Below are 263,235 nucleotides of genomic sequence, written 5' to 3'. Positions count from 1 at the left end.
TGCCATCCCAGCTCTTATTCCCCAGCCTTTGAGCAGGAGGCAAGTTAACTCTGTGTTGCCTGGGGAGAAATACCTCTGCATCCCATGGATGACACAAATGTGCAATACAGTAAAGACTGCTGCCACAGACAGCAGACATTTCACTGGTGCCTGTCCAGGGAACTGCCAAAATCTCTTAAAATGAAAGCAGCTGCTGCTGAGAAAGCAGTTCTTTGAGCAGGAAGGACAGCTTGCAGCTCAGACCCTCATTCTCGTGCAAAATCCAGTGGTTACGAAATTCTGGAAGTGGCTAAAATTCTGGAAGATGCCATTTTTTGTTCATTTGTTTACTTAATCACCACAAAGGTTAGAAAAGGGCTGCTCTGGGGCGCCAGCATGAGATTCCTGCTCAAGACATGAAAACCAGAGAAGTACAGGAATGACCTGGTAAAAATTGAGAGCCTGATTTTTATTTCAGTCACATAGGTCTTAAGCCACTGCAATTTTTTGAACTTCAGTTGGGCTATTCCACTTCATTTCACATGCAAAAAGTGAATTAGGCCCCAGTAGAATCTGCAGCTGCCTGTTACTTCATTTTATTGTAGTGTTGCTTCATGTTTTAACATCTCTTGTTTGTGGCATTTATATGGTCCAGTCGCTCCCTCCTGAAGAGAAAATCTGATGGGAGAGGATAGAAGGGAATAAACTTCTGCAAGAACCTACTTGTAGCTTCACTGCCAAATCCTTTGAAAAGCAGCATTATTGCTGTTGAAAAAAAAAACAACCCTGTTCACATAAAGCTTACTGGCATGCTTCTTGATAGACCTTTTATCAGATGCACTGTTCCTAAAGTGCTTGGGGAAGATTTTGGCAGAGTAGAAGTACGTTTGTTGAGAGGGTCAAATTTACTCTACTAGTATGCTGTTAATCCCCAGGGCAATCTCCTGTTGCAGGAGAATGGTAGTGAGAAGTCATGCAAGTTCTCTCATTCTTTGCAAGTGATGTGCCAATGTTCCAAGCTGGTGACAGCACTGCATTTCTCCACTAAGACTGTTAGGTGGGGAAAGAATCAAAAAAGCTTTCTCTTCTTGCACCTGAAAAACAGAAACTGAGATACAACTTCAGACAACTATAAATACTGTAGGCAATTAGGCACCAAGAAAGGGCAGGAACTAGCTAAAGCAAAATATCAGCTCCAAAAATAGATAAAAAATTAGCTTTAGATGTGTTTAGTCTGGAAGTTAGGAGAAGGGCTTTCCAAGGCTTTGGAAAATTTTTCTAATAGTAGCTGTCAGAGCAGCAAACAAAAAGCAAACTAGTTTAAAAGTAGAGCTTTTTATACATAAAAAGAAATTTCTGAGATGACCTGAAATAACACAAGTCAGAACTCAGTGATCCAATAGATTATATGTCCATATTGCCAAGTAAATTTGCCAGTCAACACCAACAGCTGAGGCTGGACATCAGGCTTGATATGTCACAAGTGAATCAAGTTAGAGCTCTTTCTACTGAGACTGAAATCACCAATGTATTTCTTTTTAGTCCAGCAAAAGCCATGCAGCTGCTCTGGCTTGCATACTACCTTCAGCCTGTATATGATTTATACAGGATGAATTCATAAAATCAGTTCCTGATGAAAGCTCCATATCTTATTATCAATCTCCTTTTTCATATGAACCTGATGAAATATACTGATGTGAAACCATGATGCTGTATGAGTGCTTCCTCATGTTACATTCTATACAAAAATATGCATGAGCATGCAGGTGTTTGCAATGTAAACACCAATTCAAACAAAAGGTTCTTGTGAATTCATGTACTGAGGTGCAGTTCAAAACAGGAGGCTCACTGACTGTGGGCATTTGAGGTTCCAATTCAGTAGTGTCTGTACCTATTGTAACATGTTTTGCTTTGAAGATCCTTTCTTTGTGTTTCCAATTTGGAGTACAGTTTGAAAACACAGCTTGATGGTTATTATGAGTGAGTCCATGAAGGTGACGTGAACTGTCTCAGTTTACTTTTGGTGGTGCTGACGTTGGTTTGCTCCATTCTTTTCATGCTTCTTATATAGCTGATACCTGTCAGTTGCTGCTTGAAAAGGGAATGTAAAGATAAGCTTCACCCAACCAGACGCTGTCTGCTTGAAGTGATAATTGAAGAGAGATCTCTATTTTAAAATGCAGGGAGATATTGCGGCAGGACAGGATAACTTCTTGCCTTTCAGCTCACTGCGGCAGCAGCCCAGTGAGGGTCTCATAAATTACTACTGTATTTACTGAATAGTACGGCTGTTTCCTTTTAGCAGTATATTCCATAGTGCACTATTCTCATAAAGAATAGCATAGTATCTAGTGGTTAACTTTGCCCACTTTACCACCATTAGATTTGTATGGGGTGAAGGAGCCTGTGTTTACTACCAAATGAAAGGAGGGCATCCACAATTCTCCTTTTAATTAAGCCTAGCCTTGCAAACTATGAAAAGGGTATTATATTAAGGCCAATGTTTTATTGTCAAGCAAGTAGGCTCCTATTATGCATATTGCCAAGGAGATATAACAGGGCTCTTATACTGTCAGAAATTTGTCTTGCCAAGTGGTAGTAGCAGTGTCCTAAAACATGCCCAGTGTGTGTGTGCTGCCAGCTAGAGAAGGTTTGAACCTCACATTGATTTCTCTCATTAAATCATCAAGCAGTGAATGCACATTGACAGGTACTTCCTCTGATTACAGAAGACCCAAACAGGGATCTTCCAAAGAAGCTTCAAATTAATGTTTTCAAATGGAAATGCATCTATCCATTCTGGCCTTACAGTGGTTTAGGTGGTGAGTAGGCTGTCTGTAGCCAGCTTGTGGTGTCACTCATCTTTCTGTCTGCATTGGTTGGAACTGGGGTGTTCATGAGGCAATTGAAAAGAAGAAATTAAAATTCAGTTGTAGGCCAGGTGGTGACTGAAGAGACATACCTTGTGGGCTAAACTTGACTCATTTGTTTAGATTTAACTGCGAGAGGGCTCTTTGCAATCCAAACAGTAAATAGGAAAACAACCTGAGAAAGAAATCTCAGAGGAAGAAAAATCTGATTAAGAAATTCTTACCAATCAAAACAACTTTCTACAGCATGAAAGTTAAGAGTTCCTAACTTTATTTCTTTTCCCCTGTTCCTGCTCTGAATAAAATGTCTGTGTGTTTGAATGAGTTTCAGTCTGAGTTTGGGAATGCGACCTCTCCTTTTCCCACTGCCAGTCTAAACAGTCCTGAAATGAGAAGGATGTTTGAAGTAAACTCCAAATCCCATTTTGGGTCTATGTTCTTTATGAGGACAAATTAACTCTTAAAGAAACCTGTAGCTTTGTGAAGTTTTGGACACACAAATTATAATTACTGCTGTTATGATGCCTGTATTTTTCAGGACAAATCCTTGCTTAATATTTATTCCAATTTCCATGTACATCAGTGGTAATACTGGCTGTTCACGGACTTCACAATGTGCCTCCAACACAGATAATCTGAATTTGTTCAAAACTAAAAATAAATGAGAAGTCTGTATGTTTTGTAGGTTTTTTAATATTTACTAATTAAATGCACTACTTGATCAACAGCTTCATTTTTATAATGAGGAGTAATAATATATCTGTCTTCAAATAAGCCATAATTTGTCAGGGCCTTAAGTGCACCAAAAGAGGCTGATTGCCCTGACATAACTAGTAGCTGAGAGACTCTCTTGAAGAGCAGAAACTGGAAATATACACAGTGCAGCATATTTTTTCAGTCCAGATCTTTTACCCTCCTCTTCAATCATTTTTGTGGTTCCTTTAAGGATGACTGAACAGTTTAATGCCAAGCAAAGTTCTATACTCATCCTGCATCTTAAGCATATGCAGACATACCTTCACCAAGTATCAGGTAGGTCGCATCTCTCACCTTCACAGTTAGAAAAGTTTTAAGAGATGATGGATAAAAATAAAAGAGCAGTAACTGTAAAGGTCCATTGTGAAGGTGTAGTTTAAAGAGAACTGGCAGTAGTTATCTACAGTAATGGAGTCAGCGAAGTGAAGATCTATCTGCAAAAGAACCTTAAGGAGAAACTGCTGCAGTCGTGATCTTTCTAATGATATCAGAAGGGTGATAAAATGGATTAGAAAATCGTTAAATTTGACACTTTGGCAGAGAGCAAATATCATTCAGTCAAAAAGCAGAAAGAGTCAAAAGTCTCATTTTGGTGTTAGGCTATATTAAAAAACAAAAAAATTCTCTTGGTTAAGCTCTTCAGCTTTTGGTTGAAATCTTGGCTCAGGATAGTCCTGCTGAAGCCAAATGAATCCTTTCAGTAAGACAGGAGACTGGAAAGGAGATGTGGTGTCCAGCCCCTTGGTCCAGGTGTTCATGCAGTCATTAGAAAGGGAGGAGCTTAGCCCATGGACAGTTTCGGCTTTATTCAAACTGCTATAATTCACTGAACTTCTGGGCATGTGTATTGTCTTTAATGCCTCTTCCAAAAATGCTTAGATGAACTACACATCGGTGGGTCTATCTCTTTTGACTCCTACACAGTGAATTGGGAGCCCTTGGGCATCTGTGTGACCTGGATCGTAGTGCTTGCTTGTGGCTGCAGAACAAACAGCAACCTGGGAAGTGAGGAAGTCAGATCTCTGGAAATAAGAGAGGATTTGGGGACCTGGGTCCCACATGATTTGCACAGAGGATGCAGAAAAATTTGGACTCCTGTCCTGCATTATCCTGCAGGAAGGGGAGGTAAACAACACTGTGTGAGTTCAAAGACTTCTATGAAAACACAGAGCTGACTGGGTGTGTTATCCCATAGCAAGTCCATAATGTCTTATTAATTCCAACACAGGGGTAAGGGCATAAGCATTCCTTTGAGGGAATCCTGTTGTACACCTATTCTTGGGCTGGTCACTTCAAAAATAAGCTCAAACTGAGGGCTGGTTGGTTTGTTTATCCAGCCCAAGGGAAGAAGTAAAATAGGCAAGTAGTCAGGCTCAAGGTACATATGCTGTGTTAGTGGCATCTAAGGAGCTAAATGTGGAAGAAAAAAGGATGCAGAGATTTTTAGGGCTAAGAACACACAAAGCTTATCTTAAAGCAAGACATGCTGCTCCCAGCTCTATCTTTATGAAATCTCTGTCTCTGGATCAAAGAAACAGAATTGCTCTAGCAGCTTGTCTTTTCAAGATAAGCCAAACTTTCACTGCCTCTCCTCTAACTTGCGCTGGCATGCTGTAGATGGCATGCTTTTCTGCTTGTTTACCAAAAGTACCATGAGATAATTAAGGCATCTAAACTGGAGCTTTCCAAGAGAAAGAACTTTTCCTTTATTCTCAAGTTCCTAATACCCTAACGTAGTTCTGTTTCCTGACAATTCTGAGGACTGTACAGATTAACTTTTAATGAAGGACACCACAGCAAGCACAGCTTTGTGTTTCATCTGTTTCTTGCTGAGGCAAATTACAAACTAAAATCTTCCCTGTGTACTTCATCTAATTAAAATCTTAAAGCACGTTTGAGTGAAAGGATGTAATGTATTATTTTAAAGCTGATCCATAAACTTACGGGTTAATGGCATTCATACTCTTTAAAAAACACAGTTGTTAGGTTTAGAGAACTAAATAGCATCTGCAGAGTACTAATTCTCTATACACAGGTCTTTAAAAACAGCAGACTGCCTTCCAAAGTCAAAGGCAGAAAGCACTCTGAAAATATTATATCTGCACTGTTTCCTATACCAAATCTTTTCCAGAATAGGGTCAAAGCTGGAGTCTTTCTTTTAGCTCCTGTTAGCAGGAGAGTTCACCTTATCCTATTCTTATCCCAGCCCATGGCCGGGGATTGGAACTGGGTGATCTTAAGGTCCTTTCCAACCCAAACCATTCTGTGATTCTGCCCGTTTGTGGGAATATGAGTCTTGAAAGCTCCCTCTCCTCCATAAAACTCCTCCTTGTGAAACAGGGTAGCCTCAGCCTTCCTTTTGCTAGTTTTCCTTTATTCCAGTAAGTTGTCCTACCTCACAAATACATGGATTTTGCCACGTAAGCAGTTAGGACCACTGTAATGTGTCATTTAGCCACTGAACAATACCAAGGCATTGAAAAATGGCACTGGAACATGAAAGCCTGTCTTCTCTGCCTCCATGATGTACAGTGCATGTACACTGTGTGGTATGGCATGTGTCATGCTACCCTCTGGGTATTGACAAGAGTGGAGGGGTTCTGCCGATCAGACCGTGGCATCCCTCAGCCCTGCAGGGCTGTAAGAAAGCATGGCCAGGCTTCCAAGGTGGTTATGCCCTCCAAGAGCATCAAAATGTCAAAAACAGGGATAACAGCAGGCTACTGTTTAGCAAGCAGTGTAAAAAATCCAGAGACATAATTCCTGATCAGGACCCAAAAAGAATTTAAACATAATATATTAAAACAGATGTTTTATAAATGTAATTGCTTTTCAATAATTGAACTCAGGACAACACTATCACTCATACCAGTATAAACCCCTCCAAGTAAGACTCAGTTGCCCAATGTTAGAGCTCCTTGTTCTCAGTACAAGTGGCTCCTTAGTCTCAGAAACAAAATCAACTCTGTGGATTTCAAAATGCTGCCTGGAAAGAGATGTGAACAGGAAGACTGCAGAAAGAGTGAGGTATGTGCATGCAAATGTGCAATCACAGCAAACCCAGTTCATCAGGCTTATGGATGCTCAATTAATAGCAAAATTGTATTTACATAAAAATGTTGCAACCAACCTGATAGAGAACAGATAGAATTTTCTTCTGTGTTGGAACTGCAGGCAGTGTCCTTTTAAGTCAATGTTATTTTTTTTATTTGATTAACTTTCCTGCCCTTTACTCCCAACAAGTCTGACTGTAGTTTCATTGTCAGTGGAATATCTGAAGGTGAATGATGCAGCTTTCTCTTTTTACTTTGGTATTTTCACTGGGGTTCACTGGAATAAATGACACTTGGAAATATACTGAGGTTCTCATGGGCTAAATCCATATTTATTCAGAAAGAAGATTTCCTGTATGCTGAGCTTGACAAACATATTCCACTAAATAATTACTTTGATCCCACCCACATTCCAATACCACTGTGCATACTTTGTCTGACTTTCTTTATGAATCACCCAATAAAACTCACTCAGTTCAAGATATTATTGGCAATGCTACAGTCTACGCACATTAAATCTCATATTAAACAAAAACCTTTGAACCTGAAACGTTGCCAGTGCTTGAATCCAAGAAGTCAAAATCCAGAATGTAAAGCTTTGTAATACACCTCACCCCCTTCAACTTGTTCCCACAGTTAAAATATACTGCAGCTTACCTTTGTAATACAACCAAGCACCCATGGTTCAAGCCCTATATGGTGGCAGAAAAAAAGAAAGGAAATGGTCATTTATATATCAAGTTAGCAAAGTTGCTTTGGAAATTATTGAGACAATGAGTGTAGCCAGGAGTTGCTTTAGGACTGTAATTGCCCTTTCACATCTTAGGGAATTTAATTAAACAAAGGCACTATTTTTTAACCAGACAGCTCTTTAAACTTTTGATATTTGCTATTACAAACCATATGGCCCTGTATATTGTCATATTTCATAACTCATACTATGTCACCATCGTCCTCAGAGGTTATACATGGGGTTTTATGTTTATCTGTATCCCCTCTAGTTTTCAGTACATTTATTTCAGATAAAACACTTTGTGCTTTGGATTCCCTCCCAGTTCAATAGCTGAGAAGTTCTGTATAGAAACCAGCTCATGTCAAGAACCATCATTCAGTTGTCCTCCTTATTTTGAGTAGCTTTTTAGTGGTTGTTTCCTGTTAATACAATCCTTGCTCATAGTCTGTAGATCATTTTCTAACACTGTAAATAAAACAGACATTGAGTCTTTTAGAATATTCTCAGCCTGCATTTTTAAAGGAACAAAAATTTGGATTTCAATTATTTCTTCAGCAAATGGACCTCTGTTATATTTTGCGAATATTTATCTGCTTTCCAAATGTGGTGCCACTGTCTGTCCATATATCTGCTTCAGCTCAGTGTTACCTCAAATGTAATTACACTGTTGCTGATTGAGTTGGAGCAGAAGCAGGATGAGTTCACATCTGCCCTCAAAAGACTGTACACACATCTAAAGATGGACTCCTCCAAAGGTCTAAAACACACGTGTATAGCTGACCCTGAAATTCTGTGTGCTTCCTAGGAGAGGCAGGGTTATCTAAACAAAGAGTTCTTAGAATGTAACCCCTTGACTTCTCCACCCCTCATATTTTTTAGGATTGACAGGTCCTAGCAATCACACAGACCGGGATAACAAGCCATATCCCAAAGCAATCATTCTCCTCACATGCATCCCACTGGCACCTACTACCCTTCAGATCAGCAAAAAACAGCTTAGCTGCCTGCATAGGCAAGAACCAACTTCTCCCTGACTAAATGGATTACAGTGTTGTTGGCTTAATAAGGTGGCCAAGAAGACTTCAGCCAGCTAGGTTTCACACGTGGTGGGAAACAGTGTTACTGTTTACCAACTCAAGTCTGAAAAAGGCCTGCAGATAGGCTGCCAGACCCCCTTGCTTTGGATTTGGAGTTTTGTTTCAATTCTACTTTGGAAAAATGCAATGTGAGCATAAGAAAACACTAAGAAGGTTCAAAAACTGGTGAAAAAAAAAAAACAGAATTAAAAGTGCTGTACATGCAGCTTGCTGAGAATTCGGGATGGAGCAGCAAGAGGGTGGGGAGAGCTGGTGCTATATTAATAAGAGAAAGATTCATAGGAAGGGGCCAGCTGGCAGGATGTTAAACTGATGTTGGAGGACAACCACCAAAAGGAAGAGCAGGTTCGGTGGTAGTGATAATTCAGTCCCATTTGTCCCTCTGAGGTGTGTTCTGGGATCTGAATAGCTCATCTCTGATTCAGAGGAAGAAGAGTGTGAGCTGATTGTATGTGCCAATATCTAAGCAGACCTAGAGAGATGCAAATTTAAACTCAGTAAACCAGGAAATGAAGGAGCGAATAAATGCAAATATATTAATCTGAAAATCAGGTTGGGTATTACCAGATAGGGACTGGTTGGGTGGGGAAGGGAGACTGTGTGGGCTGAGGAAGGCTGGAAAACCTGGCTGACTCAAGGGCAGGTCTCTCAGGGAGGTGGGGTCTGGCCAGGCATATGACTTAGAGCTGGCACATAAGGAACCATGCGAGATTATGTTGCTACCTGTCATATATGTAATGGCATCTGACAGTGAAAAACAGCACAATTTTTTTTTGCTTATGTTTTATTTTATTTGCTGTTTTCCATCTCAGGCCTCACGCAGTATCAGGCACATTATAGAATCATAGAAGAGTTAGGGTTTTAAAGGACCTTAAGATCATCTAGTTCCAACCCCCCTGCCATGGATAGGGACACATCACATTGACCCATGTCACCCAAGACTCCATCCAACCTGGCCTTGAACACTGCTTCTTTTGTTCTCTGTTCTTTACCCCGTAAGATGAGATTAATGGCATTTATTTCCTTTTAAAATGATCTAGAGGTCTAGGATGAAGGGTTGGGTATATCAGTATCCAACACGATAGCATCCCAGCCGCGCATATATGTGGTTTCTGTAATTTCTTGAAATAGCCCAGAATCAGAGTCTTTTCTCTCTGGATGCAGCCTTGGGTGATATGGTTTAGTGTGAGGTGTCCCTGCCCATGGCAGGGGGGTTGGAACTAGATGGTCTTCAGGTCCTTTCCAGCCCTAACTACTCTATGATTCTATGATTAATAAATAATACATTCAACAGGCAATTCAGTGAGGAAAAAATTAATTTTCTGGTTGCCCAGTCTTTTTTCCTCCCAGTATGTTGGTGAGACACAAAGAACCAGGAAATCCAGAGGTGAGGTTCATTGGTACAACTTGAACTCTGCCTTGTTTTATCAGTGATTCAGCCTTCCTATAGAATGCACATAACAAGATTCCTGAAGTACAGCAGCTCAGAGCTCTTCTACAGCTCTGATAAAGTAAAACCTACAGCCAGGTGTGTGCCAGTAAATGAGGAATCTTGTACGTACACTGCACTCAAACACTGAGACCCAACTACCTGAAACAGCCTCTGATACATGAATCTTTCGTCCTCTTTCACTGTGAGCTTCAGCACCTGTGGCATGAAATACATAGACTTTCACTTGCCTGTTATAAAGGTCACCCACCCCACCCCCCGCATCTATAGCTGAAAAGGAGTTGGGGATATCACCACTGGTAGTGATCTTGATCATAAAATGAGGCACCAAGACTTGTCTCCTGGTTTACGAGTCTCTTCCTTTTGCCCACACAGCTACTACTGTCATACAACAGATTTGCTTGCAAACTAATGCCAAAAGCCATTGCAAGCTCCAGGTGCAGCCTTAATGTTACACCAGGATGCACCTCAGGTGGGCATTTCCTACTTTCCAGAGGTCTGAGCATCACTTGAACTTGTCACTGAATTTGTTGCTGTCATGGAATGACCTGAGGAACCCACAAGGAAAACTTATCTTTGTATTAACCAAGCTCTTCGTCAGCAAATTTAGGTGTTAATTTATTAATAGTTGGCATATTAATGTGTTTCTAATCCTTCTGTGAGGCCTTCACTGGGAGCAGTGGCAGCTAGACTCTGATGTTAAGGTTCACAGGTAGCCACCAGCTCAAACTCTTACCCAGGAAAGAGGGAAAATGAAATAAAACTGAGTGCTGCACAAGGTACTTCCACAACCACAAGGGATGTATCAAAAACCCCTGATATTTTTATTGGAAGGGAAAAAAAGAACAGGGAGAAAAGGAAAGAAAGGAGAGAAGGAAAGAAAAGGGAATGCAGAAGAAAGATTTTAATATGAATACCTCTTTTTGGCAGAAACACTTTACTATATTTTCAAATGCAAATCAACTGTGTCCCAGACTTCAGTCCCCAGGTTTTCATATGTATCCATAGCTATTATAGGTCCCCCAGTGCTTGCATGTGTGTATATGTATCTAAATCTGTATATTTAGTCATCAGCCAATTCTGGTATTGTGTAAAGAATAAAGAGGTGCTCTAAAAAGTAAAGAGTGTATAATTTAACCTTAAAGCACAACATATACATGCAGACAGGATCCTGGGGGTGGACAAGAAAACTATGAGTCAGTATTGCTCAAGAGGATAAGCAGTTGTCTTGGTGCAGCAGCAGTCTAACCCTGATACATTTTTTTGTAAGCTTTACAGGAAAAAAGAGCTTTGCGGAGGAATCCGAAGGAGGATAGCAAGATGGTTGTGCAGATATTTATGGGATTCTCTTCCCACACACAAAGGGTAGCCTGGGAGAAATGCAAAGCTAGTTAATATGCAGACATTAAAAGCTGGCACTGCTGTCTGACCAGACTTGCTGCTTCACAGCAAAGGAGAGAAAATAGATAATAATATGCTACATAATAATATAACAAGATAATATGGGTGAGTTCCTGGGGCTGCAGGGTTTTTGAGCCTGAGGTTCTTTTACTTGGAATGGTTTTGACTGAGGATATGTCACTAATCCAACTACAGAACAACATGTTGCAAGTATATCTAGATGGATGTTGGGTATCTTGTGTCTAACTTGGTCACTTGTGTAGGTTTGAAAGGATTTATGTAGTACATTATGTAAATACTGTATGTCTTGCTGATTGCTATGGACTTTTTTGAGATACATCATGTAGACAGCAGTGCAGGTGTCTTTTATCCCATGCACAGGATCTTGCCAAATAATCTTCCATTTGTAGCAATCCATCCATAGCCTTGGCTTCCACCTTTCATAGTGCGTTTTTCCATGATACAGTGTGCGCAGATACAAGTTTATCTCTTTCTCAGGTTTTTCACTGCCTAGTGCCTGTAAGGGTACTCAAACTGACAATGAGAATTCCAGCACACAATCCGCTAGAACCTTTTGGCAGGTGTTACATTACTTGCTCATTGAGAGACTTGTCTAATAAAGTAAGTTTGTTATGAAAATTTTCTTTCATAATTAGTTTAGAAAGGCAGTTCCTCACACTGCCTGAAAGTCAGCTTTACAGGGTCTCTCATCTGCTTTGCTTGTGACCAGTGGCAGGGAATCCGACCATCAACTTGACCTTTGGATCAGGCCCTTAAGGAGCACCTGGGGATTTAGTGAGGCCCAGAAGTTTAGAAATACCTAGTTACTTATTCATTAAGGGGATTTTGCATTCTGTGTTGGCATGAAGCCAAATAATATTTTTTCTTTTATGATTTTTTTCCCATCTGTGTGTGTCACCATATGAGTCAAAGGTTTTGCCACAGAGTTTCTACTCACCTTTCCTGATGGCTGCTAGTGATGGTGCTGGGACCAACTGCCCCCGAGGAACAGTCTCACGTTCTATAGGTAAAGTAGCAAAAAAAAAACAAAAGGCCATTCCTGAACAGTTGTAGTTGTCTTGTGAGGCTAAATCACCCTGATCCTTGTTATCTGTGCTATTTAAATACTACACAGTCCTGCCTACAGGGAAAGAGCTAACCGCCACTTCAGAAGATAACATGCACATAGGAAGATCCAAAATTCATTTATATGAATTTATGTAAGCATGTTTTCTTGCAATCATCATTTTCCCTTGCTTTATTTAATAAATGCATAGAAATAACAAAATACTAAATACCTAAGACCATTACATACCATTGCCTCATAAGGCAATAATTAATTGATGATAACTAACACTTCTGAGAGCAGTAATTCTGGTGCATTTCAAATTATAAACCCGGTTGTCGTAGATGTATCTCATTAAGGTTCCATTTCTCATTCTGATGATAATAATAATGGTTACGGTAGCTTTGACCACAGTAATCTATGGTTAGTGTATGTTGTGAACTCTTTGTAAGCAGCTGAAAAAAGGAACCGACCCCCTCGATTCAGTAAAACTAAATCCATCACATTTTAGTCTATTGATACTGAATGAAGAGGAAACAAACCTAGGCCTTGATTGTGGTGGAAGATGTAGAGGGGAAAGAAGTGTTCCTGGAAATAACTTGTGCTAATAGAGAGAATAAAAATTGAATCTTCAAGTACACTTTTCTGGTCTAGCTCTATTGCTATTATAGCCAGCAATTTGTGATGTCAAGAATTTCCCCTCAATCTCCTCCTGAACTACCCTGGCAGAGAATAGCATAGTTCATATAACTTAGTTATAGCGAATTTACTTGGTTTACTCAGATTTTGAGGTTATGTATCTGAATAATAGCAAGCGTAGGATAATCAGTATCTAGTAGGCCCTAGTGAGTCATTTAAGGATTGAACATGTATGAAACAGGACAGAGCTTGTTTGCAGGATTGTAGGGAAAAGGATGTGTGCATTTTAAAAGAAGATTAGACATTTTCAGCCAATACGGCAAGGAGAAGAAAATAACAATAAAGATTTCATCCTTGCCCAACTTACAAAATAAAAAGAACTGTATGCTAAAAAAGGAGCTTACAAGACATGCTATTAAACATTCAGCTAAAACCAGAGCTACTGAAATTGTTTGATTTTAAACTATGCAAAATTACTTATTTGGCTTTTATGTGTCTTAACATCTTAATCAGTTATTACAGCAATAAAAATAAGACAGTGTTCAAGGCCAGGGTGGATGCAGCCTTGGGTGATATGGTTTAGTGTGAGGTGTCCCTGCCCATGGCAGGGGGGTTGGAACTAGATGATCTTAAGGTCATTTCCAACCCTGACTATTCTATGATTCTAAGGCAGTGGAAGACTCAAAACCAGTATCAATAATACTGTTAATATATAATAAGTATAATAACAATATAATAAATAATCAGTAATACTGCTGCTACCCAATAGCACCAGGATCAGTAATGGTCCTTTATCAAGTGCTCTGGGCATCAACTAGAGTATTTGTTTTATCCAACACTTTAAATCTTCCAACTTACAGCAGAAAATCTATCGGAACAGTGAAAAGGGCAGCAACCTTCAGCACTGAACATAAGGTACAGCAAACAAAAGCAGAAAATGATGGCCATTTTTGTGTGTATGTACCCCTGAACTGAGTTGTTTTTAAAACAGAACTCGGGGGGGGGGAGGGGGGGAGTGGGGTGGAACTAGATGACCTTGAGGTCCTTTCCAACCCTAACTATTCTATGATTCTAAGCGGGGAACACGCTGTGTTGTTAAGATACGGTTTCCCAGCTGCGGATACGCGGAGTTCACACGAGGAGGGTGCTCTGAGCAAGGTGAGGGTGGCGGCCTCTAAGGGGACCTTTCTCTCCAAGTGACCTCAAAAGGCCTGAAGCAGGTACTTCCGCGGCAACACCGAGACCCTTCGAGTCTGGAAGCCACCCCACGCAGCCCAAGGTGAGGCGGACCTCTGAGGGGCGGCTCCGCTGTGGGGTCCCTTCCCTCCGGCTGACCCCACAATGCCCGAATAGGGCCGTTCGGGGCAGGGTCGTCATCGCAGTGCTTCCTTCCCTCAGCCCCGCTGCCCTCCCGCCCCTCGGCGGGCGGCAGAAAGGGCTCACTGAAGAGATGGCGGATGGGGGCACGCCAGGTGAACGGGCCATGTCCCGGCGGTGCCCGGCCCTGCTCCCCGCGGACAGAGCCAGGCCGGGCGGCTCCGGGCGTGAGTCAGAGCGATGGGCGGGGAGGCGCGGCCGCCACTGCCAGCGAACGAGCGCTGCACCGCCGGGCGGAGGCGGGGGCAGCGTGTCCGGCCCAGACCCCTCCTCCCGCTTTCCCCCGCCCGCCCGCTCCCTCCCTCCTCCCTGCGCGACTCTCCCGGGGACTCGGGAGACGCCGCCGGGCCCGGGGCCTGGACTGCGCGGGGCCTGTCCCTCCGCCCACACCGCTGCCCCCTTCGCAGCTCGGCCGCGGGTTAGATGTAGCCCGGCGCCCCGCGGGGGCTGCAGCAAGATGGCGGGTAGGTAGCGCCCCCCTCCCCCTTTCCACACACGCCGCCTCCCCGGTGAGGCGCCAGCCCTCCTCTCCCCCCCCTCCTCTCCCCCGACCCGGCTTCGGAAGCAGTCCTCGCCGCTGTCCGGCTCGGAGTGCGGGGGGCTGCGGGTCGGGGGCGGGTCGGGGGGCGCAGCCTGGCGAGCCCGGTGGCAACAGTGGCGGGGGGCGGCCCCACGGGCGGGCCGGGTTCCGCGTGGTGGGGGCTGGCGGGGCCGGCGTTCCGGGCGCGTTGGCACATGGTGTGTCTCCCGCAGATCTGTCGCTGCTCCAGGAGGACCTGCAGGAGGAGATCGACGGATGTGAGTGGGGCAGGGGGGGCGGCCGCGGCGTGGGGCGGCTTTCGGGCGAGGAAGTGGCTTCAGCAGGGAGCACCCACGGTGCATTGTGGGAGGCGGAGGAGGCCATGCTCCGCGCCGCTCGGTGCACATGACACGCACCCGGGCACGCGTGGGGCCGGCCGGGCTCCGCCGGGCTTCCCCGCAGGGCAGCGGCGGCGCGCAGCGGGGTGCGTTGGCCGGCGGGCGGGGTGGGGCGGGGCGGGCGCGGGGGCTCCGTTAACGGCCGCCCCGCAGGGAGGTGTGGCAGCCTGCGGGCGGGCGGGCAGCTGGGCGGTGGCGGCCCCTCATGGCCTCCGCTCGGGGGGACGCCTCTGGGGAAGAGAAATCTGGTGGGCCGGAGGATACAGCGCGGGGGTTGCTCGATCCTTTTATATCTATATATTTCTTTGTATATATATATATATATATTTAGTGTGTGTGTTTGTCTGTCTGTGCCCGTGTGCCCGTGTGTCCCCTCCCCTCAGGCCCCCTGTTCCTGGCCCTGATGGAGAGCTGTGTGTAAAAGAGTTAATGTCAGGGTGTGAATTGAAGAGAGTGGCTCTGGTGCAGAATTACTAACTCAGGGGTATGGAGCCTGGCAGGGCAGACTGTGAGATGTTACTCAGGTGAGAAGGCGTCTGTGGTAACGTCAGTACTGAGGGAGCTCCTTGGAAGCAGAGGAGGATGAATTTTGGGCGGAAAATGGAAAGAAATGGAGGCGGAGGCAGCTGGTGAGGCTGGTGGCAGCCTCCTCGCAGTCTGCCGGGAACGTACAGACCCCTTGTTCCCGTCTGAAGGTATTTGGTTTGCTGTGGTGTCTGCACTCTGGTCCACTCCCCAGAGGGGATCTCAGGAGGATAACCTTTCGTTTAATACCTTAGGTTTTTAGAGGAATGTAATTTTAACTTTTCAGAATGTAACTGTTACGTCTTCTGTTCCAGTTTTGTCATCTGACATTTAAAAGGCTTTTATCATGTGTTGCCTCGCACAAACAAGGAGCCTTTCTGTGGGGCTTTGTTTGTTAATTCAGATTGATAGCGTAGCTCTTTGAAAACTGTGTGTGATTACAGGACTTCTTCAGAAGTGACACTTCAAAAAGTGCATTCTTAAATTTCCACTTAAATCATGATTTTTGTTGACTAAGACAGGAGTTGAAGTAAGAAGTGATGTGTAGTCACTGGGGAGATGATTGAGTCCCTCAGTTTCTGGTGTTGGTTTGGATGTTATGGTCTTGCCTTTAAAAATGAAGAAATAATATATGTGTGGAGAGATATGACTCAGTCCAGATGAGAGCATCCTGAAGGCAGGTGCTATAGAAATCTAAAGAGTTGAAATCTCATTAGAAGTTACTGAGATTTTGATGGAAGTAGGTAAAAGTTAATAGCCCAATGCCTGTATATGTGTTTTTAAGAGAAAAACCAGGAATCTGTATGAATCAACGTGTGCTGTCTGGGCATAGTTCAGTCACACGATGTCTTCTGTGGTTCTGGATTTCATGTGATTTTCGTTCTTGTGGGGTGGGTGTGAGCTGGAGGAGAATCATAAAGACCAGAGAGGCTGTACATATCTTGTCAAAAGCGCTGCTTCTGTGCAGTGGTATTTCTTTGAAATAACAATGTTTTGTATCCATGTACAGCAGGTCTTACACAATTTATGGAAGTGTTCCTAATTGATGCATTATTTGGGATTACAAATTCATGGTTGCATATAGGAAATGGACAATTTAAAAAAAAAGATAGTTTTTTTTTCCAGGCAATTTATGCCTGAATCCCACCCTACAGAACCTCTCTGTTGTAAATATTTCAAATATTTATAGCTCTTTAGAGCAGTAGCATCGGACACTGGTTTAGAGGTGTATTCCTGAAGTAGCAGAATGCCATTGTGAGAAAAGAATTGTGAAGTGCTGGCAGCCTTTATGCATGTGTGATTTCTGCCAGCTGTGGTCCTGCTATTCAGTGTGCTAAGCTATAGTTAGGGACAAACAAGGAAAAAGACATGCAGGCGTATCTGTAGTCATGGTGGTGTAATTTAGGAGGGGAAATTAGGAAAATGTAAAATTATATGAATTATAAGAAGACTGAGATAGTTCACTTTTCAAAATAGCCGATCAATTGATCCTAAGTAGTAAATAATAAATCTTTGGCCTTTTAAATTGATCTGGTATCAGGAAATAGGAAAACATCCATGAGGTACATTGGAGAAACCAGGAGTGATTAATATGGGATGCATGTGTAAAGATCTGGATTAGACATCTGAAGCTGGGTCTCTGATTTGGCGTATGGCTTAGGATGTTTTACTAGATCGGGCATTCCTTTGCAGCTTATCAGTGAGTCCAGGTTTGATTCTGAATCACAAAATATTAGTGGTTTGGTTGGTTTGTTGTTTTTTTGTTTGTTTTTTTTTTATAATTACAGTCTACAGTGTGGTTCACTTTTCTAATACAATAAGCATACAAAAGAAAATGAAAGAATTATTAAGGTGAATAAGATACTTTTTACTGGTTGTGTTCTAAAGCAGCAGGAGAAAGTATTGGGGTTGAGCAAACAGCAATGCATGGTTGCTGCTAAAAGTAATGAACCAAGCGTCTATTTATCTTTTTAGAAATGCAGAGTTAAGAGCAGCTGTTGAATGATCTTTATCTTTAAGGTCTCTGGAATGAAGTATTTTACTGGAAAGTTAATCAACAACCTGCATAACTGTACAATTTGTGCCTCTCATTTAGTGTGCCAGCTCACCGGATTCCAATTAACCTGAAATATAAACCAGTAAATTACGGTTTTGGATTATCATTTTAATAGTTGCTTGTAAAAGAAAGTTTACCATTTCCCAAAGAGAACGTGATAAATATTTAGGTAAAGTGAAACATTTCTAGATTTCAGCAGGGAGTAGTAAATCTGCTTTTGGAGGAGTGGGAGATTTTCAGAATATATGCTATGGAAAGCATCTATTTGAAAGTTGCCTTTTGTTTATTTGTTTAAGAGGTCAGAGATTAAACAGGAGCATTTATAAGAAAGGCTTTTAGAGATTGGTTGATAAACCAGCTGGATTGACTTTTAAATAATTAATTTCAGCTTTGGTTTGCATTTCTATTTTAAAAGCTTCATATTTTCTGCTCGTGGTTGCTTGGTAACCAATGAAATCTCAGATTTTTTTTTTTTTTTAATTATTTTGGAGGTGAATGCATACTTTACACCTAGTGGTACATTACACTGATGACTGCTATAAGTAGTTACATAGGTAACTACATAGGGTATTTCAGTACTTATATTTTACCTAATATTTTGCTCCTGTAGAGGTAGCTCCTAATGATTAAGGCTATGATAGTAGTTAAAGAAATTCTAGTTCTCCTGATTTCAGCCACTTCTTAGTTGGTAGTTTGAAGTAAAAAAACAAGACAAAAAATTCAGTGGCTATATCCTGGCTGAACATACAGAAGGTTATAAAGAAATTTGATTCCTAAATATAAGTTATTGTGAAAGGCAACTTTGTTATTGACTCTAACCTCCCCTAAATAAGTAACATATCGTTGTGTTTTGTTTGTGTGACCCTAACAAGAATCTTTGTGTGATACCTGCTAAGGCAGAAACTCACACCCTAAAGGCAATAGGGTGAAAATTCAAAGTGAAAGCCTGCAGAAGACTCCCCATCCCATCTGGCTTCTATAAGGTCACAAAATTGAGATAGCAATTCAATGTCGGCTGCATAGTTACCCATAAGACTGCTTGGACTACTGACTTCCTTGATCCTTTGTCTGAGATCTTGCACAGTATATGGAAAGAAGTTGCGGAAGACTTGGCTTTTGTTCAAATCTTTTTGTGCATACAGAATCCAAATGAAATAATGTAACTGCATAAGCTACATACAGAAGAGAAGATAAGCAACAAAAGTGGTTAAAAAGCAAACACATGGGGCTGTAGAATTACATATTGCTGATGATAAATAAAATGTTCTTTATGACTCTTCCTAGATAGTTTGTGTTCCTCTCTGCTCTCCCCCTGGATCTTTCTGAAGATTGATCAGTACAGATAGGTGAAATCAATGTACCATGATGCTGACTTCTTTCAGTCTGTCCATTGATGTGTGCAGGATGTGTATTCTGGAAAATAGAGCCACCTGTATTTAGAATTCAGATTGGGGGAAAAAGGGTAACTTTATTTAACTTGGGATTTTAATTGTGATATAAGTCAGGTGAGAAAAGAAATTTTAATAACTGGTTTTACTGTTTTACATGTATGCTTTTTGAAAATATTATTATTGATAACCAACAGCTGCATTTGCATACAACTTTTGGACTTTTCATAGTTGCTAGTACTATATGTGTGCTTAAGATTCATATTCTGAAGCTTCACCTTATGTCATGTTGAGAAATGGTGATAGCTACCTTTTTCTGTACAATTAGACTAAAAATTCAGAAAATTGTATTTTAATATCTAAGCATAGTTTAGACAGTGTTAAAGTTTTTATAGAGATGGACACATCTGTAAACTTGTTTTCCTTGGCCTAAGAGTTTAACAGTATTGTAGATTGTAGATTTAATATTAAAATAGTATTTACAATTGGCAAATCTAGTGTGAGTGGCTGGATTTTACTAGTGGATTAGACAGTTCTAAAAATAATAATAATAATAGTGAAACTAGTAGTTATGACCTAACATACCTCTGGTTTTAGTACAGAGTTCTTTTTGATTCATTGGAAAGGGAAGACAGACCTTTCTAGCCTCTCCTCTCAGTAGGCTTCTTTGTGGGTGAACCAGTTATCTAACTGAGCTGAAGAAAATACTGTGTGCATCTGTGGATGTCAGAAGCTGTTTTTTTCATTGAGGTGTTCATTTTCCAGGTGATCAGCAAATCATCTGGCATTAGCAGTGAGCTTGTGTTACTTGAATGCTTTTAGTTAAATTATTCTTAAGACTTTGGGTAGCACACAGGTTTCTTCCCAAATAAAAGCTAATTTCAGTTAATTTTTTTTTTACATAATACTTAAAAATAATTTTTTTTTGTTCTTTTTAAAATCAGTCATATTTTCCTGTGGTGTCAAATCACAATCACAGCTTGATGCTTTGTTGTAGTTCTTACTCTTTTGCAGTGAATTACATTGGCATAATATGCATTCATTATGTTAAAATTCATCTTAACCTTTCCCATAGCTGTACATAGTAATATCAGAAGCTTTTGCATTGTGGTTCCTTTGTTCCTTTGCCACAGAACAAGAACTAGCAAATTTTGTTATGCTGTTAGTTGTTATGTGCGGACTGATAAGTCATGTCGCTTCTTAGACTTAATTCCAACTATGATTATAGCTAAATTTCCAACATCATATTCCAGTGCCGTGTTGCAGTACTGACCTTTTGGTTCCATCAGAGCCTTCGCTCTGGTGAAAGTGTTTGAATAGTTTGAATTGCTGGGTTGGTATTTCAGTCATCTGCAATCTTGAATGTCTGCATTGCAAAAAGTAATAACAAATGAATGGCAGACTTTCTCTAGTGCTTAGAATTAGTTCTCTGGTGGGACTGAGATTCTGTTCCATCGGGAATCTAGTAACAGTTTTTTGATGCTAATGTAGCTTACTTGTTAAATCTCTGTCCCCTGGAGATGAGGTTTTAATTCTCCTGACTCTTCAGTTCATTTCTTTGTCTTTTAATGTGGTGATTGACCTTCACAGAAACTGTGAGACTCAGGTGGACGGCTGTGTCCCCATGGAATTTTGGTTTCAGCAGTCTCAGGTGGGTAATGAATGGTTAGTCATGTTCTTGAGCAGTCTCTTAGGATCCTAGAGAGGAGATAATGTGAGGAAAGGTTTGTGCTTGATTTGATACAGGCTAATGAACCTTCTTCATGCAGCTGCACATGTTTTCTCCATTACATCTAGCAGAGGATTGAAGAACGGGTAATTTTCTAGGCTTTGAGCTTCACAAGGCCAGTAGCATCTTTTCTGATGTGGAAATGGTGCTTTTTGCCAGCTACCTTTTAAGTTCCTGTCTCTGGCAGGGCTCCTCAATTAAGGCTGCAACCTCTTATTTATTTATTTTGTTTGTCTTTTGTCTTCTGATTTCTGTCCTGGGGCTTCAGGTATTCTCTTCCCTTTTATTTCCTCTTGGAGTGAAAAAAAAAAGAAAAGAAAGGAGTGAAAGAGGCAGGAAGGAGCTGGAAGTTTCCAAAATCTTAAGTGCTTAAGATAAGAGTGAAACCTTGGTATCTGTTCAGTTGTTTCTGACTGCTGACCTGTTGTGGAGGTGGCAGATTGCAGCATGTTGAAGATAAAATGCCTTTCTTTACTGTGTGTATCTTTTGCTGCTAAGACTTTCTCCCCGCATGGGCAGGAAGCTTTCATTGTAAGAGCAGTAGCTGCGAGAGATGACTTGTGACAGAACTGGATGAAAGGATAGGTTCTGCTTTGAGAGCTAATGTAACAATTCCCTCTTTGGAAGAGAGAGGCAGGAACAGCTGCCCCTAAAGGAACCCAGAACATCAGGGCTTCTTTACTTTAGAAGGTATAGCATAAGAAAAAATAATGTGGTTTCATGTGGTGTGGGAGGGATGCTGTAGTTCTTTATGGCAGTATGGTGTTCAAACCCTATTCAGGATGTAGGTTGAACAAAATGTCAAAATATGTTTGTGAAGGGTGTTCATTTGCAACAGTAGGACAACTGCACTGAGAGTTTAGAGTACTGGTTTGCTAGAGTGTTTTTGAAAGGTATCCTGGTTTCAGCTGGGTTAGAGTCAATTTTCTTCCTAGCAGCTGGTGCAACAGTGATGAGTTTTTTGGCTTTAGTCTGAGAAGAAGCACACTGATGTTTTAGGTGTTCCTAAGAAATGTTTACCTCGATTAAAGACTTCACTCTCTCATGCTCTGCCAGTGAGGAAGGGCACAAGAAACTGGGAGGAAGCAGAGAAAGGACAGCAGGACTGAATCAGCCAAAAGGATATCCCATACCATAGAGCATCATGCCTAGTCTACAAGCTGGGGGGGGTGGGGGGGTGGGGTTGGCTGGAAGGGGCTGATAGCTGCCTGAGGATGGGCTGGGTCTCATTCAGCAGGTGGTGAGCAGTTGTATATTGCTTGCTTATTTCTTCCTCTCTTTCTTTCCTATTTTTATTATTCTAATGATACTATATTTTACTTTGATTTCCTTTATTAAACTGTTCTGATTTCAATGTATGGGAATTTTTTATTTTGTTTTTTTTTAATGTTTTTTTTCCGGTGTTCCTCCTCATCGCACTGGGGAGTGGGGGAGCTAGCAGGCACCTGTATGGTAACAGTACAACAAATATGTATTATTCTACAGTATGAGTTCCACAAAAGCTAAATATACTAATGTATAAGTGAATTGTGTATGAGCCATAATGCAGACTGCTGGCACGTTGTTCTCTGGTAAACAAGCTTGCTTAGGTGTTTTCTTATATTGTTGCCATAGTGCCTGAACAGTTCCCAGATATTTGAATGGAAGAGACCACCTTTTCCTTCCTCTAGCCTGCAGGAGGAATAGCTTGATTAGTCCATAGGGGTACTTGCTTTTTTAAATTTGCTTGTATGTATGTTTTATTAGAGAAACCTACCTTAAATAACATTGAAACCGACACTCCTTTTCCTGAATTAATCTGCTGCATTCAGTACTACTCCCATAGACCACTTTCACATTTTATACTGAGCATGGTCAGGAAAAAGCATGGAGAGTTGCAGAAGGAGGAAAAGTGTAAAGAGTTACAGAAAGAATTTCCACCCCTGAATGCTCAGGAAACACAAAGGCTTATCCCATCACGAGTTTTGAATGCTGTCAGACAGCATCTCAAGGGCATTGTCTGGGTTTTAACTGGAGAGAGGAAAAGTACAGTTAGAAAGTTCAAAGTGATTTATATTGGAAGACCATGTTTTGTAGATTATGGACGTACTAGTCATAGAACTTTTCTTCTCCTGCAGCATTTAGCCCAAGTAAGTGTATTTGAGTTACTATGATTGAACTAGTCAAAGTAACTGTACAGTAGGGCAACCCTTGATTCAAGTGAAGCAGTTCGGTTAGTAGTTGATCTGTCATAACTCATGGTGTCAGATCAGCCTTGTGTCCTGTGAACATGTTCTCCCTGGTCCTACCATGACAGGACATCTTGGTTGAAGACGAAGTGGGATTCTCTTTGTAGTGCTCCAGAATTCTCAGACACTGAGTCAGTAAGGAACTGCTAGGCAGCAGTGATTTGCAGGGAGAGGATGGATACCTTTCTTTGACTGTAAGGAATTCATAGAGGAGAAAAAAGTACCTTAGATGGAACTTCCTGCTTGCAATAGCTGACTTGCTTCACTCTGGCCTCACTCCACAATTCTTAATTGTATGCAGTTGTTAGGAAGAGGTAAAAGACACTTAAATAGCAAGGGACTTCAGTACCATGGTGATGGGTGTGACATGTTACCAACAGGAAATAGGCAGACAAAATGTAAACTGTTGATTGTTCTCACTGGTAGCTTGGATGTTGTTCTCTTTGTTTGAATTTCCTCTGGCCAGCCTTTGCTGCAGATCAGACTGTTGAAGGTACATTCCACTGTTGTACAAATAAATGGCTAGTGAGCAATAGGAGACAGAACTATTCCTTTGTTTTAGAGCAAGTCAAGATTTTTAGTACTGTTTGTGTATGCCTGGAAAGACAAGCTTGTCTGTAGCCACACCTGTCCTTGTTACTTAGAGAATTTTGTGTCACCCCTTGTTTCCTCTGATGTTTGATGAGAAATGCAACACCTTCGTCATGCTTGATAACTGTCTTTTATCGAAGGTCTTTGGGAAATGAAAATATTCTCTTAGTCTGTTAGTCTACTGGATCTTTGAAATTTGCTGTGCCATACTTGCATAAGTCCTGTGTGTAAACAGTTGCTGATTTTGATGCCTGTGTCTTTCTGTCGTCTGCTGAATGCTCTCTCTGCAAGCCTGTACCAAAGATCTATTTTGAAGCGTTTGCTCTGTGCTTCAAGCTGTTGGCAAGCTCTGCTGTGAAAGTGCTACATAGAGGCTAATGTCAGCCTTGCTACTAGCATAGCAGCTTTGCATCAGAGCTGCTTTGCATTTCCCCCTTCTTGTCTTACTTGCTTCTCCCTCTCTCCTCCTTCAGCCTCACTCCCAAACCTTATCCCACCAAATCTGGAGTGCAGGCAAAGTCTGTGCATACAGGTGTGGTAACTTCACATTCATAAGAGGCTCAAGGTACATAGTGCTCTATACTCAAAGGGGAAATTTAGGGGAGAGAAAGAGAAAGGGAAGTGTAGTTCTTATTTCTGCTAGTATGGTGGGCAGACTAAAATCTAATTGTTATCAGTTGCAGCTTCCTTTTATGCTTTTGTGCATCTATTTTGTAATTTTGCTGAGTAAAACCACACCTTGTTCAAATTTGTATTTTTCTCTGAAAACATTTGCAATATTGGGGTGAACTTGTGTTATCTCGTTTGCATTTTTGGTCTCAGGCTACAGGAGGAAAACAGATAATAGATTTCAAGTGTTTCTTGGAAAAATCAACTCCCACTTTCTGACAGTGGGGTCTGAGATCACCAGTGATACCTGGATCAGGCAGGCAAGGTGGTGGAATTCAGCATGACAAAGGCTTTTTGTAATACTTGTGTAACTGTCATTGCAGTAGCCCTTGGTTAATGTTACTGAAGCAGTGCAGTAAATTTGTGTTAGCAGATGAAGGTGAAGTAGTGTGACTGACACTTTGGTCTGTAATGTCACTGTGGAACCAGGCTGGAATATAGTGTAGTGTGAGAGGGTAAGAGTAATGAATTACTAACTGTGGACAAATACAGATATTTAGCTTCCATGCTAAATGTGGTGGATTTCTTTATAGAACATTAACACAAAACTATTTTTTTTAAATAGAAAATAAGATGGAAAAGAATCTATTTAAAATACTGAAGTACTGAGAGAAACTTGCTCCTATTGTTTTGTGATTATGATTACATATTATGTAGGTAGGACTTCATTCTAAATGCTGGCAGGACTTCTATTTTTGTTTTACAATTAAACAGAAAAAAATACTTGCTTGAACAGCAGAACAGAACTAAGTCCTTTCTGCAAGTAAGTGATGTATTAACGTGAACGTTCTTGTGGTTACAATTGATACCGAGCATAGTAAATAGCCTGTACTGCAGTTGAAGAAAAATTAGTCCATTTTACTGGAGATGTTTGTAGCAACTGCCATACAGACTTATTAATAGATCTTCAGAATGCTTTAGGAATTCAGAACATAAAATGAGAATGGTAATATTGGATGGAAATCCTGAATATGTAAAATTGTTTGTTGCTCAGCTTCTAGAAATGAAAATTGCTCATTTTTAGCATATCTGTTGTCTTGTTACTGAGTGCCCATGTCGTAATGATGAAGGATATGTTTTTGCCATGGAGCCCATAGCAAGTACAGAAGAATAAAAATAATATATGTAGGCCTTGCTACTGAACAGTCTGCGGCAAAAAATTGTTCATGCAGTATTAAATAAAAGAAAAATAATAATTATTTTTTCAAATATGATGGTGTCCACCTGTCTGTAAAAGACACAACATGATCAAAATCTTTGTTAAAGATATTATAAAGATATGTAGTAGAAAAATGCGCTTACTTGGAAATTGGTGTATTGGCTATGGTTTTATAGGGGACTGAGTTAAATGATTTTCTGTTTTGTTGTTACATGCTTGTCAGCCAAGCTTGTCAGTGGTTGACTAAGCTTCTCTAAACATAGTCTGACTCAGCAAGATTGTATGGTCCAAGTTGGTTAATAATTGTGGCAGGTAATTGTTGTACCTTGCCAAAAAACAGAACTCAAGGGAAACAGGAGAACTTAAAGTGAGGGGGTGTTAATATAGTCTAGGTATAGTACAGACTAGATGCAAGATAGACGAACCTGAATAGTTTCTATCATGAACAGTCAAACAAGGGATCGGACAGGAAAATGAAAATAGAGAAAGGAAGAGGCTTACTTGTGTTGTGTCATACAACAGGTCAGTGATACTGAAACAAAGTCTAGTGCTTGTTATCTGATGCTGCCTTGTGTTCAGTGATAGTAGTGTAGAGTTTTGAATAGGAGTTGGCAAACTACTTGTTTTAGACAAACATATTTATGCATTTTGCTCTGCTTTGATGCTTATGTGGACTGAAAACAGGGGCACTGTGATCGCTTTTCACACTTGTCCAATTATTGTTCCTCACCACTAGTGACTTTAAGCTGCTGGGATAAGGTGTTAATGTCTAATTTCTTAGATCTGTTTCTTTTGCATGCTGGTATGAACATGTAAGATCAGATTGAAAAGTACTTAGGTTCTTCACTGGCATTAGTTTTCAGTGCTGTCTTGTAGCTCAGATGCCTTCTGAGCATTTGGCCTGGACTTTCTGTACTGTTTTGAAAAAGTGGAGAAATTAAGAAAAGTGACCTATAGTATTTTCTGCAGCAGGAAAGTAACATGTGGCCCTGTTGCCTGGTCTACATTCTGAAGTGAGAATGAATCTGCATGTTCTGCATTTGAGCTAGCCAAGGCTTGTATTGGCTGGGACAGAGTTAAATTTCTTCATAGTAGCATGTATGGTGCTGTGTTTTGGATTTGTGCTGAAGCTAGTGTTGATAACACAAGGATGTTTTAGTTACTGCTGAGCAGTGCTTACACAGTGTCAAGGCCTTTTCTATTTCTGCTTCTCACACTGCCCTGCCAGCAAATAGGTTGGAGGTGCACAACTTTCTCCCAGCCAAAACCAGTACATTTGTGTTCAGGGTGTTTTTGCATTGGTAGAATTTACAAAAGGTCCTGTGGTACCTAGGCAAGTGCTCAAAGTTGGGTGTAAAGCAGTGGAAGGGTGCAGAGGCAATATTTAGTGAACAGCCTTTTTGATAACTTTTTTGGAATAACCTTCCCAGTGTAGGGAATGTCAAAGCAGGCAAGTCAAAGACAAACATCAACTTGAGGAGCTTTGTTATTCTACTGGACTGATGTCTCTTTTCACTTGGATTCGTGTCTTCATGTTCCAGGTGAAAAGGAATATGTAAGATAACTGTAACACTAATAGAACTATAAACTGTGAACTGATTGATTTATTTTTATCAGCCCTTTCTTCCCTGTTGGTATTAGTGTTGCATTTATCGTGATGCTGCCGTTTGAATGATCTCTTTCATGACTATGAGCCGAGATGCTGGAATATTTAATAAATGTTACTCAGCATCAGTAGCAAAGGCGTGTCAAGACCAGTGTAGTGCTAAACTTAATTCTACAATGCACAAACACAGCAGAGTCCAATGCACACACCTCGCTTTCTGTCTGACCTAGTAGGAGACATCCATCAGATAAATTGTAAGCAGCTGCTCATATTTTTATCATTGATATTTTCATCTGATATAGAGTGGGTTTAGCAGTTTGGTTAACTAGTTTCACAAGGCAGAAGTTATCAGAACATTCTGTTCACTATATCAAAGTCATCAGATATTTAGTCAACTTTGATATTTAGTCAACTTTGATGTGTGTTTATGTGTTAAGATATACCGAGTGAGTAGTCGCCATGTTCTGCACTAAATAAGCTGGCATCTACATCAGGCCACTTGCAGTAGCAATATTGGAGAATAAATGTAGAGGGGAAAGAGAGAAACATGGCCATAAAGTTGAGGTTGAGAGGAGAGAAACAAAGGCAGTAAACCTAGTGGTAGTTGATGTAGTTGTCAGGCTTTTATTCATGCATTTGATAGTGAAATAAAATAATGGTGACAATAATGTTGATATTTTAAAATAGCTTCTTCAATTTATGCATTTAAATTTATAGTATGATCAACAGACTGTAAAATAGGAAAACAGAAAATAGGATGTTGTCATAGGATTAATTTCACTGAGTATTAAGTGATGGGGATTTTTTTTGTTATGCCACAATATAACAGTATTAATTTAAGTTTTGTTGTTTAGAAATTGATCCAAGTGCAGTGGTTTATCTCCCTAGTGAAGGGTGAAATTATAATGATAAAAAAATATTAATGCGATTAATTTCCTGGAATGAGGAGTATCTGCATAACATTTCATGTGTGGATGTTGCAGAATGTGTTGCTTCAGAGTATGTCTTGAGTTTGTGAGCTGCTACTGTTGGAGGGTTGACAAAATGTGCCTATGAGGAACAGCTGAGGACTTTGGGCTTGTCTAGTTTGGAGAAGAGGAGGCTGAGGGGCTACCTTATTGCTCCTTATAGCTTCCCAAAAAGTGGAGAGGGGGATGCTGATCTCTTTTGCCTGGGGTGCAGTGACAGGACACCTGGGAATAGTTCAAAGCTATGTCCATCAGGGGAGGTTCAGACTGGCCAGAAGGAAGCATTTCTTTACCGAGATGGTGGTCAGACAGTGGAACAGGCTTCCTTGAGAGGTATTCTGTGCTCCAAGCTGTCAGCATTTGAGGCATGTGGATGTTTCCTTTAATAATGTTATAACCTCTGTCAGCCCTAAAATGGTCAGGCAGTTTGATGATCATTGTAGGTACCTTCAGCTGAAATATTATTTTCTAAAAAGATTAGTCCTTGTGAGAAAGGTGCATGGCATAACTGAAAACACAGGAAGACTCCTGGTTTCCGTTGAATTGATAGGTTGAATTAAAGTGTTGAATTAAAGCCTATGACCCCGTGAAAAGATGTAGCCAGTTCCTTGTTAATTTAACCTGGCATAAAATCCTAGCTTGCATTATGAGTGAAACTTTACACCCCCATTTCTTGTAAAAATAAAACATTCTTGGGGAAAAAAAAAAAAGCAGCCCAACCTAAACCAAATGAACAACAACAAAAACCCCCAAACAACCAAACCCACAAAGCCAAACCAAACATGGGTTCGAACAGTTGTGTAAACTTGGCGTTGCTAAGGGCTTCCCCTTTGTGATGCAATAGCTTTCTGCAGCTGGCCTGTCTTTTAAACCTTCCCTTCCTCTCCCCTGAAGTTTGCTATCCTCCACCTTAGGCATATCCAAGACCACTAATTCTTCTCCCCAGATAGCTCTTCCATCTACTTTATCTCACAGCTACTAGCATGCTCTTATACCTATTGCCCAGGGTATTCTTACACACTTGCTCTCCATCCATCATTTCTTCATTTGATTTCTGGCAAAGATTTCATGTCCTACCGGCAACTGCAGAATTTGGATCCTCCTCCAGGGATGGGATTTACAATCAAACAATGGCCATTGATTCTGTACCTGGGGAAAGGGAGAATTAGTTTGTTAGTAAAAGGGATGCTGTTAACTTGATTTAGGTCTAAAAACATTACTCTTTTAGAGAAATTTGGTGTTAAATCTTTTGACATTTGAAATATGTTAAGAAAGACATTTAGAAGATGGTACCTGCTTATGTATCCCAGATGTTGCAGACAGTGATACAGTATCTGATAACCAATTTATGTAACATAGTATAATCGTAAGAAAGGCAAGAGGACAGTAATCTCTTTCTTTCCTCCAGAGAGTTAACTTTAAAAAAAATAAAAATTGTTGGACTTCTAGATCTGTCTTTGTCTTCTGTGTGTCTCTATTCGCCAGTTTTCAAAAGGCTTTTCAGAGAAGCTTGGCTAGACTGAATAATAGCTGTAGTGTACTCTAGTGTATTTTCAGGAGTAAAGCAAGTGACCTGAGATAGTTCTTGTGCTGGTTAATAATTATGCTAGTTTATTTGGTAGTTGGATATAACACACACATTTGAACTTTCCTACATGCTTAATTTAGATTTAAAAAAGTCTTCTTGCATTCTGTATATTGTATTAACTCTTTATTTCTGGGGTACTTACAGCTATGATTTTAGTCTATGTGTCTTCAAAAAGCTGACTTTACAACTAGCTAAAAGTCACTTGATAAAAATACTGTTTTTCAGCTAAAACCAGGGAGAACTGTGGATGTTTAGTGAAACATATTTTGGAATTTAGAGAAAATTACTCAAAATCCATTTAGTGCGATAAACGTCATTAATCACTGTTGTACAGAAAAGTCCTTATGGGTATTTGGGAAAGCTGGGGGGAATGCAGTTAGTAAATATGTTGTCAATTGGGCTTTGCCTAGACTATTTCAGACCAACAACAGACATCATTTTAGTGTTAAACTACTGTGATTATAAGGAATATTTCTGATGTCTCTGATAGTTGGTGTGGATGACTACAGCTCAGAGTCTGATGTGATTATTATACCTTCAGCCCTGGACTTTGTCTCACAAGATGAAATGTTGACGCCTTTGGGAAGACTGGACAAGTACGCTGCAAGTGAGAACATATTTAACAGGTATGCTTCTTAAATGTCCTGTCTGGCTAATGGTACGCAAACTATGCATCTGATTCAACTCTGACAAGCCAATTTGCATGAGATACAAGTAATTAAAGAAAACCCAACAACTTTACAATATACTTCGGTTTCCACTCCTTCTGTTTGCTGATACTCCTACTTAGAGAGAGCAAAATAGTAGTGATAACAGAAGAATGTTTGCTTACCTTCTCAGTAACTGTAGCTCAGGATTCCTTGAACTTTTTTATTAATTGGAGCACATCCTTTTATTTTTTCTTTTGTGGATGCTTACATTCCTCTTGACATAGAACTAGAAGATAAGTGAACTGTACCTGTAACTCTGTGTGGAAAGTCACTTTAAGAAAACACTTCATGAAAGGTCAGGAGAGGATAATGAAGAGCACTCTAGATCGCCTGAGGAGCCCAAGAAGTATTCTGCAATATCATCCTTATCTATAGTTTACAGTTTGAGTATTGCTGCTCCTGGGTGCTGAAGGTGAACTTGCCCAGTTAATACTGTGGTGTGCATTTCCACCTTTTTGTTTCTGTAATGCCACTGAGCTAGTGGCTTAGTTTAAAAGCACAGATATTGTAGCATACTTCAGATAGGAACACATACCCCATCCCTTGTACACAGACATTCTGCAATGGGATGGAGAAACTAAACACCAGCATTTTAATTGTAACTGTAAACAGCTACAAGTTCATAGAAATGTATAAAATATGTTAAGGTTGAGGTTTTCTGGTATTATATTTTAACATAGTTTTGTTTGGGCTCCAGGTAAATCTTTAATAAAGCATGTTTGCTTTTATGTTGAATTCTTAATTCAGTGGTATGCAGAAGATAAGTCTGTGATCAGCCACCCTGTAGGTTAGCCTCTTTTGGTTTTTATAGCCTGAGTTTTATAAGGGTTTAGCCCTGTGCTTAACTTGAGTCATATGAAGTGTACTTAAAATTCCATGCTACATGTATGAACGTACCCCTGTTTGGGAGGTTTTCATTCTGACTGAAGCTAATAATTATAGAATGGCTTCTTTTATTATAATCTGCAAAAACCTGTGTGCATAAATCAGTTCTGAAATGTTTGATTTTAAAGTTTTCTGTTTTCCTGAAATCCAGAGTTTGTTGTCTTTTACAGTCTGAGATGACACCAGCAATTTGCTAACCAGGAGAGAATTCTTCCATGTTTGACTTCATGGAGAGGGAGGGAAGAGCAGCCTTTAGGGCCATAGGTGACAATTCTGTAATAAAAGCCAGCAGGGAGGAGAACAAAATCCGAAACTCAAGTTCTGTGACTTGAATTTTAAGCAAGAGTGGTCTTAATGGTTTACTTGCCCATTTAAGAAAAAACTGTCTCTGAGTCTCTCAGTATAGATTGCATAGAGTGTTGGGGCATGCATAAACTTGTAATCTTGATGACACTGCCCAGCTTTACATATCCTGTACTTGCCTGTGCTTTTCTACAGGGGAAGATGGGGAGAGAAACTATAGTTTTCTCAGGTTTCGCTTTTTTCTGTTTTTTTGTGTTGACTTGTTTATAGGTTTGATTTTTGCTGGCTGGTATAAACACATTGTTTGTTTAATCCTAGTTTTCTTTGGAGGCCTACTGTGTTATGTAGCATAGGAAAATAAAGGAAATGGTATATGATAACCATTAGTGATATAGCTGTGAATAGCAATTGTATCACTCTAATTGATAGTAACTGTTGTGGGCACTTTATGATGATTCAGCATTAGTCAGTCCCAGGATGAATTGGGGAGATTTTTGCTAGACACATGAACTGGAGCATTTTATAGGATACATACGTATCGTATTTGCAGTGCGTGACTTTTAACAATTACTACAAAAGCTTAGTCTCCTTTGAGAAGATTCCGTGAGCAGTCATGATTTCTCAGCTGTGATGTGACTTAAGGCCAAAGCCAGTTGCTCTGAGATGGAAATGGATCTATATCCCCATCCTAAAAAAATTTAACAGCTCAGACTTGGAACTTGCAAATAGGAATTGCTTCTTCATTTAAATATGTATGAATTTTGACATGGTGAACTGAAGAGAGTGAGGTATGGAATTCTTTAACAGCTTCCCAAATGGTAGAAGGATTTGCCATGTGACAGTTTTTGGCATGTTATGATCTACATCCTCACTGTTTTAGGTGTGGCTGATCAGCACCACAGATGTCTTAGGCTATGAGAATGAAGAGGAGCTTGACAAATATTGCAATAACCCTCTCTTTGTAGAATTGTGGAATGATTTGAGTTGAAAGAAACCTTTAAAGGTCACCTAGTCCAGCTCCCCTGCCATATGGAGGGACACCTTCCACTCAGCCAGGTTGCTCAAAGCCCCGTCTGACCTGGTCTTGAACACTGGCAAGGATGGGGCATCCACAGCTTCTCTAGGCAAGCTTCTCTGTCAAGTGTCTCACCACCCTCCCAGTAAAGAACTTTTTCCTATAACTTATCTAAAACTACCCTCTTTCAGTTTAAAGTGATTCCCCCTTGTCCTGTCACTACTTGTAAACAAGTCCATCTCCAGCTTTCTTGTAGGCCCCTTTTATATACTGGAAAGCTGCTATGCGGTCTCCCCCGCGCCTTCTCCAGGCTGAACAAGCCCAGCTCTCAGCCTGTCTTGTATCTGAAATCTAAGGCAAATAGAATCCTTTTTATAGTTTTATCAATAAAGAAACAACCTTCAAACCAGATTTGATAAGCATTTCTAGCATATGCTTTAATAATCCAATATCAGATTGCATCAAGAGTAGGTGCTGAGAAGAAAGTCAAAACCTGAAACAAGGTCTCCTTGTGTCTGGTAACGCTGGTATGTGTGTGCATTCATGCTTGGATGAGGATTCCCTTTTGCTGTTTGCTTTAAACTGCTGGTGCAGATTGCAGCATAGCTTTTGTGTCTTCTCATTTTAAAAATTCTTTGTTGGTTTTACTAAGCTTTCTTAATGTTAACTTGCTTCCATTTCTCATTAAGAAGGCTCAGAAGTATAAAATGCTCACCATTTGATCTGTTCAAATAGTGAGAGAGCTCTTGAAAGACAGGCCCTTCCTTTTGATCAGCTTACTTTGTAGGAATTGTTGTTGCCCTTTCTTTTCAAACCAAAGCAAATCTTGATAGCAGACTCTCAGTCATCACTATGATCAGTTTTGGCTATCAAGACTATGTCTACAGATCAAGGTAGATATTTTTAAGCTATGCATTTGTATGCTTCTTTGTGTTCTAAAGTACTTACTTGCTTTTCCCTGGGGAGAATACCTGATGTCTTTTGAAATAGTTTAACTCCAATATACTTGTAGAGCAGCACTCAGCAGTAACTGAGGATATATCGGGAGTCGAAGAGGGATTAAGTGTAGGTGTGTGAAGTCATGTACAGCTTATCAGTAGCACCTTTCACTGTTGACAGTGTAAGTGAAGATTTGGCCTAAAGCATTCTGAGTAATTTGTCTTTTTTGGCTAAAATACATGCTTCTGACTTCATGGCACAGACATGGTTTCTGGTTTGGTTGGTAGAAGGTAACCTTCTGGCTTCTAGACTCCAGATGGAAAAGATTAACATCAGAAAGGAAGCGATGTGAAGGAGGCCATGTGTGACAATTATTTTAATGTGGTTATCTGATTCCTGACTGCAACAGTCACAATATAAGCCTTGGTTTTACATGTCTGTGATTCTGGAAAACAGTTCAGAAGTTTTCAGAATGTATATATTCTGTTTCATTAGCTGAGAAATAAATCTTTTTCCAAGGATTTAAGGGCAATAATAAATTTGTAGATATATCAGGGCTAAGCCATAAATCTTTTCACGTCTCCACTTCCACTTTGTCAAGAATGTAATTTTACTACATATTTGAAAATTAGGGTTTGCATGCAGAATATACCCCCACTAAACCAGAAGAATGCTGTTTTGAATGCGTATCATAGAATCATAGAATACTTAGGGTTGGAAACGACTTTAAGATCATCTAGTTCCAACCCCCCTGCCATGGGCAGGGACAACTCACACTAAAGCATGTCACGCAAGGCTCTGTCCAACCTGGCCTTGAACACTGCCAGGGATGGAGCGTTCACAACTTCCCTGGGCAACCCATTCCAGTGCCTCACCAACCTCACAGTAAAGAATTTCTTCCTTATATCCAATCTAAACTTCCCCTGTTTAAGTTTTAACCCGTTACTCCTTGTCCTGTTGCTACAGTCCCTGGTGAAGAGTCCCTCTCCAGCATCCTTGTAGGCCCCCTTCAGATACTGGAAGGCTGCTATGGGGTCTTCACGCAGCCTTCTCCAGGCTGAACAGACCCAACTTTCTCAGCCTGTCTTCATACAGCAGGTGCTCCAGTCCCCTGATCATCCTTGTAGCCTCCTCTGGACTTGTTCCAACAGTTCTATGTCCTTTTTATGTTGAGGACACCAGAACTGTACACAATACTCCAGGTGAGATCTCACGAGAGCAGAGTAGAGGGGCAGGATCACCTCCTTTGACCTGCTGGTCACGCTTCTTTTGATGTAGCCCAGGACACGGTTGGCTTTCTGGGCTGCAAGTGCACACTGAGGCTGGCTCATATTCTTTTTCTCATCGACGAACACCCCCAAGTCCTTCTCCTCAGGGCTGCTCTGAATCTCTTCTCTGCCCAACCTGTAGCTGTGCCTGGGATTGCTCCTACCCAGGTGTAGGACCTTGCACTTGGCGTGGTTAAACTTCATAAGGTTGGCATCAGCCCACCTCACAAGTGTGTCAAGGTCCCTCTGAATGGCATTCCTTCCCTCTAGCGTATCAACCAAACCACACAGCTTGGTGTCATTGGCAGACTTGCTGAGAGCACACTCAATCCCACTGTCCATGTCACCGACAAAAATGTTGAATGAGACCGGTCCCAACACCAATCTCTGAGGGACACCACTCGTTACTGGTCTCCAGCCGGACATTGACCCATTGACCACAAATCTTTGTGTGTGGCCATCCAGCCAGTTCTTTATCCGTCGAGTGGTCCACTTATCAAATTGATGTCTCTCCAATTTAGAGACAAGGATGTCGTGTGGAACAGTGTCGAATGCTTTGCACAAGTCCACATAGATAACACCTACTGCTCTACACCTGTCCATCACTTTTGTAGCCCTGTCATAGAAGGCCACCAAATTGGTCAGGCAGGATTTCCCCTTAGTGAAGCCATGCTGGCTGTCACCAAGCACCTTGTTGTTTTTCATGTGCCCTAGCATGCCTTCCAGGAGAATCTGCTCCCAGATTTTGCCAGGCACAGAGGTGAGACTGACTGGTCTGTAATTCCCTGGGTCATCCATTTTCCCCTTCTTGAAAATGGGGGTTATATTTCCCTTTTTCCAGTTGTTGGGATCTTCACCTGACTGTCATGATTTTTCAGTATCAATAACCTCTCTGTATTAGTAGTTGGTAGGTTGCTGAGAATCTTATCAAGACCTTATTGAAGAGTTAGGAATTACATTGCCTTATTTTCATTTAGATGTGATCAGGTTATAACCAGCAAGATAATGGAGAGCTTGGTTTCACACAGCTGCAGGGCTTTTTTTTTTCTCTCTTTTCACCTGCCTTCTGTTTGTTGCATCCTAGCTCAGTGTAAACATCCCTCGGGGGCATTTGTTGAGTACTTACAATAAGGAATGCTATACATACCAAGGCCATGCAGGTGAAACTACAGGGGCATTCATTCTAATTAGGACATTTCTCATCATAGTAAGATGAATTAGGTTACGTCTCCTAATCTCTAACCTCTGATTTCATGTGTCAGTCTCTGAGCCCACTGTATGTCATAGAATAAAATTTAGTGAAAATAAAACAAAACTCAAAACACCTTTTATTATTTTTTTTTTTTTGCGCACAGAATTGTGGATATGTGCATACCAAATACATTACTTCTGTTTAACTTTGACAGTGTGAATTCAGAAAGTTTACCTTGTAAGTGTACATTAAAGTGATTCGCACTGACCTATCAATGGACAGAATTTTCCCAAACCACTTATGGAACTCTTAATTTCTTCAACAATATTGAATGTACCTCTGCATATTTAGCCTTTGTCAAGAAAGGTACAGAGATGCTGATTTCAAAATTGGAAGTTTATTCAGAGTATCTCTGAGATTGTTTTGGGAAAACAGTGTCAAATTAAGTTACTAATACCAGTGTTCACTTCAGCATGAAATGTCATCAGATATTGATTTGGAAGTTCTGCAAAAATGGGCAAAGAATTATTTTCTGTCATAGAATCATAGATTTGTTAGGGTTGGAAAGGAACTTAAGATCATCTAGTTCCAGTCCCCTCAGCAGGCACACCTTGCATTAAATCATGTCACCCAAGATTCTGTCCAGCCTGGTCTTGAACACTGTCAGGGCTGGAGCATCTATCACTTCCTTGGGGAACCCATTCCAGTGCCTCACCACCCTTACAGTAAAGAACTTCCTCCTTATATCCAATCTGAGCTTCCCCTGTTTAAGCTTTAATTGGTTACCTCCTTTCACTACAGTCGCTAATGAAAAGTCCTCCCCAGTATCCTTATAGGCCTCCTTCAGATGCTGGAAGGCTGCTGTGAGGGCCCACGCAGCCTTCCCCAGTCTGAACAGCTCCAACTTTTTCAACCCATCCTTTTATTTCTTTTTTCCTTTTTTTTTTTTTTAAACATATGCATCGTAGCATAGATGATGCAGATGATCTTGTTTAAATTCTAGTACAAATGTCTTCAAGAACTAACGATGGTGATTGGTACACAGTAATTATACCACTTAGAACTCCCAGTGTTGATTCCAAATAAGGGCAAAGGATTGTCTAAAAGGAGTTTGAATGAGCCAAGCGAAGACATTTATAGCTCCTCTCAGAGTGTATATGGTCACAAATCCTAATTCATGTGCATACAAAGTCTTCAGACTATCTGTCCCTTGTGTGTGGGCATAAGGGCAGGGTGTTAGTAATCTGTCGCTTTTATCCTGCTGCTGAGTGCAGGGAAGAGTGCCTACAAGATATCCTGTCAGTTTTCCTACCACTGCACAAGCTCTCCCTATGTGTGCTCATGAAAACATGAATTTTGCTAATGATCCTCCATTTTGGCACATAATAGCCAAAGCACTATTGCATGCTACAAAGCATGTTGCATGCTACATTCCACCCTTTGACCTCTGTCCTTTTGGTCTGTAAGCTATTTAATGGATAAATAGATGCATTGCTGCTTGTGCGGAAGTTGTGTACCAGAGACATGTATGGTGAATAAATAATTTCCTTAGAGAGTTCACAGCTGTAGTCTCACTGATTTGAAGTGTTACTTGCCAGAGCACCTAAAAAAAAGTCTCTTTGGACTTGAAGGATTTGGGAATCAGATCTGACTGAATGACAAAAAGATACAATCCTGTTCAGTGCTGCAATGAAGACAACTCTGCTGGCAGTGAGAATGTGTAAAGGTAGAAGTTCTTAGTAGAGCTTGGTATCTCATTAGAAGCAAGCCCAAGCCAGTGGCAAGAAGGAAATAGCAAGAAATCATTAATCCTAGCCCAAAACTGTGCCCTGATAATCAAGAGCAATGTGTAGTACAAGAGTGTATGCAATTTAAATAATTTTTATTATCATCATTAATGTTTGTGGAGTCATTTCTGTCACATATGTACTTGAAAGTCTGATTTCCTGTTAGAATGCAGTTTATGGGGACATGTTGTTATCCATAGAAGAAAACTGCTCATTTTTCTTTTGACTGTCACAAGAGGTATCTCCTTGCCTCTTGAACATGAAGCATGTCCGCCTGTTTTGTCGGTCTGTGTTTATAGCAGACAGATCATCCTTCAGAGCTCAGTTACAATTTTACGAATGCTCACCTGGTACTCATCTGGTCAGTTGCTGGGCAGCCTTGCCTTATGCTGTGCTACTGTGGATTGCAGTTCTCTGTTGCAGGCTTTTTGTAGCTCAACCACCAATGCTTGCATGAGAAGAAAGATCAGACTGCTGGACAGCTCACTGTGCACCCTTGCTTACTCTCTGCTCTCCTTAAGCAGAGCATGTCAAAGTGTGAGTTTGTAGGGCTCGAGTCATTGTGCATTAGTTGCTAGACACTAGCTCTCAGGCTGTGGCATATGTGAGGTAGGTTTAGCTCTGTGTCCTAGTTTTGTGTCTTGGAGGCAGAAGAGGAATTTTGGCAGCTTGCTGGCTATAGTGGCAGAACTAGGTCAGAGCCTGTAATGTTTGGAGGGCATGAGTGGACATCATCTCCCAGGACACTGGATGGATGGAGTTAAGAGATTACCCTGTTATTACTGACTGCCTACCCGGTTAAGTTTTGCCGGTTTGCCATGTTGCCTTTTGTTGTAAAGCTTTTTAACGGAAGCTGCTAAATACAAAAGTAGGTCCATTGATTCCAAAAGAGGGTAATAGCACCAGGGTGCAGGTGAGAGCCATCTTCTACATTTAGCCTAAGGGAAGAGTTGAATGGCCCTTCTTAGCTTTGAGCAGATTTAATAAATAAGTCCTATCTACTTCAGGTTAGGATTTGTGTTTTCATCTCATCTTGAACAGAAGGTTTGTAACCTTCAGCTAACAGGGTGGCTACTTCTGCATAACTATCTGGCCATAGGAGCTAGCAAAAACTTACTGTGGGATCCAGCTACCACAGTTCAGGTTACTGCTAACAAAGCTCTATGAGGAGATGAAAGTCTGCTCAAAGCTCACAGCATAGTAGAGAGCCATTCCATAGTCCACAGGAGCCAGATGGTATGTGGTGCTGTTTAGTGTGCTTCCTTACTTGCTGAGACCAGCTCAGTGGGTCAGTTGACTTGTCTTTCACTTCCCAAGGTTATGTTTGACACATGCATCCAGACAGGCTGTTTTGTGAAATATGCTTCATCTGTCCATCTTCTCTTTTCAGAGGTGTCCAGCCCTTTAAAAGACCAGGTCAACTCTGCTTCTAGGTTAGTGTGTCATATAGTCTGTTTCCCTCCATTAGGATTTTTGTAGCTGAACTTCCAATTGCCTATCAAGGTCTCTGCTGAGAGATGTTGCATGTTTTTGAAGCTGAAAAGAGTGAGGGAGACGAAATTTGTTAAAGGCGAAGAAGTTTTGCAGCTTGTTTTCTCACAGGATTTTGTTCAACTGTAATGTCAAAACAGTTTAGCTCAAGATACTTTTGCAAGGGGCCAATGTGAAACATTTAAATTATTGATACTTCCATTTTCTCAAGCTGAATATCTGCTTAGCTTTGGGAATTATTGAAGACCTACTGCATTTCTCCAATTGCATGGAATTGTAAAGCTCTTGGGCTTCCCCTGTACACTAGGAGTGTAACCATCTGTTTCTTTTCAGTTTGTGACCATTGCTGATGTTCAGTGTTTGTAGTGAACATGATCAAGTTCAGCTATGCTTCTGCTCTTGTTCAGGGCACTGCTGTCTGTCAACAAACATTGCTTATGTCTAGGCTACCTCCTAACATTTCCATCAGTCAGTTCTGGAAATAATGTTGCCCTTGACCCTTGCTGCTTCAGCATTTTGATAAATCTGTCTCGGGCAGTACAGGAGCTAGCAGCATGTTGGACACTGTTCCTTGGCCCGTGCCACTGCTAGGGTAATCCTGCTAGCTCTCTGAACTCATGTTCGACCCATGGTGTCCAAAAGGGGGGGAGGGGAGGGAAAGGGAGGTGGAAGAGTTTTGCTGTTGCAGGCTGTTGTTGAAGAGAAAGGTTGATCGCCACACTTTGCCAGCTGCATTGTTTAAGAAGTTAGCGTTTAGGGCTGTGTAGGTAACTGACAGGTATGACTTTGTAATATAGGCTGCAACAGAACCCTGGGGGACAAAACCCCAACTTTGTCACTGACAAGTTAGTCCTTAGAAAATTATTGATTCTGACTTGTTTAATATTTTTTTAATGTTTAATTGTCTACTTTGCATAATGTATGTCCCAGGCATAGTATGTTTTATTTTCACAGTGCCCCAGATAGCATTTGAATGAAGTTTAATTTCTAAACATCACTATCAGTATGAAAATCTTCATATTGAGTGCTCATGCTTTCCTGAAATAAGTTCGTAATTCTTTTTGAAATTGACAGTAGTAGTGTTGTCTTGCTTCATATGGAGCAAGTTGTGGAATTCAGAGGTGAGGGTGAAAGGCTGACACTGACTTCCTAACATTCAGTGCCCATTTGCCCTCTTGCCAGATGTTTACTCTTTTATCTTTGTGGCTGTTTTTGTTACCCTTGTAAGCCAAAGAGGTACTTTTAATGTTACATTTGAAGTTAACAGTTCTTTAGGGTTATCATCAAAATAATTCCCCAAGCAGAACTAACAGTTAAAAGTGACTCTGTAAAATTTTACTGTTTAGTTATAAGAAACTTGTATGATTGCACAACTTTTTGGTTTTGGCTGTATTTCTGGACACAAATAATGCTAATTTTTAATCTTTCTCATAAACTAGGCAAATGGTGGCTCGAAGTTTGCTGGACACTTTGAAGGAAGTCAGTGATGATGAGAGAGATTGTATTGCTGTGTTGGAGAGAATCAGCAGATTAGCTGATGATTCAGGTAGGTAGCATTAAACATTCTACTGGTTTAATGAGATAGAGTCAGAATTGCTGAACCTGTGTTCAGCACAGGACCAATATGTTCTTTCTCATCTTTGATGTTCAAATTAGGCTTCTGCAAATGCAATAAAATACTGTAAAATTTCATTTTGGTAAATCATCCCCCAAGAGATGACTTTTTCCTTGCTACTTTTCTCAAGAGAATTAAGCCCCTTCAAAATGTAGGATTATGACTTTCTATCAGTACATTTTTTAATAACTAATTATGTATTTCAGCTACCTAGCAGATCTACATGATTATTTTAGGTTTGTAAAACTTAATTTCCTGTCTTGAAAAGAATCTTGCAAAACATCTGTGTAAAACGTCTATTAGTTTTGATAGAATTTAAATGCTGAAGTTTTTCTCTTGGTCCCTTTTGGGCAATCAGGTGGGAAGGTAAGAGAGGCAGCAGAAATTGGTGACAAGATGCAGATACAAGCTGTGAGTAGTAGGGCTCTGTAAATATAGAAGAACTTTTGCTTGTGAGTATATTGAGACTAGTGGGTGCTTGGAATAAAAGGCAAAAGCAGGATGAGAAAAATAAGAAAAAAAGGCAAAAGAAAATGAGTGTTTAAAAAGTGATGGGGGACTCGGTGAAGGGAAAAATAGTGTGGACAGAGCTGCAAAAAAATTCCAGGTTGAAGATGCTCTAGAAAGAATTAAGGATTTGATTTCAACATAGCTGAGACAGTTTAAGCAACTGAAGGAAGAAGGAAGGCTTCAGCAGCAAAACACAGAAGATCAGAAGTTCATTTTTTTTTGTCATTGTAGAAGTGCTGTGGAGAGAAACTTATGTTAAATCTTATATGAGAAGAAAGAATTTCTTCACTTTAATGTCTGCTAGTTTTTCTCCCTTCTGGGATTGCAGAACTTAACACTTTACAAGAGTAAAAAAATATTCTGCTGATTTCGGTTATTTTGTCATTATTGTCTTCATTTATGTCCTGGGTTCAACTGTAGCAGTTTATATATGTGCTACTACAGCTGAACCCAGGACAATTTGAAACACACATTTTTACATTTTTGAGGGAATGTCCTTGTTTAGCCAGGAAAAATAGCCTATTGTAAGCAGTACACAATTGTATTGAGTATCTCTGCAAGGATTCTTTAAGAGGAAAAATGGTCACTATTCATTTAGGATTAAATATGTCTTTAATTGACAACAGTGGCGTGCCACTGTTCCTAGAGTGCTTTCTTAGCAGAGCTCTGCTTCAAAATCTGTATATGTTAACATTTTTGAGCATCAGAAACTTTCTGAAGCTTTATTTCAAGTTTAGAAAATAGGACAGCTGTGTCCCTGGGGGGAAACGGCCTTGTGAAGCAGTTTTATAGCCGTAAGCTTTTCATTGATGACCAAGTATGTCAAATTGAAGTTTGCTTGGATTGAAATGTAATGGAAGCCAAGAGTTGAGCTGAAATCCATTTGTTTCCTTTAACAGGGGTGGAGTACACTTTTAGTCAGGGTTGATATTTTCTCAGTGTCAGTAAAAGCAGCATTTCAGGCTTTTCCTGAGTTGTAGAAGTTGTCTCACATCCACCAAAGTAGTAGCACTGGATTCTGCAGCTGCCCCACAAATTAAGTTTCTGTAAACTTAACTGTGAGTCTTGTGCCTCGAGCAGTTGCAGTATTTGACTTAGCCTGTTTCTGTAAGACAGGTTATTAGAATATCCTTGTGTCTTAAACCATGTGAAAATTCGTTAAGGAACTGGATCTGCTTTGTACACTAATACATATGCTTGACTATTATTCAAAGTACAGCACAGTGGATTTTGTTTTTTTTTTTTGGGGGGAGGGTGTTGGGGTTTGAGGTTTTTGGTTAAGGTTGCTGTTACTAGGCTTGGTTTTAATTTTTCTCTTATCTGATGCTTTTTACCATTTATGATACTTTTTTTCTGACCTCTTCTGTAAAACAAACAAACAAAAAAACAAATCAAAACAACAAGGCAACTGAATTTGGAATAAGAAAACAAAGCATCTCTGTTTTAACTTGCTTGGTTAGAGCCAGATACCTGTGTGGTCATCCTGGAATCCAGTCATCATGTTTAAATTCATAAATATGAATTCACAGAATGGTTTGGAAGGAATCTTAAAGCTCCTATAGTTCCAGCCCCCTGTCATGGGCAGGGACACCGTCCACCAGACCAGGTTGCTTACAGCCCCATCCAGCCTAGCCTTGAACACTGCCAGGGATGGGGCAGCCACAGCTTCTGTGGGAAAATACAAACTGCTGGGAAGTCAAACTAAACTATGTACTGGTTGTCTTGTTTCTAATAGGTTATATTCATTAGTCTTACACAGTACCCATGCTCTCTGTGCTACTGCTGCTGTTACCTAAAATACAAGTACAGCAGTGAGCTAGAAATAAGCAGTCCTTTGTCCTGCAACTTCAGAAGTCCTGCAGTTGGGCTGATGTCATTCAGATGTGGTCTTTGCTTGAAAAAGAAACATGTTTAGGTCATTTTAGGGTTTGGGTTGGTTGTTTTGTGTTTGTGTTGGGGTTTTTTTTAGCTGCCTTTTTTTTTAGTTGTTGTTTGGTGTTGGGGTTTTTTTCTGTTAAATAAGCTGTGGCTACAATGAGACAGCCATTTCTGGGTTTGAGATCAAGAGAGTTTCAAAACAGTAATTACTATTATTCTTCATATACTGCAGTAACACTTTTAGAAAGCTACATGTCCTCTCTGTTGAGCTAAATGCTGCATTAATGTGAAATAAAAATTAATCTCTACTAGAAAAAGATCAGTGTCCAAATACATGATTGCAGGAGGGGATGTACAAAAAATCATGAGACTATGGCTTGGTATGATTGACACAGAGCTTCGCATATCAACTGGCTAGTAAAGACCTTACATTCTTACATTTTTTGAGGCATGATGGCAAAGGAAAATACCAGCTCTAAAGCTGTTTTTAAAAGAACTGTTGACAAAAAATGCTCAAACAAACAGCTTTTTGGTGGAAACTCATGTGGACTCTTTGAATAGTGTCTTATTAATATGGTTATTACGAAAGTTTCTTTTGGGGAGAAGAACTAAGTGTTGCCTATACTTGAAAGAATGCTAAGTGATGCTTTAATATCTGTGAACAGTCAGTGTGCAGGTTGCAGGTGGACACACAGTGAGTTGTAGTGAAACACATTTTGTAAAAGACAGTTCTGACTACCATTGTGTAACTGCACATACAAATTATATAAAGTGGGTCTTTTCCTGACACAGGGCAGTTTGGACTCTTTCTAATGAATTAGTTCCAGGTTACATGTGATTTTGTAACCTTCAGATCACTAGTATGTTTCTGCTGTGGAAAAAATACCCACTTAAGGTGATACTGGAAATGAGTTGCTTCAAGTGTTGATGAAACACAGGAATTGCTGTGCTCTGGTGTCATGTCCTACTGTATGTAAATGGCAGCACAGAATTGCTGGTTAGTGGAGGAAACCAATCAGTAGCAGCTGGGGAGTAATCTGCTGCCTCTAACCCACTTACTTCCCAGAGAAACTTTCTCTCCAGATCTCAGTTGTTTGAAAGGCATATTTTCTTCGGTAGCTTTCTTAACTACTGTAGCTGTGTGTTACTGCCAAGTCTGTGATTTTGCTGCAGGGTTTGGGATGTTTCTCAGTCCTTCTGAACTCTGGACTTCCCTACTGACTTTGGTAGTGATTTCTCTGGAGTAGCTACAGCTGACATACCTTGTATTGCTTTTGAATCTGCTGTTTAATCACTGTAATTTCTCATTTTCTTTAGGGATGTTAGGTATGGTTTCCCATTTAAATGTTTTTGTGGTGTCTTTCAATCCATAGAAACTAAGAATCAGCTTGGCATAGAAGCCCAGTGTTTGGCAAATCTTACATAAATCCTTGATAGAGATAAAATGCTTATCTTTGTGTTAAAACAGCTGGGCCTTCTTCATTCTCAAATGTAGACTGGCCACAGACTTCACGTGAGCTTGAACAAGGGCCTTATGTCTGTCTTTTTCACTTAAGTAAATTAGTATCATTCAAACTATTTTTTGGTACCAGCTTGTGAGCAGCTTATACGATACAGGTCTTCATCATTGTGTGCGCAAGTATGATTAACTGGCTTTGAAAGTTAGCCATAGGCAGAATTATTGCAAGAATGATAAAAAATGGTGGGGGGAGGGGAAAGTGACTTCCTAGAGGACTGGTGTTTATATGATACTGTATAAACAACTAGTTTTTTTTTCTCCTGAGTGACCAATAGTCTCTTTACTGCATAGAATCAGTTGTGAATGCAGTTTGCAAAACAAAGTGAATTTAAAAACAATTATTAGACTAATTGGTCATTAAGTTTTGAAGCTGTGTAATCAGGCTTAATGTGGATGGCCTCATGACCTTAATTACTTAATAGAGTGCTTAACTTATGTTAGTAAGACCATTTCAATTGCTGTTGGCATAGTGAGAGATAACAATGCCTGTCAAATAGCACGTTACAGCACTGCATTTAACAAAAGTCTGATATTTAAGCAATATTAATGGGAATTTTCCATAATGGTGTGGAAGTATTTTCCATGCCACTTCTCCTATCTTCAGCTACACATTTTCCGTTGCTTAATGTAACCCTTTTTTGTTTCTCCATTCATCTGATGTGTGACTGATGGTGACATTACCCTCTCTCATTAGTCTGTATTTCACTCCTTGCTCTGCCAGTCAGTAATGAAGTCCATTTCTGGTTAGTAAGAGTAAAGAACCTGACTACTGAAGCAGCACACACACTGGACACATCAGTCCTTCTGATGGATTCCTAAACTGAAAGGGACAGGTTCTGCTTACAGTGCATTTTGCTTGCCTAGAGTTTCTTTCGTCTTCAGAAAGCTAGGAAATTTGGAAGGACAGATGAAACAGGAAATGATAGAAGTTGAGAATATGGAGGACACCAGAAGAGAAAAAAAGGGGGAAGGGAGAATTTCAGTTGGGAAAGAAGTGGATGAATAAAGGCTGAGTTGACAAACTGAAGAATTTATGCAAACTTTGTCTTTGATCATGTAAATGACGTTGTTTGAGAATGGACATGTATACAAATCCCATACTATTGCCCATGCTGTAGGCATCTTGGTATGCTGTGGACCTTATATTCAGGCTGAATGCAGAAGTGAGTATCTTTACAGGGAGAAGGGCATAAAGGTGTCTTCTGCACTGCTTGTTTCTCTCTAGCACATATGAGTCAATATTTTAATTTGTCTTTCACCAAATTAATTTTTGTTTTCAAAAGAATGAAAGTGTAAATGCAAAATGATGTGCTTACACCTTAACTTTCACAACCCTTAATAAGAGCAAATATTGTTAATACTCAGGTGTACTTAAAACAGTCATCAGAATTGTCAGTTAAAGCAGCATTAACATCACCGGTAGTTGTTCTTCATATACACTTTCAGAACACAAAAACGTTACAGGCCCTCACAAATGTGGAGGAAATTTCTGCTTGTATTCCAGAATGGTCATTCTGAGGTAATGAAAGCTTTGAAAAATTTCTTCTAAACACTGTGCATTGTTGCAGAGTAAGCTGTTGTGAAATAAATCTAGTTGTGAGCTGGCTCTGGAATAATTGCTTCACTTACAAATAACTGTTCTGGAGCAATTAGTTGGTATCACACTGTGCAGCTCTGCAGTAATCCCCTTTTAATTTCCAGTATACAGCTAACTGTGGTGCTTTACTTCCTCAGAGCCTCAGCAGGGATGAAATAAACATTACACACTTCTATAGGAAAGCTAAGTGCATGTGCTAGGAGTAGCTCGATGAGTATTGTGGCATTTTGCTTACATGAGAGATGGTGTGAAATCGTAGGGGAAATCCCAAGTGTTTTTCCATGCATGAGGAAGGAACAGTTAATTTACTTCTATGATTTTGATGTCAGTTTGGGGAGTTGATTTGTGAAATGGCTAAAACTGAAGGTTGGTGTGTGCAGATCGAAGTCTTCCCAGGTTCTGGAAATGTTGGTTGGAATATATTGTTGGTTTTATGTTGTCTGGAAATAGAACTGTGTCATTTTATTCTAGCAACTGATTTTCAAAGTTATTTCACAAACAGAAGAAATGGAAAGTATTTTCACTTTCTTTTATCATTCTCCTAGTTTTGCTTGTTTTCTAAACATCATCTCAGTATAATTCTGTATCTAGGGAATACACAATACCTAGAATCAAGCAAAGTACCTAGTGACTGAGGAGAACAAGCATGGCTTTGCTTCTGAGATCTTTTTTTTTTGCATTAGTATTTCTTTCCACATTTTTTTGTTTTAACAAGTTGCAGCATTTTTTTTTCTTGTAGCCTGTTACTTTAAGGCACAGACTCATACCTTCAGGAGATAGCTTGAAAAGAGCAGCACTTAAAAATACTTCCTCTGCCAAACGGAAAAATACTGTTTCAAGCAAATGCTATGGAGAACCTAATTGTACCCAGTGATTTTTCCAGTGTGCCTAAAATAGAAACTTTCTGTCTTGATGTGAAGCAAAATTCTCCACCCAGATTTTGTTTATACTGTGTGAAAGCCTGATCCTGACTGTATTTTACACTGCAGAAAATATATAATACAGATGTGCTCCTCAGCTGGGTGAGTTTATGCTTTAAGAAGCTGTGTGTAATTTTAACTGATAACTACCATGCTCTGTTCACTGTGGTGATGACAAAACCAGAAACTTTGTTATAAACAACAAGAAAGTTTAAACTGAAATGGCAGACTCTGTCTTGTATTGAAGTCTGCTGAAATCTGCTTGGATCTGCCACCTGTCTAAGCTAAAGGCAAAGCTGAGGAATGTACGAAGGGAATGAGAAAGTGCTGTATCTTTAGTGGAAATTTTTGGCATTGTTGCTTGGATCCTTAGGAAACATAATGCAAAGAAAAGCTGTACTGTAGCCCCGTCAGACTGCAAGGTTAGGTTCTATTCAGTACACACTGGAACATACACTTCAGCATTTGGAATAATTGAGCTCTTATCTAAATTGGTAAGCTTAAGGTTAAGGTTCTTGCATAGCAGCAGTAATTCCCCAGAACAGCACAAATGCCTTTTTGATAGTGAATTATGGTGTTGGGTTACATAGCCAGTTACATACACAGTGCTCATTTGTTTGTTGGTTTGAATTGACCTTAGTAAGATCATAGAGCCATGTGCTTAGAAATTAGGGAATGTAAGAACTAAGGTGACATTACAGTTCTAAGTCTTTCCTGGGCATGAATTTTTCAAATCTTTAATTGCATCATCTCATCTGTCTGTATTCCTCCCAAAGCCATAGCTTGCTTAGGAGCTCTGGAAGAAGGGGGCTCACTTTACATGAGCAGCTCTTCCATATTGTCAGGTGGTGTGGCTGCTGCTGTCTAAAGTGTTGCATAATAGATGAACCCTATTCTGAAGAAGCAAGGTTCTTACCTTTTTGGTACTCATTGCTGTCCTACTGCAGTGCTTCATAAAGAAATTTATTAATTCAGTTTCACAGCAAGCCCAGTCAATTTGGGGAAAGGAAGTGTTGCCATTACTTTACTGGGGGTGGACAAACTGTAGAGGTATCAAAGTCAAAACAGTCTGCCCATTTTGAGTGTCTAGTGTCTGAAGCTTTATACAAAGCTCTTGATATGCTTAATACATAGTTCTTGTTGGCTTTGATTGCAGTGGTGGTATTCAGTCATGATGACACAAAATTCTTACCACAGTCAAATAAGTAGTGTGCAGTTACATTCTGAAGAGTCTGGTTTGAGTATTTTACACAGCTTCATGCTAGGCAAAGGAGTGAATTGGTTTTCTCAGCGTTTTGCTTCTTTCACTCTGTTTGATAATCTGTTTTGGTAATATCGCAGTAAGCAGTCCCAGCACCTTCTCTTACTACCACTTGCCTTGGCTTCTATCATCAGATAGTTCTGCTTCTTGGGGGAAATGTGTGATTGCACAGGGAAACCAATCTGAATGTCAGTTCTTGCTGTTTAATCACGTTGCTGTGGTGAAGCAAAAGCTATGTCAGCCAGATCAGTTCTTTGATATGGTTTGTTGTCTGGCTGCACAAACAGTTGCATTGGCATAATGGAAGCCACAATTTTTGGGTTTGGGAGGGTGGGAACTGCCTGAAGCAAATTCAGAAACAATTTAAGAAGCACTGCTGCCAAACTTGCAGCCTCAGCCAGATTTATCTTCCTCACTCTCTCTTCCCTGTGTCCTCCCCTGCCCCCAAGTCATTGTCTATCTGCTGCAAGAAATGAGGCAGAAGTCTTAAGAAGTGAGAATTAAATCCTAGTGATAAGTGTCGTAACAGAAGCCACTTGTACCCTTATCATGGGTATCTTATACCCTTATCACCCAGGATCATGTCCTGGGCATGTCTTGAAATAGCATCCTTATGGGAAAACTGGAAGCGATTCCCTCCAGCCCTGGCTTGGGCCCTGGTTTCAGTTTCTTATCCAGCAAGTTCCAGTCTTCCTTACCTTCAATTGCTAGTCTTATCTCTTTGTCACTTGCCTTTCAGCCATCCATCCCTCCTTGCCCAGCCTGATGGTTCATCATTCTGCTCTGTTTCCTATCTGCAGCCATTTCAAAAGAGTTGCTTTTGGTAAGGGGCTGTGCACAGTCTTATCGGCAGTGATGATGACTTTCTCCATCTCAGGAAGGAAGGACTCTTGTCTGTAGTTGCTGTGCTCTCTGTTGGCTACTATGCAGGTGCAAATGGAGGGTGTTTTCAAGGCCTCTTAGCTTAACCATCTTTGGGCAGGTTATCACACAGATGGAAAAACCATATTGAGGTGTAAAAGGATTACTTTCTCTGGCACATTTCAGGTTCCTCTTCCAGAAGTGAAGAAGCTAGGCCTTGTCAGGCAAGAGGACCAGAATCCCATATAGGAAGAAAACAGGTGGTTTTGCCAACTTTAGTCTTGAAAACAGCTAATCTCCTTTAGTTGTGTGAGAGACTGTGACAAGGAGTTCCCCTCAGTTAATTTCTTCTCGTTATCTATTTTGGGTTAACTTTCTGCTTAGCAGGTTTCTTTAAAGTAAGGGATGCTCATAGGGAGTTCAGACAGATGGTGATATTAGTAATGTTTCATGGTTTGCTCTCTGAGTTTTGACTTGTTTTTATTACTGAGAATGTCAGACCTGTCCCTTTCGTAGTTTATCAGTACAGAGTGTAGTTGTACCTAGTTTTGACAAAAGATGGTGCCTGTCAAAACAAACCTCGACAGAAACACACTGACATGAACCCTTGAGAACATACTTTGTATATATAGAACCAGCTTATTCTAGCACTATACTTGTAAACATTTATTGTGCCTTTTTTGTTTTATTTTGACCCTGACAGAGCCAACAGTGCGGGCAGAACTGATGGAACAGGTGCCTCATATTGCTATGTTCTGTCAAGAGAACAGACCCTCAATCCCATATGCTTTTTCCAAATACTTACTGCCTATTGTGGTGCGATACCTCGCAGACCAGAATAATCAGGTAAGTATCTTCTACAAATAGTCTGTTTCCTAGTTGAATACACCTGATGTGATGCTCTATTCAAATAACGTATCACCATACCAGTGTGTCATATTTTGGGGTAAAAAGTTTGAATGGACATTAAATCCATGGCACTCTGAACTTTACTTGAAGAAGTTTTCCAACATTTTTTTTCATCGAGCACAGTATGTTCTGATTTGGGGCCCTGGCAAAACCAGTCATTTTGATAAGCTTACATTATTTAAATTCTGGCAAAAAGTAACAGTAGGTCACAAAAAACTGACTCCTCCATACGGTTAATTTTTTAACACCATTATGTATCTTCGTGACCAGTTATTTGTGTATCAATTCAATGAACTCTGGGATTGAACTTCGTGTTTTGTTTCTTTGCATGTGTGAGATAGCTTGCCTAAAGGTTTTTTGTAGGCTTTTCCACATCATTTCAGACTAGACTACTTCTAGGTAATACATTATTTTAAAATATTTTGGGCCTCTTCAGTGTTACTTTTTTTCCCTTGCCTTTCCCAGATTTTCTGTAATTAAAAATACATACCCAAACCTATGTTTCTTAGTAATATACATGAATTTATGCATGAATTAGCTGTTTTGCTAATTCATGTATAACAACCATACTTGTGCTTGATATTCTCCTGCTAGCAGATTCAGTGGTTCTTTTCATCATCTTAATCTCTGTTGATACTCTATAGTTCATTTGGCTGGTTTGCCCCGAAACAAAGATCTCAAAGATGTTTTCAAAATTACTGCATTGCAGTATGTTGTCTCTTGCTGTGTGTAATGCTTTCTCTTCTGATTAAATTCCTTTTTTTTTTGAGAGGCAGGGGTTGCCATGTACAAAGTCAATTATTAATGGCTATCTCATTTTTGTACAGTCTTTGTTCTTTTTCCCCAGGTAGGACTGAACAAAATATTGTCTCAGCATTTAAAATATGTTTGAAATAAACATAGTTATTTGGTGTCAGCCAAACACTTTGATCTCAGAAAAGAGGATTTGTTTAAAATTCACATTCCTTAAAACTTTGTTATTCCTAGGTAGTTGTCCTGCTTTGCTTTGTGTATTTCATGAACTCTACCATGGCTACTTTTTCTGACATTGCTGTCCTCTGTTTTGGGAAGTAAGTAAGTGGACACTTTTATGACAGCACTGCCTTAGTTTATAATGTGAAGTTGCTCTTCGGTTCAAACGTAGCTTGTTTCAAACATGAAGTGTTTACAGAAGTGCTTTTGGAGCATTTATCCTCTTGCAGAGCACAACTAGCATAGGTGTATGACAGTATATAGGTACAGCTTCCAAAATACAGGACATTTATTCAAATAAAAAACCCCTCTCTTTGAATTCCTTGGTTCTTTTGCCTTTTCATGATAGGTAAGAAAAACAAGCCAGGCAGCACTGTTAGTTCTGTTGGAGCAAGAACTCATAGAGAGATATGATGTGGAGACCAAAGTATGCCCTGTTCTGATAGATCTGACAGCTCCAGACAGCAATGATGATGTGAAGACAGAAGCTGTGGCTGTAAGTAACACCAATACCAAATCGCACAGTATAAAGTTTTCTTGAATGCTTGGTATTCCAGTTGTGGTAGCATGTTTCCAAGTTGCGCATCCATGTGGTATTAAAGAGAAAAGAATTTTCAATAGCATTATGTGCATACAAATGAAAAATAAACATAAAAAGCCTCTGCTTAACTGACATGGAATTTTGTATTGTGCAAGCATCCCTGATTAGTGTCTGTCTTGCCTTTAGATAATGTGCAAAATGGCATCCATGGTGGGAAAGGACATCACAGAAAGACTTGTTCTTCCTAGGTTTTGCGAGATGTGCTGTGACTGCAGAATGTTTCATGTTCGTAAGGTACGAGTTATCAGCATCTGGTCTGGATTGTCTGTGAAAGCAGTATCGTGAGCTTGGAACTTGCTTTTGGCTAAATAGATTTTTCCTGCTAGGTCTCATTTGCGACATGCATAAGTGAAAGCTATGGGGTTTCTTCGTAGCTCACATTTCCACAGTTTTTATGTTTGGCACTGAGTTTTTGTCCAGAGTTCTTACCTTTATTATCAGGAATAAAGAAAGAATCTGCTTGTCCTATGATTGTGTAGGTGGTTATGAAAATGTGAACCAGCTGTAACTGATACAACATCAGCCACCTGAGTTTATATGGTAGATTGTAGATAAGATTAAAGGTGCTTGTTAAGATGAAATAAACCAATACTCTGTCATGGTATTTAGGTGCTGAGGCTGTGTTTTGGTTTCGCCCTGCAACTGCATAGCTTATTTTTCATGATAACTTCTTGTATTCTTTAATCTGACAGCACTTCGAACACATTTTATTCTTCCCTTTCACTTAAGTTCTGGGATGGTTCTTTCATGATTAAAAAAGGCTAATTAAGCTTGAAATGAAGAAAACAATTTTTAACTTTCTTTTTAACCATGGGAACTGATGGAATGGGGAAGTAGCTGATGCTGAGTTTATGCTGAAACCTTGGTTTATGTTTTTAGAAGCTGTTTAATTTTTTGCTTTGATTTTTGTTTGCTGTATTAAAACTGCAGTCTTAGTGGTTACTTTTTTGCATTTTGTCTGCAAGGTGTGTGCAGCCAATTTTGGTGATATCTGCAGCGTGGTTGGGCAGCAAGCCACCGAAGAAATGCTGGTAAGCTGGTTTCTAATACTTTTTAATATAAGTCAATATTGGAGCAGGACAAGGTACAGGGGAAGGGCAGCTAAAATGATTGAACAACTACTACATTGCTTTAGTAAGGAGAGACTAAACAAGCAGGGACTCTTCAGTTTTGTGAGGTTATGAGTGATGTTTACAAAATCTCAAAGTTACTATGAATACAGCATTCTTACTTGCCAAGTCACACAGTCTAGACCTAAGGGGTACTCAGTTTTAGAGCTGGGAGAAGAGTTAAACCAGACTGAAGAAAATATTTTGGGTGGTGGAGGCAGAAAGTAGTATTTGCAAGTTCAGAAGTACATTTGCAAGTTCAGAAGTAGGCAGAAATGTGTCTTCTAATGTCCATAAATGCAGTGAGAGATTGTAGATACAGGAGGAGCATGGGAGGTATAGACTGCTAGAAGTGGTGAAGCTTATGTGGTCTCTTTTCAAATGGCATCACTTAATGCTGCTGTTCATTTTTTTAACCTTTTAAAGTCAGTTTACCTGACTCTAACAAAGCCTCACAGCCCTCCTGGGAAGAAGGGAAAGAGAAAGAAAAAGAAAAGAAATCAATGTGGGCAATAACAAATGAAGTAAATGGAAGAGATGCAAATTGAAAATGGAAAAGGCAGGAAATGGTTGGAGCAGGGAGTAAGCAGAGGATCCTTAGCAGTGGCCCATATTCTCCTGGTGGATCAAAGGAGCTGGTGGTTGTTCATAGGCTTAGAGACATTACAGGACTAGGGAGCAGAAATTGCCCTGACAGTTGCTGGGCTCCTTCTTCCAGCTTTTTCCTCTTGGGGATGTGAACAGTGAGTTTGTTGAGGGCCAGAAGACTTTGAGTCAGTGCCATGGATTAATGAAGGACTTAGATGCATGACTTTGAAAAAGGCTCTGTGTCATTTTGCCGATGCTGTACTGGGACAGGTAGGCCTAGTGTGACCCTCAGGGCATTTCTTACATTCTTACAGCATCTGCTGCATTTTTCCCTAGGTACTGTGCGTTTTAAGCCATTTGATAATGAAGTACCATTGTGCAGATTTACATCCTGTGTGTTTCTTGATTTAGGATGTAAATTGATTTCTCTCCTGCAAATGATCTTTTAGTTATGTATGTCATATATTTGGATTTCAACTTTGTAGAGTGTGCGATTAAACTGTGAAATAAAAAAGTTATTTTATGTGGAAGCAATAACATGGCTGGGATGGTTGAGGATCTCTTTCCATAGTAGAAAATGCCATTTTCTGCTCTTTTTTGCATAATTTAAAAAAAAAAAAGAGAGGGAGGGGGAAGCTGAATGGCTTTAGATAAAACTTCGGGATATAGTATAAATGCTTTTTTAATCAGGAGCAAAGTCCAGAAAGCTTTGCTGCAGAAAGTAGGAACAGCTGAAGATCAATAGAGCTGTAGCACCAGTCGTATTACTTTCAACACTGCCTACTGAAAATGAAGGCAGCCGTGTGATGACCTGCATGTCTTTGCTTCACCTGCACTGTCCACCATTTCATCATTACTGTTACCATTTCCAACAAACCCAAGCACCTGACCAACTTCAGAATACTTCAGTTTTATTAGTAAACCCCCTGGTCTGTTCAGATGTGTTTGCTTTTGCACCAAATGCAGTGCTTCTCTCATTTCCCTGTTCCTGTATGCATTTAGGTCCTGCTTTATAGGGTAGGTGGTGACAGAGATTTATATATCTAACAATGAGAAGCTGGAAAAGAAAGGGTTGATTTTCTTTCTGAAGATGCTCTTTTGCATTTCAGTGAGGCTCTTACAAATGCACACACACACACACGTGTGTGTGTATATATATATATAAAAGGAGGTTAAAAAATAATACTTTTTTGCTCTTCTTCACACAGGTGAATTGTCCTTATCTGTATCCATAAGTAACATGAGAGCAACTGGTTAGAAGGGTGGTGCTACTGAATGTGTGCTCTTTGTCTTACAAATATTAAACTAATGTATCTGAGTGTGAGGAGAGAGAACCAGATGCAGGAGATGAATGTGAAAAAAGAACTTGCTTCTAAACAAGTACTGCCTGCTAAGACTTGCAAATTTACTCACTATGTTCCTAACAGCTGCCGAGGTTTTTCCAGCTCTGCTCTGATAATGTGTGGGGAGTTAGGAAAGCCTGTGCTGAATGCTTCATGGCAGTTTCTTGTGCAACATCACAGGAAGTCCGGAGGACAAAATTGTCAACCCTTTTTATTAATTTGATTAGTGATCCTTCACGATGGGTAAGAATTGCTTTTTATTTCTTGACTAGCTGTCATCTGTAAAGGATTTTACTCTGATAGTCCATATAAAACTTTTCCCCATAGGTGTGGATAACACAGTTTGTTTCACTCGCCTCAAGCAAAATTCTTCTCAGACTGCTTAGTTTGTCAGTGGGTGTAGGAAGTCCCTCACGTTTTCACTGCAGCATATCAGAAAAACTGTCAGGGGGATAGCTTTTCTTAGCTACAGAGCTGCCTGTGACTTAATATTGCTGAAAATCATCAGCAAACTTGGAAAATTATATGTGATGCATTTGTATTTCTTGAGGTCCCCTACCACCACCTCTTGTTTTGGGGAGCAGCAGGTCAATGGAGTGTGGTTGTGGTGTTCGTTGGTTTTGGGTTTGTTTGGTTTTGAGTTGGGTTTTGTGTGTGTGATGGTTTGGGTTTGTTTCGTTGTCAGTTGGGTCTTATTTGGTGTTGTGGTTTTTTACTTCATTTTTGTTTCATTTTTTGTGGGGTTTTTTATTTCATTGGTTGGGGTTTTTTTTTGTCTTCAAACCGTGTTAAGTTTTTTCTATTACGCAGATGACTTGTGAGGTCCAAGAGTAGATCTAGTAGATCTTTTGCACAGGAGCATGAGCTTATGGGTTCTGGCAAATCCTGCAAGTTATAGCCCAGCAGAATTAAGCAAAGAAAAAAATAGTAGATAATTATTGGGAAGAGAAGAATAAATAGTAGGAGAAAGGAGGAACAAATTAACAACGTGGCCAAATGGGAAATAGAAAGAAACACAGAGCTTATCATAAATCAGACTTATGGTAGTGAAATGTCTGTTCACTGCACATAATTTTTATCCTTTCAAGTTGTTAAAATTCTCAGATGAGCTTTCAATTTTACCTGCTTCTGCTTTCTAAATAGTAATTATTTCTTCGGTTGTGGGAAATAGACCTGTCAACCTAATTACCATGATTTAGCTGTTTTTACCCTGCTTATTCTTAACTTTTTTTTACCTGGCACTTCATGTACATGACTGACTGACTCTTTCCAGACAAGAGCCTCTGCTGTTGCTTTCCTCAGTAGACTTATGACACTTCCAGTTCCTAGTAGTGGGCATTTATGTTTTATAGGGCAGGTGTGATTTATATATATAAATAACTTTTTTTCTACCTTGTGGACCCTTTCCACTAGGTCCGCCAGGCCGCCTTTCAGTCCCTGGGGCCTTTCATATCAACTTTTGCTAATCCATCCAGCAGTGGCCAGTACTTCAAAGAAGAAGATGGTAAAAACCCAGAAGGTGGTGGTTCTGTGCAGGAAAACAGGTAAAGGATCTACTAAATCTACACATTTTTTTTTTACTCCTTGTTTTTCTTCTGTATGAACTGCAGGTTTAAGAAAATCAACCTTCCTGTATGAATTATATATTTATCTTGGTAAATGGAAAGATCTGGAACTTCTCATCTTGCTTCACAGGCTGCCAAAATTTTCAGTTATATGCTAAAAAATACATGACTATTCAGTAACTTAAGATATCTTAGGATATACCTTCTGTAATGAAAAGACTGACTTAAATGACTGAGAGCAGTGGATATAGACTACCTAGATTTCAGCAAGCCTTTTGACATGGTCTCCCATCAGATCCTCATAGAGAAGCTGATGAAGTATGGGTGAATGAGGAGATAGTGAGGTGGATTGACAGCTGGCTGAATGGCTGGGCCTAGAGGGTGCTGATCAGTGACACATAGTTGGAAGCCAGTAACTGGTCATGCACTTCAGGGGTCAGTGTTGGGTGCAGTCCTGTTTAATGTCTTCATTATTGATCTGGATGGTGGAGCAGGGTGTGCCCTCAAGTTTGCTAATGATGCAAACTGGGAGTTGTGGCTGATGTGCCACAGGATCATGTTGCCATCCAGAGGGGCTTAGGCTGAAGAAGTGAGTTGGCAGGAACCTGTTGAAATTTGACAAGGGGAAGTGCAAAGCCGTTAACCTAGGGGGTTACACCCCCAGGCACCAGTACATGCTGGGGTCTCACTGAGTGGAGATCTGCTTTGCAGAAAAGGCCCTAAGGGTCATAGTGAACACCAGGTTGACCATGAGCCAGCAGTGTGCTCTTGCTGCAAAGAAGGCTGGTGGTATCCTGGGCTGCATTAGGAGGAGTGTTGCCAGCAGGTCAAGGGAGGTGATTCTTTCCTTCTGCTTGGTGCCGGTGAGATCACAGGAGGAATGCTGGATCCAGGTCTGTGCTCCTCAGTGCAAGTGGACATACTGGAAAGAGTCCAACAAAGGTAATGAAGGGCCTGGAATATCTCTCCTATGAAGAGAGGCTGAGAGAGCAGGGACTGCTCAGCCTGGAGAAGGCTCAGGGGGCACCTTATCAGTATGTAGAAACATCTGAAGGGAGGCTGCAAAGAGGACAGAGCCAGGCTTTTTTCAGTGGTGCCCAGTGCCAGAACAGTGTGCAGTGGGCACGACCTGAAACACTGGAAGTTCCTTCTGAACATCAGGGGGGAAAAAATAAAAAATATATATTAAAAATGTGTATATATAAGTTTTTAATTTTTTTTTACACCTGTGAGGGCTGACCAAGTATGGGCAGAGGTTGCACAGGGAGGCTGTGGAGTCACCATCCTCCAAAATATTCAAAAGCCGTGGGCAACTCCATATGGGTAGCTCTGCTTCAACAGGGAGGATGGCCCAGATGGGCTCCAGAGGGCCCTTCCAACTTCAGCCGTTCTGTAATTCTATGATTTATTTTGCTATGCTGTAAGTAAATCTAGTTTCATAAATAGCAAGCTGATAGCATGTGTGTGACTTCTCAAGAGCATCTGTTTGCAATGAGTATATTTTGTTTTTTAAATGTTCAATTGCTTTGGCACTCAACAGTGAGCAAGTCAGGACTACAGAAGATGTTACAACAGAGGATGAGCACAACAGGACAGAGGATCTGTCTTCACATGTTGATAACGATGATTTTGCAACAAAACTTGAAAATGCCATGGAAGATCAAAATACAGTGTCAAATCACTCCCAGAGGGAAAGTGATTTCCAGACTGAGTCATCCTTCCATTGCACTTTGTCCTCAGAATCTTGTGGGGAAATGGCTGATGAGAACGAGCGAAGTTCTCATTGCTGTACAGCAGGTCTGCAGGAGGCCAGACTGAATTCACAGGAAACCTCTCTTTCAGAGCAGGAACTGTACAACTCTTTCCATTTCTGGAGGACTCCACTTCCTGAAATAGATATTGACCTTGAGCTTCAGCAGACCTCTGAGATAATACTTGATAGAGAAATTCAGGAACTCACTATGCAAGTATCTTCAAACATTCCTATGACAAAAAGGAAAGAATTGGAAGAAATGATAGAAAATTTGGAACCCCATATAGACGATCCAGATGTTAAAGGTATGGTAAAGATACTGAAGCATTTTTAGTGTTTGGAGGTATGGATATGTTGCTTCAACAGTGTGGGTTTTAACCTCTCAGTCATTTTAAAAGTCAGAAGTACTACTTTCTCCTGGCCCTTAAAGAGATTGTATCTATTTTGATTTAATTATGAAAATCAATGATTAACTAAAAGGGAACTTTCATTTGTGTAAAGATGTTTAAAGGTGGTACCATTCCTTCCATAACGTGAATTGTCATGGTTTAAGCTGAACCCAGGGCATGAATACACATCCAGTTATCAGTATAAACTTCTGCCTGCCTGTCTTGACAGTATAATCAAATAGATGGTTCAATGACATAAGCTGTTGATCAGGAAATTAATTTGTAGTTAGCATACATGCTAAATAAGGAGGCAGATTTAATTGTTTTTAATATTGAACTGTGATACATAGTTTTATGCATTATTCATTTTATTTTCAATCAGTCTTCTCAATTTTTCTGTAAGGTCTTTATTATTGTGGTCTTGTTTTTCTGCTTTCAAGTGTGCCAAGTTTATTGAGACTGAGAATTGATCTATACTGAATTATTGAATACACAGTCTCCATTTTAGAAGCTCTTGAAGAGTAGAGAAGGGTTTCATATGTATGACTGACTGGTGGGAGCAGCACATCTGAGAAACCTCCTAGGCTAGCAGAGCTATGCAGGCTATATAAAGTCAAGCAGTTGTATGTAATCCCTGTTAATAGGACCTTTCCAGTCCACTGGCCAGGTAGCCTTAAGGGTCTCAGACTGGGAGATGGAAACCTGCACATTCCTTTGAAGTGTGCCAGCTCTTTTAAAGTGATCCCAGGGTCTTTATTCAGCTTACCTTTTTACAGCTCCCTGAGGCTGCTGCTGTCTTCACTTACTTCAGAGCTTGCTTTTCTTTCCACGGATGCTTTTATTTCTTTATTTTTCATTCCAGGGACACTTTTTTCAGCTTGATTTGTCTGATGATGTTCTGCATAGAAAGTGCTAAGTCATGTAATGTCAGCTTTTCTGAATGTTACTTGGGGGAAGTGAGAAAGCCTGACTTGCAGGTTTCTGGGGTTAACTGTGGTTTATGCCAGTTACAGGATGCTTTGCCAAATGGAGACCTGATAGGGATAAACCAGCCTAAGTGTGTGGTCAGTTGATCCCATTCCTTATAAAAATTGTTTGTAGGTTAGGCTACTATCACTGCCTGTGGCAAACATCTTAAAATATGTTGCTAATGGAACAGTAGGTGGGGAGGAAGTGGAGAAGAAACTCCTCTGTACCCAATAATGCAGCCCATAGCTTTGCCTTTGAGTAAGAAGTGAGGGTAAGGAAAGCAAATTCTTCAGGAAAAAAAGGGAGCATGCAACTTGTAAATATCATTGTCTTCTAGTGAAATGTGAGGAGAAACAGAAAACAACAATAAAGCACATTGAAAGGACAGAAACTCCTGAGGACCAGGAAATTTAGTAAGGCGAGATAAAATGTGGTTTTGAATTTAAAGGTTGTGCCTTTTACTGTTAGGATGCAGGTACAGTAGCCAAGAGTAAATAATTCTTTCCTGAAAAATACTTCTCACCTGAAGCAAAAGTCAAAGCAAGAGTTAATTAGCAGGTGGTTTAAGGTCCAGGGAACACTGACCTTTATTTTACCAATGCAATACATGAGTTCTGTGTTATGCACAAAGCTGACCTTTGCACTTCAATTTTTACTGAAGGTATTTGTGACAGCTGGTTAGCCAGCAGATTCCCTTCCAATCTTCCTCCCAGAACCTTGCTTCCCAAGCACTCTAGGGCTTTTTTCTCTGTCGTGTGTGAGAAGGGACCCTTACCCTTTGTATTTTTAATGGTTTTCTGTCTGCCTGTCTTCTGGCTTCAGGAAAGATCTTTGTGGGAGATGAGGAGCAGCAGCAGCCACCTCATTCGGGAGGGTATCAGTACAGATGTTGAACTGTGTCTCTGTGTGATGGGATTACAAGGGGACATGCCCTGGCACCTGAGCCTGCAGTGGTGAAGACAGCTCATTAGGAAGCTGTTTCAAGTTTCAGTATCAAGGCAGCCACCTAGAGTCTGTGCACACATATGCACATACTTGCACATGTGCTCTCTTTCTCTTCCTCCTTTACTAAACTAGGACCTTAAGATGTTTACAGGTGCCTGGTCATTCACCTTTTGGTAAATTACAGCACTGGTGGGGTCACCCTTGGTGTGACAAGAACCTATGGAGAAGCACTCAACAAAGAAGACATTTGCCAGTCAGTGAAATCCTTGGGAGTTTGGCCTCTCCAGTCCTTTATCACCCCATCTTGGGATTGTACAATTGACAGGAAGCTGGCAAGATGAACATTTGTGTCATTATCTCCTCTAGGGCAGACAGAGGAAATCAGGATACGTGTGGTCTCCATCCCATTAAGCCCCTGTGTGGTGGTCCAAGCATGCAGACTGACAGTGGGGCATGTGTGGGGCATATGTCATGGAAAATTCTCAATTTCTGCTGCAGATAGCTTCACTCTTGCTACTAGAGTAATCTTTAGAGCTCTGTGTGGATTTTTCAGTAAATACATACTCGGAGTTGAAGCAATGTGTCACCTAGTCAGGATAAGCTTTCTTGGCTTTGAAGTGAAAATGAGAGGAGCGTACACTTTTCATCAAGTTGTCCTTCATGAAATAAGTCCTAATGAAAAACATCTTCTTGATGTGCAGCAAAATATGGTTCTTTTTAATTTTCTTGCTTGATTTCTCTAAATGTGGGAATAAATTGGAAATCAGACAGGCATTTCTTGCCTTAGCAGGTGCTCTGAAGTGACCACCTGTTTTGCATGGGTTTGGGTAATTTATTTGATTTACAAGTTTTGTAGGAATTTACTAACCTTGATCTTGTTTATTCTCATGGGCCTTAAAGTACAGAGGTTTACTGTAAGTGAAGTAACACTTGAAGAGTGAAGTCACAGAAAGCTTTTGTTAATCTTGCAACTTGTAAAATTCCTCATTTTTCTGTGTGTATTTATAAATTGTATATTACAATATAACATACATATATTGAAACTGTATTTTCTAACACAGTGTGTTTTATGGAGGAAGTATTAGTATGATGTTGGGTTTGTTTTTAAGTCTCTAATTTGCTATGTTTTTTCCTGTTGAGGTGAATTATAGTGATACAGCAGGAATGTCTTTTGGTAATTCTGTCAGAGATTTGATGCAATTACAGAACTAGCTTTGTGTGTTGTAAAGAATTATCTTTATTCCTGCTCATCAAACTACATAGAAACCAGTGAACCTGTAGGGTGTTTTCCAATTTTTGCTAGCTAAGATTGTGCTGTTATAATCTTGCTTCTTGTAACATGTATAACATACTCGTTTCTCCTATCTACAAATAAGTTCAAATGTCTTTCAAGCCTTGTTAGTAACCCTATTAAAAAACAAAACCAAAACAACTAGGAAAAATTCAGACTAAGTTGGTATGGCAATGTGGGTTTAAAAACAAGCTGTTGTTTATTCTTTAATTTCATGAGGAGCATTTAAAAAACCTTGTTAAAACCAAATTCTATGAGAAACTGAGCTTCTGGATGGCGGGGTAAATTTTATACCTTCTTACTCTCTTGGAAAAAAGTGGAGAAGGAGGGAGGCAGGGTAGCTCAGTCCATGCTGAATTCTGTGTCGCTTGCAGCCAAGATTGCCTCTGGTAGCTGATCTTCTTGGGTCAGGCTATATCCAAGGAACACTGCTCAACAAAGGGGTTTTTTTAATTAGCAGTAAGCAGAGAGATGGAAGGAAGAGCAGCCTCAGAACTGCTGGATCTGCTTCAGAACAGTGGATGACAGTGTCTGAAGTGCTAATGCTTCCTTTTGATGAATAAGAGGACTTCAAACAGTGCAACCTTTATTATTTTTCTGAAGGATGCAAGGCTGAAGTATCCTGTGCAGAAAAGAGTTACTGGGGTCTTACATCCTCCTATGTAGGTCCTGCTTTAGAGTTACTATAAAAATGTAAAAACTGAATGACTCTATACATAGAGACGCAGCCTCTCATAACCTAAATCTGTTCTGTATGAATAAACCTGTTCTCAACCTTTATTTGAATTATTTTTCCCTTTTCTCTCCTATTCCCACCTCCCACAGAAGACCCAGTCAGTATGTTAGTATTCATGTGCTGTTCAGTACCAAAGACTACTTGCACCATTAATATGTATTGATCTTGCCATAACAGCAGTGTCCTACTTCTGGGGTGGGGGATTATTTGCTTTAAAGACAAATTTAATTGTTCAACTGTAGTGTGGTTGAGAATCCTCAGGAAAAAAAACGTGTTAATTTGCCTTACATTTTACACTGTCTCCAGTTTGGGATTTGCTAACAGTAATCTTAAATTTGTACCTCCCCTGTAGTTCTTCAGCTGTCTTCCAGTTAGTCATTGTCTAAAAGCTGATCTGTGGACTTGCTAGAATTTTGTTGCAGTTCAGTCTCATGTATTTCTCTTTCATATGCTGCAGCACAAGTGGAGGTATTGTCTGCTGCACTCATAGCATCTAGTTTGGATCCTCAAGAAGAGACAGTGGCCAGCGTTGGCAAGGGAACAGATTCACAGACTGAACTGACCATCAGTGGCCAACAGAATTTTAAACCTATACTGGATGATATTGTGCCTTTAATTGGTGACACTGTTGAGGTAAGAAGCAAGTTGTGTACTCTTATTTTTTTTCCATTAGAATTTCCAAGGCTTCAGTAATAGAGCTGTATTTTGTGTTTGTGTGGTAATTGCAGCCAACTGCTTCCCACTTTTGGCTAGTGTGGTGGTCAGTTTTGTTGGCTGGTGTTGAAGCTACTAGCTACTAAATTAAAATGATTTGTGGTTTTGCCTTTGTTTTTGCCAGTTCTGTGCTTGTCCTTGTAAGTTCTTAAAATAGTTTCTCTTAAAATCTTTGTTGTGACTGTCACATCTTAAAATGTTCTAATGCTGCTGCAGTTTATTCCTGTGAAGTTGCTTTCTTTAAATTGAGCCCTACTGATAATAAGTGAATCCCCTTCTTCAGTGCCCTGCCCCCTTGCTTTCCTACCCCCTGTTTGGAGAAGGAGCTACTCTGCTCCCTGTGCTCCCTGTCAAAATGTTTTATAGTAGTTTACTGGTGTGTGTAAGAGGACCTGCACTCTAGGGTGTTGTGCAGGCTGCTGAAAGATTCTAGCAATCAGTAGCATTTTAAAGTTTCTTGAACCTGTTAAGCACCCCACCACTTCCCCCTGTCCAGGTGGAAGTCTGTAGCATTTTATACTATTTTCTGTTCTGTACTGTGTATTAGGCCAAACCCACTATGTTCACTGCATACAGTGCTACCAGCTTTGGTGGCATTAAAAGCTGTAGAAAAAAAAATCTGTAGAAAGCAGTGGTTCCAAAATATGCTCCATAAAATGACAGGAAGTGGTTATTCAACTGGTTTTAATTAGAGCAGTGGTTTTAGATGACATTTAATTAACTTTTCAACTAAGCTGTTGGGCTACCATGTAGCCCAAAACCATATAGGGAGTAGAAGAATGTAACATTCACTTGGATACTTCTGTTTGTACACAATCATAATTTAACACTATACATGTGGCTGGTTTATTTGTTTCAAGAAAACAACTTGCCCCAACTTCCTAATGTCAGGTTTGATACATTTTTTCATCAGAGGACCCGTTGTAGTCCTTTCTTTCTTATACTAACGTGTAAAATGACAGTGTAAATGCATCATGACAGCGTCATGTCACTGCTGTATGTTGGTTTTGCATGGTTCAGTTTTACTCATTAAAAAGATGCTCTTAATCTGTCAGTTTGTTGTCTGTTACTGGCGCTGAATCAAATCCACATTTTACAAGTGAAAGGATATTATAGATGTGACCTAAAATTTGGGAACCAACTGTGATCTGTTGAGCAAGTGGACTGTTGCCCCTAGCAGTGAAGAGAGGTCTGATTTTCACAGGTGGCTTTTTGTGTGGTTGTTTTTTCTCCTATTCTGTTGGGGTTTGGTTGTTTGTTTTGTTTTTGTTAAGTCTCAGTATAGCAGCATGTCAGTAGGGTATTAGACACTTCAGAGAAATCAAGCTCTACAGCATTTCACGTTTGAAAGCAGCCTTCACAGTTCTGCACACTTACCACAAAGCAAAATTACACTTTGCTTGTCCTTCTGTGGCTTTGTTGGCTCCTGAAGGAGTTAATGCTACATGTTAGAGAGGTCCTTTATTCACATGAAAATAAATGTTGTGATAGAGTAAACAGGTAAGAATTTCAGATGGAGATGAAGCATATTTGTTGAGGATGAGGATGAGGATATCTGTTTTGTATTTTCCTCAAGAGCCACCACTTTTACTTTCTTTAGGCTTGCATGCTCTTTGTGAGGTTTGATAAGTGAATGTAAGCCTTCAGAAATCCTCTAAATCGTATTCTCAGTGAGTGGGTGTGAGTGTCCTCCTTTTTTTAATGGTTAGAGAAGGGAAGGAAAATGAAAGACAAAGGAGACTGGCTTAAAATCAGCCCACTCTTGTCTGTCACAAGTACCTCTCTTTAAGAAGAGGGTGAATGCCAGGAGGAGACTGGATCACTGCACTCACATAAGGGGTTTGTAGGGCCATGACAGAGATTTTTGTGTCTCAGAGGTGGTGGTTCACCAGTGTGGGATTCAAGAAACTTACAGGTTAAACCCTGCTGAATTTTTATATCCTGGCTCTCTACAATGTTCAGTTCAGTGTATGCATGTTACATGGTAAAGTACAGATGGAACTTCATCTGCAGGAATAGAGATACTGCATTGACTTAAATATGGACTGATGCTGTGGTTCTCTACTGAAGATCTTCCTTCCTAGAATGCATACTTGACTTTAGAAGTAGCTGGGTAAAAATGTTCCCATCTGTGCCACCCGTCAGTATATTTAGTAGTTGACCTTAGTTCAATCAATGAAGTATTGTTTTTAGCTTAGCCTTTGAGAGCTGGGGTAGCAGAGATTGCAAGATGGAGTAATTTTTATTGTAGCAGAATGGGCGACTAGCCTTTGGTCCTGTTCACCTGGGCAGCTCAAGTACAGGTGACTTCGGGCTGCTGTGCCAGCAGTTTGCAGTTGCCTTACAGCTCTGCATTTATCATTTATCACCTGTAATTATATATCTCAGTGAGTAAAATTATATCCCAGTGCTTAGAGGAAATCAGCTCATGGAAGAGGAAAAAGCAACTGTCTGAAGTCAAACCAAGGAAGACAGATGGTATCCTGGAGGCTATTTTTGAAGAAGTTTATACTTTGCTGGAGAATTCTTATTGTCAAACTGAACTGAACAGCTGGTAGGGTAGGCATGTTCTCAGTGCTTGTGTTGACCCCGAGAGCTCACCCTGCAGCATCTCTAGATAGATACCTTGGCTCATACCTAGCAAAAATGCCTTTGTCCTGTTCTACCACATAGCAGCCTGATCGGCTTTTCAAATATTCATCACATCTTGAAATTCACAGCTGATTATGCAAAGTCCATTGTATTCAGGGAACTCCACTGGTGTAAAGTGGCAGTGCACCCTCTCAGCAGCAGCTTATCATAGCATATCACACCTCTGCTAATTGGTAGGGATTAAGGAACAGAGTCACAGGCCTTATCTTCAAGGTCCAGATGTGTAGCCAGGAAACTCGAATGATTGTTAAATGTGATTTAAATAGAACTGCTGAGAGGAGTGATGGGTAGTTTCAGCAGCTATGGTCCACTAGTACTCTGTTAAAAGTTGAAGGTCATCTGTAGAGAAGATACTAGAATAATTACTTCTAGGAAAGTAGAAATAGCATACATCTCATCAGTTTCTGCTCTTAAGTGTGGTGGTGGCTTTGTTTTGACCTTTTGACCAAATCCAAAGCAACAAATCCAACAAAATCTATTACAGATATTTTATTTTTTGCTTCAGGGGAGAAGGAGTGTGACCCATATGTTAGTTACATTTTCCTTAATGCAGTCTCAAAGGTACTTCTTTCCTGTGATTCTGCAAGACCCAAAATGGAGTAAGAGTACAAGGAGTAAGTGTTTGAAATTCAAAGGAAAAAGATTTGTCTTACAGACCTTTTGATTTTGGGCTGTAGCAAAATTGTATTTGATATGAAATATGTATTCCTTTAAGAAAAAGACCCTGATGTGAGGACAGCACTTCTGTGTGTTGACATCTGGTTTGTGTTGAGTATGTATTTTGTGTAAACTTTTTTTTTCTTCTTTTTTCTCACAGAATATGGATTCTACGCTTCACTATATTCATAATGATTCAGATTTGAGCACTAACAGTTTCAGCCCTGAAGAAGAAAGAAAATCCAAAGTACAGGTAAATGACAGTGACTTCCATTTTCTCTACATGTGTCAGATAAATGTTTTTTTTCTTACATATATGGGAATTTCTGTTATGCATTTAATTTCTGATGTAGTTGCTATTAAATACAGCAAACCTCTTAAATAAGTAGTTCTAAAATAATCCTTGTTTCCAGAGATAATGGCTTAATTCAGCATTTGATTGTGTTTCAATTATGTATAAGAGATGACAGCATTTTTTGACGTGAGGTGTAATGGTTGTCATAGACTTCCAGGCTCTGGTTTCGTTTGGTTTCATTTTCTCCAGAAACTACCCTGTAATGTAAATTAGGTTATTGAGGAAATGGGATTTTTTTGTTAAGTGTTTTGAGTGGAACCGCTCCCACCCCCTGTCAGCTTTTCACAGAGAAGCTGTGAAAGTGTTTCATAAGCTAAAACTGTGTTGTTTTTTCCCTAAAGGAATCAAATGTTTGTTGCTACATAGTTCATTATAAAGTGTGCCACCCTGCACTAATGTGATTCCCTTGACTGGGAACCTCAGTCCCTCTTGCTGCTTGTGCGAGCTAAGCAATTTAGTGGCTGTGTTAGGGAAATGCTGGTGCACTCCCCTGGGTAGAATCAGTGCCTGAGATAAACTGACAACAGCAGAAGCGAAGACAGCATTGAGATCAGTGCAAAGAGGTTTTCACAAAACTTTAGTTCAGATGCATTAATTTCTTAATGGACAGAAGGATTGGTCTTCACCAGAGGTCTTTATCTCCGGAGAAGCCTTCTCCTTCCTGCTGACTACTTAGGAAGTTTTACGGCAATTTTAAACATACTGTACCTCTACTCTGCCTTCTTCCCAAGGGATTTTAATTCAGTTTTTTTCTCCCCACCTCCCCAAGATTTTGAGAGGAATAGGAAAAAGATTTTTGAGCAAGTGTCATAATTTGCTGTTCTGCCTATATTTGTGGATGAGTTAAAACAGCCGGTCTGTGCAGCACGAGAGCCTGAATGTTTGTGGAAAGGTAGAAGGCAGTCTCTGAATTTCCTGGTCTGCCTAAGTAGACAGTGATCCACTCACCCATCTATTATGCTGGTCTGTATGTTTTCAGATAGCTCCAAGTCATGCTATTGTTTCTTTGGAACTTTTTGGTGGAACTTATGAACTTTGCATTCTTATCAAGAGATTGTAATTAAATAATACTCTATAGTTGTAGGGGAAAAATTGTTCTTCTGACAGTGTGCCCTGGAATTTTAGTGAGCCTTATGAGGACTTACTGGAAACAGTGTAAACACTCTACCCTTTTCTTCCTGTAGGATGTTGTACCTCAGGCCTTGCTGGATCAGTATTTATCAATGACTGATCCCTCTCGCGCACAAACGGTTGATAATGAGATTGCCAAACACTGTGCCTACAGCCTGCCAGGTGTGGCACTTACATTAGGCAGGCAGAATTGGCACTGTTTGAAAGATACCTATGAGACGCTGGCATCTGACATGCAGGTAAGCTCAAGAAGTTCTGACAGTGATTGATGTGAACTTCTATGGTGTGACCGTGAATAATCTGAGCTTCTGTGCTGATCTACCTCCTTTACTGGATGTTTGGTTGTTCTGCTTTTTACACAGAGCTTTCCACTGCCAATATTAGTTATTTGTATAATGAATGAAAGTTGTAACAGTTGTCTCAGAGGAAGCTGTGTGTGATGCTCAGGTAGTAAAGAAGTGGTGCAATTTGGGAGGTAGATCTTCAGCAGGAATGTGAGGAGATATCTCAGATTTCCTCTGCTTGCTTGAGATCTTATGGCAGTGCTTGGGATTCTCAAAGGTATGAGAATTTGGACTGTGCTGCTGTGCATGCACAGACATGTGCCGCTGCAGGCATGTCTGGAGCTCAGTGAGTCAGCCTCACACCAGGCTTCTTGATGGCCTTTTGGGGCTACATCTAGTTAGTCATAAGGGAATAGCATCACTATCACCATGCAACATTGCTATTTAAAATAAACACTGGAAATAGCAGCCTTTTCCTTCTTGTCAGGTGGTTAGGAGGTGGCTTCATGCATTTTGCTGTTTGTTTACAGTTTCTCAGTCCTCCCTGGTTTCCTTTTTTGGAGATACTCATTTTTTAAACAGTCTCGGACTGTTTCAGCTCTCTTTAACTTGTTGCTCGCTGTGTCAGAGCAGCAGCTCTCAGCAAGTAACATGGCTATTGCTCATAGTTTCCAGACCCTTTTGCAGCCATTAAAACCAGCTTGCTAATAAATTTTTAATCTAGAAAAAAAGTAAAACCAGACTGCCCTGTATTCCAGTCTGTCCAGAGTATGTCACAAGTCCAATCTGAAATAAGATTGAGTCACCAAACCAGCGCAAAAGAAAATGTGCTGGCTAAAGAATAGATAATATTTTATTTTTAAAAAGACTTAAAATAGTTACTCTTTTAAAACAGTGCTCCCTCAGTTTAGGATGAGTGAAAGCATTTCTGGTCCTTGGACTGCTGGGCACTCAGTGTGGATGAAACTTTACCTATTATGGAAGCTAAAATGCACCAGCTGAAATATCATGGGATACGTATCTTATTCTGTTTTATAAATTAAACAAGTGAGAGGGGAGTAGTATGGAACTGATTTACCCAAAAGAATTTAAAGCAAAGTGGAAGATTGTGTCACTGATGTCAGAAATGCTATTTTCTTTCCCAGCACTTGGAAAAAGTAAAATATTTTCATTACTTTTATTTGTCTTAGGTCCTTGATATTCAAGTGGAAGAAATGACACCTTGTCACTTGTACGTTCTTCTCTCCCCCCCCCCCCCTCCTTTTTCTTTTGTTCTTTATTTACTACATGAGACACTGTATATAAGTACTGTAGTCCGCTTGGATACTGACCCTCAAGTAAAAATAGAGCTGCAACATCAATAAAAATGATTTGCTTGTTTATTTTACAGTGGAAGGTTCGGCGGACACTAGCATTTTCTATACATGAACTTGCAGTCATCCTTGGAGACCAGCTTACAGCTGGAGATCTAGTTCCTGTCTTCAATGGCTTTTTAAAAGATCTAGATGAAGTGAGGATAGGTGTGCTTAAACACCTGCATGACTTCCTGAAGGTATGTCTGCATTCAACTTCAGTCAAGTGCAGTTATATATTTTGCTTCATTTCTTCCGATGTACTTGCTTTTTAACATAGCACTGGTTTAATTCTTTGAGGGAATCTATACAGATGTCTGTTGAATACTACAGTATGTTTTGCAGTTCTGTGTTGCTGATAGGCTCTTTTCTCTGACGAGCCTCGTTTGTGACTGTTTATTCAATAAATAGTGTAGGTGCCAGTGGATGATAGTAAGTTTTTTTGTGGTCTAACCTCTCTATGCAGCTTACTTCTCATATTTCTTTAGGAGTTTCTCTCTAACTGCCTCTTTTTTTGAGCTGAAGCTCACAAAGCCTTTAAAAGCAACACTTTTCTGCCTACTCCTCATTTCCTAGAGTAAAAGAAGAGACTAGATCAGATTTTGTTTTTAGTTTGTCCCATGTGATTTTACAGACTTAAGCATGGTAGGATTTCGCCTACTAAAGATTTTTTTTCCTCAATAAAAGCAAGTGTTTTGTTAATTGTACTTTAAAACTCTTAATCTATCTCCTGCTTGGTAGCTTACATTTTTTTAATGTAAGTTTATATTTATTGTTACAGCTTCTTCATCTTGACAAAAGACGAGAATATCTTTATCAGCTGCAGGAATTCCTAGTGACTGATAACAGCAGGAACTGGCGTTTCCGTGCTGAGCTGGCTGAGTACGTAGTTTTCTGGATGCTTATTTTTATTCTTACAGATATTAAAAAATGTGAAAATCACAGAATAGGTGTTTCACAGTGACATTCTTTATTTCACTTTTAATTAGTGGATAGTCCTTATCCTCCTCTATGTGTCTCCCTTAAAAATTCACCATAATTGTACATCACAGTAGTTGGAACTTGAATGTCTCTTTCCATCACCATATGTTGAGAGTATTACCCTTTCATAAAAGAGAAGCTGCCAAAAGAGAAGACAACATCTGGTTGCTTTTGAAGTCAGTAGAAGTGTTCTAGCAGTTAGACTTCAAATTGCTGTATTTGAGGAGTAGGCCGAATTCATGATCATGAAACACAGGAGGTGTAGATCTTGAGGGGGGAGTAAGGAAAATGAGTAGCACTTTGGCTTTTTCATAGAACTGGTAGGTGGGCTCCCATGGGAGGCAGCTCTTAAGGGTCAAGTTGCTCAGGAAAGCTAGCAGAGGAAGTGGCCTGTGAAATTCAGCAAGGGACAAATGCCAAGTCCTGCATGTGGGAAGAAAGAGCCTCTGACAGTGAGACAGACTAAGGACTAGCTGCCGTGGGAGCAGCTCAGGTGAGCCAAACATGAGCCAGCAGTGTGCCCTGGCAGCACAGTCTTGGGGTGTATCAACAGGAGCACAATCAGCATATTGAGGGAAGAGATTAGCCCCTTCTAGTTAGCACTCATGTGGAGTAATGCATCTAAACCAATACGGGAAAGTGCTGATATACTTGAACAAGCTCAGCAGAAGGCCACCAAGATGAGCAGAGCTGCAGTACTTAACCTATGAGGAGATACTATGTGACAGAGGCTTCTCTAGCAGGAATGCTGAAATAAGCATATAGTAGTGACTAGTTACAGTGCATCTTTTGAAATTAATTTTGAGTTACCTCAAAACTGATCTTGATACCACAATGTTTTTGTTGTGTTTAAGTGTTAGTTTCATTGTAATAAGTACAAATCACTTATCACTGCTGGTACAGAAACCTTCATTTGGCTGCTTGTAACACGTCATGCTGCTTCTTTTGACATACTTTCTACTGTTCGTGACATACTAATTTCTGCAACCTGCTGAAATCTAAATCAACTCATTACACATTGAAGACTGATAATTTCTCTAGTTCTCCAGTATACTTTGAAGTAGAGGAATTTTATTGATTTGATAAATCAGTGTACTTAAGTGACCAGGTTCCCTTGCCTCTCCCCATTTTTCATTCTTTGAGCTCATGTAGCATTTTGCCATTATTGTGAATAAAAGTCATCTAAAATTTGCAAGTGACCCATAGTCAAACTGCTGGCATTGAAAAATGAATTATATTACTTTTCAGTAACTTAGTTATGGCCACATTGCATATTTGGCAAGTGTCGTCATATTAATGATCAAAAGTAATAGTTAAAGCTGTTTTTCTTCTTATAACATACTCTGGTTCTTCTTTCATCTTGTAGGCAACTGATCTTGCTTCTAGATCTGTACAGTGCCAGAGACATTTATGACTACTTGCGACCTATCGCTTTCAGCCTCTGTGCAGACAAAGTGTCTTCTGTCCGTTGGATTTCTTACAAGCTGGTAAAGCAATCTAAGTAAATTCAGGATTTTGTACTTCTTCTGAGGGTTGGCCAGAAGTAATTTTTGTATTTTTTTTCTTATTCTTTCTTCAAGGTTAGTGAAATGGTAAAAAAGCTGTACATGGCCTCAACGTCAACCTTCGTGGTAGACCTCATGAATGAACTTGTTGAAAAGTTCTGTAGATGCTGCAAATGGTCTGGTCGGCAGACTTTTGTCTTTATTTGCCAGGTGAAATGTGGGTTTTTTGCTCATCCTTTTTGGTTTTGGGGTGAGGGGATGTGGTGGTGATGGTAAGAATTAAGGGGGGACTGCAGCTGGAACTCTTCAGCTGTCTGTTGATGCTATTTTCTTTTCTTTGTTTTCAAGGGAATAGGTTTCGTGGCTGCTTTCTTCAGTGTTGCTCCCTAGATGCTTGGATGCATCTTTAGCTTAGCCTGTTAACATCAGGTTGTGAAATCTGAATATTAAATAAAAGCACAGCAAAATAATCCCTGAGTTGGGAGGCTGTTTTATTACTCAGCATGAAGTGAGATTTTTATAATATGTCTACCATTTTTTTGGGTTACCCTTTAAAAAATCAAGCACCAAGACTTGCCTGTAGCTTCTTGGCCAGCTAGTGCAGCTTGGTCAAAAGCAACATTTTCTCAGCAAAATAAGAAGGGAAGTTGATATTATTTGGTGTCACAAGGAAATGACCAAGAAATGGTCAAATTTGGAGGCTGTAGCAGAGGTGCAGACTGGGAGGCAATATGACTGTTGCCCAGATGGAACAGTTCTCCTGCGTACTGGGAGGTATGTTAGCTCTGAGCTTAGAGAAATATGTTTGGTGCAGCAGACATTTATTAAGATGGACCATTCTTAACATAATACCTAGTTAGAACAAAGACTAAATCAATCTTGAAAAGTATTGGGAAGGTTTTTTACTTCGTTGTTTTCAAATGATACAGTGACCGAATAAAACAGTAGAAATAAGGAAGTTGCCAGGCTTCATGCAAAATAAAATGAGCTTCTAACTGAGCCTGAATTTCTTCAACCCTGACTTGCTTTATTTTGTAAGACTTTGTGCTAGAAAGTATTGTACCGTATTTTACAATTTTGTGGATACTCCCTACTGTATTTGTGCTATGAAGGTAATGTTAGCTCTGTTTATGTGTTGGGATTTTATGTGCTGAAATGTAAGTAAATTGCTTCTGTCTTCTTGCCAGACTATCAGTGAAGATGATTGCCTGCCCATGGACCAGTTTGCTGTGCATCTGTTGCCACACTTACTACACTTGGCATCTGACAGGGTTCCAAATGTTCGAGTCCTGCTTGCAAAAACACTAAAGCAAACCCTTTTAGAGAAAGGTTAGTGGCTGAAGGAGTTGTAGTGGGCTGACATGGTATCTTTTTGTTTCTCCTATTTTCTATAGTCAGCAGGGAAAGGAGAATCAACATCACATGTGGGTCACTCCTTGCTTTTACAGTCTTCTTGGTGAGGGATATTAACTTGGCTGAGATAAAGCTGTGAACCATGTTATGGTATCAGAGCCACTGTTGTGTAACACTGAGGAAATACGAGTTCTTGGTCATACACCAGCCTGTTCTTTTGGTGCCATTTTCCCTCAATTAGCTGGTTTGTAGAAATTTCATCAGGGCATAGAAAGCACAAATGGACAACTAGGAATTGTGAAGTTGTTGAGCAGTGCCTTTTATTTGGTTAATAAAGATACTCTGTTGATGTTCTGTGTTACAAGAATAAGAAAGGAAAACTCCTGTACAAATTCGCCATGTGTTTTCTCACTGGGGGAGAAGAGATGGCTGCTGTTTGCTTTCATATTTTATAGTAGCAGTGGGAAGAAAGCTCCTCTGGAGTCTTTTCAAGGAAATTAGACATGCAACTTTCAAATTGCAGACTGCTTCTGAAAGCATCCCCAGTGCATAGTAGATGCCAGAAGAGTCAGCAGTGCTCAGAGTCCAAAACACTGTTAGGGAAAATAACATTAAAAATACTACTCTGTTTTGCAAACTGGCAGTGTCCGCACTTGGAATACCTCATCTGCTTCTGGTCACTTTCTTTCTCAAAACCATACAACGGCCTGAAGACTGTTGTTCCTAGTGTAGGAAGTGTGAAGAAAGATGCCAACAGAGTGAGAGCTATTGCTAGCTGCCTTGTGCATGCTGGAGACTCTGAGTAAGCATATGTAGACAGTTAAGATGAAGTAGCTGATGTGCAATTATTCTCTGTTAACTGTGCCAAGGCTGTCACTGCTCTTCCTGTTACCGTGTAGTATTAATATTTTTGTTGTTGTCCTTGTCACTGATGTGTTCCCCACCTGGGTGGTACCCCTCCGTTCTGCATTGCCACTATGTAAGCTTATAATACAGGTAGTCCCAGCCTCATAAAGATGATGTGTGTATGATTAGGAAATGCAGATTTAAAAAACACATCTAGAAGTTTTTAAACCTCCAGATCTAAAATGCTGCTACTGTGAGCTGTTTGTGGTTACGCTGCTTTTATGCAACTCGTGTAGGTCATGAAAGCTGTCAAGTGCTAGAACTTCTTCCACTCTTGTTTTATATTATCTTAATTTTATTGTTTGATAATTATTTAGAAAGTCTGCCAGTGAAATGGCATGGCCATGAATTTGTGATACCTTTCCTTCATCACAGATATAAGCACACTCCTGAGTCTCTTGTAGGGTTTTTATTCTCTTCGGTTTTGGTCATGGAATCTGTCACACTTACTTTTACATTGAAGGACTACAGAACTCCTGTATTCTAAAAGCACTGTTAGAGCAACTGTGCTCTGAAATACGGAATGATATACTTTTTTTAAGCTGAATTCCTAAGTATACTCAGAAGCGTGTTGCGTACCTGCTCAGATATTCCAGTTTGACTGAATGTGTGCACTGTCTCCTGAGATTTTGAACCTCGTGACCTTGCACTCAGGTTTGCATTGAACTCTCTGTTGCCTTTTCCTCCTTTAAATCTTGTGCATTTTCTTTTACAGAGTATTTTCTGAATTCTGCCAACTCTCACCAAGAGGCTGTGGAACAAACCATAATGGCTCTTCAAATGGACGATGACAGTGACGTCAAGTATTTTGCAAGCATACACCCTGCCAGTACCAAAATCGCAGACGATGCCATGAGCACTGCTTCATCGACTTACTAAAAAGTTCTGAATGTTGCTATAATTAAAAAGAAATTTAAACAAACTATCCTCAAATGCTTCTAAAATGGTTGATCTGTGACAGCCTCTTTGGAAGGAGAGATTTCTTGCCAGACGTAACAGGTGGATGTTTTCTAAACCTGATACCAGGGATTTCAAGTCAAGGAAAAGTAAACCTGTATCAGCTTGACTTTAGAAAAACACTGCTCAGAGGATTATTTTTGCCACCGAAGCCTTAAATCTTCTGTCTTCCTGAACAAATGAAACTTGAATTGGCAGATCATTTTCATTGTAGAAAGGATGTGATTTCCAGAGACCTGCATTGTTTCTCCTGAGGAGTTAACTTAGCAAGTATTTTCTGTAGCAACTGATAGAGGAAATGGCCAGAAAGGCAAATTTATACCGGGATGTAAGACCTCCAGTATTAGTGCTCAAAGTTTTTATCATTCAAGGACTTGATTTGTGTGCAGCTGGGCACACCCTTAAGCGGGAATAGCTTTGATGTTTGTAAATGGGGAAAAGTAGAAATTTGGATTTCTCGTAAGGGCTCAGTGCTAACACTAAACTAGTATTTGATTTTAATCCTTAAATGCAGCATATTGCTGTACCCATTAGCAGAAAACTTTGCTGAGTACCTGTGTCCTAATTATTTTCATGCTGGTCATGACCTAAAGGAAATTTATTAGCACATGTACTTTAAGTCAGGTATTTTTAACTTGATCATGATCGGCTCTGAGGTGCAACCTTTTTCTTCATATACTGTACATATCTGAGAGCCTCCTTGGAGTGCTGCAGTCTTTAATCATGTTGTTTAAAGCTGTTGTGATACAAGTTGTTCTCTACTTGTCCAAATAAAATTTATTAATAAGATTGAAAGCAATCTTGTGACCTTTTTAAGACATTAAAAGAATAAGTTTGAACTTTTAAGTGGCCTATTTTTTCTCCTAGTTCTTTACACTTCAATGGCTGTTGTAGGGTGAAGAAATTTGCTTAATGTCTGTGAAGAATATTACATTTTGAGATAGAACATCCTACAGCACAGATGCACTTTGCCTGTGTAATTGAGGTTTCACTACATTCTCTTTCGAGCTTCCCTGTTGTGCTTGGGAACATGTCACTCAGCCTGGATTTTGTGAGCTCAGACTATTCTTAGTCTGTCCTCAGTCCCTAACCCTTTCCTGACATTTAAAATGACTGATACAGTATTTCCTTCTGTGTCTTCCAGGGACGATTTGCTTAAATCACCCTTCCGCCAGCCTGCTGAACCTGAAGTGCATGAAGTGTATTTTCCTGCAGAGGCAGAAATGGCTGTGGCAGCTTATCTTTGATGTACGTTAGCAGAACACTTTCATATATCAGTCAGGTGCCTGGTACCCAGGCAGCTTAGCCCCAGGCAGGTTTGTCTTTCCCCTGTGTTCTTGGGAAAACATTCTTGTGCAGTTTCTTCTCTAGTAAACTCCAGTTGCTGTTTACTCCCCAGAGGCCTGCTTTTCTGCTCCCTAACACCTGGAGGTGGTTAAGATAAAGTCATCTCTCTCTGCCTTGAAATTTGATGGGTTTTGGTTTTTGGAGGGTTTGTTTGATTTCTGCTGTGTTTTTTAGGGTTGGGGTTTGTTTGTTGTGATTTTGGGTTTGGTGATTGGGGTTGGTTGGTTTTTTTAAGGTTTTTCCTTTGCTTCCCCCTTTTAAAAATCTGCTTAAAATTTGTAAAGGCAACTGTACACTTGGGTCACAAGTTCCTGTAGTGCAGGTGATGGTGTAGGTAATATTCTCATCAGGTTCCTCATGTTGTCTGATATTTGCTCAGAAACCACACATGAGTCCCCAGAGGAGCAGGCAGTACGACAGCGCTCTGTCTCATGACAGGAGATCATCAGAAAGCCATGAGCTTTTCCAGCAGGAGGATTTCTGGGCACTCTCTGCTGCCATATGGAGAACAATCACAAATTGCTACTCCTCTCCCAGGCCAGGTGATACCCATTTTGAAAACACACATTGAAATGCAGTCGATTTCTGCATTTTGCTCAAGGCACATAAATCCGTTGGTCTGTGCTTTGCCTCAGTGTCATGACAGTTGAATTGTGTTTGGGTCATGTGTGTGATTTCTGAGGTGAATGGGATCAGCTCTTTGCACAGACCAGAGCATGCTCCAGGTTATTTTCTAGCTGTGAATAGTGTTCTGTTCACTGGAGGAGTACTGGGACTTAAATCTTTTTGTTTGGTGTCTACAATGAAAGTGTTCCAGCCTAATTCCATTACTGTGCTGACTTACTGTTCTACTAGCCCAGTAAAAGGAAGTATTATATCTGATGCCTTTAGGCATTTTCTAGTTATTTAAGGGTAAGGCAACTTTAAGTAGAAAAATGAGACAGATTTTCCACATGCTTTATTTCTCTTTTCTTTGTCTTCAGTACTGATGCAGGCCTGGGAATTTGAGGGAATTTGGGGCTTTTCCTAAGAAAGACTTGAGTGTTGTTAGGTGCAGAGTGCCTCAGTTCCGCTGGCATGTAACAAATAAAGATCATCTTCTTTACCAATATAGCTGGTTTACTCCTTTTTTCTCCACATGTCATGGATCTGCCTGCCTCTTTTCTGCTTCATTTGGTGATTCCCAAGAACTGAGAGGGAAGGAAAGACTCACTTTATTCTTGGCATTGCCTGAGAGCATTTGATCTAAAGCCCGATGGATGTGGTCTGTGTTGCTGAACTGACAGGATATTATCTCATGCCAGCAGTGTTAGTGATGTCAGTAAGTCAAGCTTTGATTTGTCCCTAAGGGTATGGGGTTTGGGGAAATGTGCATCTCGGTTCTGAGTGGTGAAAAGAGGAGCTGTTCTTTAATGTGGGACAGTCACTGGGAGTGCTGCCAAAGGTCCTGGTGAATCCCCTTGTGTGTCTGTGTCTCCTGAAGAAAGGTTTGAGCTTTGTATCTCAATTCATTTCTCTGCCGGTCTGGATCTCTTGAGCAGAAAGTGGCTCCCAAATCTTCATCTGTTGATCCACAGTTTCTCACAAGCAGTATCATAGCTACATCCCCACCTGCCTGGTAGAACACCAAATCAGCCCTTCACAAGCAATTTTCCTTGTTTTCCATTTAATCTCTTGGCTCATTCCTCTTGGAGCTTCTTAATGGGAAATCCTTTTATTCCCATGTCATGGTTACGCACTGTCTGCCTTTCTCCCACTTGCTGTTTTTCACAGCAGGTTCTCTGTTTTCAGTTGTTCCTCCCAGAGACATGTCAGGAATTAGTAAGGCCGTTTCCTCACCATGCTTTCAGGTAGATTCCATTCCCATAGAACGGGTAAATGTCTGGAACCCTCGGGAGGGCAGTTTGTTTTTAACCAAGATACGACTGATGCTTGGAAATCAGTTTTTGCTGTTTTGAACATCCCAGATAGCTGCTGCACGAATTCCTGCCCCTGTGGACAAGTTTGTAGGTTCATCAGGACTGCAGAACAGCAGCTGTTTTCAGCCTAGCTGAAATAAATGCCTGTAGGGGCTTGGCAACCCCTCAGTGCAGGTGTAGGTCTGTCTGTGATGGTTTTCATGTTCTGTCAATGGATCGTTCCCCTCAGTTGCTGGTGTTTGTCCCCTTTGCCCTGTCAGAGGTCAGGGTTCAGAGCTGGCTGATTTGAACTGGCAGTGAGTGGGCAGAGAGGGGGGAATGGTGAAGCTTCTTCTGTGGCTCAGGCACGCTCTTCCACTTCGACTGGGTCTCTTCCTGTTGGCAGGGTCTCCTTGTGTTCCCTTGTCCTTTGGTGTGGAAACCTGGGTGCAGTGCTCGTGTTTTCTGACCGAATTTCAGCCTGGGGACCTCTCTGTCTTGGCTGGGAGGGAAGAGAGGCAGATGGACCAAACCTAGTTCTGTATTCTGCTTGTTCTCTCTTGTCAGTTCTCTCTTCTCTTACACTCGTCTTCCTATCTGCTGACATTTGGACAACATGGGAAGAACATTTAAAGTGATTAATCTTGTCTTTATACGCAGAGTTAGGACATACTGGTAAACTGCCTTAAGAATACAAGACTGAAAGGAAGCTCATTTAAAACAGGTACAGTGATTCTCTCCACTGAGTGCTTTCAGACTCTGCCTTTTAGTTTTACTTGACTTTTTACTTCGATGAAGAAAATAAAGAGCCCAGGGTACTGGGATTGTTTTGCTGTGGAGGCTGGACTATAACAAGTCCATTAAAATACACTGGGACTTGGCTGCTGACACAGGTAAGCAGATGTTCAAACATTTCACAGCCCTCTGATCACACCTTCTTGAAATCCCGTGTCCCATTTGCAGCAGTGTAGTGATGTTTCTGTAGGGGAGGTGTTTTCAGAGGATGACCCATCCACAGGTGGTTTCGGTTGAGGACTGGAAAGTGACTGTCGCATGCACGCTTCTCTGCATGTGTTTCAACGAGGCTGCTGAGAGGAGGAGGGAGGCACTGGTAGAACATCAGAAGTTACTTTTAGTCAATCCAGGTTTCCTGTGTAAGAACCACACAGAGGTGGTTTGAGTGAGCTGACAACAAAGACTCAGGGCTGGGTCGCTTCTCTTGCAATGGTCATTTATTTCATAGTAGCTGAGGCTTGGCTAGCAGGGCTGTGCCTCCTCTTCCTGGGACAGGGATGACTGGCAGCCATTCACTGGTATGCTTAAAGAACACTGCAGAGAACTCGTGCTGTTGGGTGTAAGGTGTACTTGGTCTGGCTGAGGCATTTTTCCCTCTGCAGATAAAGGACTGTGAGTCAAAGGTGCATGCTGAAAAGTGAAAACTCTGACAGGTTAAGCTGGGTCACACCTCTTTCTGACAAGAGATGCAGGGTGATACTTTAATATTAATTTGGTTTTAATTACATTTTCATTACATTTAATTACAGCCAGGGGACACAGAGGTAAAAATGAATCCCTGCAGCACTAGTACTGGAATTAGGGGATGGAGGTGGGAGCTTTCTGTACAGCAGTCCTGCAGCTTCCTCATAAAGCACGATGCACTGGGGTGTGCAGCAGTGCTTTCAGAGCACCTCACCACTGAGGAAGAAACCTACAATTGTATCAGAACAGGTGCCTTCTGCTTCCACGAGCATGAAGCTGAGCCAGTGTCAGAACCCTGATGTGGGCAGTGCATAGCCCTGGAAAGCTGGCTGGAATCCTGTAAGGTGCTGGACACAAGGTGATGTTACTAGGCTTGTGGTAGGGATGTGATCTGAGGGGAGTACTGCTTGCTTGGTTGTTTTTTGATTTATCTTTCTTCCAATAACAAACTAAAATGAACACCCTTCCCTCTTTTCAGTAATTTAGGCAGCAGCAGTTTACTTCAGGCTGTTATCTTTTCAGAGTAGAGCAGGGGGGGTTGGAACTAGATGATTTTAAGGTCCTTTCCAACCCTAACTATGCTATGGTTCTACTGGGAGGAAAAAAGACCCTGCTTGTAATGCGAGGTGTGTGAAGCTGATTCACTGTACAGCTGCAGTATTTCAGTGAGTTACAAGAGTATAAATTCCAGTTCGATGCAAGTAACCGGCTGCTGTGTCCTGATTCATACTGGTGGTGCAATCCCAGTGACTTACGCTGTGCTGCCTCCTCCTTTGGGTTTCAGACCGACCAGGCTTGTGTTGAAAAAGGTAAGTGTGTGTGGGGTTGTCCCCTGCCCCGTCACCCGCCCCAGCTTCTTTGAAAGCAGGTGGAAGCACTTGGTCTTCACAAGGAAAGCAGATGGGCCACATCAGACTGTTGCCAAAGGTTTAAGTCCAAACCACTAACAGTAATGAATGTTGCAGGCCTGTTGCTTCCTCACTCCAGTAAGGGTAGGTCTGTCTGGTGTTTTGGCCAAAGGATGTGACACAGGTTCTGTTGCTCTATTCAGCATGTGCAAGCTGTACACTGTTGAGAGAAGTCCTGCTTTAAGCCAGTTTAAATGATGCTTGCTAACTTTGAATTAGTTAAATGAGTTATTCAAGGCATGTATGGGCTCTGTGGAGGGGGCCTGTGGAAGAGGCATTGCTGGTGCTGTGGGAGGGGAGCTGCAGCTCAGAGGTCAGTGCAAGGCTCTTGACATTGGTATGTCAGATTATAAAGTGATCTGAAGAGCACACTCAGATTATTGTTGCAGCTACTTTCCACTTTATTTGAAATGAGCTTTGGCTTTTTTGGCTGGGTATTTGCAGCTGCTGCCTTTGAAATCACTGCTGCTAGCATTGCTTCTCCACAAGCCCTGTGAGCACTGGGGTAATGCTGCTGTTATGGGACTTCGGGCAGCCAAACCCTTTGGGGAAAGGTCATCAGGCAGGAAGAGCAATCACTTGCCACAGGTAGGCAGTGTCCCCTCGTGCCAGGGTCTGGTTTTGAACAGGGCTCTGGGTCCCTGGGCCCCCTGCCCTGGGGCTGTTGGGCTTCAGTGAGATGGGGTGGTGCTTAGCCAGTGTTGACTTGCATTTTGGGTTTTAACTGCAGGCTTTACAGGAGTTTTATCAATAACTGTGTCACTGGCTGTACCATTTGAAAGAACATGAAAGAAAATGTCACAGAAACATCTTTCAAGGGGTTTTGAAAATGAATTTCTGGTTTACAGTTGCTGTATTGCCACAGGAGCAACAATCCCGCCTCAATTTGAGACTTCAAAGGGAACACTTTGAGTGCAGTGCAAGGCTGCAGGACAAAGAACAGTGGTCATGTATCGAATTCATGATGTGAATAAACAGGATGGGTTTTACCTCCACCACTGAACTCTCAAGCAGTAATAGAGAAGCAAAGTCTTAAAATCTTTAATTTGATCAAATTAAACTCTGCCTTCAGCTGAGTTGTGGAAACTTCCTGTAACACTGCACTGTACACAGTGTTCTCTTAAGAGGAAGGCTATTAGAAAGCCTGAATTCATTTAAACCTCTCTGCTGCAGGTAGCTACCCAAGAAGTGTAACTACCGTGTGCACTATGAAGCAGGTAAATTAGAAACTACTTTCAAATGGCTGTTGATTTTATTTGCTTGATAAATACAATCCTAACAAAATAAAAGTTAACCGATATTAAGAGATTTGTCTGAACAACATTAGAAAAACCCATGACAATTCAATAGGAATTAGTGTGAATTAAACCAAAAAGTTTAAATATTGCCAGCAAATATAAAATGTATGTAACGAAGGCAAGGGAGGATGCTTTACTTTACATTTGTCACCCGACCACATTTTCTGTGTTTATAAACTTTTTTTTTCCCCAGATTTTAAAAAAATACTATGCTGTTTTCTATAACATATCAAAGCATTATTTGTACAAAATCAAATCATGGCCAATGATTCACAACAGTGCAATAGAGAAAGAATACAACCCCATCCAACAGGTGCTGAAAATAAATATCCAGGTTAGAAAACACGATCGCCTCTACACATGTTGGGGAGTTCACTGTCTGCAGGTGGAGTCATGAGTGTATCTGAAACATTAATATATTGAAAGGCCCCTGAATGCCAGCGTGGATGGACAGGAGCTGTTGAACTGCTGGGGGTTGTGTTTTAAATAACAACCAGAAGAGGCTGTTGCTGAACCCCTGGTGCATCCCAGGGCATAGCCTGGACTTCGGGCTTAGTTGGAACCTTTAGAATGGATGAAGAAAACACTCTTGACTGGATGGCAGCAGCGTGAGTACAGCCTGTCATGAACAGGTATAAGGATGGTGGTTTACAGATGGGTTACCTACGTGGCTAAGAGACACAAACAGCTCTTGATGAACGTTTCCATTATACAGGGACATAAATAACATCTCTCAAGTCTTTACATTTATTCAGTACATCTCAGAACAAAAATGAAGCTTAAGGGCATGTTGGGTTAACACAATACCCCGCAGTCTCCCAAGTTTTCAGCCAACCCAGAATAAATTTAAAGCTCCCTTGTATAGCATCTGCATCAGAAAGGTATCAAAGGCACAAGCAAGAAGTGACTAGGTCAATAAGCAGAAGGAATGGTGAATGAGGATGAAGAGAGTCACAAGGCAAATAATGAGGAAGTGTGGGTGGGGGGTGGTTTTATTTACTGAAAATAAGATCTTCCAATTCTGCTCCAGTGAAGGTAAAGAATGATTTTGGTTTAAAATAAAACTGTTACTGGATTATTTTAAATCACCTGAAGGAAACACTCTCGAAATAATCTGATAAGAACTGCAGAACTCTTCTGGCCTCTCCAAACTCACCTGAGTCTGATGAGTAGAAGCCACAAGTATTAAGAGACAAAAGTCTCCAAGACTAAAAGAAAGGTTTCTTTACAGAATGTATACAGCCAGCAATGCTCATTTGTGCAGTTTGACTCAGATTACAGTAATTTGCACAGTTCAGTTGGTTTCACGCATACCCAAGGAGCCTGATCAAATTGGAGTTTCCTTCCTGTCTTTGCTTGGTGATGGCTTCACTTGCTGCTCCTTGCTTGCTTTTGGCTGCTCTTTGGCTGCTTTTGTCTCCAGGACACTGTCTCTCTGCTGCTGTTGGGAAACAACCCCACGTTTTTCTGGGTCCTCTTCCTCCTGCACCTGCTGCTCTGACTTGGCTCGCTGCAGTAGCCGGAGCTGCACCCGCAGTTCTATGATGGCCTCTCGCTCCTCGTGAATTGCCTGGTTCAGGTGATTGTTCTTTATCTTTAAGCAAGGAGAACAAATGTCAGGGCTCCTTCTGGCAGAGGCAGGCTGGAGCTAAGGGGGCATGTAGCACTGTGCTAGGGAGCTATGCTCTTATCCCAGATGGCAACGTGGACTTGCACACAACAGAGCACATGGGTGTTTGTTATGCCCAGGGACAACTGATGCCAGACTATGAGTCTGCACATGTGCAAGTATCTCTGGCCAGACTAAATCCAGTAACCAGAAGGGGAAGAGTGCCAAGGAATGCCAAGACTCCAATCTTACCTCTAGTTCCTCGTTCTGTCTCTGCAAATCTTCCAAGATGACCTGCAGTTCCTCCTCATCCTCACTCTCACTTTCGCTCTCGGAGGAGTACTCCTCTGTTTCACTTCGGCCATGCTGCTGGCGACTGAAAGATCAATGACAGACTGATTCAAACACCTCCCCAAGGCTGCCGGAACCATAGCAGCATAAAAGGGTTAACCTGGGTCCACTGAATAATCTGCAATGTTTTTGAAAACTAAGTCAGAATTTCCTTTCAAAGCTTAATTTAATAATGCAGTGATGCCCAGAGGGGATTTTTTTTTTGTTTTAAGAGCAGAGGATCTGGTTTCCTTTAGTTTCTAACTCCATCGTTACACTAACAGAAAATATCCTGAAAGGCCCAAAGTTCCTGAGATTGCAATAAAAAGAGGCGTCTTTCAAATGTGATATTCCCAGGCTGAGGTTTCAGGTATGGTTGAGAGAATCGTTTCAGAAGAGCACATGTGGGGCAGGAGCTCTGATGTGGGCAATTCCCCTCTTACCTTTGTATTTCAGCTATTTCGGCTCGAAGGCGATCTATTTCTTCCTTCTCGGAGGCAATCTGTCTCCGCAGGAACTGCTCCATGGCCAGCAGTTCTTCCTGTTCTGTTAAGATCTCGTTCTCCTGTAATGATCAATTAGTTCACTTCAGACCTTGACTTTATTTTCTGCAGGAACGTCTGGTAAGTGATGGTGCTGTTCTCTGACAGACTTTCAGCAGGGGTGCTCTGAACTCTGACTCATCAAGACCTCAAAGCAAATACAAGTTGAAAACCAACCATTTCTGTTCTGAATCCTCATGATTGCTGCACTGAATAGCTGTGGAGATGAGGCACCAAGTTCTGGCATGTTTGGCTGCCAATTTCCTTAAATCACAGGGGGAAACTCTGGCTAACCAGTAAAATAACTAGAAAACCTGAATTACAAAATATATCTTTGAAGGTGAATCTAAGGAGGCAACTACAGCGGAGAGAAGATCAGAGCTACTCAGGGAAGCAAAGGAAAGCAAAAAAGCCAGAATAGTTGCTTTATTCCCTTTGACCAGCAGGGAAGTAGTTAACAGTATTAAACCAGGGCAGATTTATAAGGGCTCTCTAAGTACTTCAACAACAGAGGCTACCTCTGGTGGTGGTCGTTGCTGTTGCACAGTGTCTCCTTTCTGCTGTTATTAACAAGTCTCCTCAGCTTTGTTTCACTCCTGCGGTTGCCATTCCTTCCCTACTTTACTTACCATTAAAACAAAGCCTTGTCTTTTAATAGAGAGACCCCTTTAAGCCTTCTAGACCCCTTTAAGCCTTCTATTTCCAATCACAAAGGAACAAAAGGGTGTTTAGGCTTTTTTTTGAGAGAGATGGAGCAAGAAAATACCAGCAAACAAGCAGGTAAGTCCTGACCACCTACCTGTGCAAGCAGAATATTTATCACTTCTTCATTCTCATTCATTTCTTCCTTGGAGACATCCTCCTTTGACAGGCTGGCAATTTCTTGTGCAATCTTTGTCTCGCACTCCTGCCAGAGAAAGAGAAGAACTTTTCAAAGAACAGCTTCCCCAGCCACTTTACTGTAAAAACAGATTTCTGGAACATGTTATTTACTTTCCAAATACAGAATCACCATCGTGGTTGTCTTGAAAGTGTTCAGCAAGGGACATATGACAGTTTAAAAAAGCATGCTTGAAGTTTGTTAGCCTTGAGCTTTCCAGTAGTTCCTCTTGCTACTCCAGGACACATTATGCCAAGCATATAATGAATCCATGCTCTGTCAAACACTAGGTTTTTAATCATACAATGGTGGGGGTTTTTTGTCAACAGCTGTGCAGGAGGGTGGAGATGTTGCTGCCCCTAGGGAGAGCCAGCTAACCAGAAAATGCAATTGCCCATCAGCCGTGTAAAGTGAAGGTGTAAAATGTGCAGTAAAAGGACTGAAACATGGTCTGCTCTGTCACAAATTAGGGATCCACAATTTAGATGCTTGGTAAATAAACAGAAGTTACCCACCTGTCTCTTAGCTTCTCTTAATTTTCTTTTGAGAGCTGTTAAAATTCTTTGCACCTCCCAGAGTCTCTCTTCTTTGGATAAGTCCTTTATCCCTGCCTGCAAGTCTCTGTGTAAACAGTTCAGTAGGAACTCCTAGAAATATTGCAAAGAAATCAATTTATCGATATATCCTAGCACAGCAGGCTAAAAAGAAACAATCCTTCTGGCTTCATGGCAACAGGCTTGGGATTCTGATTTTCAAAGCTCAGTATGTCAACTAACAAGAGTTAACATACATTCAGTACATGATCTAGAACCAGCTGAAGAGCAATATTAAAGAAATCAAACTCTTTTTAACATGTCCTCCTGACCTTTAGAGGAAAGGACCTTAAGATCATCTAGTTCCAGGAGCAGGGATGCCTCACACTAGAAAATGTCCCCCAAGGCTCTGTCCAACCTGGCCTTGAACATTGCCAGGGATGGAACATTAGCAACTTCCTTGGACAACCCATTCCAGTACCTCACCACCCTCACAGTAAAGAATTTCTTCCTTATATCCAACCTAAACTTCCACTGTTTAAGTTTTAACCCATTACCCCTTGTCCTATCACTACAGTCCCTAATGAAGAGTCCCTCCCCAACATCCTTGTAAGCCCCCTTCAGATACTGGAAGGCTGCTATGAGGTCCCTACGCAGCCTTCTCTTCTCCAGGCTGAACAGACCCAACTTTCTCAGCCTGTCTTCATATAGCAGGTGCTCCAGTCCCCTGATCATCCCCGTGGCCCTTTCTCCCACCATAAAAGTACTGAACTACATAGCCCTGTCTTTTGTGAATTGCTCTTCTATATAATCATCACAAGGCCATAACAGCTTTGTACCCATAAACAGGGAATAGCATCACTGATTTCTTTTCAGTAGTTTCCACTTATAGGACAAGTGTGATAGAACTAGCGTGTCTGTTACAAGCTTATAAGGATTTAGTACTGAATGTATAAAAGCCAGGGCAAAGGTAAACAGGAAAACACTAAAGTAATCTCCAACCTGTCGCCTGATTTCTTCTTTGATGCTTTCTTGTGTTTCTGGAAGTGCTGGCATTGTTGCCATATTTGACCAGCGAAGAGGTTTTGTCACCTGCTTCAGGGTCACATTCCCAAAGAACTCTTGAACATGTGTAAAAAATACATACAGGACACGGTTGCTGATCTGTGGAGAAAGGACATACAGAACATTGGTTAAGACAATTTATTCTCATCATCTCCACCTGTGAAGCACAGTATCTTTCTCCAGAAACAGCCTTTAGAATGCCTTTCTGTGACTTGTAGTGATATTAATTTGTCCTAAGAGATGAAAAATCTTGATTAAAAATGATACTTTAAACAACTCAGTGCTGTCCCCAAGGAATCTGTGTCTCTTACCTATGTATCTGAGGCAGTTTCATGCTAAATGCAGACAAATGTTAACCTACTGTAATTATTTCCATCTCTGGTAGATGAGATGTATTTCCTTCCTTTTCCTAGTGTAAAGGTGGTTACTGACAACAATTGGTAACAGGGAATAAAACCATACCACACCATGGCTTTCTCTTCCCCAACATGTAAGCAATTTCTACAATGTCTCTCATGATTTACTGTAATAGAAGAAGGAGTTTGAAAGGGCCTGTTGCTGTTGTTCTTGTTTTAACATGAGACAGAAGCAACTATTTGTTTTGATACTGTATCTTCCATTAAAATGCGAACATTTATCCTGTCACTACCTGCATTTTAATCACTAAAAACTTCTTAACAAAAAACATGACTGGGCCTGCACTGGTTTGTATTAATTGTTACTTCTTTTCTTAGCTAGGAAGTGTCTGGCACAGCAAAACAGCCAAGAATAATAGTGCCCAGCCCTTTCGCTACTGGGCTTCCTCCTAGGCTCTTAATTATAAAGCCAAGCTCTTCTGAAGTGTGGGTTTTCTTCTAGAAGACACACACCCAATAATGCCATGTTCCCATTATCCACAGGACTAATTCTGAACTGTATTTAAATTAAACATTTCCAAGATGTTTATTAAGGAATTAATCAACCCAGAATCCACAAACTCTTACTGGAAAACTAAGCAAGTCAGTTGTTTTTCCCTGACTGCAGACAGGGAAATGGCTTTGGTATTTTGTCTTACAAAAGTCATTACTGCACCAGGAAGATCTGTTTGCAGGACAGGATTCATTGGCTTGATACTAAAATTAAGCAACAGTATAGTCTTCACTAAATTAATGCTGAATCAAAAGCCCACAGAAATTGTGTATCTGCATGAACTGTTGGACAAACAACATTAAATGACTTCTGTTCGCAACAGAATTAAAACCCCGACAGCAGTCTTTGTAATACTGTCATAGTAAGCCAGGAGTCAGACCCACAGTATGCAAGCTCACATTCAGAAGTCTTTTGTTCTTCCCTTCCCAGCAGTTTAGCTTCCAAAATATAAAGAGAAGCTGTAATTTAGCTTAACTGTTATCAGACAATACCCTTTACCTCCTACAAAGAAGTTTTTCCTGGGCTGAAGTTCTGCTCTAGCACTGCTGCGTGGCACACGTACCTGGACAGTAGGGCTGAGCACTATAGAAATATTCTGGATGTTCATTTTTGTTTCCAGTTCCTTTGCAATAACGTGGTCCATGTGCACAATCAGCCAAGAAATCAGGAGATGGTTACACTCTGGCAACTCTTTCAGTAGCCTCTGGCACTCCTGAACTTTCTCAGCTTCTGTGCTCTTCCCACAAGCATCTTCAAAGCGGGGCATTAGCTCTTTGGTAAGCAAGTTTTCAGGCAGTTCTCGTAGGTACTGTTTCAGCAAGCTGGCTACTGTATTGGGCTCATATTCTTCCAGGTTGGGAGATTCTTCTCGATCATAGGCTGCTTTTAGCTCATCAACTTTTGATTTTATTCCTTAAAATATTCAGATCAAGAATTAAGAGAAATCTTCAACTGTAAACGTATAATAGTTATAGTTACACTTTTTTGAGAGGCACTTATTTCACTTCCCTTTACAATTTAAACTACTTGAGGAACACCTTTTAAGAGTTACCCACGTGTAACAAAATTAAGATCATGACTCAAAATTACACAGATTGCTGTTTCTAAAAGCACTGACTACTCCTATGAAGCAAAAAACACAGCCCTGCTAAAGCTCCAAATTGGAACTGGCACTAGCATTCCCTTCCATCAAAGAACATAAAACAGGGTGAGGAAGGGCAGGGGAACACACGATCAATTGTGCATTTTCAATCAGCAGTTTTCTGGCTGTTCAATTATAGAGCCCTAAGCCAAGAAGCAAATACGTTCTCAACTCAAGTTCTTACCTATATCAACTACCTATAACAGCCTTCCTCTCCCAAACAAGTTCTACCTATAACAGCTTTCCTCTTCCAAAACACACCCCACACTTTTTAGTTTCCAGCTTTCCAGCTGGCCCTCCGCAGTACAGGATTTTTGACTTGAGGCACTGCATGAAAGAAAGTGTGTTCACAAAGTTACTCAACCAGAGTTTTCTGGGAGGTGTTTTTATAACTCAGTGACATTCCAATCTTCCCAAATTTGAGGAAATTTCATTCTTAAAGCTCAAGCACCCATCTGAATTGCACCAATTTGGCTCATACACAACCAGCAAAGCTGGGTGCACTAAGCCCATGGGAAATGCAAGGTAAAATATGCTCAGTTTCATGTTCAAGTTAGGCATCACAACAGCTGGTAGGGTGTTACACCACTGAAATTGTCTCTCTGCGCTCTCGGTTTAAACAGCCTGACACACACAAGAGGGTGCTGTTGCATAGGGGAACACTGAGACAGTAGGGACATCAAAAATGACTTATGGAAAACACACCTTTAGCTGTGAAAATTCCCAACACATCTTGTCTTGACAAAAACACAACCAGAATGTTCCAACAGGCAAGACGAAGAAGCTGCTTAACCTGCTGCAGTATTTATGCATGCCTACCACATACCATGCAGATGGACAGCATGAAGACAGCTTAATGAAGCCTTTAAAACTGTTTGATTACTGCTTTTCACTGCTTTTCCTCAAATTCCTTTTCTCACTTGTTCCTGCTCCCTTAAACATACCCACAGAGGTACTTACACAAGTTACTTCGAAGGTGCAGCTCACAAACAAAGGGGCCGTTCTCTGTAACGTGACTAAACCTGGTGTTTCATTTATGTAAGCTGGTGTTACACAACCACCATGGTTAATTAGCCTGCTGCTGCTAAGCTTAATTAGGGGAACTTGGATTTTGTGCTTATTAGTGTATTTGCTCAAAGAAAATAAGTTTTTAAGGGGGAAAAAAAATCACACAATGGAAGTAACTGGAAAAAGCAACTTAGTGGGAAGCTGAAGTAATAAAGTGGTTGTATCTCATCTTTGCTTTTGCAATCAACTAGTACTGCATTTCTAATGCAGAAGTAAAAAAACACAAGCTGCCCATACTAACATTTTATTCATTGTTAGCACCCTACCACAGAAGGCAAAACCAAGTGGTTCCTTACTGCCAGTAACCAGTACCACCACTTCAGCAATTTTTCTGGTACTTTGGACTTACAAGTTGCTCAACTTTAACTACTTGATAACCTTTTGGATAATTAAAATGAATGCAGCTATTAACAAGTCTCTAGGTGTTGGAATGTTCAATTAGTAGGAAAATAGCAAGTAAAGACCTTAGGAACCTGCACATCAGTGTGCCCAGAGTACCTGAAACTCTGTAGATGCCTTCACATTTCATGCCATACTTCTCTACGTAATCTATACATTCACGGAAAACTGCTGGCAGGCGGACACCATCATACATCATGGTCCTGTCTACTGCATCAGACAAAGGAATGCCAAACACGGGTCTATGACTTGGAACATCCACTTGAGGTATCTCTGTCTCCTGAATTGGCTTTTTCTTTTTCTTCTTCTCTTTCCACTGTTTTACAACATCTGCTGCAGTTAAGTCTTTTGACTTCTTCTCTTTATGTTTGTCTTCTTTATGTTTGTCTTCCTTGTGTTTTTCATCTTTGGGTTTCTCTTTTATTTTAAAATCCTTTTCCTTTTTTTTGGAAAAGCTGGGTTTCTTGAAGACATGTATTCCCTTGGACCGCTTCAACTTTGAAGGGCTTTCAGCTTCATCACCGGAACTGTCCTCTTGAAATGCAGCATAACCTTCCGCTATTGGGCAAAGAAGGAGAAGGCAAGAGGACAGCTGTAAGTCTGTTTAGATAGCATATTATAAGAGGGAGAGAACAAGTATGTAAGGAGAAATGAAAGCAACATGAGTGAAAAAAATAGCACTGGCCTGACTCTGCAGAAGGTTTTCTTTAGTTTGTACACAATTAAGTGGACAAGGATTAAATCAAGGTTGCATAATCACGTCAAAGATAATCCACAGCTCCTGACCAATCTAAACAATTAATACTTTATATACTTACTCATAATGGCAATGTCCATGTTACGGGTTGGTTTCCCATCTAATAGTCAAGGAAATGCAAAATAAAAACAACTGTCTGGCAACTTCTCTACGTTCCTGCAATCAACAGTGTAAGAGTTGCTGTTAAGGATCATCTACTGCACACACGTAAGTCTTACAAGCTTCCCTTAAGAAAAAACTACACTTCAGCCACTTAACTCCCCAATCCCTCCCCAGAACATTATGACTGTTCAGTATGAAGTTAACAGTTTCAGTCTCAAATAAAATACAAAAAAGAGAAAAAGGCCCAAGCACACTTACTTTTCCACTTGACAAATAAAACAATTCCAGTAACATTAGCACAATACCTGACCGTGAAGGTATCTGCCTTAAAGAGAGCTTCAAACAAGTCAATGGGTGGAGTACACTGTTTGAGCAGCACCACACCAAGTGCCGTCTAAAATGTGCACCAGGGCTTTTAGTAGCTACGCCTCTGCAGCAAGCCCTGCCTGTCCTCCAGGCAACAACAAGCAAATCTTCAAACCGGGACTACAAAAACCAAACCCCACCAACAAAAAACCAACCCACAACCAAACCAACAACACACAAACCAATGCAACTTCCAAGTCAATTAACTGATTTTACGCACACACCTAAGAAAAGTAAGCCTGAAACCTGGTCAACAAAGACAACAGTTTACATGCCCTTTGCACCAGCCAGGTCCCCCAAACCAGAGGGCAGCCAGCTCTTGCTTCAGTGTGAAGCCCCCATTATACAGATCCTTTGAGGCTCTTTCACTACCCACAGGCAGCGGCTCTGCCCAAGTGAGGAAGTGCACTGACAGCTAAGTGCTCTTCCTGCATAGTGCTGGGTGGTGGAAAATTACCTCCTTAGATTGTGAGAGAACCCATCACACAAGAGAGATTATAGGCTGTAATTCTTACAGGTAAAAAGATCTTATGCAAAAGAACCAGGAAATATTCAGTCTTTTGTTCTTCCAATTCGAAATTATACCAAGCGGCAGAGTTGCTCAGCATTAATTCAGCACGTCCAAGGAGCTGTCTGTATTTTGAAGCCTCCCTGGCTGCTCTGTAGAAGGCAGCTTTTAACAGTCAAATAAATACAAGAAATGTACTAAAGCACAGAACTGCCATAAAATAATTACAATTGCTGGAGCAGCTTGCTCCCCCACTCTGGACTCCTCCCTAGGGCTACCAAACACACACTTTCATACAACACAGAGAAAGACTGTAGCACTGTTCCTGTCACAGTGAATTTTTATAGTAAGTGTAGATGTTATCTGGACACAACCAGCAGCCAGGTCTCATCCTCCCAGTTTACCAGCTATACCATCACCATCCACTCTGTAAACTAAACCCAGAAAAGGCTAAGGAAACCCGCAGTGCCTAAATGAAGAATTCACATCTCACTCTGATACAAGAAAGAACTGCTGATGCACCAGCTATGGGACAAAGGAGGAGCACACATCACCACTGTGTTTTGTCAGAATGAGTGCTTCAAGATTGGGTTCACAGATGTTAATTTCCAAGCAGAAAGCCAGATCCCCACCAGACATTGCCCAGAACAATCTGCCCCTCAACCTTTCCTGCTGTGACAGATCACAGTCAAACAGCATAGAGTCATCCCCCAGCATGTCACCTGGGTCAGCACAGGGGACCCAAGCTTGGAAGTCAATGTCCCCAACAGAACACTTGCCTTAGTGTCTCAACACTCCATGTTGCAACACAAACCTTGGTGCTTTCCTAGATCCGTGGTAACATAACACCAGCAATAGCACATTACTGAAACTGGTATTTCTTGACTTCATGAGAAGGCAGGAAGGAGCAAGTTAAATACAAACCAGCCTATTCTAATTTGTCTCAGTAACGCTTAGAAATACATACTACTTAGGTTCACAGAGAATCTCCCACTCATACCAAGAGCGGGTTTGTGTGTCTCAGAGTAGCCCAGTTTTCTTTACCATACTTCTGCTAATAAAGTTACGGTATCCCTTCCACCAGGGATACAATATATTGAAATATAAACAACCTACATTTATACAGGAGGAATTATCAAAACCGGTAGACAAACCAGGTGATTTTAACATTGGAAAGAAGTATTACCTGCTGTCAGTAAACTGGTATTTCTGCTCACTGTTTCCTCAAGACTTCCAGTACTTCTGCATTTTCCCATCACTCTAGTGCATGTTAATGACATTTTCCTTGACCTGTATGAGACCAGCACTAATAAATACTCCAATTTTACCAGAATAACAAGTGGACTATCTGCCAGTTCCTTGCTCAGACTTTGTTAGACCTTCCACAAGCATACCTTCACTGCAGTTATTTTAAATTGGATGCTCCAAGTACAGCCCTTATCTTACTGAAAATTATGAAAATCTCTTTTAAAAACAATAAAATATTTCAGTGTTACTCTGGAAAAATTTAACTTACAGGCTTAAAAACTTTGTTATGCAGTGAGGCCACTGTTTCTATCAGTCTGTGTACTCGGGAATGCTTCTTCTGCACTCTTATGATGAAGCTATCATTTACTGTTAACACAAAGGGCTGCATTATGTAGAACTGCCACTTATCAAACCTACCACAAGATACATTTTGTGCATCAGGTCTCTGGTGAGTTTTTAAGCTGTTTATACCTCTACACCTCATTTTGGCTCCCTGGGGAAATTTGCATGCATCAGTAATTACTTCACTGAAAGAATACATGGATCACTTTTACATATGGAAGAATCAGTCGGTCAAATATGACTACAGGCACCAAAGTGCAATGCTAGCATTAGTTATCCAACTTCAATTCATCACAGGGATTGCCATCAGCATATAACATTTCTAAACAAAACAGCAAGACACAGATGGATGCATAATCAGCTTGGGTAGATGGCTTTTATTTCCTCTCCTCAGCCACAAGATGTATTTTTGTTATTAACAGAAACTTCGACTTACAGAGACTACCAGCACTTACTATCCAACTTTCAATTGGATCAGTTTGGTTTTACATTCAACTCACTGATGTGAGCACAGCACTCCCCCCAAATTATGCATTCGAATTACTGCTCAGGGCTATGCAAGGAGAGTAAATGAAGCTGAAATATGGAATTTGCCTTACCTGGTTTTGATTTAAAATAATTACTGGCACTGAAAAGCAGACTTTTAAACTGTCTGCAAATGGTACTTTGCTAAATAAATACACATTGATGTATAGATATACATAGTAATTTGTCAGTAGAATAGAATGTAGCAACACAAAGATAAACATTGACATGAAGAGCCTCTAATGTTTATCATGGGTAGGAAACTGTAGTAACTTCCTATTCTGTAGGTCTGGGAACTGTATTCAGAGCTTCCCCACACACCAGATCAGTTAAAATAATGTTCTGCTTGCAGTAGCAGCGATGTGGTTGTTTTGTAGGATTACAATGGCCTCCTTACATTTGTAACAGACCTGCCCCATACACATGAAGTACCCACTGCTACTGCAGAATCCATCTCCATTAGCACTCTGCACAGAAGTGAAGGATCATAAGAACAGAGACAACTTCACATGCCACTCGTCTATGTGAAAGAGCTGGGAATACTATTAGAGCTTTCGCATGATTGCTGGATGTCCAAATTCCTGAGAAGAAACTATTTTGGATAAAAACCCCTTAAGATGACAGAAGAGAGAATAGGCTGGCATCTGGTACCTGACAGTCACAGATCACTAGAACCTCAACTCAGCAACCCAGAGGAAGGAGATAAGGGTTAACACCCAATCTGGACTGAAGATTGGAGCAGGTCCTCAAGTTAACAATAAGAGTATTTCAGCCCTCATCTACCTCCCAAAAGAACACCCCTGCCCAACACATTTGGGATTTGGCCTTCAAAATATTTCCTGAAAGCATCAGAAGAGTTGATGCCAATGATATTACTGTCCTTTCACTAAACAGTTTTGTTTACAGTTCAACCAATTCTCTGTAAAGAAAATGAAAATGATTCTAAACAAAAAATCCAGCTGTATATTGAACCCATGCTGTCCAACGCCATCAATTTCAGAAGTAAAACGAATAAGCAGAGTAAGATCTACTACATACAGACTCTTTATCTACAGAGATTCTAATGGGTAGAATAGCTTTTTTCTTAAGAATGTCTTAGAACCTTTTTCCTTTTGCAAGGAACTGCAATGTTATGACTTTATCAACACACAGCTACTGACAGGTGGTTAAACATTAGATCTTAAAAAACGACTATGCTGGTCACTGTCTCATAGAAATCATTACTGCTGAAGAAAGGTCTATTTTTGCTCTCCTGCTGCCACAGTACAAGTCTTGCATGGACAAAGGATCCTTTGAGTTAGGGAGCACATCTGAGTTGAAACTATCCTACTGAAAATAAAATGCATTCTAATCCCTCATACGTCCCCTAATCTAACTCACTCTCCAGCTAACCAACAGTCTGTCGCAGAGGAGTGGAGAAGAGAGATCAGTGGCTGAAACATTTTTCCAGCAGCCAACATTCCACATCAAAACCAGTATTCAATTTTCTATTATATCCAAAACATTTCCAAAGTTTACATTTAGAGTATTATCAAAATATCCCAAAAACTGAAAAGGTGGAAGAAACTGAAGAATCAGAAGTGCGGAAGGAGTAACAACAGGCAAAGCTGGAAGGGGGACTCTTAAAACAATCAACCATGTTAAGCAACTGTAAAGAACACCTGTCATTTAGGTAAGTAAAATGTCTGTTCAAGGTATACTTACGATAATGCCTATTTTTGGACTGTACAAGATGTACTGAAAGCTTTAGACATAACTTACTCTTATACCTGGCTGGCAATTACATGACACACTTACATTAGGGCTAAGAAATGTGGAATGTTTTTTACAGTACAGATGCAGGAGATAATGTGATTCTTCCTACGTGTTGCCTTTTTGTGTTTTTGAGGATTTTTTCTACCTTTAAAGCTTCTTTTAAGTAACAAAAATTTCTTTACATCAGCTATAAAATGTGTTGTGATCTCTTGCGGAAGAAAGCAGCTACAGTGCTAATGTGCACAGACTTGTATGTATTTGCTGAAGAAGCATTTTTCCTCTTTAGCCTTCAGTTACACTGTCACCAAGAGACATACCGAATTATACCACAAAGAAACCCACACTATGTATAATGCTGACCTCCAAGAATTCCAAATTTAGAGGTGTCTAATGCGGGGTTAGAAAAGAAAGCTGATTTGCAAAGAGTAAAAAAAACCCAACTACTAACAGCCTGAATTTAAGACCTATTCAATAATACTGAATTTTCATCACCATTCCAAAATCTGTATTAGGTTAATGTTGTTAGAGAAAAACCCTGAGAAATCACTTAAAACCTGTAGGAATTAAAACTGTTTGGTTTAACTTGAGGATAATATGTTTTTGAGTTAACAGTGGTATTCAGGCACACAGTCTTTAGACAGAGTAACAACAGTCCTTCTAAACTGTGGTAGAAACAATTCCTGCATTCCAGGAAACTGGTCTGATTAAAAGCAGCACAGTGGCAGCAATTCTTAAAGAGTAATTATTTAAATATGTGCATGCATATTACAGACAGTCACCAGATTCATTCTCACAGAATAATGTGTGCTGTCTCATTGGTTTTGATCCTCCAAACTTCACGTGTAAGCAGTAGCGAGGTACACTGGCAGCCAGAACTTCCAGGCCACAGAGACAGAAGCATGGTAGAAGAGGAACATTATTTTGAAGTTTTGCTAAAACAAATGTCAGTTAAAAAAAGCCCCAGCATGTGGGCTGTGATATTTAGGTTTCAGAGACTTGGACAGGAAAGATCTTTCTGGTACTGAGAGAGCTCACTACCAAATTAGTATTTCCAAGGGCTTTGTTCTCTCAGAACATGTAGAGGAACTCTTACAGAATAAAAACTATTTCATGTTTCCAAAATTTTCTGCACAAATCTAAAGGTGGAAGTTAAGATTTCCCTTGTGTTGTTTTGATGGAGGGGTACACTTTCTAAATGAAAACTTCCATTCTGGACAGGGATAAACTGACAAAGAATGGATTCTACAGTCAAAGCTTTACTTTCCTCTAACCTTTAAACTGTTGGTTCTCGCAAATTCAGATCTCAATGTTGGCTTGCACATTTCTGAACTTTGCAATACCACTTTGGCACTGCTGGTGGAAACTGCATGATCAGATTAAAATGAGAAGCTAGAGAAAAAAAAGGACACAGATCTTACTGCTTCTCAAACAATGATGCAGTGTGCACAAGACAATCTGAGGTGCTAACAACAGCAAAGTCTGAACACATGAGACATAAGGGAAAAGAGCTAAAGTTGTTGAAACTGACTCTTCCAAATTTAAAAAGTACAAAATTCAGGTCAAACTTAGTTTTATCTTAGCCCCTCAGCTGCAATTTCAAAACCCATCTATTTAGAAATACACTTGTAAACTTCCACTTAGAATGTGAACAGATAATGAGATTATAAGAAGCCCATGCCAGGCGATTACCAATGCATTGCTAAAGGTCCTGGATAAACTAGTTTATTAGTAATTCCGGGCATATGCTTGGCACCTGTACCTGTGCAGCAAAAAACAAAACCAGTTTTTGGTTAAGGTGTGGGCTTCTTTGGAAGAGAAACAGGTATTGCACAAAGCCTACTTGTACAAGTTAGCTTCCTTCACACCTAATCAAGTTTAAAAAAAGCACTGGAAATACTAAGCAATTGTGAGAAAGAAAGAGAGAAGAAGAAATTCTAAGCATGAAATAAGAGTAGTTTCCTACTCACTTCTTTTTTCTTTCTTCTTAAACTTTCCTTTCTTCTTCCCATGCTCTTTTTCATCATCAGATACTATATCTGGAGGCTCATGCAAGCTGTCATGAGGTGGCGAAGGCTCACCAGTGCGGTACAATCCAGGGAATTTTGTAGGGCTGATTTCTTCAGAGCTGGGAGTACGAGCAAGACCTCCACTGTGCTCTACCCGACGGTGTTCACTGGGGCTGCTAGTGGGAGGCAGGAAGCACTCAGTCATTCTGATTCCCTGATATCCAAGTGAGATCTTCTGCTACCTGTCCATCACACCTGCAGAAGGGAAAACAAAAAGAAACCCCACACAATTTTAAGCAATGGGTTTCAGACCACCTTGTTTAGAGCTCTATCATGAAAACACAAATAGCAATGCCTCCTACAAGGAATGTTCCAACTTCTGTCAAGACATAGTAATATAACAACAGGTCCTAAGCTCAGGGTTTGCAGAATCTGTCCATTAACACCTAAGCCACATTAATATAATGTGAGCTGCTATTTTATTCATTTATACTTTGTAATATGTAAAACATATATATAAAGTAGGAGAACATTTTAACATTTGAAATAATTCTTAACAAAATTCATAGGCAGCTTATGTACTGATTGGTAATATTTACTATAAAACAGCTAACTTTAAACTTTCGATACAAATAGATTTGTCTGGAAGCTCAGAGTGTGAGCACTGCACTTCAGGCAAAGATCATTTTCATCTTTCCCAAACATATTTTATAGATGCAAATAAGAGCTTGCCTAGCCTGCTGCAATAAGGGGGGGGGGGGAGTTAAAGCAAATCCATCTTCTAATTATGCTAATGCAAATTAAAGAAGGTAGAAAAAGCGTGATTGTTTTTCTGGCATATAAGAATTTCACATTCAAAGAGGGGGTATCAGGTCATCTGCACCCAGATGCTGGTATGTTGTCTGCTTGAGAGTTATGACCAAATAAAAGCTAATATGAAAACTGCTGAAGAAAGCCAATACATAAATTCTCAGCAAAGAAATGCATAAGCAAAAAACCTCTTCCTAGCACAGATAATTCCAGAAATTCCCCAGAACTGCTGCATGGGACATCATACCTCTGGAGTCCACTCTGCTGAACTTGACCCTTTGGGTTTAAATGGTCACCCTCAGATATGAGCCATTCTTTCATGGGATGAAAGGAAAACAGAAATAGAGCTCATCCCAGAGAAACAAAAAGCTATTTCCCACATCCACTGCTATAATTGTCTGACAGGTCAAGTCACAGTTACAGGCTAACTTCAATACAACTTCAATCTGTGCTACTGTGTTACTGCTGACAAGAAACTGAGCTACTAGAAGACAAATAGGAGAAAAAAAGATTTTTGTTATTTTAAGCATGTATCAGTTCCACAGCCTGGCCCCCTGTGCAGCCACAGGAGTGTCACAGGGAAGACTCTGGACACTTTGAGAAAGGTGCCCTGCACTTCAGACCTAAAGCGATCATGGTGGCTGTGTAGTCATGGCCTCAAACCTTCCTTCCCAAAAAACCAAAACACAAACCCCAGAATTAAAACATGGTATAAGATTATTCACATAAGCCTTAATAAACCTATGAGTATTTTAGTTGTGATGAGTATATCTAGATATAATACCTGCAGTTTCTGCCCTAGCCTTTGTACTCTGCAGTCACCTCTGGTACACCTGCTATTTAATGCTGATGTACAGATTACAGTTAAGAAGAAAGCAGTCATCCCTTTGCTAAGTGAGGCAAACAGTCATGGATACCCAATACTTCATAAAATCTCATTCAGAGAAATAAATGACACAACTCCTGGCTAGGCAGGAACTCCAGATACATCATACAGATACACTACAACTTCTTATACAAAAGCAGAAAGCCTTTTTAAAAGAGAACAGCATTAACACGAGGCACAGACAGTGTCTTTATATTTTTTTCTTGTCATGCTTGTTGGATTTTGTTACATTTTAAATTGCTATCAAATACTCCACTGATAATTCAATATTGTGTTTAAACGAGTAAATGGTGTAGTCAAACAAGATATTTTAGGAGAAATGTCCAAGTATCTAAAGCTTCAGACTCACAGATATCAAAACAGGACAAAACTTTCAATAACACAAGCATTTTCAATATTACCAATGACACAGACTGGCAATACTACTGCATTCAACTGAGTACCAGAATGATGTGTAAAATTCCTGCAGAGCACCTCTTTGCATTTCATCCACCCACCCCCAAAAAGCAGAACTCAAACCACCCCACCCAAAGCTGCTGAACAGACAGACTAAACTTTAACTGTAACCCAGGGGATGAAATTAGAAATATTACACATAAGTGAATAGGATGCACCACACCCCCAATCAGTCCACGTCTACAGTGGGCAAGACAAGCAAATGCACAGAGGGAAAGGACAATGCATTGCCAAGGCACATAAACTCCACCATGGAAAATAAGGGTGCACATGCTTTTGCCTCTGGAACTCAGCTGAGCTCCTGGGGTGAAGCCAGCCTTAGCCCATACGTTCCACAACACTCTTCAGCAGTATTACTCAACTCCTGGCATCTTACTTACGGATTGACAGAATACAGAAAAGCAGAATATGCAATTGTGCTTTGCCACGTTAATATTTACAGATGTGCCCAGCTAAGTGGGTTTTGGGGAGGGTTGTATTTGTTTCTTTGGTTGATTGGTTTTTTTTAGAACCAACCTCTCATCCTTCAGTTCTCTCTGTATGCAGAACACAGTGAAAGCTGTATGAAAGAAAGACTCTCACTACAGGTGATCACTCACAGGGTTTTATGGAAATTACTCAGATCAGAATTTGAATACAGCACAGTAAGACGCAGAATTATGAGAAACAAAATGTTTATGAGGTCTTTTAATATGGTTCATTCTTTACTCTGGCTAGAGCAGAGACACTGACTAAAAATAATGGTGCATATTTGTAAATGCAAACAAAGTAAGACTGCACCTGGTTTCGTATTTTTTATTTTACAGCTTTAAGAAAGCATTGCTTTTCTATACAAGTTCCTAATCCTTTAAGTGAGGGAGAAATTCCATGGCATTCAAATTGATATATCAAGACCTATCAGCAGAATCGGAGCCTTTAGAACTAACGTACTATTTCCGTACAAAACTGCATCCTTCCTCTAGCTTTCACAGCAAAAAATGGTGAGAATGAAAAAAAGCATGGATCCTCTCAGCATTTTGAAAAGGAACATTTCTAACAGGCTGATTCTTCTGCCAACTTCTCCCTCTCAGACTTGACCCTTTGTTCCAAATCTGTTACTGAGTCAGTCCTGCTTTCTGCAGCAGGCTCCTTGCTTCAAATTGCTTTCCTTCACCTATGCAGTTCTCATCTGTCAGATTTAACAGCTCACTACTAACAGCTACATCCCATGTGGGGAAGGTCATATTACTCCCCCCCATTGCCACACACCCCCAATTCCAGTGGTTTGCTTTCCCCAGACCCCCTTGTGAGATTATGCAATTTACTAGCTGCTCCAACAGACTTCTGCTGCTGAGCTGGCTTGTGGAAGAGCTCAACAGTCACCCAAGATGGAAAAAAGAGGGGTGGCAGAACAGGATAACAGGGTTGCAGCCTTCTCTGGGCAGCTTTGTTTAGTGATATTGCATGTACAGCTTAATCTCCCCAGAGTTTACTTTCACTCAGATCTAACTAACTACTCTTTACCGCATTCCCAAAATGCAGTTTCTTGAACCGTTTTTCTGCTCAACATGGAGTCAAACCTTCAGAATAACTGAGTGTAAAAAATAAACAGCCTTCACCGAACATGTGCAGAATTGTGACATTTCCTCTACCCCCCCAAGGAAAGACTAAATTAAAGGAGAATTTAAACATGGAAAGCAGAAGGTATGTCCTTAACACAAACTCCCAGACATCATACCACCACCATAGAATCATAGAATGGTTTGGGTTGGAAAGGACCTTAAAGATCATCCAGTTCCAATGCCCTGCCACAGGCAGGGACACGTTCCGCTAGACCAGGCTGCTCCAAGGCCCGTCCAACCTGGCCTTGAGCACTGCCAGGGATGGGGCAGGCACAGCTTCTCTGGGCAACCTGCGCCAGTGCCTCACCATCCTCATAATGAAAAACTTTTTCTAATAACTAATTCAAGTCTACCCTCTTTCAGTTTAAAGCCATTCCCCCCTGTCCTATGTCCCCATATAAAAAGTCCCTCTCCAGCTTTCTTGTAGGTGCTCTTTAGGCATTGGAAGGCTGCTCCAAGGTCTCCCTAGAGCCTTCTCCAGGCTGAACAACCACAGCATGCTCAGCCTGTCTTCACAGGAGACATGTTCCAGCCCTCTGAGCATCTTCATGGCCTTCCTCTGGACTTGCTCCAGCTCAGCCGTCTTTCAAGACCATACACAAAGCACAGGAATGCAGGCTGGGGAGATGAAGATACCGAATGGGCAAAGTAATGTGGAGGTCGTTTCTAGCATAATTTTTAAAATAACAACTCTCTCCTAAAATAATCAGCCTGAGCTACATATCTACTAAGTAAAAATCAATATTAAACAGCTGAGGTTTGGAAAAAACATAAAAAAGTGAAGACAAGAGAGACATGACAGGAAGCCTTAATAAATTCCACTTATTACAGTGTGTCATTTAATCCAGCATGAACATATTAAAAGAGAGGCACAGTCTGAAAGACCAAACTCACAGCTCTGTCATTCACACAGAAGGCTCTATTATTTCTGTTTTGCACTGGGTCTGTGACTTTGTGCCTTGGAACAAATTACAACAGCAGAAGCAAATTAGAGCAGGTGATTGCATGCACAGATGTTATTTTGCAAAGCTGTGAGGCAGAATGAGGGACACAGGGTATTTTTCTGCAACAAGCATTATGCAAGACCACATCTGAAACACAGTGGGTGTCCCTAAGTCATCCCATTCTGCCATAAGCAGATACACTCCGAAAATCTGGATGTTACACTGAAAATATCACTACCAGATACCAGAACCTGTTCTACTGTCACTGCCTAAAAGCAAGAGCAAAAACACAGCAGTGCCTCATCATCATACTCAGTTCAAAAGATGTGGACTTACATGAAGAAACTGACGTTATTTTAAGAAATGAGGACACACCACTTTTGGAAAAAAAAATCCTTAAAAATTATGCTTTTAAAGAAGCATAGCTCCATTTCAGAAAGTAATGAGCCATAAAAGGAAAGAATAAAAACTATAACTTAGTGTCAAAGCACTTCAGAAACCATGAGTGGCACTCATAAAACTGCTGAGATAGTTGAAAAAGATGACTTGGAGGATGAGAAGACAGAAGTTATTTATTTAGTAAAGTTATACAATGTCTGAGACATGTCTAAGTTCTATATCTTGCTCATACTATTTTTACAACATACTGAGAAGCTTAATGCAAAACACTTGCTTTCACTCAAATGCTTCTTAGACTGAAACGTTGCCATGCAGTCAAACAGCAAAATGGCATCAGAGGCCACCTACTTTATTTAACAAGTGGTACCCAGGTACATAAACAGTGCCCTTTCTTTAACAAGGCAATGTGGCCAGGCAAAGAGGAAGAAAAGGGAAATGCTTCACATAGACAGGTAAAGCAAGTTTAAAATTTCACAAGTCACAAGTAATCACAAACACAGCATTAAGTAACTCCCTTGTGACTCATACACGCTTCGTAACTGGCAAGAACTAATGCCTCAAGAAGGGCTTTCACAAGATTTTTTTGGATAAAGAAAATAACTGCTTAGCAGCATTCAGCTCCTAAACTGAGATTACTTTACAGGATATGGGATGCTATGAGAATGTTAGAAAATGTACACTAAAGAAGTGTCTGTCATCACGCAACTCAAGTCATAGAGGAACAACCTGTACATTTGTCAAAAATAATGCCAGCATCAGATCAGCTCTACAAGTAACATAAACAGGTTTGTGCGTTCTCTCAGTTACCTGTAGGTGGATAAAGTCTACAGCAATAACAATACGATTTGAAGTATTTCAAGTTCTGCTCTGAGAGTCCATACCGGCCTAGAAGTAGTGATATACAGACACACAGAACTATTTACTCCTCAACAATCAGAGAGCTATATACCACATCCATACTGGAATGGACTGCTGGAGGAGCCAGCTCACATTCAGAATCTGTAGCAGGATCCAGGTTATTCCCTGTTAGTGAGGGTACACCAGCTGCTCATTAATCCATTCAGAAGAGAGCCAACCTTAATATAAATAATTAAATAGTATTTTAGGTATTTTAGAAATGTCTCTGATCACATTATGATAAAGCCTCACAATCACATGAAGATAAAATCTCCAGGTATGCAGCAGCACATGCTCTCCACTTTGCTTCACTTTAGGGAAAAGTGTCACAGCCTCTAGTCTACAAATTCTGTGCAGCTCCATCAGAATTGCAATTCACCAGCTGATTCCAATAGATATCCTGGGGAAAACAAAACTTTCCCAGGGGATCCAAGTTAAGTGCTTTGCTCTAGACAGAGCACACCTGGAAAGAGATCCGCCATAACCACACAGGAGAAACCTCTGTCCCAAGAGGACAGATTCTATGAGTCTAAGACCCTGCCTCCTGCACTGGCTATGCTGTCACACTGCCTTTTTTTTCTGCCTGGTGAGACATGCTGTGAGTTTATATCCTGCTGCACATTCCAGAGCAAACTAAATCAGACAGTCTAGGAGAAAAGTCAAGGCACAAACTTTTGTTACAGGGTAACAACCAAAGCCTTATACAGAGGTTACACAAACTATGTGACATGTTGCTCCCATGCTCATTCTCATTGTAGAATCATAGTTTGGGTTGGCAGGGACCTGAAAGACCATGCAGGTTCATCCCCTCTGCCACAGGCAGGGACATCTTCCACTAGGCCAGGTTGCTCAAGGCCCTGTCCGACCTGGCCCTTAACACTGCCAGGGATGGGCAGCCACAATTTCTCTGAGCCCTTCCACATGTCTTTTCCCAGCTGAATCAACTGCTACGGAAGCAGCTTCCAAGCAGTGTGTTACATTATGGTCATAACCACAAATGTAAGAGACATTCTTGGAAATAACTGGCCAGCTAACAACTGGAAAGACTGCTGTTTAATTGCTTTATGTGGCATGTTTCTGAAGTAACAAGCAGAAGGTCTGGATTCTGCATCATGAGGCAGATGGGCACTGTGACCAGGCCAGACTTTAGCAGGAGTATCTTGACTCATCAGCTACCAGCATGACCACTGCTACTGCCCACCCAGAGAATAATTTCTCATCCTTCCAACTTCTTGGGAAAGTGCGGATTGCTGTTCTCTAGTCTCACCCCCTATGAATCCTGCTCCTGGTTCCTATGGTCTTGTCACCACAACATAACCCAACACCAATTGCCCCAGTAATCGTAGTCAAGCTCGGTACACTAGTTTTCCATTCCATTTCCACCACTTCCCAGGCTCAGTCCCTTTCCATTAACTTCTTTATCCCCTTCTCCCACAGTCCAGCTCCTCCACCATCAGGACTACATCTCCTCTCTCTTACAATCTCCTCCTCACCACACAGGTGTTCAGCACCTAGATGTGTGAAACTTCAGTTTCCCCATTCCTCTTCTCCACACCCAGTGCCTCACCAAACCTCACTTTTTGGTTGTTCACTGTTCCCTAGGTTTCTCTTGCCACGTTCTACTTCTCCCACACTCACTTCCATTTAAAGCTTCTGAAAATCATGATCCACTCATTTAGCCAGAAAATCTGGGAGGTCTTCTCCAGCCAAAAAGTTAGGTATCCCTTCTAAACTACAAACCGCATTAGAAAGGTTTGCCTGATTACCAAAATAGGATTTGCTACAGAAGACATACTCTTCCCCTCTAGCTGAATTCTCAGAAACAGTTTGAAGGATCTGATTTGCACTTTTTTTTGTTTAGAATTTTAAATACCTGCCTAAGAAACTCAGCTTTTCAGCCCAAATGTAAACATGGGAAGTTTTGATAAGGGCTGAACTATTAAGATCTGAACTGAATTATACGAACTCTCCTGCAAATATACCAAACTCTCATATACTTCTGAAAAATACCACATTGTACAAAATATATCATACTCACTATTGCTTCGATTGGCCTTAGAATTATTCCTGCTGTAACAACCCCATCCCTTTTGTCCTGTCCACCTCTCCTAATTCCCACATGTGCCAGCACTAACACTTGTAAAACACAACAGAAAGTTATACTCTTACCACTTATCAGAACAAAGGAGGAAAGTGCAATAAGAGATGTGCAGTTTAACAATCGCTATAAACACTGCATCACATCAGGTTTTCTTTGCCCTCAGCACTATACACAAGTTTTAGACAATTCACGTTTTCTGACAAGTCTTCCGATGAGTTGTCCAATCCCTGGTCACCAAAGGTCTGCAGCAAGTCATACGTACAGCAAGTAATGATCCTGTGAATTGAGATTAAGTTTCATGCTGTTAGCAGTTCCTGGGCTGAACTTATTTAACAACAAATTGCCCTTATCACAGATTTCAACTATGGAATCATTCAGTCACACTCTAGTACCTGAACTCAGCCAACTTGAGAACACCTTAGTTATGTCTAGGTGGACAGTCTAAAACCCTACAAAACAGTGACTGGTTGAGATGAACGCACAGCAAATTCTGTTAAAAAAAGCAAGTGGTAATCATGAGCATGAAAAAACCAGCAACAAAATGAAGCAGAAGAGAAGCCAATGGATTTGGCATTAAGTATTTTACTGGAGGTTTAAGTGATCCTGCTGCTCTTTCAAAAGCATCTGCAGACTAACTGTAACGGATCACATGACAGAGAATGGAATCTACTTTTTGAGACAGGAAAACATGTACACATCAGTTCCATAGCCCAGTAAAAAAAATAACAATCTAAGGTTACACACAGCCTAGTTTTGGCTTTTGTTTTGCTGGGGTTTTTTTAAGAGTGCATGAGATAATGCATGCTAAAATACTAGAAATGACAAGGGTAAACAGAAAATATTAAAGTCACTTTGCTTTGGATTTAACACTAGCAACGAATCTGAGACATGCCTACACACCAAAAATGTGTAATGCAACACACTGGTATTTCTGTAACAGCAATAATTCACCTGGCAAAAGCAACAGCAGCAGGAGAGATGCGGTAACACACTGCGAGGCTCCTGCCAGCAGGTAGAGTTCAAGATCTACAGAGATATTGGGAACATATTCAGTTGACATGTATGGGCAGATACTAAGGTGGCTGCATTATCATCTTTCTTATCCATATTAATTACAACAAAACCAGAAGAGGTATGCTCCCCCTCCTAAAAACATCACTTAACTTGTGTCTGCCAGTTTGTCCTCTAAAAGCCACTTGCCACCACCTGCTACTAGTACACCAAGTTCAAAACAAAGCCTGGCTACACTTTGTTACTGCATAAACGTGCTTAATACATAGAGGAAATGGCAAAGTGCTCACATGCTGCACAAAGTACCATGTGCGGAATCCAGGCAGCATCACTTTTTAATCCATTATTGAGATTATCTTTTAGATTGGATGTAGAAACCCCAATTAGAAGCACCATGTTGCTTCACTGAACTGTGATCATTATTTTATTAATGGAATTTTCAAACAGTATTAAGTTAATTTCATAACGCTTTAACTGGGAGGTCAGTGTGAACAGTCTAGTTTACCTTACCAAAGGCAAAACACATTAAATTCTAAGGCTTTATCATCCTGAGAAATAAGCATTTTTCTGAAAGTATATTAATGACACACAAACTTTTAAGGTTAAAAATGAGAAAATTAAGTTTCTTGCACTTTACACTGAATTTTTTCCACCATGCTTGAACACAGACAAAAAGATCTATAAATTACAGACTGCTGTTTGAACTGACAACTCTATAATGTAAGGAGAAACTAAGAACAGCTTTGCTTGGATGTCTTCACAGTGTGATACACGACACAGATGATCAGTTTCCATGTATGATTTTATTTCATGTTTAAAACCCTACATGTCCCACTGTAACACAGGCAAATCATATCCAACATTTAGTGAATATTAAATTAAGACAGAACTATGGTGGTTGAGAGAAAACCCATTCTATTGTATCAGTAGAAATGAAAATTAAGGAATCTGATCTAGAAAAAATGTTCATACAACAGCTTCTCTGATTATTTTTAGTGATTACTTGATAACTATCTGCTCATTATTTTCAATGATTATTTGATAACTATGTCTATCTGCAGCACCTTTTTTTTTTTGCTTACAGACTCCATTATATTATCAAGCTAACATCAGTGGCTATTGACCTAGAAACCCAAGCAAAAGAAAAGCCTCCCGCTCTGCCTTCACTGGTTGTTTTATTAGGCTCATATTGAGTAAAATCAACTGGAGGTTGGGCTGAATGCAAACGCTTTCCCAATTTAACTATAATTGATAGGAGTATAATGTTTCCATGCTCCCAGCACAGCAAAGCCTTGTTGTAGATGCAGTTTCACCCAATAAGAGATTTTTTTCCTTATGTAGCTTATTTCCTTTGCAGATCTGTTTTGCACCATGCCAGCAAAATAATAGCTTTATTGATCCATGTTATGTCTATAGAGTGAAACATGCTGGAACAGATGCTGATGTCTGTCAAACTCATGCTATATGTAAAAGAATATTACCTTTTTTTTTAAATTATGGTATATAACATTCCAGAAAAGAAGAGGACTGTATTGTCTCCTCTTTTCAGACATATTTCCATCAGTGTCAGTGACAACTCTTCATCACCACCACATGAAGTAGTTAGCCTTTCTGTAGATCTCTAGATTTTTAGTTATTTTTTGTCAGTACTCTATGTAGAGTTGGGATTAGGAAGCTCTGTTTCCCACCCTGCCCCAGACTTACTCAGTACCCAAGGGGAAAGTCAATTTCAATATTTATAAGCTCAGTAGATTATTAATTATGATTAACACCACCACCTGCAGGGCTGAGATGTTGCAAAATGTTGTGCATGAGAACACTGAAAACACACACACATTCAAGGTGAGGTGCAGCATCACCCACCCTGGGGCAGCAGCTGATCCCTGCAGTGACTGGCTGGGAAGCAGGAACCTGCCTCCACAGCCAGCAAAGGCTTCTTCAGTGGCACCCATGGGGAAGACTCATCAGTTAAATTACTGATTACTGAAACAGCAGTAGGGCCCACAAGTTCACAGTATTTGTTTGCTATGCCAATTTACATAGACAGCCTTACAAGAAAGCTTGCATAAAACACCAGCTTTACAGAAAAAAAAAAGTATAAACATCCTTAGAATTGAAAGTAAAATTCACATTTTCTACAGCTAGCTTCAGCTCAGCCTGGAGCACCTACTGCAGTAATTTCTGGCTATCCTACAGCTTCAGAGTATCATAAAAAACCCTTTACCTTATTAAATACACACCGATTGCTGTTTTTAATTTACTTGCACAATGTAATAAAAATGAGCTGAATAATAACAAACAGACATTAAAAATATGTGTACTTCTCAGCTGGCAAAAAAGTTTGGTATCTGATAGTACAGGACCAAACAAGTTCTGACTGTTATTCCCAAATCTGTTGTGTAGCATTGCCTACATGGGAAAAATCATGCTCTTCAAGTAATGCTTGGAATAATCTCCCCAGGGACGTGGTAGATTTCCCAACACTGGACACTTTTAAGATTTGCCTGGACAGGGTGCTGGGACATCTAATTTAGATCATGCTTTACCAAAAAAGGTTGCACCAGATGGTCCTCAAAATCCCTTCCAACCCAGTGTTCTGTGATTCTATGAAATAACATTAGTGTAGGTAGTTTAATGGAAGCCCTAATAAACATGAGACAAAACAGTGCCATTGTCTTCCCCCTGCCCCCAAAAGAATATAAACCAGCCTCCAACAGTATAAGGCATTTTTAAGACTGAGGTGAGATCCTTGCTCTTAAGTACTGAAAAATACCACTTATAATTTACCTGTCAAAAACATACATCTGTAGCTGACTGTTCTAATGATACACACTAACTGCAAACTTCTGTGATAAGCATTTGTGTATCTTTCAGATGTCTTCAAGGTCTATCTGACTGAAACAGCATATTAAAAACTTCATTACAGAAGGATTTTGTAATTAAGAGCTAACAGTCAAAAGAATACAACCATACTAGAAAACTATAAGCCAGTTTAATAATAAAATAAATGAAATATCATAAAATTGTAGCACACAAAAAGACTGCTGCAGGTAACAACCAGTGTAACTTTTTGGTGTAGTACACAGATCTCGGCACATTCCAAGATACATTTGTGACAGTCATTGCCGGAATATTAGTTCCTCTTTATTATCTTTGTTGAGGAACTTGGATTTGAATCTGCATCTTAGTATGTCAGTCACATCAATTTACTGAATCATCTAGAAAACAAACAATCCACATATTCATCACCTCCTCTTTCAGCTGGAAAGCTGCATTTCACTTCCTCCACCAGCTTTTCAAATCCTTTTCAAAACATGACTGATAAAAACCACACCTCATCACCAGTGTACGAGTTGTGTAACTTCTGGAGAACTGCAACCCCAAGTTTCAGGATTAAGACTTCAGAAGTATGCCTTGTGAAACATCTCTTCACCTAAGATTAGCCTGCAAGTGGCCAGCACAAAGAAAACTTACAGAATTTGTAAAGATTAAAACATCTAAAGAGTGAGAAAAGCTAAACCCACTAGACTGCAATAATCCAAGGAGTTTCTTGGTAAATACATTCAATCAGGTTAGGTTGGTTTTTTTTCACCAAGCTCTTACATTTTTAGTCCATTTAATCAATTAAAAATATCCCATCAAATATGAAAAGCTCTTTAGGCTATCTTAAAAGAACAGCATCTCCTTTGAAGCCACCACAACTGAAAATTAAGAGAGGAGCGTGTCAGATGATACTTTTCTTCAAATCCAATTAAAAAAGAGAAAGGTACTTTAGGCTTTGTACAGATCCTCATTATGCTTTTATATAGCATTTGGTTCACAATTTTAAAATCTACTGGAGTTAGATTATTACAAAACATAGTAAAATATCTGCCAGTTATCTTACATAAGGCAATATTAGCCGCTCCAGCCAATGAGCCGGCTTCATTTGGAGCTCAGATCAGATGCCTCTATACAAATGCCCGTAGCATGGGGAACAAACAAGAGGAATTAGAGATGTGGGCACATCTATGGGGCTATGATATAATAGGCATCACAGAAACATGGTGGGATGGCTCCTTTGACTGGAGTGTTGGAATGGAAGGTTACAGGCTTTTTAGAAAAGACAGGCCCGGTAGGAGGGGAGGGGGAGTTGCCCTTTATGTTAGGGATAGGCTGGAGAGTATGGAACTCTGTCTGGGGACAGTTAACAGAAAGTTTGTGGGTCAGGGTTAAGGGGAAATCGGTGACGGGACACATTACTGTGGGGATATGTTACAGACCGCCTGATCAAGAGGAACCTGTGGATGAAGAACTCTACAGACAAATAGGAAAAGCCTCACGCTCACAGGCCCTTGTTCTCATGGGGGACTTCAACCACCCTGACATCTGTTGGGGTGACTGTACGGCCCAGCACAAGCAATCCAGGAGGTTTCTCGATTGTGTGGAAGACAACTTCCTTCTGCAAGCAATAGAGGAGCCAACAAGGAGAGGTGCCCTGCTTGACCTCGTGCTCACCAACAGCGAAGGGCTCGTTGGAAATGTGACTCTCCAGGGAAGTCTTGGATGCAGTGATCACGAGATGGTCGAATTCAAGGTCCTCAAGACAATGAGAAGAGCATGCAGTCAGCTCACTGCCCTGGACTTCAAGAGAGCAGACTCTGGCCTCTTCAGGAACCTGCTTAGCAAGGTTCCATGGGATATAGCCCTAGGAGGTAAGGGGGCCCAAGACTCTTGGTTAATATTCAAGGATCACCTGCTACAAGCTCAGGAGTGTTGCATCCCGACTAGAAGGAAGTGCAGCAGGAGGACCAGGAGACCTCCTTGGATGGATAAGGAGCTGCTGAGAAAAATTCACAAGAAAAAAGAGGCTTATAAAAGGTGGAAACAAGGACAGGTGGCCTGGGATGAATACAGGGATGCTGTCCGGGTAGTTAGGGACCAAGTTAGGAAAGCTAAGGCCCAACTGGGGCTAAACTTGGCAAGGGATGTTAAAGATAACAGGAAGGGATTTTATAGGTATGTAGCGGCTAAAAAACAGACTAAGGACAATGTAGGCCCCCTCCGGAAACTTTCAGGAGAACTGGCTACACAGGACTTGGAGAAGGCTGAGGTTCTGAATGGCTTCTTTGCCTCGGTCTTCACTGGCAAAGGCTCTGACCGCACCACCCAAGTCTTGGAAGGCGGACACAGGGACTGTAAGAATGAAGACCTCGGGCCCACTGTAGGAGAGTATCTGGTTCAAGACCATCTTAAGAACCTGAATGTACACAAGTCCATGGGACCTGATGAAATCCATCCGCGGGTCCTGAAGGAGCTGGCGAATGAAGTTGCAAAGCCACTGGCCATCATATTTGAAAAATCATGGCAGTCAGGTGAAGTTCCTGACGACTGGAAAAAGGGAAATATAACCCCCATTTTCAAGAAAGGGAAAATGGATGACCTGGGGAATTACAGACCAGTCTCATCCCTGTGCCTTTCAAAATCTGGGAGCAGATTCTCTTGGAAGGCATGCCAGGGCACATGAAAAACAACAAGGTGCTTGGTGACAGCCAGCAAGGCTTTACTAGGGGAAAATCCTGCCTGACCAATTTGGTGGCCTTCTATGACGGGGCTACAAAAGTGATGGACAGGGGTGGAGCAGCTGACGTCATCTACCTGGACTTGTGCAAAGTGTTCGACACTGTCCCACATGACATCCTTGTCTCTAAATTGGAGAGACATCAATTTGATAGGTGGACCACTTGGTTGATAAAGAACTGGCTGGATGGTAGCACTCAAAGAGTTGTGGTCAACGGTTCAATGTCCGGCTGGAGATCAGTAATGAGTGGTGTCCCTCAGGGATCAGTGTTGGGACTGGTCTTGTTTAATATCTTTGTCGCTGCCCTCAGCAAGTTTGCCGATGACACCAAGCTGTGTGGTTCTGTTGATATGCTAGAGGGAAGGAATGCCATCCAGAGGGACCTTGACACACTTGTGAGGTGGGCTGATGCCAACCTCATGAAGTTTAACCATGACAAGTGCAAGGTCCTACACCTGGGTTGGAACAATCCCAGGCACAGCTACAGGTTGGGCAGAGAAGAGATTCAGAGCAGCCCTGGGGAGAAGGACTTGGGGGTGTTGGTCGATGAGAAAATGAACATGAGCTGGCTTCAGTGTACACTCACAGCCCAGAAAGCCAACCATATCCTGGGCTGCATCAAAAGGAGTGTGACCAGCAGGTCAAAGGAGGTCATCCTGCCCCTCTACTCTGCTCTCGTGAGACCTCACTTGGAGTATTGTGTGCAGTTCTGGTGTCCTCAACATAAAAAGGACATGGAACTGTTGGAACAAGTCCAGAGGAGGGCCACGAGGATGATCAGGGGACTGGAGCACCTCCCATATGAAGAGAGGCTGAGAAAGTTGGGTCTGTTCAGCCTGGAGAAGGCTGCGTGGAGACCTCCTAGCAGCCTTCCAGTATCTGAAGGGGGCCTACAGGGATGCTGGGGAGGGACTGTAGTGACTGGACAAGGGGTAACGGGTTGAAACTTAAACAGCAGAGGTTTAGACTGGATATAAGGAAGAAATTCTTTACTGTGAGGGTGGTGAGGTACTGGAATGGGTTGACCAGGGAGGTTGTGAATGCTCCATCCCTGGCGATGTTCAAGGCCAGGTTGGATGAAGCCTTGGGTGATACAGTTTTGTGTGAGTTGTCCCCCCCCATGGTAGGGGGGTTGTAACTAAATGATCTTAAGGTCCTTTCAAACCCTAACTGTTCTATGATTCTATGAATATTAAGCATGTGAAAAGGGTGTATTGGAGAGAGGAAAACACAAGTTATGGGCTTCCATAGTAACATAATAGAATATCACTACTAATACTACAAAATGAGTTTCATTGCTGGCATGTTTAGCATTAGGATTTACATTTAGCATTCAATGTAATTCATGCTAATATAAATCTGTGAAAATTTATTTTCACTGTAACATCCAAAAAATACTGCACCTTCACAGGTGTTGCTTGTGTTTAAAAAACACACCTGAACAGGCTAGAAATGCCAAAGTAGCAATAAGCCTAGTTCACAGGGCAAACAACATAGTAAAGTTCATTGAAAGTTACTATAGCAAAAAAAAAAAAATCTAATTCTAATTCTAACTAATATGTGAATCTCCTATTTTAAAAAGTTAGGTATGGTTTTCAAGAGAAGTGATATCCTTGCAGAATTCTTACTAAATTGTTTTGTGCAAAAGAGAAGCAGCAATTTTTTTTCACCATGATAGCTCTTTTCTCACAAGTGTCCAGTTAACACTATTGTTACCATACATTATGTTTTTAAAAGCCATATATGCAGCTCAAGGTCCGGTAGTACCAGAGATGCATGTTCAGTCCCAAGAGTTTCCTTCTGCCAGATGTCTGTCTTCTGGCATGAAGGTCAGTTACTCCTAACAGAAAAGCCACGCGGTCCTACTGAAACTGTAAAACAGGAAGCGAACTCCATGAGCTGACTTAAGCTAGATCATAGGAACGTGTGAAATTTTCATACTACAGAGGACAGAAAATAAACAAAATTACATTTTATTTGTACGTAACTATGTGAACTTACTTGAGTGAGGAGTTATTCACTGTTAGCAAATGTACAAAACAACCAATCTGAAATCAAGTTTATTTTCCTTAAAACAATTTTCAGTTTGGCCCAAACCTGCATTCTGATTTGGATTGTCAAGCCTGGCCACTGAGCACTGGCTCCATACTCTTCCTCTATAGCAGCCATCTGGCCCCTTCCCACCTCACACAAGCATCCACCACTTTCTTTCCTTGCATGCCTCCAGAGACCAAAATAGTCAGTTTAAAAAAGCTCGGCTGCTTGTGTGCAAGGACAATAAGGAAGGCAGTGCTGAAATGAGAAATCTGCTCCTAGTTGCAAAGCTGCCCCTTCCATTGCACTGAAGTAGAGGGCAGCACCTACTCCTTTGAAAAAGTGTCTGTCACTCATAAGCTAAAGTAGTACATCTCTGCTCACTAACGCAAGCTCTTCCCCAGTGCAGAGCTGCATGTTGGGCTGTAACTGGCAAGAATCATTAAGCCATTCCCTGCTTCCTCTAGGAAAAAGGCAGTTGTCCAGCTGAACCAAGAGAGGGATTGCCTACAAGGTCATCCAGTAAATTAACACCAAGGACTGCAAACCTTTTTTTAAAGATTTTTTTTATAGTAGCACTGATTGCTTCAGGTTTGTGTTTCTACATATCTTCCCACACTCAAAACAGACAGATGACAAACTATTAATAGTTAAGGGCACACCAGTGAGGATGAAGGACTTACACCATGCTCTTCAATTATATTAGAACATTTGCAAGACTTAATTCTGCGCATAGAAAATAATACTAAATTTGATTATTTAAGACTAAACAGAACACCTTCTTACTAATGTTTCTTTTTTAAATTGGGCTACATACCACATGAGTTTGTGCTAATAAACATCTCAGTACACTTACTCAGATTTACATTATTATTGTTTTAGCAACTGATAAGCACTTTTTCTTTATTGTTCTAGAATTCTGTGTTTATTAAATAACTAGTTGCTATGTTTTTAGTCAGGATGCTATGCCAAGCTGCTTCTGGAAGAAACTGGGACATGCTCATTATCTGTATTTTTGTTTCCTTAGTGTTACAAAAGCTACCTAAGGGAAAAATACTAAACCATGTTCTCTATCTGAATACATCTTATTTACTTACCAAAGGAAATACTACTTGTAGGCAGTGAACCGATCACTCCTAAACACTGTGATCTCATGTTTTCACATTGGTAGATCTCAGTGTCCCACGCATAGATTAGACAAGAAAAAAAGATGCCTTCTGCTTTTTCAATGCACAACTACTAATAAACAATACTAAGGACCCCAGTTATAGTTCCCAAATATTTATGAACAGACATATTTTGTTTAGGTGTTAACTTTGGTCTTTACCTTAGTAAATTACCTGAGCCATTGAAGCCACTGTAATTTGTATTTATCTTCTTCACAAATTCTTCCCTATTGGTTGAAAACACAGCACTTTACTGATGAAACCTAAATAAATATTTTTCCTAATACATTATCTTCTAGTAACATGACAGAATAAACTATAACCTCTTCAGATATACTAGAGCTGAGTGTTGCCTGAACCTATTTACTGAATCACCACTCCTTACTCAGGCAATTATATCTATCCCTCCCCATTCCACTTCCCAACAGCTGCCCTAAGTAAGCAGTCATCCCCCACTTTCTGCTGCAGCCTGAAAACAAACTGGAAGCAGTGAGTTACAGATCCCTGCTGTTATTCAGCTTCAGAGATAAAGGCTTGCTGTTGTTGCTGCCAACATCAAAGGCTCTTTCATTCTACTGTACCTGCACAGCTTCAATCAAGTCTGTATTCCCTGATGTCAAGTCCAAAAGGTGAGGGATGCCCAGTATGGGAAGGATAAGTATGGACAGGAAAGGAGTCATAACCTTAATTTTTCTAAAATCAACCCAAATCCTTACCTTTCCAGTTTTGGCTGTGACAAGGCAGAAGACACGTTATTTGTACAGCACGCACCTCTCAACACCAAGATGCAGCCAAAGTGCAAGCCTCCCACAGGCTACTCTCAGCCCAATGATGTGCTCCTTTGATGTATTTTTTTAAGCAACAATTCGAAAACTATTGTCTTTTAGGCTCATGTGAACAGCAGAAAAAGCAATTAATTCTTCAGATGAAAATCTGAAGCAGGCACATGGCAAATCATGACTAGTTTTAAGGATAGTAAATCATTCACTGAGTCATAATAAGCAGATGCACTGGTTCTGATAAAATCTTAGTAGATTATAATAGACAAACAATAAACTGAAGGCAAATGTCATACTATACTTTATTTTGGCATTTTGAGGCCAGCTACGTGACACCATGCTTTACAGAAGAAGAGCAGATTTGCATTTGTTGCTGAACAGCAGCATCTTCCATGGTAGTCTAAAAACTGCTTGTAAGAAATACCAATTTATTCAGAAAATGTTCAAACCTTTTCTGTAAGAAAATACAGCTAAAACCTATTAGGGAAATGCCTAAAGGGTACAAGTGAGATCAGAACTTCAAGGTTTTAGAGGCACTCCATATGCACAGTGGTTTTGCTTTAAGTACATCTACAGAATTAAGCCATGAAGCTCTGAAGGCAGAATGCAGTTATTGCAATACCAAGGCAACACAGATGTGCATATACAGAAATGGAAATATGCCACCCTACAGGAAAAAAACAACAGTTTTCTTGCCTGTATAACTACAATTACACCAGAGGGTTTACAGTGGAATCCTTATTTCTGAGGAAAAAAAGCCCAAACCAAATCACAGAAATTGATGCCCTCCATCCCTGAATACACCATAACTAAGAATAATGCCATAGATGCACCCTCAGTATTAAAAAATTGAGGCAGCTATGCCTATCCTCTATTTCTGACGTGGGAAGATTAAAAGAACACAACTTATTTTCTCAAATTAAAAATCAGATGGATAACTATAACAGGGAATGTAAAGTTCCCTGCTTCTCCATAATAAACACTATACTTATGACCTAGAACATTACAGCAATTGGGGGGCGTGGGGGCAGTAAATTTCAAGCACTTGGAAGTAGTAAACACTCCAAACTCCAGCTGTCTGGAAGCTTATTCCATTCCTATTTCACTGCTCTGTAGAAAACAGCCCCCCAAGAGTACGTATCACACCAACTGTGTAACTACTTGAAATGGACTAAAATAAACCAAGAAACTGTATGGATGGCATAATTCCCCAGAAGCTGCATGCAGCACCTCAAATCATATCACAACCCAAACCTAAAGGACCTCTCTGCCATTTTTCTCTAAGCTTGCTAATAAATTCACATCCATTACAGTCCTACATCATACCTAAGAGACCTTAACATCAGCTCTGAGTGCATGCCAAACATGCATGGCAAGCATTTCAAGGGTTTTCCAGATTAGAAATAGGTATGAGAATGCAGTTATGGCTGGTTTGCTGTGCTGGAACAAACGACTTGCACAAATTCGTCTGGTAAAAAGGCCTTCTTAGCCTATTATGTTTTATTACTGCTCATTAAGAACGATCACTAGCCTCAGGGACACCAGGTTGGGAGGTATGTGTCCAAACCACAGCATCCTCATGAACAAATACTGTCAGATTATCAGTACGGGTTGCTGGCATTTTTATTTTTTTTGTTTCCTTTGACAGGCATAAGCACTTAAAAGTCAGGTCTGCTTCTTTACTCACAAATCACATGCTGACATGATGAATGGTAACACATACTTTCTAAACACCATTATAGGTAGAAAACACAGCATCCTTAAAACCTGTTAAACATACTAGATGCAGTAAAAGTTTTCTATTTTTCAAGATGTGACCTCTAGGTGAAGGTAAATGAGTAAAACCCCATGACCCCCTCGAAAGCCAACCCCAAAGCAACTTCACAGAAAGCTAAACCACAGCAGACCTCTAACTGCGCCTGAGCTACAGTGAACTCGCACGATTCAAAGCCCATCAACGTTCCAGACACCCGGGCGGACGAGAAGCCTGGTCCCCGCCGCCGGTCCCCATGAGGGCCGGCAAGCAAGGCACAGGGGCCGGGCTCCGCTCCTGAGCAGCCCTCCGAAGAGTCGCTGCTGGGACGCGCCGGGCCGGGAAGGACCAGGCTGTTCCGGGCCACCGGAGGGAGCTGATCCCGCAGCGGGAAGGCCGAGAGGAGTGCCCCGGGCCTGCCGAGCCGGGAACAGGGTGGGGGAGGCGGAGTCCTCAGCGGCCCCTCCCCTCCCCCAAGCTCCGGGCAGCCCGGGGCGGCCCCTCCCCCACCCGGCAGCCGCGCCTGGGGGCTGCTCCGCACCCCTCGTTATCGCCCCTCACCCGCCCCGGGCTCCGCACCCCCTCGGGCCGGGCCGTGTCCCTGCACCCGCGGGCACTCACCGCCGGGGTCCCGCTTGCCGGCACAGCGGCTCCACCTCGGCCTCACGCCCGGGGCCCCGCCTCGCGCCCCATTCCACCTCCGCCGCCCGGCCTCGCAAAGGACGGCCGCGTAGCGGCGCGAGCTCGTCACCGCGCAGGCGCCACCCGCCTCGCTCCGGGGCTCGCGGCGGCCGGGGGCGAGAGGGGAGCGTGCGCCGAAGGGCCAGCCCCCCCCGCCCCTCCCAGACTGCGGAGGAGCGCGGCTCTGCGCAGGCGCAATGCTGTGAGGGCGGGGAGCAGAGCCGTCCTGCACGCAAGGCATGACGGGTGCTGTAGTTCCCCACCGGGGGGGGTTGCCCAGGCCACCCCCGGACTACAACTCCCAGGTGACAAGCGAAGCCCTCGCCCCTCGCCCTCGTTTCCTGAAGCCCTAAGGGCCGGGGGAGGGCAGTGAGGATCCGCTTGCTGGTGGGGGCTGCGGCTGGCTCCGGCCAGCGAGGGGCGGCCTGAGGGGAGCCCGGCGACAAACACCAGTACAACAGCTCCGTGAAGGTTCCTGAGGACGGGCGGGGAGCCGACAGTTCTCTTGAGCTGACGTACCAGGGACTGTAACCATCAGCCGTGACTGAAGCGGTGTATGACTAAATCCGTTGTGAGGCAAGATTTGTAACGGTGGGAAGCCAGCAAACGTCAAAACCAGTCAGTACCAACGCAAGGGCTGACACAGCTCTCTAGGTGTTTGCATCCAGCCTGCCTCATGAATAACGTTGCTTGTGACCTCTCCGTTTAGCAGCCATTTGTTTCAGTTTCATCTTGCATAATGAATCTGATCTTGAATCCTTACCCGCTCGTCTCTACCACTCTCTGGAATACAAGAAAGTGGAGAAATGCTCTGGATGTGACCTGTGCCAAGAAACACATCCCCATCTCCACATGCATCCTGTTTACAGTGGTGTTAAATTTTGTATTCTCTGACTTTTACAATGCGAGTTTGTGTTATGTTAAGCACCTGCATAATTTGAATCCTTTTCAGGATTCCTCATCAACAAGGGAATTTGTTTCAGTAAAAAACAGACCGATTCATTCCCACAGCCTCAAACATAATCCCTGGGTGATTGGACACATTAATACTGTGGCAGTGTGCCACCTGCTTCATTTATTCACTCGAGATTCAATGCTGCTTAGTCCCTGTCAAATGGGCTCTTTGTGCAACCTCCTGCAGTAATGCAAGAGGTCCCCCACAGGAATTTGTGCTATTCAGTAGGAAATACAAAAGGGAGAGTTGTAAACACTCTGATTAGTGTTGGAGCACAGAGATACTGTCCTCACAATGTATTACATAACCATGCAACTTCAGTTTACCTCCTCCCATCCAGAAGAAACAGTTTAACAGCGAGGGCTTACTTATTTAACTTAACGTCACCACTAATGTTGGGGTTTTGTAACCCAAACGCTGCTGCTTTTGGCAAAGAAGAGCAAGGTTATTTCAGTAACATCCTATAGTAATTTGAGATGATTGCGTGTGAGGATCTCCACTTGAAGTGATAGTCGCCAGAGGCTCTTGACTCTGAAGAGTATTATCACAGGCGGTTGCCAACACAAGTTCACACACAATAGGCCCATCATCTAATGAGCCCAGAATGAATCTTCTCCATTTTTTTGAAGACAAACAAGTGATTGTGTGTAGTGCTGACAATAGAAATTTACTGCAGTGTGAAACACATTTGGATGACTTCTGACCTACAAAACTTACTGTGGTCTGAGGCCTACTTACACAGACTGAGGCACTTTCTTACACCCTCCATGCCCCACATTCACTCTGTAAATTCTTACTGCTTTAAAGTCAAAGTAAGGAGGCTAAAGTGGCAAGCTCTCTGCTTTGAATTTCAGTCTTGCTGATGTACCTGACCCTCATAAACATACTAAAACAATAATGGAAGGAAGCATTAGAAAGCATTTTGAGAGGAAAAAAGGGGGAAAAAGGCAGAGCTGTGTTAATGAATGATTCCTTCCCATTCCCTCTCAGTGACACTCCTACTTCAAGAAAGCCAGTTCTGGGGTTGAGTTTGTCTTGGGGAGATGAGAGCCTACATGGGCTGTACTATTCTGGGATAACTGTAGATATACTATGTAATTCTCATTAACCATAAAGGAGTACACAGCAGTCAAAAGGAGGTGTGTTTATGAAAGAAACTAGTTGGCCACATACTGAAACACCCATGTGATATAAAAAGAACCTGAATATATAAAGGAAAGCCTAGAAAAAAGTAGATTAGATAGTCCCTTTGGTGGGAAAAGTCTGTTATTTATATGATGTATCACATAGAAGGAGAACCAAAAGAGCTGTCTTGACACTGAATTCTGCCTGTACAGCTCCCATGTGCACTACTGTGGAGTTACGATTCCAAAATCCTTGCAGCAAGAAGAAACTTTAAAAATACTTAAGAAGTTAAGAGGATGTCAGAAAACTTTGGTCTTGGTAGCCTTACATCTTAGATTTGTCTGAAAAAGGGATTTGCTTTGTTCCTTGCAACATCTTGTATCAAAGTATGTTTTCCTGTGCAGACAAATTTTAATGATGTATTGCCTGGTGAAAGATACCATGCCAAGAGCATGTGGCAAATCTTGGCACAAGTATTTCCTTTGCAAAATCCAACTGACATTATCATCAGCCAAATGTTAGGTTATGTGATCAACACTCCACTCCATGAGCCCAAATGAGCACAGCACCACAGTGGTAAGTGGAGGAACTCCAATATGGTACCCACAGAAATGAGCCCCTCCCAGGGCTGTCCCGTGACAGCCACCACTGTGAATATGAGATACCTGGGATGCAGGGGAATAGCATTTTGGGGTGGCAGAAGACCTATTGTAGGGCTTGTAGCAGAAAGACCAAAGGCAGTGAAAGGGAGGAACAAAGGTGGAGAAAAAGAGGGTAAGAAGATAAAAGGGGCTGGTCAGTACACTTGTCTGACAGTGCCCTGCAGATACCTCGTCACGATGGTCTGTCCTGTTTCCTCATTAATGCTCCTCCTGGGTGAGGGGGTCTCTGTGCATGTAGATCTAAGTGCCAGCCACTGGAAAGGCATGATGATGATACAGGGAACCTGTATGTCTTGGGTGCCTGTGGCTGGAGAGACCAGAGCATATGTGTTGTGTGTGTCTGTGTGTCAGTGTGTGATTGCCAGCAAACATCCAGCCAGAGCAGCCAACGAGCAGGAGCAGTGACTTGGGAGCCAGATACCAAAGCAGCCATTAACTTTGACATGGATACTGGGGAGACCATAGATATGTTATTAGAGATACAAGCAGGTGATCTTGTATTTCTTTCTTGAAGTATGAGATGTGAAATCTATTAAATGTACTAAAATCAAGCTAGGAGCCCTAAGAAGTGACAGGAACACAATGGCACATTATGGCCATTGTACTCACTCTCTGCACGGTGTCAATGCTTCTGAAATTTTGGAGCAACAAGTGCCTGTGGGGAAAAACAAACAAATGAAACCCAAAACAACGAAACAAAACCTTTACCTACTTTTAGAGAAAGAATAACAAAAGGCCTTCAACCCCTTCTCAGTCAGAACCCAACCAGGCTGGGGATTTTTATAATTTCTTATTATATGAATTACCTTTTTTGGCTTCTCTTGAAGCTCAGTAATTTACAGTTCTATCCCAAAGGCTAGAAATAAAACTGGCTGATGTCAGAAAAGTTTTTAAAACATATTCTGAACTGTGTAGGTGATGCTTTGCTGGTATCCAGATACAGATTAAATACCCCCCCCCAAACGAATTATGATTTTTCTTGCAAAATGAGCAAGACTAAATAAAAAATTTTCCAAAAGAAAATCTCGAAAAAGAAAACACAAGAATCAGTAATGTCTTTTTATTAAAATACCTCTTAACACACTCATTGTAATAAAATACACTGGATGTTGCTGTATGACATTTGCATACACACAACGCTTACAGCAAACTAGACAGCATCAGGAATTACAAAAAATAAGGCAAAGTGTGCATCCTCACTTTCTGCTCCCAGGCCATTACACACAAATAACCGTGTTTACATTTTTATGCCATTCCCTACAGTTTCCTGGACCCCTGTTAAGCAAATTCCCCATATCCCTCCCTCTTTCACCCTTGCTGTTCCCTTGACTTGACCTCACAGTGAAATTCTAATGATGTAAATAGAGATGGTGTCACAGATCCATGGGGCAGCAGGTGCCTGACCAGAAACATCAGCCCTGTTTTTCCCCCCAGGAAGATTCTGAACTACTGTGATGCTTCTAATAATTCACCACTGCAAGAATTTGAAGCATGCTGATGTAGCAAAGCTTACTTTGTGCCTCCTCTCTTGGTCAAGGCTGATGATGCATCACCCTCTAGCTAAAACCAGTCAAGCTATTTTAACATATTCTTTCTCTCCATTCATTTTAAGAAACTCAAGCAGAAGAAAAGATAACATGAATTGTCAAATATAGAAGGAACAATTCCTTCATGATAAGCTAAGCTTTTCTATTCACATCTATGAGTTTTTATTACTTCACTGCAAATCTGAAGCATAAAGGTATTCCATTATCCACTAGTTCAAAACATTCATCTTTCAAGTACTTTTTTATAGCTGAAAAAGAGACTGAAGAAAATAACGTTATTTCACAAGAGTAGATTTTTTATCATCATTATTATTCCACCTTAATGAAAACTGTATCATAAGAAAAAATGAAAAGACAACATTCAGGCAAACTTTTCAACAAAATCAATTTTAAATGACTGCTTTCATTTGTACATGGTACAGATAGACAGGTGTGACTATAAAACAGCTTAATCCCTCTAGGCTGAGGTTAGTGAGAGAAACATGAATGGTCAAATTCTTTTTTGTGTGTGCATATGCATATATGCATTAAATAAAGAAATCAAGGAGTTCAAACCCACATCATTATAAATACCAAAAGCTGATCATTAATTACTTATACACTCTATGCTTGTACTTCGTACCATTATCAACAGAGCCCTAACTGGCTCATACTATCTGCTATGTAACTGCCAACATATTAAAACACTTACTTAGAAAAATAGATGATGTTCTAAACTCAAAGCATCCTAATTCTGCCTTTGTGGACACGTCCTCCCTTCCTCAGTGACAACATTTCATGGGGAAAAAAGCCAGTAATTGTATTTTGGAATACATATTCACAGCAAACTACTAAATGGAAACATGTCTGCTGCCAACAGCTCAACTCAAGCCCTGTACCACTTACTGGTCATGTAATTTCCTTCTTCTTTATTCATTTAGTCATTAAATCCATAGTAACTTTTGTTTCCTTTACTGGACTGAATGTCTGGGGAGTAAGCAGCCCCAGAGAACAGTGCAAAAGGACAAGATGCAACTGAAATTAGCAACTGTATTTTGGTATCTAAGAGAAGACTGAAAAGGTGGTTTTTTGCTTGTTTAATATATAAATTACACAACACAGGCCCTAATGTACCTACACAAGCTAGGCAAATGAAGCTTGGAAGAAAAGTACCCCATACGTAGTGTTTTGTTGGGCAGCCCTTCTAAGAAGTTTGGATTTTATCCATGACAGCCCATGTGCTGAACTTGAGAAGAAAGCATGAGTTTTTCTTTTTGCCCAAATACCATTTTCACAATGGAAGGCTAAGCTGAAAACCTGGAAGGTAATAATGTTAAAAAACAAGCCCAGAAACTAAACAAAAACCCACCAGCCCCTAAAGAACAACCAACCCCCTCCAACTAGCAGCCATTTCATTATCTGTTGAGCTTAGGTGATAGAAATCTCACTACCATACTCTTAATGTTTTCCAACTCTAAACTACAAGATATAGTACTACATTCTGAAAACCAGTATAGTTAATACTTTCAAATCAAAGGAAAACAACCAGAACAGCAAGGATGAGCATGGCTGGACCATTTGAGCAGAAATAAACTTAAAACATAGTGTTGAAACTTCTACTAGTTAGCCTTGCTTACATGAGTTAAAATTAAAAGACAAGGGGAAAACAAAGTTTTCAGATTTTATACATCTTTTTTCAACCAGGTACATTTAATTGCAACCAGTAGGCACTCCACCAAAACACAGTATTTGCAATTCCCATCTCTTTAACTGAGAGAGATTACTTTGGCCTCAATATTGCTGTGTTACAATTTTCCTGCTTCAAAACATGCAGTTCATACATTTTACAGTTTTACTGCCATAGTCGATGCATTCTGGCCCAATACACTCACAGCAGGCGTTGTGAAACCATCGGTATTTGGAAGCTCCCATGGACTCGCAAGAGATCTTGCACTGATGTATTGACATGCAGTCGTCAAAATACACCACAGTACACATGTGTTCTAAACCAAGAGGGGGGAAAAATTTGGTTTAAAGGGTCTTGAAATATTTTTAAAGGTTAGTTAAAAATTAATCAAATGTGCAGCTTTTGAAATAGGATTGCAAATCATCATGACTGTGAGGCATGCAGAAAAACAGGCAATAGTGAAAGCAGAGAGAAGAGGTAGAGAGCCAAGGTAAAATCTATCAACTTCAAGTTTTCAGTGTCTACAACTCAGCCTGTTGTCTGCTCTCCTGCTGGGTTCATTCATTTCTACAGTCAGAGGCATGAATATCCGGGAGTTTGGCCCCCATTTATAAGAGATACCTTCTCAAGCAGAAGGATGGTCTATGCCAAAACAACAGGCAGGCATGTGTTCTCTGAAGGTAATACCAAGGTATCACTTTCATAGTCACCAGCGGTTGCTATATACCATCATGAAAAACTTCAGGTTTAGAGAAGTTATTTACAAAACACCAAACCCATATATTTTAGTGTAAATGTTTCCTCCTCCTCACCCCTCAAATCCACAATATTCTTCAGCCACATTAAATCACAGAGCTAGAGAATCCAGTTTTCCTCAACTTGACACTGCAAACTTTTCCCTTCTTTTTTAAGCAAAACTACTAGTTTTAGTGCTAACATTAAGAACCCCCTTCCTCCTAAATGCTGCCTTTATTCTTCTAACAATCACGCAGTTACTTGAAATGCCATGAAGTTTGGTGTTGCAACTTCAAACTGGAGCTGAGGCTTTCACAACTATAGAACAAAAACATCCCTACCCAGCCTACTTACAGATTGTACCAGCTTTCTTTTGTGCTGACCAGGTGATTACATCGTACCTTTGTTCATCCCCCAAAGGACTTGAATTGTATTGTATTTGCCCACAGTATTAACTTGGCACACTTTGGGGAAAAACACAACTGGGAGTTGTCTGCACATATGAATATCTCACTTGCACACATCAGAGTTGTGAGCGGGAGATGTCAAAGGGCTTTCTAGCCTATTACTGCTTCTGGAGTGTGGATCCAGGAGAAACATCCTGACCTACATTCCAACATGGATTAGAAAAATATAATCCAATCATAAATGGTAAACCAAGACAGGGTGGGGTTTTTTTTGATGATTATGGAGATATGGAGAATGGTGAGTAACCAAAGGACTCTCAGAGCAGTGCAGCTGTTAAGCATAGTGTTTATTCAGTCTCTTATCTTGGGATGCTGATGTGCACCAGAACCTCTCCTTTAAAATTTGGGTCCCCCGTACATCAGCAGCCTTGGTAGTAGCATGCACATCTCATGGCAAGCTCTTAAAGTGAGGTCCAAAGGTGAATAGCAAGGGTCAAGGCGAGATAGCAAGGGTCTCCATCACTTTACAAGTCATCAGATCTATGCAGTCAGTTTCCTCAGTACCAACAGATGATCTGTGTGGTGCCTATGCTTTTGAGCACATGACAAGAGACAACAGAATATACAGGAAAGCATGATACATCCAACAGCTTTTCTGTAGACCCATCCTCCTCTTTGACATCTGGAAACCCCACTGACCCTTTTAAGAACTATTGTTTGTTAAAACATTTTTGAGGGACCCTGACTACTGTCAAACTGTTTTGCCGCTACCTCAACAGCTGCAAGAGGGTCACAGGACATGCTACCAGCCTGCTGAAAGCAAGACAGTATTCCCTGCCTTGTTTAGGCTCTGAACTGACTGACACATCTTGCAGATGTACAGTGCAACAGGCAGTAAGGATTTTGGGGAGGAAGTGCAGACCCACAGCTGAAGCAGAAAGGCTGTACTGCAGCTAGCTATGCAGTTGTCCAAGAAATTCTGGAGTACCTGAAGCATTGCTGAAAGTAACAAAGTACGTTGTGGCTGTGTGAGTCCTCTCCCATTCTTGGCACTTCTATTTCTATGATTCTTTATAATAGAGCCTGTGGCACAACAACCAGAGGAAGAGAGTTCTCAAAGAACAAACCTCTGCCTAAAATCAACCAATATATCTACAGTGATATTCTGTTCGCAGAGGGGAGAAGGAAAGAGGAAAATGGATGTGTATGCTTACATACCAGCCAGGTAGATACCTAAAGTGCTTGGGCAAAGCTGAAAAGTGGTAGGGGGATACAGCCATGACAGCCTTGAAGGCAAGAATCCCCGTAGAGACCATACAGCAGCTCTATCTTCTTATGGAGGACACACTTGGCAACTTTTAGTCACCAGCAACAAAAAGCTCAGATTGCCAGCGTCCCAGGAAGGAGCAGACACCACCCATTCTCAGGAGTCCCAGACATTCCCAGGTATGTTCTGCTCATTCCTCACAGGAGGTTTTCAGTGGAAGGGTAGGGTCAGAGAAAGCAGAAGCAAGTCTCTAGGCAGCATTCCTCATGAAACAAGCACCACAAGTGTCCTGTTGGTCATACAGTTCCGTGCTAGTGTGCAAGTACAGGAACATCACAGAAGCTTCTAAGACACATTCATACTCTTTGTACCCTCCTGCTTAATACCACTGCACTTCCTTGATAGTTTTTTAGTAATTTTCTTCTCAAGTTTGACCTTAAAAGCCATAGGTAGGGTTGGTCTTAGAAGGTGACAGCTGGAGGCACAGAGCATCTATCTCCGAACAGGCAATCCAGGCTAATCCAGAAACATTTCTTTCTGCAAAATCAGCTTGAGATGCCATCTCGACCTGACTGACCTAGTCTCTAGATAAAAATGACTCCTGGCTCACTCTAGGTAGTTGTAGAACAACTCTTTAAAGAAACCAGAGCCCTCTCCAGAGGGTTGTCATAAGCGCTCACTGCTATCATGTTGATTGCTGCACTCTGACTTGTAACACACAGAGGAAAGGCTACAGTAGGTCAGGAAAGCTTGTCAGGAAAGTTATGCACACTCTGAGGTGGGCTAGCTGTTCCCAGCACTTGCAGGCTGTCTTCACACCAGAGAAGGACCAGTGCCCTCTGTGTTAGAAGACATCTGTGCTCTCTTTCATGTTAACCTCATCTGTGACAGCCTCTTCCATGTTAGTACCAGTCCAGTAATCCTGGAGAAGCCCAGTTCATCAGCTAATGCCTGCTGGAATATGAAATAAACCTTGTGGAAGAAGAGCCTGTGATTTCTATGATGTAAACATCAATGACACTGAACTGAGAGACTGAAGATATCTCTCAGGGGGAAGGAGGCCAGAGGACAAGCAGCGTCAGGCCCAAAACCCTGGCAAAACCAGATTACAAGCAGTCAGGTCCTGTGAGACTAGTTTCCTTGACCACTCTCCCAAGACCAAAAAGGAACCAAAGCTAGACCTCAATCTTATTAAGGTGGCAGCAGCATTAATTTTGACCTAACTGTAGGAGAAAGTTCATTTCCACCTGCACACAAGCCAAGAGGGTTAGGTCCTAAAGGACCAGTCCAAAATGCTGCGAAGGGGAGGGAACAGACTATACACAGCAAGCGAGAACCAGCAGCAGATCTGGCTGGTTCCCAGCTGCTCTTGTAAGCAGCTGGAGGACATGTGCCACGTCTATGCTACCAAACTGTTTCTGAAGTCTCGCTCACTCAGTCAGTTGCCAGGTCTGAATGAGTCAGATTGGCCAGGGTGCTCTTTGTTTGTCACAGGACACTCCAGGCCCCCTCCTCAGCACTGCCTGTGTAGAGGCTGAATTATTGAAAGCAGGAGAGTTCCTCACCTCAAGCATCAAACCCCTCTTTATAGGCTGCAGAAACAGTTACACAGGGGAGAAATATACATACCTACAGGCTCAGCTGGGATTCTGGAGAGTATTTAACTTGTTTCACAAACCTAATTACACAGTCATCGCTCAGCTCCCTCAGTGTAGATAAAAAGGATGTTACTTGGTAAAGTAACATCTCTTTCATTTGCATTTTACCAATTTTCACACAGTAAGGACTACAGACTACAGCTGTGGGAAGGGATAAGGATGAAGCAGCATTCTCTTTTCTTCCAGAAGGTGAACTTCTCACGTATTTCCACCCCCTCACTCCCCCCCAGTTCATACTCAACAAAGGCTGCATAGGAAAAAAAACCCAATCAAGTCTAGTTTCAAAATGGCCAGAAGAAATAGACTTGCATTTCTGCCAGATTTTGCTGGGATACTGTCTGCGCTGCAAGTGAGGTCTATATCGATGCACTATGGAGGAATTTAGCAACTCAGAGAAGATAAAACAACTCAGTTCTTGTAAATTAAGGGAAATGCTTATCTACAAGATGAGACAACTTCCCAAGTTAGTGGCAATTCCCTGCATGCAGCCTTTGAAGCTGAAGGTGCTATGTAAATTCAGCTGTCAGGTGGTCTATTTATTGGTAGCTCTAAAAGTACTTTAAAGAGTTAAGTGTCCATCCAGCAGCCATACCATTTTATGCAGATCAGAACTTATAAAAATAATTAATTGTTTCAAATAAAAGTCTTAGAGTACCTACAGAGGGAGAAGCCACTTTAGTGGATTTCTAGCTCTTTTCTACCTGGCTGGCACTGGAGGGGAGCAGAAGGGCAGAGCAGACACCATCCCCTGTGTCACCAAGCTGTGTAAGTCAGAAACCCTTAACTACAACACAGACTTTGTTTCATCAGTTGCCAAAAGATTATCTAGTTCCCCCCTCTCTCTTGCCAACATCCTGTCATCATCTGAAACAATTAAGCTTATTTAAACATCTGAACTCACAGTTCAGAGCTCTGAGGGTACCAGCTGAAAGTAAAGCAAAAAGAGTAAAGTGTGACTGTAGGTCTAGATTAACAATCATTGCAATCCTCTGTTAAGTACCAGAGGTTACTGATACAAAGAACTACAGCAGCTCCAGCAGCACACACATACTTTGGCAACTAAAATGTTAAAAAGTCAATTCACAGGAGGAAAGGGAAGACACTCATTAAGATAATAACGGGGAAGTTCAAGGTCTGGCGGCTGGGCTCGCAGCAGGCTGGGGCGAGAAAGGAATGCTTTATATCCCACCGCACTCCACCTCCTCCCGGATCTACAGCTGCCCTCCCAGGGCCAGTGGCTTCATGCTGCTCAGGCACAGAGCTTGTAGGCTCCTGGAGCTGGTGCTGCTTTTCCTGGCAGTCACCCAGAACTGCATTGAGTGAGTCTGGCACCCTGGACCAGCTTAATGGCAACCCCCCAAAAGTAAAACCATAACTGTGTTACACAACATAACAAGGGGTATTTGTAGGCAGAGCCTTTCCGAAAATAGGGATATATTCCAGAAGAAAGCAGAGGGACTACTGTCCCCTTACCAAAATCTACCTCTCATTAGCCCCTCTGTCATTACTGGTTATGCAGTAGGCTGCTGCCAGCACACCATATTGGAGTGAAGCACACAAGGAGCCACGAAGAGCCACAAAATGGTGTAGGCACAGCCCTGTTAAAGGAATCATAGAGTATCTGTGTCCCTGCTTACAGGAATACTCTTTCTAATCCCTGAATATTACTGCCTTGAAGACAACTGCTGAACTATTCACCTTAAGGACTTTTCCATCTGCAAGATCTGCCCTTAAGCCTAACAGCACGGCTGGGGAGAAGGAAAGGGTAAAGAGATGGTCTTCAGTTTCTTCCACTGCAGGCTGTGCTTGTACGTACTGCAACGGAGCCTGCACACATGCACATGCACAAACCCAGCCTCTCTTCAAATGGTTCTCTAACACATGCTAGCTTGTTAAACCACTGGCTTGACTGTGTGACTGAATTTACAGTGGGCAGAAGCCATCACTCCAGCAACTTCCTGCTCTGCTTCCCTGTGCCCATGCTTACAAGGCTCTTTAGCCCTTGACCTACTACCCCTCCAACTTTTGGTTACTGCTTCGCCAATGATCTCATCAAGTGCTAAGAAAAATGCCACCCCACGGCTCACACAACATCCAACACAAGATGTACAACTCCCCAGATGTCCTTATGTCCACCACACTACGCATCAAGGCCAGCACCCAGCTTTTATTTCCACCTTCTCTGTTCTCAATGCTTGAATCATCCACATTTTTATAAGCAAACTTTAATATGACTTCTGACAAAGCAGAGCACTAGAAAGTTACCTACACTGTGACCAAGAAAAGAGACTTCCCAACAGGCTTACATATTTAGATAGTTAAAGTATACGATGTTGAAAGCCATCTTCTACCTTTTCCAGTTCTTCACTGGTCACTAAGATGGAGGAGGCACAGCCAGTGATTACAAGAACAGCTCTGACATTTATTTCTGTTCTTAGTGTCTACTGAAACCTGAAAACCAGTGGCATTTGGTAACTATTTCCAAACATAACTGCTGTTTTTGGACTGTCATCATTCCAGTAAAACCTTTTTCAACCTAATCTCTAATACAGTCTTCATAAGTGAAATGAAGGAGACTTTTGACTAAGAAAAAATTGCAGTGTTATGTATTTGCCTGTTGTTAAACTCAAAACTCCTCCACACCCTTGAGATGCAATTCAAATTCCAAGTTTAATCCAAAACTATCATTAGCCCATCCTGTCGGTATGGTAGTAAAGGATTGACAGAGAACAGCCATCTGGGCTGCAGTACTTAAGTACAGTGGGTTATATTGAAGATTGTTCTAAGCATAATTTTTTTTTTCCCCAAGTATAATTTACCTCTTTAAATACTGTAGTGTTTGCACACAGGGCTTTTTGTGGCTTGCCATTTAACATGGCTTTCTGCATCATTCTCATAAAGGCAAGCAAAGGTTTTAATAACGTCAAAAACATATGAATGAGATGCTTTCCGACCATCTGGTTTCCCAGTCCTGGAGTTAATTTATTTTTCTAACATGCCTTAACCAAAGGAAATTAGAGATGTTGCCATTACGGTCCCATTTAATCAACAGCAGTCCTCCTCAGAAACGTAACTAGGACAAAGGTTCACAATGGCATGGCAAAGCAGCATGTCCATCAATTAGGGTATCTTTCATTGATAAGATAAAAGAGTCATCACAACAGCAACATATGGGATAACGAATATTTAAAGTGTGTTTTGGGAAGTAAGCAAAGCATTAATGACACTAATAAAGCAAATCAGATTCTCTTTTTTCCCTGTTAAGCAGCAATTTCCCTATGAACTGTTTATGAGATTCTTTTAAGTCTGATGTAATGATTTGCAGGGAAAAGTACTTCAGGTTCAGTATGGAAACCAAGAAGCAAAGAGTATTTTTCTTTCTTATGCTACTGTTGTCACTACCTCAAATTTCTCATCCTCTCCCTCACTCCCCAACAATATCCTGAAGTCTGTCCTCTAAAGTGAAGGTAGGAATACAAAAACCTTGATATAAAAGTAAGAGCAATGAGTCCCCAAATTGCTTATTTTTAAGATCGTCTGTCACATATCCCTCCTCAACATAAAGAGCGATCTTGCTAATCTTACTCAGCTTTACTACAAACCATCCTCTTAAAGAGTCCAAGTTATACCAGCTCAGATGGAAGAAACAAACACCTACTCCAGATACAATGGTTTATGGCACATGGCTTTCTAAAACCTCTGAAGCCATGTGTTTCAGTTGCCTGCCTCAGCACATGGTTTGAGTTCAGTTTTTTGTCTGTCCTCTCTCCTAAGATACATGTAACTGCTTATGTGCTAGTGCAGGCAAAATAACATGAACAATCTGCCTCATGCCACAGGATTGAACTGTAGATGTAACAAACTCATGTGGTTCAGCATCTTCTAAGATCATCAGACACTTTAACACCATCTTCCAAGTTCCTCAATACTTTTGCCTCACTCCTTTTGTTACTTTATGCTCAAAATTAGACGGAACTTTTCACACTTTTTTATGGGAAAAGAAGAAGCGAGCACAGACAAGCATAGGATATGCACCAAGAAGGCTCCTGGAAGAGATGAGAGGAAGGACACTACACTCATACCTTTGTCACTAGAGTAAGGTGCGTGGACATTGTTGCTTGGAACAGAGACATTCTGATGCTGTGGCTGGTTCACTGTTTCTAAAAAGGAAACGAGGTTCTCGTGGTGTGACAGTTCTTCTGCCACAGGGAAGGAAACAATATTCCAGTTCAGCTGAGTATCCCCTTCCGTCAGTGCCCGGAAAAGGGAAGGAATTGGTTCATGCAACTCCTCAACAGTGCTCTTGGATGTTGGAGGCGTGTCACTGTAATTGCGAGGATTGCACATACCTGCAGAGGAATGAAACAATAAGTTACATGAAACTCCCTGAACTCCTCCTTGAAACAGGCAGGAATACTTAGAACATTTAGAACAGAGCCCTTTCATACATATTGCACTCTCAGCTCAATAGCAGAACTGCCACCAAATACAGCAGAAGGAGCTTTCTGCAATGGCAGGTTTCACATCTCTGCAGACTTCCACAAAACACACCTGTAACTTGTGGGATCCAAGTGAAAAGAAAAACCTTGGCCAAACAGCACTTCACTTCCCTTTTTATGCTACAATGACAGTTTAGAGTATGAAGATTTCAATGGAAGGTTTGTTTCCCCTGGGAAAAGAGACAAAGCACAGTATAATCGATACTAGAATGAACCTGGAATGAAAGCTTGTGATTGGATGAAGATAGTATCTTGACAAGTCCTGAGGTACATGAAACTTTTGATCATGATTCAAGTATTTGATCTCACCTGCTGCAGCAGTGCACTAGATCTTTTTAGTCATCTGCCAGAGACGCAAAGATCACTATCAGGACTGAGCAAGGAGGGAGCGTTACTTTACCTGCTTAGAGATAGCCCAGATGAACCTCGTTTTGCTACCCAGTTGGAGGGGTCACCACAGGCAAAATGCTTATTTCTAGCTTACCTCTTCCTTATTTTTCAACACCTTTTGTGGTATCTTTTTTTGAAACTTTGTAATCTTTTCTCTCTCTGCCACTTCCTACAAAGTGTTTTCCCAATGTGCAATGCAGGTGCTAGTTTTTCATTAACCATTTAAACACTAACATAACTAACATTTATTACTAGCAATGAAACTGAAGGGTATCTTGATTTCATCTAACACTGAAACAATCAAGGTTAGAAAGCAAAGTTGTATCTGCATAGGTAGTTAAACTCAGAAGCCATAAAATACTATTAGAAGTCACCTGGCAAGAGACACACAAATCCATTTTCCTCATGTACATCTGGATAAAATTTTGGGCAGTTTCACAGACAGTTTTAGACAGCTACAGCTGCAAAGCACACCAATCCTTAAATTATCAAAGCAATATAGGACATAAACATTCAAAGACTACCTGTTCCCCACAACCTGTTCCACACAACCCATGCATCTCCTGCCCTGCAGATACATTAGGACTCCAGCTTCAGAAACTGTGTTTAACTGGAACCTTATACAAACCCACAGTCTTTTCAATCTAAGGAGATGGATTTCCATAATGAACAAAGCAGAGGGAAGTTCATCCATGATGATGAGTACGAAATCTGGCAAATCCTAAGCAAGTGGTTAGTATTACCAGTGGTTAATAACAAGAACACGACAAGACAGTCTGCTCCTATAAAAAGGTCTTCAAAGATGTCCCTGGACTCCCTACTTTAACTAAAGATTTTTATCCCTGCATCAACGCTTCCTAGTAAGCACATGGATTTCTCATCATACAACTAGAATAAAGCATGCCCACCTGAAAATGAATTCGAAAGATACCAAACCAGGTAAGGGTTTTGTACAGATACATCAAGAGACATACTTTGGCTGATGTCTCTGCATGAACATTGTGAAATGGAAACCAATGAACCTTTCTAGAGGCCCCCTCTGTCAGGTGGGATTCAGAAAATAGATTTCACTGGTAAGAAGGATAGACATGAAAAGCAAGCCCCAGATTGTTTATTAGAGTATTGTAGAATGTGCACGAGCTTGTGTGTGTACCAATGCAGTATGAAAACATTACCTTAAGATGGTAACAAGAAACCATCACTCATAGTTTAATGGATAACTGCTCATTCCATAAAGATCCTTCCCTCTTACTATTTTAACAAGTATTTCAATTATAATTATATTTATATATAACTATTATAAAATTAAAATTAAAAACTTGTGAGAGCAACTGGTCAAGAACAAACATGTCTGCATTACTGCTTTGAAATGGATGAGAAGATGCAGAAATGGGCTATTGAAATGATGGAAGTAGACAAACCTTTAGAGAAGAGACTAGAAGAGCTTCACTCACAAAGCTTAGAAAAATAAAGGAGAGAGGAACCTGTTGCTGTTCTGCCTTCTCCAGTGTCATTTTCCCTGTCAGAGAAGGGAGCTAACATCCACACAAAACACAGGGCATTGACTGAGCATCAGTAAAATCAGTGCTGCATGAGAGGAGGAAATTCCTGACTTCAGAGCAGACATGACGTGAAAGACACAGCAACCCATCTGCTTTTACATTAGACATAATCAGCTTCTGAAGAGACTTAAATATCAGCTCAAGCATCAGCCAAGAACTATCTCCAGGGAGCTGGGTATGGCATGCACTCCTCTTTCTTCATCTGAATATGGCTACAGGAAGGATGACCCTACGCTAAAGAGAAGAACAGGACTATACCATAGAACCAACAAGGTCTGAGGCACCTGCAAAACCATCAGGAGATGGTTTTGTTTACTCAGTACTAGGAAACTGAACCTGAAGCCTCATTATCTTCTGTCCTGGATAACACCATGGGAAGAGCAGCATAACAGGGAATAATTTGCAGATTTGGAAGAAAACCCCAACAACCACCTGTGTGTGGAGTTTGCTTGCTTTCTTCACAATCCCTAGAAGCAGGTCTCCCTCTCCCTAGAGGATACTGGCACACTATGCCTTGATTTCTACAGCAAACAACTGCTCTGAACGGGGAAAACAGTTTTCTATCCTATTCCTCACTCTTATGACTGAATATGCCAACACAAGATGATGTTGGAAGGACAAAGGGGATGGGAGACTAAGATCTAATAGAAAAAAACAAACTCTAGGGCCTCTTTCTAAATGCATATCCTCCACGGGTGCAGTGGCTCAAAACACTTTACGCCTTTGGGGAGAATCACACATGCGCAGGGCCATGCCAGTCCACTGCTTACTGAAGAAGAGTAAAGCAAAGGTAAGCTAGCCAGAACCTAACAGGAAGCAGGATGTCAGAAAGCATATTCACATTAGGATGAAACAGGAGAGACAATGGGCTGAAAAGGAGCATTTTGACATTAAACAGCTTCATGAATTCAGACAAGACTCAGCCAGCCAGAGAAGCTGAGAGCAGGTACAACACTCAAGATGCATCCCTTTCATGGAAGCCAGAAGGATTTCGAATGGCTGCAGAGAGAGACTTCCAGCAACCACAGGAGGACAAAGCCTTCCAATACATTTAAAACAAGAGATGGAATTAGAATACATCCTCCTCAAGCAGGGGCAGCATTCACTTTCAAAGATTTGGGCACTCTAAACACTCCCTGTTAGTAATAACACTGTTCTTGTTAAGGCTATCCTACAGCTAATCCTATGGTAGGAACTTGTATGCCTCTTTCTCATCCTCCAGAAAGAGCTTTTTTTGCACATAAAAGAATGATGAAAACTTTGGCTATGGCTATTTCTTATTAGACCCGAGAATTCACAAGGGAACTCTAAGCTAAAATAGTCCCTGTGTGGTAACTGTCAGTACACTTTACAGTTAGAAACCTCCATATGGCATCCAACCCCATGAACCAGGTGCTGCGTAATTTCCTCAAGATGACGATTCAAAAAGGAGTTTATGTTTCAGAGACAAAATTAATGGTCAGTTATGATGACATTAACCAAGCAAAACCTGGCCTACGGCCACTCCGCAAGGCAGATACAGCCTTCCAGTGTTTGGCTCCCCACAGTAACTTATTCAGTGCCCACAGAATGAGCTGCAAGACATTTAAAGCACAGATTCTGTCCCAGTGTTTTACTTCTATTATAGGACTGTGAGCTCAGCACGTAGCGGGAGGAAGCAATTTAAAATAGAAGAAAATCCCAAAGAAACACAAACTTACCAACACAGTCACAGCACTCATCCCACAGGGTGCCCAAGCAGAGCATGCACTCCTTGCAGCAGGAACAATTCCCTTCCCCGGGGCGACACTGACACAGCTCCTGAAAACAACAGAAACTCATTACAGTGCAGTAATCCCAGATGTAAAATGTGAACACAGCAGAGAAATTCTTCCTCAAGCCACAACTCAAATTACAGCATTAAAAAAGCTTAGTGCTCTAATACAGCGAGTAAACGGTACAATAGCTCCAGCCAAAGAACTTACTTTAGTTTACAAAAAGAACTTGTGCAACTTTGGGTTTGTTACGTTTTTTAAAGGTGACATTCTGGAGACAAATCTGAAGTCAGCATTTAGAAGAGAAACAAATCCTATTAGAAGCAGAGAACGGTTTGGGTTGGAAGGGGCCTTAAACATCATCTAGTTCCAAACCTCCTGCCACAGGCAGGGACACCTTCCACTAGACCAGGTTCAAAGTCCCAGCCAGCCTGGCCTTAAACACTGCCAGGGATGGGGCAGCCACAACTTCTCCGGGCAACTTGTGCCAGTGCCTCACCACCCTCATGGTAAAGAACTTCTTCCTTATATCTAACCTAAATCTCCCGTTTAAGTTTATTCATGGGAAAGGTGTGTGCACTTCTACGTATGCCTGTATCTACAAGTTCTTTGAACATTTTCACAACAGGCAGTTCAAAGAAGGATGTTTCTTCATATATAAATAGTGTGTGTACATTATAATTTAGCTAAAAAAAAAGTTACTGTAAGCTACATGCACATGCTCCAGAAGACACATGACACCTACCATCATACCTCTCCACGGGTTCTCAAAGGAACTTACTCAATTAAGTCATCTGACCACAGGATTTTGTCCCATATTAGTGACCAGACTATTTTCTCCAACCACATCCAGCTGATTCCTTTTTGCTGTTATGAAAGACTTCTGCAGCCTCCAGAAAGTGCAATGGCACACACACTTGTTTTTCTTTAACCATTATTATGCCAAAAAGACAGAACAGGCATGGAAGCAAGAAGACAAACCTTTCTCTTTGTATCACCTAAACCTGAAGGTGCTGGTTTATCAAACCTGCTGGAGACTTGCAGACCTCAAAGCATGGAAACAGCACACATGGATGAAGAAAATTCAAAAACCAGGCGGTCTCCTTCCCTCTATCTTAAATCCATACTCGTAATTCCAGTCTGGCCAAAAGACTGTGGCTACATGGCAGTAATACAGGCTTGAATTACACCACAGTGCAAAAAGTGGACAGCCAAGAAGTCACATTTGGTTGTCCTGTCTAAGAATTTGGTTGTGATGACGTCTGCCTTACTATCATGTTACGCACAACTGGTGAGAAATCAACATCCCGTTACTGGAAACACTGACCACGGGATCCTTCCCACCCCTGGCTGTACTGGAAGAGTCATCAGCAAATCTCTGCTGTCCACTGGGCCAGGGAGAAAGTGACTCCCATCCTTGCTCTTTGATCTCATTCTCCAGAGGCAGGGGAGGGACATCCTGTGGTGTGGTCCAGAGACCCACATGGACAGGAGGGAAGGGCAGGAAGAGGGTTTGGTGTGAAATTCTCCCAACCTGGAGTCACCACCAGAGGCTCCACCTCAGGTAACCACAGCTGGGTCAGGGACAACACTCTTTGCAGGCAGACAAAAACATCATCTGCGAAGTCTTGCTGTCGCATGTTGGGAAGAAGCCAGGGGGGCAAAATTCCACTTTTTAAATAGTTCTGTGCTTGCTGTTGTTAAGAAGCATCAGGCAGGGGAGAAAGAGACATTCTCATGCCAAACATAAGGAGCGCATTTGCTAGGCAAGGCACGGAGATCACCTGATCGTGTACAAGCCATGTTCTCTATTCGGCAACACCAGCAAATGCAGATGTCCACTGGCTGCAGGTGCACAGGGACTGCCCCTCACTCACACCAGCTCATGTGAACCAACAGGAGACCAATGAGTGTATTTCAGAGGGAGAGGCCAGACCAAGGTCTGGCTAGGAGATGGGGTTTAAGAATGCAGCATATGAAGCTGCAACACTGCCTGTTCTGAACTAAAACTGAACAAACCCCAAAAGGTGCTGCAGGCATGCTACAATGGGCTTGTTAGTAGGAGATACAAATTTTTCCACAAGAGGAAACACCACAAACTTAGAAAGATGACTTATGTGAATGAATGATGCACCCGCTAAATATTTATCTTACTGTTTGATAAACAGATTGTGTCAGCCTTAAGAACAAAGAGCCTCAATAAAGTAACTTTAAAACCAACCATGAGTAAAGTACTGCTATCTTGGCCAGAGAATACTATTAACACATATTAACATTAAAAATATGCTACATATTTGTTCTTCAATGGGAAAACTGGGCAAACAACTTTACACTCATTAAAGACATTGCAACAACAACAAACCAGCTCGTGGGAGGGGGTGATTCTCCATAACCTATTAAATGCAATGTGCGGATCAAAGCCAGAAAATTCACCAAATTTAAGTTGTTTCAGTTTTTTTATGAGTATTCTCACAGAATTAAGCACAACCTTAAGTTCCATGCTTGCAACATAGTGAAAAAATGTCTGCTTAGCACCTCCACGTGTAAGCATTATCTTGGGATGGCATCATTATACCTACCAGTTATTGTAACAAATTCATTTCATAGGTAGGGCTTATGAGCAGTGTAATTGTTTAAACCTTTCTTTTATTATTACTATTTGTAATTTGGAGCGTGAGGAGGGAGGAAAGAGCAATGTAATTAATTTGTCTTCTGCACCTTTCCTCAGCTCCCCCCTTCTCAGAGTCTGACAGGCTCTTTAGGGCAATAACTGTTCTTCCGTATGTGTGCTTGCATGTACATGGTTCCCTTAACCACTTTTGAGTCCTTCTGCCTGACTCATCCCCACTGGATACTTGTACAGATACATCTTTTTAAAGGAACGCTTACATGAGACGTGGGTGAAGCGAGGCAGAACGAGAAACGTTCCTTGTTGATGGCTTGGGGGTGGCGAGGCGTCAGTGGAAGAAAATATTACTCATAAGTCAGCTTGGCAACTTCCCAAGCTGAACTACCAAAGGTGCATCGGAGAATGTATTTTGCTAGGCAAGGAATAAGCCTCTCAGTCTAAAAATACAGCAGTGAATAGGAAGCGGGCATGTTTGTACAATGAAGACACTTCTGCTCCAGAGAGCAAATCAAGACTCTTACAAGGTATTTAACATCTGCCTGCTTTTCAAAGCTTTCCCTAAATGACAGAGACTGTTTTCTTGGTGCAGTGAGAAACAGGACCTGGAGGCATTGGCAACATCTCTGCAAACTGGAATGGGGAGTGAAAGAAAAAGAGCTAATGTTTTTTTCCTACAACAGTTTAATAACAGAAAGTTTCCTGGAAGCAAACCAGCCAGAACTGTTTTGTTAACCCAGCTGCCTTACCTACTACAGCGACAACATGCACACACAAAGTAGTCTTTGGATGCCTGAGCCCTGAAGTTAAGGAGTGGTGTTCATCTCATACCACAGGGTTAAAAAGTCTGGGAAACCCTTTCAAGCTGACAAGTTTGTACACAAGCTTAACAGGAGGTGAAGAAAAAGATGAAGAGAGGTTTTAATCAGAGTGATACCACACCAGCTGAGGTGACTGCAGGCAGGTAGGGTTTGGGAGAGAAAACTGTGTTCTCCACAAAACAACCCCTCTTCAGAAGGATCTGAAATCCATGCCTGAACTGCAGCGCTGTTAGTTTCCTACAGACAGCTGTAGTTTAAACAGCTGTCGCACATGAGACAGCAAAGCTTGGCTTCCAGCACAACATGGACATAGTACTCCAGCTTGCCAACTGCAGGTAGCTCTGCACTCAAACCCATCTGCTATGAACAATTGTGGGAACATCCCATCCTAGAGGTTTCTGTCTTCAAGGATTTCCTCCATGTTGCACGGACACACTCCACCCAGGGAGTGTAGCTGGTCTTCTCATCTCCTCCACACATGGGAACATCACAACCACCCAGGCGTTCAAGTCAGCAACAGATGTGCTGGAATGAATACTGCAATACACACGCTGTGTGCAACCTGGCCTTGGTGGCCTACCTGAAGAGCAAGGTGACAGTCAGGTGTTGACGTCAGTGCTCCAATCCCAATGACATAGGAAGGAACTATGTTCAAAGCCTTCAAAGGAACTAATACTGAGGTCCCATTCTCTACACTCCCAAGTCTTGATCTACAACTCCTTCAACAACTACAGGAAGCCACAAAGGCTTTTTTGTGAAAGCTAAGCTGACATAGAGAGAGATACCTCAAGCTATTTTCTTATGGGACTCTGCTTACAGAAAAGCAAGAATCAGACTATGAGAGCAGCAAGGAAACTAAAGCCTCAAGATGTAGATGGAAAGCTGAACACATGCGAGTTGTTGATCTCATGCTCTGTTTTGGATCTAACGAAATAAATATTTATGTAGGGACCACCCTTCAGCAGAGCAGCTCCAAGGAGTGGCAGCAATGACTGCACTGACTTCTGGCCATGCCGGCAAAAATATTTATGTTAACCGTATGCTTCTTCAGAGAGCAGGTCCTCTGTCTCTGAGACAGGCAGCCTCGCTTTCTGCACGCAGATACGGATGACAAACATCCATGTTCTGTTTGTTCCCCAGTTGTCTCTGAGTGACTTTATCTTGGTCTCAAGACACAGATTTTGCCAAACTAGAACAGTTATAAAAATAAGTGAGGGAAAAATGTCATGCAATAGTCAAGAAAACTCACTCAATGCTACTGTAAGTTCAGATTGCTCCAAAAGAGTTTAAGGGGGGGGGGAAACATGGATATACTCATCTGCTCCAAGTCAAAGCTTTAGAAGCCTTCATAGTGACAATCAGTCTGACCTGATCTGTTCTTCTGTAAAGAATGAATGCTGACAGGTGTGTCAGGCCTGTTTGCAGGAAGAGAGCAGTCAGACAGGGAAACTGAGCAGTGAAATTCTGTTATCGTAATCACACAGAATTCATGTGGTGCGGGTTACTTTAGGGTCTCAGAGAATTGCATACACTTTTGATTTTAAGGAAATGCTTTAGAAAGGGATTCCACATCACCTATGCAAAGAGAAAACATGTCTACTACAGCAGGTAAAGCAGTATAGGGGTGTCTCTGTACACCCAGGGCTGTGTTGCTACAGAGATGCCAACATCATCCAAGCAAAGCAGAGTTGTGTGAGCCACCTCCAGGCAGTGCTGAACCTCAGCTGATCCCAGCAGGAGGGACTCAAGCAGCATTAGCTCCACTTCTCCAGCATGTACTCTCTTCAGACTATCTCATAAACATGAAGTTCAAATGCTGACTGTCTCAAGCTTGGCTTGATAAAAGCTAAGTTATTACTTGGGAAGGAGATGTCTGTGGGCTCCATCAGCATCATGGGAAAAGGAGACAATAGGTCTCTCCTGTTTTCCCCTTCATCTGGACCAACAGCTTCCGTCTGAATCAACAGATCTGTACCACTGCACTTGGTGTTCAAACAGCTCATGCAACCAGTGCACAGCTGGCACCTTACTTTTTAAAGGTTTCAGACCTAAAAGGTGATATGAAAAAAATGCAACAGAAGGAACTTCCGAGTGCATCAGTCTGTGGCAGTGCACAATGCCAACCACACCACCAACAATACTGGCATTGTCTCTGGAAAAGTAAAAGCCTCTTTCTTGCTCCCTTATTTAACAACTCCACAGGTAATGGTGGGGCTAAGGAGAAGCAGCAATTTCCATTTCTGGGGGTTTTTCTTTCTAAGCTATAGCAGTGCAGATGCCAGACAGAAGACAGTTCAGCCTGCAGCCAGCCTTCACCCCCAGGATGGATTTGTCAATCTGACAAGTATCTTTATTTGTGAACCAGACAAATTTTATACAGAAGCCAATGAAATGAAGCAAGCACGGAAATGCTTCATGCCACTTCAGCACCACTTTTCAGGCTGTGACCATACATTTAGAGTAAGTACTAGCACATTACCACCGCATGATACTTGTGCTCTCTGCTACTGCATTTCCAACTTACAAAGAAGCAGTTTCTTTTAAAAGAAGCCGCAACTAACCGTATCAAGGTTCCTTTTTCCAATACGGAGTCAAGAAGCATGCTAAATACACCACTGATAAATAGATACTAGTTACCAGACCCGCTTGCAATTTTGCTAGAAAAGACACTTTTGTCCTGCTGCACACCTTACCTCTTAGAAACATAAAATCTTAGAATCAGCTAGGCTGGAAAAGACCTTTAAGATCATCAAGTCAAAAAAAAATGGAATGTTTCATGGATTCATATGTCATCCTTGTGCAGGGACTATGCTGATCTCTATCATTCCAATTTCATATATGTGCTGCCAAAGCAAGAACAACTCCTGCTTAACTTCTGTAAGAGCAACCTGGTCTCAGTTGTGTCTTTCACTGAAGACAAACACCCAGCAAGTCAAAAGCAGCATCTGGATTTGAGTTAAACATCTGTGTGGTTTGGGGTTTTTGGTTTCTTTGGTTTCTATGCTTTTTAGGTGGACTCACATGCTTTCAGGCTTGCTCATCACCACTGGTAGCTGTCACTCCCTCCTGATAAAACTTTCCTGAATGCAGCTCAGGACTCTAAGACAAGTTTTGCCCCTACTTGTGTTTGTTCTCTCATGTGAGCTTTCAGAATCACAGGTCATCCAGTTCCACTCCTCCTGCCATGGGCAGGGACACCTCACATTAGACCAGGTCACTCAAACCCCCATCTAACCTGGCATCTTTTAATTGACTGTACAAACCTGACATTTTGGAGGGCATCAGACATCAAGTACTGACCCTCTGCCTGGGCCAAGAGATTAAGAAAGCAGACAGATTGCAAGTTGAAAGAGTAGATAAGGAGAACACCTCAGAAAGATATGGGAGCACTGTAAGCACAGATGAACTTCTGGTGTTGCAGTTAGCTTTAGAAAGTACAAGTGCCCACAGAAACCTTTCCAATAGAATGTCTGTTTCAAATTGATGCTTGTTCATAACATCACTAATAAAGAAGAGACTGAAAACTAAGAGTGTGACTGGAAGTGGCTTCTAACAATAACCCAGCAATCATAATCCTCAACTTGAAAATGTTTCCATTAAGAGACACATGCACGTAACATTATCTATGAAATGGTTGGTAATCTGCATTTATATATGCAGGAGACCAAATTAGCTTCTTTAAAACACAGTATTTAACATAAAATACCAGCTATTTGTATCACTGGAGCTTTTCAAGAGACACCTTCAGAGCCGTGTCTTGAAACACGTAAAAGCAAATAAAGGAAATAGGACTCATACCTGTATCAGGCATTTACTGACATCGCTAGCACAGAGAGCCTTATTGCAGCCTGTTGAGGACTGGGTCCACAGCAGGAAGAGGAGGATGGTGATGGTGAGAGCTGTGATGTACTGCGACCTCATGTTTGCTGCAGGTGAGTGATTTTCACGAGTACTTCAACCAGCACTGAAATAAGAAACACCAACTGAAAGGGCTATTGGGACACAAGTTAAATCCTGCAATTCCCCTCCCCTGCAGCTCCTTCAATAAAGATTAATAGAGATTAATACCGGGTCAAATTGGGGTGCTTAACATCAAACCCAACCCCTCCTCCTGCAGCTAATTTGTTTATTTGAAGCTTTCTGCTACTGCACCTATGAATTAATGCTACAGTAAACTTAAGGTGAACAATCTCAACTTTGCAGTGTCGAATATGACACCCTATAAGCATATAAAACACCTCAGAAGAGAAAAGCCACCAGTGAAGACCTAATCCTCTCAATGCATTAAGCAGAAGGGTAGGTTTCCTGTAGTATGCCCTCAGGCTAAAGGTAGGCACAGGTGTGCAGGACCAAAGCTATACAGCAACCTTTCACCACGTGTAAGGTTAAGCTGCCGTGTCATCTTTAACCAGCAGTTAGATGTCACACCGGCACTCAGCTCAGCCACAACGCTGTCAGCTTCCTTCTTTGTTAGGTACAGACACCAATACTTCAAAACCATGAAGTTCCAGGGTCTCTGAATGACTTTCAAGAGCCAAACAAGTGACTGAAGTCAGCTGAAGACGAGTTTCTGCTACTTCAAACAGGCAGAGGAGCTGGGCTGGTTCAAAGCATTCCACCTTTCCCCCTTTGTGCAAACCCAGCTTGTCGGCAGGTGGTATTTGTTATGAGCCCGGCAATGATTAGTGATGTGCCACCGAGCTTCTCCTCCTACTCAGCATGTGCGCCCCCGGCAGAAGAGGACCGTGTTGCACTAGGCACTGTACCAATGTATAATAAAAGGCAGCCCATGTTTGGGCAAGCTTACAGTGAGCCTGTATTGTTCTCCTAAGGGGGGAAAATGCTAATGGGGCCTTGGATTTCTTTCTTTTGGTATCTAGAAATGTTCTTCTGCTTTATGAAGTAAAAAAAAGCCCACCACTCTCAATGAGCAATTGGCAAATATGAAAGGGAGAAAATCAGCCAACATGTAAATAAGGCACGATCCGGACATTTCAGCCTGTGTCAGATTAGTCTGACAATGGTTATTAAACGCTCCCGACCTCGCTGTGCTGAGCGCACGGCCATCTGTACCCGTGCAGGACCGGGAACCCCCGTGCAAGACCCGGGGGCACGCCTGGAGAACACGGGATCCATCCCCTCCGCGGGGGCACCGCTTCCTCTCCCTGGCACCCAGAGCAAAGGAAGCCTCCCTTCGGCTACGGACGGTTCAAACCCGTGGGTGCCGGTGCTGCTCCCGGAGAGGCAGCCCCGAATGCGGGGCAGGCTGGATGCTCGGCCGGGTGCGCGATCCAGGCGCGCTTCAACACCGCACCGCCCGGGCAGGGGCTGCCTCGCTAAAGGGATCCCGAGAAGCGGAGCCCGAGCGGTGCCATCCCCACCGGCGCCCGGGATCACCGGACCAGGCGCGCACCCCTTCCCCGCGCTGCCCCCTCCTTTCCCTCGACTTTTATCGGGGGCCCCCCTCTCCCGAGGCAGGACCCTGCCGCCCCCCCCGTCTCTGCCGGGCTCACCCCGCTGCGGAAGGACCCCCCCAGCACCGCTCCGATCACACGCGCTCGGCTCCCTCTCCCCGCCGCCCCCGGGAGGCCCGGGCCGCAGAGCCGGCCCCGCCGGGAGGCCGGTGACAGGGCGCGCACCCCCTGCCGAAGCGGCGCGGGGCTGGCGGGGCCCCGCACGGGGAGCGCCGCCGAACCCCTCACCCCCCGGCGGTGGGGGCCCGGCCGCCACCTCCTCCTTCTGCTGCTGCTGCTGCTGCTCCGGCCGGCAGCGGGCGGCTGCGCAGGGCCGCCCCGAAACTTTCCTTCCACAAAGGAGCACCCGCGGCCCCGCCGCCTCCTGCCCATCCCCGGCCACCGGCTCCCCCCGCCGCCTCCCGCTCCCCGGTGCTGGCTCACCGCAGGGCGCCGCGGGCGGCTCTCGCTGCTCCGGCAGCGGCGGCAGCACCCGCACGCCTCGGCCGCTGCTCCCCCTCGGCCGCAGGCAGAGCGGAGGCGGTGTCGCGGCCTCGCCTCGCCCCGCCTCGGGGCACCGTCAGGCGCCAGGACCCTCCTCCCGCCGCCGGCAGCGCGCACAGGGACCCTCCGGGCCGGCGGCTGCGCGGAGCGGGGCTGGGGGCAGGCGCGGGATGGAGCGGGTGAGCATCCGGCCCCAGTGCGAGCAGGGGAGAGAGGGGTCGTGTGGGGAGAAGAGCAAGAGCGGGGCCGGGGGCGCTGGGGGTCAGAGCGGCTGCTGAGGGTGAGCCCTGAGAGAGAATGGGGAGCGGCGCTGGAGGCGGCAGCACCTGGGGCATTGGGGGCTGGCAGCAGTTGTGCCTGAGAAGGAGGGTCCCGGGGCTTTGGGGCAGCCCCGCTCAGGATCTCAAACAACTGCGGCATCCTCCTACCGACCAGGCTGCAGGGACCAAGGTAACTAGTGTGGTCCCCAGGAGGAAAACGCAGACAGAACCTGGAGTGGACTCGGAAGCTCCGGGTAGCCCTCAGGCCTCCTGGGAGACGCTCTCCGTGAAGGAAGCACGGCCATCCTGCCCCAACAAGTTATTATCTATTTCATCTCATCCCGTCTTCTGACCCCCCACCTCGCACCGCTTTGTTGAAGGAAATCCACAGCGGGGTGTCCTTAAACAACGCACCAGGTATTGTCCCACAGAGCAAACTTGGGAAAACAGATAAATTAAACGACTGGAACAAATCCTGCATTCAAATCGGAGATGCCAGGAATCATTGTCTAAGGGACTGAAGCATTTTTGTCTGTTTCTCTGAGCAACTAAATATTTACTAAGCAGTTGCAACTGTAAAACACAAACTGTTCCGCAGACCCCAGTAGTAGGAAATCGCCTCTCCTTGTAAAGGAGACACAGTCTAACCCTAAGTGACACCTGTCTTTGGATATCCTTGCAAAATGGGTTACTGCAAAACCACTTTTATCACAGACCTGTTTCTGTTCGTGCTTCCCGCGGATGAACTTTCCATTTTACAGGAAAAACCCTGACCCCCTGCACTCCTGACAGGTCCCAAAGCCCTGTGGGTCTGTTCCTGCTGCCATGGGGGGTGCAGAGCTGCCATGGCACCCCAGTGCCATCCTGCTCCCGTTTGTGTCACAGTGGGAGACCCAGAGGACACGGACCCGCTGAGGTATCATTGTACAACCATGCCAAGTCCCAGTGATAAAATGCTCCCAGTTGCCTCCTCCATCCCAAGCATTTTTGTCACCTGCACAGCCAATGCTCCTGCAACCCAGTTTGTCCTTTCTGTTCTTCATGCAATACTTCGAATTATTCATAACCCATCCTTCATAACCCTGGATCAGGATCTCCCACTTGCAAATATGTAACTTTGTAGTATCCAGTGGAAGCAACCTAACACCCATTTACTAGTTGTTAACACTTGTAGCTTTTCCCATTTCCTCCCTTGTCTTTTAAAGCAGGTAACGCAGATTTCTGTATTACTTTAAAACTTTACAGCTACTCTCAGAAGAAGAATATTTTCAGAAGAATAATATTAACATTTTCCTGAGCACATCTGCAGTTCTCAGTGATGTCAGGAAATATACACTCCTATAATAAAAGCAGGAACAACCTCTTCCACAGGTACCTAACAAATTAAAACTGGGGAAAAAAAAGTTACAGGGCAGGAACTACATATTAATTGGGTTTACGGTGCTTGAGTTACTACTACTTTACTCTCAACTGGAACTAGCAGTGATGTGCACAAGAAAGCATCCTGCTATCCACCCAGTCCATTCTTGTTCAATGCCTGTTTGCTCCTCATCACAAGAAAGCCATCCTGGGTGTTCACACCAGCCTAAGGCACACGTACTCTGTAGTAGTTCAAATAGTAATTAAACATCAGCTCCCACCAAGCATTTTACATCTCTTTTCCAGGTAACTGGGTCTGTTGCCTAAGCCCCATTTCTTTCAGAAGTAATTTCATGGACATCAGATCCCAAGCATTCCTGAATAATTTATGGGCTAGAGGGTAACAAATCTTTTTCATGAATATCTGTAACCTCCTCCTAATAAATAATTAACTCTCTGCTCATTAACAGTACTAAGAAAAAAACCCAGGCATTAAATTTCACAACATGTGATTTCTTTTTCAGCTTTTCACTTAGCCTCTTTATGGACTTCAAGAATGCCAAGATCACAGAATCCCAAGGGCTGGAAGGGACCTCAAAAGATCATCTGGTCCAACCCCCCTGCAAGAGCAGGGTAACCTAGAGTACAGCACACAGGAACTTGTCCAGGTGGGCAGTGTTACAATATTAAGAAACTCCAACTAATAACATGACCAATAAAATTTATTAAACATCGCATTTACAACTATTTACATATCCTTCCATAGATCAATATTAAAATAGACAATATACAATTTAAGAATTTTCATTCAAAGGCATTTTGTTGGAAAAAATAGGCTCTATTACGAGACCACCATATAAGAGCAAAACTTTTTTGTTTGCTTTACACAAAAATATTTTCAGTTTAGTAAGTCATAGTATGGCATCACAACAGCAGACTAATACGAGATATGACTTTGTAGGTATTACAGTTGTTAAGGTATCGGTTACTGAAGTAAAGGGGTTAGGAGTTCTGTGAAGCATGCAGTGCAGTTCAGTTTCAGTTATTTTACAGTTATGGTGATGGAACAAGCAGCTAAATCAAATACATGCCATACAAAAAAAAAAGAACTGCCAACCAGGAACACGCTACACTTAATAAAAAGTACAACTTTGGTCCAATAAAACATTAGACAAAAACCAGTTTTACAATTAGAAGTTCTATTTTATACAGGTTTGAAGATTTTACAAGACTGTACATTTGCACAATATGTATAAAATAAATTATTTCAAAAGGAAGACAATATTACATCTTTTTTTTCCCCAAAAAAGAAAGCTGTACAGCAATTTACAAAATATAATAAGATAATAGACTATTTTCCTCCAAGTCTTACGTTTTCTTCCACAGGTTTTGTTGTTTTTCTGTGGGAGTCCAACTGTAACTGCAGTTTCATAACACAAAGCTGTACAGCAGATTTTAAGTATCATTTGTTTTTTGGTGGCTGTTTTAGTTGTTAACAGCTTCCAGCGCTGTTAACTCACCATGTTTCGTCATCTTTTTCAGCAATAAGCTCTAAAGCTACAGGCAATTTTAAAATACAGATAATGCAGTTACTGGGAAACCGACTTGTTTGAACAAGAGGCTGTGCCACACTTCTCTGAAGGAACACCCAAGTTACTGAGAAGGGTAGTATTCCATAGAATTAAGTGCTCTGTCTTAAAAAAAAATCCCCAAAGATTTGTGTATCCCTGCACCTCAATCCCTAGTTGTCCCAGGGAAAGGGTGACCAGAAGATGCCACCTGTTATATTGGTGCCAACTCAAAGTCATCATTAACTTCAACAAGAGGAACATAAAACTCCTGAATGTCATAAATGCTGACAGATTTGTACGTAGCAGGATCGAGTTCCTGTAGTTTAAGCTGCCACTCCAGTCTCTGTACCGCGTTTAAAGCCGCTGCTTCGTGCTGCTGCCTCATCAAAAGGCACGTCTGTTTTAAAATTGAGAAAGAAGTTATTCCAATATATGAAAAAAATACTGCAACAAGTTTGAAATTAGAAGAAATATCTAAAATCCTCTCTGGTGGCAGTGAGTAATTTTCCCCACTAAGTATTCAGAAATTTGCAGACTATTCCATTACACCATGCAGCAAGAAAGGTTTGGTTTTTATACAGCTACACCCTTCTTTATGTTGCCCTTAAAACCTCTACAATAGCCTATGATATTGCATGCAAATCTACTATATATTCATCTTGTCTTCACAGTCACTTTAGTGTTGTTGGGGGGGGTTTGTTGTGCTTGGTTTTATTTTTAAAGTGGAAAGACAAAGAAGCATACCTTTAATTTTTCAAACTTATCATCAACGTCCTGTAACCATGACATAAACTGTCTGCCATTAAATCGATCCCTTACCGATGTTTTGCTGTCATCAGCCTGCAAAAAGTTATTCAAAAGGTAAGTTATTTGACGAATCTCTCTTAAACAGACTTTAAAACATGAAACTTAACTCTGCGGGATCTTCCTAAACAGTGCTTCAGATGGAAAAATAAACTCAAAGTATAGAGGTACATATGAGCATAAATGTTGACCACCACTTTCGTTCTGTGGCAGCTGCTCACTAAAGATGGGTATTTTCAGATTCCCACAACCTATTTGCTGTACTCTGTTTTTGAAATTTAGAGCAGGAGGCTTAAAGATTTATGCCTTAAAGTCTTAATCAGTACAAGGCAGATCCTTCCATAAAATCACTATCTCTTTGTTCTTTTAAAAATTCAGCCACAAATTATATTAATATTCCCCCAGGGAAAAGCAAAAACATTTATAAAGGAAAACGTAAGCAGCCTGACTTAACTGGGTACACAAGTGTTCAAAAGCTATAATAAAGAATATTTTTCCATCAAAATCCCCAAAGGAGGTTAAAAAAAGAGAGCAGGCATACATTATATCCTGTGAATTAATATCTTTTTAAAGCTTTTTTAATAAGAATCTGGAATATCACATCTGCCCATTGTGAGAAAGCAGATACTCTACAGATAGTCCTAAAGCCAGACTATGTCAATGTAACGTTTAAATAATAACCACGAAATAGAACAAGCTGGTATTACTTTTCAGGGGGTGGGGGAAGAAAAACAAGACACTGCAGGAATTTGTACATTGTAGCAATGGGCAAGAACAGGGAGGAAGAAAAACCTGCAATGACAGAAATTCTAGAAAATAGCTGAGATTTCAGGTATCAAGAACAACTGCACAGGTTGGTTATAGAAAGAGCCCTCAACAACACTTGTATGGTAATCCTGAACCATAGCATAGGCATTCAGGTGAGCTGTGACGAGCTAACAGTCTGTTCACCAGAAACTTGGGTTGTTTTCCCTCCCCCATCTTTTCTCTGGCCCTTATGAGTGCAAAGTATGGTTCTCAAGGTCTGCCCAACACATGCAGCTGTAAAGGCAAGCCTCCAAAAACCCAGAAACCCCATAAAACCAGCTCTGAGGTGGTCATTTTCCTGCAAAAGAAACCAGATCTTTGATTAAAAAAAAATCTTTCGCAGCTATTTGCTCAGATACTTGAAAAAATCATCAGAAATGTTTCTTCATTGTAGAACAAAACTAAGACTTGTTAGCAGGATAAAAGTGGGAGAACGTACTACAAGATAACTGCTTCTTACGCATCTACGTTCTTCCCACCAAGCAAATTTAAATCAAAGCATGAAGTTGATAATTTAAAACACTGACTTCAATTATATTTAAAAAATACATTTAATTCTTTGCTGAACATTATGTGCAGTATTACAATTTAGTAAGAAAAGTTAACACAGACTGAACCACAAAGCTGTTAAGGTAGTAAGGGGGAAGGAGAGGCATTTTACTACTACTGTGGTTCTCTTAATGGTCAAAAAAAGCTGCAGTACCTGGGGGGGGAGGGAGAGGTAAGAACCACAACTGCTCCCCCAGTAAAGATTCCTTTTGTTTCACAAGATTCAAATGTAGAATCAGCTTATTTAAAGTCAGTTGTAAAATATGAACTATAAAACACAGTTATGTGCATAAAAATCAGATGTACCTCAAATTTCTAAAAAGTTGAGGGCTTCTAAATTGGGGCAGAAAAAAGCCAAGCACATTCTGAACTTCAGAACTAACACTGATGGTATGTGGACTGTTAATGGAAGAGAAAAATCTATTTTTTGCCTTAACAGATGTACTAAGGAAATAATGATTTAAAAGTTTGTTGGTATCAAGCAGTATAAAGCTTAAAATGGAAGAACAGTACACTCCCCATAAACTGCTATCTCTTGCTGAATCACCTTGTTGTGCATAGCTCTAGTTCTTTGAAGATGGGGAAAAAATATAGTAGCAGACTGAGGAAACACTGGAAGCTATAATAATTCTATAAAGGGCTCTGGGACTAAAGTGAAATTTCACGTATGTTGGAAATGTAGGTGTTTCATTTAAAAATGCCCAACATGCAATGCATCAACACTTTTATTACACCCAAATCATCAGATTTCTTCCTTCCACTATGTGTTCCTTACAGTCACCAAAACTGGTGCTGAATGCTGCTTTCATTTTTTGTTAGTTAGCAGCCTTGTTCACAAAATACTGATACACAAATATACAAAATACACAACATTCATGGTGTAATTTCAAGACCATGAAATTACATTCTCTTAGAGATACAGCTGCAGCAAACCCCTGAGTGGTAGTTCATGAAAGGTATGCAGATTATAAAGTATACTGCTCATTTTACGTTTTAATCAGGACTAAGTACCAACACTGGAGACATAAATAACATGGTGCATTTAAATAATATGGAGCTCGAGGTGATTTTAAAGAAATAGCATTGGATATTTCACTGCTGGTCATCTGTTTGTTATGGCACAGTTGTAATGGCTGCCTTAGAGAGAGGAGAAAAGTATAATGTGAATATCTCCACAAATCATTTCCAAATTTCTCAAACCAATCTCATCACTTCACACACTACTGCATTCTGAATCTCTGGACTACTGACAAAAATGATCTTATAATCTGCAAATATTTTTGTTGTTGTTGAAGCTGTATTTGTAAGCTTCCAAAATATGTTGTGTTTATGACTGATTTAATAAAAATCAGAAGAAAAATGTTCTCATTTTATCCTTTTCATAATTTCCTGAGGTGAAAGAAAACCAGACATGGTGCAAAACAGTTAAAACAGTGTGCATATACCCATATCCTCTTGTTACTGAACACCCAAATGAAGCCTAATCAAAGGAGCAGTCTATAGTAAATAAAATCTTAATTCCATGCAACTCAATGACAACTTCAGTAAGGGAACAGAATTCTCTCCAAACACTCCTTTTGATCTTTTTGTTTGAAATTCTGAAATATATTCTTTACCTGAGCATCCGGAGGCACATTATAAACCTCAGCATCCAGCAGAACAGTGCAGGCACTGAATGGTAGTGTTTGATTATTTAGCGTTCTTGCTGCTCGATGATGAACACGTAGAACTTCTTGCTCGTTAGAAACAATAAGCTTTTCCTAATTGAAAAGACATCACCATATAAATACACATTTGGTAAATTAAGCATTTCAGCTGGATTCATTAAAATTCCCATTCATTTTAACATTTCTTTTCAGGGTTTATACTTTTGAACAGTGTGAGAAACTGGCCAGAGGAGAGAGGAGCAGTTATTTATCTGATCAATTCCAAAATTTCAACTTAATGATGCAAAGAGTGTTCCCTGCATGTCAGAACAGAAAATATCTTCTCCTCCACCACCACTGCTGGCTGCATGTCAGGCCCACGTTTTCCACTCAGTGCTACTGAGGCAAGTTCTAGCTGATGAAGAAGGTGAAAGATGAAAGGTATGACGAGCACAGAGTTGGGATATAGGTTTGTGAGTCTCGACTGAATTAATATTTTTGTCAAATGCTTGTTGTACCAGGCAAAATGGCCAAACACACAGAAGCAGAAATATAATGTGTAGGAGAATTTAATTTTATTAAAAAAAACACAAAACAAAAACAACCCAAAAAAACAAATCAAAACAAAAAAAAAACCCCAAGCAGAAACTCCATAAATTGATAGCTGGACAAAGATTCTTTCCTTAACCAATATAAGAAAATACAGCTTACTTGCCCAAACTTGACTTACAGTTGTATAAAGTAGATCTGATTTCAAGGACAGTCTGTTTGAGCAAACTAAGTAGATATATGCAGAATTTTGAAAGACATAATTTAATGTACATGTTGTGTTTACTGCTCTGCAACATAAAGGCTCTGATTTTTATCAGAAGAAGGTGGATTATAGAAAGCTCGGAAAACAGAAAAAGCAGCATCTTTCCTTTGGTTACAATTAATTTCTTTTCAGTCAGAACTTGAACCATGTTTACATTCATTGTGCTTTATACTGAAATGTCAAATTCAAACAAAACCCCTCCCAGTGTGGTTTGTTAAGCCACAGTGAAATCAACTTAACTAAAAAAGTACCACACCGGGTTTTAATGAGCCTGCTGCTTGTATAACCCTGTAGAAATATTTAAGATACATTATAGGTGAGAAAGCAGTCCTGTCTATATTCACAAGCAATCTGGCTCGCAATACTGACAAGACATTTAAAGCTAGCTGCCAAAGAGAAAGGTTTGGGCACCAGAAAAATAAATAATACTCTTAAACCAGGAATATTTTCTCAATATCTGAGTTCATATTCAGTCAAGCCTACGGATGCAGTTCTAACATAATTTTAGGCTGTTTTTGCAAGCAGAATATTGCAAGTAATGTTTCAGTCTTAAAGCCACATATGTCTACTACCAATACAGAATTTGCTCTTGTTTCATTTTTTTAATTCATTTAACTCAGTTACTTTGGTTCAGAGTCTACAACCATTATAAGCTTTCAAATCTAGAATCTGAAGCTTTCTTTCCACTTCCCACTGCCTCTGGGGAAAATCTGGGCCACATGTTAGAGCAATTAAAGAAAAAAGCTGCTATCTTACTAGTTTAAGTATTCTGCTAAGCCATTTGTTTTATTTACAAGTCTCTCCACTTCATAAATTTGGATAGAAGGCAGATTATTTCTAAAGTAATATCAGAATGAGCAAATGTTCATTGAAAAATGGAAACCCCTAAAGCTTAAAGTTGGGAAATACAAAAATCAATTACTTTAGCCTTACCCTTTCGATACTGTGCTGCAAACGTAGTTTCATCCTTACAACCTCCTGTTGTTTAAACAGTTCCTTAAGCGGGTCTGACAGTGAGGGAGGTGGGGTAATCTGTGGAAAAAGTGTCAATATACAATATAGTCAATATTTAACGTATGTTTTTATGTATTTAACATATGTTTAATACTGCTTATATGATTTGAACTTTTATTTTTAAAAAGCAAAACAACCATAAGCAAAGTATTTTTAGGGAAAATATGAATTTTGTACATTCCATTAATTACATGGCTTCAGCCCATTTGCAATAAAAGGTTTAAAGGATTCTTTGCCATAAAGTTAATAAAGCTGACTGAAATGGCATTTCGAACTGTTTACTGCTTTTAACCAATCATTGTCAGCATGCCATAGCTGTTCTTTAAAAGGGCTATACATTAGAACATAGTAAAAATACAGCTTGCTTTCAATTTTAAAGACTCTTTCAAGCACAACTGAAAGCTTCTCATTCTGAGAAGTTAAAAGCTGCCTAACCAAATACAAGAGCATACATATGGCATAAAAGATAACCCACCATCTTCCTAATCTTACAGTGATGCAGAACACAGCCAAGCACAAAAACCCCATTACAGCCCAGGTAGTGGCTTGGAAAGTGCTTCCTCCTGTCAGTTATTTAAATAAGGTTTTTTTAATGGCCTATGCCTAAAAAAAAAGATTATAAAAAAGAAAAATCACATAGCGAGTGAGCTATTGACACTATTACTGATGGACTATACTCTGAATATTTTGCATGTCTAGTCAATTAAAGTATTACTGTATGGTATTACTGTCCAGACTGAGCTGTATGACAAAAACTGTAAAGGCACCTGGAGCCCTCATGGCAACTGCAGAAACCAGAAGTTTCTTGAGAAGTAACTAACAAACATCTTGGGAGTTTTAAAGCTCAATGCAAAGTTTACTTTTCTCTATGCAAGTTCTGCCTGACAGTTCAGTGTGGTTTTTCACAACTGCTACATGTAAGAACATTGGTATTGCTTTGGAAAGACTGATGAAAACTAAATAAAACACTTACTACCACTGATGCTCAGACACCACAGCTGAAATATATACCTACAGGTGTTTACACTCCACCTTGTACCTCACACAAAACACAAAGACAGAAATCATTCTATTCAATAATATTTATCCTACAACTATCAAGAAATACTAAACCCATTATGAAAATATGAACACACTGCATTATTAGTACCAATCTTGCCCCATGCACTCCAATAACAAAGTGATTTACCTACCAGAAGTTATTCAATTATTGTTATCTTGGAAAATTATTTCAGGACAAGCTTTTCCCCCACTGGAAGTTAGCCAATATTTTTGAAGTTAAAGAGCATACTGAATAACTAATTGTGGTTCATTCCTTAAGTTACTATTTGGTATAAAATGACATTCAACTCCTTCCCTTTTCAAACTACTAAACAAGATACATTTCACTTCTCCCAACAAAACAGTTTGGCTTCCAACTCAGTGAGTAATGCTTATGGCACGTGCCATTTGGTATAAGTCATCAGCACTAAAAACAAACAAACACGACAACAACAACAACAAAAAAACACCAACCAAATCACAACCATCTACTGGAAGAATCAGTCTTAATCATAACTGATAGCAATGTGTTTAAGTTTAGCTTGACAGACACTGCAGTCTAATTTTGCCTGGAAAGTCTGGATTCACAGCACAGTGCAACAATGCTGTTGTAGTCTTTCAATAAAACAAGATGCTTGTAACAACACCAAGCTTTTACCTAATTACTTTTACTAAACCCCAAAGATCTCTCAAAAATCCCAGTGCTTTTGCTGAAAGGGAAGCTCACCACATAACCGGCAAGATAAACAACCTGTCTATAAATAGGATTCGAGTTTATGCATCCAAGTGAGTCAGAAATAAAGCTCCCCCTGCAGGCCAGAGGCACTGCGTTTGGACAAGGGAAGCAAACTTTCTGGCCTCAAAGGAAAATGAAGTTAAAGGTTTCAAGGTAAGAACAGCCAGAGGAGTCTCTTGGATCTTCTAGTTAGAGACAGTTATTAAAGGGACTGCAAAAACCGTGTAGGCAAAATACAAACATGTATGTTGAACTTGAAAGAACAGAGCATGAAGCTGAATGCCACAGGGAAAAGTTGACCTCAGGTTTTTTGTATAAACAAAACCAATTATTGCAAGTAGTTCCTTACAGGCTCAGACTCCATACAGACAAGAAGGATACAAAGAGGCCCTGCCTTCTCTAACCCCACCCGTAAAAGGTAGACAACTCAGCCTCCCACCTCTCTGCTCCTCTTCACAAGAAGGCAGGCATCAAACATAGCTGAGGTTCAAGACATGCCCTCACCATCTCCAACACATGAAAATCAATTAAGAAAGTTTCCTGCATGCCTTGCATCCTTCATAACAATTGCAACAAAACCAGCAGCTCTTCACTCTATAAACATTCAATTCTCATTTCTGCCAGTTATAAAAAAAGCAACACTGAAGCTAATTCAGATTCACACGTACACAATTTTTCCACAATTATTTTCACACATCCCTCTCCATCTCCCCTCACCCATGCCACCCAAAATTGACAAGCCTGCTCTACTGCTATAGTATTTCATGCACTTAGGAAGCAAAGTTCTGGTAACACCACTAAAATAAGCTTTTACCATTTAAGTTTCTACAGCAGTGCCTTAAAGACTGGACAGAATCCCTTTTACTAGAAACTTATCTGCTAGATAGCCATCAGAAGCTGGAAATGAATCATCCTGGTATCTCTTTTCAGGAGGCAGTACAGATAAAGACGACTGAACCCCATAGAACATACTGATGTAGCAATCTGAAAGGTAACATAGCTAAGTACAATTTAAATTTACTCTCTTAGAAGACTGAGATTTGTTGCCTTCTGTTTTGAACAGAGCTGGTGTCCAATATCTTCTGTCTTCTATTTGCATTGGAGAGAGGGAAGCTACAATTCATACGTGACTATCCTTACAGCCTGAGGTGATATGGGTTATAAATTACAGTATGTAAACAAGGCTGTGGAAATCAAACTTAAGTGCACCATCTCCTAGTTCCCACCTACAGGATGTCTGAAGTTCATCAGATAAACTATAGTGCATCATTAAAATTCCAGTGCAGAGAACAGTTTGCTACACAAACTATTCTGAGTCTCAGAGTGTCAGAGCTAAATATATTCACCTAGACCTTCACGCAGTGATATCTAACATACAGCAATAATTTAAGAAAGAGCATCTACCTTCCTATAGCCTATGTAAATTAATGAGGCAAAACTCAGGTTAGCAGAGCATCATGAAAGAACTATTAAAAGTCAATAGTGGCAAACTAAAATTATTAAATTCTATACACAAACAACCCCCTGCACAGACATTAAATCTTGACTACTAATAACTTTTAAAATTCTTTTTTTTCTCTGGAAAGAAACATCATGAATTTTATCAAAATTGTGTATTTACGCAAGTGACAGTAATTAAATAAAACATTTAGCTGCACTATAGGTGATTTTTCAGACAAGCAAAACTAAAATGCTTAAAATATTTCACTCTAGATTAAAACTCATGCTGCTTTCTTACACTTTACTCCTAATAAAAATAAATACCCATTTCCTAATCATTTATTTGGGCTTCTTAGAATTTTTTTTTCCCTCGCTTTTGCCTGAAACAAAAAGCTCCATCTGCTTCTTCTACAACTATAGAAGACTAACAATACCATTAAAGCATATACAAAACAAGTAACATTTTAAATAGAATCACAGAATGGTTTGGGTTGGAAAAGACCTTAAAGATCATCTAGTTCTATCCCCCCCCTGCCACACACAGGAACACCTTCTATTAGACCAGGTTGCTCAAAGCCCCATCCAACCTGGCCTTGAACATGGCCAGGGATGGGGGCAGCCACATCTGTGGGCAGCCTGTTCCAGTGCTCCACCACTGTAATGGTAAAGAATTTCTTCTTAATATCTAATCTAAACCTATCCTCTTTCAATTTTAAACCATTACCCCTTGTCCTACCTCTACATGCTCTTGTAAAAAGTACTACTCAAGCTGTCAAGGTCCCCCTGGATGACATCCCTTCCCTCCAGCATGTTGACCACACCACACACCTTGCTATCGTTGGCAAACTTGCTGAGGGTACACTCAATCCCATTGACCATGCTGATGACAGGGATGCTAAACAGTGCCAGTCCCAATACCAACCCCTGGGGAATACCACTCATTACTGGTCTCCATTTGGACAATGAGCTGGGGACCACAACGTTTTAAGCATGACTATCCAGCCAAATCTGTATCCACCGAGTGGCCCATCTGTCAAATCCACAGTTCTCCAGTTTAGAGAGAAGGATTTCATGCAGGACAGTATCAAATGCTTTGCACAAGCCCGGGTAGACGGCATCAATTAAGCGCTCTTCCCTTATCTACCAATGCCATAACCCCATACGAGAATGCCATCAAATCTGTCAGACACAATTCGCCCTTAGTGCAACTGTCATCAATCACCTCTTTGTTTTCCATGTGCCTTAGCATAGTTTCCAAGAGGATCTACTCCATGATCTTGTCAGGCACTGAGATGAGACTGACTGGACTGTAGTTTCTCAGGCCTTCCTGTATTCCTTTTCTAAAAATGGGGGTTATGTTTCCCAAAAGTCAGGTCTCCTAAAATCCAGGAGTCCTCTTTGCTACCCTAAGGATCTTGAACTCCATCCTTTCATGGTCACTGCAGCAAGGCTGCCCTCAAGCTTCACATGCCCCACTAGCCCTTTCCTGTTTATGAGAACAAGGCCCAGCATAGCCCCTTTTCTTCTTGGCTCCTCTATCACTTGCAGAAGGAAGTTACCATCAACCTCCTGGATTACTTATGCCCCTCTGTGTTGTCCCTGAAGGGGACATCTATTGAAATAGATGCCGGGGTGGTTGAAGTCTGCTATGAAGATCAGGCCTTACGAATGTGAGGCTTCTCCTATCTGTCTATAGAGGGCCTCATCCACTCAGTCTCCCTATAACAGACCCCCACTATAATGTCACCTGTCACTGTCCCCCCTTTTAGTCCCGATCCAAAATCTCTTGTTCAACTCCTCATCCATCCCCAGGCAGAGCTCTGCACACTACAGCTGGTCACTGACACAAAGGGCGACACCCCCTTCTCATCTCCCCTGCCTGTCCTTCCTGAAGAGCCTGTATCCTTTCATTCCAACACTCTGATCACAGGAGCCATCCCAGCGCACCTCTGTGATGCCAATAGGATCACAGCCCTGCAGGTGTGTGCACGTCTCTAACTCCTCTTATTTATCCCCCATGCTGGGTGTGTTAGCATAGAGACAGTATATGCATTTGCATAGAGGCAATTAGCACCAGAACATGTATGTACAGGGAAGCAATCCAGAAATCTAAATGAGATAAAAACTCAGTAACTGTGATCCTTCAAGTACATATGCACATTTTTATAAACTTTTTTAGAGGTTTTTCTTTACAAGAAGTAATTAAAAGCCATTAAGAATGGGGAGCATCCACTCATCTCTGGTGTTTCCTGAACCTAAGTTACCCAAGAATTTGCACTACCCCATTACCTAAATTATTTTCATGAACTGGAGAGTCTCTATTGTGCACAGCAAGAAAGACAGGAAGGATGTATGAAGCAGTGCTTTAATATCAAGTCAATAACTCTCCCTTTTTTATAGTGCCTACACATATTTCCATTTATGACAGGGAAATGAATTCTATTGCCCAGACAGAAGATGGACCAGGGAAAAATATATGCCTTGCCTCTCCTCTTTCTGCTTATCCAAGATTAAACACTGAAGTGTGATGCCAAAGCAGTAAGTTGTAGCTTGGAAACACTATGTACTTGACTAGCAGCTGCTATAAAAAAAAAGAAATAAAAAATTCTCTGCTTCCAGTGATAAAGATATATTACAGAAGCTGCAACAGCTACTGAGAAAGATTTGTAAACTGAGGAAAGCTGACAGCCTAATACACTGTGGCAAAGGTTACTATACATCCTAGTTCACTTAGAGACCAGGGGAACCCACATCTTTCCACAGACTATAATTTATCTACTAATTACAAAGAACTGTGGTCACCATCAAATAAGAGAGAACTCACTCACTAGAAAGAGTATGCACATATTAATTCTCTCAGGCAGAAATAGGGGTCAGACTGGAAAAATGAGAAGGAACAGCTTATATGGAGGATTACGATTACCTCTGAATTGAGCAAACATTTTTCAATTTACTTTTATATATTAAACTTGTGTGCACAGCTAAACCAAAAAACATCTTCAACTCTATTGGAAAAAGCTAAGGCAACATCTCAAACAGGGGCAAGTTATCTTTAATGACTCAACTTCATAACTACTCTGTTCAGAAATACTGAAACTCAGACTTCTCCTAACTTGATGCATCTTAAGTAACAGGCATATGATCAACTTCTGCTGAATTCTAACATTACCAAGCTACTGTATGTCAGCCAAACAACTGCTTTAGGAAATCAAATATGTGGTCTCCACCAATTTTAGCTATTATGTGTGTTAACTTAAACCATTCAAACAGGCTTAAGCTTGTACGTTTTACCTCAGAACTAGAGCATTTAAGTGAATTAGGTAAATAGGTAGAAAAATAGAAAACTTCCTAATTCCAGGAGTGAAAGTACTTCAGAAAACCCTCAATGTGCAATGTTTCAGATCTCCCGTCCCCCATGGAGAACCACAAGCACAGAACCAGGTGTGCTGAGGAGCAAAGAAAGGAAGTACAATTCAAGTGCTACCATGATTACGCTGATTTCAGAACAAGACACCAGCAAGGACTGTGTTACTGTGAGAGACCTGGAGGGTCACCTCCATAGTAAGTCGTAGGATTAACAGCACTTGAGCCAATTATGTTCTGCATTGCACAGACCTCCCTCATAGCTGTCATCAGGAAAAATGCCTGTGTCAGAACCATGGAGAGCTTTAAACCAAACTAGTGTTCCTGAACTATGGATGTTCTTCAGCGAAAAGAAAAAGAACTTCACATGATTAAATAAAATGCAGAATACTTTGATGATTACAAAAGCTGGGACACAGAAAATTACATCTGCTGCTCTTGAGAGCATTAAGGAGAAACTGAAATAGCTAGCAGGCTCTCTCCTACTTGTATCTTTTGGTGACGGACTTGATATTTTGAAGTACTGCACACACCCCATCCACACCCCCTCCCCCCCCAATGAAACAACATTGAATAATTAAGTTTTAACCAAATTATTGCTAGCAGAAAATCCGAGAAGCTCCTAACAACTGACTTCATTTTTAGAAGGACAGGCTTTACAGTAGTAAATACTTAGCAATATAATATTTGTCTTTTTTTGCCTTTTACAGGTGTCGTACATGATGGTTTGTCTTGTAATAACTCTGAAACCACACTTTTTATGCCTGGTGAATGGTGCTGACATTACTGGTCATTATTAATTTGACATCTGTCAACTTACTACTTGCAGCACAAGTATTCAGAAGTAAATTACAAAGAATGTCAAAGTTACAAAAGCAGAATATGCCTTTTATTGTACTGTATGTTTAAAGACCATGTTACTTACTGTTGGGATGCATATCTTGCTCAAGGGATTGCCATCCAGTAGGTATGAGCCATTGAAGGTCAAGTATTCATCATAATATTGAGGTGCCTGAGGAGTAACACTGCACAGTAATTTACGCTTCTCTTCTATTTTTTTTCTTATGTGTAAGTACTCAAAATACGGGTTTGCTCTCTCAGAACTGTATGGCTGAATCTCTTCAAGTTTCAAAGAATCAGCAATAGCTGCCAGTGACTGCTGGGTTTTCTCCTTAGCCTGCAGTAAAGAAGGGTTCACTTGCGCAGGCTGAGGCACACGCAACACTTTTCTTTTACGTGGATGATGGACCTGAGGATCATCCTCTTCAGTTAATCTAATCCTTGCTTTCACAGACGTTGATGATTCGGACTCTTTTTCTGATGTCTGTGTGCAGGCAAGAGGATTCTGCTTAGCCTGGTTAGCAAGCAAATTTGCTCTGTTCCTTGTGATTCTTTGAGGTATTTCTTGCTGTTCCACCTTCTGATCTTCAGCAATTTCTTCCTCTAGTTTAATTATTTGGCTGTATTTATGCAACTCTTCCCGTGTCATCTGTTGTGAATTATTTGCCAAATTGGATAAAGAGGAATACTGTAGTGGATCATCTGTCAACACATTTTCTCTGTCTGTAGTGCGGGGTTTTTTATTAGCTGCTTCATTTGTAATTCCCTTTGACATTCCTGAACTTAGTTCACAGAGATCAACACTGGCTTTATTATCAACAACATGGACTGAAACCAGCTTTTCTTGTTGGCCTTTTTCATTTCTGGGATCTGAAGTATCTTTTGTGTTACTATCCACTTCACTCTGAGTGGTTTTACAAACAACTTTACTGAAGGCATACAAACTCGTATTTAATTGTGAACTGCTATCACTTTCAGGAATATCTTTTTCTGACAGTACTGTAGGTAGATCATTCACTCCTAGATAGCTCTGTGAAATATCCTTTGCAGAGCTCTCAGAACATACAGCAATGGGTGCATCAACCTTCTTAATATTTGAAGGGAAGAAAGCATTTTCCTGCTCCCTGGTACTAGTAGCATCTGTATCCAAAGTAGAAGTTGTAGCCTGAAGTAGATTTTGTTGTACAGCTGATGAATCTTGACTGCTAATGCCTGGTAAGGAAATGCGTTTAGACACATCTGGGAGTGGCTGGGTAGGTAAAGAACAAGGCGACTGTGAAGGCAAAAACGATATAGATTCTTGAGAACTGAAACTTCCCTTTATTTCAGCATGTTGAGGCAAAATTTCAGGTACTTGTTGCTCTTTTAACGTCCTCTTTTCAGAATTATGCATTCCTGTAACACTGTTCGTATCTTGCTCTGAAACACTATAACCTGAGTTGGTAAACTCATTGTTTAATGAATTAAGTCTGTCAAAAGGCACATCCCATGGTTTGGTTTGCCGAGTCACACCACTTTGACCACATGACTCTAAATGCATATTATCATCTTCCAAAGGGCTTATCTGAGCAGTATTTTTAATGGTACTTGTACCTGTTGTCTGTTTGCTGCCAAAAGCTCCAGTTGGAGCTGATGTGAAGTTTGACTGCAAACTGGACACACCACTTTGAAAATCCCTTTCAAGCATGCTACATGGTAGTTCTGGATGAGTAGAAGTGCTAGCATACGTCTGAACTGATGCCAGACTGTTCTGATTATTTTCTTCAGGTATTTGAGGCTGTTTGCTGTGGTCGGAAACAGCAGCAGGCATGTTGCATCTTCGAACCTCTACTACAGGTCTACACTCATTTAAAACCAGTTTAACTTCTTCAGCAGGTGCTGATCTGATACACATTGGTGGAAGCCTGCTTGTGAAAGGTAGCTTACTGCAATCTGGCAACTCAGCAAGACCATCGGTCTCTTTTTCAAGAAGGGCTGGTGATTTGGCACTTGCCAGAGACAGTGATTGAGAAAAAGACATTTGGGAATCTGAAGATTCTAGCATGAAGTCTAAATCATATTCAATTACAGGCCTTGGAGTACTTACTGTGGTATGGCAAGAATCCTCAGAGCTTGCAACTGAAACCACAGACACTGATCTGGAGCTCAGACCTGTCTTTTCACTTTCTGATTTGGGGGATCTATTTAAATTATCTATACCCAATGAAGGCTTTATAACATTGACACTTCTTGTATCTACTGACTGCAATCTATTACTTGTGGTGTCTTTGTGCTGTTTGTCCTTCATTGAGATGTCTGGCAACTCTGAGCTTTTTGAATGAATCAGTTCTTTGCTTTTTACTTCAGGTAACGAGTGTTTTGGTTTTTCTTTTGTCTTGTTAAGTTCTAAACAAGGACGGTTTTTTAAACGTTCTTTCTCTTTCTGCTTTATTTTTTCTTTATGTTTTCTATGCCACTGCTCTATTTCCAGATCTTTAAGGCTAAGCATTCTTTCAAAACTAGTTTGCATTAAATCATCATTGACTAATCTTTTTTCTTTAGGTCGAACATCCTTTGGTGAAGGGGCTGCTTTAGGCTTAAGTTTTTCATGTTCAAGTTTTAGTTTAAGTGAACTACTTTGATGCAGTTTATGTTTGTCTCTCTCTTTGTATCGGTCTGTATCTTTATCTTTTCTATCTTTCTCTCTACCATCTGGAGTTTTCAATAAATCATCTTTTGTTTTTTCTTTCAACGATGGCAGTTTGTCATGCACTGCTTTATTACTTTCTGTAGTACTACATCTCCTTTCCTCTTGTATGTGTTTTGAGTTTGCTGCTGCTGAGATCTCCTTGTCTTTGGATTTGTCTTTTTTTTCAAGTTCCTTTTCTTTGTCTTTAGTTCTATTTTTTTCTATTTTGGTATACTCAGATTCCTTTTCAGACTGTTTGACTTTCCTTTCAGTACAGTGTTTTTCTTTGCTTTCAGCCCAATGTCTGTCTTTATCAGCCTTTTCTTTATCATGCTTCTTATCAGTTTTTTCTTTATTTCTTTCCTTGTCATCAAGTTTTTTAAGAGTACCACTGCTTTTTAGTTTATCATTTTCCTTATGGCATCTTTCTGTTTGCTGGAAATTGGACTTCTCCTTCACTCTCTCTACATTTTCATTAACTTCTGCTTTTTCTTTCTCCACCTTGTATTCATGCTTTACCTTTTTCTCCTTTTCTCCATTTTTTCTTTCTAACTTTTCAATATCTTTTTCTTTGGCTGAGGTTTGTTTTTCAGTCTTTTCCTTATTTTCCTTAAAATTCTTTTCCTGTTTTTCAGTATCTGTTTCTATTAAATGAACACTGACTGCCTCATCTTTAACACCAAAGCAGAACAATTCAAATTCTTTATCAGCAAGCATAATTTCTTCTTTTGTATCTTTTAATTTTTCATCCTTGAGAAACTTCTCACCTTCCTTTTTGTTCCTCTCCCTCTCTCTGTTCCTCTCTCTCTCTCTGTCCTCTTTAGCATTTTTCTCTTTCTGGAACTGTCTCTCCTTAATTAACTTATCTTCTTTTGCCACAGCTTTTTCTAGCTTTGATTTTCTGTCTGAAGAAAGAGATTCATGCTCTATATTTAACAAAATATCTTCATTTTCATCACTTTTGAAAAAATTCTCTTTCCAAAATTCTCTGTCAAATTCAATACTTCTTTGAACCTCTTTCTCTTTATGCTTATGTTTTTCCTTCTCCCCATCCTGTTCCTTTTTATGCTTATCCTTTTCTCTTTCTTTGTGCCTTAATTTATGCTTTTTAAGTGCTTTACCTTCCTTGTCAATCTTTTTCAGGGTATACTCTGAATTCTCAAATGCTGAGCTATTATCTTCCTCTTTAGTTTTAGGACTAGATTTTTCACCAGATTCTAAGTGAAAATCTTTCTGATGATGCTTGCTTTTTTCTTTGTGCTTGCAAGATTTGCCACTAGAGCTTTCTACTAGGTATTCAGAATCAGTGTTGTGGTCATACCGAACTAATTCAGACTGCAATGTTATTTCAGAACCTCCTGGTGATACACAAGATTTGGTGTTTTCTTGCTTTAATGGTGTTGACTGCTTTTCACTTAATCCACAGGGATGCTTTGAAGATTTGCCAGCAGTGATATGAAATACATGTAAAGAAGAATCTTCTTTTTGGGTGAAAGACTTCTTAAAGGTTTCTTCCTCTCTAGTTTTATCTAAAGAATCTAACCCAGAAGTAGCTATATTTGTTACTCTGGCATTTTCTTTTTCTCGCTTAAGTTCTTGATTCTCCTTATTTTTGCTCTGATTTTTTACTTTCCTTTTAACTTTGCCTTTTTGCTTCTGTTCGTTTGTAACCATATATTCTTTCTTCAATTTTACATCAGAATTCGATGTCTCTGAAATGGAGACTATCTTCTTGTCTTGAGGTATTTCTTCATCTGAACTTTCAGAACTTGAATACAGAACTCTAGATGGCTTCTGCTTTTTGCTTTTAAATGATTTTGAAAAAACTACTTTTTCTTGTTTCCCAAACAAACTGTTCTTATCTTCAGTCTCGTCCTCTTTCTTTACGTCTTTTCTAAGAATGTGCTTGTCATCAATCATTTTTTTCGTTTCCTCTTCGTCATCATCTTTAAACTCATACTCATCAAGAGCAGATGAAAGTGGGGCCTTACTAGGGGTCATTTGTTTGCTGTCATTGGCTACAGAGTCCTTTTCTGCTTCTGAATCAGCATTGCCCTCTACACTGGAAGGATTTACAGATGGAGCTTCAGAATCTAGAGTAAGAATACAAAAAATTATTGGAATGGTCAACCTGGTGTCAGAAGAAACATTTCAGATTAACTCAATTCAATTGAAAGATTTGAAAGCTACCCCTAAAGGTTGAAAACAACCTTAGCAACAGCAACTGAAATCTGCAGCAACTCTTAATAGATAATATTATGCAAAAGATTAAAACCACTTTTCAGACAAATTGATGCACTTGAAGTATGCTATTAAATAGCTACTTTTACCTGAGCAACTTTCCTCATCATCAGAAATGGGCACTTCCCTTTTCAATAGCATTTCCAACTCTTCAGTTTCAGCAACATCAACAGGTCTCTCCCCATGCTTATTGGCTTGAAATGGATTTCCACCATGTCGAAGCAACAGCTTCACAATCTGCAGCATTAAATAAATGAACTTTTAGGTTTTCCACAACATGTTATTTTACCAACATAAAAATCTTCCATTGCACAAGGAATGTGGATAACATGATACGTAATCCCAAACTTCGACCTATGAAACTGAGACTAGAAAGCAAGCCTTCAGCAACCAGAATAAAAAGTCCCAGTTATATGCAATCTGCTTGTTAAAAGATGCAATGGGGAAGACTGAAGAAGGTTGTCCTCTGTTACCCAGACATAGCATGATCATAAAGAAAGGCATCAGTGGCATTTTGTTCTTGCTATTATAGTATTTCCTCACACAACTTATCTGGTTCCTCACATACCAAGCTCTCTCTCTACTCCTCTGTGCTTGATTCACCTTCTTGCTCCAAATTTTATAGCACTTAACTCTAAGGAACAGGAAAGGTTTTTTTCAAGTAGCAGTACTATTGGCTTCCATTGCATTTTAGAAAAGCCCTGACAGAGATCCAAGTATCTCACTGGAGGAACAAACTACCCCCATGCCCAGCTACATACAATATAGCAAAATCATTGATTCCTCTAGCATCAAGGGCATCAAGTTGTTAAAGTTATGATACCAAGGCCACTGCATCTTCAGCACAGTATCCAGTATGACTTACTTCTTTTTGTCATACATGCTAAGAATGGGTAAAATCAGCAGACAGTGATATGTTAATAGGAAACTTCGCAATTCTTCTGATACATGTCAGTGAGATGATCACAAATACATATACTGAGACCAGACAAGCAAGAGGTCCTGTCCTCCAAAACTCTACTACAATTTTATGCAAGTTCTATAGAAAGACCCACTTTTGTTTAGATAGCCATAAGAAATGGTTACTGAAGAGTCAATTACAATTTTACAATCAGATTAATATAATTCATTGCTTCAGCCTTTCCAGAAGATCCTTTCAAACTGAACATCTTTGTTTGGTAGGATTTAAGGATATTTTCTATTTTTTGCTTTATACAGCAGATCAAACAGACCATTATGAAATAAAAGAGATGTAAAGGGAAAGCAGAATAATTTCTGCATCTGTTTTGTAGAAAGCAAGAACTAATTCAGAAATTAATGTAAAATACCTACAGTGTTCCATATACCTTCTCTGCTAATTCATTACTGGTAAAACTTAAAAACATGTACATCAGTGCTGTAGTTCAAAGACCATAAATAAGTGTAGGATATATATACACACACAAACACCTTTAAATATTTATATATATGTGTGTATATATGTATATGTGTGTGTGTGTAGATATATATATACACACACAAACCATTTTTGTTTGGAGACATTTTTATTTCGAGAATTCTACACAGTGGAAGTCTCTCCAAAAAAGTCCATTGAAATGTTTCTTTATTAAAACACCATAAGTGAAACTTTTAAGTATTTGAGAAAGCAGATACTGGTAGAAAACATCTGGCAATAGAAGTAGGATGAAAACCAAAATGAAATAAACAAAACCAAAACAACTTTAAGATGCTCTCAAACCAGCAGAAGCATAATTATAAAACCATATGACAGCAGTCAGGACACTCAGGATTTGTTCTAAAGACTGAGCATTTCAAACCACTTATATATTTCCCTCCCACTCTCCCGGCAGACTCACATTTCTATGCCCACTACTAGCAGAATCATGAAGTGGTGTATCATCATCCAAGCCCTGTGTGTTCACGTCAGCTCCTGCTGCTATCAGGACTTTAGCAACATCATAGTAACCAACATTACAGGCTTCATGCAGTGGCGTCCAACCTGTAGTGAAGAGTGGGAAGTTTAAGTTCGAAAGGTCAAAGATCCTGCCCTACAGATCTCTATGGCCTCGAGACATTTCAAAATACACTCACACACAGTAACTGGCAGGAAGGTAATGCCATTCATCTGATGAACATGTGCTTTATCAATTTTAAGCCTCATGTCAAATTCCAAATTTATTGTGATTACACTGAACATAGAAATCACTAATCAAATAGTAAAAGACAAAATCTGACACAAAATCTCCAGGCTAAACATGGTAGAAATTCTTCAAGTAGTGAGCATTTGAATACAGTGTTGGGGATATAGAGATAACATTATTCTATATGGAAACAGTTTGAAAACCACACTATTAGAAAGAAGGATGGCAAATTATCCTTTAGAGCCACTGAACATGCACCAGGAATCGCTAATAACATTCAGCAGTTACTAGTGTAGGTAACAAGCTAGTAAGAAATACTGGCAGGGAATTTATTCTTGACATTTCCCAGAATATTAGTAATTTTTAGCAATTTTGATTTTCACGTTGATAATCTGAAGTTCAGTGCTCATTTTTTGTAACAGAGCCTCAGTGGAAAACAATGATCAATCTACACACCCCATATTCCTTACCTCAATTTCTCAACTTGATGCCTTCCGCTTCACAGCTGCCCTGAACTTCTAGCCTGCTGCTGATGCCTTCTCAAAGCTCAATTCTGGGAAGGTGTTCAACTTTTCTTTCCAGTATAACCAGTGTAAGTCAGGAAGAACCCATTCACTTGAACTCTGTGTCTTATCAGTAATAGTCTCGTACATCCGTGATGAGGAGGTACAAGAAGCATCTAACTTACCTAATCCCTCAGTAAGATAATTTTTCACTTTTACCTTTCCCTCAAGTTCTCACCTGCCACTCATCTGAATTAAGAAAAGGAAAAAGCCTCTACCTTATTCTAAAGCAAAACACTCCTTCCTGATCTTTGCATCCTGTAGTTCCTCACCAAACATTACTTGGGTCACTCACTTTCAACACTACCTGGTTACCATGTCATTCTTTGCCGTTTCTTGCCATTTGCCCGTTCCTCAATCACTCACAATGATGACACTCTTCTGCTCTCAGCCCTCTGATCCCTGTGTTCTTTCCGGTTATTAAGTCCCTCTGTAATTCACTCTCCTCCATATTTTACTGCTTTGCCTTTCTACCCTATCACAGCGTCTGGCCTGCCAACTCTAGCCCTGGCTTGCTCTCAACATCTGTTTCCTTTACTCTTGTTCTCACACGGCAGTATCATTCTGGCAGGTATCCCATGAGCAGGGTTACTTCCTCCATTACTAATTCATTTTCTGTTCCTTTAGTTCTGCCGAATTCTTAGCTAAAAACTCTAATTCTCTAAACTTCACTGCATCCTGAATTCCTATTTTTTTTCCACTCATGACTCATTGCTCAGATCCTCCCCCTCCTCTTGACCTCTTCCTCCACACAGGATTTTGAAGCTTAACCACCTCTGCTTCTCACTTTGGATTACCAATAGAAAAGTATCTCACTTGATCCCAAACACCTCCTTCAGAGTACTGAATGAAGTCTAATGACTTGTTCCCAATTGATTCTTGCTCCTGTCACTAGATGGCTGAAAGCAGTATTGAGTGGTAAATGATCTGATAAATCCTGTGAAAACAGTTATGAACTTTCATGCCACATCTGCTCAGTTTACTGGTGATGCCTGATTTAATCTGGAGCAAAAAGACCTTGAACTAGAGAAACACCAGAACTAAAATGTCTCAGTCTGTGTAAGCATGCAATTCTTCAGCAATGAATGTCGGATATTGCAGCCTGACTTCTTATGAGCCTGCTCATCGAAGTATCTTATTGTAGACCAGGTTGGACAAGGTTTTGGGCAACCTAGTCTAGTGGGAGGTGTACCTGCCCACAGCAGAGGAGCTGGAACTAGATGATCTTTAAGGCTGCTCCCAACCCTAAACATTCTATGACTATGTTCTCGGAACCAGCTCTCTGCCATTCTCCTCATCCTTTCATCTGCCTTTAAAATGAATTAAGTACCTGTACCAGGTCAGGCTGGGGTTAAGCTACAAAGTTCCTTCCTAGCAGCTCAAAAAGTGCTGTGCATTGTACCTGGGGCTAAAACAGTGCTTATAACACAGCCAGTGTTCTGGCTGCAGCTGAACACTGCTTGTAGAGTGTCAAGGCTTTCTCCCTCCCTCCCTTGTGCAAGAGGCTGGGAAGGGATGTAGCCAGGACAGCTGGCCCAAACTGTCCAAGGATATATTCTATACTATATGGCGTCATGCTTAGCAATAAAAGATTCAGGAAAGAAGGAAAGAGGAATGTTCATAGTTATTGTGTTTGTTTTCACAATCAATCATTACACCTGCTGAGGCCCTGCTTCCCAGGAAGTGGCTGCACATTTGCCTGCTGACTGGAAGCAGTGAATGAATTCCTCTTTTTCCTTTGCTGGCATGTGTAGCTTTTGCTATTCTTATTAAAAGGCCTTTAACTCAAACCATGAGGGCTTTTTTTCCATCTTATTTTCTCCCCTTGCCCTGTCGGGGATGAAAAGTAAGACAGCAGCTGGGTGGGTGTGTGGCAACCAGCCAAGGTTAACCCACCACAACATCTCTTCTTGTAGTGTTTCTATGGCCCCGTCTTCCCCTGAACCTCCCCCTCCTTTTCTAAAATTGCTCATCAACGAATTCTTCTCATCTCCCCACTCAATTTCGCTGAAGATCTCATAGGGATGCTCTTCAGCTTCCTTTCTTTTCTTCTTCTACATGCCAGTCCTGGGCAGCCTCATCTTCAAATACAAATTCAGCTACCCTCTGCAAACCAATAAATTACTGACCTGTTTTTTACTTAAAATCCAGATTTTAATCCATCTAGTGAATACCTTCTCTTGACATCACATTTGAGCTGACAACTAACTGTATCATGTAAGTCCTAATTTCTCCCACTGGAGCCTGTTACCTAACCCACCTCACCCATCCCCACTGAGAATGTAATTCTCACTGTAACCATTCAGACCCATAAAATGAGCATCTTTAAGAGCAGGATTTGCTGTAGGTCTAGTTAAAATACTTACACAAACTTTTATTATACTTTTGCTTCTAAAAAAATGATCCACTTCTACTGCGGTTGAAAGAAGCCAGTGTTTAGGGCCAATGTTGAGAGGCAGAGCTGCTTCTTATGCTGTTTATATAATGTACATTTGATATTTGTATTATTTTTAGTTATCCTTACATTTAAGAGAGAAACGTGCTGAAATCCTACCTTTTTGTAGATGTCTCTTAGACCCCAATCCCACAACAACCTCCACACCCCACTGAACCCTTTATCCTGTAATTTAGCCTTCCTTTCACTCTGTTCCATCCTTCCTCAACCCCAACCTCCTTCTATGCCCTAAATCTCTACCCAATACTCCAGCTCCTAAGTCTTAGACTCTTTTACACTGGCTGAGATAAAAACAGAAAGTACTTTGACTTTTCTCAGTATATAAATGCATTTCATTTGATGCCTGGCCAATCAGCAACTGGAAACTACTGAACTCGAAACTGCAGGTTCTATCATCTTCTCTGAAAGCATTACTTCAGGAATCTTGTATTTACTCAACACATTTTTTACTAAAACATATAGAAACTTACCTACTGTGAGCATATCAAAAACAAAATACGCAAAAGTTTTCCAGCTGGTTCCAAAAACTTATTTATAAGGTCTTTCAGACAAATAGACAGCAAAGAAAGATACCAAAAAAAGGATGCTAAAAATATGGCACAAGTTGCAACTCACCTTGAAGTTCATCAATCAGTGCTGAAATCACAGCAAATACTGACATATCAAAACTATCAGTAATCTAGCAGAACTAAATGACAAGTGCAAGCCATAGTACATTCACCTGCTTTGGTGCACATTAGCTGTCCCAGTGAGAAGACAATATACATTACAATGCCACCTTTGCTGTTACTGAACTTTCCATGTCCTCACATAACCTACAGTGCCATTACCAATTACTGACTGCCTGGTCACAACTGAAACCTCCAGGTAATAATATACTGTTCTAATAATATACTAGGCTCTATAGTGTCCCAGTACTACCACTGCTATCAGAAATTAAAAAAACCCCATGATTTAAGAATTTCTAATAAGTTGTATTTTTTCATTTGCATATAGCATGAACTGAAGTTAAACCTCTGATAATAACTTCAGCATTAATTTTGAATTAGTACAATTAAGAGAACATATATCAACTTACCTGCAAAATCTTTTACATTCACATTTGCACCTAAACTGATTAGCTCCTTAACCTGTTTAACATCCCCTCGAATTGCTGCCATATGTAGAGGAGTTTCCCCTCGTTCATTTCGCTTGTTAACTTTGTCTTTTTGTCTTGAAGAAGAGGTTGGAGTTTTCTTTTGTGTTGGTGTTGTTTGTAAGGGATGATTTAGGGTGGAATCTACAAAACAAGTTTTAAAATGGTCACTGGAAGTTACTTAACACTATTTTTACTTTAGCTCATTTTAACTCTTGTGTTCAAAGATGATAATAATAACTAGTAAATAATTATATTTAAATAAAAGATATATTTGACACTTGATCTGTATTAATACAATGCCTATTCACAACATGCAAAAGCGTGTTTTGCAGTATCTCGCTATTTTTAAAGTAGGTTTCAAGGACAGATGAAGTCTACCGAGACTGCAAGGTTCACAAACTCTGGTATAAATTCTGCTGAAACAGACAAAGCATGACCATGCAGATTAGTATCTACTTTGCTTCTTCCAGCACAATTCCACCATATTTTTATGTAGTGGAATGCCAGTTTGAGGAATTACTGTGTATTGTACTCTATGCACAAATGTTTTTGGCTGGAATACATAGTTTCTTAAGGAAATGCAACTATTCACTTTCAAATGCCAATGTTGTAAAAATGTTACATTTTTACATTTACATTTATACATAAAAATGTATATGTAGAACATATACAAAGATTTTTTTAAATGTAACAGGAGCAAGGACAGTTTCAAGTTCTGAATTCAAAACAAGATGTCACCCCTCTCCCATTAAATCTTAAGGAAACAATCCACTTTCCTTCTAAATGAAAACCCTGCTCCAAATCAAGACAATGAGAGAGCAGTTAAGTTTCATTAAAAAAGAAATAAAACCAACACCCCCCCAACAGATAACATTTCAGTTTTTAAGTAACGTACATTGAGAGGCAAAAATAACTAAGGAACGAAAGAGATTTTCAGATTTTACAGCTATTATAGTACAATTTTTTGCACATAAATATAGAAGGTCAAGACATTGTTATCAAATTGCTTGTGAATGCACAGAAGCTTTAAAATATTTATGAATAATTCTTTAAAAAAATCAATACAATTAAGGATTGTTGAAAAAACATCAGGGTTCAGAATATTCTGACTGAGACAAAATTAAACAGGCAGAAGGAAGAAAGCTGTTAACTTTGCAAGCTCACCTGGACTGTTGTCTCTTGCTGTCATCTGCATGAGAAGTGCCATCTGTTTGCGCTCCGACAAAGGATAACCAAAAAGAATGCTAACTGGTGGTGGTTTCTTATTTCCAGCATCCTTCTTAATTCTCTTTTTCTCCGAACCTTCCTTCTCTGGAAATATTAACATTTAATAACTCAAACTGCTGTTCTATTAGAACATCTTTCTATAAATGAAAGCATTCTTTCAAGGTATGTGAACTGGTGACTGGTGACAAAAACCAGAAACTGCATCTCTAATTTACTGCGTTTGTATTAGTTTTGGTTACTTGTTCTAATCATATCAGAACAACCTGCTGAGTTAAAGCACTTAAAGCTCTGAGGATTACTAAACAATTCTGGAAGATGAAACACCTGTTTCACAGCAGGAAGATTGTCTATGTCACAACTTCAATTTTCAGAGATTAAAGTCAGGCACTTAAAAAGATCAGCTAGTCAGTTTTCAGCCTTGAACACAGACCTGAGACTGCTCGATTCTATTTCTCTCAAGATACCATGTTAAAAATTACTAAAAGGCTTTTAACTACTGGTATTGTTAGCTATTTGGATAAAAGACTGTTTCTCTCAAATTCATCCTGTTACTTCACCTTAAGAGAAATTTATTCTCCAAAATTAATCTCTTTCAAAATCACACAGCTGTTTTACATACAGAAGTTCTTTCCTTTTATCAATACTTACAGAAGTTATTTAATATTTCATGTTCAAGTTTTAAACCAGGAGCTAAAATTACCCATCTGAATAAACAGATAATTTCTAAAGCTATTCAGTACCTGCAGACTCTCACATATCTTCAGATTGGTTAAATGTGTTCTAATCAGTTAACTTTTTAACACCTAATGATCTTCAAACCTATAATTTTGTGTAATTTGGAAACTTTGGTCTATATCTGCCATACTTTTCAAAAGTTCTCCCTTAATTTTTCTGCATAAAGGTCTTGTAAATTGAACACAGGCATTTAGGATAAAGTATGATAGAAAACAACTGATTTGTGATAGACTTTGACTAAATCACTTTTAACTGGAGCAGTATTTAATGTTCTTAAATCAGTCAGATACAAACTCTCAGTGCATCATATTTCTTTTGGTACAGCTGTTTTCTGCAGATCTCCCTATGTGGTCATTATTGTTTAACTATTATTTTCTAGAGATATAGTAGTTTGCGTATTTATGTGGAATGAAAATCATTTATTTTCTGTAATTATCTCATCTTTCTAGGCAACTACTTTTTTCTGTCTTAAAAAGTTCTCATCAAATAAAACATTTTATAACTTGAAAACAGCTTTTATTACTTACATATTAGATCTCTAATGTCTACCTTTTTCTTCAGAGCCCCTAAGTTCACTAGTTGAATACAAACACACTGGTTGTAAAAGATGGTTCCAGGAACCTTATTCACAAATTACGTGATTTGGAATTTAATTTTTTGAAACTGTTAAAAAAACATTTTTAACCAACACTGTCAACAAGGACCAGTCTGAAGAATAGTTTAACAGACGTAACCAACAGAAACATCTTCCAATTCTGGGCATTTCTAGAGATCCTGCTCACTCTACTGTACCTTCATCTTTTGGAAGCCTCCCTACTGACAACCTTCCGAACAGGCCTTTAAACAGCTGGACAGGACTCTGCATCCTACAGTCAGAGGTAATCCCAGTTCACCCTCCAGGCTGGACTACTGACCATACAGACAGGGAAGAATCCAGTATGGATGTCTATTGCCTACTTTTTCTCCTCTGTGGCTGGCACAAAGAAGCTGAGATCTAAAGATTACAACAGCATATGTAACAGATGAAAGGCAGGCAAGGGGAAAATGCTGTTGGACTGATTAACCAGACTTGGACTTACATAAATGGTAGAATTTGGCCAGGAATTTGTTGACGCTTGGTTGGGGATTGGTACTATTGGTTAAATAAGTCTGGTTGCCACACTGATCTTTTTAGCTTTTTGTGTAATAAGTTATGTCAACTTATTCTTACTGTGACCAATTACCAACTGATGTTTCATCACGTTTAACACTGTTAAACTTTGTATTTTGGGCAATACTAAAAAGATTGTGGGAATTTTTAAATCTTAATTTTTTAAAAATTGAAGATGGTACCAGGCTTTTTTCAGTGTTGCCCAGCAACAGGGTGAGGAGCAATGGCCATAAACTAAGCACAGGAAGTTTCACCTCAACACGAGGAATAACTTTTTTAAGTCGAGGGTGGCAGAGCACTGGAACAGGCTGCCCAGGAGGGTCATAGGGTCTCCCTCTCTGGAGACATTCAAAACCTTCCTGGACACATTCTTGTGTAACCTGCTCTAGGTGGCCCTGCCTTGGCAGAGGGTTGGACTGGATGACCTCCAGAGGCCCCTGCCAACCCTAATGGTTCTGTGATTTTGTGAATTGCAATTAAACTAAGTGAAAGTAAGGGGTGGGAATTTTGGTGTTATTACTTGTCCCCATGATTATATTGGTCCTCCCAGTTTCATTTTCTAAACATCAACCTCAAACACCTGTATGATAAAAGCTTTATTAAAACATGAAACTAACCCCCCAAGCCCCCTATAATCTGCAAATGTAGAAAATATTAAAACGGAAGACTCCACTGAGGCAGACCTCATGACTTTCTGCAGGGACATAAAAATTAATAAAAATCACAAATTATAAGCTTAAGTCTCGTTGAGGTTTCCTAACCATCCCATTCCACATTTCATTAAGCCCCAAACTGTCTATTTTTTATCTTTTTATTTTCTCCATTTCTTCCTAAAGCCCTCTCTGTGGCCCTCCTCATTTTATTTATTTCCTCTCATTTTCTGCCTTCCTAACCTTCTCTAAATCTCATCTTCTAGGCTATTCAGGCACAGGAAGGCAAGTAAAGAGTGCACACCTTGAATTTCGTAATGATCAAAACAGAAATACATGATTTTACAGATTAAACAGTTACAAGCAAGGCTATTTTAAGAATGGAAAGCTCCAGACCTATGTACATATTAAAAAACCCCTACAAAAGCTATCAGTCACATTTAATAAGGAAACAAGATCCCTTTTACTAAAGCAATACATGAGATATTTCCAAACTGCAGGCATCTCATACTCATTAATATCTAAATCAAGGCTATTGCCCTATTGGTAGAATGTCTGCATAGGAAATCTTAAAGAACATCAACACTGAAATTGTACTTTCAGACTTTTCACTGTGAATATGTGGTTATCTCTCCAAGGGTAATGTACAGCATACTCTTCATTGACTAACTTAGTGTTTCCATCAAAACAATGTATTTCAGTTTGTCTGGCATGATCTGCTACTTCTTAGCTTATGCTATTTACTGTTTATGATTCTTTTCTTCAAAAACATTCATTTTCATTCTGAATTATTCCTTGGAACTTTATAGCTATACTCAGCTTGAGAAAATAATATATCTAAATAAACAAAATAAATGTTTTGATGATCTACCTTTTGCTTTTTTACTATACAGTGTACTTTTCCAGGTGTTTTTATCTGTTGGGTTTTGACTTGGGGTTTTTATTTAGTGTATGTGTGGGTTGTTTGTTTGCTTTTGTTGGTGGTGGCTTTTGTTCTTTTAATAATCTTCTTAAAAAAGCTTACCAAATAAATGAGCACAGTTAAATCCCATCTCATGTTTAGTGTTGTCAAACAACATGAAGATCCTCCCCTACACATTCCAAAGCATTTCAGTGGTGAGCAAATTATTCTTCTATTACTCTTTATTGCCACAATGTTTGCAAGGCATTTCTAGAGCTTTCCAATTAAAGTACCAAATAAGAAGACAACTGCTCTCACCAAGTTATACTTTAATTATGCGCTTTATATGTCAAAAAAGACACAACTTTATTAAAATTTGTGAGCCTTCGTATGTGTTTTCAGTAAAACTGAACAGTGCAATACACAAAATTAACATGATCAAGAATAAACTTAAAATATATAGTACATCCCGTAAGAGGCTATTGCTTCCCTCTCTCAAGATCTCATGCATATGCTATGCTCTGGTTCTGAAAGTACAAAATAGAATAACACAAGACAAAAGGGGTGAAAGGAAGCAAAAGTAAGGGAGTAGGGCATATGGATTTTTTTTTATACACCAATAAATAAATAAGATAGTAAAAATTTTTTCTTTTTTTTTTTTTTTACATCCAAGGAAAACAACAATGCAAGTGATGATAAGGAAGCTACAAAAATCCACAGAAAAATTCTTCTAAATTACTGGGAACCCCATTATGCTTGTTGCAGAGTATATTATACGATTTGTTTTCATTTATTCATTCCAGGAATACCATCACACAGTACACTATATTTAGCAGGAGAAGTTGTTCCTGTTAAAAACATTCAGGAATTTTGACTTTTTAGCAGTTCTTTATCTTGAGGTAACAGAAAACTTTACATAGCTGTGTACTTGATGTTTATACAATGTTTAGAGTACTACCTTCCCTAACAGAGGGATAATATCAGTTTAAGAAATTAAGTTTAAGTAGAATTTAATTCATAAAATTGACAGTAAATTAGGTTTTTGTTTGTCTGAGTTTTTTTGGGGGGATTTTTTTTGTTTTGCATTTTGATTTTTTTAAAGATTTTGAGCATCTTTTTCAGTCTGTGGAATGGAAATATCTTTTACATTCACTTTCTTGACACTTTCTGGTGTTCTTCAGCAGCTGGACACAATACCAGAGAACTTCTTGTTACTAAAAGATATAAAAATCAAAGCTCTTCAAGTGGCTTCATGTTCAATTATCTTTATTAAATAACCTTCATAATATGCAGCCAAATCTACCTAGGCAACATTCCTTTTAAGATTTTCCTTTTGCAATGTAAAGTTTTCACCTAACACTTAATAAAAGGTCTTAAAAATAGCAAAGTTATGTAAACCAGTGACATAGGTGCATTTGAGCACTTTTTTGGAGAGGAGCTTCATGAAAGTCACTCACACTCTAGTCCTAGATATTTCACTCTAGGACTAGAAACATCAGAATCACCAGTAATTATTTAAGAACTTATGCATGACAGATTATGTTCCAAGGCAACCAGTTATGTATGTTGTGTGTATGTGCGGGGGTTATTTACTTAATTTGGATACATTACAAATTTACAGTCAAGCAATTTCTAAATGTTTTTTGAAAATAAATTATTAAATAATATGATGTGTATTTCTCAAAGCTAACAAGAACATCACATTTAGTAAAACAACCACCTTACTGGATAAAAGAAAGCAAAAAGACCAAATTCAGACTTCAGGTCTCATGATAGTCTGGTTTAATATAGATCTCCTGTCACAGTGCAAATTGTAAGGAATAACAGGATTAAGAAACAGGACCATGCAAAGCTTAAATATGTACTGCTTGAAATAAATGCTGCTAAGGAAGCTATAGGATTGTGTGATATACAAGAAATGAATATGCTTATTACAACTGCAGAAGACAGGTCAAGACAATAAGTTCTGCAGCTGATGAAGTCAAGCGACAGAGTTATTGAGATCTGTGTGATTGTCATAATCTGATTGAAGTTACTTTAAAGAGAAACACAACACGACTGACTGCTGCTTCTGTCCTTCAGTGAAACAGAAAGATTAGAACGTGATGGAAGAGACTTCTCAGTATACTGTATGCTGTAGAGATATCAAGGTACTACTGTGATACCTAACTAATCAAGTTTACTGCATATTTATTTAATCAAACCAACACACACACACACGCGCGCGCTCACAAAATTACTTTCACCTTACTGCCTCTAGCCCAAACAATAAAAACTTGGAATAGTTGAACAGTAAGTCCAAATCCAGGAAGGAGTAAAACAGTGTGAGCTTGTAAACAGTCCCTTGAACAGCCCCACTTGGGAAGCACAAGTACAGAAATTGTGTCACTATGACATACACTTGGAACATGAAGGGGACAGTTGTTTTGCACTTCTATGCTAAAAGAAATATGACTGTGCCATGTGTGGTCTACTTTAAAGACAGAAATTGAAGGGGTCAGAAAACAAAACCGAGATGCTACTATAAACAGAAAATCTGGAGAACATAATTTCCATGGAAAGATGGCAAGTTAGCAGTCAGAATAATTATAACTTCTGTTGCTCTTCCTGAGTAATGAACTTTGTAACAAGACTATGAGGAAAAAAAAGCCTATACTTATCCTCACAACTAAAATTTTTAATATCATTTTTCTGATCTGCGATTATATTTATTATGCAAAAATTCAAATTTCTCTCTTCATACTAATAAGGTGGAGAAAAAGTTCCTTTGCAAAAGCAGCACTTTCCTGTTCTTATTCTGATAAATAAATCAGAGGTTATTTTAAAATAACTAATTAAATAAACTAACAGAATTTAAATAGTGCTATTTAAGTAGTCTACATAAGTGATGGTTTTTCAATCAAAGTCTTGTTTGGGATTAGGAGGCTTCAAATCAGAGAATTTATTAAAAAAGGTGTGAAAAATGCTTCTCCTTCCACCATCCATTCTATCAATCTTCACTAAAGCTTGCATGTAGAATCCTTTATGAGATTAACTTATTTAAGGGTTAAAGCTATATTGCCAAATTTGTAACATAAATAAATTTGATTTTTTATTAGCTTTTTCTCATTGCTCTGATAAAAGAATGGGGAAGTCATAAGTAAGCCCTCAGTTTAGGAAGCTGTCCAAACCAGGACAGTGTAACAGACAAACCCCTGCATAACAGAAGAAACTGAAAATAGAATGCTATTGCTTAAAAAAGACATGTAGTGCCATTTCATTGTCCTGCTGCCCTCTCCAGAAGGTCACTGCTCTTCCGCTACTCACATCTTTCAGCCCTGTGCAGACATCTCAGCTACTGCAAGCACCTCAACTGGCACTGCATGACTCCATTCAGGCAACTGGACTCAACTCTACTCAGTATGAAATTACTAAGAAAGTAACCTAAAGGCTAAAACTGAAAAATTAATACTAATTTTTTGCAGCAGTTTCTTAGGCAAAAACACTGAATTAAATATAACCTTCAATAAACTGGAGGATTATAATTGTTCTGCACTCTCACAGGACACAACAAATGCCATTTGTTTTCAGTCTTGCCAAAACTTTATGTACTTTATGTATAGTTTTGTAGGAATCAATTTTAATAAAATATTTCCCAATTAAGTTAATATTCAGCTGCCCATGTTCACTATCACTTACAGTTTCTAGACAATACCTAAGCAAAAAAAACACCCACTACAAAAAGAAGCAAGAGGTGTAACTGCAGGGGGCAATTTTTACAAAAATAAAGCAAGAATGACAAAATCTTAGTTTATAAATGAATACTCTGTAGACAGAACCAAGACAGCTCTAATGATGTAAAGCTCTAAAAATTATGTATTCCAATTTTTTGACTGATTCTCTTGCTAAACAGAATGAAGTCAAGTCATCATGGGGTTTCTACAATCAGGCAGCAACCGCATCACAGTATTGTGGAGCTTAACAATTTACTAAATGAAACTATTAATTAAAGACATTTGTAATGCTGCAGTTACTTTTTATGACATTTCTTGATTTCTGTTCTCCCAGGGACATTTTTAGTAGTCCCCTAAATCTTTAAGAGCATTTAAAAATCAAACTCAATGGTCTTACCTGTCACAGAGAAACTGTTTAGCAAAGCAGTAAGAACATTTTGCTATTCTGAACTCTGAAAAACCCCCAATACTGGGAGATTATTTAAAAACCCCCAAACTGTTGGGAAGTGATAAAAAACGTCCTGGAACTGTAATGGACAGTGGAACAAATGAGGTAGTACCATGTATTTTTTTCAGAATCTTTCCAGTTATGAATTGTATACAGAACCTTTGACCACTTACCTAGAATACCACTACAGATTTGTACAAGGTATCAGAAGAAAACTGAGATTATTATTTTATTTTTTTTAATACTAGCACTAGTAACTGATAAGAAACTTTTCACCACCTCTTCTTTTTCCTCTTTGACTTTGGTTACACTCTTATCTCCAAAGCTTACATTCTTCCTTCTCAAATAACATTTGACATTCTCTGTACATAGTACTTAGCAGGGAACTCTGCTTTCAGAGCAAACATTTTAGTCCAGTGATGGCAAACCTTTTCACTGCATAATGCCAAGTTTGTGTCAGAAGCAGCACTTCAATGATCACTGATGTCAGTCCTGATCTGTGTCAGTGACAAACTTGGCACCAGTGTAAGTGGCTAATTCCCACTGGTCTAATCTACTTAGTGAGGAACATAATCAGCATTACAAAGAACTATTTTTTCATCCTGGTAATGCTCCTGCCTCTAAAAAGTTTCTGGAAAGCTTGTGTACCAAGTTCCTCATCTGTGAAAGGAGGTAATTGTTCTTACCTCCTTACCTCATCAGTAAAGAAACGGACAACAAGCCATGATGCTTGCTACAGAGTGCCTAAAAGCTATGTGCCTTCTATTAAGTACCTCTTGCACCTATTTGAATGGCTTATTTCATCTCTCTGCTACAACTTGTAACACAAAGATTTTGTAGTGTGCCCACAGTCTTTTTGTGCATTCTAAGCTCCTATAATAATAATTTGTTTGTGTCAACTGTGACAACAGAAGCTACAGCAAAGGAAACACAAAGAAGTACATTACCTTACAAGACGCTGCAACAATGAATTATTTAAAATTGATGGGTGTGGGGAGAGATGACGGAAGATTTTCAACACAGAAAACATTAGATAAGTGTTAAAAATTGCTTCTAAATATATTTATTTCCATTGTGAAAAATAGGTAGGGTCTCGTACCAAACAATAAATTCAATAAAGTGGATGCTGGAAGCATATTTATAATTTATACATGGTGTTTTAAGAATCAAGTAGTATCATGAATAGTGTTAAGACTCCAGAATTCTGTAAAAACACTGAAAAGAGAGATCTAAAGCTGAAAGTATTGCTTTGTAATTTGACTACTTTAAATTTTGATTTCTTGCCATATTCTCTTTACAGTAACAAAAATTTGTATGCAATGTCCAGAAACCAAATCTGCATTAAAGCAGTCCTGGCCAAAAATTAAATAAGTACTGAAGAGATATAGTTATACCTTGCATTTAAATCTAAGCATATTCAGGGAATTACCTGTTTATGAAAATACTCAAAGTTACAATGAGCACTGTGTAAGAAACCATAGCACTGCGCCTCTGAGAAATGTGAGAGCATGCTTTCTGGTGGCCTTTTAAAAGGCACAGACCCTGTCTTGCCACCGACAGAACTATTAATGATCTAGGACACAGAAAAGTAATTACATAGATTCAGAGGTACTCTTGGAATATACCCAGATCCCTTCATCTTGATTTGAAAAGAGCCAGGAATAGTATTTTGAAGTCTTGAAATCAGTTCCAAAAGAATATGCTTAAGTTAGGAAGAGCTACCAGCCTGTGCAGGCAAGGTATCTTGAACAGATCATAGGAGCTGAGACTGAAAAAAAAAGTTCACTCTCCATGGATAGTTTAGTTAGCTCCATAACCTCACCATCCTTTTCTCTGGAGGACAGTACATCTACCAATTTTTCCAACTCTCTCTCCCCCAAAAAGGCTACAGAAGGCTGACAGCTGTCTCAAATCAAGACAATTAACATGTCTTTTACTTGTTTAAACAAATGGACCTCTACAGATGACAATGAAAAGAATCATTTATTACTAAAACAGAAGCAAAAGAATGAGGTTAAGAAACAACTGGAAAATGCAGATAACTATGCTGGCATGCTAGCTCTTTCTAATGATAGGATGAAAGCCTATCAGACTGAGATGCAATAATTAGAAGTAAGCAAGCAACTTTTATACTTAGTATCCTTTTCTATAGGGAAAAATAATCAATATAAAAACATAATATACAATTAATTAAATTAGGATGTATTTTAGCAACAAATAATTAGTTAAGGAAATAAAAAGGTTCTACCTGTGTCTGAATTGCGATCTTCATTTCTGGATGGACTAACAGTAAAAGGAAGTTTACGTTTCATGGAAGACTTTTCTTTCATCTCCTTCCTCACATCACTCCTATCCACTTTTGGAGTTTTGCTGTAGGATGCAATCTTGTCCTTGCTCTAATATAAATAAAAAGTATACTAAGTAATTTTTGCATAAAGCAGAATAGTTTTATAACGTATACAGACTGAAAAGACTGCTATGTGAGAATGTATGTGCATGTGTGTAAGTATGCATATAACAGTTGACTGAAAAACTTTTAAGGCAAACTTACTAAAAATATTAAATGGTATTCCTTTATCTTTAAAATGAGCACCTTCTGTGTTATTTCTACATACAGATACATCACTGTAGAACTGCTGTTCCCTGTTAGAGCCTTGATTAGAGCAAAAGAACAACACAAACTGGACAAGAATTTGCTAAATCTTAATGACCATTCCAACTTCCTTCCCTGACCATAACAAAATAATCCCATTAAAAGCCCACGCTGCAATCACTGTGAATAGTAACACAGCAACCCCACCCCCAAACCCCACTCTAACAACCCTCCCCTGCCTCCACCCCCACCCTGTAATCCATCTATACAGAGCTCCCTTTCTATTTCAACAATTGTGTAGTTTTGATTTTCTAAAGCAAAAATTCACTAAGAACTTAGAAAATCTATGAAGAAACTAAAAGCTATTTGTTATTCTTAGTTGCATATACCTGGAATTTATGGCATATAAAACATATTTCAAGATAAACAGGTAAGAATGTGGATGGGCACAATATTTACTTATGTTTACTTTGATAATATAGGAGGTCAACGTATGTAAAAGATATCAGATTAGTGAGAAGACTGCTTGAAAGAACCCTCTGCAAACCCCAACATTCTGGCCTACCAACCAAGGTGTAATGTAGAGACATAACACTTTCTGTTCATTACATGCCCAGAAGAACATTATCCACCTATGTCAGCTACCACAAATCCACAGCCTTGTATCATTCTTAACAAATGACTGGATGAAACCATTAACAGATTCATTTTCTAAAGGCTGCAGAACAGGAAGCCACACTAAGTTTGCCAATCAGTGAAAAACAAAAGGCTGCTCCTTGGTACTTTTAAAGGAAGAAGCTACAAGATTTATTTGATTAGAGGAAAATAACTCCAAGTAAAGGTGCTATTCCTGAGGGTACCTTTCATTATTTAAAAAATAAACACACGAAAGAAGAACAGTCTGATTACATCATATGACCCTCTGAGTTTAAACTACTGCCAAAACAGTAGGCAGAAGTGATTACACAAAAAAACCTGCAAACAAACTCTACAATCTTCAGCCAACAAATGTTTGTACCAGGGTAATAACAAAGAAGAGATCAGCCTATGTCAGGAGAATTCCTGAAACAGAAGTTTGATAGCCCCAGAGAAAACTTATCTTCACTCTGACTTTGGAAACCTGGAAAAAAAAACAACCAACCAAACTCCCAATTCCAATCCAAAACAAAACCACCCAAACCCAAAACTCTAAACCAAAACACAGATTAAAACCCACATGCCAAAACCAACCCTTCTCCAAAACCCCAAAGGAATACACACCCCTCTTCTCCCCTTCCCCACCCCCCATTATTTTCTTACATGCCAGAACAAGAAAATCTAAAAATCTGAATCTCCTTAAGACTCTCCTAGGCCCTTGAGAGATCTGTGCTACTACTTTTAAAAGAAGCCATTCAATCAAACACAACTGACCATTTGCAAATCCATCTGTAAGCTGACAAAAGCAGATCTAAACTCCATTAAACCCACTGCAGTCTTTTCCACTACACGAGTTTTCCACTTCAGCACAATCTCACCAAGAGCTTTCTCATCCTTTGTTCCAAACAATCCAATTACTTCTCATATCTATATGTGTAAATTTCCCACAGTATTAAAATCTTATTGTTTTCTGTAGAATGTTATCTTATGTTAGGTACTATGCAACAGAAAGGATCAATTAAAAATAATTTGCTTTTCAGCTTGCTTTATAGAAAAAAAGGCAAAATTTTGCTGTTTGAAATCCTTAAAAAGAATCACTCTTTTTGGCACTAATCAGTACAATATACTGGTAGGTGCTCAAAGAGACATAAGCTGCTTAAATAATTTCAGTTTAAAATTTATTCTTAAATTGTATAGATGCATTATGTTAGATATGATGACCAATGAACTACTTTCTTGATAATCACCGAGCACTAATTTTGTGATGATCTAATCAGGAGCAGAGAAAGTTCAAAATGCACACATTTGGATAGAAGATACATTGAAAGAACCAGCTATATACAGAAACCGAAAAAAACCCTGAGTATTTTGCTCCTTAGCTAAACATTTAGCCATCACTACTGGTGGACCTTCCAACCCAAATGATGCAATGAACAGGGGGTTCGAAAAGTCTGTACAAGTCAATGCTATTAGTATTTTCAGTGACAATGCTGAAACAGAGATGAAATTATACGTGCAGATGCCATCACAACTGGGAGAGAGGAAGAAGCAAAGAGCATGGGTGAAGGGAAAGCAAAAAGACTAGCAGATTTGAAAAACAGTCTAAATACAAAACAGAAGTGGAAAAGCCAGAATAAAACCAAGGTTCTACAAATGGATAACAAAATTAATGGTACAATCACAAGACTCCACATTAAAAGCCAGAAACTTCTTAACAGCTTCCTGGATTCAGCTCCTAATAAAGGCAGGCAAAAAGGAAGCAGCAAGCCCCACAGGCTAGAACAGGCATTTTGATTTAAAGAGTCAGCATTCACTGCTCCAGCTACTCCTGGTCACTTCAACAGCATGGACTTCTCTTTTGCATGGTCCAAAGCAAGGTTCACAATTCAGCATGAACAGTTCCGTGTATTAATGTGATCCATGGAAGCAACCTAAACCAAAATTGACATCTTTCCTAAAACAACCTGTAACTTAGAATATCTGTGGACTCTCTAAAGAGGTTAATTTTGTTCAGATAAATAAACTGTTGTTGCAAAGCATTACATACTCTCCATGCCTACTACAGTGAGAGAATAGTTAATGGCTTTAGACTGCAACAGGAGACAAGCAAAGGTTATTTATCCTTCTACAAAGTATCTAACTATGCCAGTCAGCATAATTAAGTATCAGAATAAACTGCCCAAAGAGTTGAATTTCCATCAAGCAAGGCTTTAAAAGAAAAGGTCTGGCAAACATCTGTCAAGAGCTGAGTACAGCTTATTCTACTCTGGGGCAAATGGATGAACTGGATCTGCATGTCTCAACATTTAACGCATGCCTCACTGGAGGATGTAGTAACAAGGAAGAATTTTCTCTGTCAACAAAACCATATTAGTGTGCTATGATGAGGAACACATTTTTAATCTGTTCAACAGAAACAGTCTCAGAAGGCTAACAAAGAGCAGCCTGGACAATTTCTGGATATCCCATTCCAGCTCTATTGTCTGGTACTGTGACAGTCAATGACAATACACAAAAGGAGACAACAGAGTGCCATATAATCTAGCAGATGTACTAAACCCTTCAAGAAGAAGCATTCTTTTTCTGCCCATCAAAGATAATTACATACTGAAGTGTGTCCTGTATGGTATTAAAAAGGCTTTAGGCACTATCGCTGGACTCTTTTAAGAAAAGATTTAATTCTTACAAGCCCCAAATGTTTCTTCTTCAGACCACAGATCTATCATTTACTTCCTGAGGTGTGGCCACATAAATTCTAAAGAATAAATTTAAATAAATTAAAATTTCATTATGTTCTTGTGTTTACAAAATATCTCATGCAAACACTTAATGGTCTATCTGCTGTACACACTCCCACCATTTATTTTATGCTCCCAAGATGAGCAACTGACATAAAAATATATGTACCCTAAAGCATATATAATAAAAACTCAGTTTATTAACAGAGATGTTATTCCTAATGAATTTTAAGCTCTCAGAAGACCTTAACACACAGCTGATTCACGTCACTATTTACTGGTTGCTAGAACAGTGTAATAAGCACTAACTTCCACTGGAAAAATATGAAAAATTAAGTACCATAACAACAGTAACTTTACTACATTCCCCAGTCAACAGCTAAGAGTGCCCAACCAGTAAGAGCTAAACACTGCACCAACTATGACAGGAAAACCAAATCCTGCAGGTGCTTTTTCTTTTATCTTAATATATTAAACATGGGAATAAGCTCACACCATATATTTAGGCCATTACAGTTTTTATTTTGCTAACACGAATGAGGATTTTTTTAAGGGAGTGGTGTTAACATTACTGTTCATTTGTTAGATGCACTGTTTTGTATGAACATTATTTCACAGTAGGCCTCAGTACTTTCTTACATCAATTATGTTAACAAATCCACTAACTTTTCCATAAGAAGTTTTAATGCTTCAAAGACTACTGGTTTAAATTTATGGTGGCGAGTATTTACGAATACAGAAAAATCCTTATTTGCTTTACAGAAATTTCCACTACTTCCTAAACACATTTCACTTAAAGTTATCACCATTGATTTGGCCCGTTCAACCTTTACTTCAGAGTTTTATGTTTGTGTATGTAATACAGATTTGTCTTGATGATTTTCTGTTGTTCAAACTCAAATTTTACTCTTACCCTACTGCCTGTTGAATTTTAACTAATTTTCTAGGTTGAATCTTTTCTAGGCTGAAAACTACTACATCTTGGGAAGATTTTGTCTACTTTTATTAACAGAGGGGGAAAGACTGCAGATTATTCAAGGGCCAGGTAAACATTTCTGACAATTACCTGTCCATGTGTTAGAAAACAGATCATGCCACTAAATGACTATTTAGCATCTTAACTGTATATTTAGTTTTTCCCAAAATATGACAAAAGCAACCAAACTATATTATGCTAAAAAGTAATGAATACAGGATTATTAACTGCAACACTTACATAACTCTGTAATTTTAGTTAGGATCTCACATTTTCAATACCTCATTTTAATTTGTATCATATAATCCTCAAACGAAACCCTACATTACTCTAATCTCATATTATATACTGTGCCAAGGTGGATAGTGAGCAAGCCTGAATATAGCAGTGCAAGCAGTTTATCAGCTTACTTTTTGGTATCAGTGTAATTAAACCACATTGTGATTCCCTATCTCTGATCGTGGTCAAACTGCCATCTTCCCCTAGATTTTAATTTTCTATGTAATTCTGCTTTCACTGAAATCTTAAATACCAGGCAAGGCAGAATCTGACATTTGCCTGTATTTTTAATTCCTGTAGACTGGTCATCAGCCAACAACAATTTCTTTGTTAGAATAATCAGCTAAGGACAAACCTTCACTTCAACCGGTATCACAATGAAAGGGTTTTACGTGACATTTAAAAGAGAATGTTAATTTACTTCTTTTTAAATAAAATCAAAATTTGCCATATTTCCTCCTGCTTAAATAAATGACACTATGTTCACTCTTTTGTTCCCTGGAAATAAGTTATTCACATCTTCATATGAATTCAGATCTCCTTTTTAATGTTCTGGCAAAAGAGCTACACATCTCTGCTTCAGAAGATTACCTAACAGAGATTGCAGAGTATAAGGGTTATGTTGCTCAGCAGATGTAACTGCTACTGTTTATCAGCAGAGAAGGAACAGTTTATGGGGATCAGAGGCAGGAGACAACTGGAGAGGAAGGCATCGAGACAAGCAGCAAATGTTGAACTGGGCAAAAGAGTCACTGATGAGGCAGCTCCTTTGGCAGCAGTTGCAGATTCAACGGCCAAACTAGCACCAATTTTCTATGATGACAGTGAGCAACAAGAAGAGGTGAGGGGGAGACAGAGGTATAGAGTGGAAGAGGTAAAAAGGACCTTGCAAGCAAACTTTAGTTTGATTTATAAATTTATAAATAAATAAAACTCAAATTGCAGAACAATTTTTATGTAAAATTCAAAGCCTTAAGAAGGAAGAAATTAATCTCCACTATGAAAATACGATAATCTATTTCTATAGGCTCAAACCAACAAACAAACATATCCCAAGCATTTCAAGCCACACCTTTAGCAAAGAAACAGGGAAAAAGAATACTTAAAAACTGACACATTTCAGCAAACCCACCAGTTTTGCTTTGATGAAAGTGAATAAAGATGAAAATTTATTTTAACCTCTTATAATTTTTTTATAAACACAAATAAAGCTTGAAAAAATTGACATGTCAGTTTTCCTGTCATAAGAAGCTGTTGGTTATATCTTCCAAGATTTCCTGTGTCAAAACTTTTTTTTCAGAAATACCAAAACCTCAAGATGAGAGTTTATAAAGCCAGAACTTTTTATTTTTGTTAAATAAATAACCTAAATTCTTTACAAAATGTCACCTATTTGCAAGAGTATAAATAAAAAGACAGTACTTAATACCACTAAATTTCACTGCAATAGCCTTCCTATTCTTGCTGCTTGTAGGTCCCAGACATTCCCCCTTTTTTCCAGTACTGAGTAACACCTGAATTAACTTGACCATATTCCAAACAAGGATCAGAAAAAAACAAATAATGAAGAAACCCCAACATTCTTTCATCCTTTTACTGGTAAGCCAACTTCCTTTTCCCATTTTATTCTGTTATCTTCCTCTTCTTATCTAAGTAGTTCATTACAGCTAGCAGGAACAACTACCTTTGCCTCACTTTACTGGACCAATAAAACAAATCAGGAAGAGACTAAAAAGTCTCAAGTTTTCTATTAACATTTTCCGAAGACAAACAGTTTTAAGTAGATGCTGAATCTTCCAATCTTTCCCTGCTGCTTTTTAATCTCTTCCTGTCTTATATCCATTCATCAAATGGTTTTACAGAGACTACAGGCTTCAAACAACTAGTAACATTATGTATGACCACACACACAATCACCCTTTCCAGAGAAGACAGTTTTAAAGACCATCTGGGAGATAAATGGATTCTCTCTCCTTAAGGCAATATACAAGTCATCATTTAATTTCTTTCCTTGTTTAGGTTAGATATAAGGAAGAAGTTTTACTGTGAGGGTGGTGAGGCACTGGAATGGGTTGCCCAAACAAGTTGTGAATGCTCCATCCCTGGTGGTGTTCAAGGCCAGGCTGGATGAAGTCCTGGGTGACATGGTTTAGCATGTGGTATCCCTGCCTATGGTACCGGGGTTGGAACTAGACGATATTAAGGTCCTTTCCAACCCTAACTATTCTATGATTCACAGTGAAGTATATTGTTCTGTCTTCTGTTATTCATTAGTAGTACAGATAAATTTGTTGTCTATTGCAGAAGTGTACTAGGTAGACAAAATGGAGAACTGGATTATCTGCAACTTGGTTGGGCTATTCCAAATAATCCAACTGGATTATTTCCAACCTGGTTTGAAAACAATGGGATACTTCACCTCTATAAACAACAAATTACCTTTTCCATATTACTGGACCTCCCATATTCCTTCATTCTCCAACACTCAAAAATGGATTGTACAATTTTAAAGTGGACTCGCCTGTATAAGAGTTACTCTTAACCCTTCTGCAGCATATGGCTTTCAAGTCCTGGCAGGGGAAACTAGCCCATGTATTACAAAGGAACATAAGAAACATATTTGTTCACTCATCTATGCTCTGTCACAGGCCTTCAGAAATGCTTTATGTGTTTGTCACAGAGATTAAGACACCATAAAATTAAATATAATATGAATCATTGTTCTTGTGACTGTATAAAGACTTCATATAATGTAAGATATGGAAACTGTGCACTAACTTGTATCAAATAAACCCAACACATGGAGCTTTTTTTTTATATTAAACTGCAAGTCACAGTTAAAGGCATAAATTCTGCTCCCTAGCTCAATGTACAGGCACTTTTTTCCCAGCACTCAAGATACCAGAACACAGATTTATTTCTTCCTATTACAGCAACAAAATTTGTGATAGAACACATGCTCTTAATTTCACTGAAATTAAATGGACATTAAAGTAATTTTGTTACCTTTTTTGCAGTTGTTTTTTCCACCATGGTGCTGTCACTGTCAGAATTTTCAACTTGAACTGTTTTTGAAGACCCAAATTTGGGCATCTTATACTGGTTTAACTAGCTGTATCTTGTATCAGTGGGTTCATTGTGTGTCTGAAAAATAAACAAAGAACATTACTTAAATATATACCCCGCAGTGCCATTTCAGGAGAAATGTTGTTACTACAGATGGTAGCAGAGGTGAACAGTATCCTTAAAAGATGTGCAACAGTGACAACTAACTTCAGGCATCCCATTCATCTGCAGCCCAAACCTTTGGGCGAAAACCTGAAATGCTTAATATGGCTACTTCTGGGGATACAGCCATTAGAAAACCACCAAGTCAGTTGCTGAACTACCTCAGCCCTCTAACTTACCTCTTTGGCAGACTGAACACTTTGAGATATTTGATGGGCCATTTGTTCATTATCTCGCTTAATATTATAGGTAGTAAGACTGGGAAGATAAACAAGATCGTTTCTAGCAACACTATACGGAGCAATTAAGCTTTCTAGCCTGGGAAACTGAAATCTGTCTACCCAAAATATGGAAAGAAGATCAAATCTTGATGATTTATTGTACTTTCTGTTAGAACAAGAGATATGTGTTGTAAGAAAAAATCTAAAGGTTAGATCTGGAACTAAAAGCCTTAATTTTCACTGTCTAGTAAATTAATGATATAAGCCATTGCTATATATATACATAAATATATATGCATATATATAAATACATATGCATATGAAGCTCTAAGAGCTCTGTGATGCTTCATCTCCAAGCCAAGTGTCATTACAAATTCACATAATGGAAGAGGTCTGGCTTGCCTCTTCCACAGAACAAAGAACTACTCTTCTTGCAAGAAGAAAGTTCATGTAGAAAGGAAAACCATATTTGACTTCACTATAAAGCTGGTGATGTTTTATGGGTCTTTTTGAGTTAATGTTTTATGTTACAAATACTTATGTGATCACAGTCTTACTGAGTCTTGTAGTAATTTTATATCTCACTGAGACATTTCAAGAGTGACATTTATATTGTTGCTTTACAGTTAAGATTTTGGGATCATCATGTAGCAAATTTGTTGGTGTTATAGGGCCACTGTTTTGGTTTGACATTGGTAACTGACAACAGAGGCTGATATTTTCTCTTTGGCAGATGACTTTGAGAAAACTGTTTTGCACACCAGACCTGACACATAAAATTTTCATATTTAAACACATTTCTACACCCCACCCACCCATCCAACCCCCACAACACCTAAACTATGAGAAATTCCCTAACAGAATACTTAGCTAAGATTAATACTGTTATATACAGCAAAGTATTATCTTTCTTACTCCTCCAGAACAGAAAGGGAAGAATAAGAGGAGAAGGAAAGTTTAAAATGTTCAGTCCTCAAGTTAGAAATTTAGGAAATGCTGCACTAAGGTCTGCTCTTTTCCTCCATTTCCCCTACACCTGAGGGTGGTGTGAATTGTTTTCATGGTGTTTGGGTTTTTTCAACATTAACTACAAGCTTATAAAAAGCAGGAAGAGCTTAATTAGAAACTGTCTGACATACCATAATCTGAATCGTGTCTCCACTACGATACAGGATGCAATATTGTGAAATTCCTACTGTTCTGTTCTTACCCAGAACAAAAGAAACATTAGTGTATTTCCTTCATCTATGTAGTGTCAGTAGGATCTTTGCAGCCCTACTGATATGGACAGTATTTGTTCATTTTTAAGGGACATCAAAGCACATGGTTATTTGTCTTTTCTTTGTATATGCTTTATGTGACAGATGCAGAGGGGGAAAAAAAAGGCTATTGGTGCAACGAAGAGTAAACTAGAGTGAGTTTTCTGTAGTTTAAAAAAAAATTTCTTAATCCTAAAAGAAGCAATGAGTATCTTCACAGACACTTTTGAATGATACTGTGCTGATTACGCCATACTTAAAGAGTATTACTACAGCAGCAAATAACTCCATTCTCATGCGTTTATAAAGAAGAGAGTCATAAATCCAGTTTTCCTCAGTTAGCCTCTCAAATCCTCTTTAAGTTTCACTTGCCACAATTCCCATTGTATACATCATCATGTTTACAACTACTTTAAAACAGATTTAAATGTGAAAGTTATCTTCATTATTTTAATTAAAGTATTTCTGATTGCATATGCTGCTGTTTTCTTTCCTTGCTTTTTTTACGTTGCTTGACTCCCTGAAACTACCTCCATTCCTGCTTTGCTTCCCTTCCTGATGCAATACACTGTTCTCTATATCCTCCTGGAACTGACAGTAAGAAGCCCAACTTCATGAGCTTAGTAAAATTCATCAGCTTGGGCTTGGCTCCATTCCCCTTATTTGCCTCAGCAGCAGGGACTAAACCATATTAGCTGAACAAAAGCTCCTCCGCAAAAAAAGGCCCAGCCTCCCTGGGCATGTCTTTTCAAGTAAGCAGAAAGTTTATTTTAAAAAATAGTAGACTGAAAAAAAAACCCCAAAAATAAATAATTCAAGCTATAAGGCATTGTATAGGGGCAAGAGGTTGGTGAGAACATTTTCAAAATAAATTAATAAATTTAAACTAAAGGTATTTTTAAATAATAGAGTTAGCACAAACACTACACAAATATAAAGTAAATGAAAATGCCCAGAGAAGCTGTGGCTGCCCCGTCCCTGGCAGTCTCCAAGGACAGGTTGGATGGGGCTCTGTGCAACCTGCTCTAATGGAAGGTGTCCCTGGCCACACCTGGGGAGTTTGAATAGATCATGTTCCAGCTATAACCATTCCAATGATTCCATGAAAAGAGAAATCAGAGCATGTTTCCATCTTCTTCACCACGTGATCAGAAGTAAATGTGAATTTGTTCAATCCTCGATCCCAAGCCAATTATGTTTTGAAGAGAAAACTGCTTTGGAAGTTCACTATAACCGAGTATCACATACTGGATTATTGAAGAAGAACCATCACAACTATCACATTGACACATGACAGCATTTTCATTAAGTATTTTATATACTGGGTTGGTATTTCACAATCCCTCTGTGAAACACTTCTCAGATATAAACGCTGCAAATATTTGAGGGGGAAAAAAAAATTTCTTTTCGTAAAGTGTAGCTCTTTTATAAGAACAATGGTCCAGAAACGTAAGCAAATTATTCAACCCATGATCACATAGTATATCTTACAATCAAAGTCTGAACTGAAGAAGTGATTTTACTTTCATTTTAATTTTATTTCCATTTGCCTGCAATGCAGTGCCATTTCAATTCATGTTCTGAACAGGCAACAAACATTTGCATTCAGAGTGAAAATGTAGAACATTAGCAGGTTCTTCCAGGGAAACCTAGATCTGTCTGCTTTGAGTTTCCTTCAGGGCTGTTTCTTAATGCAATTACTGGTTTATTAGGCAGCCTTGATGGCATATTTCAAATCACCAGAACCCTAAACTGAGTGTTAAACTCTTTACATTCAAATTATTCTCCTCTGTCACAACAAGCAGCACCATCACTCTTCCTCTAACAGGCACAGCTGTGCTTTTTCTCTCACACACTGATCTATTTCATGCTTTTCAATAAAACATAGAATCTGCTTTCTACTAAAGAAACTTCTCTGCACGTAACAAAGTGCATAATCAGATTTTATGCTTGCATGTCTTTATGCTTGAACATATTTCCTGCACATCCATTATCAGTTATCAATGTCCCATTATTTGAAATACTGTTAAACTTTTCTCAATCATTTTTCACCTAAAGAAAAAAAAAATATCTATTTCCCCCTTCGAGTAACAAATATAAGCATTTTGACAGATTTACAGCCAGTGATACAAAAAGTCAGGATTATTTCATTAAAAAACCTCACCCAAAAAAAAACCCTATCAACCACCAGAACTTCAAACACAGGTAGCTACAGAAAATTAGGCATATAATAAATCTCTAAAAGCAACAGATTACTGTATTAACTTATCAACTTTTATAACCTTACATCTAGTACTAATGAAAGAGTATGCCTTCACCTATGTGAAAAAACAGAGAATTCATGCCATACTCCAAGAAAAAAAAAAAACCCTCTCTTCTAGTACGAATTTACTCCAGACTGGGAAACAATGAATCAACTGTACAAAATTTCTGCTATAAATATTTGACAGGAGTATTTCAGAATGTTTTGCTAAAATTCAACTTTTTAAAATGACAGCTAAGGCTACATCCACATTAGCAAGGAATACACAATTAACAAGAGCAGATCTGTAGACTGGAACAGCTGGTAACAAAAAGTCAGAATTTAAACTAGTCACATTTAGCAATTTTACCTTAGACTAGTTCTAGCATAGTCTCATGTACTAAGCACACGTTAAAGGTTGGAGCACCTTCAGCACATTGCTGAACACATCTCTCAGCTTAAAACAGGAGGAATTAAGCTCTGATGCCACTTTATAGCAAGCTAAACCACAGTGAGGAGAGCTAAGTATAGTAATTTTAAAGGTGTATATCTGATTCAAACTAAGACACTGATTTGATTTCCTCCTAGCCATCTCCCCCTTCCCATTCCCAAGACTTTGTCTCTTCCAAGATTATTTATAAATGACTAGTGTGATCTGCATCTCAATGCTATTAAGACACTATTATGGAAAGGAAAATAGAAGTTGGTGGATGAGTGTAATAGAGAAATGTCTAAGAACAGCTGAACTGAAAGAAAGGCAGGCAAAAGCCAACATTACATATTCTGTTCAGAGAAAGCCAGCTGGCCAACCCTTATGTACATACTGGCTAATTAAGAAGTACGTAGGTAGCTCCCGCCCAGCCATACCAAATGTTATCTACATTCTGGTGGGAGTGTTAAAAGCAGCTAAGGTTAATGCACTGGGTATATTACAAAAGCCTGAAATCCGCAGAAAATTGGGGTTTTTTCTTACATATGGTAAGGAGCAGAGTTTAAGCAGAAAGATACTAGCAAAAAGATGTTCATTTAACTAAGTTAAACAGTCTTTGGGTTCTCTTTTTCTTCATATTGGGAAAGTGCAAATTACTTCAGTATTTTATTTCACAATAAAAGTACCCTTCAGTAAACAACTTAGAAAGAGATTTCTTTCCAAAAGAGATTTGTTAACAAACTCCAGTGTTACTAATACTAAATGAAATGTGATGGGAGAGGTAGCAGCATTGTCAATTTTTTTCTTCTTACAGAACTCAGTGCTTCTCTACACAGAGTTATTTAACCATAACCTACTGCTATACAATGAACCAGTTGTCAGTCAGACTGCAATACATGTGTTACCAGATCAGCATCTACCTTTTCACACAGTGTCCAGTAAGAAAAAAATGGCTCAAGATGGAACAAAATATTATTTGGGATCTTTTGGTCAGAGGCTGGGGACACGCTAAGACACGCAAGACCTGGAATTTGGGACTGTGGGGAAGGACTTTATTCAAGTACAACATACACTGGCTTGGGGAATTAAACACCACATGTATGAAAAGAGCATCTCTATTTTTACCTGGTATTTCCGCCATAGAAGTATGCCTGTGAGGAGTAAAACTTCAGATTACTAAATGAGAGAATGCGACTGTGATGAGGAAGCTGCAGAGAAACTTGAGAGGACAAGTCAGAAGGGATTATGCTTGGGAAAAAGTACAGTAGACTGTGATCAACACACAAGATTTTTTTTTCCCCCCTTGAACATAGAACACAAACCAAAATTATTCAGTTTTGCCATTCCTGTGGCCCTGTAAAAAAGTACAAGCGTTCCATCTCCTTTTAGCTTTAATGGAGGATGACAACTTATTACTGTGGTCAGTTTTCCATTACCTCCTTGGACAGACATACTTGTAGAAACGAAATCTTAAACATTGCTGATGACTCATGAGAATGTCAAAATTATGGTAAAGAACGGGACATTGCCCACAATGTGCACTTCAAAACCTCATTAGAACATTATACAAAATACTGGCTTGAAATTTCAAAATTTCAGAGTGACTGTAGCCACAAAAATTTTAGTCTTTCTAATAAGGTCTTCATTGCAGAGAACTATATAAACACAGCTATTCTACAATCATTGCAGCAGTTTGACCTCTACAATGAAAGAGCTATTACAGGCTTCATTTGAGCAAAACCAGTTTCAGATACCGTGCAGGGTCCTACGAAAACAGTGCTATATGGATCTCCCAAAAAATTCTTCCTCCCAATCATTTAGCAATCAAGGGCACTGCTGGGTGCTAAAGTCAAAGTTGAGCAGGTATAAGACCTATATAATAAAACACTTTCTCCAAAAGCTGAAAATACATTAGGCATGTGCAGCTATAACAGACTAAACATTCACTGCAGTACATCCCTAATGGCAAGCCCACCTCCTGTTGCAGGCTAGAAGCACATTATCCTTTACAAGCTTAAAGAAAAACACATTTTGAATAAGAAAAAATGAAACAGAGGCTCATTGAATATGTTATACTATCTAAGACTAAATTTTTACCATCATCCCTTCCTGTGGGATGTGGCATGCACTAGAAGACCATCAACTATAATGAACCTAACAAATTACTAGGTACTTTTTGCCCTGCACTTCATGGTGTCTCCCTAGACTTGCAATTCAGTTCTCTAGCAGTAACCAGAATGAATTACTAAATACTACTGGCTTTAGGTAGCACATCAATTTAGTATGCTGGAGAGAAGTGCCCTAATGGTACATGGAGTGGCTTACACAAATGAAAGGTGACAAGAACATTTTTTTTATTTGGAAAATATTCACAAGCTCTTTTCACACATGACAGTGACAGTGCAGGCCATGTAGATTCTAGTGTCACAGTTATGATGAAAGAACTAAGCTCCAACACAGTCTCAAACTAATGGTGCCTAAGGCAACAGGCTGTTGTGGTATTAAGTGCAAATGCAGTACCCAGGGTGGACATGAGTCACAAATTTGGCAGATTTTACAGCAGCATCTGATGGTAAAATATGACAAAACAGGAATTCTTTTTTATTACAGTTTTCCTTTAAAATCTGCACAATATTTGAGATGAATTTGTGGCTAGAATATGCAATGCTGAGATCAGTTCTACTCCTTTCTCTGCTATACCTATTGTGCGACCTCAGAAAAAGTGCTTTACCCCTCCCCCCCGCAACAATTCTCCCTACTAGATTTTGGATGATACATTAAAAAAATCCAAGAGAACAGAACACCAACCTAACTTTTCAGAAATATATGCCATGACATAATTTGGATATGTGTATTCTGGGGACTTCACAGATCCTAGCTAATACATGGAATGGTCTATTAAACTTGCTGCCCTGTCAAAGCACTTCTGATTTTGATAGGAAATGTTTAGATACTTGACATCCAAACATCTAAGAACTGCACAAATCTTTCTGTAATAAGAAAAACAGAATATTTTAACCCCATTTTATAAGGGTGTCCTTGAACAGTGAAGCAGGAATAAGCAGTGACTACTCAATCTCCAGAACAGCTTTTAATATACTCTGAGGTACCTACTCATTGCATGCCAGACTCCACTACGCAGCACTAGGACTAAGTCCCTGAAAAACAGCCGACACTTAGGCAGCAAGAAAGATTTTCCAGTACTTAGCTGGAACTCACCACTACTTCCTACCAAAATAAAGAACATATCTCATAGTCTAGGAATTTCTACTCGGAAGAGCAAAAAATGAGAGGACATACAACTCTTTCCTATGTAGAAAACAAACAAAACTCTACAGGGGTTTTGCACTTGCCTATATAGGACCTCAGGCTCCAACGCAGAACACCTTCAAATCCTTATTTTAAAAGCCAAAGTTTACCTGTGCTTGGTTTCAAGTGTCAAGTTCCACTGATTTCACAATACTCTTCAATTTAGTTTCCAGGCTAATCATAGCACCTAAACTTGTCTACCTCTTTCTAACAAATACACTCTAGTAAAGAACATGACTGAATCTGTAGTTTTTTGATTAAGTTTTAAGAAGGCTCTACCCTGCCTCTCTTATTTAAAAAACTAAACACATGCTTATCAAAGAACACAAGAACTTTGTTGCTCATAGAATTAAAGAATAACTGAGGTTAAGGAACATCTGGAGGTCATCCAAGTTCCTCAGTTATCTAGTCAGTCAGACATTTTCAGTTGTTTTTGCACGTTACACAGACCAGGTTAAGTTTGTTACTTGAGCAGGAAAAAAAGCTGTAAAAGAAAACATGGAGAATAAAAACCTTCCCACTGCTGACTAACTATAGACACATATAAACTATGCAGTTGTATTTTATAAGCAGCACACTTGAATAAGAAAAAAAACCCAACAAACTAACTTTGGCCCAATATTTAATTTACAAAATCTAATTCTCCAATTGAAGATACCATACCCCAATATGCTTTGAAATCTATAGCTTGGATTGACTGAATTTTAGAAGCACTACTGGTTTGTGAGTTTCAGACAGCTCATGCTTCAATAACAGCTGTATCTGAGCAAGAGATGGTTTCTCTTTTGTGTCACAGCTCATTAGAAATACACCCGTACTTCTTTCTGTAATGTTTTCTTGCAACTACACTTACAATAAATGTCAAGCAAGTAAGGAGACTAACTCTTGTTGAAGTAGCACTGAACATCTCTCATGTCACACACGTAACTAAAACTCTGAAAATTCACTTGGCAGAATGAAAGCAATACATTTGCACTGATTTGCCTCTGGAAGTAAAATCAAAACAAGACAAAAACAGATTTTCAGGGTATCTTACAACTCTGATTTTATTTATACTTCTTTAGACATGAGAAAAGCAACATACTCATTTGCTGAACATTTCTTTTAAGCCAGTTTAGCTCTTAATGCTCCTACAGAAAGGTTTAAGTAGCACTCAAGGCAAAAACTTTGTGATCATTCTTACTACTGGCAGAGACAAATTCTCATAGCAACTGAAGAAACTGGCTTCTCTTGCTGTGTGAAAATTTTTTGAGAACTTGGTGATGTTCTGAGGAACTACTGACCACAAGCACATACAACAAGTGGCTTCACTTACTTCCAGACAAAGAGAATCCACTGGTTACTCATACCATGATTCCCTGTTATTTCAGCCTGTCTTGATTTCTACCTTCTTAAAGAGAAGGAAATGTCTGCAATACTTTTAATTATTATTATTTTAAACCACACCCTAAATAAAAAGGAAGACCTATCCTGGACAACACTACAGAACTTACTATCCATAAATCAAAACTGGGAATATAATAATGGTTAGGGTTGCCCTTTCACAGACACTAATTTATTTTCACAATATCACTGGAAGATGAGAATGCATTATGTCCTTCATTTTACAGATGGCAACTTCAATTCACAGAACTAATGAAGTCAGGAGTTTCAGCAATTCGCCAAACCCAGACTTCATTTTTCAGATTATTTCATGTTAGATAGCACTTTATACTTGGTTAGACCATAGCTACTAGTGACTTCAGTTTCAACTTTTGCAAGCAACTCCTCTTCCCTACCACTGCTGAAGGAAAAAGGTAAAACAGTGTCAAAGCAGTTATCCACAAGTGAGAAAAACAGTTGGCAAATGCTCACAAAAAAAGCTTGCATCTTACATGAATTCCAAAATAGACTAAAACTTGGTATTATTCAGGGTCAGTACTCAACTTTCAAGAATACGGGACCCTCTTTTATCTTCCTGCAACCTCCTCCTAAGTTAGATGACTTATTCCAAATTTTGCAAGAGGACTCCTGTTGGAGCAATATCCTGGACTGCACAATTGTAACTTAACCCCAGAGTTCCACTCAGTTCATTACTTTGAAGTGGAGTCCCAGCCAAAACCCATCAACTTTTGATCACATTCTGCTATCTGCAGAAGTGCTACTCTAACATACAGCAGACAGCATTTCTGACACAGCAGAACATAAAGGTTACTGACAGTAACCTTTATGCAAGAAGCATACAAATACAGACATGAAGCAGTAGTTTCACTTCTTCCACGACACACTCCCATTTTCTTCCTTTACTTTCTCTGAAGTTTCCAGTCCTAAATAGATTCTGAGGTCCTCCCACTGCAAATGTCACTCTGCACACCAAGATTATATGGAAAAGATCAAAGCAGCTTGTTTGTATCAGGATTCTAAACTCATAGAATTAATTACTGTTTATGTCTTGCCAAGTCACTGGAAAAAAATCACAAAAGCTAAAATTTTGTCAAAATATCCTTGCAGATGTTATGCCAAACAATCTAGTCTTGCTTAGTATAAAAGAGAAAAAAAAACCCTGAACATCACATAGAAAAAGAAACAAAAGGGTACCAGCTATCTGTAAATGACCTTCAATGTTCTTCCAGTAGATGGTGAACATGGAAGAATTAAAGAAAGTGAGTGTGCTAAGCTCTAATTCTACTTTAACATCTCACAGTAATAATAGTAATCACTAAATATTAAAGTTCAAGCACCCAAAAAGGTGTCATTTTCAAAGGATGGGAGACTCTCAAAGAATCAGTTAGATTCATGGACCCAAACCCTAGGTAAACCAAACGTATCCATGCTGGACAGGCACCAAGCCCTATCCAAAAGAAGACACCACAGACTGCCTCCAAAAACCCTGTAAGATACCGAGAAAAGGTATGAAATAAAAGAAGTAGGGATGAATTCTTTCCCAGTTGACTCTTGAGTATCTCCTAGAACACTGAACTATATCCTGACTTAAAAAAAAAAGGAGAAAAAAACACTATGTGAATTAATGTGCTTATATAATGTTGTTTAGGGTGAAAATGTTGACAAACATGGCCTAAACTGACAGGTCACACAACCCTGAAACAGACAATGGGAAAGATGGTGCTTTGCAACAGGGATCCCAAAAGAATATTTAATATAAATAGATATCTGAAACAGGGAACCTTTGAATGAGAAGGTACCTGAAGGAACAGAAAGTAAGATCAAATACTATGGTTTCTTCAATTCTATTTTTGAACAGAAATAGTTTCACAAGTCTGAAATCCTAAATGCTAGTTGTTTGTTAAAGAAAATACACAGGACTAAGGAGCTGTCTTTACAGTCATACTCTTTGGTTTACATCTCAATCATATGGATATTTACATTTGGGATAAAATTTCAGAGCACAAGTCCTTCCAGCTTAAGATTTCAGGATAATACACTATTTCACAGAAGTCTTAGTGCTGCAAGCTTGCTTAATTGTGAAGCATGTGGACTGGATATATATATAACAAACGAACTTGCAAAACCACGGTTTTAAGTGATTAATAATTTCACAATAGGATTGGAAAAATGCCATTTTTTTCAAAAGGATTAAACAGTAGGACATTTGATATCACAGTGGCATCCCAGATTGTGTAAGAATAGCAGAATCTTCATCAATAAGCCCGTACTATCTTGCAAAAAAGGTACATCATTCTATTACCACTATTTTATCATATCGAGTGCTGCACTCAAAGCATTTAGACCAATATTTTCTGACAAAACTGATTTAGAATGAAACAGTTTAAATTACCAAAGCTGAAAGTCTGTGGAGCTTACATATAACATAAACCAGATGCCATTTTTATCAGAGAGTGGTTAGGAATTACTTAGAAAATGCTCCCTGATTCTGAAAGACTTGCATTAAAGCTTCTTTTTAGGTGCATAAGTACACATCCCTGGCTCAAACTGGGAGGACCAAGATGTAGGAAACAACTGTTAAAGAACAGGACTATGTCCTGACATTAGCAACAAAAAAACCAAACAAACGCAAAAAAACACACTGCCTCTCCTCAAAATGGTGATAAACCTGCCTTCCAGAAGTCAGACACCGACTTCCATTTCAGTGTGGCAGGGATGGCTCCCACAGTGACAAAGGGCATCATTCCTTCTGAGCCACATATACTACTTCTACAGCATTCCCCCATGTGGGCCAGTAAGGAACTGCAAGCGGTGCCAGAATTCAAGACAAATCTGGAAGATGTTTGTCAGTATTGTCTTATTCGCAACTGCATTTTTCTACTCTCGCATTAACCCTTTGTCTTTTCATGCAAGATACTAGCATTATTGTTCTCATATATGGCTGATCATTCTATAAGGAAGAGCTGGAAAGAAACAAACAGAACGATAAGGGTACAAATACAACTGGTTGAATAAATAGTTGCTTTTCTTCTTGAAAGAATTCTGTGAGATCAAAAATAACATTAATTTTCTTTTCAAATTTTATCAGTAATAAAATAATAGTTTTTGAAGAAATGCTTTTATTAATACTTATGATTTAGCTACTTTTCAGATTTCTGCTTTGGCAGAAGAAAATAAAGTTTTTTCACTTTCAGTTTCTCAATCATAGGCTTACTCCGAGTTGCAGGCACTGGAAGGGACTCTGCAGTTAAGTTCTAGTACAAACAATGTAGAAAGGACAGACATGTATTTGTCTTTGCTTTTTTAAAACGGCAATATCAGAAACTGCAATTTTAGTAAGCGAAATGAAGTGTAAATAATTCTTATTTATGCAACCAGTTAATTAGTCACTAAAAAAACAAACTTCATTGAGAATAAGCAGCAGAACTTCGTAGAATGCAACACAGCTTTACAAGACTACCACATACAGGCAGTACAGGAAGAATGCATCCTTTGACTCTTAAAAATGAAATTAGGTCAGGAAAAGCACACTACTTCCAACAGTTGAAAAAAAAATCCTATTCCACACTATTAAAAACAAACAAACAAACAAACAAAAATGTGAAAGAAGAAGAAAAAAGGAAGTTTGACAGTTTTACAACCTATCAAGCCTTCAAAAGCAGGTTCAACAAAGAATCCCAATAAACTAAAATCAGAACTTAACATTTTACTCACACTGTTGGGGTGAATTCCAGATTCAGCTGGTCATGGCTATAAGCAATCTGCTTTAGCTGATACCACTCTGAGCAGGTGGAGGGGTGGACCAGATGACCTCCAGGGGTGTTTTCTGATCTGAGCTAGTCTATGACTCTGTTTTACCAATTAGAACTGCAGATGTTCTTTACCCCAGCGACAGCATGTCTACTGGCAGTTCTCTCCTCTTGCTGATATGTTCAACATACAAAAAAGTTCAAGCCTTCTATATTCTCCAGCAACTTATGCTATGTAGTCAGAACAGAATTTATTCTAACAAAGACCTACACAGGTGGCTAGAAGAACCTGTGTAGCTTGTGAGTACAGATGTCATATGCAAGTTATATCATATCATTAAGACAGCTGCGTAGAATAAAAACATCATAGTCCTACAGCAGGATATACCTAACTGTCAAAATAAACATTTACATAGGAAAACAACCTTACTTCTTTACTCTGAGAATAAATGTAATAAAGAGATTATAAAAATAATAAAAATTCTTGATCCTATAAAGAAGAAATCTGTTCTGGGAAAGAAATGAGTTGTGCTTGCCCAAGAACCTTGGCTCTTAGGAGCCAAAAATACTTATTGCAAAATTCATTAGTCCTCCTTTTTAATCTACAAGTTTAAAAACCTGTATGTTCACAGGTGCTTGCTTCCTCTTGAGTCTTTTTTAGGATGAGCTAAGAAGAGCTTCCGAAGAAGCACCTGCATAGATGTTTATCATAACATGATACTCCCTTTTAAGTTAAATGGAGAAGTGGATGCGTAAACTTTTGATCTAGTGGATCCTTAAAGATGTAACTAAGTAAATTTTAGTTGCATCCTAATTAGATGTAACTATGTAGACCTTTGTCAACTAAGACAGACTATTCCATTATCATAGTGCCTACCACAGTAAAACTTACAAGCCTTTCTGTCAGTACTTTGCCAAACTCAATTATCAATAGGCTTGCTTATCTTGAGTTTAAATTCCTTCTACAGGAATCTACATCCACTATGGAAACCTTCTAAATATCTGCAAAACAAGACTGTAACCTACTGTATATGTGATTACTAGAACCTCAGTAATTTCCATTTAAATCTTCATAAGCTAATGATAATTTGCCAACCCAAAACAAAAAAAAACCCCACAACTTACCTGCAGCACTGACAGAAGGAACATAATCTTAAAACCACGCAAAAGCCCTTCATGGTCTAAAAGCAGATGAACTGCCAACATCTACTTACAGACCTCCAACTTTAGCAAGATTCAGCATGGGTAAACAGTGCACTTGAGTGCTATCATTCATATGGAAGACCTAAAGCAGCAGGTGCAGGGAAAAAATAGCAAACATCTAACTAGCCTTACCTACAGGTCCCCAGCTGGATAACAGAGGTTTTTGTACTGGCTAAACTGTGAAGACATGCAAAATATTTTATGGTCTTTATTGCCACCTCTTGGCCATCACCACATACCACAAAAGTAACAGAACAAAATCGTAAGCCAGTTCCTTTATGGAAATAATTTTTCTTTGGGTGAAAAGAGACTGCGAGGAAACAGATGGAGTGGAAACAGAGAACAGAGAATATCCAGAACACTGTTTGCATACAAGTATAACTATTTAGAGCTGTAAAGCTACAACGAGTAGTGCAATTAACCTTCATTAATGTTTTACTACGTTGTCTGGAGAATCGCAGGGATTGGAAAACAAAGAAGCAGTTATTTTCCAGACAAAAGACAGTACTCTTTATTTATTTAAAAAAGGTAGGTAATACAGCTGTCAAGATACCTGTCCCTTCTTGAAGTCAGAAGATGAATAGATTAGCACTACCCACACTAGAAAGACAGTATCACTACATGAACTTTCCATTTTTCCTTTGTAACTAAACTTGTAGTAAGAACCCAGATTAGTAGGTTGCTGAACAGCAGAGCACCACAGAAAGATGACTGCCCTCATTTAGCATTCTTTGTTGCACACAGTCTTGAAGCAAACATAAGCAAGAGGAAGGCATTTCCATGAACCAGCTAAGGAAGTTATTTATTAATCAGAGTTTGAAAGGTTTGAAAAGCCAGACAATTTTTAAGTAGGACTAATACAAAAGACTTTGAAAGAGAAAGGAAATAGTTAGAAACGTCTTCACATAAGTAAGCCCATTTTCACTGTCATCAAAGCAATGGAACTTTCTAAGAGTTCTACCACAACAATAGCGGAAATGCAAAGTGTTATTTTGTTTCTGTTGCACTTAATACATTCTGAAGCTCAGAGAGAAGAAATAAGTGATTTCTAATCTCTGATGTTTCACAGCCTCATAAATGCATGATACAGAAGAAATTTCAATACACTCCATCTCCACTAGGCTACCAGCAACTAGAAAGCACATGACAGGAGCAGGGAAGAAAATATCTCAAGTCTTTCTCTTCAGCTTGCATTTTTATTTTTTGTCTCCAATATAGCTCATAATTCTGTTTTTAACATTGCTAATGACTTTTCTTAGTGTAAACCAGACCTCTTGTGGCATTATCACTTCCTACAGCACTCCAAGTAGCAGCCATGAAACTGAGGAGAGTTCATTCAATATTGCTTACTAAAGATGAAAGTAATTGCAGAAGATATAAGGATGCTTTGCCAGATCCAGGGAGAAACCCAAAATAAGCCAAGGCACAGTTATACTATCAGGGACTTCAAATCTCTCCTTAAATTAATATTTAGGTTTCACGCAAGGTGGCAATAAAGGTCCTCAGCCTTACAGCTAAGATACAAAGTATGGCTCCACAAGCTTTGGAGGAACTTTCCAAGACTTCTCTAAGTTCTAGAGTAATGATGAACTAGTAAGAAAAAAACCCTAAATATGTTAGCAGGGCTCTGACTTCTGTTGTTCTGTTAATAAAACTATTCAGTGTCATAACACAAAATGCAAGACAGAGTTTGTGCTAATATTTATTTCATACCATCTGTTGCTACAGTCTAAGTGGAGTCTAATGATGTAGTTAAAAAGATATAGTCCAATTTGGAGACTAAATGACCAATCAAAATTTATACTATTCCATCTGCAATAGAACATAGAAAAGAAGAAACACGAAGCATTCATGCCCAGCCCACCTCTTCACAAGATCCAAAAAATATCAGAAGTTGTTCTGAGTGTGTATATTAACAGTGTGGTACCAGGTTAATCATTACATATTTTCTGGTCAATAGCTTTTTCCTATTTTACAGGGGACCAACTGCGCTCATCTTTCAGTCAATTTCATCATTGTCTAAACATGGCAAACCATTACACATTTGCTTTCATACATGTGTATGCCCAATTTTGAGGAAGATGTTCTAACTCAGCCATTTCTAGGTGCCCACATTTCCACTACAAGGATATCCAGGACTTTTCCTCTAGTAAAGTTAAAGCTGGAACAGTTTATGGGTTTTGTAGCAGTTCAGACACCTAATGCTGCAAAGAATCTGCTGTTTGAGACTATGACTGGAGACCTCTAATTTAATAAACACAGATATTCAATTTTCAATATATTCTTTTAATCCTAAGGTACATGGTAACATAGTAGTACCCCCTGCAACTAATGCCAGACAAACATTGAAGCTTCATAAGCACTCGTTCAGCTTGCTTATTAGAAGACCTTTTCCTCAAAGAAGTTAACTTATTGTGCAAGCCTGCTGGAAGAAATCATAAATGAACTTCAGTTTGTTGCACAGAGCTTGCTTTCTTACACAACATCTGTCCTAAGCTGTGCTGTCTGTAGTATTCAGAGTTCACAAATAATTTTGAGTAATCCTCTGGGTGGGTGAAGAACACACAAAGAGATGGCAGAAATCCTTGTATCTGAAAGACTGAGCTGTCATCTTTGTGAAAGAACCAAAGGCTCTGCGATAAACTGTCTGCACTCAGTGATTACTAGAGAAAACCTAGGAAATCAGACAAGGAACTCCCATACCATACCCCAAAAAACTGACAGCACCACAAGAATGCCACAGTAGTCTCCTGGGTGCTGAGAAAAACACTGGCACGCCTTCACATTTTAGCTTACAAGACATACAGGAAAATAAAAATATTAAAGGGGGAGTAGGGGAAGACACAGATGGTCAATGGGCTTACCCTAAGGATTCCGCTATACCCCAAACCCTGTAATTTTATTTGCGAAGACAGTTTCTCAGCCTTGCACAGAAACCTACTGAATTCACACAGGGTGACATTAAGGTCTCCAGCCGATAAAGTCACAAGGTTAGCTGAGAGTCTGAGTTTCCATCTAAAGAATGAAGTGACACCCTACATCTGCACAAGCCTCAAGTAAGAAGCACAGGTGAAATGCCCTGACATCTCACTTCATCTTCAGGATCTTAGAATCATAGAACAGTTAGGGTTGGAAAGGACCTTAAGATCATCTAGTTCCAACCCCCCTGCCATGGGCAGGGACACCTCACACTAAACCATGTCACACAAGGCTCTGTCCAGCCTGGCCTTGAACAATGCCAGGGACGAAGAATTCACAACTTCCCTGGGCAACCCATTCCCATGCCTCACGACCCTCACAGTAAAGAATTTCTTCCTTATATCCAATCTAAACTTCCCTTGTTTAAGTTGTAACCCATTACCCCTTGTCCTATCACTCCAGTCTCTAATGAATAGTCCCTCACCACCATCCCTATAGGCCCCTTCAGATACTGGAAGGCTGCTATGAGGTCTCCACGCTGCCTTCTCTTCTCCAGGCTGAACAGCCCCAGCTTTCTCAGCCTGTCTTCATACTGGAGGTGCTCCAGTCCCCTGATCATTCTCGTGGCCCTCCTCTGGACTTGTTCCAACAGTTCCATGTCCTTTTTATGTTGAGGACACCAGAACTGAACACAATACTCCAAGTGAGGTCTCATGAGAGCAGAGTAGAGGAGCAGGATCACCTCCTTTGACCTGCTGGTCATGCTCCTTTTAATGCAGCCCAGGATACAGGTTGGCTTTCTAAGCTGCAAGCATTCACTGAAGCCGGCTCATGCTCATTTTCTCATTCAATCTGTTATCCTGGTGACTACTATCCACTGAACTATAGCAAATGATTACAGTGGAAGAAGGAAAGCAAGCACAGGGCCATTAGTTCTCTGCAGCTGCCCAGCACCTGTGGGTAGCTCACCATGTTCCTACCTAGAGTAAGAAGTGAGGACAATCAAGCTGCTATCAACCTGTATACTGAAAACCACCCAAACTATTGCTGCTTCAAAACCCAAGAGCAGAAATTCACACCCCCTCCCCCGAAATCATGACATGTCAATAACAGTGAATTATTTTAATAAAAGTTAATGATTTGTTATAGACATGATGATCTCACCCTTTCCTAGCATTCCAAGATTAAACAGTTTTTCCTGGAACATAAGTACATTTGGACCATTCCACATCTGTCTGATAGCTTTTTGTTCCTACAAGAATCACAACTTACTCACTTGTCTTCATTAAAGAACTGCTTTATCCCATGAACTACCTTGTAATTCAGAGGCATAGAATTCAGATTTTCCTCCACATCCCATATCCCACAGAAGGCAGGCACAGAACACAGTGACAGCATCCAGACAATTTCCACAAGACCTCTATTTGACAACACTGATATCGAACTACTCATTTTATTTGGGAGTTTGAATAAATAAATTAATAAATAAATAATAATATCCTTTATTTTTTGTTAGCTATCCAGTCCGTAACAAACACTAAATAAAAGACTGAATATTAGCAATATTCCTGCAGTCAGGCTAGACCAACATAAAGAACCGTGCCGCTGAGCCTGGCATTCTCTCTTTTCTTGCCCTTCCTTTGTTGCCTAGTGTCACCTGTGCCGCGCGAGTTACAGTGCTCCACACCAGCGGCGGCTGCCTTGCACTGGCACACCAGGCAGCCCAACGTATTCTTCTGCACAACAGCCGGGCAGCCGCGAGCATGCAACGGAAGCCGCCGGGAACGCCTCACCCGCTCCCCCCAGGTCTCGATCCGACGAGGCCAGGCTATCCCGGCAGGGCGGCACGGCAGAAAGCGGCGGAGCGACTCCAGAGGCTGGAGCGAGCTGCCGAAATTCCCGGAACGGAGACGGGGCGGCGGCACGTATGTGTGTGTATGAGTGTGTGTACACCGCCATGCCGCGCTCGGCACCCGCGCCTCGGCCGCCCCTACAGCCCCCGCAACCTTCCACACCACCGCCCCGGCGGTGCCTCCCGCCACAGCGGCCGCCCCGGCCCCCTGCACCGGTAGCGGGCCCCCCGCGGGACGGCGGGGCAGGGGCTGGGCTGGGCGGGCGAGAGGCGCGGCCGCCAGACGGTGACAGCGGCGGCCATGGCTCCCGCCGCGGCTCTGACAGGCTGACAACCCAACGCCGCTGACCGCCGCCTCCGTGCCCCCTGTGCCCGGCAGCCTGCCCTCCGAACTCGGTAGGGGCGGCACGGTGCCCGATGCTAGGGAGGGCAAGGTAGGGGCTACACCCCCTGAGGCGGCACGCCGTGAGGGCTCCCCGGACGCCCCGCTGCCCGCCGTGTGGAGACAAGGGGGCGTCACCCCGCGGCACCGCGGCAGCAGGTGGGATCGGGGGGGCCGCGCCGCGCACCGGGGAGGGTCGGGGAGATGCGCTCAAGTCCTCACCTTCTCTAGGGAGCCGGCGGCGGGACGCGTCCTCCTTCCCCTCCCGCCGCTTACTCCGTCCTCTCTCTGTGGCGGCGGATCCGGCAGGGGAACGGCCACCGCCCGCCAGCACCGCCGGTGCCCAGGGGCTCGGGCTCAGCCCCGGCTCCGGCCGCTGTGGCTGCCGGGTTTGAAAACACCCCTCCCCTCCCCCGCCCGCCCTCCCTCCCTCTCCCCAGCGCTGCCGTTGCCGCTCCCCTCCCCCTTCCCCAACGTCGGTGCTCGAGCAGGGCTCCGCGGCGCTCTCATTGGCCGCGCCCCGCCCACGTGGCCCTCGCACAGGACACGGGGCGCTGGCGTTAGCAGCGCTCGGGCTGCCGTTGGGGAGGGAGAGGGGCAACGTCCGTTACGGAACTGCTCTGGTCCCACGGGCACGGGCACAACCCTCCCCTCCGCCGGGCGCTTCGGGAGGAGCGCACCCGCTCCTGTGCGCACGGGGATAACGGGCTCGCAGGGTGCCAGCGGCGGGGACTGGAGGGGGGAGTAAGCGCGCCTAACAGAGTGGCGAGGGAAGGGCGCGAGCGGCGCGCAGGCGCCGCGGCAACCGCGCTGTGCTCGGCGGCGGCGGCTGGAACTTTCTGGAAATGGCGGCGGCCTGGGTACCTCGCGCCTGGTGGGGGGTCCGGGACGGGGCGAGAGCGGAACACAGGACGGTAGCCGGTCTAGAGCTACTGCCGCGACCCCCCACCCGGCTCTGCCGCCACCGCCGTGCTGGTCACTCCCTCCCTCCCCGGGGAGGGGTTTTCTGGCGGCGATGGCGCAGTGAGTTTTAACTGCCGGCGCACTGCGCCTGCGTGGTGGGCGCAGCCTGGCGGCGCATCTGAATGAGGCGGGTGCGGTGTGTGCGGGTAGCTGCCGCTGGGGTTCCCGGCGTGAGCGTTCGCAGGCGGCAGGACCTGATCGGTGCTGTGCCGGCTGCCTGCAGCGAGCGGGTCCGCAGCCTCTGGGAGCAGCCTCTGGCCGCAGGTGCGTGTGGCGCGGCGCCGGGGGGGCTGCTCTTCCTCGGGGCACTCATGAGGAGGGGCTGCGGGCGGATGAGACCGCAGTGCCTGGGCCTTGTCGGTGCTTTCTGCCGCGCTTAGGCAGGGACCTCATCCACCCCCGCTCGGCGCTTCACACCTCGGCAAAGCGCTGTATGGGCGCCTGTGTGAGTGTGCGGCCCTCAGCCCCGCAGAGCCTGTTGGTTGGAGCTCCGGCCCGCTTCCAGGTTTAACAGCATCAAAAAGTGTGTAGCTTTTAGGGGTGTCTTGCTTGTGCCAGTAAGGCAGACGTCATACAAATGCATCAGAAGGGGTTACAGGAGTAGGCTGACGTTAGTCCTAGTTGCAACTTTGAAAATGGGTCATTCATCTGCACTTGTGAAAGGCTTTGTAACTGCTTATTAAAATAGTATTACACGTTAAGACTTAAAAGAATTTAGTCACATGTGGTTTGGTACTTGTGCGTTCTAGATGGGGCGGGGGGGCTAAAGATACTTGCGCTGTCTCAGGGGTCATGTTTTGAGAAAGCAAAACAAAGCCCTGGTAGTTAGTGGAGTTAACTTAGTTAATGGAGTTAGTGTTGTTTATTGCCATGCTCAGTCTGCTACTGGATTTCTTTCATCTGTCAGTTGTGTAGAAAGCAAGAATTCCTTAATATTTACTATGCAAGTCAGGTGGGTGAATTTGTCCGATGATTTTTTTTTTTTAGTTAAAAGAGTGCTTTGATTAAGGCTATCTATTATGTAGACTTTTCCCATCCATAATTTTCTATCCTGAGTAGAGAATGGCATTACAAATCCCAGATATTCCCACACTTCACAACAGCTTACTGTTGATCTGCCTAATCTGTTCTGGCAGATTTCTCTCACATGCTTTCAAGAATGTTACTGTAATGTATGATCTGCTGGTGCACATCACTTGTGTGAAGGCAACTGCCTTCATTTGATTCTGTTAGTGTACCAGGAGTTCCTGTCAGATGATCTGGAGCAGGTATTCCAGCACCCCTGACTGCATCACAAATGGAGCTGCACTTGCCTCGTATTCTTCATGTCAGCTTGATTGCAGAGGTCATCACGTGAAATGGCAAGCAGACTGAAGGGTGGACAGGCTAGGGGCTAACAATGTAAGTGGACTAACAACTATTTCCTAAGGAAGACTATATTTCCTTCTCACAATACTATACAAGGTTGCCACTGCTGATTCACCCTCTAAAACATGACAGGCTAACAAGTATAGTGTGGTGGTGTAGCACTGCATCCTGATCCTCATGCATCAGCATGAGTAGCATGTGGCTCCAGGATTTCAGTGTGGGTTAGTAGGTGTTCACAACCAGCAGCTGACAAAACAGGGAAGGAATCTTGTGAGCAACATCTGTAGATGTTATGATTTAATAATATCTATCAGTATCTAAAAAACAGGGTTCCTTAAGCCTTTTGTAGGAACCTCTGTTTGGACTAATAAAAAAAAGCATCAGTCAGTTAAGTGCTTATTGCTCCCCCTACATGGGTTTCTTACCCTTGTCTCCAGAAGCCCCTCCTTTTACATACAGCACAGCTGCAAAATGCCTTTGTAGCTGCAGTGTGTTGGTGGGTGCTGTGCTTCCCTTGATCTGCCCTCCATGGTGAAACATCTTGTGTTTCCAGCAGTGTGAACTGCTGGTCTTAATCAACATGAATGTGTGCAGCATCTGGTTGGACTCTGTCATTGCTGAGCTCATGTCTAGGAATTCAGTGACTGAAAAATCTCTGATAGTACAAAAGTCTAAGAACTTTATCCCAAGAACTTGCAGAACGTCATGCTGGTGAAAGCATACACACTTGCCTTTGGTGGGTAAGTGGCAGGTCAGCCAGTGAGCGGCCCAGCTAACACTGCACATGTGGAACTGAATTTCAGTGCTTCTTCCTATTTAGTGACAGCATGGTTCCAGATGACATTTTCTAGTAGCATACAGCGGTCATGGGAACTCTTTGTTATGGAGCACTGTTGGGTATGTAGTGGAGTCTCCCATTACACCAAACTATCTTCCGTCTTCACCAAAGGAGCAACCACCACCCACTGGCTCAGTCCAGTGGTTTCTTTGTGCTTCCATGTTCTAAATCTCTTTTCCTTTCCCAGGACTATTTTTCTTAAAATCTTTTCTATAGTCTTTTAACTGGGGAGGGAAAAAGTCTCCTTTTTTTGTTCCACTTTTAGATAATATAGCACATGAATTTTTTCACTTTTTCCTCGTTCAAGAAGAGGGATAAACAAGACCACTAAAACCCACAGAATCAGGCCTGTTACTCTTGTATTACAAGTTTAAAGAACCATAGAATAGTTATGGTTGGTAAGGACCTTAAGATCATCTAGAACTCATTTTTCACTTAACTGGCCACCCAGTGCTCTTACAGTCCAAGATACTAACTGGTACATCAAAACTGCAGATTTAGAAGTATTTCTCTGGTTAGCTGCCCAGAATTGCTATAGATAACCCTCTGCTGTTGAGGATAATGGAAGTGATGTCTTACTAATATTAGCTGAAATATTCAATACTACTAAAACCAAGTAGAGAGTATTACTTGCAGCTATTCAAGACTATAAAAGAGAACCTGTATATATTGCAATTCTTACACTGTTCTGGAACTCTTCCTTAACAATCATCATTTTAATCCTCATCACAGTCAGATGTAAGTTATTATGAAAGTATTTTTTTATATAGTAAACAACTACAAGTAACAAATATCGCAGAATCTGTATTTCTAGTTGACATGTTTGAAGTTTGCAATGTTCAAATTTCAACAGAAGCTGAAATAACACAAGACGGGGTTTTGTTTTTCTTTTCAAGTATTTATCTTAATACAGTGATTGCCAAACTTTTGATGTGGAAACCAGGACCATAAAGCTTCATGCCGTTGATGAATGAAGTGGGTTTAGATGGGAGAGAAGACTGGTTATTTGCTTATTTCTCTTCACATATTTCAAAATGCTGTAGCTGCCCTACAGTACTGAATTTAAACAGTGATGTATCAGATTTGTACCACACTGTAAGGATAATACCAAATTATCTTTTTCTAGTCAAATGAGTGGCAGACTATGACATGTTGCAACAAAATGAGTGACATACCTGTCTGTGGAACATTGTTAAGGCAGTCTCCAGCAAATGGGAAACTGTTGAGGTTCATGTTCTGCTCATGAGACAGACATTCAAGATTTTTTGTGTATAGAGGGAATGAATAAGAGAAAAGTGGGAGGAAGCAACAAATCCTGCTGTCCAGCTTTACAAATGGGAGGAGTCTGGCAGTTGAGTTCTGTTTTGGAATACTTGAAAGTTTCACATGTGGGAGGTCTAAAACTATGTTTCTTTTCAACACAATTACGCAATCCCATCAGTTTCAGTTACATACAAAATACTGAATAACTGCAGCACACAGTAAATCCGTAACACACGCAAAGTCCTCATTTATGTTCAGCGTATTATACTTTGAAAATAGTTGTCTGCTTTTGTATTAGGTTAGAATAAGGTAATCATGTATGAACAGGAATACAGCTTTGTTGTCATTGAGAAACAGCTTAGTTAGACTGGTATATAAGAAAAGCATCTGCATCAAAATGCAGTGTCCTGTCTATCTCATGTCTCCAGAGAAGTGACAGCTGCCTAGCCTGCTACAAGGCATCTGGCTATTAGAAACACTCAAGTGACTTTGAAGAAGAGCATTAAGCAACTTTAAATTACAAATAATATTTCAATCCATGCACTACTTTCTCATATGCACAGTGCTTTATAACATTTACATATAAGATTGGGTTTTTTCATGTTTATTGGGTAACTGCTTAACTCACGAGTTACATTTATTGAATTTACTTTTCCATTTGTATGCAATTATTTAATTTTATAAATTTAGTAATGTAGAAGGGAGAGCAAGTTTTACATACGAATGATATACTTACATATTTTGCTCTCAGAACTACCAGCAGTAATGTTACTTAACAGTGTATCAAGGAATTTCACAGAGCCTACTGAAACAAAGGTAGGGCATGAACAGACTATAAGATAACCATTATGCAGGGAAATCTGTAGATACAAAACTTGGGTGAGGGAAAGCAGTTTGGGAAAGAACTGTTAATCAGAGTATCAAACCACACTAACTATAATACAGAATAAAATATAAATAATACAATTGAGCTCCATCTACCACATTAATTATAATAATGTAAGTTCGATGGCAGATTTTAGTAGAGGCACACAAAGTATGGTCTCTGGTAACTGACATGTTCATGTTTCCTCATTTACACTGGAAAGTGTGTGTGCGTACATATACATATGCTTGTAAAATCTGTCAAATGCTTTATATACAAGTATCAGTATACAGTAATTTAAAAGAAAAGTTATCTTTGACTTTTTTTGTACTGGGAGAAGAACCTCAATTTCACACAAATTTGTTCTTAAAAGTAGCAGGTACATAGCAATAAGGTGAAAGAAAGATCTGTGAACCAGATACCTACTTTTACATATTACAATTAGCTAAATACTAAACTGTTCTAGTATACTTTGTTTTCCCCCCACTATATACATTGGCTGTATTGAATAAATTTGTACAGGAAATGGTTACTGTTCATTCTTTTTGTAGAGTACTACTGCTATTCGGATTTTTTTTTTGTAACACAATAAAAAGGTAATTCTCATTTTCCCTGTTCACTGAATGGTAGAAGGAAGCATCAGATTTAAGAAACACTTCTCATGGAACCTACCAGATTTTTTATGATGGATCACCTTTTTTTTGTTTTTAAATTGCAATTAAAAGTAACAAGCAATGAAGCTTTGCCAGATAATTTCCTTTCGTTTCCTTGTGCATTTGCCAGATGTACCAGTAATTTAGGCAGTTTTGTTGCTTCTTCAAAGAACCTTAGAAAAAGGTAAGATTTTTTTAATGACAGATCAAAAGATGCAGCTTTCACCTCTCAGTGACCATAAGTGGACTCTTTCAGTGAGGCACTTCACAGTCGACAGAACCATTCTTCTTATAATCCAGAATTATGATTATGCTTTGCCGTAGTTAACACCAAGCTTTTGCTTTGTTCATTTTTAAAAGAAGTACTAGAATGCATATAATTTTACAGAGATTTAGAATGAGTTTATTATTTTCAGACATTTATCTTATATTACAAAATCCTTAGAGGTCAGCTCGAACTCCAAAACCTGGTCCTTTCGGTGGCTCAGTGAGAGAAGTAAGGCCACCAGCTGGCTCACAAGAGAAACGTCCACTCCTGAAAAATGAAAAAGTGTTTTATCCAGTGCTAGTCCTGTTACCAGCTCACATACTGTGTGTATCTGACTTAAGCCTGAAGCCGCTTTTTTCTTTCATTCTTTTGTGACAGATAGTTTCATAACTGAAATATAAGATAGGATGACTACTTTTCTTTTTTATTGATTTATAGGTTGGCCAGACAAAAGTGATGCTGATCCCAGTAATACCGAAGGCAGTATGTGATTATAGTGGTCATATTTTTGTTAAAGATGCTTCCCTGTGTTTGGAAACTATAATTGTTTTAAGACTGTTGTTCTTTTATTAAAAAAACAAAAACCAAACCGAAAACATTATGATGAAATAATAGGAATAGGTAATACACCCAAGTCAAATTAATTCCTCCCTTCACACAAACGTGTAGTTGGGCTAACAGGGAACAGTGGAAAATAACAGTTCAGAAATAACCCTTCCACAAACTTGCAGTCTTTCTGGGTTTTGTCAGAAACTGAAAAGACACCAAACAAACAACAGGAATTTGTTGATTCACATGAGCTAGAAAAATAAAAAGGCAACAGGTGATGCCATTCAGCTATTATAAGCCAAATCAGAATTAAATGTTTTCACATTTCATACTCCTCTAATGCATTAAGAACACGCAAATTCTCTGCTCCTTCCAGTTCTTTTTGGCTTTGAAGATACCGCAAGGCACTGAATACATGCCATTCTCTTCAGGATGTGAATGAATGCTTTTTATCTGTAGGTTATGACCTCAAATCACTGGAATAGGAATCTAATTTTTCAGAAGCATCAGCGTTCAAGTAGTTGGCCAGTATTATACAAACAGAGCATACCTTGGGCCAGGTTTGGGAACTTTGCCAGCCTTCAGTTCATCAATTATGTCTTCGATATCTTTAGGTGTCAAATCTTCCTGTAAAAAAACAAAAACCAAAACAAAACAGAAACCAAATAACTGACCAGAGAAAGACCCTGCAAAGTCTGCAATTGCACTAACTGCAGCATTCAAAATTCATCAGATTAGGGGCTCTCAGGTGTGGTGCTACATAGGTAATTTTGACCTTGTCCATTAACATGCATACTTGTTTAAAGAATTAGGAAAATTAAAAACCCTACTGTAATTTTAATGTTAAAATTTGTTTTATATGTATAGCAGAAATTATTTAAAAACTAAACAATGTTGATGCAGGTTATCTATAACATGGGCTTGTGTTTTCAGCTTCCTTGGTACCTCAGTGAGCTGGATCTCTGTCTACCCACTGTATCCATAGTCGTACATAATGGTGTCAGCTGTGACAAAAGCAATTGTGGGTATAGTTCAAGAGTACAGTTCATAAAAATTAATCAGACTGTGATAACAATAAAATATTATAAAAGTAAGTTGGTTTTGTGGGTTTTTGTTTGGGATGGTTTTTGTTGTTGTTTTGGGTTTTTAAGCTGGATTCAGTCAGTACGTTAATTCCTTTGGTCTGATGGCATCTAGGTCAGGCATAATTCAGGTCAGCCAAATTTAGAAGTCTGAAAGTTAAAAATAGTGTTAAGCCTGCCCAATGCTTTCCATCAGACTGCTTTAAAGTGCTTTTAAAAGCTTATCAAATACCTATCTGAAAATCCCAGATTTATGGGCAGACTACTATCACAGAAACACATTACCCACTTGTATAAATCAACACAGTAACAGAAAGGAAAAACACTCCAATACCCTGTGCTACAGATGAAGGGTGCTAGGAGGAGGCTAAGAAACTAAAAGATGTTCTATGCTATAAGTTTTCCTTGCCAACAGGATTTTGAAGTAACTGACCAGAACTTCAGTCTGAAACAAATGCAAACACAGCCCAGCAAAGAAGTTTCATCTTTAAAAAGGGAATGCAATACTTACATAGTAATTATCATTTATTTGTACCATTGGTGCATTTACACAAGCACCTAAACATTCCACTTCTATCAGCGTGAAGAGTTTATCGGGTGTTGTTTCCCCAACTTTTATACCTAAACCAATAAAGAATATTAGGTTCAGCAATGGTTATTGACCAAGATTATTAAAGTATAAGTACTCCAGAGACTTCTCATTACTTGTGTTTTGGCCTTAAAAACAACTGCATAGTTAAGTCCTCTTAAATGAGTCCAAAATATTTCCATTCAACAAAAGATTCTAACTGTGAAGTCAGTTTTCATATACATTTTGGAGACCTTATTTATAGGTTTACACTTACGACTTACTGAAAAATAACCATTAAATGACAGTTCTAAGAAACAGAACAGCTCTACTTGGGAACATTTTTAGTTATCAATACAATAGAATGGAAAATAGAGAAAACAGCTTTCATGTGCTATTATGAAATATGTTAATATGGCAATAAATATAAAATTCCCAAATTAACCAAGATTCAAGCATTAAAATTCTTAGCTACAAATTCATAAACAACTTCCAATTTTATACACCAAAGCTTATATACTGAACAACACTGTACACAGACTTAGCTTCCATTACATGTTTTTGGTTTAGTGGCCCAGACAAATACCTTCCCCAGAGGACAGTTCAGCCACCACAGCATTTGAGTCTGATCTCAACAAAACACTTAAGGGAAAGAAGAACACTGAAAAGCATTCTTCCTCTACAGTTATTGGGGGAGCAGGAACAACACACTAATGAAAGTCTTAAGTAAGGCCTGTCTCAGTGTGAACTGCACTATCATCTTTAATGCTTTGATTTTTCAAGCTAAAAGTTTCAGTTAAAATTAAGCTATCGTTGCAGTAAAAAACTTCATCTGGATTTCATCTAAATATGCCTTTTCCAGACCGCAGAATATGTGAAATGCAAAATAATAAGCAGCTATTCTGCAGCTCTTCTCAGGAAAGGTTAGCATAGCTTGTTGATTTCATAGAAGGGGAAGAGTTGTTGCTGATCTTATCCCCAGTTCTCCTCACAACCATCCAATAAGGAGGAAAAAGATCATCAGAGGGCTGGAGCACCTCTCCTGTAAAGACAGGCTGAGAGAGTTGGGCTTGTTCAGCCTGGAGAAGTCTCAGGGGAGACCTTACAGCAGCCTTCCAGTACCTAAAGGGGGCCTACAAGAAATCTGGAGAGGGACTTTTCACAAGGGCATATAGGGAGAGGACAAAGGGGAATGGCTTTAAACTGAAATAAGGTATATTTATATTACATATTAGGAAGAAATTCTTTGAGAGTGGTGAGGCAATGGAGCAGGCTGCCCAGAGAATTTGTGGCTGTCCCATCCCTGGCAGTACAGGTTGGATAGAGCTTGGAGCAATCTGGTCTAGTGGAAGGTGTCCCTGCCTTTGACAGGGAGCTTGGAACTAGATCATCTTTCTGGTCCCTTCCAACCCAAACTATTCTATGATTCTATCACTTTGCTGAAATTAAAAAAAAAAAAGCCTCACTATTTTCATACAGCATATACCTCAAAAATCTTACTTTGCATATAAAAAAAAGCCATAGGATTCAGAGTCCTCTCCTGTATATGACGTAGCACTTACCTTCTCAGTCCAAGAGTCACATTAGGATAATGAGCTTCCTGGCAAACTGTATTTAAAACCACTTTTAAGATCAGTAAATGGCATTCCAGGCAATGGCCGTTTCTGCTCTGCTGTACTGAAATCTTCACAAATAAAGACTAAAGGCAGAGTCTGAAATTTGAAGTGTTTAGCACTTCTCCAATAATTTTACTCTGTGTTTTCAATACTATTGCTGTTCCCACCATGAGTAATTTTACTTCAATAGCATTAAACAAACATTAAAAAAATTACAAGTATATTGCAAATCTGTGTCATACCAAGTTTCTTCTTAATGGCTTCTAAAATACTGTCAGAGTCTCGCAGCATGCAAGGCGTGGTAGTGCAGACCTGAATATGGTACTTCCCAACAGGTTTGCGATTATACATTGTATAGAAGGTTGCTACTTCATACACTCTCATGGGAGGCATTTCTAATACTTCAGCAACCTGTAAGAAGGAGGAAACAGACTACATTGAATTCTCGCAGGGCATCAGTAAAGGCATTTAACAAACCTGTAAAGTCACCTGTCCCCTGCAGTAGCAAGGTATGTAAGAGGGAGAGGATGGGTATCAGTGTACAGCTATATTAAAGTACCAAGAAGAGACACCCGAGTTACTCTGGAGTCACCATACATGAGAACGAACCCCACTGAACCATGGATTGGCACAGTGAGGAGCTCAGGTCAGTTCCCCTCACACACAAGCAGATGCGAGGAGTCAGCAGGGTTTCCAGGTTTCATTGTCAGCTCCAGCTCAAATCACATTTCTGGTCTTTTGCTGTATGAATGAACAAACTTGTATGAATCTGCCTGCACTCACTGACATAAGCCTTCTGTAAGGGAATACTTACAGGTTGGTGCTATGGTCACCTAATTCAGACAGCAGGTCTGCCTCAGGTTCTGTGGCACACCATGGCTACTTCTGCAGATTCGCATCACAGCTAATAAACCGGAGGGGAGAAGCACGATCTCCATGGAGACAGTTCTGGTCCAGGTATCCCTGACTTCATTAACCTGGAACCCTGGCAAACTGCTCAGGTTGAGAACTGCCTCTGTTTTCAAAGGTAACTGTTTTATGTTCCAGTCTCTATTAGCAGGCAAATAACAGACCATGAAAAATACTCGTTCACTTAAATAATATCAATCCGAAACTTAAGAGTAAATAAAAGATACTTTTCCCATTTAGTATTAATGGAGATTTGAAGCTTTATGCTATGCTGTACAAACAGTAGCTGACCTAAAATGCTGTCCTCTAAATGTGCCTGTAACTCCTTCGCTATTTTCTGTAATGCTCATGCTCCTTGCTTAGTGTATCTTAACTGAGTTGAAACCTTCTCATTTTAAAACTGATGATACGCCAGACTGTAACACAAAATGTAACAGATTTATTTATATAAACAGAATTTTTTATTTCTTGTTATTTGACTACTGCCATGCAACCCACCACTTTGGGACAGTGCACTTACTTACTTTGAAACCATTTTAATAATTGGTAAATCTTCCAGGCTTTTGCTGTGAAGTGTTATACAACTTGTGTGCTCGTGACACATACCACACCAATGCTGGTCCGTCTGCAGTCTTTACAGGCCTACAGACTGCAAAGCACAATCCTGGTAATGTGCGTACTGTTACTAACCTGTGAGGAGAAAGCCCCCATCATCCTTATCTTTCTTCTTTCCCAAACTTCAGCAGCAGACAAAATCTTTCAAGTTTCTGTTCCAACTTTCAAGATGTGTCTGGGGAATCTAAACAGGTCTCATGTAATTTTTGCTTTATCTGTAGTTTCTAGCAATGGGCTACATTGTGTAAAAAACAGAGGACCAAGTTTTCTGCATTAGTTTTCCATTCGATTTTTTTAAATGTAGCCTCGTATGGAACACTCTGACAATTCTGTGCCATGTGTAAATTCCCACATTAGTATGCTTTAATAAAGAAATGCCAATATTCTAGTAAGATACTGAAAGAAAACAGTAAAACTGTGCATGCAAGAGAATCAAGTACTAAATACCTTGTTCATAGCTGATATGGGCAACCATCCATGCTGTCTCTGGGCCAGATCTAGTACTGCCATGACAGCTGCAGACTTGTGTCCCCCTGGGTAGTTGTTTATGATTGCTTCTATCCGCTTTTTAAAGGGAAAGAGGGAAAAATACATCAGTACTGATCTAAAGACAAAGTCTGTGAATTTCACTGCTTTTTGTCTGCATACCTTTTGGTTTTCAGGTGTGAATTCAAATGGAGTATCGGGATTATTTTCAGGAGTATCTCTGTGCTTCAGGAGAAGAAAAAGAAAATGTGTAAAATAGGGTTGTGGAGAAATTATTCACGACGGATTTACTGTTGTAAAATGTCTTCTCAATAGACAGTTACAGTTGAGTTCCTTGAATAAAACAGATACGTTCCAGGTAAAGATTTATAGAACCCAAAGGATTAAACTTCTCTGAGAAAGTTATCAAAAATACTGATAGCCCATTTTTTTTGTTATTTTCCCATGAGAATTTAGAAGTCTTGAAGTGACATTTTCCTATAATAAAATCTTAGTTCTGATGAAAGTTCTTATTCACCAGAAAAACTTCCTGCCCAAAGCTTTCATTTCTAATCTGCTCATTATGATATTCTTGAAATACTTGTAGTTAAGTTTCACTCCAAACTTTATGCAGTTTTCAAACTGAGAAATTTGCAAATTAAATGGAAAACTTGGGGAATAATGCAAGCTACACATGAGCCTTGATGTTAAAAGCAATTCACAACCAGCTAATAATAAAAGCTTTAAAATTATATTTAGGAGAAAGAAACTCATTCCACTCACTTTCACTTTGATCATTTTCTCAAGTAGCCCAGGGTGATACTGTTTCCTTGCTGCGTTCTTGTTGAGCAGCGAAGGGTTTAATGACAAATCTTAACATTGCAAAATACTTGCATACTGAAAGACTGTCATCAGTGCAGAACTTAAAATATGTGTGGCCCATAGCTGTTCCTTGGTTTAGAAACTTTAATATGGAAATATCAAAAGGCAAAATACTTCAATTATGTCTGCTGGTCTAATGAGAGATTTCCTTTGCTTATCCCATCTATATCCTGGAGCAGAGTACTACTGCCTCTCTCAATTTGGTAGCATGCACACCTACCACGGTCCCAAGTCTAATATAAAGCCACAGTCATTATGTACTTCACCACCAAGGATATTTCCCCCCAAATAACAGGAATTACAGGAAGATAACTGATTCCCTTTGAACACACTAATAATTAATTGTGAATTTACTGCTTATTGTGTGGTCTACAAGATAACACAAGACAGCTTTGAGGAACACAGCTGTCACTACTTTAGACTGTCCAAGATAAATTATTTGACTCCTCATTTGTAATGCTGGTGAGGGTTTTGTGCCAATTTTAATGAAAGTTCTCAAAAAGAGGCTGATGGAGAAAAAACTGGAAATACTGTGCAGCTTTTAAGTTTTTTCCCCTTCCAGCCCTGTGTTTTAGCTGAACAGATCAAATCCATGATTCATGATAAGTATTTCTGTAACTTAACTTCTCCTTCTCAAATCTGCATGCCTGTTTTATTTCAGGATGCTGTTTTGCCTTCCATAGCTATTTGATACAGTTACAATTGTATTTAATTTCTTTTGCAAATATATTTGATTTATTGAAATCTCCCTCTTTGTCTAGAACAGCTGTTTTTTTCAGTGTATCATCTCTAAACTGATATTTTATATGTGAAGAGAAATAAGAAAGACTTTATATCCAAAGCTACAGCTGTCAGACAGTCACTTCTATGCAGCAGGGCTCCAAAATACACTGTAAAGGCTACAGCACAGGTGAACACTATTGAGATCACAGAATCATAGAATAGTTTGGGTTGGAAAGGACCTTAAGATCACTTAGTTCCAACCCCCCAAGCATGGACAGGGACACCTCACACTAAACCATGTCAGCCAAGGCTGTGTCCAGCCTGGCCTTGAACACTGCCAGGGATGGAGCATTTACCACTTCTTTGGGCCTGTTCCAGTGCCTCACCATCCTCACAGTAAAGAACTTCTTCCTTGTATCTAACCTGAACTTCCCCTGTTTAAGTTTAAACCCATTACCCCTTTTCATATTGCTGCAGTCCCTGATGAAAAGTCCCTCCCCAGCATGCTTTTAGGCCCCCTTAAGATTGTTTGTTTTCCATTTTCCTAAATGGGCTTCATTTATTTCTGTGCTTCAGAGAGTCTGATAGTTTTCATCAAAAGCTTAGTGTTCTAGGCCTACTGAGCTGTGAGGATTTTGTCAATCGCACATTCCATGGTCTTCGATTTGTCTGATGATGCACCTCTTATTTGAGACTTGCATGAACTGGTTTACTTCCAAATGATATGGGTGCATTTCTCCCATTTTTTTTGGAGACAGATTCTGCTGAGCAAGATCAGAGTTAAGGACACAGTATTGGAGAGGATACTGTATTCAGTCACAGAGTGGTTATGGTTAGAAGGGACCTCTGCAGGTCATCCAGGTCGAATTCTCCTGTGCAAGCACAGCCACCCACAGCTGCTTGGCCAGGGCCATGTCCAGATGGGTTCTGAATATCTGCAAGATGGGAGACACCACAACCTCTATGGGCAGCCTGTACCAGTCCTTGGTGACCCTCAGTTATAAAAAAAGTGTTTCCTGATGTTCTCTGAGGCCATTGCCTCTGGTCCTGTCACTAGGCATCACTCAGTAGAGCCTGGATCTCTTTGCATCCTCTCTTCAGGTATCTGAAGGCACTCCCTCCCCCAGCCTTCTCTAATAGTCACAGCTCTCTCAGCTTTTCCTCATGTAAGATATGCTCATCAAAAGAAACCAATACATTAAGTCTTCCTCCCTACACAAACTAAGTGCAAACAGCTATATCTACCAATTACAAACATTTGCTGAAAAGCAAGGTCAAACTTTATTCCTTTCATTTTTTTCCCAGTTCCCTTCTCGTGCTCCCCAATAAATTGAAAAATGGTGAAAGTACTCTCAGACCCAAGTATTTCACTGACCATCTTCACAAGTAATTGAAACTGTTAATACACTGATTCTCTAACTTGCTGTGCAGCCCTATGACAAAGCCCACATCAGGGCAGCCTATGTGTTAAGGAAACTCAGCCTGTTTAAAACCACAAAGTAGAAGAGCTACATTTTAGCTGTCAAGGAACTAAACACAGAAGTCAAAGGCAGAAGAGGGCATGTTTAAAGAAAGGTAAGTAACTATAATAAATAAAAGTATCTTTGAAATCAGGCCTTCCCTGGCCATCAGAAATGCCAGTTTTGGAACAGTTCTCTTGCATTACTATGGGCAAACAATCTTCCTAGTTTTAGGCTTCACATGTATACTTTTTTTTGGAAGAGTGATCTGTCCATCTGTGATGGTACTAAGTTTAAGTCTCAGTAGTTCTCTTATTTCTGTATTTTTCTGATAATGTGTAAGGAAAACAAAACTTGCATGAAAAAAGTCTGCAAAGGGATGCATAGGCATAGTAAATTGGAACTGCCTTTTAATAATATATCTTAGGACAACCAGGTCCCCAGGTCCCCTGCTGTTACAAAACAAGCATGCTGTATGTATTTCCTGTCCTCACAGATAGATTTCATATGTGGAAAGTGCAACAAGAACTACCAAAACTTGTTTGCAAAACAAAAACAAGAGACTTGTATATATAAAACCACATATGAAGAGGGCTACCACCAGGTCAGTTACTCCCAGGTAAGTCCACTATTCCTCCACAAGCAGTTTTTAACAACCTCTGACACTTTATGTTAATTCCAGGAAACTAAAACTTACTTTTTTTTTAGAAAATGTTCCTGTTTCTCCCCTCTCCCTTTCTCCCACCCCCCAGAGAAATCTGAACAGGAGAAAGTCCCATTTTCTGATTGTATATCAACACCTAGTGTTGATTAAAATAATACATTCAGTTCAAATCAGCAGGAAGAGTTTCCCTTGAACTCTGCTGTGTTAAACATCTGAATCTTGCTTTAAAGGTTTCTAGTTGTAATTGTTTGCCCTAACTACACACAACTGACATCTGTCTTCTTCCCATAGCTTTTTGCTTCACAGACAAATATGAGCCTGTTAAAAAAAAAAACAACCGCCCCCCCCTCATAAAACACCGCACCACACTTCCGCCTTTCCCCCTGGAACAATTTTCTGTGCTCTTCTAGCAAAAATTCTGTTGTGGAATAAAAATAAAGGAAGTCAATGATGCCATTAAATAAAGAACTGCAAATCACAAGTAGCTAACTAGAACACACCACTTCTCTATATTCCTTCCTCTATTTTCAGGCTCCTCCCTCCAGCAAATAACTTGAACAGTTACATAAGTCTTGAAAAATGCCTGGAGAACTTACAAAGTTATTTAGCTTCATGTTCCAGGCACCAACACACATTAGGATGCCAAAGACACCTTTTGCCTGTCTTCACCAACCTCAAACTACACTTGAAGTTTCCTAAGTTGTCAGCCTACACTGTTTCCTCTATTCCTTGAATACCAGCTCTCACTCTATAAAACATCAATGCTTGCTCAAGTTTTTGGAAAAGTATACAAAGCGTCTACTATAATCCCATTACATTAGTTGTATGAGAAAAGCTGTAGAGGCAGCTGCAAAAAGGCAACAACAACAGCAAAAATCTGTCCAAAAATGCTGAGCATCTGCTTTCAACAAAGTGGTCAATTCTCTAGTAAAGTAGTGATTTCTAGCAAACACTGGAAAACCACCAAATTATTCAGCTGTTAAATCACAGACTAGCTAAAGCTCTAAAGAGGGTAGAATGGGGCAGAATACACCTCTTGGAAATGCTTCAGGTTCTTTTCAGAAGTAGGCAACACATTTGCTTTACACATTTAAATGGGAGTGCTTTTTCTTTTTTGCAATTGCTATTACTATTTATATATATATATAGGGATGCCTCTGATAATGCCTAATGGCATCAATTATTAATCATTATGCAACATGCTACATCACATATAAAATGAACAAGAACTACGTGTTTCAACTCCCAGTAAGCAGGGCTAAACCTGGACCTAACAGTAATTCTGCAGCACATGTTAGAAAACAAGAAATTACACCTGCAAAAAGTTTCATTAACTTCAATTACAAATTCAATTAATGCCAATTATAAAGGGCAACAAGAACTGTTGTATAATGAAATACAGTTTAAGCAGAGTCTTATCTGCAATCACACCCAAATGCTACTAGTATCACCATTACCACAAGTTTTCACTATACAAGGAAAGAAACACAAGGCCAAAAACAAAAGAAAAAAAACAACAAACCAAACACCTTTTACTACCCCATCACAACTATAATAAAAAGTTCTACTGAAAAAAATTGCTTCTTTGTAAATGCCAGCAGGCTTCTATAGCAAGTTCTGTCTATCAGAAGCTTTCAGGCAGATTAAAAAAACATATGTCTTACACATTCCCCTCACAGCAAGACAGAAAACGGCTTACCACAAATAAGGCTCCTCCACTGGCATTACATCCTGCTGTTCTATGTAAATATCGGACTTGTCTTATCTATAAACAAAATAAAGTACAAAGTATTAAATAGTTAATCATTTACATACTGCTAGTGGCTGCTTTCCGAACCAGCTTGATTTCTTCTCTAACTGTAAACTATTAACACTACTATCATCATTAATAATTTAAGCCAAGAAGAGACTATTAGGAGCTTTCCTCTACTACTGGGAGAGAAAATCTCTTAATTCACTTTGACTGTTTTAGACAACATAGAAGTAAAAGGATTTAACTTAAGATAATACTCTGCCACAGCTTAATTTAAGTGCCTCGAAGACAAATTCTTCTCAAACATTTCATGAAGAATTTTCTAATTTGTTACTTTATATCATATGTGATTTAAATGTAAAGTCTGCAGAAACTACCACTATTACAGTGGTTCTTTCTCACTGACATGCTTCTGCAGTTTTTATCTAAATGAGCAGTATGATCAGGCATATGAGGACAAAAATAAACACAAACCTGAAATATCACCAGAACACACATCTGTGTGCAAGTTCTGTTTAGCTATTCTCTGTACTCTCTGGATCTGTCATGCCAAAGCAGATCAAGATTTCTAGATTCTGTCCAGGATTACTAAGACAACTTGTTAATATTATCTTGTCATAAGTAATCATTCTATAACAACTTTTGTATTGTTACATTGAATTCTAGATCAATTTTTATATTTCCTAAAGTATAGCATATATATTAAAAAAACCCTCCTTAACTAATTAATTTCTGTTACTGTACAAAATTTGTGGGACTCCAAGCAGATCAGCATCAAACCAGCAAGAATATAGTCACAGGGTGAGATCTGAAACCCAAGCCTAAGTGCCAGGGAACTTAGGGAATCCTTCTTTTCTGTAAGAGCAACCTGATCAGCTCAATGCTTTCAGCTCAATGCTCTTGTCATTTCATCCTCAGTGTAGTTTCACACGCTGACTGCTGTCATGATCAGCCCTTCCGGGAAGCACTAGATCTACTATGCAGTTATGTGTATTACGTTGTGTGCACCCATTTTCTCTTTGTTCTCCACTTCTGGCTCATCTGAAGGCAGCAGCTAGGAAAGCAATTCATCTGCTATTCTTTGTCAGAGGCCAAAATGAAGTCTGGGATACATGGATAACTGCTGATCATTCCCAAATGTCACCTTTTCCAAGAGCCTCTCAGTCTACCATCTTTATCAACTTGACATGAAACACATCAAATGGAATGCACTGGCATGGCAATTTGAGTGCCCTCAGTGTGCCAGACAGCACATAAAATACAGGGAAATGACTTTTAAGTGTGAGTAGAACATGCAAATATAACTGAAATTCTGCAATTCTGAAAGGAACATAAAAATGAGAATGTGATGCTGATATAAATCATACTAGAGTATGCTAAATAAATATAACACATGTATGCAATGCTCCTTCAAAAGGAAGTACTTCAGATGAAGACCCTCCAAAGACACTGTTCTGTTTTCAAGAACCACATCTGTGATTTAAGACTCTGAGGAAAAAATAGGATGTGCCTCCGTTTTTCTGCACTGGCCTAAAGGATTTCTATTGGCATGAAGAGCTGACTCGGGAATGAAAAACAAATTAAGGGGCTTCCTTCCAATTGAGAATCTGATATATAGACAAATCAGAAACTTTACTTCCGTGCGGGAAGCTTCCCGATAACCTACAATAAGCACCACGCAGTTGCTGCAGCCTCCTCAACCTGTCGCAGGCAGCGCCACCCTAGAGCCTGTCAGGTAACCCCGACAAGCCGCGGGACCTTCAGAGCGACAGAAACACCCGGCAGTGAAGCCCTTCCACCACTCGTCCCGGGCCTTTCTTCCCCGTGGCCGAGCCCTACCGCAGGCCCCGGCCGCCCTACCACTGGGAGGGCAGCACCGGCTTGCCCCCAAGTCCCCCCCGCCCGCCGCGGCCTGTCTCCTCTCCCGCAGCCTCCTCCCTGCCCCTGCCGGCGGGGAACAGACGTGTGGCCGCCGCCACAGCAACACTCTCCCCCTTACCGAGCGTGCGGCCGAGGCCCGCAGGGGAGCCCACAGGAACATGGCGACGGCAGAAACAACAAGCCCCCTTCAACCCCCCCTTCCCTTCTCCTTGAGGCCTCCGCTCGCCCTCCGCGCAGCGGCAAGGAGACGCGCTCCGCGCATGCGCCGGCGACGCACCCCTACGCGCGCGTGCCCGCTCTCGCAGGCGAGCCGAGCCCCTCGTCGGGATCGCGCCGGGTGAGTGCCCCTCGGCGGCCGTTGGCGGTCGGACGTTGTCGGCGTTGGTCTGCGCTGTCCCCGTGGTGGACATGGGTCCGGAACGAGCGGGGTCGCTGCTCCGTGACTGCGCTGGCAGGTGTTGTGGCGGCTGCTCTGCGAGGAGAAGTTACCCGGGCTGACCCTTCTGTGCTGTCAGACCCGGACGGCTCGTGTCAAGTAACAGAAGCAACCTACAGGATGAAAAAAACACAAACCAATAAAATCCTTTGGAAACAAGGACCTGTGGTAAATAGAGGGAAATCGCAGAAACTTGTGAGGCTTTCTGGGTCCTCTCTTTTCCTCCTTTTAGCCCAGTTTTGTTGATCGGGATATTGAATGTTTTAACTCCTTGCACCTATGTTTTGACCTTCCTTGACCGGAAAAAAGGAAGACTTAAAATTTGGTTGTCTTCATGGCCTCACAGCAGCCTACCAGTATCTGAAGGGGGCCTAGAGGGGTGCCAGAGGGGGACTCTCCATCAGGTACTGTAGTGATAAGGCATTGCTTTGTGCATTCTGCCTCCTACATGCACTGACCTTAAGTGCCAAAGGCCTGCCTACGCAGGGCCTGGTGCAGCGCCACAAAGGGTGTGCATACAATGGCTTAAAACCACTATCGATAAGTACCTGAGAGGGTCTTTTATGGACCATAATGATTTCAGACCGCTCTTTTTCCAGTGTGACCCACCTATGAGGGAAACTGCATTCCAGAGAACAAGACTCCCTGTGTTTATTCTTTTGACAAGGGTCTGGAAATGCAGCAAGTGATATACTTCTGCCTGTGTTTCCAGGTGCACAAGAACTGTTGAGAAATGGCCAGACCACCTCTTCCTGTAACTTGCACCTTGTCCTCAGCATCCTCACAAGTATTAATTGTATGGGCTAGTAAGGGAGAGATGGAGAGTACTATTCTTTTCAGCAAATATAGGCTAGACAATTATTCTTGCAACCAAATAACTATTCAGTGTGTCACTGGATTTCTTCATTAGTATGCATATTATGTCAAATAGTTGCCATCAGGCTTTTGTTTTAAGTGCAATCATACTAGGGATATTTAATGACTGTTACATTACTCTGCCCTGAAATACGAAAATAAAGAGATTGGCATTCATTAATCTTCAATCCATTATTTATGTACGGGCATTTGCTGTATATTTTCTGACATTCAACAGTAGTACCTCCAGCCACAGCATTACAATTAGACTGAAAACATGAAATTTTAATTATTTTATAATACATGCTCTAACATTGTTGTAGAAACCGTAAGTAATTTGTAGTGTAGGGACTGTGAATGTTTGCAAGCCATTTGAAGATTCTTCTGAAAACAGGTCATCTAGAGAGAACATAAGTGCTATGAAATGGTATCACAGGCTTCTGACTGCATTGACACACCTTCAATCAGCTCTGCTGTAGAAAAGAAAAGGCTATTAAAATATTTCTGAAGCCTGAGCATTATACATTAGTATGTTCTTATTGAACTAGTTCAGTGATCTATTTTAGGAAGTGTGAAAACACACGGGACAAACAGAAGAGATAGTATTAAAAAATTAAGGCTTAAAAACACTGGAAAACAAAACATTCTCTGTTGCAGTCTTCACATTGTGACTGTACAAAAACTGGCTTATATACCCAGGAGTGTTTGAGATTAAAAAGTGCTGCTATCTTTGTGATACATTAGATTTAATTACATGTACTACAGAGTAGAATTAGTGTGAAGTATGATCTAAGACCCATTTCTGTAAGCAAGGTTGAGACAAAGCAGTCAGTGAATTGCCTCCTCATTTAACACGCTCACCTGAGAATAGTAAATATTAGAACAGGTATTTTTAGCATCATGGAAGGAACTCTTCCAACAAAAGATGACTGTATAGTTAGTGTTGAGGTTGTAAGTGCAGCCTCTTCTGCAGAACATTTTCCTTCAGAGAAATAACTAGAGAAGTATAGGGACTGGAAAGAAAAAAGAAGGCACATTGGAAAAAAATCAATCCCACAATTACTTAGCCGTCAAACTGGAAGTGAACATCAGGGGATATTGCTGCAGGGGAAGGCTGCCTGCGATAACAGTGCTTACCATACCAGAGAAACCTGGAAGGTGTAGCTGTTAGAGCATCTGAAAAGACATTTATAAAGAAGGAGCATGTCACTGCCACAGGTAACTGGCCATAGTTTCTGTGCAGGTGGAGAGTGGTATAGCTCCACTGAAGAGAGAACTGAACTGATTTTCCTCATCTGAGGACCAGGCCTACTGGTTTGTGAGACAGGAGCTTTCACATTGCATACAGCAAATATATTTCAGTTATTTTATGATTACTTTGCTTCTATGGCTCGAGTATTAGAGATGACAAATTTGCATTACCATTCTACAGTATGCTTGAAGCAAATGGCAGCAGTACCAGTAAATGGTGAATGATAATGAAAATAGGCTCAAGCTGTATTGTGTTCCAAATGCAGATAAAATGTTTATAGCCTCAGCATCCTTTACATAATACCCACTGAACTCAGTAAAATATTCATACATAATTCAGCCAGTTATTTTGTGTTATATCTTAAGGTTTGATACATATTTAAAAGTAATCTGTGCTTAAATTCAAAGATGACTTGATGGCATTCCTTCAAGATATAATCTGTTTGGTATACAGATGGCATTACAGATAAGCAACACGTTTTTTCCTTTACTGTGTACTTTTACAACACACTGCACTTTACTCAGCCTGCATACATGTTGCTCATGTTCCTAGATGCTGTTTTAGTGTTACTGAGGTCTAATGAGGAAGCCTACACAGTACTATGAAACACTCTTCCACTGAAAGAATAAGGTATGATAAAAAACATCTTAATGGTGTTTACTATTTGCACAAAGTACAGTTTTGTAAGACCCTTGATTAGATCTGTACTTTCTGCAAATGCAGTTCTTTCAGTATGCTCTAGCAGTTTAAATTTCACCATCATGTGAAAATACATTTCATATTATGCATGAAAGTGAAAATGCACTTAAGGTTTAGAAAGAACCTTAAAGTGAACTGTCCTTAATTTCTACTACTCACATTATTTAGGAATATGTAACAATAACTCCAGTGTGCCCATATGCATAGATAATTGTGCTGTGAATGAAATAATTGTAGCTGACATATAATCAAGACTTTGTTATCCAAAGATGAAGACCTCTTTTAGAATGTGATTAGGAATTACTATCTTTATCTTACACATAGGAAAATGTGAAGCAAGTGTGTACTGACCCCCAGTTAGTCATGAGAAGTCACCAAGAATTGGCAAAGAACACAAGTCCACCAACCTATAACCCAACATCCTATTCTGTGGACCATGTTTTTTCCCTAGTCTGAGAGAAATTCAGTTCCCAGTTATCAGCCATTCATAATCCCTGATTTGCAGCATGGAGAGGGCACTAGGAATAAATCCTTCTCAATTAAACTATTAATAATGAAGGATGAGGAGTTAAATGCATTCACACACTTAGCATTAGACACTTAAATGCCCTGGCTAGAAACTTGCACTCCTTCCGTGGTTAACTGACTCTCTCCTGACTATGTACAGAGCCTGAAGAGCTACTTTCCTAAATTAGTCTTCCAAGTCAGGTACCAAGCGCTATAAGGAAGAGCAGCTTCCAAATACTCTACACAATTTAATTCTACTTAAAATATTGCTTCTGTATTCAGGTTAAATATTAAATTAAGCTTAAATGTTTTGATGTGTAAATAAACTACTGTAAGAGACACTGCCTCTCTCTTCAGTAAGGTCATGAAAGGCTGCTGCGACTTCCACTGGCACATCCTGACTTTCTCATGTTAATAATCTGTGAAGTTCAAACACCATTTAAAAAAAGTGGTCAGCATCTTTTTGCAGGAGCTTTGAACTTTTTTTATTCAAAAGGGCAGCTAGAACTATAATTAGGTACAGCTAGTCTTCATTATTTAGCTCATTTATTATTTATGTCTCCCTCCCCCAGTGCCTGTGAACCTCACATCTTGTTCTGGCAGAGAAGAGGGTTGAATGTTGCTCTACTTGGTTTCACAAGCTCCAGGCATGGTCCTTGATTTACAAGCTGGGCTTCAGTGTGCTGCCCAAATGCAAGCAGTGGTGTTACAGCCTCTAGCATTCCAAGCAACCAAGTTACCAATGCACTCTCTCCACCTTTCAGGCAAGCAATCAGAGATGACCTCCCCTGTACACATTTACTACCTGCATGTATCATAATTGTCACTCCATCACTGCAGTCTCTCCCCACCTCATGCTGGATAAATTATGTTTTTGACATTTTGTGGGTTATCGTATTACTAAGTTTTGCAGGTCTTCTGAGAGGTGGAAGGAGAGGTAATGGCAATTTTTAATGGAGATAAATGCAGGAAGGACATAATGGGATGGAGTGTTAGGCTGTTTCCTTTTAAGCTCCTGACAGTCAGTGTGTCACTATCTTTTTGCAAAGATCATGCCTGACCAGAATGGTGACAGCTTTAGTAACAACTTGCATTGCTTTGTCATACTTTTCAAGAACAAGTTTTCTCTTTTGTGCAGTGCACAGCTTTCATCTCTCTAGGATGCCTTCCTCCCCAAATCCTTATCTGTGGACTAGCAGATGGAAAGGCAAGAATTTGAGAATAGCCTGATTGGTATTGAGGGAGTGAGGTTAAGATGGAATAGGGTAGAATTGCTAAAGTAGATTTGAAATTTCTGCAGGACTTTTTTCTTTATCCCCTATTGTAAAGAGAAGAAAGTTTAGGCTACAAGTTGCTTTAGCAAGAAGGCAGTGCAGAAAAGGAAATACAGTGACCTACTTAAAAAGAAATAAAATGCCTCAAACCTCTTGGGGTTGAGTCTACAAAAAAAATAGTAAGAAAAAACCACAGCACAGTGTGTGCGTGCAAGGAGACAACATCTTCATTTCTTTCCTAGAGGGAACAAAATTTATCAGGAATGGATTTGACTTCTGGTCAAATTATATTATTATAGCATTGCTATTATGCAGTTTAAAGGGATGTTTTTACTTTGCCTAGTAAGACCTTTAATATGTTAGTATCTTTCACTGACTTTCTAATGTGCTAATATCTTGTCTGGAAACAAATGCTTCTCTCCCTGTCATTTTCCCTAGGGCACAAATAAGTTTCTGCCATCCCTGTTTATTACCCTGTTTATAACAGTTATACTGTATTTCAATATTTTTTTCCCACTTGTTCCCCCCCCCCCCCCCCGAATGTTTCGTGGACACCATCTTGGATGACCAGAGGCTATTTTTTTATTCATCCTTTAATCATCTCTTCACCTTGGGTGATTCTTCCAGGACTTAACACTTCTGTTGGCATAGTCCTTGCTATCACCAGGTCATGTTAGCCTTTCCCTTGCATCAAAGTCGGACCCCAGGGAAGAAGTCTCTTACTTACTGTAAATCAAAACATGCATGCCAAGTCAGTTATCTTCACAGCTCTATGGATGATAATTACAAGCACAAGAATTACATTTGTCTTATATCCAAAGCTTTGAGAGTAATTAAGTGTGTTGGGAACAGACAGGCTGATTTGATACCTTTGTGGATTACTAGGATCCAGCTGTTCATACTTTGAAACCTGTGGTGAAACAAGTCACTGCCAAGTAGACAGGAGCATTCTGGTGCACAGGTCCTGCTCACAAGAGCCTTCCATGGCTGTGTTCCCTGCATACTCATGCCTTTCCAGGACCCAGCACAAAGTCTGAGTGCCAGCAGTATGACACTGCCAGTCTGGGCTGGTCTAAAGCTGACACAGTGATTCATGATCACTGCATGGGAACAGGAGACAGAGGAGCCATGTGCCAGACCCAAAACCATATATGCCTCTGCAGCTTGCTATTCCTGCCATGAGAGATACTAAGGTTTCAAATTTCTTATTTCTTTTCTGTCATGTTCCTAATGACTTAATCTCATCCACTCTTTTAGTTTCTGTTGCCCTCTCACCACACTGTCTTTAATCATCTTCAGTCTTCTCACTCTACTTTGGTTTATCCTCTCCGCAGATCCAGGCATGATTTGACCACTCCCATCTTAAAATAGTGCCCTTGAACTCACCTGCCTTTCCTGGTTATTGCCTCATCATCCTTTCTCTTTTAATGTCTCAGAGTATTTAACAGTTTACAGTTGGTATCTGGGGTTTCATCAAAAACAGCCCAGCACTTTAATGCAGCTTCTGCCCTTGTACTTTGCTGACACCTATGCCTATTATTTATTTCAGTAACCGTCACATTCTTTTCTGTCTCCTGAGTAAATATCCTGTGATTTCAATCTTTTCCAATTCACAGCCATTCAGAATATTGCTGAAAATACTGTTTCCCTAAATTTGGCCACAAAAACATGAGAAAGTTCTGATTTCCTTTATTATCCAAAAGCTTGTTTTCACTTTCAAGGTCTCTCCCCCCTTATAAAGCTTCCCTTGTAACATGCTGTATTTCTTCTATTCTATTCCCATGGTTATTTTGATTCAATTGTACAACAGCTATTTCTGTGTTAGAAACTGGGTGACAACATGAACTGTGGCACCAGCAAACCACACTAGGTGTTATCATGCAGCATGGACCCTGCCTGACAAAATCCATGGTCCAATCTGCACTACATTGTTCCAATCTGTCACTCCTCAGAGGTAAATTTCAGCACTAACTCATCCACAGAAACGCCCATCTCCACTGCAGGTGCTGTCATACAGAAGAATACTCTCTCCATCCTGGTTGTTGTCCTCATACAGAGTGATGAGAGATTTCCTGGCTTGGAATTGGCAGCTCATGTTTGGCATAAATTCAGCCGTCTGGGTGGCAGGATGGGTGAGCTGTGCTTCAAAATCAAACACATGTGGGCTCCTGGGCAGTTTGCATGTGCAGGACCTTGGTGCCATCAAGGTCTCCTCCTCAAGATCTCCTATTATTACACTGTGATGCCAGTCTGCGTTTCCCACTTCTTTCATGCTTTCCCTGTACTGTCCACTGGGGAGAAATTTCCTATATGTATGAATATCTAAAATAACCTTTTAATTTCTTGTTAAAGTTCTTCTTTGCTCCGATACCTATAAACCCCATAACAACAGTTAAGACTGCTAGAACTGATACCAGTCACACTGATGCGTACTGTTGTGTTGTTTCCTTGTGCTTCCCAGTCTATCCCTTAACTACTTCTGTCCTCTCCTGTTTCATGCTTTGATTCAGCCTCCTGGAGACATGGATAGGACATAAAAGGGGCTTTTCTCAGAGGAACTGTTCCAATAACAAACTAGTTCTAACCTGGGTCCTTGAAGAAAAAGAGCTCTATTGGAAATTACAGTAAAGGCTTGAGTGGAAGAGGGGTGTGAAGGAAAGGAGAACCAAATCCCAGTCCTATTGCAGCTTCATTCTTATCTCTCTCACAGTTTCTCATCCATTTGTTGTGATGTGGATGATTCTTAACTGCCAAATGTAATATCTATAATCTCAAAATCTCCCCAACTCAGTAGATATACAGTGCTTAGAATCCTGTCTTTCCTGTTTTGTATGATCTAACTGAATTGGTGTTAAGTTATTCCTATTTATTCTGGAAATACAAAATGTGTTACTTTGCTCTTAATCTGCATAGAGTGAAACCATCTGCTGTGGTTCACAGTTGAAGAACAAGAGACTATAAATTCTGCCTAGTATTTATATCCATCCCTCATTAAACAAGTAATCATTACCATTACCAAGTTGTAAGTCAGAGAAGTATAGAGTCATAATCTTAACATATGAGCATGAGTGACCCATTCTCTTTAAAAAAATCCAAACCCAACATTTAAATACAAATGTAACTTTTGCTTCTACCTGATGGTGAGAAGGCAGCTTTTAGTGGCTAAGGTAGAGGAGGAGTGGAGGCTGTTTTCAGGTGAGTCAGTGACTCTAACTCCATGCTGAGTAAAAAGCGATTTGACAAAAGAAGGAAAATCATACTGGACTCAGTTGTGGGATCATCTAGTGTGGTTGCAGAATGCCAGGAATCAACAGTCAGAAGGGATAGTGTTCAGTGAGAATACCTATTTGAGAAATATGTTTTATTTGCATTGTACCCAGATATATCACAAGCTTGCTGGGTTAAAGCAGAAACATGAGGCATCCTGTTTGCCTTGCACCCAGACATATCACAAGACTGTTTGTTTTAGGAAGTGAAATATTGTGTAATATCTGTTTGCTTGGCACAGTTGCACAAAAATAGTAGAACTAAAATAACTGTACCCAGTCTGCAAAAATTTGAAGGACTCAGATGGCCAGCATGCGGTCTGCAGACAAGTAGCACCCACCTGAAAAGGCTGGACTGGTCCTGCATGCAAAAGAGTGTAAAATCTGTCTGACAAGCCAGAACAGACTGGCCCTGACCTATGGAAAGAGGAAGCAAATCTTTGGAATGGATTGGTCTTAATCCATGGAAAAGCTATATGTGAGCACTAGTGACACACAGTGGAGCTTGGGGAAGGGCGAATATGCCTTCTTTTAGTTCTGGCTGCCCCTGCTGAAGAGCTGTCAAACTCAGCTGCCACAGCCTTGGAGGCTAAGTATCAAAAAGCGATACAGCCATCAAAAACCACAGTGTAGCATCAGTCTCACAGTACTGTAGACCTAAGGCTTCATGGTTAGGTCAGTATGTTTAATTTATACTTGATTTTTGATTGTTAGCAGAAGGATTGCATAAAAGTTGAGCACAGATAGATGCCTGCTTGGATTACTGACTGGCTTACCCACTAAGAGTTCTCCCATTACAGTGGTCCCCAGGTCCCAGCTGTGAAATTCAGCAAAAAGCAGTTTCTGCTACCTATACCAGTTTATCAGGCTTTGCAGGGACTGAAAAGAAACTCCTGCCAGGAGTGTATCACACAGAGGCTGAGGACAGGAGTAGGATGTCTGCAAATCCAATGGACCAGGTCTCCTGTGCAGGGGCTCTCCTGTGAAGACAGGCTGGGAGAGTTGGGCTTGTTCAGCTTGGAGAAGAGAAGGCTCAGGGCAAACCTTAGAGCAGCCTTCCAGCACTTAGAGAAAGGGCCTATAAGAAAATGAAGAGGGACTTTTCACCAGGACCTGTAGTGGCAAGATGAGGAGGAGTGGCTTTAAACTGAAAGAGGGGAGATTTATACTAGATACAAGGAAGTTCTTTACTGTGAAGGTGGTGAGACAATGGCACAGGGTGCGCAAAGCTGTGACTGCCCCATCCCTGGCAGTGTTCAAGGCCAGGTTGGACGGGCTTGGAGTAACTTGGTCTAGTGGAAGATGTCCCTGCCAGTGGCAGCAGGGTTGGAACTAGATGATCCTTAAGGTCCCTTGCAACCTAAACCATTCTATGGTTCTATGATTCTATGATTTTAATTCATGCACTGGATGCAGTATTCTCATTGGGTTTCAGTATTTAATACATGTAGGTAGAATTTTGTCCTTTATGCATGCTCACTGTCTGTCATCCTCTGTCAATCAGAATACTAAGTCTTGGTTTTAAATCCAGCTAACTTACACCAGAGGTGAATTTGGTCCTGTCTGGTAAGTACATTTTTCTTCTGTTGTAAATAAACTAGAGAAAGAAGTAAGAGCAGCAAGGCTAAATGTGTTAGAGCAGATTTGAATCCTTATTTAGCACTTTTTCCATGATGCAAACCTTCAGCTCACGATCTACCCTTACGTCTCCTAGAACATATTTTGAATTATGATGTTGCACTCTTTCTGGAACTGTTTACTCAATTGATTTGTTGTATTTGCACAACATTTTGTAAACAAGATAGGTCAAATTTTTTCCTGTTGACATAATTCAACAGGCTTCATTTAGGTTTGTCTAGAAGGAATTTGGTCCAGTTAGTTTTGTTTACAGATTTATTCAGAATTAGGAAATGCTTTTAAATTCTAGGTCTGCAGCTAGCTTTCTGGCTGACCTTAGGACTGGAAAATGCCAAAGCCCATTTTTTGCTTGCAAAAAATGCCACTCATGAATAAATGCAGGAAACTTCCAGCTCCTCATCTTGATATTTTTATGTTTTCTATAAAAAAATCTTTCAACCACCAGTCTTTAGATTGTTTTACAAGGAAATGTTCTTTCCCCATTTACGCTGATTGAATTCTAGAGGATGCAAGACACTAAGATCTGAACTGTTGAAAGGAGGAACCATAGAGCTTCTTGATGGGTTTAATTTACAGTCAGTTTAAAGAGACTGAAACTTTTTCTGTCTTTATATATATATTTGTTTCCTGTCACAGAAAATGTTTTAGCAGAAGGGGATGATACAAGGCAGTGTTGTGACCCTCTGAATGCCTTGGAGAGATTTAAATGGGGTAAGTTACAAGCAGATCTCCTCAGTCACAGACACACTCAGAACTGGGTAGGTGTAAAACTATCTTAACATCTAAAGATCTTGTAGCATGATTCAAGCACAGCTCAGAATCTCACCTCGGTGCTTTATATCAGTGTATTTCCTTATACATCATCATGAATATAACACTTCTCTCTCAGCCTGGAGAGGCCTGAGATAACAAGCTTTATCCTCACAGCATCTTTATGCCTGGGTAAACATTATGCTAGTTTGGTTCTAAAGGTCAGCCTTTATGCTGAGGCTTATAGCTGCTTTGATGTGCTGATTTCAGAGAAGATATAAAAAAATAATTTCATCTCTTTTATTATATATGGTGCAAATAGCATATGTGTGTGTTTGGTTAGGCAGCCCTCCTATCTGATTTAAAAGTGCAAAGCTTCTCCACTTGTATGTAATACTGCGGCATCATACTTGCATCCAGCAATACTCTTGGTTCAAAACAAACAAAAAGAGATACCTTTTCAAAAGCAGTGCCTGCTTAAATGTGGAACTTGCTGCCATGGCAGTGATCGATGCCAAACCGTACCCATGTTGAGAAAATGGAAATAAGACAAATATATTAAAAACCCCAAACAAAGCACCAAAACCTACCAAAGGTTACTGAACACAAATACCACTTCTGCGCTGCAAATGCCTGAGCTTCAGGCTGTCAGAAACCGGAATTATTTGCCATCAGTATTTGTCTGCCCTATTAACAATGTGCCCTGTGCTCTACTATTTGCCACTGCTGGACTGGATCATGGAACAAAAGGATGCAGTAAAGGGCAGGCTTTAGTATAAGAGATGGACTGTGAGCAAACTGCTATTTTCTGTTACAGGCAATACCTTGTTTTGTCGCAGCTTCTGTCTCCATCCTGTGATTCTTTTGCACTGCTTCAAAAGAAGCACAGTGTTACACTTGCGAATTTTAAACTCCAACTTGACAGGAAACACACAGCTGAAATTCAGAATATTCCGAGGAACATGTGCAGCTACGCGGGTAGCATCCTGAAACCTTTCGGACGAACACAGCTGGTTACATCCGCGACGTGGGATACAGGGACGTGCCGCTCCACAGTGTTGTTATTGAGTGCCACCCCGTGGGCGCTTGTGTCCATTGCTCAGGTCTGTGCTGACCCGGACAAGATGCCACATTCAGGCAGATCACGAAAGTCTGAGCCCGTGCCTTAGCTTCAGCGCCAGGTTGGACTGGGCTTTGAGCAACCCGGTCTAGTGGAAGGTGTCCCTGCCCATGGCAGGGGGTTGGAACTGGATGAGCTCTAAGGTCCTTTCCAACCCAAACCATTCTGTGATTCTGTGATTAACCAGAGCTATTACACTCTACACTGAAGGTGAGGAATGAGCACCAGTTTTACTTAGCCGTGGGGTAACAGCTTCTCCAACTACTGCTGTTTTCTATATACATGTGAGCCTTTACACTTCAGAGGTGCAGAGAGAGAGAACCTGCCCTATATAGACACCTATAGAATCAAAAGCTATTGTGTGGGTAGAGCCAACTTAAGTAATATTTGGATAGTTGCATTTTCCATGAAGCTGGCAGTCAGGTGGCAGGCACAACTAGGTTTGTCAGATAAGTGTGTGTGTAAAATTTTAGGAAATGGCAGCATGAAGTATTAGGCAAAGGGTTCATCAGCATGAACTTGAGAAGACTGCTTTACTCACAGTAAGTGTGTGATTATCCTATATGAATGTTATGGTATGCTGCATGGTATTCTGTTATGTATGTGATATATATAGAATCATAGAATCATAAAATAGTTAGGGTTGGAAAGGACCTTAAAATCATCTAGTTCCAACCCCCCTGCAATGGGCAGGGACAACTCACACTAAACCATATCACCCAAGGCTTTGTCCAGCCTGGCCTTGAACAATGCCAGGGATGGAGTATTCACAATCTCCCTGGGCAACCCATTCCAGTACCTTACCACCCTCACAGTAAAGAATTTCTTCCTTATATCCAATCTAAACCTCCCCTGTTTAAGTTTGAACCCATTACCCCTTGTCCTGTCACTACAGTCCCTAATGAATAGTCCCTCCCCAGCATCCCTGTCGGCCCCCTTCAGATACTGGAAGGCTGCTATGAGGTCTCCACGCTGCCTTCTCTTCTCCAGGCTGAACAGCCCCAACTTTCTCAGCCTGTCTTCATATGGGAGGTGCTCCAGTCCCCTGATCATCCTTGTGGCCCTCCTCTGGACTTGTTCCAACAGTTCCATGTCCTTTTTATGTTGAGGACACCAGCACTGCACACAATACTCCAAGTGAGGTCTCACGAGAGCAGAGTAGAGGGGCAGGATCATCTCCTTTGACCTGCTGGTCACGCTCCTTTTGATGCAGCCCAGGACACGGTTGGCTTTCTGGGCTGCAAGCACACACTGAAGCTGCCTCATGTTCATTTTCTCATCAATCAACACCCTCAAGTCCTTCTCCACAGGGCTGCTCTGAATCTCTTCTCTGCCCAATCTGTAGCTGTGCCTGGGATTGCTCTGACCTAAGTGTAGGACCTTGCACTTGTCATGGTTAAACTTCATGAGGCTGGCATCAGCCCACCTCACAAGCGTGTCAATATACACTATATATATATACATTGCAGGAAGAAAATACAGTTTCTTTACATTTGTAAATGTCGCAGTTAAACAACTGAGGACTACTTATTTTAAACTGAAATGTATTGAATAGGGTGTGTTGTAGCTGGCAGCATGCAAAACTTCTGTTTGCATTCACCTACGATTTTTTTCAGTTTTCTATTTCTGGGTTCATGTATACATGAATTTTAAGCTATTGGTAATAAAGTATTTCCACTTTAACCATGGTAGCATAGTCTCAGACTTGTGTAAGAGATACTGTTTGTGTAAATGAAGCACGTAAATAATTCTGTTGTGTGTTATGCCATTTATTATATACACCTACATTTTCACTAGATATCTACTAAGTTAAATAGTGGGAAGAACCTCAGTCAAACATTATAAAGAAAGCCTTTTTTATTTTTCCTTCCTTAACTGTGCCATGTTCTTGACTGCAGTGTTTAATAACTGAAAGAATCACACTTTGGAGCTGTGGGGTTAGGTCTTTTCCTCCTTAAGAATGTATTACTGAAGCATGACACTTAACAAAACATAGACTTTGGAGCAAGACTGGTGTTCTGAAGAAGGCACTTAAAACTCCCGAAGTGTTTTGAATGTCAGACGGGAGACATCATTTTACCACCCAATCAATAGATGGCACTGTTCCCTCCTACTTGGAGAAGCACTCACAGAAGGACCTTCTTTTAGCTAGTTAAGACTGTCATTTCTCTGCATTTAGGAAAGATCGGTGTTGGTGAAAGGTGGGAATTGCCCCACTGCAAAAATCCTCTTGCATACATTTTAGATCGTGTCTTGATATGCAAAATACATGCCTGCAGCAGACAATGTGCAGCTTTTCCAAGCTACCGAACACGACACAGAAGGAAGGTGATGACCAGAGAGATGTCCTTCACAAATCTGAAACACATCCTGGAAAACGTTTGTTTATAACATTATCCTGTGATGACAATATTCAAGACTAAATGGAGCAGGCACCAGATATTCTTCACCTGACTTTGTGGCTCCCTTCACCAGAATAATTTGCATAATTTTGCATGGTTCCCTTAATGAAAAAAATAGCAGAAAAAGCCAACTGTAAAAATGATGAGCTATTCACAGATTAAATTTAGCCAGGGAAATGAACCTCCTTTTGCTTATCCTTTAGCAGCCAGTGGCATAACTTTTTCTACAATCCAGAACAGCTGAAATATAGTGTAAAGAAACTGAATATAAAAGAAGCTCTGGGAAATTAGTGCCCTAGGAGAGAGAGCTAAGAATATTGCTGATGACCAGACTTCTTAACTTTAAAAAAAATGGTGTGCACATTGCTCTGACCCTGCAAAACTCTGGCAAGGAAGTGCTGTGGTTCAAATACATGCCTATTTCAAAGCCTATTCCTTTCATGTTGCCTCGTTGTGACCACGAAGACAATTTACAGCAGTTCTTTGGGATGAGTGTGCACTTCACTACTTTGCCAACAAAATGGCTAGCTGGGATTTTATGGGACAATTCCACTTTAGCTGGAGGGTCCCTGCAACAAAAGCTGCCCGAAGCAACACAGCATGTCTTTGGTGATGCAGGGAGTGCAATGACACCACAATGTTTTGAGTCAGCTTGTAATGTTTGGATGTCTTACCATCCAAATGATAAGTAATTTCATGACTATGGAGCCAATTCTTCCCACTTGAATGAGCCCAAAAGGAGATAATGTATCAGGCAATCTAGTGTTCATATTTATACCAATTCATGTGCTCAAATCTTTCCAGGAAACTGAGGCCTATAATTTGAAACAAAACATACTTGTGTTTTTACCCTTAGTAACAACAATTTTCATGCAAATAACAGATATCAAAACATTCAGCTGCAGGCACAGCTTTGGGATTTGGACATGTAAGCAGAGATGTATGCATATGGGGCTCTACTTATTGAAAACATGGCCCAGTTAATGCTTTGGTTCATATGGGAGGAAGAATTAAGAGGCACTAATTTGCATGTAAAATTCTAGGGTGCAGCTCCACATAATAAAATTTTGAAGTAAACTAGATAATAGGAACCTGTTGCCATCATCTTTAAGTCCTGTATCACCAGAAGAACTCCTAGAAATTTTCCCTGTCATTATAACATGTTAATGACCCCCATACCATCTGAATGCATCTGTAAGACTCCAGACCACTTAATGATTTATGAATGTTCTTTTCTACACATGCTTTGTGTTTTGAAAACTAAAGTGTTGTCAGAAAACTGTACAACCTGGCCAAGTGAGGACCTCAACATTAGTTCTTCTCAGCTTGCTTTTTCTCCTTCTTTTTGTAAGTAAGCAAATGGATGCATACTGTTGGAGGTAGAGTACTGAGCTCCAGCACTGCTTTTACTTGCCAGACTCATGAAATTCTGCTTCTCTGCTGCCACAATCCTTTCTCACGCTTAGTCCAAGGAAGAACAATCACTGACAGGCCAAGTTTTCTACATAGATGCTGGGTAGTTGATTTTTCCAAAATACCTTGTCAAGCAGGAACTGGCATTTGACTCATTTCTTCAGTGCTGTGTCCTGACTAACCTTGGAAGATGCCTCTGATGAAGTATTTGTTGGCTTTGCATCCCACTGCCCACCAAAAACTAACTTTTCTTAAGACAAATGGAAGTATTTTAAGCAATTTTTCTATCTTCACAGCCCTTAGAGTTTCCTAAAAATCTTCAATCAAAGTTAAGTGATTTATTTTCAGGGCTCAGCACTTCCTCTTATTCCTATATTGTGTGCAGACACTCCTGGATATGTAAGAAATCTTGTTATAACCAAATCTTCATCCCCAAAATGGCAATGAAGAATACTGCCTAAGTCAGCACGCATTTTTATAAGCTAACCTTTGCTAGACAGCGGCTTATGAATAGCAGTTTCTCATCTCCCTTGCTGTGTTGCAATTTAGTCCTCTGGAAAGATGTTTTAGGCACATTTACTAAAGGGAAATGTAATAATGATGATACATTAAAAGCTCCCAAGCTGGTTAATCTTCAGAGGCAATGGAAATTTATAGAGAGCAATAGAACAACCTGTGCTAGCCTCTGGTCACAGATAAAAGGGTGTTTTAAAAACCTGAGTGAAGGCTGCACTTCATAATCTTTTTTCCACACTACTGAACTGACATCAAGGGACTTTTGGTGCTAGACAGGGAAACCACAGCAGCCTGAATGACCAGTGCTACCCAAATACCAAAGGGGTCTCAGTGTCAGAACTGAAAAGCAAATTTCCACTAAGGTGAGCTAGGGAGCAACTGTTCCTCTGAGATGCCTGTATTCAGGATTGTTGTGGTAACACATGAAGATGCAAGACCCACTGCCTATCCATCTCATTCTGTGCGGTAGCATGAGATACAACAGCTTATATGGTAGTGAGTTTGTGTTTTACAGACTTTTTTACTAATGTGAGGCAAAGAGCCTCTAATGCAGAACTGAAGAGTTTATTTAAGGATGTTTTTCTGTCAGGAAGTTTATCGTCTCGAATCATAGAATAGTTGGGGTTGGAAAGGACCTTAAGATCATCTAGTTCCAACCCCCTTTAATTATACAACTGAGAGTATGCTGATTTTAGTCCCCTTGTGAACATCTATGTTATTTTAAGCTTGCTTTCATTGTGGCTTAAGGTGCCTTTCAAGAGATATACAGAAGTGAAAAGAGACATTCCAAATCCTGAATAAACTACCTGCAGCAGTTGTCCCACTGTCTCTGTATTTGCAGTCTAACTACATCCTTATGGCTGTATGGATAATTCCCCTTCACAGGCAAGTTTCTGCTTTGTAGTAGAAACTCTATATCTAAAAATACTCCCATTTTATTTCCCTGGGGTAGCAGTGGTTGGAAGTAGAGCATAGCTCTACTATGACTTGTGGGCCAGTTATGAAGCAGGGAGGGAAAGGAATGTTGATTCAACACTTAGTAGGTGGCTATGTTGGCTATATAACTACTTTCAGTAATGGAAATGTCACTAATGGAGCATACATTTTCACTGATGGATTCCCACCAGCAATATTTTAATAGGTAGCAGCTCTTCTGTAATATGCTATTTCTGACTGGGAACAACTGCAAATTACAAAGGGGTTGGAAATTACACCAGAACAACTGATTCTGTTTCACCTTGAAGATGCCCAATGCAATTACTATACATAGAAAGACCTGAAAATAAATGAAAATATAATCTATCTTTAGATAGAGCCTTTACTCCAATAGAGTGACCCGAGAGCAGAAGAGACAAGTTTAGAGTAACAGTGGCTGTAGATAAATAGAGAAAATATGGTATTAATGTGAAAATACAAACAATTGAGAAATTAAAAGATGTAACCCAGGAGCTGTACCTTATACATTAAAATGATTCAGAAATTATCTCTGTTCTTCATATTGTTATAATAGGATTTGTTTATGAAATTTGTAACTGTAATTGCTGTAAAGATTGAGCATATGAAAAAGATCAGTGCTTGAAAAGGATAATTAGTGCTTTAAGAAGTGTGAAAAAAACTGAGCATCTAAAGTGTGATACTGCAAAACCAGCTTGATGCTGGAAAAGGCAGAAATTTAAAATACCTCATCTACAAGCTTTCGAGCATTACAATTTGTAAGTAGAGAGACAGTCTCCTAAATCAGACCTCTGCTAAGCCCAGAAAGAAAAGAAGTAACAGAAGCATGTGTCTGGCAAAAGGCTTATTTTGCTGCCTCTAGTTTGTGATAAATATATATATATAAATATAAAATAAGATGCAAAAAAAGTGTATTTATTTAGAAGCCCAGTGATTATACTTCAGAATGAAATAATACCAACATCAAGACAATAATACCATAGAAATATCCAACTTCAGTTACAGCTTTGGTACCCAGGTATGTAAATACAGACATGCACATGGTCAGGTGGGAGGAAGGACTATGGAAGCACCAGTCTGCATGTAAAATCATAGGGAAATACAGCCCCTAAGAACTGCAGACCACTGCAGTTGCAAAAATTAAGGTGACCGCAGGCTAGTGATACAGCTGTTCCTTGCCACAGCAAGGAGTTCAACTGTGGTGGTTTCAAATATGAACAATCCAGAGACTTTGCTGCTATGGCAGCATCAGTCCTCCACCGCAAAGTTCAAATACATACGATATTATTCAAGTCCTTTCACACATGCCCATTTTCTTTCATAATAAACCCTTGGAGAGCCAGCACTTATCTGTGCTAACACAAACATAGTGTTGAGGAAAGTTAAGGGTATTGCTTTTAGAAAGTACAGTGACATGAACCAGGACTCACAACACTAAAGGATGTTTTAATGGCTAATTATAATTAGCTGCAATTAATATTTTGTCCTGAAAATGAGATCCAGCTGTTGTATAAATCTGCAGATGGTGATCTCAGGGACTATATGATATTTTTATTTCAATTTGTCAGATGGAAGAATATTCTATAAAAACTGAAGTGAGTTTCATTTATACCTATGTGAGTCCTGTTGCTAGAGGAGCACCTTGTATCTTCAGTGTATTCATTCTCTCACTGTTCCTGGGAGGCAGGGCAATGTTAATTAAAAGCTCTTTGAAACCTGTTGCTCTTGCTTGACAACATTTGACATATTTCTGCAAAGCGTGGCATTGATGCAGGTGACATATATGTATGCATGTTTGCTTAGCCGAGAAAAATAGCCCTTCTTTTTTCAGGTTGCCACACTATTAATGTTTTCTGCATCAAGGAACTCACAGATAGAGATTAAAAGGAGTTTTTAAATGGTCAAGGAGACCTGCACATATAACACATAACACGATGCTGCTCTGTTTAAAGACTGCAGCTGGGTGCTGCTGTGCTGTCTTTCCCCTTTACAAGGAAACCAGCTGAGCTACATCACTTTCTTGCCATGCTGAATTCCCTGCAACTTCAGAAAGACATTCACAGCTAGCTGATTTGTTTTGTTTGGTGTGCTGAATGAGTTACCACTGCGAGCTCCAGGCTTTCCTGTATCCACCCGAGTACAAAATCAGGCGGCTTCTGCATGAAAACATCTCAGTTCTGACAGATTTCTCAAGACACTGTCTGGAATACAAGACCTTGGGCTGGAGGCAGAGCATTGCACAGTGTGGGTGAAGAGATTTTCAAAATCATGTATAGACAATTCTGAGGGATCTCTCAATCTTAGAGAGTCTTCTGTATGTTTTTCTCTGAATTAGGGCTATGGGATAGCAATAAATAATATGCACATACTTACGAGTAGGCTGGAAGAATCTCTTAATTCCTCAATCTGTAAGTCTTTACTTCTAGAATCAGGTTTTAGTACGTTTGGAGTTTTTTTCCTTTGTATAATGGTTTTTGTTGCCAGGACATGGAACATCTTTGTAAAGACATGGGCACCTCAAGTATGTTCACATTTTAAGACTGCACTGCACTTTCTTCCTGTTAATTTCCATAAAACAAAAAAGGCATTTACCTTCAGGTTGTGGTGGGAAGGATGGCCTGCAACCCTCCTTCCAAGCATGGAATTACTCAGGCTAGAAGGAAAATAAATCTCCATATGCAGACTTTGTTGAATTATTGCTCTGGAGATAGTATTTTTCTATCGAATACAAAGTCTGAGATCTAAGAGAAGGGGAAGTAAGTGAAAGTGGATGACTGGCAGTTATTGCCTGGAAAGTGTCTATTTAAAACTTTTTCCAATCATGAGATATATATTATCTTACTGGTCAATTCATAATTTGTATTCTTAAATCTAAGTATTTATTTGAATGAATATAAGGCAGAGACAGTTGCAGCCAGAATACCAAAGGCCTTTTTATACATTAAAAATAGAAGTAGATGTTGTGTGTATCTTTAAGAGAACTACAGAGTTTGTTCTGAGGACAGTAAATCTGAGTTTTGTAGCAAGCAAATCTGTAAAAACTGGAAGAGAGAATAAAATCAGTCAGTGGGTGAAGTTTAAATATGAAATATAGGGAAAATCAGCTCAGATATCATTTTATTTGCAAACTTATTACAGTCTTTTGAAGGTGTCAAGGAGTGGATGATTGCATTTGTTTCTACATATGGTTTAAAAAAAATTGTTGTAAAAGATCTTTTACCAAAGGCATGTAAAGTTAACATGATCTAATCCAGAAGATCCCTCAGGGGTTAATATCATGTTGAAGAATAGGAAAGAAATTGTAGGAGTTAATACTCTATTTTCACAATTACATTTCTTATTTAATAAAATCATTGCCATTCATCTTGAGAGGGTTGTACTTGAGCTGGTAAGGATGCTAAGAAGAATGGCAACATTAATCTGCAAAATGCAGCAACTTCTACAGCAAAAGAGTAAGCAAACTCGAGTCCTCCAACCTGGAAAACAAACTGTGGGAGGGAAGAGGAGGAGATACGTTAAATTTTATAACACCATGAGTAGAACAGAGAAGGTGGTTAAGGAGTGGCTGTTCATTATTTCTCACAGTATGAAAGGTACAGAGCACTCAGTAAAATTATTTGGTATCAGGTTTAAGAACAAACAAAAGCAAGTTCTCTTTCCATAGGGTGCATGATTAAATCATTAAACTCGATGCTGCAGGCTGCCATTGAGTGCAAAGTATAAAGAAATTCAAAAAAGATACAGAATTTAGAACTTAGAATCCTTCAAAAAGGATTAGTCATTAGAGACCCTCTAGCTTGTGACATCCTAAATCTGATGGTTGCAAAATGAAGCAGGTAATTAATAACTTTGAAGACACTGTAAGTTAAGGATTTTACTTCTGATGTATGTATCTTGGTGGTCAGTCATTTTAATGTAAATGGGACATATTAATTCTGTAGTTGTTTCCCAATGACATCTTTAAAGTGTTATAGATGAAAAAATAACTTCAGGTCAAGGGAGGCGATTCTGCTACTCTACTCCTCTCTCACAAGACCCCAGCTGGAGCACTGAGTCAAGCTCTGGAGTTCTTAGAACAGGAAAGACATGGACCTGTTGGAGGGAATCCAGAGGAGGGCCATGGAGATGTTCAGAGGGCTGGAGCTCCTCTCCTGTGAATACAGGCTGAGACAGCTGGGGGTGCTCAGCCTGGAAAAGAGAAGGCTCCAGGAAGACCTTATAGCAGCTTTCCAGTAACTAAAGGGGATCTACAGGAGAGATGGGAACAAGCTTTTTAGTAGGGCCTGTTTGTGGTAAGACAAGGGGTAATGGTTTTAGAGTAAAAGAAGGTAGATTTAGATTAGCTATTAGAAAGTTCTTTACTGTGAGGGTACTGAGGCACTGTGAAGGTAGTTTAGGCAGATTAGTAACAACTGACTTTCAGAGACTCATAGCAGATATTTTTATACTGCCAGAGAGCAAAACTGAGTGCAAAATATCACTCTGACAGGCTGAGGCTAGAAATGTGTGTAAAAAGAAATACAGGCTTCTTTCTTCCACGCTGGCTCTGTACTACTTTCTTCTCTAAGCCAGTCCAGAAAGATACCTTTGCAGCTTATTCATTTGCAAGTACTATCAGTTTGAAGGCATTGCATTCCTGATGCATCCAGCTGAGCTGCTAATGCGATAAATCACCTGCAGTACACAGTGCTGGGCTCAGCATTGCTTTGCATTCAGCCTTATCAGTTTGCTGAAGTTTGGTCCCTCATGCAAACCCATGGGGTGCAGGTATCATATGGGCAGCACTCCCTCCTGTGAAGTGGGTCATGTCTAAATACATCCGAATGCACCATCTGGCATTTGAGTTAGCAGAAGGTGTTGGCTTCCTCTGAAGAGAAAGAACTAGCTGAAAAACAGAAAGCACTTTCCTTGTTTGAGGGTAAAACTGATGGAAATCCACAGCTTTGTTAAGGACTTAATGACCAATTAGCTTTGGCAAACAAAAGCATAAGAGAACAATGCTTAGGGTAGGATTAATCTATCATGTGCGGTACATACATTAGGACTCTAGAATGATTTTTTCAGTGTATTTTTCTTATTTTATGTGAAAAACAGATAACTCACTGGTTTTGACAGTTTTCCACCTGAGCTCAGGCTTTCATACTCCCTGGCTTTCCTCTCTTACACCTTTCCTAACTCAAACATCTAATCTTGACCTTATTTTTTTTCTCAGTCCCTTTCCACTATTATCTCTTGTCACTACAAACAATTTCACTTTCTATATTTTTCTCATTATTTTCAGTCTCATTTTCAACTCCTTGCTCATGGAGGTGTTGTCCAGCCTACTGCCTTCCTTCTTCTAAGTCACACTGAAGAACCAGTGTTCCTTCATTTTCCTCAGCCTAGTCTAGGGAGGTAAATTTCTTAATGGGAGGGATATACACATGTACAGGGGAAGGAGAAAGAGAGAAAAATCCCCATTCAGAATGTGAAGCCTGCTCCCAGAACCAAGCATCATGTTTATGGTTGCAGCCACAACCTCCTGAAGTACTAGCATCCAATGAACACCCTAAGGTCCTGGTCTGAAATTTGTGGAAGATTGTAGAAGGAGTTTCTGGTAAGGAACTGCAAGCTGGTCAGGTAAGGATTTTAATCACTGGGACAATTTTCATCTGACTGTCTGTCATGGTTTAAGCCCAGCTGATAACTCAGAACCTCACTCCACCCCTTGCTTCCTCCCCCGCCTCCCAGAGGGATGGAGAGGAGAATAGAAAGAATGTAACTCCCATGGGTTGAGATAAGAACAGTCCAGTAACTAAGGCATAACACAAATCACTGCTGCTACCACCAATAATAATAATAATGATAAGAGAAATAACAAGGGAAGAGAATACAACTGCTCACCATCCACTGATCGATATCCAGCTTGACCCGAGCAGTGATCTAGCCCTTCCAGGTAACTGCCCCCAGTTTACATCCTGGGCATGATGTGCTGTGGTATGGAATATTTCTTTGGTCAGTTTGGGTCAGGTGTCCTATCTCTGCTTCCTCCCAGGTTCCCCTCCTCCCTGGCAGAGCATAAGACTCACAAAGTCCTTGGTCAGAGTAAACATTACTGAGCAGCAACTAAAAACGTTGCTGTTATCAGCACGGTTCTCAGGCTGAAAGTCAAAAACACAGCACTGCACCAGCTACTAAGGAGAAGAAAAATGATAGCTATAGCTGAAACCATGACACTGCCACAGTCTACAATTGCTTAGCTTAGAAGATGTAGGAAATGTATAGTGAGAGCCTGATGGCCTGGAAAGGAGGATCAGTAGCCTATTTAATTTTTGTTCTGCTCATATAACTGAGTGATACCAATAAATGAGGAACACTTTAAAGGCTGCTAACCTACCTGCTTTAATAACTTCTGAAACACTGAGGTTAATAACTGACCCTTGGGAAAAGGAGGGAGAGTAATCCTATTTTGCTCTGTAAATCAGAGTAAATGTAGAACTTATTGAAGAGCAGCTACTGTAGAACATCAATCTGTTGTTTTTAGTCACTGCTTAGGCCATCACTGATATTTTGAAGCCTCTATGTAACACTGTTGATTATAACAAATACTGATTATTTTCTTTTTTTCGAGAGAGTCACCAGTGTTTTTAAAAAATGCATTCAAGAACTCATCCCTCCACAGATGTTTTATTCTTCCTGGAGAGTGAGAGCACCTGTGGACACAAGTAGAAATAACCTGAGTTCCCTGGAGAACAAGTGGCCATACTTATTTATTACTGGCAACCCAGAAAGAGAAAAGCCTGCCTTCTGCACAGTTTGTAGCAAGGAACTGGTCCCTGAGTGAGTAGCAAATGTAGCTATAACTTGCTGCTGCAGTGCAGAGGTTATGGTCCTGTAGCCTGAACAACCATCATCACCACAACATGAGACAGGTTTGGGAATGAGAGACCTGGCAGAGGAGGAAGATGGCAGGTGTTTTTCTTGTCTGAGGGTAAAAATGGGATCCTAATCCCACCCCAGCCCCTTCACTACTTTTCTCCTCAAGGGATTTTAAATGTGGAACATTTATCTGATGTAGTTGTTAGTGCTCAGGAATTAGTAAAAGTGGTTGAGCAAGCATGCTGTCATGTTAGGTATTAGCTTAATTCACCTAGAAGATTTTAAAGCAAAATTCCTTAGGCTTTCACCTTGAATAAAGGTGGCTCAGATGAGATCATTACCCTTGGGCTTTTACAATTACAATTCAGGCTGCCAGTGTGCAGGGAACATAAGAACTGATTATTCCCCTTCTACCTGGACAATGAAGACTAATCTGCAAGGCAAGAACTGAAGTGCTATCCTAAAATAAGGCTAGGAGCTGTAATAATTCCTTCTGCTTGAGTTATTAGCTAATCCTTTGGTCAGTAACGATAGTCTCAGACAGGAGATGTCTGATTAGTGATCTGTTTCTTCTGCTATGACAGCAAAAGACTACTGAATGACACAGGTATAAAATGCATACATATGAGAGGAAAAGTTAGGATGTAAGTGTGCAAAACAAAAATGAAGTGTTCTGGCTCACCTTGGAATAACAGAATCATAGAATGGTTTGGGTTGGAAGGGACCTTAAAGATCATCTAGTTCCAACGCACCTGCCATGGGCAGGGACACCTTCCACTAGAACAAATGGGAAATAGGTACATGCATAAACTAGTGACCAAGGGTCTGAATGAATTAGTTGCTTCCATGGCTCTTACAGATGATTTTCCTAATGCATTTGAAAATAATTCTCTTTGACCTGTGGTGCTCAAATCATACAGGACTGCCACAGAACTCAGTGCTGCCCCCTGATCCTCTCTGTCTCCTTTTACTTCCTCTGCTGCTGTATTCAGAAATCAGTATGGAAGTTACCTGAGAAGGAATCCTGGGCTTAGAGATATCTGGCATTCTTTTTGAGCCCCTTGAAACTTAAGTAGAATACCTAACATCCTTGACTTGACTTGAACCTGCTATTATCAAGAAACAACCCTGTTTATGGTAATATAAAGGCAAAAGGATGAACTGAGCATAATGCTCTCAGTAATCTTGCTCTCAAATTTCATCTGTGTGACCTAATTTGCTTCATTGAAAAAGCACAAATGTATGTTAGCATCAAACTTGCCTCACTGTGAGGAAAGAAGAGGCACAGGAATGCTAAAAGCTGTTGGGAGTTAATTATTAAGTTGTGGAGAGAAGGGTGATGGATGGTATTCACTCTTCAGCTTTCTGTGCTGATAGCAGGCCATAATCAGTTTTTTTTTAAGCTAGTCTACGCCTACTCCTTCAACAGGCATGATATGATAGGCATGTTAGCCATACTCTGATGCCTTACTCACATGCGCTGGCAATGTGCACTTGCAGCCTAGAAAGCCAGCTGTGTCCTGGTTGCCCAGTGAAGCTGGGGCTGCCCCAGCCCTGGCCACACTCAAGGCCAGGCTGGATGGGGCTTGCAGCAACCTGGTGTAGTGGAAGGTGTCCCTGCCCATGGCTGGGGGTTTGGAACTAAATGACCATTGGTGCCTTCCGACCCAAACCATTCAATGATTCCACCATTCTATGATTCTGAGATTCTATGATTCTACCAAGGTGTGACCCTTTGTGTCTTTTTTGTGCCCTTATTTCACTGAAAGTTTATAGCTGTAATCTAAGCCAACAAAAGCAAAAAAAAAAGATAAATGCAACCACTGAGCAAAAAATTTCTATGTTAAAACCCAGTTTCATTGGAGAGAACATCTAAAAATGAAAATACAGTTTTCAGAATCTATGTTTAGGGATGAATAGGCTAGATGGAAAAGCTGTGGTGACCTTTCCTCTGTTGACACAAGTTGCTCCCGATGGTGTATCCCCCAGTTGCACTAATTTCATCTTAAGGATCTCAGGCAAGGGACTTTCAACATATTGAGAATGCTTCAAATGAACATATTGTTGGTTTATAAATCCTGTGTGATAAAAATGTGTATTTTTTTCTTCTATACTGTTTAAATCCTTCTTCCCAGTATGTTTTTAAGTCATTTCCAAATAATTCTTTTTTCCTTAGCATTTTTATCCTTTCTAGATGAAGCTGTTCAAAAGTCTCAAACTTGGCTTATTGCTGTTCTTACAAGAGTCAATAGCTGAAGCACTCTGTGCTGCAGCTTTTGGTCTCTTGAAGTCAGTGGATGCAACTACTTGCCTGAGAGGTGCTATGGAAAATCTGCACTGTCTTTTTTGATTCAGCTTGGTGTGGAAATTTACAATTGCTTGCATTTCTGATAACTGCAGCAGCAAAAAAGAAGCTCACATTTGGATGCAGAAAATTTGCTGTGACCTCACTTTGGAATGTAAACAGAATGGCACAAGCTTGACTGGAAAAAAATACAACACCCTGCATCTGCGTTCCTTCCATACCATTTTACAAGCAGCAAATGCAGTCTTCCCACTGTGAGACAAAAGCAAATATATCAACTAAATTAAGTAATAATTATTTTCCACCAGGAATGTCAGTGTTGATTTTCAGCACAACCTATCCCAACACCATGCATAATTTTGCCATTTTGGAGGTATTGAGCTCTAATCAAATTCACTTTCATGTTAGTAGTAGTAACAAGTAGTTAGATTACCTCTATACATTCTGAACTCAGCCCTGTCTGAACTTGGCCTGAGACTTAAACCATTAAGAATTAAATTAGTGCCACAAAAAATGATTTAGACTTCCAAGCAAATACTCTCTGAGCTGAGGGACAGCTTCCTTTCAAGTGCCTTTTCACATTGGCTTCCAAAGTCTTGTTTACCACATTAAAAAGGAACTGTGTCTGAAATAGGGAGAATGTAGCAAATTAACACAGAATATGTAATCCAAGGGCCTGGTCCCATGGACGTAAAACACAGATTTAACCTTATTCCCAGTGAAAAGCTTGGTTTGATCAGTGGTTTACTCCTAAGAATAATACTCTGCACCTTTTTCTGTGTGCAAGCTCAGAGTCTTCTGTTTAGAAAATCATACTACTTGAATGGAACCTTGATAACAAAGCATGAAAATTCTTTGTTTCTTGTAGTTTGTGTATTATTTAAGTTATAGCCAAATGAAGGAATACAGGATTTTATTGCTATGGCTATTACAATGGTTTTTTTACCGTAGATTATCTCCTAAAATGACCAGTTTATGATCATTCAAAGAGGAGCACAGATTTTTTTAATTACCTCTGATAACAGCTGAGATATTGGCCAGAGACCAAGAATATGTCTTATACTAAGTTTTCAGGAGGGAATGAGAAATCTGTTATAGCTGTCTGGACCAAGAAATTATGTACGTCAAGAAATGATGGCTAGAAATCCGCAGCAGTTCCTCAGAGGAGACTGAGGTGATTCAAGGGCTATGCTCTCCCAGGAAGTTAGTGGTACACTTGATGACCCACCTAAGCACTTCCATCTTCATTAGAATTTGATATTCATATACCACTTGTGGGGCACAGGCAATCTTGAGTCTCTTTTGTGAGAAAAGGATGAAGATATAAATGTCAGGATCCTGACTGCACTAAGAGGGTCTGCAGCCTCTTCTCTGACCACCCAAGGATTTAGTGTCCTGTGTGTTGAAAGACAGCTCTGATACTGTACAGTTGTGTATTCAGGGCCCAGGCTGCTGTGAAAAGAGCTATGTGGGAATGCTGTGAGAAGCCTTTTCAAGGGCCTTCCCTTCCTTGGCTAGGAGCTGCACTGAAGTTCAGGCATTCACCTTTGGTTGTTGCCTGAGCTGTGTTGTGGGTATGCCTGTGCCTGGTCTTGTACCTTGCTGATTCTGACCCTGCCTTGCCCACTGGGCTTCCCAGCTTGACCTCAGACCTGCCTTGTCACTACAGAGCTCTCTGCCAGTCTGAACTCTCAGCTGACTTGGGTTGATGTCCCTGAACTTGCTCTGCTCTTTGTGTTTGAGTAGTGTGGGACTGCGCCCTTCTTGGTGAGGTCCCTGCTCCTGTCTGCCTTCCTGTCTGTGTGGGTTGACAGCTTCCCTCTCTATGTGGAAAAAGCCACTGCTTCTGTCTGACAGTGAGGCCTGTAATGCAGCAGTTTTACCCTAGCACCATTATTATGAGTAGCAATACTGTACCATGGAACCCTTCAGTACATGAAAATGACCAAGGATTACCTGGTGCAAACAGGAATGGAATAAGACCCTGTTCACAATGACAGATCATCACAGGGACACTCTTCCTGTCCCTAGAGCTATTGTCAGTAGCATGGGGCAGAAGTCTGGCAATGGAATTTGTAGCAGCTGAAGCCTTGGTTTTGCTGGAAAGAAACATGTATTTTGAACATCCGTGTCTGGAGGAGAGAAAGACAGATGTGCATACAAGAAGCAGGAGCCATGAGCTGAGGAAGAAGCCCTGTAATGAGTTCAAATTAGATTAAGTTAAGGCAAACTGACATTTTGGAGAAAAAGAATCTTACTTATACCTACACAGTGATTGGTTTTCAATTACCTAATACCATTGGGAAAGACATCCTGCCGTCTCTGCATTTAGATCTTTGAAAACCTCGGTGGAAGGCAAAGACAAATCAAATGACAGGAATTATTAAGTAAGGAAGAACTAGCAAAACAAGAAGCCGCATTATGCTCCAGCATAAATTCATGAATAGTGTGTGTGGGTTTGATTCCCTGATCTTCAAGAAGATGATATATAACTTAAAAAGGTAAAAAGATAATATTTTTCTTGCATTAGCCTTGGTATGGTAGCAAACACCTTACAGGCTTTTTTTCCAGTGGCCCAGATACGCTTTTTAGTTTTCATCCCTTTGAAGCTGGCTGTTAAAGCTGTCGGTGGCTCTTTGTGTTCAGTTTCGAGCACTTGGGCTCTTTCTCTCTAGGCCATGATATAACAGTTCTTGCAGTACTCTTGAGGCAGTTCTCACTAGACAGAGTTATGATTAGTGCTAATTTTAGAAAAAGTAAGTCATGCATATAGCTGGGAAATGTTTGCAACCATCTGTGATACATCAGCCACATAAACTTCCCATCTTTCTTTTCTTCCACTAGCAAAGCACCATCAGGACACAAACTCATCCTGTTTCATGACAGAATTTCCAAGCCCTGCTAGACAGCTGAAATTTCTCAGAAACTCTCCTGAATCAAGTAGGAAATCATCCTGCAAAGCCCACAAATATGGAGTTGCAGCATCTGCAAAGTTTCTGCATCAGTACAGAATATTTGAATCAGGAAGCAAGCAGGGCCAGTTGCATACCTGGCTGCATGCTGCTGGCTCACTTGCTCTCACTTACTTGAAAACTCAGCAGAAATACAGTGCCTGTCTTGTCAGAGGCATGTCTTACAAAAAAACAGTATGACACATGGCTACAAAGCAAGTTTAGCAGGTAAGGCCAAAACTGGGTTGGGGATTTCCTCCCATATTGTCCCTCAAAGAATCCTGATTTGACAGCATTTGAGCTCTCCAAATGCTCAATGTTCCCTGCTCATGTTTTTATGCCCTATATATGCCACTCTCATGCAGAAGAGGTAGCTGCTTGAGTTACCAGGGATGTGGAACGCAATTGAAATGATAATCCTTTCTTTTATATGCAATTTTGGATTTTATCGTAAGACAAGTGCTCAAACTAACACAGTCATGCACTTTATAAATATTTTAAGCAAATACAAACTGATAATATATTTGTTCATTTTGATTAGATCTTTTACACACATCCAGATCATTAGCCGTGGTCACAAATACCTTAGAATCATAGAATGGTTTGGGTTGGAAGGGACATTAAAGATCATGCAGTTCCAATGCCCTGGCAGGGACACCTTCCACTAGACCAGGTTGCTCCAAGCCCTGTCCAACCTGGCCTTGAGCCCTGCCAAGGATGGGGTAGCCACAGCTTCTCTGGGCAACCTGTGCCAGTGTCTCATAGTAAAGATCTTCTTTCTAATATCTAACCTAAAACTACCCTCTCTTTAAAGCCATCCCCATTTGTCCTATACTTACAGGCCATTATAAAAAGTCCCTCTCCAGCTTTCTTGTAAGCCCTCTTTAGGTACTGTAAGGCTCCTCTAAGGTCTCCCCTGAGACTTCTCCAGGCTGAACAGCTCCAACTCTCTCAGCCTGTCTTCAAAGGAGGGATGCTCCAGCCCCCTTCTCATCTTTGTGGCCCTTCTCTGGACTTGCTCCAACAAGCCCATGTCCTTCTTGCGATGAATGCAGCACTCTACGTGGGGTGTCATGAGAGCAGAGCAGAGGGGCAGAATCACCTCCTTCAATCTGCTGGCCATGCTCCTTTTGATGCAGCAAGTTCTTTCTTTTAAAATGTAAGTTAATCCTGATGTATACAAGAACAAGAGAGGTAAGAACCAAGCCCCACATTTTTTATTAAAGTTATCATCCTAGCTTTCTCATTCCTTGTCTATAAATTTACCTATAGCAGTTGCAATATTAGTCTTTATAAGTTTGCAGAGCATTGAAGAAGCTTCTAATAGCCAGCTACAAGAAGAAGAGCTTCTTCTCTTTTCTGATGTGCAACCTGTAGCCCTCCATTAAGCAGGTCAGATTTTTCATCAGCTGCCATGCTCCATTACACAGCGACACTCCAAAGAAATCTAGCAGCCAAAACTGGGTATTTCTGAGAGTCAAAAATCAAGTAGATTCAAAATTGCTCTAGGGAAAACATTTTGTGAAGACATCGCTCTGGTATATATGATAGTATGGCAGGTTGCAGGTGGCTCCTCTGTTATGTATCACCCTGTGAAGTGTCTGCCTCCATGGCCCCAGTATAACAATAAGCTCATAGCAGTA

General features: G+C 40.4%; 5 protein-coding genes and 1 pseudogene across 12 annotated transcripts; 1 reads left to right on the top strand and 5 right to left on the bottom strand.

Moving 5' to 3' along the window:
* The first annotated feature begins 14,724 nt into the window (after window positions 1-14,724).
* On the top strand, window positions 14,725-75,565 carry PPP4R1 (protein phosphatase 4 regulatory subunit 1). Of its 5 annotated transcripts, none has more exons than XM_034060781.1 (20): window positions 14,725-14,885; window positions 15,175-15,219; window positions 30,388-30,472; window positions 40,876-40,982; window positions 50,301-50,443; window positions 51,828-51,974; window positions 52,206-52,313; window positions 53,045-53,110; window positions 55,204-55,362; window positions 56,533-56,663; window positions 58,225-58,742; window positions 63,225-63,400; window positions 66,951-67,043; window positions 68,330-68,515; window positions 69,951-70,112; window positions 70,694-70,794; window positions 72,260-72,380; window positions 72,474-72,608; window positions 73,586-73,727; window positions 75,373-75,565. In XM_034060781.1, exons 1-20 carry the CDS (start codon window positions 14,879-14,881, stop codon window positions 75,534-75,536), a joined length of 2,796 nt encoding a protein of 931 aa, XP_033916672.1. In that variant the 5' UTR covers window positions 14,725-14,878; the 3' UTR covers window positions 75,537-75,565. The 5 variants fall into 5 exon arrangements, with proteins under 5 accessions (XP_033916672.1, XP_033916666.1, XP_033916680.1 ...); XM_034060775.1 differs by having other exon boundaries at window positions 30,337-30,472; XM_034060789.1 differs by lacking the exon at window positions 30,388-30,472.
* A 6,911-nt stretch (window positions 75,566-82,476) lies between these two features.
* RALBP1 (ralA binding protein 1) lies at window positions 82,477-119,810 on the bottom strand. Of its 3 annotated transcripts, none has more exons than XM_034061255.1 (10): window positions 119,648-119,810; window positions 98,591-98,884; window positions 91,120-91,578; window positions 88,975-89,324; window positions 87,441-87,602; window positions 86,421-86,552; window positions 85,825-85,932; window positions 84,927-85,048; window positions 84,406-84,529; window positions 82,477-84,138 (listed from the first exon to the last, which is right to left on the bottom strand). In XM_034061255.1, exons 2-10 carry the CDS (start codon window positions 98,832-98,834, stop codon window positions 83,872-83,874), a joined length of 1,968 nt encoding a protein of 655 aa, XP_033917146.1. In that variant the 5' UTR covers window positions 98,835-98,884; window positions 119,648-119,810; the 3' UTR covers window positions 82,477-83,871. The 3 variants fall into 3 exon arrangements, with proteins under 3 accessions (XP_033917146.1, XP_030908689.1, XP_030908690.1); XM_031052829.2 differs by lacking the exons at window positions 98,591-98,884; window positions 119,648-119,810 and adding exons at window positions 91,839-91,933; window positions 92,185-92,276; XM_031052830.2 differs by lacking the exons at window positions 98,591-98,884; window positions 119,648-119,810 and adding exons at window positions 91,839-91,933; window positions 92,138-92,272.
* A 3,683-nt stretch (window positions 119,811-123,493) lies between these two features.
* TWSG1 (twisted gastrulation BMP signaling modulator 1) lies at window positions 123,494-147,386 on the bottom strand. Of its 2 annotated transcripts, none has more exons than XM_034065504.1 (5): window positions 147,279-147,386; window positions 145,180-145,345; window positions 137,881-137,980; window positions 133,812-134,078; window positions 123,494-125,978 (listed from the first exon to the last, which is right to left on the bottom strand). In XM_034065504.1, the coding sequence occupies exons 2-5, from the start codon at window positions 145,300-145,302 to the stop codon at window positions 125,797-125,799; spliced, it is 672 nt and encodes a 223-aa protein (XP_033921395.1). In that variant the 5' UTR covers window positions 145,303-145,345; window positions 147,279-147,386; the 3' UTR covers window positions 123,494-125,796. The 2 variants fall into 2 exon arrangements, with proteins under 2 accessions (XP_033921395.1, XP_033921398.1); XM_034065507.1 differs by lacking the exon at window positions 147,279-147,386 and adding an exon at window positions 146,895-146,913.
* LOC115947237 (uncharacterized) lies at window positions 144,140-144,236 on the bottom strand (annotated as a pseudogene).
* A 2,272-nt stretch (window positions 147,387-149,658) lies between the features above and the next one.
* ANKRD12 (ankyrin repeat domain 12) lies at window positions 149,659-213,393 on the bottom strand. The gene is made up of 12 exons (XM_005153479.3): window positions 213,234-213,393; window positions 193,841-193,978; window positions 185,861-186,008; window positions 175,953-176,099; window positions 174,729-174,929; window positions 170,348-170,490; window positions 168,581-168,728; window positions 163,668-168,343; window positions 156,082-156,180; window positions 154,305-154,448; window positions 151,273-151,368; window positions 149,659-150,925 (listed from the first exon to the last, which is right to left on the bottom strand). Exons 2-12 carry the CDS (start codon window positions 193,925-193,927, stop codon window positions 150,740-150,742), a joined length of 6,075 nt encoding a protein of 2,024 aa, XP_005153536.2. The 5' UTR covers window positions 193,928-193,978; window positions 213,234-213,393; the 3' UTR covers window positions 149,659-150,739.
* Window positions 213,394-218,031: 4,638 nt separating this feature from the next.
* NDUFV2 (NADH:ubiquinone oxidoreductase core subunit V2) lies at window positions 218,032-232,668 on the bottom strand. The gene is made up of 8 exons (XM_005153480.3): window positions 232,515-232,668; window positions 230,462-230,527; window positions 225,217-225,279; window positions 225,016-225,132; window positions 223,287-223,455; window positions 221,372-221,481; window positions 220,329-220,405; window positions 218,032-219,496 (listed from the first exon to the last, which is right to left on the bottom strand). The coding sequence occupies exons 1-8, from the start codon at window positions 232,554-232,556 to the stop codon at window positions 219,403-219,405; spliced, it is 738 nt and encodes a 245-aa protein (XP_005153537.2). The 5' UTR covers window positions 232,557-232,668; the 3' UTR covers window positions 218,032-219,402.
* Window positions 232,669-263,235: the final 30,567 nt, after the last annotated feature.

The sequence above is a fragment of the Melopsittacus undulatus genome, chromosome 1, assembly GCF_012275295.1.
Source record: "Melopsittacus undulatus isolate bMelUnd1 chromosome 1, bMelUnd1.mat.Z, whole genome shotgun sequence".
Taxonomy (NCBI): domain Eukaryota; kingdom Metazoa; phylum Chordata; class Aves; order Psittaciformes; family Psittaculidae; genus Melopsittacus; species Melopsittacus undulatus.
The sequence above is the reverse complement of the archived record's forward strand: the minus strand, read 5'-3'. Positions and strand labels throughout refer to the sequence as shown.

Coding starts and splice junctions, on each gene's coding strand:
- PPP4R1 (XM_005153606.3), top strand. CDS start 15,347: ATGACACGCACCCGGGCACGCGTGGGGCCGGCCGGGCTCCGCCGGGCT. Junction 56,664..58,224: donor GGTTCTGTGCAGGAAAACAG/GTAAAGGATCTA, acceptor GGCACTCAACAG/TGAGCAAGTCAGGACTACAG. Junction 68,516..69,950: donor CGCTGGCATCTGACATGCAG/GTAAGCTCAAGA, acceptor TTTATTTTACAG/TGGAAGGTTCGGCGGACACT.
- RALBP1 (XM_034061255.1), bottom strand. CDS start 98,834: ATGACTGAGTGCTTCCTGCCTCCCACTAGCAGCCCCAGTGAACACCGT. Junction 91,579..98,590: donor TAAGAAGAAAGAAAAAAGAA/GTGAGTAGGAAA, acceptor TTTGCCCAATAG/CGGAAGGTTATGCTGCATTT. Junction 85,049..85,824: donor TAAATATTCTGCTTGCACAG/GTAGGTGGTCAG, acceptor TGATCATTACAG/GAGAACGAGATCTTAACAGA.
- TWSG1 (XM_034065504.1), bottom strand. CDS start 145,302: ATGAGGTCGCAGTACATCACAGCTCTCACCATCACCATCCTCCTCTTC. Junction 134,079..137,880: donor TGAGTGCTGTGACTGTGTTG/GTAAGTTTGTGT, acceptor ATTCCTCTGCAG/GTATGTGCAATCCTCGCAAT. Junction 125,979..133,811: donor ACCTTACTCTAGTGACAAAG/GTATGAGTGTAG, acceptor CTCTTGGTTTAG/AACACATGTGTACTGTGGTG.
- ANKRD12 (XM_005153479.3), bottom strand. CDS start 193,927: ATGCCCAAATTTGGGTCTTCAAAAACAGTTCAAGTTGAAAATTCTGAC. Junction 174,930..175,952: donor AGCAAGAGACAACAGTCCAG/GTGAGCTTGCAA, acceptor CTTGTTTTGTAG/ATTCCACCCTAAATCATCCC. Junction 156,181..163,667: donor GCAAGATATGCATCCCAACA/GTAAGTAACATG, acceptor CTTTTTCCACAG/ATTACCCCACCTCCCTCACT.
- NDUFV2 (XM_005153480.3), bottom strand. CDS start 232,556: ATGTTCCTGTGGGCTCCCCTGCGGGCCTCGGCCGCACGCTCG. Junction 225,133..225,216: donor TCACACCTGAAAACCAAAAG/GTATGCAGACAA, acceptor CCCTTTAAAAAG/CGGATAGAAGCAATCATAAA. Junction 221,482..223,286: donor AGCCATTAAGAAGAAACTTG/GTATGACACAGA, acceptor TTATTGGTTTAG/GTATAAAAGTTGGGGAAACA.